At 41.3% G+C, this 288,358-nt stretch overlaps 10 protein-coding genes and 1 pseudogene across 19 annotated transcripts; 6 read left to right on the forward strand and 5 right to left on the reverse strand.

Moving 5' to 3' along the window:
- Positions 1-2,536: 2,536 nt before the first annotated feature.
- Positions 2,537-133,336, reverse strand: dscamb (Down syndrome cell adhesion molecule b). Of its 4 annotated transcripts, none has more exons than XM_084951147.1 (33): positions 132,350-133,336; positions 113,216-113,533; positions 111,360-111,506; positions 48,866-49,012; positions 48,042-48,320; positions 46,764-47,039; positions 44,173-44,469; positions 42,895-43,167; positions 39,573-39,851; positions 39,362-39,481; positions 37,066-37,245; positions 23,320-23,516; positions 22,755-22,851; positions 22,501-22,629; positions 22,193-22,360; positions 21,563-21,633; positions 20,859-21,102; positions 19,991-20,137; positions 18,949-19,104; positions 18,721-18,854; positions 18,440-18,593; positions 18,154-18,271; positions 17,905-18,071; positions 17,066-17,164; positions 15,889-16,077; positions 14,821-15,111; positions 12,283-12,459; positions 11,910-11,940; positions 11,554-11,669; positions 11,310-11,474; positions 9,273-9,473; positions 8,555-8,857; positions 2,537-3,897 (listed from the first exon to the last, which is right to left on the reverse strand). In XM_084951147.1, the coding sequence occupies exons 1-33, from the start codon at positions 132,390-132,392 to the stop codon at positions 3,395-3,397; spliced, it is 6,216 nt and encodes a 2,071-aa protein (XP_084807273.1). In that variant the 5' UTR covers positions 132,393-133,336; the 3' UTR covers positions 2,537-3,394. The 4 variants fall into 4 exon arrangements, with proteins under 4 accessions (XP_084807273.1, XP_084807272.1, XP_084807275.1 ...); XM_084951146.1 differs by having other exon boundaries at positions 18,715-18,854; XM_084951149.1 differs by having other exon boundaries at positions 11,325-11,474; positions 132,350-133,335.
- Positions 133,337-154,346: 21,010 nt separating this feature from the next.
- On the forward strand, positions 154,347-166,853 carry bace2 (beta-secretase 2). Its single transcript, XM_084950197.1, has 9 exons — positions 154,347-154,913; positions 159,089-159,177; positions 159,308-159,524; positions 161,230-161,361; positions 162,498-162,632; positions 162,945-163,046; positions 163,542-163,691; positions 163,794-163,962; positions 165,107-166,853. Exons 1-9 carry the CDS (start codon positions 154,620-154,622, stop codon positions 165,346-165,348), a joined length of 1,530 nt encoding a protein of 509 aa, XP_084806323.1. The 5' UTR covers positions 154,347-154,619; the 3' UTR covers positions 165,349-166,853.
- Positions 166,854-167,691: 838 nt separating this feature from the next.
- On the reverse strand, positions 167,692-174,997 carry LOC146373997 (transmembrane protease serine 2-like; annotated as a pseudogene). Its single transcript, XR_014802165.1, has 10 exons — positions 174,971-174,997; positions 174,866-174,869; positions 174,619-174,696; positions 174,348-174,440; positions 174,146-174,259; positions 172,315-172,511; positions 172,086-172,234; positions 170,459-170,516; positions 170,139-170,335; positions 167,692-169,637 (listed from the first exon to the last, which is right to left on the reverse strand). The product of XR_014802165.1 is annotated as a transmembrane protease serine 2-like (transcript).
- Positions 174,998-175,348: 351 nt separating this feature from the next.
- Positions 175,349-200,723, reverse strand: atm (ATM serine/threonine kinase). Of its 2 annotated transcripts, none has more exons than XM_084950194.1 (63): positions 200,577-200,723; positions 200,272-200,365; positions 199,350-199,468; positions 198,950-199,095; positions 198,609-198,773; positions 198,352-198,517; positions 198,013-198,251; positions 196,932-197,101; positions 196,614-196,792; positions 196,049-196,420; positions 194,728-194,931; positions 194,386-194,487; positions 193,977-194,211; positions 193,760-193,891; positions 193,508-193,633; positions 193,321-193,410; positions 193,029-193,215; positions 192,737-192,930; positions 192,579-192,658; positions 192,315-192,470; positions 191,984-192,059; positions 191,705-191,847; positions 191,499-191,616; positions 191,230-191,400; positions 190,740-190,915; positions 190,372-190,615; positions 190,096-190,211; positions 189,850-189,976; positions 189,543-189,742; positions 188,785-188,959; positions 188,086-188,244; positions 187,838-187,970; positions 187,660-187,755; positions 187,395-187,566; positions 187,163-187,304; positions 186,890-187,066; positions 186,560-186,737; positions 186,336-186,441; positions 186,084-186,242; positions 185,887-185,995; positions 185,497-185,585; positions 185,293-185,395; positions 185,042-185,190; positions 184,849-184,953; positions 184,648-184,767; positions 184,309-184,543; positions 184,037-184,210; positions 183,805-183,924; positions 183,055-183,272; positions 182,738-182,945; positions 182,533-182,658; positions 182,288-182,428; positions 181,932-182,070; positions 181,381-181,463; positions 181,073-181,213; positions 178,016-178,132; positions 177,763-177,912; positions 177,497-177,662; positions 177,065-177,151; positions 176,837-176,951; positions 176,311-176,374; positions 176,046-176,188; positions 175,349-175,960 (listed from the first exon to the last, which is right to left on the reverse strand). In XM_084950194.1, the coding sequence occupies exons 2-63, from the start codon at positions 200,341-200,343 to the stop codon at positions 175,780-175,782; spliced, it is 9,285 nt and encodes a 3,094-aa protein (XP_084806320.1). In that variant the 5' UTR covers positions 200,344-200,365; positions 200,577-200,723; the 3' UTR covers positions 175,349-175,779. The 2 variants fall into 2 exon arrangements, with proteins under 2 accessions (XP_084806320.1, XP_084806318.1); XM_084950192.1 differs by having other exon boundaries at positions 175,349-175,963.
- Positions 200,724-201,011: 288 nt separating this feature from the next.
- npat (nuclear protein, ataxia-telangiectasia locus) lies at positions 201,012-210,469 on the forward strand. 2 transcript variants are annotated; one of them, XM_084950195.1, is made up of 17 exons: positions 201,012-201,231; positions 201,397-201,515; positions 201,607-201,667; positions 201,762-201,834; positions 202,032-202,072; positions 202,413-202,655; positions 202,829-202,904; positions 203,743-203,866; positions 204,079-204,170; positions 204,278-204,359; positions 204,464-204,560; positions 204,677-204,793; positions 205,281-206,696; positions 206,961-207,061; positions 207,541-207,634; positions 207,766-209,114; positions 209,725-210,469. In XM_084950195.1, the coding sequence occupies exons 1-17, from the start codon at positions 201,195-201,197 to the stop codon at positions 209,803-209,805; spliced, it is 4,203 nt and encodes a 1,400-aa protein (XP_084806321.1). In that variant the 5' UTR covers positions 201,012-201,194; the 3' UTR covers positions 209,806-210,469. The 2 variants fall into 2 exon arrangements, with proteins under 2 accessions (XP_084806321.1, XP_084806322.1); XM_084950196.1 differs by having other exon boundaries at positions 204,082-204,170.
- A 661-nt stretch (positions 210,470-211,130) lies between these two features.
- vmp1 (vacuole membrane protein 1) lies at positions 211,131-232,097 on the forward strand. 2 transcript variants are annotated; one of them, XM_084950716.1, is made up of 12 exons: positions 211,131-211,203; positions 211,762-211,869; positions 212,124-212,256; positions 212,469-212,559; positions 213,854-213,964; positions 221,114-221,281; positions 221,463-221,594; positions 225,131-225,211; positions 225,345-225,461; positions 226,851-226,912; positions 229,885-229,984; positions 230,444-232,097. In XM_084950716.1, exons 2-12 carry the CDS (start codon positions 211,791-211,793, stop codon positions 230,585-230,587), a joined length of 1,218 nt encoding a protein of 405 aa, XP_084806842.1. In that variant the 5' UTR covers positions 211,131-211,203; positions 211,762-211,790; the 3' UTR covers positions 230,588-232,097. The 2 variants fall into 2 exon arrangements, with proteins under 2 accessions (XP_084806842.1, XP_084806841.1); XM_084950715.1 differs by lacking the exon at positions 211,131-211,203 and adding an exon at positions 211,221-211,318.
- Positions 232,098-232,192: 95 nt separating this feature from the next.
- Positions 232,193-235,577, reverse strand: tubd1 (tubulin, delta 1). Its single transcript, XM_084950714.1, has 8 exons — positions 235,198-235,577; positions 234,964-235,111; positions 234,657-234,873; positions 234,354-234,585; positions 233,513-233,677; positions 233,291-233,419; positions 232,905-233,088; positions 232,193-232,797 (listed from the first exon to the last, which is right to left on the reverse strand). The coding sequence occupies exons 1-8, from the start codon at positions 235,346-235,348 to the stop codon at positions 232,692-232,694; spliced, it is 1,332 nt and encodes a 443-aa protein (XP_084806840.1). The 5' UTR covers positions 235,349-235,577; the 3' UTR covers positions 232,193-232,691.
- A 1,387-nt stretch (positions 235,578-236,964) lies between these two features.
- rps6kb1b (ribosomal protein S6 kinase B1b) lies at positions 236,965-248,134 on the forward strand. The gene is made up of 15 exons (XM_084950642.1): positions 236,965-237,153; positions 238,526-238,563; positions 238,661-238,781; positions 238,909-238,977; positions 242,350-242,497; positions 243,378-243,435; positions 243,998-244,098; positions 244,202-244,292; positions 244,395-244,485; positions 244,613-244,720; positions 244,801-244,863; positions 244,995-245,072; positions 245,196-245,303; positions 245,579-245,691; positions 246,730-248,134. Exons 1-15 carry the CDS (start codon positions 237,085-237,087, stop codon positions 246,983-246,985), a joined length of 1,512 nt encoding a protein of 503 aa, XP_084806768.1. The 5' UTR covers positions 236,965-237,084; the 3' UTR covers positions 246,986-248,134.
- On the reverse strand, positions 245,195-254,990 carry slc33a1 (solute carrier family 33 member 1). 2 transcript variants are annotated; one of them, XM_084950640.1, is made up of 10 exons: positions 254,750-254,990; positions 254,398-254,478; positions 253,629-254,062; positions 253,347-253,500; positions 253,063-253,258; positions 252,772-252,971; positions 252,497-252,681; positions 252,303-252,420; positions 251,438-251,653; positions 245,195-251,332 (listed from the first exon to the last, which is right to left on the reverse strand). In XM_084950640.1, exons 3-10 carry the CDS (start codon positions 254,018-254,020, stop codon positions 251,168-251,170), a joined length of 1,626 nt encoding a protein of 541 aa, XP_084806766.1. In that variant the 5' UTR covers positions 254,021-254,062; positions 254,398-254,478; positions 254,750-254,990; the 3' UTR covers positions 245,195-251,167. The 2 variants fall into 2 exon arrangements, with proteins under 2 accessions (XP_084806766.1, XP_084806767.1); XM_084950641.1 differs by lacking the exon at positions 254,398-254,478.
- A 2,764-nt stretch (positions 254,991-257,754) lies between these two features.
- Positions 257,755-269,601, forward strand: gmps (guanosine monophosphate synthase). Of its 2 annotated transcripts, XR_014802212.1 has the most exons (17): positions 257,755-258,000; positions 259,321-259,493; positions 259,640-259,754; positions 260,098-260,195; positions 260,428-260,531; positions 260,794-260,987; positions 261,618-261,783; positions 262,446-262,597; positions 262,711-262,884; positions 263,209-263,314; positions 263,513-263,628; positions 264,290-264,415; positions 265,127-265,242; positions 265,335-265,465; positions 267,148-267,320; positions 267,489-267,649; positions 267,690-269,601. XR_014802212.1 is itself a non-coding variant. In XM_084950931.1 (16 exons), exons 1-16 carry the CDS (start codon positions 257,974-257,976, stop codon positions 267,588-267,590), a joined length of 2,073 nt encoding a protein of 690 aa, XP_084807057.1. In that variant the 5' UTR covers positions 257,755-257,973; the 3' UTR covers positions 267,591-269,601. The 2 variants fall into 2 exon arrangements, 1 of the variants encoding a protein (XP_084807057.1); XM_084950931.1 differs by having other exon boundaries at positions 267,489-269,601.
- Positions 269,602-269,912: 311 nt separating this feature from the next.
- On the forward strand, positions 269,913-277,661 carry vmn2r1 (vomeronasal 2, receptor 1). Its single transcript, XM_084950930.1, has 14 exons — positions 269,913-272,084; positions 272,601-272,892; positions 272,998-273,240; positions 273,358-273,552; positions 273,662-273,787; positions 273,947-274,131; positions 274,520-274,640; positions 274,720-274,947; positions 275,040-275,163; positions 275,459-275,619; positions 275,718-275,913; positions 276,070-276,317; positions 276,451-276,650; positions 276,786-277,661. Exons 1-14 carry the CDS (start codon positions 271,861-271,863, stop codon positions 277,099-277,101), a joined length of 2,859 nt encoding a protein of 952 aa, XP_084807056.1. The 5' UTR covers positions 269,913-271,860; the 3' UTR covers positions 277,102-277,661.
- The last annotated feature ends 10,697 nt before the right edge of the window (positions 277,662-288,358 follow it).

The following is a 288,358-nucleotide window of genomic DNA, read 5'->3' on the forward strand; positions in this document are numbered from 1 at the left end:
TACCACACACCAGCGAAGGGAGTCCACAGGTTTAAAAAAGAAACTGCAATTATTGTCATTCGCCCACGGTGCTAAATTTGATTTCCAGTGTGACCGTTTCCTTGCAAACATTTATAGCAACTGCATGAAGTTTTCCTGGTAGCCAATTTCAGAGCCTGCAGCAGATCATTTTTGTGTTGCACTGAATGGACAAATGTACGCACCATAAAGGGAAGAATAAAACAGCAAAAGAACAACTTAAAGCAACTTCAGCTGCATCGATTTACCACCAAGGATTAGCATAGTGTGTGTGTGTGTGTGTGTGTGTGTGTGTGTGTGTGTGTGTGTGTGTGTGTGTGTGTGTGTGTGTGTGGATATTCATTGGGGTGCAAGCAATCTTTTCCCAGCTTCTGCTGTCTCATCCACATTTGGGGCACCGTGGGGATCACTGTGACAGTGTAAACCTGATCTAGCCACCAGTGTCAGCGCTGGCATGAATAATTCACAGTGTTCAGGGTGACGTGCTACTGCAAATGGCAGACACACGCTGGAATGGATGCTGGGTTGCCCTTGATGTTTCTCTCCAGGTTGTCACAAATAGTTTTGGTGCTGAACCATCCTTTTCCACCTCCTCCAAGTCCACACGCTCACTGCTTGTTATCAGCAAAAGGACTCGATTCAGTGACTGCACAGTGCCATCTGTTGATCAAAATCAACGCCGAGCATCCACACAAGCCTGTTTTAATTAATGCTTGTGCCATGCCAAGGTTGTTCTTCACTGTTACATGCTCCCCGCTGGCGTGTGGACACACTCAAGAGACCGATTCATTGCATTCAAACAACTTCTACACACCAGTAATCCTCTGTAAAATGTGACGTGTTTGTTTTTTAATGATGTGTGCATTTTTGTGCTTCAGCTCAGTTTTTGTGGAGGCTTATGTTGATGAGAAATGTTTCGACAAAATGAAAAATAAGAGAATAATAATAAAAAGTGATCTTTAAAGATTTCTTTAAAGTGGTTTTGTGTTACTTTTAGTTTAGTGTACTAAGCCTACCTTTCTACAGGCAGATATCTCTAAATTGCATATTGCCATGATATGATGTATGTATGGATTTCACAGTAACTGGTAATTCACACAAAATTGGGAATAGTTCAGGTTAATAATGCACATAAGTGCTGTCAGATGATCGGTGTTATGGTTCCACTGTGACGTTGGACAGTCAGCCGATCAATGCAAAAGGTAAACGTTAATTCAGTTTTTTTCTGCTGTATGAGTATACAAATTAAGCAACTTGTGGATTTGTGTTCCAGATATCATTAAACCTTTCATCCCCTACTTACTTGTTAATGGTTTTTCAACTTTTTCATTTACAGTTTAATTATATTTTGTACTGCCAGCAGCTTTTTAGATGAGGGTCTTTTCCTCAAATGGCGATGGCTATATAAATATCTTACAAATTCCCAAACTACAACTATCCCCAAACGAAATAAATTAACTCTGGGAGGAGTTGTGGGTTTGATACTGCACAGCTTCCAGCCAGAATCCTAGACCATGTCTGACAGATCATACTGGGGAACATGTGACTCACTGGCACCTCGACTCCAACCTTTGTGGGTCTTGGACTGTGGTTTTGAGTTTTGAGATGTTTAGTTTCTCTAGTTTTGTATTTTTCATCAATCTTATTCTGTAATGTTGTTTGCTGTTCTCTTTATATTGGGGTTTGCTTTCCTTACCTCAGTGATCTGTGCCTTTAGTTCTTTGACAGTTTTAGTTGTTAGTTTGTGTATTTCCTGCCTCTCTCAGTCCTGTCACCGTCTCCGTCTGTTTACCTTTTGTCTTTGTGTAAAGTCTGCATTTCTGCTCTGTTACTTCCTGTTTAGTTGTGATAGTCTCTTCTTCTGTGTGCGTTGTGTTCACTTTCCAGCTCTCCCAAGTTGAACAGTTTTGTTCTTTTTGACAATCTTGTCACGGCTGCAAACACCCCTGCACCCGGTGGACCTTTCCCTACCACACGTTTCACTTCTAGTCAACTTTCCATTAATATTTTCAGCAGTCAACTTCTGTGGCTTCAATGCATTGTTCCCCAATGACAGCTGTGTGTACTGAACTATAGTGATACAAGGTATTTACACTGTCTGAATAGTAATTTACTCACACTGGAAATTAAACATTTTAATAATTTAAGATACAGGATTTCAGATTTTCATTAACTGTAAGCTGTTATTACCAAAGTTAAAACAAAAAACAAAAGGTAAAGGAAAGTTTACTTTTTTAATTAGAAATCTATTTTGGATGCACTAGTGTTTGGATTTTGCACACTAATGCTGGAACAATCTTCAAAGTAAAAAACTTTGAAGATTGTCAAAATGATGTTAAATATGCAGAAAATCAGGCTGCAGCCATCAGGAGGTCACTGATCAAACCTCTTTTAGATATTACCAGATATGGCTGCCGTTTTTTGGTAAATTAGGAAAGTAGGTGGAAAGTATAAGAACAACCAGGTTAAAGAAAAAGGAGGGATATTGATCTTTGGAAATATAAATCAAACTCAGATGTGTGCAAACATGACTAAGGACTTTATTAACCAAATCATTTTCCCCATAATATCCACAAATAAAAGTGATCTCTTTATATATATTCACATTGTATAATTTCATAGTGTGACAAAAATTCTCTTTCTCTGTCTCTTCTTTTTTTTTGGGATGTCCAGCCATTCCTATTAATTGTCATTGGATCAGTCGCCATGCAGTCGTCAGAAAGGTTGAAAAACATTACGATTGGTCAGCATTGGCGGTCACGTCTGGGGTCTCTCCTCTTCTCCTCTCCTCTCCTTGTAGTGCTAAAAACCCCCTCAGTTTCCCAACCACAGATTTCATCACACTGCGACAATAAAACAAAAATAAATTAAGAAAGCAACGTTCTCCTGCAGAGTCCTCCTCCCTGTCCCTTCTTCTTTTTTAAATATTTTCTGTTTTATATAATAATAGTAATAATAATAATGACTATAATTGTCCTTGATATAAATTCAATAGTATTTTTTTCTCTTTCTCAAATTTTAAATAAATCATTTTGGCAATCCTCATATTTTGTCACTTTAGAATAAAAGAATATTCAAGTAGAAAATAAAAACTGTGAGAGAAAATTTCATCAGAAGAGGAGCGAGGCGTGAGAGAATGAAAGGTGTGAAAGCAACAGAGAAGAGCGAGAGAGGAAACAAAGAAAAGAATGAAAGAAAGAAAGACAGACTCAAAGAAAAGCATCCACTTCAGACGCATGTCAGAAACAGCTCTATATACAACAATTTCTGTTGTGGAAAACTGTCCGTCCTGTGCCTTTCGTCTGCCTCTTGTCCTTCCTCCTCCAGTGTGTCTGCAGTAGTCCTGTTGTCTGAAGCAGTCCGCTGTGTCCCAGTGTTATACCAGAGTGTAAGACTTGGCATAGGGGTTGTTGCTCTGTTTCAGGTGTCCTCTGGAGTCCAGCAGTGACTCCTGGGAGGTGCTAAGCTTGGCAGCCTGTGCTTGGGCTAGATCTCCTGAGGAAGGGACCTCTCCCCGGACCTCACCACGGGCCTCTCCCCTCTCCCGGACATCCCTGTGTGGGAGGGTGGAAGCAGTTCCTGGCTGCCACTGCTGAACCTCCCTGGGTGAGGGCACTTCCATAGGGGTGGGTTCCATGGGAGGTGGCCTCTTCAGGGTACGGCTCCTCTGGGGCTCCAGGCAGGTCTGACCCATGGCTCCTCCGCCTCCTCTTGTTTCCCCTGTAGCACCGGCACCACTTCCACTTGCTCCAGCACCACCTCCACTGCTGCTGCTGCCACTACTGCTGCTGACGCCCCCACCTCGGGCTGGAAGAGGCACGCCGCGGTTCAACAGGAAGTCCATACGGAGGTAAGGCGGCAAGTGGACCAGCTCTCCTCCTGGGAGGTGACACACAGGAGACAAGCAAAAAGACTAAAAATGCTGTCAGCTTCTAAGGTGTTTGTGAAACTAACTAATGTCCCACTCATAGAGGTCTAAAGACCAGTTGGAGACTGCATGGCAACCACTGGTTAATGAGAAACCACAGCAGGAGGATGCTTGCTAATACTATAAAGTGGTCACAAAGAAGTATGCAGCGCTACACCCAAACCTCCTTGAGGTTGCTTGGTTGCTTGCAGATTGCTGCAGTTGCCCACAGTTTGTACTGAAGACACTGACATGTCTGGAAAACACTTTCATCAATTACTCACCAAGCAGTAATGAAGAAGTGAGGACTGCAATGGAGTTGCACCTTTTGAATCATGTTGGTTTCAGTGCTGAGGCTGTGACCAATTTCACCCAGAAAACTTCAGCAACTACTCACCATCTGTTTTGGGGAATGCATATTCTTCTCTAGAGACCGGAGGTTGCCAGTGGGGTTACCAACCTTGGGTAGCTTTCTTTTTCTCTGCCCATGATGGAAATATCTGTCTTTTCTATCTCTAGCTGCTAAATGCTCAATTACATAGATTCTAACGGTTTTGGGGGGCGAGACAGTTTATAATGGGTGTCAGGATGTTTTTTTTAAATCATTTAGCTTCTGTGTCTGGAGGAAATGCTAAGACCAGTGGGACTAATGAGTAGTTATGTTATGCACCATAAACCAAAGCAATGAGGTGAAAGCCATTAAAATGCTCTGCAGAGCTACTGGCAATAGAGTCGGGTGATAATTCTCCTTGGCTTCTTCGTCACTTACAAGATTACACGCGGTCATTTGCTGATTTGCTGAAGATATCGATTTGGGAAGCATTATTTATTGTCAGCTATCAGGGGTATTTAAATCAATCTAAGTCACTGCTTCAGTGAGGAGGAAATAAAGAAATCTTTGAGATATCATTTAACATAACCTGATTTTAAGAGATGCCTCTGCTTGCCCTGAAACAGTGAAGCTACTTTCTGGGCTCCCTGCTTGTTCTTCCTTCCCCTCAGTTTAAATTAATTGCACAGAGCCGGAAAAGAAATCTATATTTAATTCACATTCACGCCGATACATTTTCTCACCTTGGGCCCCTCTCGGGATTATGATTCACGACTATTATTTTAATGTAATACCAATCTTCGCTATGTGTGAATCAATTTAATTTAAGAGTTGGTATTGGGAAAAGAGTGCAGGAGATAATGTAATAGGAAAGTGAATATTACAGTGTTAACTTTGCCATCATTGTCAGGGATGGATGCAGTGATGCAGTGGCTCTCTCCTCTTAAAGCGATGAAGCTGAGTGATGGCCTTTGTCTCTGCCACCGGTATATATGTATGACATTCATTCATTTGTCAATTTGCACTTTTCTCTCAGTGTTTCACTGCAGGAATGAGAAGAACCTTCAAAGGCCCGTGGACACATAAAGCAGGTCAGATTTAATATCTTGACCGAGTGATAAACTTTGACTAAATGCTGTCCCGTCAATTGTTAAATAATCCTCTGAGGTGTTGGATTAGGAGAGGCGCTTTGACTTCAGCGAGTTTACTGCTATTGTATCCATTCTACTGAGTGGATTACATGTTTAACACAGCAAACAAGCCAATCTCAAAAGAGCGTCAGGTTACCAGATTGGGTGCTCTGCGGCGAGATTGAACACTTGATGAGCTGAGCAGCACCTGCACTGTTTCATTAGTCATGGAGCGTTTATGTTTCACGGGAGCAGGGATCAACATTTCAACACGTGTACAATTTAACGCTAAAATAACATTTTCAACGCATGCTCTCTCTCTCCCACGCACACTGACACACTCACATGTACTCGGCCCACACATGCACAGAAGTATACGCTATATGTAGACCCACACTTCCTGCCTGCACAGCATTAGCCGAGGTCATGTTTGCACTTTCAGCCCAACGTGACCTTGGAGAATGGATTTCTGGGTTCACGGGGAGAATGAATAATTTACTGTGTTTCATAACAAGCCCTATTAGTGCCACCAAAGATGATGAATGAGTAGGAGTGTTAATTGAATTAAATATAGATTTAAGTGATTCCGTGGGGGCTCATTAGAAATGTGGTTTGAAAATTCATCAGCCAGTAAATTTCCGATCGTTCAGTAATGGGGCATTATGTGTAGCCACGATACAACCACAGCTCTCTGCCAAACACATTAATCTGTGCAAGTGTCTGTTGCCTTATCGCTGTAGTCTTCTGCAAAGGATATTATGTGTGTCGTTAAGGAAGAGCTACGCACAAAATATTTACAAGCTGATTGTGCGACGATTGCTGCTCATGGCCCCGTAAATCCAGAGGATTTGTTGCAAAGGCCCAGTGGAGAGCTGCACCTTTGACCCCTGCATGGACAGGTTAGGTGAGCTCATGTCACTCAGGTGTAATAGAGACAAATATAGGGTTGAAGTCAGGTCATTTACCCACAGTCAAGCAAAACAACCTCCACACTGGGTCTGTATTTTTTAGAATTTACAAGTGTGGAGATGTTTTAAATGAGCTGTCTGGCATTTTGGGAAAGTCACTCTCTTCTAAGAGCTTGTTGGAAAGATCGATACTGCTGTCACATCTGTATGGCTACACCTGCAGAAGCAAGCATGACATGGCATTAAAAATGTCTTTTAAGAAGTTTAATACGGCAGCGGTCCTGGGCAAGTGCACACCATAAGTGATGAACTACGCCTATCATCCAGTTTCCATGCTCACCTGTGCTTTGGATAGCACTATTTCCCTGTAATTGGACTTCTGTTGGTCTTTGAAAACATTTAAACTCTCATTCAAGAGGCTTTTTCAGTCCCAGGTAACTGGCCAGGAAGGTCTTCTGGGGACTTTCTCCTTTTGGAGATGATCCTGAGGGGGACACGTCATCACAAATAAAAGAGGGTCCATTCCCTTCTTTTTTCAAGCTCTCAGGACTACCGTGACCTGGGTGACAGAGATCCTGCATCCACATATTCAACAGTAATATGCATACAATGTTTCTAAATAATTTTGGCCAGATTGGTTAATGTTTTGCGTCTCTCTCTCTCTGTACTCTACATGACAACTTACTAATAAATAGAGCTTTGATAAATCTTTATTAACTGTAAACTTCCAGAAAACCATGTAGTCATTTTATAGTCCATTAACTGCAAAGGCAGCAAAATTCACAATGCTTATACAGCTAAAAAAGCTGTACCTACCAGACCTGGTGTCAATTACTGATGTAAATGACACCAGGGTCTCAGCACTCCGCACTCCCACACCAGCCTGAAAAGAGTCTGGTATCACACTGACAGGTCTCCAGTGTGGCGGTAAAGAGCCGTTTTGTGCCGAGTGACAATAGGCAATAGAGATTAGGTTGACTGATAGCCTTTAGCCGACCTCTCTCTCCGCTAAACTGGTGATACGAGTCCGCCGTGCTGTGCATAAATGTTACAAACATAATGAAGCCTAAGAAGCCTCAACCCAGTCAGGTCAAACTGAAGATTCTGGGATGCTTATTGTTGAGAAACAAAAAAACAACAACACAGACCTAAATTTCCAAACACCTTCAACTCTGCTAAATATCTGTGGCCCCAGAGATCAGAGGGGATGACAAAAGAGCTGTGAATATGTGTGTGTGTGTTTTTGAATGTCTGCGCTTCTGTGTGTGGCCAGCAGCTTTGCAGTGGGACTGCCAGATCTTGTAACCGAGCTGCAAATCTCCCAGGAGGAGCAGAGGGTCACGTAAGGTAAGACTACAACCCGAGAGGAGAGAGCACAGCACAGCAGGTCTACCTCAAATTGCAGAAGTAATGAAAAACTTTGGAGTCACAGTTTAAAAAAAACATACGTATCAATTACTAGTAAAACGTTTTTTTGTTTTCTAACAATGACGAGCTTCCCCGGGGTTCAGCAGGGAAAACTGCGTATTGGAATTCTTCTTGTTGCTTTGTTAAGGGCCTAAAAGTTGCCAAAACAAGGAGCTACTCTCCCAGGAGGCCTGTATAGCAACAAACTAACACCTTTTAAAGAGCTCTGTACTGGTTTAATGAGACAATACCTTAGCACCAGCTGGGTGAAGACTAAGGGGATGCATCCTTAGGATGGGAAGCTGATGGCAGCTGAATTAAAGCAGAGGGTGGCCGTAAGTGAACTGACAGGCTTCCGCAGAATAATATGTGGTCATTTACAAAACAGCTTAAAAACCAAAGAGACCAAAGGCACTGGTTTTGTTGAAAGACTAGAGAGGTTAGAGAAAATCTTTAATGTAACGTGATTTAGCTGCTCTGTTGGCTGCAACAGGAGAACGAAAATCTTTCCAGGACATGTTTGCTCACATTGTTGGTGAAGAAGTAGCTCAAATTTTCCTGTGCGAACCACACAGGTGAGAAAGGTGCACATGAAAGCAAATGGATCTCTGCAACATCTGTTAAGCTATGTTCAGCTAAGCAACCCAGTCAGTCTCAAGCATGTGGCATAAATGATTGCAGCTGCCCACATTTTTTGTCTTAGATTTCTGGTTAAATTCTCTCAACTAGTTTTCTTAATGAAGAAGACGAATATAGAAGCTTTTCTGTACATCTAAATGCAGTTTACTGTCAGAAAGGGTGGTTCAGCTACGAACTGTGTGTACGCTGGGCGTGACAAACACCACATCCTCACCAGGTCTGTGCGCTTTGGGCACGGCCATGTTCATGACCCTGCTGACGTCCTGAGGTTTGGGCGGAGAAGCGGTAAAGCGGCAGATGCCCGACTCGGACGGTGTGCTAGAGGTCAGGCTGTCGGTGTAGTCGTTGGTCCCTGCTGTCATCTGTTCAGATGAGGTGTCAGAGATGAAGCACTCGGTGATGGTGAACTTGGCATGGCGGAGCTGTTCCTCCATCTTGGCATGCTCATAGGCTCTGGCCAGCTCCTCGTAGGTGGAGGAGGCACTCTCTGTTGATACCATGCTGCTCCGTGCGCGATCTGAGGGTCACAAGTCACACATCGTATAGCACGTGCTTAGTTATTGTAAAGAATGGTGTATTATGAAAAGCTACGGTTTATCATATATGTGGATTATTGCCGTATTTCCTGTGCTTTTCAGGTTTATTTATTATTTAATGTGTTTTAAATATAAAAAATGCGTGGGTTCAAGTTGGACTTATACCCTGCAATCTTCAGCCAAGAGTACGCCCCAAAACTGCAGTTTGGAAAAAAAAACTACAGCCCAAATGATTTGGATTGCAGAGAAAAGCCAACGTGATATTCATGCTGACTCTTCACACTTGAACATCTCCCAACAGCAACATGATTTCTGTCACCTCCTCCAACTTTAAACCCTGAATTCTACCAAGAGCTACATATGAGTCCATGTTGTTTCTGGACAGCACTGCTCTACCTGTATCCTGTGAGGGGCTGACACTGTAGCTGTCGCTCTCTTTGTCCACAGATCCAGTGGCACGCGGAGTGGGGAGTCTCCAGTCAGTGGTCAGGGTGTGTGAGGAGCTGGTGGGGTGTGGCCGGTTCAGAGTCCACTGGCTGGCGTATCGGCTCCGTGCTGCGGCAGGACCAGCTTTGGCAGTGCGTCTGGCAGTGGGATCTAAGTAAGGACAGAGGGGGTCGCACTGTTAATGAACACAGGTAATAATTTTCAAACCACCAAAGTCCTCTGACACAACAAAAGGCATATTTTTTAGTTTAACTATTAGTTATCTAATAAATAATTATTAAATGACATAGATAGATCTATTTAGTCCTAGCAACCATTGCAGAGTCCACCACACATGACAGGCACGAGACAAATGGATGCGAACAAAAAAACATATTTTTTCATAACTGTGCAGGGATTTGAAAAGTGAATATGTACGTTTCCTGCTGGGCTTTCATGTAAAGCTACAATTATTCTCTCTAAGAGAACTGAACATTACACTCAATCCAATCATCTCGTTGCAGACAGACACACAAACCGTCACCTGTCACCCTGACCCAGACAGACTACTGGTCTATTCACTGCTGGGCAGATTCAGTCTTTAAAAAAGGCCTGGATTGGATCTGTGCAGAGAAGAATAGTGCTGGTAATTGTAGTAGGTCAGGCTGTAATTTTATCTGTGCGGATGGGGGGATAAATGATGGAGGTGTTTGGCCAGCAGCAGGGAGGGGAAAAAAAAGCAGAGTCAGCATCTGGGTTCATGCCCCACCGGACAAATTAAACGACCCAATCGTGTGGCTGTTTGATTAAAAATGACTGCAAATGCGTGTGTTTGACTGTGATGAATATTGGGCTCGTGCCCATGTTTTCAATTTTATGTGAGCACAGATATGCTGTTGTTCTGTTTATGTCTTGTTTATGTGTTGGCAGATATCAAGTAAACCTAAAAAGCACATGTTAATGAAAATTAAGAACTTTTCTGATGAATTACAGTCATATTTTTTACAGTCAAGAAACCAGCTGCTGTACTTTTGGAGAGGGAAGTTATCTCACTCTGTCAGTTCAGCACCTTGAGTCTTCTACTATAAAGTCTGTGGTTTAGCATTGTCTTGCTGTCCTTCCCTGAAAAAATGTCTTTCCCTATACTCATCATGTTACTGGCCTGTTGTCAGTTAACAAAATTAGTAGCAAAATAGTCCTCCACTTGTTTCTGTTTAGAACCACTTTAATTTCCAGCCTTTTCTTGCCCACAGCCCAACATTTCTGAGACATCAAATTCAAAATGAGCAGATATTTTTTATGAAATAATAAAACGTCTCAGTTTCAACGTCTTTTATGTTTTCTGTGTTCTGTTGTGTGTGAGACTTGCAAATCATTCCATTTAGTTTTTATTTACATTTCAAACAGCCTGTTGTAAAATGAATAATTTAAAGTTTAAGCCATTTAATTAGGACAAACTGAACTGCGTGACTCGGTGTTACAAATACCACAATATATTGTTAGGTGAATCCATCTGCAGCTGTCTGCACAAAATCACTTTGGTACATCACTAAGTGTGTGCATTGAGGTCTGCGTGTGTACTCGGGTCCAGCTGGCCAGTTGGAGCACAGCAGTCAGATGGGAATATGTCAAGAAAAGGCAGGGAGATAACAGCTCTTCATCACTTCTGCTTCAGTGGGGCTCAAACACCAGAAGCCCAGCTGTTGTGCTTTGTCATCTCACTGCTGAAAGGTGGTACAATACTCCACGTGAGCTGCCTACTGTTAAACTCAGACCAGCTGGGAAACCCATTTGCTTTGCATGTACTGTACTTCAAAGCGATTTGCACTGAAAAGCTTTTACTGTTTGTGTTTTATGGTGTAAGATGAAGCTGCAGAACAACCAAATAAAACAATGTTACTGCTTTATCCACAAGACAGTATTCAACGGTATGCAAGAAGCACAGCACAGCACTTGCAGTAGTATTAGTATTATTAGTAGAAGAGGAAATAAATGTTGAGCACTGACGGTGGTGGGACTCACTGGTTCCAGGCCTAGCATCGGACACATCCACCAGTGGTCCAGTGGCCTGTGACAGAGACTGGTAGTGGACTGTGTGGGTCACTGTGGAGGACTTCTGTTTATTGGTCTCCCCAAAGTCATTGTCTGTCAGCAGCACGGTAGACCTGTCATCTGCAAAACGGAGGAAAAGACTTTAAATATCGTCCATATTTTACACTTAGACACACAAGTCTGACTTTGAGGGCCTTACCGATTGTCTCCATGGTGTCTCTCTCCTCGATGAGGAGCTGTGCTCTGGGGATGTCGATGTGCATTCTTAGCGTTTGCTGCTGCTTGTTCACTGTGTCAGGGGTCCGGGTGTTCTTACTGAGGAGATTAATAGGAAAAAAAATCCTTACTTTTCAGCTCTGACTTTGCACTATATTGCAGAAATGCTAATTCAATTTAATTTAAGCTGATAAGTAGCTGTAAGAAAGCAGGAGGGACAGTGTGAATGCAATATATTTGATTTTTACTGATGGGCACTGTAACTCCGGGCTACACAGTGATTTATGTTCCCCGCTCAAAGGAAAGCTGTGTGCATAAATTAAAATTAGGAACACATACCTCATCAGCATTTCTGCCAGGCTTTTGGCATCTGTGAAGTCAGCAAAGAGGCAGTTAATATACTGTAATAGCACTGTCCTTGTTGATAATCCACAACAGCGCTAAGAGTCTACAATCACTGACAACAACTCTTACAGAAAGGCGCCAGGTGCAAAATACTCACAGAGGCAATTTCTTCATTTTAAAGGCAAACTAAGCCTAAAGTTTTACATTTAAGATTAATTACACAACACATTTTTGTCCGAGTGCTTATCTGTGTAATGGAGATCAGGTTTGCATGTTGGGTTTATAGACCAGATTTACACTTCACACTGTAAACAGAATGCAAATTCATACAAATTATAAAAGCAACACAACTTAATCTACAACCCACCTCTGAGTCTTTTGAGCCTCTGCTCCCGCCTTCTCCTCTTTAGCACCATGAGCATAATAAAAACCAGCACAGCCACCACAAGAATAGAGGTGATGGTCACCACCATCTTCAGACCTCCACTGCCTGACATGTTGTCTGAGATGGGATCTCCTGTTTTCAGCAGAGGAGGGATGGTGCCTTGAAAGGAGGGTGAAAAAACGTTTGTTAACATTTTCAAATACTTTACTTTTGAATCTTCAAAAACATTTAATATTCTACAACAACAAAGTGCCGTTGATGGTTTCCTGCAAGACAAACACTGAAGATAAGCTTTTATGCAACACAGTTAAAAAATATAGGGATGATAAGATGCTGATTCTCTCTTAGGATGCTGCTTTTCCACGTGCATGTTCTTTATTGGGATGTCACAAAGGATTCAGCTGAACCCCAAGAGAAGACTCGAGTACACACGACCAGTCGGTGGATTTAAACCTGGTTAACATGGTTGCAAACCTTTGCACACTTTTTAACTTGCAAAAATATATGTATTTGTGACATTTTGGTGCTGTTTTAAACAGCATGCACATTGGCAACATTGGATCAGCTTGTCCATTTCCTGTCTATGTTTGTGAAGTAGCTTTTTTCATCTGGTCTTAATTTATTAGTTAAACTATTTTCTTCCTGGTCACAAAACCTTTTCAGTTCAATTCAATTTATTTTTATTTATATAGCACCAAATCACAACAACAGTCCCTTCCCGGTGCTTTATATTGTAAGGTAGAGACCTTACAATAATACAGAAAACCCCAACAATCAAATGACTGCTTTGATTAAGCACTTAGCAACAGTGGGAAGGAAAAACTCCCTTTCAACAGGAAAAAATCTCTGGCAAAACCAGCCTCAGGGAGGGGCAGCCATCTGCCATAGCTGGTGGGGGGATGATGGGGAACCAGGTTTGTAGCAAACTGAATATGTAGTGTTAAGTCTGCAGGACTGCTTCTCGGCATCTGCATTAAGCTGTAGATCCACTCTCACACTCACAATAGCATCCACACACACTTGTGTCCCATACACACTCACTCTCATACATGCATGCACGCACACATAACACCCTTACAGGCAGCTTACACATCTCAGCAAAGCTCTTCAAAGGAAATAAGTTAACAGTCTGGAGAGCACAGTGCTTACAAGTTCCTATCCTTCTTCACAGATCCTTTGTGCATGACTGACACAATCTGTAGCCCAAGGCAAATAGAGCGACGCCACGGCCCATGGAGAATCAGAAGACCATCCCCATTCTCTTACTGAGCCTTGTTCAAAGGCTGATAAAACAGTGGGACAGACAATCTAAATAAAAAATACATTCTCGACTGTAGGCAGAAGTGCAGAATGGCACTTTATGGTGTAACGCCGACTCTGTGAGCAGCAAACAGCACCAGAGTATTTAACAGAAGCTTTACTGAACAGACCTCTCAAGTCTGAGAAGCAACGGAAGGATCACACTTTTGCTGTAGTGTTTCCTCGGCTCAGAACAGCCTTCGATTCAAGTCTTCCTTTAACAGTTTGACCCTTCTTAACAGCTAATATATTTTGATTCTTATTATGAGCTATTTTTGTGTATTTTTTATGTAGGATACCTTGTTATTCGTTTGAAATTTTTCTGCTCTTTGGAAATATTCTTCAAACTCTGGAACACTCTACAGTTTTCTGTATAAATAAACAATTACTATTATTATTACTGTTAATTGCAATCATTGTAAATACACTATACGGACAACGGTACGGGACCACACCTCTAAATCTTTTAATTTTGATGTTTTTATTGCCACAGCTGTATAAAATCAACCACCAAGCCATACGGCAGGGGTGGGCAACTCCAGGCCTCGAGGGCTGGTGTCCTGCAGGTTTTAGATATCACCCTGGGTCAAAACACCTGAATCACATGATTACTTCGTTACCAAGCCTCTGGAAAACTTTAGGACATGTTGAGGAGGTCATTTAGCCATTTGAATCAACTGTGTTGGATCAAGGACACACCAGCCCTCGAGGCCTGGAGTTGCCCACCCTGCCAAATGGCCTGCCTAGGTCGTTCTAAAGAGCTCACTGGAATCGAGTGAGGTACTGTAACAGGATGCCACCATTGCAACAAGTTAGTTTCTGGAATTTCTCCATTCCTAGATATTACATGATCAATTATAAGTGGTTTTATTGCAACGTGGAAGTGTTTAGCAACCAAATCAACTCAACCCTGTAGTGTTGATAGTGTTTAAGACTCTCCAGCGCTCTGCTGACAAGTTCCAAATCTGGCATTAACATCTAAGTATATGTTTGTCCATATACTGTAGTCTTGGGCTCAGACTGGTTTCTTGCAATAGAATGACAGGGTTAAACATTTCCCAACAGACCTTCATTTTAGTAAGAGCCCAATTTTGCTAATAACATTTCTTCCATCTACTTTTCACATTTTTAGTATTTCTTTAAACATTTTTATGATCTCTTGAGTCATCCATGATTCATCCAAAGATCCGTAACATGCAAACTGTTAAAATCCAAACTCACTTCCGTCAGCATTCAGAGTAGCAAAGGTGATCCTCTTCTCTGCTGAGCCGGCGCTGTTGGTGACCTTCATCTGCAGTTCATACCACGTCGCCTCCTGCAAGTCGTACAGGATGTAGCTCTTGGTCAGCGATGTGCGCTGGGCTGTGGTCCAGGTGCCTGAGTCCACTGCTCGGTACTCCAGTATAAAGGAGGTGATTGGACAGCCTCCGTTATTCCAGCCAGCCAGGTTGAGCCTGGCCCTCGTGGAGTTGATGCTGGTGAAGAGTTCATGTTCTTTGGCAAATTGAGGTTCTGAAGAGAATACAGAAAGAAAGTTATAACTTTTGCAAGTAAATACCAACTGACCTTGAAAAACAATGTCAGTATCAGTGATTGAAATCAAAGTAGCTTAAGTATTATTTTAGATATAGGTTACCACTATTTAGTAGGTATCTGTGTCTGCCCGATTCACCCACACAGTCATGTATGGGTGCACCAAGCTCGCCACTGAAGCTAGCTAGCATTAGCTGCTAGATGTCACCATCTTGTCCAAATATGGCTTCCCTCATCTAAGCTCATAAATCCTCTCTCTGTGGGAAAACTGTAACAACTATTCTGCCTTGACTGCAGAGCACATAACAAATTTATTAAACCACCTGTCACAAATAAAACAATAAACACAAATATCAAAAACTTGTTTAAAACTAAAAATTATAAGTAAATAACTTTCATTTGGTCATGTGATCCTCTATTTCTGCATTTTTGTAAAATAGAAAAAAATCACAGAAAACAACAATAATTATATTTTAGCATTAAAAAAGTTCTCATTAAAGAGCTTGCACCTAACTGGTGCATTAATCATTGCAGTAACATTAAAAAATATGTTATTAATTACCAGTACTGCTAATTTAGGGTGGGTATGGCATAAAATTTGTTGTATAGGGGTAGGGTATATTATTTATTTTAAAAGCACCCTTTCCTGGTCAACTATACCCAATGTTGTAGCACTGCTGTTCGCATATTAATACTTGTTAGTATAATAATAATAATAAAAATAATAAGGTTTAAAAAAAAAAAAGTACTCCACACCTTTCCCATGAGTCTTAGCTTCAATGATCTCACTGATGCGCCCTGGTCCCACTGCATTCTGGGCTGTCAGAGTGAATTTGTACCACGTGCCACACTTCAGGTTCTCCAGGCGGTATGAACGCTCGCTGGGGCTGATGGGAAAACTGCCCCACTGCTCACTGTTATCTTCTGAGTACTGCAGAATGTAACCTGCGAGGAGGAGAAAGAGGTATGAATGAAGACATGACACAGTATATCTGGAGTGAGCTGAGTCCGAATACATTTGATATTTTTCCAGTAATACATAGTAAGCTCGTGTTACTACCTTTTTAATATATTTATGGCTCCACAGTTAATTATTGGATGTAAGAAAGTATTTTGTTTACAGAGACAAACATTTGTAGCCTTTAATTCACCAGAATGTTTTCTGGTCCTGCATTTATCATCAAAAGAAAACTCTCAATAATGCTTAGACAGAGGCTTATTCTGGAAATTCCTGGAACAATTTCGGAAAATGTTATGACATGGAAGAACTTAAACATCTAGAAAGGATCTCAACTATGAATCAAGGCAAACAGGTCCAACTATTTCAGATAAATCTGGCACGTATCGGCTAGGAAGCTGAAAAATTAAATCACAATTTGTTTCTAGGTTTTGTGGTCACAGGTTGAGGAAAAATAGACCAACCGCTCATCACAGGATCCCAAGAAAAGGCTGCATGCTAGCCTACAAACAGACATCAGTAAACTTGCAGTAGATGTGTGTATTTTGGTGATGGCTGTTGCTTTGTGCAGGAAAGCAAAGCAAATATCACAGAGAAGGTATCGTAGACAGCTTCTTTAACGGCTCCAGCTCTGAGCACAGGAGCCCCTCGATTATGTGCAATGATAAATCACTACAACTAGTCTCAGTGTGATTACACTTTCTTTAAGATGGAGCGCTTTAATCTTCACTTAAAAGGACCTAATCTTCCCCGCTGCTTTTTAATCTGGCTTTTAGGACTCCAGTATTGTGCTGCACCAGCAGATAATGAGACACGAGCAGCAGAAATGGGGGTCAGGCCACAGTTTGTGTGTGGTAGTGGTGGTGGTGGGGGTAATTGTTGTTATATAAAGGTGTATGTTGTTGACCGTCCACTTCCTTGTACTGTTTGTTGTCTGTGCACATGTTATGTTCTGTGGATGTTGGACACCCTCACCTCTGATCGAACTCCCTCCGTTGTCTCCTGGTATCCATGACAATGTGATCGATGTGGTGGTGGTCTTGGTCACTGTGAGGCGTGGCTGATCAGGTGGTACTGTGGATATGAGGACAAACAAAGGTCAATGCTCGGTTAGTCGCTTGGATTAAAGTGTCTCATGGTTCACTTGACCCAAGTAAAAAGTCAGTTTACTCTATAACTAAAATGGTGTTCACTGTAATTAGGAAATACTTAACAAAATGTAAACAAAACAAATAAAAAAATTAATTTAACAGTGATGTGGCCGCTAGTCATTTCATTGGTTACACCTCACTAGTACTGGGTTGGGCTCCTTGCTGCCTTTAGAACGGCAGTAATTCTTCGTGACACAGATTCACAGATTTTGGTTTACATTGATATGACAGCGTTAAACAGTTGCTGCAGATTTATTGGCTGCACTTCCATGAGTCCATGAATCTCCTGTTTCACCAGATCCCGAAGGTGCTCTGTTTGACTGAGAGCTGGTGACTGTGGAGGCCGTTTGAGTACAGTGAGCTCACTGTAATATTCAAGAAACCAGTTTGAGATGATCTGAATTACAGCCTCAGTTTCCTGATCTTAGCTGGCAGCAGTGGCACGACTGTATACGTTGTTCAGAGTCACTTAAATCTCCTTTCTCCCCCGTTCTGATGCTTGGTTTGGTCTTGACCATGTCTATACGCCTAAACCCTGAGCACTGAGTTTGTGCCGTGTGATTGGCTGATTAGACATTTGTATTAATGAGCAGCTGAACAGGTGTACCTCACCCAAATGCCAGTGAGTGTGTATATAAAAGGTAGAAAATAAATACTTCTTACCTTGCACCTGCAAATTGAGTGTGATCTCATCTGACCCCCAGTTGTTGCTGGCCACACAGCTGTAGTTCCCAGAATCCTCTGCTTTCACTGTACGGATGAGGAAGCTGCCATTGCCGTAGACAATACGACGACCATCCACCAGGACGGGTGTAGGTGTCCCATTGGTGCTGGAAAAAGGCATGAAAATAATCTATCTGTATCCTGCTGACCAGTACTACATGCTTGTTTGTGTGTGTGTGTGAGACCTACTTTCCCTTGAGCCACTTGATGGTGGGAGGAGGGTCTCCAACCGCCCTGCATGGTAAAACAATGTCCTTCATCCAAGGAGTGGTCACTGTCCCATTAAACGTCAGGATCCTAGCTGGAGCTAAAAGCAGCACAAAAATAAGTTACTGTTCCTGTCTTCTTATAAGTTTATGCTCTGTGTGATTAAAGCACCACTATTAAAGGAACCATTCAATTCCACTTAAAGAAATAATTCGTGGGAAAATTCCTACATGACACAAAAAAGGCCAGTTTAGTTAGGATTTTGTACCTTTGGCCAGAGGCTGCACTGTGATCTTCTCACTGTTGTTGCCGTGACCTGCAGCAGTCACAGCCACCACCCAGATACTGTACTGTCTCGTCAGAACCAAGTTTGGGATCCTGTAGATGTATGCATCTGGAGAAGCCTCAAACTCACTCATCACCTGTGAAGCGAAGGGACGGAAAGGATTAATGTATCACTGGGCAGCATCAGCATGAGAAAGTGCAGAGAGGCTTGTGAGGAAGACTGAAGAAGACCATGAAAATCTTGTGGTATACAAATGCTATTACCATCGGATGCAGGTTGGAGCAGAAGACGATGTATTTCCTGATGATGCCATTGAGTTTGAGCGGAGGCAGCCAGGACACGTAGACTTCTGAGCCACTGGAGGCCGCGGCCTTCACTCCTGCTGGAGGCCCAGGAACTGCAGAGGAACAACACAGTGCCATTTACACTGAAGCATTTTCCAGGAGCAACTAAACTATAGTCAACGGGGAGTTATCTGGTATTTCTTATACCATCCTCTTTGGTGCGGACGTAGATCTGTTCACTGCGGACACCATCTCCAGCATTTGTGAAGGCTAACACCTGGATGCTGTAGTTGGTGTACTTTTCCAAACCATCGAGCTCCAGAGAAGGCTGACTGGTGGTCATATTTCTGATTTCTCCCAGTTCTGACACAAAAAAAGAAACATGTTAATAAGTCTGAATGTATAAACTGCGGCAGAGTAGAGCAAGAGCAGTTAATTCAGCTCTGAAAAGTTGCAAAACTATCCCTCTCCACATGTGATAAAACTTAGATAAAGTATTTTAACCCGACAAAACTTTATTATATTATTACTCGGATTTTTACTCTGCTCTCATCTTCTCTTCCCTCTCTTCTTATGTCCTGTCACTCAGAGCTGAAGCAATGAGGCTCGCTGGAATTATTGCACTGTGAATTATTGATGGCGCCCGGCCAGACTGCAGGTTTGCTCACTGCTATACTGCTATATATTCACAGGAAATACAACCACAAATCTTCCCTCTGTGAACTGCAGGCTTCGCGTTTCTACTGCTGGTTAGCATTCGTGAGCAATCAGGATGTAGTGTAACGCACCGCTGATTGTCCAAAAGTCACATGCTGGTCACAAAATATGAAAAATATAAAACATGTAAGTACGTTTATAATCCCAAGGAGATAAAACTGCATGAGACGTAAAAAAAAACATTATTATTAATGCAACAAGGTGGCTGGAAATTATATTTAAACCTTTAAAAATGGGTAAAAATTAGCTCATCGTTCTGCTGCTAACCACAAACAGGATGAGTCAGAGACAAAGCACCATGAGTGTTGAATAAGTGATAACTGTCCTATACACACACACACACACACACACTGAAACAGCTTCAAAACACCATTTTACATCATATTGTTGCACCATGACAAAACCACAGCGCCACCTAGTGCCTGAGTAAGCAAGCAACAGCAATGAAATAAAGACAGGGACCAAAGGATTGGCCTAAGTGGCAACTAAAAGGTGTGTGTGTGTGTGTGTGTGTGTGTGTGTATGCTTGTACCTCCGTCAGGCAGGTTGGCCCAGTAGATGACTCTGTAGCCCTGCAGGTTCCCGTTCAGAGCCTCCCTGGGCAGAGGTATCCAGGAGAGTGAAATGACCTCTGGAGACTTGGCCACTGCCAGAACATTTTCAGGAGGCCGAGACGGCACTATCAGAGACAAGGGAGACAAAAAAGTATTGAAGTGGAAGCATAATGGAGTCTTTTTAAGGCAAAGTACCCTCATCTAGGATATTAAACAAGTATCCAAAAATGAATCACACAAATACCTCCTGCCACCAAATATTAAGTCAAAACCTCCATTTATAAATCATTTTATTTTACAACTATGATTATTTTAAAACGAGGGAAGTTTATGATATATATTTGCATCCTGCAGTGATTCTGATATGTTAAATGTATTATTATGTTGACTAAATCATATTCTAACATTAAATACTGAATGTATTCTTTCATTCTGGAAAAGAGATGTGTTTTGAGAGACAAAATAAAAGGTTTTAAATAAGAACAAACACTTTATTTTTCTTCTTAAGTTTGTATATCCTTCTATGTTAGAGCCCCAGACAGAAGAGAAGCTTACTGTTTGATGTAATGCAGTTCAAAATATGCCCAGTAGATGGAAACCTTTTCACAAGAATAGCTTTAAGGTTTTGAGCCCCTGCTCATTTAAAAAGGCTTGACGTGAGAGGAATCTGAGAATATGCTGATCCAGTTCAAAATATCCAAAACTGCTTCTAGTCTTCAGTTACAAATACAGAATAACTAAAATACATTATTATGCTACAAACTACTCTAACTGCTAAAGCGCAACATTTTCAGTATGGCTGCATGGAAATGCACCAGGTAAGAGGAGCCCACATCCCCTGCTTACCATCCTCCAGTGTCTTAGTGACCACTTGCTGTGAAGACGGCCCGGTGCCTGCTCTGTTTGCAGCCTGCACCACCACACTGTACTGGGTGAATTTCTTCAGGTTGTCCAGCACGATGCTCTCTGTGGTATCGCCCGTGCTGTCCACACTGATAATGGTAAACTGGTGGCTCCCACCGGGGCTGTACTCCCTGTAGCCCACCTGGTAGCCACGGATCACACCGTTCTGCAGGTGTTTCTGTGGAGGCTGCGAGGAGAATCAGGAAGCTCAGACTTACTCAGATTCTTACTATTGGGTAATTCTGAAATACCTTATGGCTAATTGTGTTTTATATTTGAAATAATTACATTAATACTTTGTCTTCTGTCAGTCCATACATACCACAGATTTTAATCAATGCAGCTGAATACACTTAATTACTGTGTTAATTTCATTGTTAAATTCAAGATATAATTTTTACTTTATTGCAGTTTGTTTAAATTCCTGAAAAACACACAAAAAATAAATAAATAAATAAATAGAATGGCAATTTTTGCTACATATCCAGGATGCAAATCAGTATTTGGTCTGTATTTGGCAAAATTTGGCTGTAAATGAAAAGACTGTCTAGTGTTTATTCTCAATGACTAATGAGATGCATGAGAATAGTCCCTGTGTATGAATGGCTCAGCTCATAAAGCGGCACTTAAAAACTTTCAAACAGCACCTTCCAGGAAACTTTGATGCTCTGTGGGGAGGTGGGCTCTAGAGTGACATCTTGTGGAGGGCCATCAGGAGCTGCAAATGAAGCACATCATTTAACGTTATTAAACACCGCCGGGTATAATGCGGGGAAAGATGATTCACTGTGAAATTTCATTTGTTTTCAATCTCGTTCAGCTACACTAGATGGTGCTGTTGAGCTAAGATTGCGTGTCCCTCGATGCGCTTGCTGATTCATGACCCCAGCAGGTTTCACCTTAACTTAATAATAATTAAAAAAAAGAAAAAAAACCTTGTAATATCACCAACTTTAACCTTAAATAATGTGAGGAATGATATATGAATTTTAGCACTTTATTTTAGCAATGAATCTGATAAAATGTGCCATTTTAATGGGCTGGAATGCCTGAGGGAGGATCATTATAGGCAATAGAGGGTAAGTGAACACTGATAGAGATGACTAAAAGCAACGGTGGACTGAGCTGTTTCTCAAGATATAAAAAACGACGATGACCTGCATTTAAAGCAACTGCAAAATAATTACGTGCACGACGACTCAACAGGTTTGCGAGGACGGAGGAAACAGGCTCTAAATTATACAGAATATCACTCCCCCAAACTGAAGCTCACTGACCTGCTTCATCAGTAGTGATGGTGAGCTCATTGCTGGGGTTGCTGTTGCCGATAACGTTCTTGGCAACCATGCGGATGTTGTAAGTGGAGGAAGGGTGGAGGTCGATAATAGTGGCCTGGTTGAGCTGTGGCGAGACATCTTTGGTTACCTGGGCTGATAGCCATGACGCTAGAAGAAAGAAAACACGAGGGTGAACACACACTGTCAAACAATCGATAAAGGTTTTGCTCTTTTATTAATTCTGGATTGTTGTTTTTTTTTTATTTTGACTCGTGATAGTTACATCGCTCCCCTCTCCTCGCGTCTACCTGATTTGTTCTTGCACTCAATATCGTATCCTGTGATCGGGCTATTTCCATCGAAGCCCATAGTCCAGCGGAGCGCTATGGTTCGATCTTTGACATCCCTAATCTCCACCTCGGGAGGGTCAGGAGGTTCTGTGGAGCAGTAAGTTTGAGAGAGAAGGAGATACAAAATATCTCAAACACCAATAAATCACTCAAAACTTTTTCCTGAAACCAATCCACTGACACAAAAAAAGCTGAGGTGAGTTGAAGCTCACCTTGCACTGTCAGCTGTATGATGCCTCGGTCCTCGCCGAAGGAGTTGATGGCATGACAGGAGAAAAACCCAGAGTCCTCGCGAAGAGTAGGCATAATCTACAGAGAAACACACCAAACTCGAGGCTTTCAAGTGTGCAGAGCTTTGCTATCAGGTAGGAATCTAAAACACTGTTTCATCCTGAGTGAGTTTAAAAGACAGCAGGGCACTGAACTCATCTCCAGCACTTTCATCTTTTAATTTGCGATAAACTAGAGAGAGGCTGGACCTCCACTCGATTATCTCTTGACGTACATTGCTTCAATTTACTGCATTACATTTGTACTTGTTCATAATGTGTATTAACCATTAAATTTAATTGGAAAATACCTCCTTAATAATTAATAATTCATACTCAAAGATTAATACAATGAGAATGTCTTTTAGCCTGAGTTTTCCTCTGCCCTGCCTCCCCTACTCCTCCCTTTCTGCTTTCCATCTGTCCGTACAGATAAAATGACTGAAGGTTGGCGTGCTCCCCGAAGATTTGAAATGCGTTTCGATTTACAGTGAAACCGAGCACTTACCACGAGCGTTGAGATGACTTCGTCGGCCACCTCTTTGACAGTGACCACATATCTGCTGGTCTCGGGGTTGATAATGCGCTCTTCTTTCTCCCAGCGCACCATGATGGGTTTCTCTCCGTGAGCTATGCAGCTCATCCTCTTCTCCTCACCCTGCGTGGCAAGAGTGGTGTTCGGGTAGGAGGTGATCATGGCTGGTACTGCACGGAGAGTTGGGTGGGTAATGAGTAAAAGTGAAAAGAAAACAATATGGTTTACTGTATTTATTTGTTCTTGAACTCCACTACAGTAGCTTTGCATGATTCTCTGAAACAAGCTGTTTTAGCGCCTCTCCTTTTAAGGCCAACCTCCCTTTGAGCAAATTTTCAGAACAAGAGTTAAACTTCAAGTAGACAGGATTACCCTGCTCACAGCCACACCCACATAATTGAGATGACCATATTAGGGATATCCCCTCTCTTTGTCATCATATCGAGCGAAGAGTAGAAAAAACTCCACTACATACACAAAGCTGACACACACAAATGTATCTACCTATATACAGAAAAAGGAAGGAAATTTGTTTTGGGGTGACTATTTCTTTGTTGCAAATAAATCCTATATTGTTGGAAAGCCTCTTTATTTCCCTTTAAATATCACCTATGTAAGGAAAATGCATTTGTGGGTTGAGCAGCAGAGTTGAGTAGGAGGGTTGGGCCCATGAAAAATTTGCCAAATATTCTCTGTCAATTCCAAACAGCTTATTTTGCTATTGACTCTTGTTTGGGGTCATTTATTTATTTAGAAACAATACATATTTTAAATGTAACAATTTATTTATTAATTTAACAAACAGGTGCCTTTGTAGCATGCATATACGCAGCCACAGCAACCTGGAACGTCTTCTCAATTCCCAAATATTGAGGTAGTCTCTGATAAACCCGGCTCTGTGGGGGTTGAGCACTGTCATCTCAGACGGTGGAGATTTGGGATTGCCTGGAGTCTAACCCCAACAACTGTGAACACTTCTGAGTTCCATCTCACTGCAGTGGTTCCTCAGATTTCAATCATCCGATCCAATGAACAAGACCGAACCAGAGTCAATAGTTCTTCATGGGCGCAACCCAACTGCTCAACTCTGCTGCTCAACCCACAAATATGGCACCATTTGAGGGGAAATAAAGTATAAGATTTATTCCCAAATACAAATTTCCTGACTGTTAGTGCTAGGTTTCTCTATATGTGGATGTGACTTAATGCTTAATGTGTATGTGCCACTTTGGAATCACTACCTTCACATTTTAGCATAGAGTTTTACATCAAATTAAAATATATCAATATGTATTTCCCAGAACATGGCACACTCTACTGTGTTTCTTGTCTAATGCTGAGAAAACTCTATTTCTGCTTTTTTGTGACAATTATGACAACCACTTAAACACTCCAGGGACCGCCACGAACTCCTGTTTGAGTCTGCCTGTCTCTCCCAGTACTTAGAAGACTGAAAAGGAGCCTTTCAGGTAAGCCAGCGCCTGCTTTGATAAAGACAGTGAAGGGTAACGTGCTCCTTTCTGAAGATGAGGTAGAGGAATGGAGGAAGGAGAAAAAAGCAGTGACTCCTGACTGAACTCCCTTCGGTCTGAGAGTGGAGTCGGTCTGGCTCTACACCGTAACCGCACACCAGGCTCATTAGCAGCACATCTAGCCCATGTGCGAGTGTGTCGTTCAGCAGAATGAGTATCTGTTGTGAACGTCTCTCACCCACAATCTCTACTCACACTATTCTCGTACTCACACTCTCTTTTATTCCATCTTTTTCTCCCTTCTTACACGAAGCTGTCTCCTGATCGTAACACTCGCAGAGACTTTCAGGTGCTATTCACACCATAATGATCTCTAAGGTGTGAAGCTCCTGAATTGGATTACACCATATTAGCTCCTGCAGTCTGAGCAGACTGAATGAATATGTTAATCTCCATCGAAGAGAGCATTATCTCAATTATTATTATACACTTTGCAATTCAAGTAAAACAATTCAGAGGATCCGACTGCTGTCAGTAGTGTTAGACAGCACATCGAAATCAGCAGCAGAATATGGTTATGGGAATCACTCCTATTAGAAAAGCTGTAATTACAGACGATACTGAATCTTAAAATGTATCTAAGCAGACAAGTATGAGCCACAGATTTCAACAAATGACAATAAATAATACATCAAATAATGTTTGCCACATGTAAATAATGTTTTATGAAGGTTTTTTTAAGTTTTATATTTAAATTGTATTCACAAGAGCATTAGAATAAATTGTAAAAGCATATTAAGGACATTCATTTAAATCTTGATTTCCACTTGGGATTATGCGTGTCCTTACCTGCTAATTGTCACCCTAGCTTTCTCTAGTCTACAGTGCTGTGCAAAAGTCTTGAGCCATCCCTCATTTCCTTATATTTTACTAGGGACATGGAAAATGGGACATGGGTTCAGCCACTGAAATGTGCAACCATACATAAGAAAGAGTTTGTACGATTCTAACCAGATTCCAACTCAATATTTGTTATGTCCGCCTTTATTCTTCAACACAACCTGAACTCTCTTAACTAACCTTTCTTGTCATTTCTTCAAGTAGTCTTCAGGAATAGTTCTCCAGGTTTCTTGAAGGACATTCAAAGTTCTTTTTCGGATGTTGTCTGCCTTTTCCCCCATCCCCACTCAATATGGTCCCACACTGCTTCAATAATGTTGAGGTCCGGGCTCTGGGGAGGCCAATCCATGACACTGTCAGTCATGGATTGGCCTCCACACACGTGTGTGTAGAAACAACAGCCTTGCCTTTTTTTATGCTTGAATGATTTATAGGTCAGTCTTAAGTGGCTAAGAAAGCAAACAAAACAAAAACATTCCTCTGAAACTGGTCAGGTACAAGGACTGGACTGGACAGAGCGGGAAAAACAGCAAATGTCCAAAGTAAAGCTTTGAAAGAACTTCAGACAGCCTTGAGAGCTATTGCTCAAGACAAGAAAGTCTGGCTCCCTGAAAGCAAAATATAAAGAAATGAGGGCCGATTTAAGACTTTTGTACGATATCGTATCTGCTTTTTAATAATGGGCAGGTTTGGGGTTGTAATAGGCTGAAAGAGGTTACAAAATGATGCAAAACTGAGATTTGCTTTAGACTCATTGTCATTTTAAGATTAATTAGTGGAGCAGCTTTCGTCGGTTAATCAGCTACAAAGGATTCTGTCAAAAAGACAAATCTCCAAGTCTTGTTTTTATTAGGAAAACACATTTGTACTATATGCGCTATGCATTTTGAGGTGTTTGCACGCAGTGGTGAGGACTGTGTGACTGAATAGGACAGTAACGGCAGCTACATGTGGCAGATGCTTTTGTAGCAGCGCTCCGAGGCCTTCGCTTCCAAGAAGGGAAGCGATACGTGTGTTTGACTCAGTGCGCGAGTGTCTGTACACTCCTGAACAACGTGCACGTGTGCGCGTATGTATGAATATGTGTGCGCACGAGAGCAGATGTGTCTGGGGGAGCTAAGTGGGCGAGCGCAGAGAGCAGAAAAGACTTGTGCTCATGACACATCTCAGCCACAGTACACGATGGAGGAGAGAGAGCGAGCGTGTACCCCTGCAGCGCTAACTATGATCCCTCGCTCTCTCCCTCGCTCTCTCCCTCGCCCTCTCGCTCCATCTCCCTCCTCAGGCTCCCACCAGGACAGTGATGATTTAATGATGAGAGAGACCACTTTGATTATTCATACACAGCAGACAAGTCCGCTGGCCGTGCTGTTGTCTCACACAGGCGTACACGAACCTCAGATATGCACAGGCGCACACACATACTCACACTCATATACAGCAACGTTGGCCTTGCACACATGCACAGTGCATCTACACGCAATAGGCATGCATGTACACAAACAAATCCAAAGTAAAACACAGAGAGCACTGTAGAAACAGACCTGTTACCCACCCTCACCCACCAGCACACACGCGCACACAAACACACAGCATTCCTGTGGTTGAACCAGCATTTGTAGCTAACTTTGTAATCATTTATTTTGGCTGCACACAGTACGCTTTGATTATACTTGGAGTGCCAGGAAGGTTAGACAATCACAAGCCATTTAAAGTACTTGAAAACATAATTAATCATTTATTATCCCACACTTGTGTGAATGGCTATTTGCATGATGGCATTTGAATTACTCTGATGTGTTGAAACGTCACGCAGGCTGAAAAATGCTGCAGATTATTTTTTGCTCAGTTGTTATTCATCATTTCGGTGGCATGCGTGAAGGTGTCGCTACACCGGATACCACAAGTATCAAGGCCTCACCAGCGTTGGATTTTTAAGGTGAGTTCAGGCTTACACACACGCCATTAGCTCTGTGAGGATGTTTGATGAGTTAAATGATAACAACAGCACACTAATGTGTCAAAATAACAATGTTATAATAGTATTGGATGAATAAAAACCTTGACCTGATGATGGCAAAGGGTGTTATCAAGTTTATAATACAATTTTTCCTTTTAAAATTAGAGGAACAGAATACTAACACTGCCATCCTGCTCAGGATCTCTGCTTCTAGTGTGGCTAAAACAACCTGTAAATTCCCTCTAGAGGGAAAACTAAATTGTGTGCCTTATCTTTTAATTAGCTGAAACATGTCTTTGAAACATCTGTATATCTGTGATCATTTGCCATCTGCCAAAAACATCAGACTTATATCTCTGTCTTTCGTTTTTGATGCTCTACATTCAAATCAAGAGACTCGACAAGCACGTCCGCACACAAGCACGGATCCCGCGTACAGTAACCTCCCCCCACACACAAACAAACAAACACTTACACACAGACTCTTTCAACATGTTCCTCTGTCTTTTTTCCCTCCCTCACAGCACATTTTCATCTTTGAAGCAGCCAGCAAAAATCAAAAGGGGGTTGATACTCGTGCGCGTTTGTGTGTGCCTGCGCGGACGTGCACGCTCGGGTCTGTGCGCTATTGTGCGTGTCAGACTTGGGACTGCCGACGTTTAAACCTCATCCCTTATTCACTTGGAGCCCCTCCCTCTCCCTCGCTCCCAGCGCCATCATTCCCGTACCCACTGCCCCCGCGCAGGAAACTGCTGATTTATTTTGCATAGCAACTATGAATTTTAAGTGAGTCCTATAAACAGAGTCTCCTCAGCCCCATCTCTAAATGTTATTGCTCCTTAACAGGGGCTATTTTCTCCATCTAAATCGGAGGCCTCGGCGAGTTAACATCAACAGGGATCATGTTTGCTCATGAAAAGAACTCTAGAAAGGGCGCAGAATGACTGTGAAATCACGTGTGCACGACTGTATTCATCATTTACGGTTGTACCTACGAGCGCATGCTTGACTGCTGAAGTGCTCCTGTGCCCCTGACTGCACATATGAATACCTCTCTGTGCACATTGAGGTATTCAAGCTGGTTTTGACCTTGTATACAAACACGTGTGAATGAAACATGCGGAGTACAATGCAGTACCTAAAATGTTCTACATCTTCTCGGCTGTGCTTCAGTGGCCCGAGCAGAGGTAAGGCCTTCTCCTCATCTGATCTCTATGCATCTACCGTGCAGCACTTGCACGGCCCCGAGCTAAACCTATTCTTTTTGATGGCCTGTAATTGCTCAGTTGATGTATATTTTTTAATATCCAGCAATATTACAGGGGGCCTGGTAATAAAACACGGACGGGTAGAGGAGAAAGCGTGAGTGCGAAGAGGGGGAGACAGGAGAGGAGGAGAAAGCTGAGGTGGTCGAGAAGGGAGTAAAAGAGAGGGAACAAAGACAACAGAAAGGAAGAGGAGGACTTAACAGAGGAATGCAAAGATTTATACCCTTTCAAAGCTTTTTGCCACATGGTCAAATTCCCTTAGATTAGAAGAGGTGTATAAAAGGTGAACACTATTTACTTAATAAACATTAACCATGTGTCCGAAACTAAAATGTCATGGTCTCGTGTCTTTGCCCCTGTGTTTTGAGCTTTGACATTTTGGTTCTGTTTATCCTCATATTTTTTGTAATGTGTGCTTTGTCCGTTGTCTGTTTTTTTATTCTCGGTTTCAGTTCTGCCTCCTTTTGTAATTTGTAATTATAGTCAGGGGTGCACATAAGTGCGCATTCGCTGTCAAAATAAAAAAAACGCACCAGATAAGAAGTTGCAACGCGCGTTTGTGTACATAAGATTTTCTGGAGGAGGACAGACATTTGTTTAGAACGTTTAAAGATGTCGAAGAAGCAAACTCAACTTAAACAACTTTAAGCAATTAGACTTTGGTGTTCCTCCACCTCCAAAGAAATGTCAGAAGGAGTCCGAACCGCAAAAGAAGTGCGTATTCTCGGAAAAGTGGTTGCAGGAGGTGAGCTGGCTTCAAACAAATAATGAATGCACAGATGTGGTGAAAATCCCACTCTGGCGGACAAAAACAGTGCCTTTTATATGTACGCAAACGGCGTTGCAACTTCTTATCTGGTGTGCGTCTTTTGTTTTGACAGCGAATGCGGGACTGCGGACCACTTATGTGCACCCCTGACATAAGTTATTATTTATGCTAGTGAGTTCCAACGTGTGTGCTGGGGTCCCCTGCTGGGCTGCAACGGAACTACAGGTGGGCTGCAGTAATAGAAGAAATTCAGTTTAGAGTTAATCATCATGTAGCGTAACATATCATACTATCGATATAAATGAATGAAACAAATGATATAAATTTAGTTTGTGATGATATTCATTACTCTGACCTTAATTTACTGGTCATGTCCCAGTGGCAGGTGGGTCACACATTGGCCTTAACACTTTGCACATGATTAGATGGCATTAGCAATTCGTAGCCCGCAGCCTGTGTTCTTAGGAGATACCTTGCTTTCTCTTGTATTTTGGGTATTAGGGTGAATATTAAAAGGTAAGCTCAATGGGATTTTCTGTTTTTTTTATTTAGTTAATGTTTTTTTTTTTAATTTAACTTAGTTTGTTTAGTTTGTTTAATCAAAAAGTTGGTAGTATCCATGATATTATAGGTGAAAAATTTATGCTAATGCTATATGCTATTTAGAGAGCCAGTCATGCTAACCTTTAGTAGCTGGAAATCACAAAAACAACTGCTTAATATTTAATCCTGTGCTTTCATTTTTATTTTTACTAATTTGGTTTTTAAAAAGGATTACTAAAAAAAATAAACACTACTTTTTAAACTTTTTCAGTGTCACTGCAGCCCTGTGTATATACAGCACCAAAAGAACAAACAAGTTTGAGGAGCAGGTTAAAAATAACTAGTAAATTTAAAATGTTTCTTTTTTTCTTGTACTTACACTCATAGACTTAACACAAAATTCAATTACACAGACCAACTGATAACACTTGGAGCATCTCTGCACAAAACGGACATAATTAGACTTATAAATGTATAAATTTAAAAACCAAAGAACAGCAAAAATATGTAAAATAGATCTTTTGCTATATAACTTGTATATTCATTAGATTAACACTATTTGGTGTGTTATTCAGTCTCTCACTGCTGAATGTGTAAGACGAAACAATGGGCTGAGAGTGCAAATAAAGCAGAGAAACATGCAGACTGCACTACCCTTGAGCCCACGTCAGCTACTAATTGAGGTATTGATGGATTTAAATGAAGCAGAAATGCACTCAAGAGTTCTAACCTCTCATAAAAGGCACACATACACCTCCACACACACACACAACTGTATCCTCTCCATACAAGCACAATGCAAACGATGTGTTTTACATGAATACACAAACTCTAAAATATTCCTGCAGCGTGTACAAAAACATATACAATGTATGCCAAGAAAAAAAATTATACACCACTCAGGCAACTTTAGTTCAGCTTTACAGAAAGCATCTGGAGTACAACAAGAACAAGCTGGGGTTTAAAATGTGAAATCTGATCTCTTGATGAGTGTTCGGCATGGGGCTGAGCCAATGGTAGCAGGGGAAGCTAAGTATGATCAGAGGCCCAAAAGAACATATCACATTTTCCTCTAATGTGAAGTATTCTAACTGTGAAGATGACACATCAGTGCTAACTGAATCACAAATGACTAAGAAGGTTTGGAATAACTCTATAAAAGAAAAAGAAAGAAGTGTGTTCATATTTGATCTACTTCGATGATCCCATACAGACGTGGCATCAATATAGTAACTGTGGGACAGAAATGTCTAGCCAAGTCAAGTCATCTTTAATCATATAGCACATTTAAAAGACATCAAGTGTTGGCCAAAGTGCTGAACTGAGGGATAACATAATAAAAAGAATTAAATAGATAAGATGAAAACATTATAGAAAACATTGTAAGACATCCATATATGTTTGTAAAAAATATGTGTACATGCAAATATGCACATACATATACAAAAATGTACACATTCACACACAAGCACACATACGTGATCATTAAATACATGTATACGCATGCAAACATCATCCAATGAGGTAAAAGACCAGAATAGCTAAAACAGAATAAAAGGTGTCAGAGAGATTGGAAAGCCTTGGAAAATAGGTAGGTCTTCAGATTCGATTTGAAGACTTCCGAGGACTGTTCCAGAGCCTCGGGGCGGCAATGGAGAAAGCCCTGCCACCTCTAAGATCATTTAGAAAAAAATGTCTGGAGTGAAAAGTGTATCACTCACTTATATACAGAATATACCATCCTGTATATAACATGAACTGATCATGGATAAAACAAAATATGACCGTGATCTTAAACATCTTATACTTAATTTTTCTTTTTTCAAATCTCGACTATGATAGAAAATGTTGGACTATGACGATTGGTAGCACTGATCTTTCTTTATGTTTGCCTGCACATTTTCTGAAGAGAAGTGTAAGCTCGGAAGATCTGCGGAACACCTACAGAACAAATGAAAAGTTCTCAATGTTCTCAAATATTACTAAAGTTCATGAACGTGAGAATCAATGGCATGTAATACAAAGGAGGGGGGGGGGGTTGTCCATTAACTAGCAATCGTTATTGACTGAAATAAAGTTGCTTGCTCTGTACAAAATCATGCGGAGCCCGCAGGCAGCTATAGAGAATATAAAAATGATATTTCAAGGCCATTTTACTACATTGAGTGTAAGAAATACTATTACATGCCTGCAGCCTCCATTGTAGGCTGCCTTAACCATAAATCTCCAATTCAGTTTTATCGAATCGCCTTCTTTCTCTCCATACTACAACTGTCTCTTTGTAATTTTATAGCAAAGTTTTAAAAAATTACTTTACAAGCACCTAAGAATTTTTTTTGGCAATATGCAGGCAGGATTTTCCCATGTTTTACACTGTACAATCCAAGCAGGGGCATTTTATGTTAGCATAGATATCGTATTACATTATATGAATTATACAAGTGCAGGTTAATTAACTCAGTCACTTTACCTGCAAGTTGCACAAAACAGCAAGGCAGTAAAAACTGGATGTTTAGTCATTTCTCATGTAAAATCCCGCAAGCGTTATCGGCTGAGCCGGTGTATATGTTTTTTTGTTTTTTGTAGCACAGATGTTTCTGAATGACCTGAGAAATATTAAAGGGATATTTTAGGAATAGAGTACAGCCAGCATTGCTACTTCAGCACTACGGACAGCGGCATGGACTGCAGACACAGCAAGGCAGGCCATTGATTGCAGTGGCTGATTGTATCTTAGCCTAATAGCAGAAAGAACTGTGATAGATGCAGGTGACTTTATAGTTCGGTAATGCAGATTATCGACAGCACGGCCTCAAGAGGACCTGAGTGTTTGTGTTTGCTGGAGAGCGTGACAGAACCTGGGGAGGAGAAGGTATTCTAGTAATCTCAGCCAAAGTTATTTATAAACCAGTCATCTTTGTTGCTTTTACAGCTGCTCGAATGTTTGATATTTTCTAATAAGTTGCATATGTTGTCGCATGAGGAGTGAGGAAGACTCATTTTGGTTACTTTGGGTGGAAAGAAGCATCTTTAGAGCACAAATCCCTGAACATCTTTCCAACTAAAGATGTGCAGGTGCAGTGCACTTGGTGCTTTAGGGAGAAAAATTATCTTATCAGCACCACAGACCGGCCTATCGTGTGTGTATGTGGCTTCAAAAATTCACCCAACTATGTTGAGAATATATAACTCGCGCTTTAAAGGAATAGAACATGTTTCTGTTCATTTAAAGCAGAAGAACATGTTTTCATATAAATAATAAAAGCTGTAAATCATGTTACGGTTACAGTTCATGTTAATGAAACTACTAGTTGTGAGAAGCAAGCGTACATTATTCAGTAGTGAAGTTATTAGAATTCCCTTTGATAGAGCCCAGTGCAACATGAAACTGAAGCCTCCAGCAACAGCAGAGTGCATTCAATAGGTCAAGCCTCTCTCACGCACACACATATACACAACTCTCTCACACTGCTGTGGCAGCTAGTGCAGCTGAATATTAGGATCAATGAAAGTGAAACTATGCAAGCAGTTTCTGTTCACTCCTCACACGACTCCATTTCCTACTAGAATACAAAATGCACACCAATAACACAGCATAAACAGTCCACTGCTGTTTCCTGTCGAGTAGAGGTATGGGTTATTGATTGTTCATGTCCTCCACAAATAACATACATACACTCACCGGACACTTTGTTACATACACCTCTTCAGCTGCTTGTTAACACAAATATTTAACCAGCCAGTCTCATGGGGTAAACTTAATGCATTTAGTCATGTAGACGTGGTCAAGATGACCTGCTGAAGTTCAAACTGAGCATCAGAATCTGATGACTCTTGTTTTCTGCTGCAACATTTGGACTGTAGGGTCAAATGTTGGAGTAAACAACATGAAAGCTTGGGCCTATCCTGCTTTGTATGAGTGGTTTAGGCTGCTGATATAATAGTGTCGGGTATATTTCCTTGGCACACTTTGGTCCCATTGCCACCAACTGAGCATTGTTGGAACAGAGCAGCCTACCCGAGTATTGCTGCTGAGCATGTCTGTCTCTTTATGACCACAGTGTACCCATCTTCTGATGCCTTTTTCTGGTATTATAACGAGCCATGTCACAAAGCTCAAATCATCTCGAACTGGTTTCTTGTGCATGACAATGAGTTCACTGTGTTCAGATGACGAGCATGATGATGTGCAGGGTATCGTCACTCATTTCTAGAATCGGTTCGATTCCGATTCACAAGGTCCCATATCGATTCGATCCACGATTCGATTTGATTCAATTTGAATCGAATTGATTCAATTTGAATCGGGAAATTTTGCCTCAGACAGTCAGAAATATTATAATTCAGATCATGCATCAGTACATTTCTATATTTTTATATCTATAAAAAGAAATCTGACACTTGCGAGACTTTATCAAAGGTGTAAGCATCACAGCAGATGCCTTCGTGTCAAAGTAGCTGAGGAAAAAACACAGAAAAACATGAAGGTGATTTTCCTGGCCTGGGATTTTATAAAAATATTCTGCAGTAGATCAAAAACGAAACAAAACCGTTAATGAACATATGAACATTACCTGATGCTGCTGACGTGAAGCAGAGCAAAGTTACAGCGGTTTTATTAGAGACACGGCTGAGCGTTTTGCAATTTTGCATAATTTTAAAAAGTTTAAATTTGTTCAGTATTGAACGGCAGAAATGAGGCTTTCTTTTTGGAAGTAACTAAAAGGGGAAAAAAAAAACAGCGGCCGACAGCGCTGTAAGAACGGTAGACTTGTGTGTAACAAGCAAGCGAATAATGCAGAAAAAAGATTTTTAGACGGGAAACTGTTCTTGAAGTACAGAGAGATAGAGAGAGAGAGAGAGCGAGAGAGCTGTGCATGTAGTGTGATTTTATCAAGGTGGCAGCAAAACAATAAGAGGGAATTCATGACGATGTTTATGTGAAGCGTAGTTTGCTGCTTCTTTTGCTGCTGGTTCAGTCAATATTGTTTGGAGAGAGATAAAACCTGCAGGTTCAGAATCAGGGCAAAAATGGCGCAAACACACAGCTCAGAATCAGCGAGCTGTCGGCTTTCAGCTCGTGTCCGTGTCCGTGCCATCGGGTGAGAAAGGCGACATCTCACTGATTCTGATTCGTCGGCGGGTCCGCGCTTTGTGTTTACGTCTTTGTGCAGAATCCGTGTTCCTGCTCTCAGTTACTGTTTTAGATGTTTGGTGGTTGTTGAAATTTTGTGAGGTTAAACCTGAGATTCTGGTATTTCGGGCAAAATAAATTTATATTAAAAAATCGATTCAGGATTTTAATGAATCGATATCACGTTATCCAAGCGAGGATCGATTTTAATCGATAAATCGATAATCAAAACCCACCCCTAATAAGGAAGACCAAAGGGTGGACTGATACTAAAGCAATGTGGCAGTGTGTGGAAAATGCACTTTACATGTTCTAGCATGTAAATAAGCTGCATGTGTGCACACCAGCATGTTTGATTCGGCCAATAAACTCTATCACTCCCTTCTGCACACCTCACATACACCTAGGAGCTCTGACTTAGAGTGGGGATTGATGAGAATGATCATTGAGGAGTCACCCAGAAAAGCGCACCAATATCTTCTCTGCTGCTGCACATTATCTTAGTGAACTCCTGCGAGAAGACCTCACAAAGGGATTAAAAGTTGACTAAAACAAGATGAGAGAAAAAGAGAAGATCTGCATTGCTGTTGCATTCAACAACAGCACAGATTAAATTATTGAGCTATATTATCTTATTCTAACGTCTTTAGCATTCTCTGTGACCCTGAGGAGCACATATGGGTGGATTTTAACAGATACACTGAAAGCATAATATAAAGAAAATGCAGGCCCGATTTATTTCCTGTATTTTTTTAGTTAATGGTTAAAGCATACTGTGTGCCGTAAGAACTTGTTCACTTATCATTTTCTTCAGTTGAAATACATGAAAATCAATGTTTGGAGTTTGATATGCTACTGAGAGTTGAGCCTGCAGTAGCTGCAGCTGCAGTGTTTGCTCTCTGCGTGGTAGAAAATAGAAGAAAAAAGGTTGGCACAGCCATAGGTCAACTTGCTGCATAGCAACTGGGTGCCACAGTCAGCAAACTGACCTAAGAAAACACAGAGTTTGTTCCTCTCTGAGCTTGCTGTTTCAGTGCTGACAGCTTCTCAGCCTTGTACACTGCGAGGCTTAATTACAGTGACACATGAATAGCCACGATGTGCCCGCTGATATTAATGATAGAACATACAGATTCACCCAGAAGGCGGGTTCTGCACAAATTATTTATACACAGAGAGGTCAGAGGTCAGAGTATGATAGAGAACATTTTGAACACCTGACCTTTATCCTGTCAGACTAAATTAAATATTAAATTGAGCTGGAGTCACAGTCTTGTTTATGTACACCCAAGAAGAAAACAGAGGATGAGACGGAGAAAGAAAGAGTGCTGCCCGTCAGCAGGGAACCTCATGCTCGAGTTTGATAACAGTAGCAGAGGGAAAATAATCCCCACTTGCATCTAAGTACCACTCCTAGCACGTTAGGGGAGCTACATGCTAATGCTCGTGGAAGCAGGACACCAGCAGTCATGGACATTAAACTAAGACACGTTCACGTGGAGGTGTGAGGTATAACTGATGTATATAGAAAAATGTTCTCTTCATGATCTGTTCGTTCATAAGCTGTACAGCTTAACTCCTGAAAATAATGGGAGCCAATTCAGCCTACTGCTCCTTCAGCCCAGACAGCGAAACAGAAATTGATTACAGCTGCATCAGATGTGGATTCTTACTTTTGACTGTGAGGTACATGGACTTGCTGACATCTGCTCCCACGTCGTTGCTGACTTTACACAGGTAGAAGCCGCTGTCGTCCTCCAGCACGTGTTTGATAAGCAGCGAACCGTTGCTCAGCAGCTGGATACGAGAGCCGGTGTTCAGAGGGATGGGCTGAAACTGGGGGACGCCGGCGCCTAGTGCGAGCAGGTAGAGATGAGCCAAAAAAGACAAAATCAGGAGCTGTTTTAAATCAGAAAAGAGGCATTCAGATTTATTTATACGACTCATTCAGTGCACCACGACACAGAGAAAAATACACATATACGAAGATAAATAGCATTACAGTACTTAACAGTAAGAGGACCTAGAATGTGTGTGTCCATGTGCATTCACTTGACCACGCATCTGTGTTTACAGATTTGATGACAAAGCCTGTCAGATTCAGCAAGGATTGTAAACATGTTTCTTAACACCAGGCCTAAATCCTTAAATCGCCAAACAGCTGCTGAGCAGAGCGAAACAGGCCGAGCTGCTGGTGTGATGCAATCAGAACAGACATAATGCTCATGTTTAACAAGAAGGCAGATTGGTGCAGAGGAACAACGGGGAGAAGGAGAGCAGGGGGGCCTTATATTGGAACTAGCCTTCGATGCAGAGTCAGGCTGATTTCTCCGCTGAAGTTAGAAGAGGATTTTCTCCTTTTTTCTTTTTGTTCTTGTGTTTCAAACTCTGGATTTAGTCTTTGCTCTTGTGTTTGCTGAATTCACCAAAAGAATAACACAGAAATGTCCTTAGAAACACATTTCTGGCCAGTCTGAAAGACAAGGACACACTAATCCTGAAGCAGTGGGTTCGATGCTTTGCGCCGTTCTTTATCTGTAAAAGTCAAATATGACTGACATTTGAAATTCATTCTTAAAATTTTTCAAAATAACTGGACAAAATCTGTCCGGTACCTGTCTGAAGTCTGGTAACAGATGGGTAGGAAACTGTCTCTGTCTTTTAAATAGAAAATTATATAATCAGTCTCTTTTTACTGTTATACAATACAGTATCTCTTCCTGAACTGGCAGCCCTTAAGTCTCTAAGAAATGTCACCAACACTGAATTATAAGGTTCATATCTTTAACTAGTCTTGCTCATGTAGCATTAAACGCATGCAAAGTGAGCCAGACGTTGCATAAGCTTGTGTTAAAGTTAGCGTGTACAGATTAGACCATTTAGGGAGCTGTGGGTATTTGCTGTTTAATTAAAATGCAGTCAAGTGGCCGTGGCTAGAGAAGGGTCAAGTGGTGACTTTGTTCCTGCTCCCCTGGCTCTTAGAGAGGCAGAGGGAGGTAGAGGTGTTCTTCCTTGAATTATGGATTCTGCATATCCAAATAGTGCTAGTCGTTATGTTAATAGCAGTTGACCTTTACTTACTGTTCCATATCTCTCGGAGACACTCATCTGGCTCTTAGCTATTACTGTTGCAGTAAAAGCATGCCAGGCAGCTATTCTCTGGACAAACTGCAGTCTGGCTAACAACAAATTAGGCATTAGCGAGCTAAACTGCCTGCCCTGGATAAGTTGATTTTCATTGTCCCTTTGCTCTGACAGCTATCCTGTAGAGAAACAGGAAGTGTGTGAAATGCTGAGGTAAAAAGGTCCCAGAAACCAAAAAATAGGACTGACTGGTAGTCTGGCTTAAGCGAACCTGACCAATAAGCTAGCTTCAAACACTACAAGTGAGTAGACACATGCTGAGCTCAGGCCGATCCCTCCGTACATACTGATCAGGCCTGGTCAGACACTGCTAATCAGGCATAGACATGCACACGAGCACAGATAAATCCCATCAAAGGGTGAAAAACAGATCTGATTCTTTCATTCCTTTGATCGTGGCACCGAGCACGCAGACACACACATGCGCACGCTCTGCTCCTCGTTGGCTGTTGTGTTTCTCTTGGTGAAGCTTTCATCCGAGGTTATATGGATGATGGAGCAAACATCTGGGGCCCCTTTCTTCATCTGCCGTGCTCAAGTGGCTAAACTCACCTGCTGCCTTGCTGCCTGTCTGTCTGCTTCAGTCTGTTCTTGTCTTTTTCTCTCTGATAATTTTCTAACGATGCAGGTGGGAACCGTGAAAACTAACAGCCCTAAATTGAAGTGATGTGTGTGTTTGTATGTCCTGCGCATTCATAGACATGTATGCCAGCCGCAGGTAAAGAAAGTAGCAAGCAGAGTGATTTCTCCCTGTTTTGACTGATGTTTGCACCTCTTTTCACATGTTCAAGAATCTTCCCTTTACATTCACTTCATTTAATGTACCTTTGGAGTGTTCCCAAACGATGGTAGGTGGTGGATAACCTTCAGCGGAGCAGTTAAGAGTCACAGTTTTGCCATAGATCCCATCTTGATCCTCAGGCTGAACCACAAACTGAGGAGGCACTGTACACAGCAACAAACACAACAAACAGCAACACTTCATGGTGTTTCCCAGCTGATTTTACTGATAGATGGAAGATGGATGCTGTCTTACCCCTAACGATCAGCTGACTCTGGTGCTCCACAACAGCAGCTTCATTGCGGGCGATGCACGTGTAGTTGCCGTTGTGGTCGGGTGTTAGGTTGGAGATCCTCAGCGAGCTGGTAAAGTCTATGTTGTCCACAGTCACGCCCAAGCTGGCGGGGATCGGCCGCCCGTCCTTCTGCCACGTAATGTCCAGCGGTCGGTCACCCGACATGACCACGCAGGGGATGAAGACGCGTTGGCCGATGGTGAAACGCTGAAACTCGAAGGGCTGGATGTAGGGAGGGACTGCAGGTGGAGGGATAAAAATCTAAATGATAACAAGTCTTCAAAAATCATCTGAACTCCCTGGATTCTGTTAAAGTTGCTGTGTCCCTTATTGAGACTAACCCTAAAAGCATCACTCTCTCTCTCTGTTAAGAAAACAAGAGGTCACTGAAAGAACATAAAAGACTTGAATAGCAAAACATGCTGCAATAATTCGTTGTCATTCCCAGGCTGGAACATTTTGTCCTCAGAGTGCATAGAAAGAGAGAAAGAAAATAAATAATAATAACTTTCAAGGTGACTTGTTGTGATGCTTTAGAAAAAGAAACCTTAACAAACCTGAGCATTTTTCCTTTATCTATAAATGATCATATATCAAGCCACTAACCTACACCTACGTGCATTAACATCTAGCTGCAACAACACTATCAAATTATAGCACAAAAATCATGATTACAGGAAATATTTATACTTGCATTTATATTACAATATAAAGAATTAACAACTTTAAACTAAACAGAGGCTACATCCCTTGCACCACCTCAGTCTTCAATGCACCTGTCTTGAATAACTGAAATTCAGAAACAAAGTCAATCTATCTGCACGATATAATCACAGTTACAATATGATCTATTCAAATTGACTGCGCTATATTCTCTGGGAAATCTCCAGCCATCACACAAGTCATCTGCGCGAGCGTCCATTCAGTTCAAATAACACTGAAATAAGCAGCACTTTAGCCGCTTATTTAATTCACAACAAAGTGGAGATAATGGACTCCAGGGATCCCCAAAGACACTTCGGCATTTTAAGCATGAGCAGAGTAAATTAACAAATGCACTCCCTCACTATAGCACCGCTGGGAAGGGTTGCTTTATATCATCACTCTCTCTTTCTCACTCTCTTTCTTCCTCCGTTTCCCTCGCTCCGTGGGAAAGTGTATTATAGTGAAAACAACATTACATACTGTGCAGAGGGAAGGAAATGAGACATAATGGGGAAGCCCGTTTTTTTAGTATAATCTATTACAGTTGTAAGATCTCAGTGGAGATCAGTCAGTCAGCCCTGTAATATCAGCTGCCATCTTCACTTCTTCTTCATAAGCCAGACTAATGTACCCAGGAATATCAGGTAGATTAATTAATTTAGTCCGGAGAGATCTATTTATATTGTTGCGTCTGGATGGGAGGAGAAGAGCGAGCCGAAACCTTTTTTCACCACTGTATCACACAAAGTTGGAACTGTGACAGTTTCCCACAAAACCTATGGAGGAATATGCCTATGCCTTTTGGCTAAATGTGACGTGTGAAGATCAATACCACACATGCAATACTATACAGGTAATGGCACATTTTTTAGCTCAGATTGTTAATATTAAATAGATGTAATACTACATATTAATTGTTGAGCTGCAGAGGGAAGTGTCGGTAGGTAGAGTTTATTACTTTCAATGAAGTTAGGTCAGTTTTTCCAATATTTATGCCGGACTTGCTTTTAAATGTTTGTTAATTTGTGAATTGATGAATTGTAGTAAGAAAGTGCTTTGAGTGTCCAAACTGAGTGAAAAAGCGCTACATAGGTAGCGGTCCATTTTACCATGAAGAGGTAGAGAAATATCTATGTTTATAGGACGTTATCATCATCCTGGTACCCTTGACAGAAGGTCAGTAGTTGCTTTTGGATTATTGCAGAAAATAAGTGTAAATGCATGAGTACTTAGTGACCTTTTTATGTTTTAGAAATGCAAATTTCTAAAGCATGTGTTAACAATAGACCATTCGATCAAAAACCAAGAACACAGACTTAAAGAGAAGGGAGCTCGAAGGGCAAAGTGATGCTTTATTTCTGTAGCATTAACTTTGTTTGTCTCCAAGCACTTTTTTTCCTCAATGTGACTGTGGCATTAGCTAATTCCAGTAATGATCTGTGTGGTGTGTTTTGGAGCATTTAGATATGATTTGCAGTAGGCACATAAATGGTTTTCAAATCCACATAGAAACCAGATTAACATATCACAACATAGTACCAGCATACTTAAGGTGCTGAACAATCTTGCTAGTATTTGCTGATAACTTGATAAACATGGCTATCTTTTGTTCCAAGAAAAAACAAGATCATATGAAGTTAAACACTAAATACTATAAAATGTCAGTTTGCTAATTAATGACCACCCTTTATATACAGTCTACGCACTAATAATCACAGAACTGGTTTACCAAATAGATTTAATAACAGTATGTCACCAATAACAAATTATAAAGCACATGCAACGTATTTTTAGCGGCATCAACGTTCTCATTTCTTATGCAGGGCATCCTAATAGTAGTCATGGCGATTCACTTAACTTTGTTCATGTTACAGCCTTAATATAAAACGGGTTAAATTCATTATTCACCTCAAAATTCAACACACAATACCCCAAAAAGACAAAATTAAAAAGAGTTTGCTTATTTATACCTACATTTCTATATCTACTCCATACTGGTACTCAGGTTGTTGCACTCTATTTATCTGTATAACTCAGGGGTGGGCAATCTCAGTCCATGACGGCCGGTGTCCCTGCAGGTTTTAGATGTGTCCTCAAACCAACACAGCTGATTTAAATGGCTAAATTAGCTCCTCAACATGTCCTGAAGTTCTCCAGAGGCCTGGTAACGAACTAATCATGTGATTCAGGTGTGTTGACCCAAGGTGAGATCTAAAACCTGCAGGACACCGGCCCTCGTGGACTGAGATTGCCCACCCCTGGTATAACTTATTACTTGTTATTCTATTTTCTTTTTATTCTGTTTCTTTCACTCTGGGACTGTGTGCACGTAATTTCGTTCCACCTCATGTAAACATGTGATGCGAATGACTATAAAAGAATCCTTGCATCCTTGAAATTCTTGCAATTTTGTTAAAAAAAAAAAAAAAGAATAATTACAAAATGTGAAACAAGTAAACTGCTGTAAATATGTACTGCACCTTTCTAATGACTTTATGTCAAAGAGTAATCAGAGTAAGAATAACACATCAAGGTTGCCAACGCCAACTTGGTGAGCTGCAGTTTCATTGGACTTACCTCTCACTCGGACGTGGACGCTCTGGGAGTCCATCTTGTTGGGCTGAACCATCACCTTGCAGTTATACTCGCCGGCATCCACCTGCTGCACGTTACTAAGCTTCAGCGTGCCGTTGTTCTCGAACGCTCGCTGCCTGTGGTTGAAAGGTAGCAGCGCAGAGTTCTTGTACCACTTTATGGAATAGTAAGGGTAGCCAATGACGCGACAGTGAACGAAGGCATCCCGTCCAGCGATTGCGGTGATGTTTTTCATTGGACGAATGCTGGCTCGGCCTAAAAAGGCACAGAGATTAAAAATTTAAGATTTTAAGGACAGCGGTATTCACAGAAAATCACAACAACAGTGTGAATGAGTGTGGTTTGCTTTATTATGGTGTTTTTACAAATAGACTCGTGACTCGTTAAACGTATTCAGGATTTCAACATGAAAGTGTTTCCCCTCACAGCTCCACAAGTCCTACCAGGCACCAAGTACTCACAGGAGAAGTGAAAGGAAGCTGCTGTTTGAAGCTTTTGTTTAACTACAAGAAATAAGGCAGAACTCTAAGTAGAAGGCGGTGAAATGACAAGCAGATTAAAGTGCGCTAACTATATGAAGGAAAAGAGAGCATTAAAATAACACTGTACTATGCGTGCTTATAACTCGGCTGTAATACATTCTGTTTCCCATCAAATGTTATATATGCCGAGCCTCATTCTGTGTCTCATAAAATGGAAACGGAGTAGTTGCTTTAGCATCTGATCGAGAAGAGTCGAATTGGCTGCTTGAGTAAATACACACAGACACACATGACTCGCACACACAAGCACACCGGGGGATAAATGTATTCAAACAGAAGAAATGCATTTTTCTTCTGGCTATTTACAAACCATATCCAGATACGCTTACGAGCAGCAAACCAGCATAATTCATTTGACCTAAAATGCAAGCGTGTTGGAAAAGCACAGTAACAATTTGGAGAGAAAATTACAAAGCAACAATTTTAGAAAAGTATACGTGGTTTAGGATTAAGAGACAGTAACAGGAAAACAAAACTGAGGCAAAATCAGTCGCTGGAGAGCAACTTAAAAGGAGATGTAAGTGTGAATAAAGATTTCAAATTAAAAATAAAATAATAGCAAAGAAAAAAACAAACACCAAATTTTAAGAACAAGTTTTTCGCAGATAAATTCCAGATCCAAACAACAAGCAGCTCTCACATACGACACAGAGACAGACACATAGAGAGACAGACAGGTATGTGTATTTGTTCTTGGAGGAGCTGATTTGACAAGCACCTCTTACGTTTATTCGAGCCTGGTGGTACACGACCCCGGCCGAGTTGCTGCACGTGCACCGATACACCCCGCCGTCTTGCACCTGGGTGTGCGTGACATTGAGCTGGCTGACCACGTGGCCCTCGTGGGTCTCGTAGTGGCCCAGGTGGTGGTGGCTGTCTTTGATGACGGGATCGTCGTCCAGCGACCAGGTGCACCTCGGAGGCGGGGTGCCCTTGACGTTGCAGACCAGGAACACGGGCTCGTTCGGGTTCACCACCTTCTCGCTGAAGGAGGACAAGATTTTCGGAGTACCATCTGTGACAGAAGACAAAAGTGGAACGTGGTGGTGAATAAAAGAGAGGCTGAGTCACACAGAAGTACTACGTTTAAAAGTGAGAGCGGTTTAGTGAATAATGTCATCATAAATTATGTATTTTGGGGGTAGTTTGTTGTTTTAACCCTGTAACGCCAAGTGTATCATATTTGATATATGAGATTTTGAGACCTCAACATCATCGGTGTGAAAAACCTAATGTCTACAATCAGACACACGCAATACTACTGTGAGTAATAAAATAACAAAAACGCCAGATGTAGCAAAAATGACTGAACAAATGGAGATTCATGTATGCAAATTGCTATTTAGTTTTTTAAAAACTCATGAATCAGGCTTTAGAGGATTGACAAACAAAGCTGAAACGTGCACATGTGGAAAAAGGGAAAAGGAAATGCGTTATAATGTCGATCCCTGACAGGATTCAAACCAGTCACAGATGAAATCGTGCATGTTAGGTCACCGTGACACACCTGTCTTCAATATATTTTTGTAGTTTAAAGGGCAACCGTTTAAAAACTGAATATACCTGCTGATATCTCATTTTATAATCTCGGTAGTTTTGGACACAATAACAGCTTCACTTATGTGTTTCATAGTTCATCAAACAACGGCGATAAGGCATATGTAAAAAGGCTGACTCCAAGTGTGGGAGAGTGGGGAAGAAATGCTAGACTTTAAACAATTCCCAGGCAGAAACAGGATGATTACTGATCTTTTCTCACGTACCACTCAAATTAAACATTTGTGCTGACTAATTAGCCGAGCCAGTGAGTTTGTGTTGGGCACAAATCACAGTGAGCCAGTTTGATTCCTTTCTCACTGCTCACTAAAATGGCCGTGAGAAATACATATATATAGATTTGAAAAATTATTTGAATGAACATCAAAATGTCGAGTGATTTTCAACTAGTGCTTTGAGACACAAAGGGAAGCTCCTAAATATCACTGAACTCTGTTGCACCAGCTGTGTAATGAATCCAATATGTATATTTCTTGAGCTTTGCAAACTAACTAAGCTAATGTGCCTATTGGGGTTTTGCAGACATGTGATTGCTAACCACATGGTGTTAACCTGTCCACCTATAACAATAATGATGGTGACAATGTAGGGCCGAGCAAATAAAGCCCCAGTGACACAGTTGTGTGCTCCCCACTGGCTAGCAAAGCTAGTCTGCTAGCTACCAAAATGGTTTGGTAGCTAGCACCCCTCTCAGGTGTTGACCATGCCAGCATGTCTACAAGCTACTCTCTGAGTGGTGGCAAAACTGGAAAGTGAGAAAAAAAACAAATAGTTTGCCTTCCGTGCAAAAGTTACGGCTTTTGAAATCTGGATGCAAATTTTGTTAGCACTTGGCTGTGCTAACAATCCACATCTTTCTTGCAAACTCCTGGTAACTGCAGCGATCTTCTAAAAATCAAGGCAATCATAAAGATGGCTTTGTGGCACAGCACACTTTGTGATCAATTTCACCAAGTGACTGCCAGCAACCTCCAGGTGCCACTCACTAACCAGCCGGTAATTACACATTTTTCCACTTTTGGGCAAGTGATGTAAAATCTTTGTTATCTGATACAGCTTCTACTGAAATCCTGCATGAAAAACAGGTAAATTTTTTTTCTGTCATTTACACATTAGTCAAAAAAAAACATTTATATCCTGTATTGTCTACATCCTACTCTTTGTAATATCCAGACGCAGTATACATTTGTTGTTGGAGACAAATCTTTTTTTTCTTTAGAAGAAAACGTTTTTGTTAATAAAACAGTGATAGAAAGCAGCAAAAGGAAAGGAAAAAAATCATGTCTTTCTGAGAAGACTTTGCCATTTTTTCATTAAGAACATAGATCCATGAGCTTTTCTACCAGACACAGAGAGCTGTCGGCTTTTCAAATGTCTGTGTCTGCCTGCTGCTGCTGCTGCTGCTCTCTGATAATCTAGGTGTATTCCACATGATTATAGATTATCAATATCTTCTTTTTACAGCTCCCTGGCCACAGGAGACAGTTGCCTAAGCAACGCTTCCAAGGTAAGCTAATGGATTAAAGAGTGTGTGCATGTATTTTTGTATGTGTTTGTGAAGTGTGGGGCAATCATTCTAGTGGTGGCAGAGAATCGCAGCAGCATGCCATTAACACATAAACCTTATTGATCTTCAAGGCGTGAATCTGTTTGTGCTAACTCACTGAATATGTATAGGACAGCTGCTACTGTGTAGCGTTTTGGTCAGTATTTGTGTGTTTGGATACCTTTGCACCAGTGATGCCATTTTACCTTCAAGGATAACCTGAACAAAGTCCTGTGCAGACATCTTGCCCTTCCTGGCGAAGCACTGGTAAGCCCCGCCGTCACTTTTCGACATTCCTTCCATCATGAGGTTCTCCCGGTTTAGCCCAATGAAGCGAACATTGTTGCCAGGGTAGATGATCTCTCCGTTGCGATACCATGACAGCTCGTATTCATCTGAGCCGCTCACGCTACAGGACAGAGACACCTTGCTACCCACGCTGCCCTTCACCTTTCGAGGGCTGACCACTACTTTCAAGGGTTCTGTGGACACAGAAATCAAAGAGATGTTTAAGAAAAAAAATTGGGTAGTAAATATAATAATGAGGTACAGTATGATTATCATTTGATTCTCATCAATGCAGTACATCACTGGATCAAACAAAACAAGCAAGGTGTCACTTGTTATCACTAAACACAGCCCCCAGTGGTGCTGCTGGTGCAGGAGTCAGTTACTGGCAAATCATTTCAATCTCACACACACGTATTTACTGTTGTAGCTTCATAATCCTTAATTACCTCCAACAAGGAGGTTGCGTTTTTGGTAGCGTTTGCCTGTGTGTGTCATTTGTTCTGTCTGTAAACACCAAGGTGAAAAAGTTTTAAATGAATTCTGATAAAACTTTGTAGGGTGTAGAGTGGGGTCATGTTAACAATCCTTTAAAATTCAGCTTACATCCACCGATGTCTTCAAGGTCAACTCAATGATTTATTATTGAAAACTGACAAAAAGCCTCATACCTTAGAAACTACAAATATTACAAATGTGGTGTGTGTTGTCAGCATATAGAAAGTTCTATAAAGAAAGAACGATTTAAAATCATGTCGCATTTGACCTCTGACCTTCTTCAAGGTCAGCAGATTCCTCTGAAGGCTGTGTAGCGCTATTTAAATCTATGTTTCTTACTGACATTGCTTGTATTGACAACATATAAGCATACGGGGAATCACATATGTGGATTCTAGTCTACAAAGTACATTTAAAAAGAGCAAAGAAAAGAAAATTAATATATATAAAATATAATGGTATATTCTTACAAGTAAATACTGCCCAGAGAGTGAGCTGCCACGGTGGAGGTATGTGCTCTCTGAGTACTTCTTGTTTAGTTTATATGTTCATTTTACTCATATGAACCAAACTAACCATCCACGCTCTAACAAGTGCCAAGGCTGTTTTTTTCCCACTCATTTCACTTCATTACTCTAATACAGCAGTTTCGGCTACCCACAACATAGAAGAACCCCTGAATTTTATAAAGCACTTACGTTTGACATACAGGCGACCCATGACCTCCGCGGTGCCATAGCTGTTCCACACCTCACAGACATATGTTCCCGAGTCACTGGGCTGTGTGCTCTCTATCAGCAACCCCGAGGTTGTCTGGTGAATGCGACTGTCGAGCTCCAAGGGGCTGTTGTCCTTCAGCCAGCGGTATTTGGGCATTGGGTAGCCTGAAGCCTTGCATGGCAGCTCCACCCGATGATTAATCATCACCTCTCGGTGGTCAAAGCCATCCAAGATGACTGGCTCAGCATTGGTGGGGTCTGGAAGGAGCAGAGAATTTAGTGTTAATTAGTGGTGAGCGTTGCCAGCCGCTCGACAGTCTAATCCAATATTGATTCTTCGGGTCAACATTCAGTTCTACATACTGTATATTTTGTTACGTGGTGGAAAAGAGAGAAAGAGACTTGCTTCTGTAATTTACTGCAGTTTCACTGTCTCCTACAACCAAATTCAGACATACTAAATAAATGAAGAATATAAATGTGCATTTCATGCTAAATGACTTCTTTTTATCAAACTCTACTGCAATTTTATAAGAAGCTCTTTGCTGATACCTCCTGGTTTGTTTACTTTTATCTAACATCTGACACAATGACGATGAAAAAGACAGAATAGGTCACTGCATAACTCAGTTTTGTCTGCAACACACCATATGTGGAGATGCAGCTTCTTTATCTTATGACATTTTAAAATGCCCAACCCAACTCTAAATTGTTAATGTAGGGATGATCCCAGTATCAAATATGAAAAGCGCATATATATTTGTAACTTCTGACTAAGTGTTATCTTTAAAAGCAGTACTGACCCGACACAATGAGACGTGCACTGTTGCTCTGGCGAGTTTCACCGGTGTAGCGGTGACGCGTGGTGCAGCGATAGTTATTCAGGCCATCCTCAGGCAGGACGTCCAAAATATACAAGGCTCCCGTGGATGTGATGAGATATCTTTGTCCTGGAGAAGATAAGAAAGAAAGCAGTTGTGTGGTTGTCTTATAGCATCACAACAGCTTTTACAATATAAAGAAAATGCATTCACTCCAGCACCACTGAGAGATTTTCTCTCTTCCTCCATAGGGTGCTAATGAATTTCTAATGTCACAGATGTCACATATAAATACACACCACAAGAAATATCATCTTAAATGATGCTGTAACTGCTATAAATATTGAATTAATCATGTACAAAATATACAAATTAAAAACTCAGTCCACATATTGTGTTTATTATACAAGTCCTTAACCTTTAACAGCTTTTATTGTCTTGTCTTTGTGCTGTTGCACTAGCCTCACTGGCGCCATAGTCTGTTACAGAAAACCAATCCCTCTTATGCTGTCACAGGCAGTTCTGTAAGTACGGTAATATTATGTTAATTCTGCAGATCAAACGAGGTTGAGTGGGGTTGTCACCTTCCATAAGGAAAGAAACCTTCCTCACAGCCATCACGTGGATGCCCACAGTCCCATGGGAGCAGATTGACGTCAAAACTGATTGAAAAAGCAATTTACAGGATATTGTCTTCTCTGTGCAGTGGTGGGTATGCTACGACAGAGATAGCACAGGAAGCCTTTCGGGCTAGAGAGAGTCCTACAACAGCAATAGGTGATGACGACCGGGTCGAGAAGAAAAATATCGTACTGTGCCATCACGGGGTTGCAAAGCTGCAGCAGTACCCGTTCGATTTTTTTAAATCCTTTTTGGCACTCTAGTCTACTTTTTTTTTCTCCACATAAATATAAGATATAAAGTGAACCCAAATAGAACTATAAGCTATACTTAGAGTCCAAAAAAAAGTATTTGGCATTTTTGTTTGTTAGCCAGATCAAGCTTTAATTTGAACATATACTTGATATTACTGCACAAAAAATGAATTTATGAAATTCCCCATGGTGCACAAATTGCAGCACCATTTAAAAGTACAATCCCAATTCTTAAAAAGTAGGAACGCTGTGTATATAAGAAGAAATAAAATAAAAAAACAAAACAAAATGCAATTCTTTGAAAATCTTACAAACCCATATTTTATTCACAGTAGAGCATATAAAATATATCAAATCTTTAAATGGAGTCAGTGCACAATTTTAGGGAAAATGATGTGCTCATTTTAAATTTGATGGCAGCCACGTGTATAGAAAGTTGGGACAGAGCCGTGTTTACGACTGTGCGGCATCAACAATGAGGAGTCCACCTGCTGGACCAATGGGAGATGGGAATGTTGTTTGATAGAGGATTCTAGCTGCTGAACAGTCCTGGGTCTTCTTTGTTGTATTTTTAATTTCATGATGCTCCAGACAGTTTCAAATGGTGACCGCCTGGACTGCAGACAGTGCAGTTCAGCTGTGATTTAGCATTGTCTTACTGAAATATGCAAGGCCTTCTCTGAAGAAGACGTCATCTGGATGGGAGCATTTGTTGCTCTAAAACCTGTATGTATATTTCAAGATTGATGCTGCCTTTTCCAGATGTTCAAGCTGCCAATTTAAAAAGAACTAATTCACACTAACACCATTAGAGATGCAGGCTTCTGGACTGAATGCTGATAACAAGCAGAATCGTCCCTCTCCTCTGTCTGGGTGACATGACAACTATGTTTCCCAAAACTAATTTTGATTTTTCTGACCAGTAACAGCGCTCCCCATTGGCTCAGTCCATTTTAAATGAACTTTGGCCCAAAGAGGAGGCCAGCATTTCTGTTCACTTACAGCTCATTTTCAGACAGACTTCTAACCTGCATTTCTGAATGGCACCGTGAACTTTCTGGAAGACTCATGACTGTTTTAATGCAATGCGGCATTGAAGACTTGACTTTTGGGTTTTCTCCAGATTCTTTAAAACTTTTAATCAAATTATATACTGCAGATGATAGAAGATATTCAAAGAGCAAAGGTTTCTGGTCAGCTGCTGTTTGCTTGCTGTTAGTTGTACCACAAAAAAGCTCAAACCAACCTCAAAGCCTGTTTCATTGAGAGCTGTCAGTTACTGCTGACTGTAATGACGCTGTGTGTATGACTAGTAAAAAGATTTTTAAAAATTAATTAAAACAGTGGGATTAAATACCAAAGGCACTTGGTTAGCTAACATCAACATTTCATTCAAAAACACAAAAGGAACTTTGCACAGATAAAAACAGATAATGGGCTCAGCAGAAGTCTTCTGACAGCTAAATCATTTGCATGGTAAAGAGAAGTCCCTACACCACCGCACAGCAGGTAAAGCATTCTCTCCAGGACGCAGATGTAAGCACATGTTTCCTAGTTAAAGATCAAATAACAACTTCATGACAAGAAACTCAGAGGATTCTGCACTAGATGTAAACCCCTGCTAAACCAATAAAACAACAGAAAAAAGCTAAAAGTTGACACATGTAGAGTGGTGGTAAATGAACTGAAAAAAAAAATCATGCTAAGAGGACATTGTGGACAAGATAACAGTGCATACTCAAAAACATGGTTGTGCACTGGAATTTATTTGTCACTGAATGTGCCGAAGCGTTTATGGCCTGGAGTGTGTACTCTGTGTCATCACCTGACTGTGCAAATATTTGGCTATCTGCTTGTGAAGCAAGATTTCGACAATAACAAGGTTATAATATGTTAATGTGCAGCTATTTTTAAGAGTGACATGTTTCATGAGGGATTTTTTTCCTCAAGGAAGTTTCTTTTTTTCCCCCTGTATGTGTAGTTTGGTTAAAAATAAGCACAACGTTCATGTGCAGCAACAAGAAAAACATAGATTGACAGATAAACTGTATCAGAAAAAATGAAAGTCAGTGGCTTGGATATGAATGTACAAGCCACAGTACATTCTTCCATCATTATCAAAAGGAAGAGAAACCTCCAATTACACCAAGTGGTTTAAGTCTGGATTACTCTGATTCAAGCTGAGTAGTGTCAACTGAAACTAAACTAAAAACTAAAATTAGACATCAAAAAAAATATGTTGTTAACTAAAATAAAAACAAGACCTTTAAAAATGGTATGCCCATACAATGATGATTGAAAAGACAAACTAACACTGAAACTAATAAAACCTTAAGAAAACTAAACATTTAAACAACTTAAAAAATGAATGAGATAAAAGTAAAAACAAATTAGAAGACAGAAAAATATAACAACTTACAGTAAGATCTGTACACCCTCCTATTTTCTTAAGGCATACTGTAGTTTTTTTCATTTTTAATATATGTTTTGCATTATTTCCTGAATGCATTTGACTGTTTTTATTAGCGAAACATTTCTCTGCATATTTAATTTGCATTACATATGATATCTAAAGGAGACCAGCAGTGGTTAACTCATATAAACTGAAAGGGAGGAGCTGTGGGTCTATTGTTAAACAGAGACTTAACATCCTATTAACTATATCTATTAACGTCCTTTAAAAAAAAAAAAATCAATAAAAAGAACAAACAAACCAAAAAACTAAGGATTGTAATGTTTTTCCTTTTTTAAAAAAATAGTTCCTGAGTGAAGAATTTTAATATTTATTATTGCGTTTAGGTCAAAATGCCCAAACAGATTTCAAAATCCGAGTAGGTGCAAAGGTTTCTTTTTCCTATGTAGGTTTGTAAATTAGATGTGACGTCCCTCGCCTAACAACATCCCCCAGAAAATCAGAGAAAATTATAGAAAAAAATTGTATGTCACAATGTAATCCCGATCGCTCTCCTACATTTGGTGCAGTGGTTGGCCGCAGTGCCACGATGAGCTACAGTGTTACCAGACAGAAGCAATTAGCTACAAAAACAGTGAGTGGGGAGGTGGTGAGCGAACTTAACCTAATCTTAGATTATACACTAATGCTAACATCAAACCGCTACATGTTTTAATATTCCACCGGAGACTAATATGTATGAAGGAAGCAAAGCGTGCTTAATATGCTTACATCTTATATGCATTTTAGATGTTTGCACAGGCAGAGGAAAATCAACCTTGTGGGGTAAAAGCAAACAGGAGGAATACAGAGAGAGGCGAGAGAAGCAAAACAAAACTGCTCAGCTATTGTAAGCATTGACCTAGATAGAACCGACAACAGATTCCACGGATTTGATGTCCTGAAGGGGTTTCGCGGGTTTTACATACAGGGCTGTTAGATGGGCAACCAGCAAGTGGAATCTATAAAGAGAGCGAGAGAGGGTGTGACTGTGTGTGTGTGTGGATGCCGGCAGCCATGCATGCACGCCAGCGAGCAAGACAATTGGTAAAAGGAAATCTTCTCAGAGGTCGAGGAGGCCAGATGCGAGAAAAACAACGCTGTTTTTCATCATCGCCTTCTCTTTTCAGCTACATTTTCACTGGTTTTGTACGCAGCTGTAGCGGCAGAGGCAGTTCTCATTTATCTGATGTGTGTACCTTTACTTCACATACCGATCACTTTTTGTTGGCTGCTTTTAATGAAAATATATGTAAGAGTGTACTTGTAAAATCCTAGAAACCATATTACAACAATGCAGCAGCAAAAACTCAATTCAAACATCTCCTCCAAAGCTGTCCACCACACACACACACACACACACACACTGCCTCCTTCCCTTTTTCCCTCTCCTCCCTTCTGGCTTCTCCATTTTGATTCTGTACTGGTCGTCTGAAATCTCACTGTGGAATCCATCTTGAGTGAGGCAAAATGGTATTTCACTCCAGCCGCTGTGAGCTGCTGCAATTTTCTCTTCAAGCACCTCTATGCTCCTGCAATGCCTTTTAAGACGTCAGAGCTCAGTTATTGTGTTATGACAGAATGAAGGGGACACTACAGTAGGGAGGGGATTCAGAATGAGAGCTATTGTATTGAATTGTACTGCACTGTATTGTATTTCTTCTCCACAACCCGCTCCTCTTTAATTCGCTCGCAGCGTTGGCTTTTAGGAGTAATTTCTGTTCAACATCAGCAAGAAATTACGTCCGTTTAAAAGTTAAATGTGAAAATTGTAAACTGGTGAAGATGTAGTGTATAGCACATAAACTGCTATGGGTTAATTGAGTGAGAGCGACCGAGGCCTCGGCTGCAAGATGCATTAAAAAAAATTCGGTGGAGATTTGGGTGTTATTGTCAGAGAGTGGAGTCTTTCTCTCCATTCATTTGCAGGCACTGCTACTGTAAAGTAAAAAGAGCTCCACTCCACCAGACACACTTTATCTAATCATCCCCACTTTGCCAGAGACAGAATCTAATAGGAACAGCGGGCTCTCACTCTCAGCAGGCTAAATAAGCCTCGACGTACAGATGAACTAGTGTCACAGCATCCTCGCTGCCAACAGACGCTCTGAAGTTGCTGCGATTTAAATGAGAGCCAAGTCGGTCAGATCTTAGCTGACAATCTGCATTTCAGTGACAAGCCACCAGCGTTTTTACGCGCCAATCAACATCAGCGGACCAGTGTGAACAGAAGTGGCTGAGATAACCGACGTGCTGCCAATAAAACCCTGCTAATGTCGCACTGATGTTGATACTACATTATGTATATGACGCTGCTTGAGTGTGAAAGGTTAATAATGTTTAGTAAAGGGTGTTCGCTTCCATAAAGATTGCGCCGGTGAGTCAGTGTTGTTATTGTTTAAAGAGGAAGGTGGGACCGGCTCTGAGTAAACTGTGAGTCAGACACAGCGAGGAGGGACCCAGTTCTAGTCGGGTCAGCAGAGACGCAGAGATGATAAATGAGCTTATGAATGTTCTGGGTCTGTGTGGTACCTTCATGGCCCACTTCAACTCTCCTGTGTCACTTTTCAGACATTAAATTAAAATTAAAACATCTGTCTCATCAAAGCCTTACAGTGCGCCACACGTGTTCGAAAAGATGCAGTCAAACGCTCCTCTTTCCTTTAACGCGGTTTACTTTGTTTCTTAGAGCAGATACTGTGGTACAATCTTGTGCCACTGCAACAGAAAAACATTACGGCGAATATAATGCATTGACTCCAGTGGTGGTGAGAAGCGAGAGTTGCATTCTGAGACTAATTTCAGAGTCGGGGTTATGCTGCATCGGGAAACAAGTCGCAGGGGGGCCAGACGTTGGATCAGAGCTTTAATCTAAGCTGATTGAGGTCAGACCGCAGGACTGAACTTTCCACCGCAGAGCTCCTCGGGGCAGCACGGCTACACAAACAGAAACTGAAATCAGTGCTGTGACCATCCTGCAGGAAACCAGGAAAATATTTGTTGTTAATCTGCTTCTCGGACTATCTGGCTACTAATGAACTGTATAACAGCCGTGCTTTGAAACTGTTACAGATTCACTAAACTAAACTGAAACCCTCAAATGAAACTGAATATGAGAATAAGAATAAATGTATGTTACCTGAAAAGGGACAAACAGTAATCATGATTCATATATTGTGCATATGACACCAAATAGGCTCCTCTACTGTGAGGAGTAGCAGTAAGTACATTACAGCATGAGTTATGTGGGTTACTACAGGCTGCATAATCTGGTGGAAGTGAAAGGAATTAAGTGAATTAGTCCTCTGGAGGTATAGTGTGTAGTGAGGCGTAATTCACTGAGCTCAACCAAAAGTGAAGTGTAAAAACAAAAAAAACCCACACTACCTTAACCGTACATTCAGTTAAAACAAACTGTGATGCATTTGTCCGGTTTGGGTGAGAAAGCTGACCTTCAAATCCTGCTGCTGACTAAATTACCAGTCTATTATGGTCAATATGGAAAATATGTTGAGTTCCAACTGATCCCTATGGTGCTTGTGGTTTGCGTTAGAGATGGGTAGCTCGATCCAAGGATCGATAGTATCCATACCAACGCTGGTATTGGTATAGGAATGATACTAGCGCGATAGAGGATAGAAACGATCAATCATAAGTATGTAGCCCGCTGGATTGTGTTTTTGAAAATGAAAAAACTCTAACACTGCACTTTTACATTCCAGGTCTCCAAAAAACCCAGTTTAAAAATACTGAAAAAATGAATGGTGTGTTTTGTTGTGTTAACTAATTGCTTTCAGAGCCATACTAACATTTTCAACACTAGTTTTGAGAGCAACTAAAACAGCATAACTACTACCAAGTTTGTTTGCTGTTTCTGAACTGTTCAGATAACAGTCAATCTTTGTAAGTCATGGTAACCATGGGGATAGATACATGGATAAAGCCGCCTCCACACCTGTAGAGTCTTGCTTGTCATGGGTCGCGTTGAAGCTGATGGTTGGCCGCCCGCAGACCTACTAGCCTCCAGTTGTGGTCACTCGCATTTACTTCATATTCATCTCACCAAGTTCTTGGCATCGTCTAGTCTATATTTCTAACATTATGTCATACAAACCGAAGGCCACACACAGGAAATGGTTTGCTGACAGCTGGCCACTAGTGAACATTCGAGCGTCCGGATGGCATATCTCAATAAACAGTATTATTTTGTATTATTGGTACTTGCTTTAATTGCACAAAAGTTAAGAAAAGTTTAACTTTTGGGACTACTTTGCATTGCCAGACTTTTTCTTCATGTTTTTCATGCCTGCAGTTGCTCAAAGTCATCAAATGTCATTGACTTTCTATGGCACTCATCACTGTAAATCAATTCCTGTGTGGACACAGAAATACCACAACATTCCATCACATATGTTGTGGAAAAGACTCCATCCAGTTGTATCTGTAACCTCCGTGTATATTTTCCATCTTATGTCTTATGAGTCACAGCAAAACAAAAGTCCAACCTTAAAACTTGCGGTTAAGTAGGCAGTGTGTAATGGTGGGGGAAAACAAAGAAAATGGGTTTTTGAATAAAAGTCTAAGAGAAAACAGTTATAAAATACACGATGTGCAGTGGATTTGTCTCAAGGCTGGAAAACTGAAGACAAAAATCAATTCTACATCATATTTCTTATGAGGTAGCAGTTAAAATATAAAGCTGCTTTTATAGTGCTATCACCTGGCCAATCAGTGTGGGGTGTTTTTTTCCATGGCAGAAGAAAATTGCTCAAAAAGCTCAAAACAATTGTTTAGAGGGGGGGGGAAAGCAAGAATGCAGACTTTCAGTGGATGAAAAGCAAATGCAAATACTGAAGCTAACACTAAAATCAGGACAAATCTTCAGCACCTGTAAAAGTCACCTATAAAAATGTCTTTCTCTCGATGCACCTGCAGTGTGAAAAGATTCAAGGAATACAAGTAAATGACAGAGCTGCCATTGAAGCCCGAGTGAAGAAAGCATCCTTGATTCAGTCAAAAGTTTTGGCATCAGAGCTGGAATACTAAGAGACTCTCTGTCTCTTATTCAGCCTCAAAAACCTCTGTGTTCCTGTTTGGCTCATTCTACTTCCTCTCCTGCTTCTTCACTCTCTAGCGCTTGGTCTCTCTCTTTCTCCTCCTCTCCTGGCTCTCCCTCTGTGTGCTGAATGCTAAAACAGTGGCTGGCTGTGTCAGAACACTGCAATGAAACCTGCAGTCTCAAACGCCCACATCAAGAAAACACCTACCTTTACCAAGACACTGACCTACAAAAGCTTTTACATATTTAAATTGCTAAACGTCCATTAAGAGGTGAACATTTGTTTTGCATGTTTGGAATAATATTTGAGAATAAAATCATGTATTTTTTATCAGATCATTCATAGAATAAATACGAATAATTATATCAATCATGTGCCAAAAGAATAACTCATACACCAAAACATTAACAAGAAATGTGCCAAAGTGTCACAATGTATATTTTCTGCATCTAGTGTTGCAGCTACAACAAAACACCATTAACATCATTAAAAGCTAATGTGGGTGCAATAACACTAAAATACTATATGTTATCATTTTTCTTTAGTTTTTGAAAAAAATATTTCCAAATTGAAGACAGTTACAGAGTGAAATGCAGTGACTTTTAGTGCCATACCAACATTGTTGTGAATTAAACATGGCTTTTCATTTATCATGAATAATTTGCACATCATAATTCATGCAAAAAATGTCCAACTGTCACAAGACGAACAATTCATATTTAATAAACAACAGAACGAGTGAAGGATGTCACTTTAATAAATCATGTACTCTTGTGCACCCCGTTTCAGCGTGGTGCTCAGGTCTCGGTACTGGTCAGACTGCTTTTGTAGTGTGAGGTACAGTATCAGCTAGTAGACAGAATATCTAGTGAGCAGAAGCTGTAGCCTGTTTCCAGAAGAGTTAGGACACTTTATAAAAAATGAATGAAAACAGAAGGCTGTGATTTGCAAATCATTTAAAGTCTATGTTTAATTATAAAAAAAAAAAAAAAAAAAGACTAATCAGTCTTTTTCTGGAATAGACGCTCAGTTTGAATTTGATGGTAGTAACACTTTCAAAGAACAGATGGGGAAGTTTACTGTGTTGCATTTTATACAGCTTTTATTTATTTTAACTTGCATCTCTTAACGCACCAACAAACTTTACCTTTAGACTGAAGAGTTCTTAAGCCCATGCAGAGATTTCTACCACGCAATCACAACCGGGTTTTTCTTTTATGCTGGAGATATTTCATAAGGCTATTTTGTATCACAGATGCTGTAATCTGTATGACTCAGCCTTTGTGACTCAGCATCTTTTTTTCACACCAATCATTATGGGGTAACAATTCTCCAATTTCAAGGTTTTCTTTCTGTTTTCAATTTTTGGGGGTGGGGGTCTGAGAGAGTAACTTAACGGTAAGTGGATCATGAACTAAAAAGTAATGAAATCCATCACTGTGATGTATTTCCAGTTTACTTTTTAACAGTGATGGGAATAACGGCGTTACAAGTAACTAACAGTCCGTTGCTATTTTTCAACAAACAGACGGTTGAAACTGTGTTCAGCTTACCACATCTTATATCAGTTGCACGGAAGTAGCTGTAAGTAATCTGGGCACTACAGCTTTAAGCAGCTGCGCGCGCTCCCGTGTGGACAATCACTTTTTGGCAGACGATCACTTTTTGGCACACCTGGAGCTAAGGGGGCAAAAAAATCGCATGAGTGCTGCTGTTTGACTGAGGAAGAATAAAGTAGTCGTGGTAAGACCACTTAAAGACAAAGCAACAAGGTGATTTATACCAGTTTTTAAATTGTGTTGATAGGCCACGTAAAACCAGAGTCATGATAAACAATATATATGCGGCGTTTTCCTAGTTTTGTCACGTTTACTGTCTAAGGACAGCGCTAGCAAGCACTCTCTGCTTATGAGCAAAAAAAGGAAAAACGAGTGACTGCGAGAGAGAGAGAGAGACTGTAGAAAAAGAGAGAGCGAGTTTTGAGATGTTGAGAGATTTGTGACGTTTAGCATGTTTGGAGTGTGTAGTTAATGTGTTGTCTTGTGTAATTAGTGTGTAGTGTTGTGGATAGTTTTGTGTTGTGTCTCAGAACAATGAGGCGACTGCTGTCTCCAGGTAGAAAAAGGAGTGACACACCTGCTGCTGTCAGACCTGCAGGTATCAGGCTGTGATGTTCTCCTTTTTAGTGGACAGAGTTTTTTTTTTTTTGGAGTGGCACAAATAATTTGTGTGGCATCTTATTTAATGCAGAACAGCTGATAGTTCTGTAAATAGTTTGAATGGTTATTTAAAAAATCAAGGTAAAAGGTAAATGGATGCAAATAACTTTGTTGTTTGCAAAACTTGTGCATAGGATTTTAAAATTGACAATTTATATTTGCATTTAAAGTTATGCAATATGATTCATTAAACATGTTTGTGGTTGTTACAGTACAAAATTCTACTCTTATTTTATGTTTTTTGTCTGATTTTAGATCAATTGTGTTAATACAGTGTGTCAAAATGAAAACATAGCTGTAAATTCAGACACGTGAGGTTGTGCTGAAAAGGATGATACCAAACAGGGTATTTAAAGGTGTTTTTAAAGGTGAAATGTGGAGGGAAAATCAAAAGTAGTTAAAAATGGCCAATTATACCCTGGACCCCAGAGGGTTAAACGTTTTTTTAAAGTAACGCAATAGTTACTTTTCAAGTAATTAATTACTTTTAGAATATTGTAACTCAGTTACTAACTCAGTTACTTTTTCAAATAAGTTACTAGTAACTATAATTAATTACTTTTTCAAAGTAACTTGCCCAACACTGCTCTTTAAAGACTACAACAGTCACCAGACTAGTGTGCTTTACCGGGCACTAACTACCACAAGTAGTAACCATCAGTGACCACAGACGTTCCTACTATCCTACTCAATTTTTTGGTTTGTAAAAAGTCACATTCTTACTCTCAACCCCTAAGATGCAGATACTTATTCAGGACCAAGCTTCACACTGCGGGTACCCTTTTAGTGTCATTTTACAAAGTACAGGTTAGACAAAGAGTTTAACGTGAGTACCTCAATATCTGAAATGCAAACTGTAGGCAAAAGTGCTCTGCTGGAAATGTTGCTGGAGCAGGACACATTTAAGAAACTTGTTGCAGATGTGAAAAGTTTGCCTTTTAACATGTGCTTTCCATTATGAAAAATGTGTGATTATTTAAACACATTCAGTCACAAAGAAAACTGTTACTGTTTCAGTATTACTACAGGAAACGTACTTATTTAAAGTCCAAAGCCACATACAGTATAGTATTATATTACAGTGATGGCGCAAGAACTGGTTTGTGACAGGTGGGCACCTTTGTACAAGAATGCATGGGGAGAGAATTAATTCTACATTAATGTATAGCACCTTGCTGAGCTAGGCTACCAGCATACACTTAGGCAGACACATATCACAGAAACTGCTGAAAAAGAGAGTCAGGACTCCAAGGTTAAAGAGTCTGGTGGGTGCTGATGTCTTTGATGATGTTAGCGATCCAGTAATCGCTGTTGAAGCCCAGAGCTATTAAACAGCAGGTTGATAAGCAAGTCTGTGTATTGAAGAACGTCAGGACAGCAGCAGGTTTAAGGAGATATTTCAGCAATGAAGGAGAATAGACATATTTACCAGTCTTTTCCAGAGACAATAACCACAAGTACAAAATGAGTCGTGTTTTTCAATTCGCCTGCTTCATTATGCTCTACTGTAATATGTGATGGAATTTTCATTTAATATTACTGATCTTTAAACCAGGTATCAAATAAATATTCCTAGCTAGATATGCATCAATTGCAATTTTCTTGGCTGATTTGGATTCCTGATACTTCGTAAGTGTGACGTGCTAATGAGAAATGACGATTCTAGTTTTTCTCTGACAGCATATACAATCAGAAATGAACTTCTCTTCAAAACAAAGTTTTATCTTTACATTAAATTAAATTAAACTTTAAAATTTCTCCCCAAACTGTAGTTACAGGTAAGTTACAGGATGTTCTTTAACTTAAATAAGTGAAAATAAAGTGTTATATTATTAGAAAGAGGTACAAATAATTAACTGAAAATAAATTACTTATACACCCAACTTCACCTTACCAAACAAAAGCAAGTGTAACATATTTGTATAACAAAAGAAATATCATCTTTAAACCATTATAACTGAGGCAGCTAGCTTTTGGCTTGCTGTGATTAGCTTTAGCCACTTTGCTAGCTTCTTTAAATTTTCAACGTTTAGCAGGGTGAGGGTGATTTAAAGTGTCTGATTAGGTGTTTTGTTTACATTTTTTCCTGCTGGTCTCCCCTGGTTCTACATGGGCGCTCTTTACTTCAGAGTAAAGATCTTCCATGCTAATAACATGTTAGCATGTAGCTAATAGTACATGTCCACATGACTATTTACCTGCACTGCTGCGTGCATGCTGTGCAGACATGAAATGGACTGACTTATAATCAAACATACATGATCAAACATTCCCCAGCTGGTCACCAGTTATGGCTAAGAACTCTGAAAATCGGCCTCTATATCTGTATCTAACTCAAACAGTTTCATGAGAAAGCAAAAAAGAAGGAATAAGCTAATAAAAAAACACAGTAATCAAATTAAAGTAAAAAAAATTACACAGTAATCAACGCTTCCTTATACCCTGCTGCACGACCAAGTGTTGGTTTCAGAAAGACATAATTACAAACTGATACCTTCTTTTTCTCTTAAACATCAAATCTGTTATAATACATTTTTCTGGACAAACATTCGAGTTCCACATGTCAGACGTTAGTCTGTTTTCCCAGGGTGGTGCTCTGTTAACCTGTGAGATCAGTATCCCTCACTCAAAGTTTTTCTGCATGATAGTTTAGGATAATGGATCATTTCATTTTAGAGAAAATTGGTCCATTGCATATTGTGCGTTGTATTAATCTTGCTGTATCACGTTGAGCATTGCTCTAAGCCAGGCAGCAATAAACGGTGAAAAGTTGTGGTGACACAACGTTGGACAGAGTGAACTCATCTGAAAAACAACCTTTCCTATGAAGCTCATGTTCATTTGTGGAAAAGATCCCAGCTCATATTACACCATGTTTATCTTTCTACCTCTGTGCTTTGTCTGCTTCATCTTAGTAGATGCCACAGCCAAATGGCCTGCGGCCTAATCTCATCATTTACCTCTAGTGTACTCTTACAACACCACAGAGCATTGTAGTTAAAAAGAAGATTTCTTTAAACCACAGCAAGAGGAACTGTTGTCAACTGTTGCTCTTTGTGTTGGGCTCCATGTCTGTAAAATGATACTCACAGATGGATTGTAAAATGAGTAATTAAATCTAGCCTTCTATTTCCACCATGCTGGAGAGGGGATGTTGGCTTGGGGGCTGCTTGGGTGCGTGTGTGTACGCGCATCCAACATGTGTAGCAGTCTGCCATCATAACCTAATTATTGCAGCAGCTTAACAACAGCAATTAGCACATTTCCATCAGACGACACTAATTTGTGAATTCCATTCCAGCGCCATTCAGGACCGGCTGAGAGAGAGACTTAATTCACTGTTGAGCTACTAGCGATGCTAAATCCATATCTATAGAGCTGTGAAAATTGCTTATGGTAATTGCAGTTATTTTAAAACTAGGCTAACACTTTAATGACATTTCTAATTTTAATCAGTTATTTTCTGTATAGTCCACATTGAACGTCTTCTCACCCCAGGGAAACCCATGTTTCCTCATCTGACTTCCCAATAAAATGCCTCTTCCCAAGAGCTTCCTAAGATGAAGAATATTGTTTTATCTAACAACAGATTTCCAGTGCCACATACTAGGAAATGTACATAGACCATGATTATTTAAAATTAACACTAAACCCACAAATGTCAAAGTTGTTTTAGCTCAATTTTTGGCTTCCTCCAACTCCAACAAGGTGCTTGATGGAGGAGAAAACAGCAGCGACTGTAAACTATAAAGAACAATGGTGAACGACCCTTAAATACTTTGCAGAGTTGAGGGGATCTACCGACAACTGATATTAATCACGACTAACAATCATTTTGGCAACATTAAAAATCAACATCTGATAGTGAATTATTTTGTTTTCTTGATAACACACCTCTACATGTAGCTGCAGCTATACTTAATGGTTAAAGAAACTGGATGTTTCTCAGTTTTCTAAGTCAGAGCTTTCTTTTAAGGATGCACAACCATCAGTCAAAAAATATTTCGAGGTGAACAGCTCCAGCAGTCTTTGTGCATACAACTGCCTCAGAATAACAATCCCCCACCCTTCCTCCACATCCCCCTGAATCCCCCATCTCCCTGTCTTTCTCCACCCTCTGCCCCCCCTCCTCCCTTACATCCTACGCAGAGATGCATGTTGAGTGATAGGCCTGTGGATGAGTCTGGACAGTGCGTCTGAGGCCCTGGTTTTTAATAGGGTTCTGTTCCCAGTAATTATGCTGACACAATTTGATCAGCGCGGGGCTAAGTATCTTCATCTGAGGGAGATCGGGGGGAATTAACGCTGATGTAATAAGTACAATTTGTCACTATTAAGACAGAGGTGTTGACAGGCACTGGTGTTGTCAGGGCAACTGATGGTGCTCCCTTGCTACAGTATGTATTCTGCTGCATCCGGCAAGCAGAGCTGTCAGGCCTCCTCAGTAATCGATTTCTGGGGTTGCTTTGCACAGGCAAAAGCATGCAACTATGCCATATATACAGCGCGTATGCATATAATAAATAGACATAGTGCACCTGGATGTGATGGAGTGTTTCAATATGGCATTAACTCGATGAACAGATAAGTAGCACAAGCTAAAATATTTGCAAGAAAACCACAAGAAAAATATGCATTATGCTTATTAGCTGCAGTACATTAATGTCACGCCAGTCCAGCGATTAGATGGTGAAAACATACAAACCTGATCATAACAAAGACACAACTGAAAGACTCACTGTCCTTACATCGGGTCTGCTGGGTAGGAAGAGGAAGAAATGTACTAAAGACACAGGGTTCAACCCTTGCTACTTGCAGGGGAGAAAACCAAAGCCAAGGTCATGACCCTCTAATCCATCTCACTGAGCTTTTTTTTTTTTTTTTTTAAAGGAGCACACATTAGCAATTTGTTCAAAATGTACTTACACAGAGAAAGCTAAAGTGCTTTAATGAGGTCTAAGCCTCTGCTGGTGACCAGTCATCTGAGTTCAGCGAGCTGTGAAACGCCAGCAGCAGGCAATAGAAAAACTGGAACTAGCATTGGAACTAATTCACAGTATTTGGGGTTTAGTCCCAGTGATAAAAATAAAAGCTGTAGTAGATCCATTGATGTCAGTTTCAAGATCTGCGATACATATCAACAGGTCCTCCAACAAAAATCTGTGGAAGACTGTAGAGGCTGCAGCAGCTACCAGCAGCAGCACCCACATGCATGTATGGTATGTGGTTATGTTAGCTTACTATGACGCAATCCACACACAACTGCTCATTTTCTATATCAAAACACTGCACTGACATTACAAAATGTGATCACAATTTCTACTTTGCTCATTTAGAGCACTCACTAAGGCGGTTAATGCCACATGAGCGGAGCTGCCGGGGCTGCGGTGCTGCACAGACTGCAGTTTATTGTACTATGATGACATTAATAGCTATTTCAGCATACCTGACATCCCAGTTCAGTTGGAGCTTCAGCTGTGACTTGACTTCCCTCAAGAGCAGCTCAACTTTTAAAATAAAATGTGTACTCAGAGACTGTCAGACTTTAGCGTGTACCCTGGAGAAACATTAGGGCAATATGACAAGTCACCTGATCCTACCGGCACAAATATTAAGTTGTGCCGTTGGTTTAGCCTCTGTTACGTCTTCAGTACCATGAAGTGCCCGCAAGAACAGCATATAAATCTCTATATTGACTGTTTCACTAAGAAAAGACTTGCTATCAAAAAGTATTGACAACATTTGTCATAAATTAGGCGAAGACTGGAAAATATATCATTATCAATGGCTATCCTTTTAAGAGCTTTCTGAAAAGGTCAGCACATATGCAGTGTAAGGTCCATAATAGCTGTGATATAAACTGATGTTGCACTGTTTTGCGGTGTGCCATTTTAGCATGATGACCCACTCCATAGGTAAACCTTGTTAATAAAAACACATAAAGCTGCTAAACGCGATTTCATTCACACAAAAAACCCATTTACATGAATACCTGGACAAACCATACAGAGCAATAACACAATGAAGCAATATAAATAAAAATTTAGGCTAAGTCTGGCCTAAAGAACATGGCAAGTGGAAATAAACCCGCATAACTACATCTCACCCTTTTGACAGATATGGCCCTTAGCAAAATTATAATGCCGGAGCTTTGATATTAAGCAACAGGAGCAACCACAGAATACATTTCACAATTCAGCGCTGTTGTTCTTTATGAGAAATGGCTCAATGAAGCATGTAAAAGGGTCAGAAACATGCCCCGGATTACATTCTTGCCTCAGGCCCCAATTTACCTGAGCGAGCAGGTCGCAGTCATGTTCGGAAGAGGGAAGAGTGGCGTAGGAACGAGTACACGTGTGCCTGTTATATTACATGCAAGCACTAATAAAAGTCAGTGTGTGCAGATAAGGGATTCCAGTATAGACATTTTTTTTAAAGTATCTGAAGAACAGAGAACAGCAGGTGTATTAGAGAGCCAAGAAAATGATGGTGCACGACACACAGGATTTCAATCCAGCTTCACGTCGTGTAGTCCGAGGTGTGTTATTGTAGTCTGACCAAAATTCAGACCCCTTTCACAGACGAGCACCTTCTGTGTGTTTCCAGCTGCAAAAATAAGCAATTTAATTTCAATGTATAAAGTGTATTTCTTCTATTTATACATACACTCACTTGCCACTTTATTAGGAACACCTTGCTAGTACCAAGCTAACTCCCATAATTCTCAATGGTACAGATTCAACAAGGTGCTGGAAACATTTCCCAGACATTTAGGTCCGTACTAAAGATGGCATCGCGCAGTTCCTGCAGATATGTCAGCTGCACATCCATGATGACAATCTCTCGTTCCATCACATCCCAGAGGTGCTCTATTGGGACCTGGTGACTGTGGAGGCTATTTGAGTAAAGTGAATCTTCAAGAAACAAGTTTGAGATTTTTTTTCTCAATATGTGTTAATACACCATTAGTTTTTATTAATCTCTGACTCTCTTCCACAGCGTGTCTTCATCTTCCCTCATCCCTCAGCCATTCACAGCACATGTGTTCCTCCCTGAGCCTGGCTCTACTGAGGGTTTCTTCCTCTTAAAAGGGAGTTTTCCTTTCCACTGTCACCAAAGCACATGCTCATGAGGGGGCCATGTAATTGCTGACGTTTTTCTTTGTTTTCTCTGTGTTATTGAAGGGGCTTTACTTATAATATAATGTACCTTGAGGAAACTGTTGTTGTTATTTGGTGCTATAAAATATGACGTGCAGGATGGATCCATGCTTTCATGTAGTTTATGCCAAAGTGTAGCCCTACCATCTCAGTGTAGCAGCAGGAATTTAGACTCATCAGACCAGGCAACATTTGTTTCAATCTTTTATTATCCAATTCTGGTGAACCTGTGTGAATTGTAGCCTCGGTTTCCTGTTCTTAGCTGATAGGAGAGGCAACTGATGTGATGTTCTGCTGCTGTAGCCCATCTGTTTCATGGTTTGATGTGTTATGTGTTCAGACATGCTCTTCTGCGTATCTTGGTTGTAACCAGTGCTTAACTGAGTTACTGTCTTTTATGCAGTCTGGCCATTTTCGTCTGATCTCAGAAATTAACAAGGCATTTTTTTTCCCAGAGAACTGTTGCTCACTGGATATTTTCTCTTTTTCAGACTATTTTCTGTTAGCCCATGCAACATTCAGTCACTTAACTCACCTTTCTTCCAATTCAGCTCAACTCAACTTTATTTATATAGCGCCAAATCACAACTACAGTTATGCTTTATATTGTAAGGTAGACCCTACACTAATAAATAGAGAGAGAAATCCAACAATCTAATGACCCCCTATGAGCAAGCACTTTGGCATCGGTGGGAAGGAAAAACTTAACAGGAAGAGAAATCCAGAAGATTAAGGCTCAGGGATAGGTATTAATCTGCCGTGACCACTTGGGGTGAGGGGAGGAAGACAGGGCAGGACTTCCTCATTCTGATGCTCATTTTGAACTTCAGAGGGTCTTCTTGACCATGTCTTCATGCGTAAATGACTTGAGTTGCTGCCATGTGATTGGCTGAGTATATATGATGTTTAAGAACAGTCGAGCAGGTGTGCCTGTTCTGTGGCCAGACAGTGTTATTAAATTACATTTATTAACTATATAAACACATATTATTTTTTCAAATGAAGAGAGCAGTGAAATTAATGGTTGCTATTAACCGGCTCACTGTGATTCTTCTTGAGTAGAACCAAGCCATTGTTGATGTTATCAAAAACACCATCTGTCTGCTGTGAGAGAAAAAAAAGGCTCTCAGGAACGATAACCTCTTCGATCCTAACAGGTGCAAAAACAAAACTAAGAGGAGGGTCACATACTTGTCAGTCAGGCACTCTGCGCACACCCACACAGTCCTCAGACAAGTTGTAATCAGCTACAATAGATGAAGACACCTGTGTGGGTGGACCAAAGGTGTGCAGGGCCTTTGATATGAGCATCTAATGAAGCTGCCTGTTTCTAACCTCTATTTGATGTCTCTGCTGTTAACTGACTATAAAATACCAGGTGGTAAACTAAACCAAACCGTTAAACTTAAAGGCACACACAGCTTTTTAGTTATAACTGATGATCATATTTTTCTGTTCTGACTGCACCGTATGCTTTACACTGAAAGACAAGTCGTGGAGGCCTGCTATTTAGTGCCAGCTAAGGGTTTAAATCTGATGAGATCACCTGAGAAATGTTATTACGTAACTAAAAAACAAGCTTAATTTGCCCATTGTCTTTTCAAGGAAATTAGCAAAGATACTGGAAAAGCTTTTGTTAAAGATCTATCTGTATTAACTCTGACTTTAAAGTTTGAAAAAGAACATTTTCCATTATATAAAAGGTAATAATTTTTTGGTTAGCTTTGTCATCCATCTGTCTAAGTGACAACTCTTAAAATTACATAAAGAAGGCAAGGTTCAGTTTTAATATCACATCCACCTTTTTCACTCTCTCTTGTGTCTCATCTCTTCCTCATGCCCTCGGTCTCTTTATTCAAAAGTTTTCAGCTTTGAAATTTTAATGCAGTTTTTCTGTGAACTTCAGCAGAGACTTCACTCTGTCCATTTTGTTCACCAAACACACTGAAAGGCTGCGCTTCTGAGACAGCATAGGGCCTTTCTTTGTGCTTTGAGTAAAGTGCTTTGTGTCTGGTAGACTCAGGCTTTTGCCAAAGAGATGCATGTCAAAATGAAGAAAAACAGAAACCTCTGAAGCCCTTTTCAGATGTGGCATAAGTAACACTGCGGACTTCATCAATCTGTCATTCAGACATGTTTTACTTTTGCATACATATATTATTCTTCATTGCTTTGTTCAGTGATTCCCACAACACTGATGGAGCGCACCAAATTACACACAGGATATTATTTACTTTGTGCAAAATATGTCATCAAGTGATGAGTCAGAGCTTTCCTACAGGCTCTGTTTTGATAGATTGACAATTAAAGAAAACACGTACTACACGAAGTGACTCAAACACATTCATATGCACTTTGGGAAACTTGAGTAAAATGATTATACTATACTATACGATTATACTATTATGAAAGTTTAGCTCATGAACTGTCTGCGCATGAGAGGTCATCTGTCTGAATTGAAGTACACATTGTCATTTGTAGTTGCTCTCAGTGTAAAGAATGATAAATTGGAAGTACTTAATGAAGCTGCTGCTATTGTGCCAAATAGCAGCAGCAAATGCAAATGCACACAACTTTTATTCTGGGGAAGTTTAAGCAGGTATATAAAGGCTGAGGTATGTAATAAACTCAGAAGAAGTAGCTGGAAGCTACAGTGACAGCTTTAGTTTTCATCATAGTAAAAACTATTTCAAAGTGAGTGAAAAAATGTGAGAGGAACTTTCTGGAGGTCTGTGAAATTAAGTTGGAGTAACCAGAGAGAGCCAACGCAGCCAGAAAGGCCCAGAAGTTGGATTCAAACCCAGGAACTTTTGGTGCATAGGAACAGACTACTGACTTCCCAAATGCCTCTACTTTGCAATAATACCAATTACAGTGGATGGTGGAATATCAAAACAGTGGTGACCTCTTATAGCACAACTCCCAAATTCAGTCAGTTTTTTAGAACGACTTATTTTTTTCACATCATGGGTGCTTAATTTTATACAGCAATGGAAATGTGATTGAAACACTTGAAATGAAAGATTAGGTGTGCTTTTGTAGTGTATGTGTTGCAGGCATTAAACACAGTTCCCAGTTGACTTACATAGCTTCAGATTTATGCTATACAAAGAATCTGCAATCATGCTGCGGAGAAAGACTGAAAGCCAGTGTTTGATACCACTGTTATGCTCCTCTGCAACCCCTATTCGCTTTGTGCTTCAATTTAAGGCCACCCGGCTGCCACACACTAACGAGAGTTAGCTCAGTCACAGTAAACACCTTAACCATTACTCAAACACCAAAAAAAACCCTCTGATGTTTAGTCTCCACAGAAATATTTAAATAGTCCACAATGTCCCGGACAAGCCCCCATTTATGTTACCAAAAGTTGCAACACAGATGTGAAGACTGACACCAGAGTTTTAAGAAGCATGGGATTTATTTAACATGTTTATTTAACAGTTGCAACCCAGTGAGCATTTGGGAGACATCACTTCTTGCCCTAAGTCCACCTGAGACATGCCTTTATCCAGACCTCACCTGGGGTAGACTCAAACACTCCCAATGCAAAGAGAATAGGGTTTGCTGTAGTTAGTAGGAATTGTCTACAAACTACAAAAATGTTCCCTTTGCATTATTATTATATACAAAATTTGCTGAAAATATCCCGTCTTTAGTGATCTGAGTAACTCATAGAAGACACACCAAGTCTTAGTCCTGTGTATGTCTATCAATTAATATTATAATGTGAAATTGGGTTTTTGCTGTGTTAAAAATAATACATAAATGTTACTAGGTCTAGCAAGACTAGCATTAGTTTCGAATGTTTTACAGCAAAGCAATTAAGGTGCCAAAATAAGGTTCAAATTCTGAGACTGTGTTGAGATGAGATTTCAGAGTGATGTGTGCATCTGTCAAAGGACTGAACTCACACCAGAAACCTCCCCTGTTCTCTTTGCTGTTCTCTCTTGAGTGAAACCCAGGGTCTCAAATAATGTACATACTCATATAAAAACAGGGATAATTACTGAATCATGTACAACTCCTCTTTTCCTCCATACCACTTCAAGGGATAATTAACCCCGGTTTGCCCCGCTGCTCTGAAATATCATTGATGTGGCCCTGCATCCCTCTGTGAAGGAGACTGACTCTGGTCACTAAAGATTCCTGTCAAGTCACGTTGTCATTCGAGGGTGACATAAAAGACATAAAAGTGACGTGTGACATTAACCAAAGGTCGCATGTAGACTTCTTCCACAGTCAGAATGACTCAGAGCCTCAAAGGGATATGTGTTATCATCCAATCGTGTGGACAAGGGTAAGCCAAACAGGAAGTGATACACTCTGAGCTGTGTGGCTCGCCTTCTCGATTGGACAGTGTTGTGACATAATCGCCTCTGGCAGCTCAAATCTGGATTTTGGGTACCAGGACTCGTGTTGATGAAAAAAGTTGTTTTATTTGACAAGAGGCTTGTTAGCAGTCAGAAACGTGTCTTTATCTGGGAAACGAGACAAGGAAAAGACGCATTAAACTGCGTCGTCTGCATATGAAATCTGATAGGGCGTCTGTTAATTTAGTGCTTCTCATTTATGGCACACACAAATGTACGAGCACATTTGCTTGATATGTTGTGATGTACAATATTTAGGCATTGTCTTGGCAGGCATTTTCCATGTGTGTGTGTGTGTGTGGTTGTGTGTGTTTGTTTGCATGCTTAAGGCTCAGTCAGCAATTCCACATCGTGCTGTCCAGCTGACGTCAGGAGGGCAAGAGCTACTGAGCCAACCAGCCAGGCAACCCCCATGCACTGCCCTCTGAGAGCTTTCGACCTATGCGCCCACATAGATCTCTCTTTCTGCTCACTGCCTTGTTTTCCTATATTCTGATATTAGCTGCTTTCCTCTGTCTCTTTCTCTTTGTCTCCTTCCATCTTATCTTTTCCTACTCTTTCATCACCTCTGCCTCGCTGCTCATTCCTACCTCCACTTCTTCGTTGCAAAAATCAGTTGTGTCTTATTTTCCTACATTATATGCACTTGTCATTCTCGGTGCGCCATCCTCTCGGTTCTCTTGTCATTCTCCCCCTACTTCTTCCTCTTTCACTCCATCTCTCCTCATCTGTCTACATCCCTTACTCCTCTCTCTCTCCCTCTCCAAGCACCCCTTCCTCTTTCCTTCCTCCCGTTTTGAAAGCAAACACTGCCTTTCCTTGTCCGCGGTCAAAGACTCTCCTCTGTCCTCTAACCACCGTTTTGGAGAGTCACTGCAGGCTTGCCACTCAGTATGCACAGTGGCCACGTGGCCCGACAATGGCTCATTTCAACCTCAATTTCCCCCGAAATGAATGGGAGCCCACCCCGGTGCACGCGGCATGCCTTTTAATTGGCCCAAGTTAGATTCAAACCATTAAACCACTGATGTCGACACATCTTCGCCGCGCCCATTTGCCCCCCACCCCGTAGCCCCATTCACACACACACACATGCACGCACAAGCACACACACACTCTTTCCCTCTTAGGCTGCCAGAACATAAACGTCTTATCTCTCGGTCCCAACCGAGCACAGACGCCATGAATATTCAGCAGCTTCCATCTCCGTTTCAACACACAGACACACACACTAAAGCAGGGAAAAAAACACACAAACACATATGTACATACACATAGACAGGGTCTTTGTCCTGCACACAGTATTTCAAAATGGGCATTGTTTACGCTTTGCTGAGTTTAGCTCGTTTGTCTCTTTCCCCTCATTTGCTACAGTGTGAACGCTGCATATCTGGGGGATATTGATTAGAAGCCAAAGGAGAACCACCAATGCAGATATTAGCCCTTTGTGTGGACACCAAATCAACATTTTTCACTTTAGAGTTTGTATAAGACTTACCTGCTTCCAGGGAAGGAAAGCATGGCAGGAAGATAGACAGACAGAGAGGGTAAGAGAGAGAAAGGTTTAGATCTGTGCTCTGCAGTATCAAAATGCAGCATGACCATATAGTTTCAAGCATTTTTATGCTATATATTGGCAAATCAGTTATATAATTTTCTGCTGAACAGGACGGTAATCATGTGATCAACACCTATCAGCACTAATTAAGCTAATTCCAAAGAATTCAACCCTTGGCAGGGAGATCACAAAACAATTTGTTCTTCAGCGCATCTGAAAACAAATAATGGAATCAGAATATGAACTGAAAGATTAACAATGACAAATTCATTAAAAAAAAGAAAAGGACACACAAAGGTCTGCCTGTGGTGGCTTTGCCAGAAACAAGCGCGCTCAAAGAATATTATCTCTTGCTATCGGTCAGTCATTAAATAAAGAGCAGATTAATCGGGGAGGGCCCCGTGGCATTGGGTACAAACCCTCATCTAATCAGAGGAAAGGCTGGGAACCAGGTGTGCTTCATCTCTCTGAAACACAGACTGAACTCAGCCGAGGAGCCCAGCCCCACTCCAACACCCCTTTGAAATATTTCACTCCAAATTCACAATAGCCCAATCCCCCCATGGATGTTGTCAAAGATGAAAGAGCTAGCGTGCACTGGTGCTCTGTCCGCACTGCTCTCGCTTTCTCTCTCTGCTCATTCTCTCTGGAATAGAGAGAGAAAAAAGAAAGTGAATACTCAAGTAGCTCCTGCACTCTTCAACCATTTTACACTACCTGCTTTGATCTCCTTACAGCATGCCGCTGTCATAGTAACAGATCAAAATCTCAGTGTCTTTGTATTAGAAGCTTTTCTCCCTCTTTTGCCTTAGCTTGACTCGCATGCATTTATTTACTTGTCTAAACCATCCCTCTTTTCGCTCTTTCTCCCTCTGTGTCTCTCTGCCTCTCTTACCCTCCAGTTGCTAGGAGGGTTTTCCTCCTCGTTTAGCTCGTTAGTGTGTGGCGGTAGCCGGCAGGATCAATTATGGGGGAATGTGAGCTTGCGTCTCGGTATCATTACCCAGCAAAAACTATATTAGTTCAGTCTGAGGGGAACACATGGGCAGTAGACAGCCTGATTATTATACCAGCCTGCCAGCCAGCCAGCTACTGTGTCTGTTCTTTGGCAGCCTCTGCTACTGATCTCCAGCCGTACTGGCCTTGCTCACTCCTCTGTTCTCTTCTGAGCTAGACAGGATACCATGCTCACTTTGATCACAATCAAAAATTACTTCAATTGACCACAAAAGCGCGACAGTAGTATTCAGAAATAGACTTAATGCGAACTGGCGTTTCTGTCAGTGGAGCTGCTGATGTCTCGACACTGTATGCTCGGGTTGGGCCGATGGACAAAGTGATCGGCAATAGCTCATCAGTCAAGGCAATTTTTTTTTAGCTAATTTTCCTGCTGCTGCTTTAACGCTATTATGAGATGGATAATTAATTGAAGCGTCCTCGCAAAAGTTCATGCTTGGACTTTTGCATGCTTTCAAACAAATGTGTGTGCGCATGTGGTGGCCACACTGATCCATCAAAAACTGAAGGAGGATATTTCTCACTATTGGTTGGAATTTTTAAATTAGAGCTTAACGTGACGATGCACTTGCAGAGACACTTGCTCATCTCGCCTCCTTAACTTTCTCTTTCTTTTTGACAGTTATACATGCCACAGTGCGTGGGGACAACACGATGAAGAGTGAGATAAGTGATCTAATTTGCAGACATAAAACCAGACTGGACAAGATAATAAAACCATAGGGTCTATATTTGTTTGGTTTATTTAAAGCCAGCATATGTTATGAATTACAGAGCTAAAATTACTGCTGTTTATGTGAATCTGTAAATGTCAAAAAAGGGATATATGCACATATTTATTGTTGGGTCTGTGAAACTTATTCTCGTTAACGACAAAAACAAGACGAACATCTTTTACTTGCTAGCAAGGGAGGCCCCAGCCGGTGTCTCAGAAAGCACTTTGAATCCTACCGCAATGACCCCAACACGGCCTCCGCTTGCTGCCTTTTATTGGGAAAACAGTTCACACAATACACATCACAGCGAAGCAACGCCCACCATAAAACCCCCCAAATGGTTCTAAGACAAGGCACTATGTGTGTGTATGTGTAAACATCTGTATGCATCTGCTGTTTCTAACAACATCCTGGTCATAAAGAGGGTAACCTCCCCCAAACCCAATGTATGGTTCACCATGCATAACACAGTGAAGCCATACAAAGGGCAGGAAGCTTACCAAACATCAAACAGAATCTTCACAAGGGATGTGTAATAATCCTCCCCCAGCACAGAGTGGCTGGAGAGGTGGTCAGGGACAAAGGAATGTCTTGATCCTATAGATTGAACTAAGACCTTACAAATTTAAGAAGCATAATGACAAACATTCAACAATTAGACTTAACATTTATGTTCAGCGGTCAGTAAGCTACAGTATATATTCAGTATACACTTAATATAAATCCAAAAAAAGAGTCATTCAAAAGCATTTTAAAGCCTTTCGTCTTTGTTATATGAAGTGAATTAACTGTATTTTTTTGTCGAAGAAGGAACCATCCATCAGGTAAATCACGTGATGCAATCAAATTTCCTGTGGACCGTTAAGTGACCTTGTTTTTCTCAGCTGCTGCATTCAAGAAGTCAGGAATGACCTTTCAGACTCAAATGCACATGGAGTATGTCATATCACCAAATTCACGCTGAACTGGGGAAAATGGGGTTAAATGCTGGGCCATTCAAACTGTATTAAAAATAAAATCCATATTTTGTCAGAGCATTTAAAGGTCACGTGTATGTGTCTGTAATCTCAGTGCAAGAAGCTGTTTAAATAAGGATTTTTAAAGGTTAATTGTTCCTATAATGATGGTTTAATGTGTTGGTGTATTATCAGAGATATGTGTAAATAAACTGTACCTCTTTAGGTTACACCTTAATAACAGGGGTACTCACGTTAACACAGAATTTAGCTGTACGGTTTAAATAAGTAAAAAATTAAAAAAGTGAACATGACTGTTTCCTGTAGTAAAGCGTAACTTCACTGAAACACATTTTCGAAACCTTTCAAATGAAGACGGTGAAACACATTCAGGATTGATTTAATGAGTTTTGATCCCTCCCCTGTCTGCTGTTTATCTCTGATGATCTCTCTCACGTCGCTCTCTTCCTCCATCTCAGTAACTTAAATCTGTTTTCTCTTGCTTTGTACTGCTTTCTTCGTCTTTGCCCGCCCAAATCCCCTTTGTTCCAGGCCCCATCACTCTGCTTCTCTGTCCCCATTTCAGTCTCCATTTCTATTTATTTCTCTCACTCTTTTCGTCACCCTCTCGCCTCTCCCTCAGAGAGCAGACTTTAGGGAGTAATCCAGCCTCCCAGACAGCTGCACATCACCAGCTGTCTGAGAAAGCTGCACCCGCGCTCTCTCTCTCCTCTTCCTCTGTCTGCTTCTCTTCCTCCTTCCTTGCCTGCCCCCCCTCTGCCTCTCCTGGCTCATCTGAGTGTACAGATTGGGCACGGCCAGATGCAGCCCGTCACCGATGTCAGATTGTGACACAAATTACCTCTATTTGATCGGTAATGGAAGCCATTTAGTGTCAACGAATGCTTCAGTACTACACATGAAGAGGAGGATTTTACTTCAGTCTAAACTATCATCTCATAGAGAGAAAATATGTGATTTAATATACATTATATGGCATTCAGAATATTTTTTAATGCATAAATGGAATTGGTAATGTATGGATAATCATAATTTATCATCTTACTATTGTGGCTGCAGACTAAACTGTACATTTTGTGTTTTATGTTTATGTTTATGTTTATGTTTTATGTACAGGTCCACACCTTTCATTCAACTCTAATTTAAATATGTGGGAAGAACATATAACAGGACTACTAAACTGTATTACATTATCAGATCATTATGCTGTATATTTACAGTACAGCTATTATTCAAAACTTTTCCTGTCTCAAAATGGGCCTTCGGATGGTAGCTACACACTACACTAAACGTGATTGGCCTGATGGCAATCGACGATGGACTCTGTGTTACTGTACAGAGGAGTATGCATTTCTATTGTTATTTCAACTCATTTCATAAATTTAAAAAAGTGTATTACATGACTGACTATGTGAACTCCCACCGCCAAAAAGGAAAACAAAAAAAGTTCAAAGAAATATGTTTGGTGATTTTCCATTAGGTTTTTAAGATTCAGGATCATGTTATTGTATTTATGGATTTGGAGACTGCACAATGAAATAAGAGCTGTAGCACTTTGTGCCACCAAAGGATGAATATGGTAAAAAGGAAAGACGGTGCTCCAAAATCTGGTGGTAGAGCAGTGAACCGCTTCCCAGATAGCAGCAGGCTGTGGGACTGGGGTTTAATAACCACTTGATCACTGATTTTTACTTTCCACAATAATTAGTTAACATAACAAAACACACCTTTCAGCTTTTCATGAATTTGGAACCTGGGTTTGCTTGGATCCATTTAAATATGCCTGTCTCTAAAGGGTCAACTTCTGTTGTTTAAATGAACTATAAATAAGACAGACGTGACAGTCAACACAAAAAGGTTCAGACATTTTTCACAGTGCATGTTTGAGGTGTGTTTTTTATTTCTAAAAAATAATTAATTTGACATAATTACCTGGACTACATACTGAACTTAGAGGACAGAAAGGATCGATCCGATACCAATGCAGGCTTTGGTAATACATAGGACAGTTTTCACAACATTAACATGCACAGTAAGTGTTTTTCAGTCAAAGTGTGTTTTCATTGTTTTAATCAATAATGAAGTCACACTGCAGGAACTATATTCAGTCACGTTCATGTTTACTCTTCCAACCACCATGCTGCACTTCCTTGTTTGGGCCAACTGAGAAATTTTATAGCAAAGTAAAGGCTGACTGGTTTCTGCTGTTGGCTGATTTGCTCTATGCCGCAGTTTTGCTTTTTTCTTCTTCTTCTTTTTTTGTTTGTTTGTTTGTTTGGTCAGTTTACCTTTTGTGGAGAGTTAAATCAATATGCAACACCTCGAGTTATGTGTTTAGAAATGCATCCAGCAGGCCTTTTAAATAACATAGAAATACAGTCACTGTCTTAACTGTTATTTCTGTTTTGATTTGAATATTTCCATCACTGTCTTTACTGAGATTCGGGTAAAATGAGGTTAGTCAGCTCTCTCTGTCTCTGGTGCAAAAACTGCTGACCCCCTGAAGTGTTTTGTACTGGCTTCATAATGCTTCATTTAATGTTTGGGATCATCTGGGTTATGAGTGAACAATGGACAGTTGTTTCATGGGAAGGGATTACAGGGGACCACATGTCCACCAAAACAATAACCTCAACAAATGATCATGAAAATCTCTCCAATAGTGTACAGCATGTGTTGCAGATTAAAGCCCTTTACATGGCATACTTTAGTCCCATGTAAACAGGATGAGCAAAATGTAATCTGGAATAATTACCTTGGTGTCTTCTATATTTTTTTCTTTCAGATTCCTTAACTTTCGCATATATATAATAAGTTCAATAATTTAACACATAGTCAGATAAGTCACAGGGCTATAATATAAAAGAAAATGTACACAGAAGACCTTTCAGTTCACATTATCCTTGCATAACTGTCCGGCAGGCCTGTGCACCGTGTCTGTCAATATCACATAGTTTATGCATTTCCCACATGAGTGCAGAGTGGACAGAGGAATGGGAAGGGGGCTGATGAGGTAAGAGCTGTGGCTCATGAGCAAGACAGAAATCTTGGTGCACAGTAAAGACTCCAAATCACACTACAAAAATCTTGGCTCGAATTTCAGTGATGGAGTCGATGGGACACAGTGGATGGGAATGATTAGAGATTGTACTTAAGAAACATTGCATTACTTAAAGATTGGTTTCTAAAGTAGCTGAAAGCACAGTTGCACTAAGGATAAAAGTTCAGCGCAGCAGAAAAACATTTCAGCTACATTATAAAACAAAATGAAATTTGTGATCAGCAGCATCACAGAAGGTCCAGTTTATTTGCTTTTCTTTCATATTAAGGAATAAAACTGCCTCAGACGCACAGGCCTACAGACCGGCCAGCAGCTCCCAGTAACCACTATGGAAAAAATTTACATTTTAATGGGGGCTGTGCGAGAAAATAAAATGAAATAAAAAAGAAAACACAGTTACAGTCAATTATTCCTATAATTAATTTGTACTGAAATCAAATCAGATTAATATTTTTCTATTGCAAACAATAAATCAGAATTACATTTAAGTTTTATTTTGGGATTTAACACAAACCTAACAATAATCTATAAGAATTATCACTCAGCTCTGGATATCTGCTTAGATTCTTGGAACATTTTGACCTTTTTTTTGCCATTTTCTGCAGAAATCTTGTTCGGTCAAGCGTGCTGCCACACGTACGCAACAACAAAGTTAGCAACTTTTGAAGCATTAAGCAGGTGAAGTGCAGCATTGAGCAGCACTAGATTACTGCTTTAAGAATCCCTTTAAGGAATGCATTGATTAAAGTGTCAATATGACCATGCAGTTTAAGAGGAAGTGCAGCACACAAGTACATTAGTAGGAAATGTATAACCACAGGCTGAAGCTTGATTCGGCTGTGTTTTGATAGCACAGTGTTAATTTGTATTGATGACATTATACTATCCTGAAACATTTACTTACAGTATCTTGAGAGATATTACAAGATAGAAAACGATACATGGTTAGTTTACTTGCCAGTGATGCTGAAAAGTTGCTGAAGTTGATCATCTCTGTACAGGCTGTCAGTGCTGATTAGTCAAATATGATGTAACTCTGATGTTTTCTCCCAAATCTAAGCTGGTTCATTCTCATATTGTCCCCCTCTCTCATTCTCGGTCTCTCTCACACACACATACACACACACAGCGGGGATTAGTCACTTCTCAGCGGAAACTTAAACAGACAGTCAACCACTTAACCTGCCTAATAGGAGTGATTTCCAGTGTAAGATTTCATTTAGCAACTGATGACAAGCTTTGCATTACTCCTCCCAACAGAAATAAGGAAGATAGAGACATTGTTGCCACAGAAACCTGGAACGAGACACTCCAGCATTTGCATAGAGCTTAATTTGATCTACTTGAGATTGCAACCTCCTTCCACTTGATGTAATTAAACCAAGAGATGTGACTAATTAAGTTGACGGTGAGAAACGAGAACACGGCAAAGGCGGCTGATGTACCGGCAGACGATAGTAAATATTGACAAGGGACGTTGATTGGGAGCGAACAGTATTACTGGGTGAGGACTGTAGCAATGTCAGGATAGTCATCATACACACAGATAATGTGAATGTCGTGTTGCGCACTGTCCACGTTTGTGTAAATGCCGCGTGCGTGAGCAAATTATTACTAAAAACAGAATGCGATGATTTGCAAATCTCATAAACCCATAAAAACTCATTTTGAATTTGATGACAGCAGCAGGTCTCAAAAAAAGTTGGGACTGAGCAGCGAAAGGCTGGAAAAGTAAATGGTACTAAAAGAAACAGCTGGAGATGCATAATGCAACTAATTAGGTTAAAAGACTACAGATCTGTAACATGATGGGTATAAAGAAATTCTTAGAGAGGGAGAGCTTCACAGAGGTAAAGATGAGCAGAGGTTCACCACAGAGTAAAAGAGTAAAAACTTTAAATATCTCATCAGCTGCAGTGCATCATATCATCAAAAGATTCAGATAATCTGGAGAAATCTCTGTGTGCAAAGGACAAGGCTGAAAATCAATACCGGATGCTGATGATTATGTGATGGAAATCATTGCATGGTTTCAGGAACGCTTCCAGAATTCGCTGTCTGAACACAGTTCAAAATTAAATCCATAAATACAGGTTAAAGTTCTGAAATTGGCAGCTTGAACATGTGGAAAGGCACCATCGCTGTAGAAAGGTAAATACAAGTTTATATACAGGTATTAGAGCAACATGTGCTCCGATCCAAATTACAATTTTCAGGGAAGGCCTTGCATATTTACAACAGCATGAATTCATAGGAGAAGAGTTCGGATGCTGAATTGGCTGTAAGTCCTGACATATGAAGCCACAGTAAAGACTGGAAATCACACTACACTATGATTGTGTGTTATCTAACATTCACCTCATAAAACCCAAATCTGCTATTATGTAAATGGCTCCAACAAAGAACGAGGGCTCACAACGAGGCCGAATCTGCTAAATCACACTAGGACATGCATGTAGCTCGAAGACGCTGTTATGACTGACTGAAAAGCTCCTGGCTGGGCAGTTTGTTAGTTTAGGGATGCAGTTATCTCCCCCTAACAAGTGCAGCACAGAAATAAGATGGGAACAGCTCCATACCATGGTTAAATGTGACACATTCTGATTGATGTCACTGATTGAACCTGCTAGAGCAGGGACGTCATATTCATTTTACACCACAGGCCACATATAGGCCATTTTGATTTAAAGTGGGCCAGACCAGTGAAATTCTCCTTTGTGTCAGTTTAAAGAAGTTTAACTACACATTTAGTCCCTGAGAGACTTTAATAAAGGATAATAAGTGCAATTTCAATAACACATCTCGGTAGTAAATAAAAGAAATCTATCAAAACGACTCTTTGGGCTTAAATTGTATGAAATAAATGTGTAAAGTTACAGAAAATGTTCTGCTAGCACATTGGCCAGACTGTCCTGTAATTATAAGACAGAATGTTTTTGTTAATTTCTCTGAAAATGTCCTTTTATTTAGAAAAAAAAAAACACAGGACAGAACTTTTATATCATTTAATGGTATCTCTTGGTTAATAACTATGGTGTAGTATGAAAGGTCACGGTGAAGGTCTTTATCAAGCTATAAAACTTGAAATGTTTTATAATGTGAGAATTCTGTTCACATTTTCTAAAGCCATCCAATGGGCTGGATTGGTGTCTTTGCCGGCCCATTCAGGCCCTCTGGCCTTATGTTTGACACACCCCGCGTTAGAGGATCCTCAAACGTCACACATGCACACGTGTAATCAAAGCGCATGTATATCTCATTGACAAGAATAAGCATGCATTGTACTTTTGCATGCCTTACATTTGGTCTCATATGAGCACACTGTATGCCTTTAAATGAGAGTCTCTGAACCTGTTGCACACACTCATATGCCCGTACGAGCGGCCTGCTTATTACTGTAACATTTGGCAGATGTGTTTCCCCAGATGAAATTCTTGGGCCAATCTGTGCAGAGCCCAGAGGCCTCGTTCACTTCATTTAGAGCTTTTATGATGCTGCAGCAGACGGAGAGACTTTAAAAGTACATAAAGGAACAGATGTTAATATGAGCGTTGCTGGTCTGCTCCAGCATGTTCTCCCTTTCTGGCTGTATCTATTTGTTTATCAACCTTCATGTGACGTTGATCGCATTCGTGTACAGCGATGTTTTCCGGAGACTCAAAAAAAAAAAAAAAACCCTCACTAATTTATATTAATACTGCCTCTTTCAAATGAATTCAAGTGCATTATACACATGTACATTAGATATAATCGCTGAATGTGATTCATTGAGCTTCAATGGAACCACTCAGCAAAGCAGAGCAGGCAGCACCCACGCACACTTTTACCTTTAATTGAATTTTAATCTGTGTTTGCGGTCACAAATCATGCAGCGCGGGGTAATTATTTATTAACGATAATGTTATTGGATTTACATGGAAATGCCAAGCCAGCAAACTGAACTTGTGGTGTGGTCATGAGCAGACAGTGTAATCAGCAGATGCTGCTGGCTGGGCAGTGGCTTTTGTTTCTACGGTAGCTGACAAAGAGGGTTTCTCGTGTGCAGCGAGCAGATACAAGACAATGGCAACCCTGCCTCCATGCTGCCCGTCTTCCTGTGATACATGTCTGTTTTTCTCTGTGTCTGCATCTCTCTGCCACCCCCTTGCTGCTCTCTCCCTCTCCGTGTCCTCCAGTGGTCTCATTAGGGCGGGACTGTGAAGGGAAGGTGAGATGGTTACTGTGACAACAGCAGAGAATGACGGACAGAGTGGCAGAGAGCACCGCGCGTGTGTGCTTGTGTGTGTGCAGACGTGTATGTGTGTGTTTACAAGAAGCCTTTCAACAGTATCCATTACCATTTTAATACGTGCATTGTGCAGCATATGCCTTGCAAGCTGGTCTAGCTCAGTGGTGAAAGTTATTTATTTGGTCTAAGAGAAAAAGAAAGAAGAAAAGAGAAGGGTGCGGTATTGCCACCAAAAGTAAACAACAAAACACCATTGCATAATTGAGTAGGCCATCCATTAAAATCCTTATCTATTTCAGGGGAATTAGAATCTGCTCACTGCTCCACAGTGCCAGGAAATGATGGGCAGCACTGAGGGGCAGAGCTAAGATTAGACTGGAGTGATTGACAGGTTGATAGAGCCAACTGGAAGCCTGCCATTCCACCCTTAAGATAGTCTCCTTACAGTAATGAAGCAGAGTGAACCAGCTCAACATGAGGGCATAAGCAGCCAAGGAGATAATGAGGAAGTTGAGGACATTTTGTGCAATCCTTCAATCTTATGTCTGTCTCACTTGGTCTAGGTCGCAGGAATTGCAATAAACAAGAGGAATGTCATTGGAGCCTCGAGACTGTGATGTCGACCTCTGACCTCAGCCTCGAGTCTCTTCGCTTGTGTGGAAAAATGAACACGCGACACACAGAAAGAAAAAAAAACAATAAAACCAAAGAAAGATGGTCTTCGCCATCTTCAGAAGTTGAAGAGACAGAGAAAACAACACAGTGGGGGGTGCGAAGTGTATCCATGTCTGCTGCCTCCTGTGGTGTGGGTGACCTTTCCGAGACCACATAGCTCTGCAAGACTCTGATAAGACCAGCTGGGAGGTGACAAAATGCCCTTGTGGTAGAAACAATACCCACGAACACCGGGGTAAAACACACACAGGGGCAACCAGCTGTCCCAGAAGTATAGTTTGACTGAGGTCACCGGTTCTCTTTCCTTTTCTGCAGAGTCTGTTTAAGGTCAAACATGGCAGCGGAGATAGAGCTGCCACTGGATACTTTATGTCTTAAAACAATGCTAAGATGCTATGCAGACAGGTACCGACTCCTTTCCTCTCATAATGATGCATTACTAATTGCTGAAACCTGGGTTAAAGGTTTCCACAAATAAAAACAGAAAGCATGCGCAGTCATCAATCAAGATGTTCACTTTGTCCAAATAAATATCATCTGCTCCTAGACATGATGTATAATTTCTGCCATTAAACTGTGTATAATACAGTGAAAAGGTATTTGCCGCTTTCCTGATGTCTTTTTCTTTTTTTTGATATTTCTCACACTTATATATGACAAATTTTAATATTAGACAAAAATAATTCAAGTAAATTCAGAATGTAGTTTATAAATGATAATTTCATTCATTAAAAGGAATAAGCTATCCAAACCTACCTGGTCCTATGTGAAAAAATAATTGCCGCACAATCATTAATTAACTGTGATTAACCACATTTTATTTTTGGATAGCTGAATTCAATTTCATGAGCCACACCCAGGCTCAGGCTAAAAGATCTCAAAAAGCAACACATCATGCCCTGATGTAAAGAAACAGCTGAGCAACAAAGCCATTGACCTCTGTCAGTCTGTAAAGCCATTTTAAAGGCTTTGGGATTCAATGAACCACCTTCCCAAAAGTGGCCGACTTACCAAAATTACTCCAAGAGCAGATGGATGGCCCGTCCAAGATGTTAGGCCAGTTATGATCAGAGTTGATGATTCAACAATAAGAAAGAGACAAAAATGGGCAAAAATGGGAGAGTTCCAAGGAGAAAACCACTGCTGGCCAAAAACAGTACAAAGGCTTGTCTCACATTTGACAAAAAACATCTTGATGATCCCTAAGATGTCCGAGAAAATATTTGTGGACTGATGAGACAAAAGCTGAACTTTTTAGATGGTTTGAGTCCTGTTGCATTTTGCATAAAACTAACACAGCATTTCATAAAAAGAAAATCATACCAGCAGTCAGATATGGTGGTTGTAGTATGATGGTCTGGGAGCTGATTTTGCTGCTTTAGAACCAGAAATGTCCCACGATCAGTTCATCCCCTGAAGCACACTTGAGTTATGTAGCAGGACAATGATCCAAAACACACCAGCAAGTCTGCCCCTGAATTGCTCACAAAACAGATATTTTAGGTTTTGGAGTGGGAGAGTTAAATTCTAGACTTAAATCAGACTCAGATTCTTTGGCATGACCTTAAATGGACTGTTTATGGACTAAAGCCCTTGAATATTTCTGAATTAAAACAATTCTGTGAAGAACAGTGGGCCAAAATTCATCCAGTGAGGTGAAAGATTCATTGCCGGTTATCAAACGCTTGATTACAGTTCATGCTGCCAAGGGTTGTGCAACCAGTTATTAGGTTTAGGAGGCAATCGCTTTTTCACATAGGGCCAGGTAGGTTTGGATAGCTTTTTTCCCTTAATGATCAAAATCATCATTTAAAAACTGCATTGAGCAATTACTCGGGTTATCTTTGTCTAATATTTAAATTCGTTTGACGACCTGAAACATCCAAGTGTGACAAATGTGCAAACATTTAAGAAATCAGGAAGGGGGCAAATACTTTTTCACAGCACTGTATTGGTGGATACACACACACTGAACAAGGGCAGAAAATTTTAAATTAATTCCTGAGAAATGAGAATCTGGTGTGATAAGATGGCCCCAAGTAAAAGCCAAAAAGCATTTGGAGGACTTTGCTAAAAGAAATGTCCTTTTCAACATTAATTAGCTTTAGAGAATCCAACAAGAGTCAGAGAGAGTGAGAGGAGGAATGTGGAAAATGAAAGATGAAAGGGAAAGATGAGAAGGCTGGTGTGTCTGCAATAAATGGAGCAGAATATGTAAAAGCACAGCTTGTGTGACACACTGACATGCTACGCTTCCTTTTAAGCTCTTCTGGTTTAGATACCTTCTGAACCAGGTGCACCCAAAAATGTAGCACATATGTGAACACTGTAACACACACGTGCGAGCACTGACCTTGTCTCTAGACTCTCTGAAGTCCAGAGAAGGTAACAGACTCAAATTGAATGAATGTATCCTGGCCACACATGCTGTCAGACCTACCGCTGTTGCCTCAAGAGATGGGTCTGGCCCAAATGACCAGACACACATAAAGCAACCCAAATTGAAGCAGTAGTAATCTGATTATGTAGCAGCTGTCGCAGAGTGCCATGATTTCTGTGTTCAGTGTGAACACTGTAACACACATGCACGCTTCACTACACACAGTTGCGCCGGTAGGAACCACGTACAGTGCAAGCATATAAGCATGTGTCCAAATAAATACTGTACACCCACATGGACAAATACAACTGCTCTCTTTTAAAATTTACAGTAGCTACAGGACCACACACATCAACAGTTCTGATGCCTGTGATTACAGAGTTAAGACAACCAAATTCAAGAAAGAGTAAAACAATAGACGGCATTTAAGGCATCAAATGGAAATAGTTTGTTACTCAGATCTTCCACTGAATGTAAGTTACTGAAATAAAGCATGTAGATGGTAACTGCAGGTCAGACAAACTGAAAACTAACAAAGCTGCACAAGAATAACTAAGAATAACTAAAGCAGAGAAAAAATAAAAAATGAAATGTGATCAGCGACTTGTTCCAAATCCTTTCTACACTGATTGCACTTTATAGAAAAATGCAGCAGAACTTTGTCAATAAGGATGAAACAGACTGCAGGGCTGGTCTCTTCTATTTGAATAAACAGGCACACACACTCAGAAGCAGAGCCACCAGTCTATTTCTTCCCAGGCTCTTTTATCTCATCACTTCTTCAAATTTCTTCCCATATCTGAGTTAATGGGAAAAAATGGAAATGTGCCTGTCAGTCAGAGAGCCGTCGTGCTGATATCAAGAGCGAGGCTTCCCTTACCGCACTGATAAAAACACATGATGAGACAAAGCGACTGTCAGCTGGTCAGTCTGCGGATGCAAGTCAATCAGTCAGTCAGTAGAGTGGGTCAGTCAGTTAATTAGTGAGTCAGTAGACCAGCCATGTGGCTGTATTAGTTAGTGAGCCAGCCGGCCAGCCAGTCAGTAAGTCTCTGCTTAAGTCAGTCATTTAGATGGCCAGCCAGACAGTCAATTAGAGTCAATATGTTAATCAGTGACTGCTGTCAGTCAGCCAGTCGGCGTGATAATGATGAACCACCAGCTCATGAAGGATAATGACAGCCAGTCTCACTCAGCCAGATGTTTCTTTATAGCTTGTTTTAATGTGATAACATGTGAACAGATCCAGCCCACTGAAACTGTCAACTGGGAATAAAGCTAGAAAGGCTGACAGATAAATAATCCCGTTTTACCTATAAAAACAAAACAAAACAAAAAAAGATTTACACTGAAAGGATAGAGGAAGAAATCTGGCTTGACCCTGTTAACACAGGAGCTAAAAGTCACCATTCCCCCTGCAAGCCAGACTAACAGATCAAGAATTAGCAAGCAGATGGAAACAGTTTGCTCTTGTCTAGTGTGAGTGTTTTCTGTTACAGCGGGGGGAGGAGGGAAGGTGCAGGGACAGACTGCATAATGCTGAGAAAGAGAGAGGAGAGTGGCAATGCGAGGGAGGCCTCTCTGATCACATCCACGCTGCACATCAAAAATCAGAGGAGGAAAACGCTCACTTTCATCATCTGAGAACCGTTTGCTGAGGGGAATTGCAGTTTGTCGTTGTCTTTGACTACGACTGGGAAATCGTGTCTGTCGCGTTCGTGTGTGTGCCTGTGTGTTTGCGTGCATGTGTATGGTTGTTCATGTAGGTGTGCGTCTACGCCTGTGTGTGTGTGTGTTTAAGATGACACAGGGGGTGGTCGCACTTACAAACAGAATGGCATATGGTGCCTTGCTTTTTGGCAATCACGAGTGACAAGTGAGGAGGGGAATCAACAGTCAATGCCGGGTGTGCCGAGGGGTCGCGGGTAGCAATGGGAGGGCCTTGCTTAATGATCTCATCTGCGTTTGTGTACTTGAGTGTGTCTGTGTCTGTGTGTGCGTGTCTGTGCTTAGCCCTAGGCAATACAGTGCTCCTTTATGTAGATGAATGTGGAACAGGTCTCGCCATTTAACAGTGTTATATAAATACATTATAACAATACTGAGCAGGAGCTCAGCACAGAGCGGCTCTCAACGCAATGTCAACAGTTGCCTCAGGGCACGTTTTTCTTCCTTACTGCGTTCAGCTCGCAAGATGAAAATCTTTCACACAGGCTCACAACCCCTCACCCTCTCCATCTTCCACTGCCACCCTAACACGCAAACACCCTCCTTCCTACGGTGCTAATTGTGGGTCCCATAAGGACGCAATGTGCGGGAGGGGCCCTGGGAGATTTGTCCAATTTGTTGGCTGGTGTCTTCTGGGTTACGAAATGATTGACTAACGAGCACCATGCTCCTCATCGAGCCAATTCACCCTGTTAGTTACCGTTTGTCATTTGTGTCTAATTAAGATTTGAATTGTCTCCAGCAAATCCTGGAACAGACGCAAATATAAATTTGGGTTTCTACCAAGCGTGAAAATGCAAAAGGTGACAATCACTGATTTGTCTTACACCTGGGTGTCTTATGGTGTGATTCAACAAGGTGAATTCCCCAGTCTAATGCTACAAGAAGCTCTGTTTTGCATCAGCCCCCACCCCCATTGCAAATAAGAGCGTTCAACCTTGCAGTCCAGCTAGTCTACTCGGACAGCTGGGCCGCCATATTTAATGTAGCACATGTCAACGTCAGCTTTAAAAAATGGACCAAAAAAGGATTTTCTTTAAAAGTTGGACAGGTGAGATTTTATTTTGATAATGCTGATAATACTATTAACTTTTTAACTGCTGGGAAACATACATGTGTTAAAATGTGCTTCTAGCAGAAACCACAGTAAAAGCTTCTCGGTATTTGCTATGAACTCCTGCATCAGGCTCATTATTCTTCTCTGGGTCTCATCCACAGTGTGTTTTTTGTCCCGTCTTCCTCACCTTACCCTGTACCAGTCAGAGCAGATGGCTGCCCCTCCCTGAGCCTGGTTCTACCAAATATCTCTTCCTGCTAAACAGTAGTTTTTCCTTCCCACTGTCACCAAGTGCTTGCTTAAAGGGGATCATCTGATTGTTGAGGTTTACTTTGCATTGTAGTTTTTTTTTTTATCTCACAACATAAACCACCCTGAGGCAACTGTTATAGGGATTTGGTGCTATATAAATAAAATTTAATTTCATTTAACTGCACTGAGGTTGGCAAAAACTATAATCTTTAAACCTGGCTCAGCTTTTGCTGCAACACAGCAACTGTAGATTAAGGGAACCATCTTGGCTTTAAAGGTGGTCTATAGTCAAACTTTCCAAGGTTTCCTGTGTGTTAAATGTTAAAAAGTGGCAGTAACTTCCCAGCACTGCAGCTGGACCCTAACTACTGACTGTATTCTCCTCTGGACACAAATGATGGTGAGCAGCAGCACATCTGCATTTAAAGTAAAGAGACAAAAGGATAGCTCTGAAAAAAGCTATGTTTGTGAGGTATTTTGTGGAAAACGGTTTAGAGATTTTATCCAACTGCGGGGTTGTCTATTAACTCGTTAGAAAAATACAGGACCTTTAATTAGCATGGACTATAACCCTCTGTTCGGTCCAGCAGGGTTCTGTAATGCACAGAGAATTATATTAGCTAGCGTTAGCGGAATGACAGCTATTGTGAACCGTGATGTGCATGGCCGCCATGCTGATTGCTGCCTAACTGTACATGGCCCAAGCCTCCTGGATAATAGGAGACTATTTTTAGAACAGCGGAGAGAGGGAAGTGGGAGAGGGACCGAGAGAACATATAGGGCTGAAATAGAGAGGGAGAAAAGGAGGTGAGAGAGAAAAGGGAGATTGCATTGACAATCATGCAACACTGAAGTAGCGCGGAGAAGACAGGAAAATGTTATGGGCAACCAAGCAACTAATAAGCTTGAACCTCAGCACTATGCATAATGCGACAGCTCATTACCGCCCAATTAGGCATTACAATGCCTTGCTTACTGAGGTTTATTGATGCAAATCAACCAGGAAAAGATACCCCGGTGCCAAAAAAACAGGAGGTGAAATTGGATGAGAATTTGTCGAAAGTACAGGCTCTGTGGCAGTTCAATCAATTTACAAAGTCTCTGTGGGGGAGGTCATCCAAATTAGAATGTGATTCTGACAATATGGAGCTGATTTTTTTCATCATCTCATTATCAAACCGCTGAGGTTTTCTGTGATATTATGATGACCCTTTTCACGGCATACAGCCACGCACTCGGTCTCCAATAATGTAATTAATTACACCATCTGTCTGGTACGCAATTACTTGGCATGCAACACCCCTCTTCAGATGTAAAAATATCTTAACACAGTTACAAATCATGTCACTCCTTCTCAAATGTTCCCAAACATGCATGCACAAACCCACCCTTGGAGGGACATGGAGAAGCTGAATGTTCCCTCCTACAGGTCTGCAGAAAGCCACCAGGATGCTTTAATTTCTTTATTTTCTTCTGGACTTCTAATTCCCCTCCTCCCATATGCCGCCTACATGGATTATCACATGCTACTAAACTCAGTCGGGATCTGGCATGAGGTAATTACTTTAATACTGTGTCGGGAGGGGGGCGGTGGGGGATGTTACGTACTGATAAGCTGCGTCCCTGTTAAAGTTTTCTAATGTGTTGCCACTCAAATATGGCAAAAACATGGTTGAGTCAAGACTTCATATGTAGTTGGTGCAATGCAACTGGTCAGGTCAGTGGTTCTCAGATTAGTGCCTGGGAACCCCATTTCCAACGGGTGTGCAAAATAGTAAAATAATTTTCTACAAATGACATGTTTTCGATATTAAACGTTTTCAGATCATTTAAGGTTGTTGCAAATGTTTCTTTCCAGTAAGGGCTCATTGGCTTTAAGCATGTGCAAACTGAGACATATTTTCATTTGGAGGTTTTTACTCATGAGCCTACAGCTGCATTTGGTTCTAGGCTGGTTTATCGTAGCTGTATAAGGTGTAGAGTATCAACTGTAGAAGAGTAAATACACCAATGTGGGAACAAAAGGAGATTGAATGATACATGATAGGTTTTAATTCATGTAATATGTATATTTTGATGTTCCAGCCAGATCCAAAAAGCCAGGTGTTTTCCATCAACTCCTTTTTAAATTAAGAAATTTTGCATCTGTGTTGGCTTGTCCACGTTGCTCCCTGCTGATGTGTGGTCTCAACACAAACTGCAACTGTCTGCATTTAAATAATTTAACAGTCAATTACTCCAGTCATGTTTATGAGAGTGCAATAATACAGTTGTTTAAACGGAGCGGTCGCATTCACTCTCACTAAAGCTAGCTGTGGAGGGATCTGGCTGTCTTTACTACATCATTTCGAGGGGAGGGAGACAAAGCAAGAAAAAAAAAACAGTCTCCATTTTGTTTCTTTCCCAAGGACAGAGAGGAAGGAAGACACTTGCACAGAAATTCTCCCCAAATACGTCCAGTTCAATGAGAGATTTTGCCAGTCTGTCACACACATACATGCACACGCTGCACATAGGCAGTAATAAGCACAGACATTTAATATCCACACTGACAAAGAAAGCACAAACACACACACAAACACACACACACACACACACTCTGCCTGGGCCGACTAATATTCACGCGTGTCAGGTGGAACGGTCCATTCAGGGTGAGAACAGAGGGGTGCGTGTGTGTGCACAGGTCCTGCCTGGTAGCGTTTAATGGACCAGTGGTGTAGTCCGATAAAGGGCAGCCATCTATCTGCACCCACCCAGTCAACTCTGACACTGTTTCCACGGAAACGCCACCCGCGGGAGCCAGAAAGGGAGGGTGAGACCTTGAGGGAGCATATTCTCCTGTGCTGTCAGACTGCCAGGAGGAAGGAGACCAGGGATGGAGTGATAGAGGGACGGAGGAGTGGAGGGAGAGCAGAAGGAGAGACAGAGGAGGGGTGCACCAGCCGCCTCACAGGGGTTAACTTTAATCAGACCTGACACACACACACCCCAGGAAAAAAGAGTGACAAATGCAACCAGAATCACATACTTACACAGATACACTTGCACAGAGAGAGGCGTCACACAGAGCCTGTGTTCATAAATGGCATATGGCAGACATAGAGCATCCATATGTATGTGCGTGTGCATGTTCCTGCAGATGAGTACACTGCGAAATGTGCAGCTAATAGAAAAGCAACACTTCCTGTTTCATTGTGAGATCGTTCTCTATCACTTCTCCGCACTTTGTGAGTGACAGAAAAAGCCTCCGATTCAAAGGAGTGAGATAGCATTGCCGTCCCATAGCCAGGTCAGTGTCATCTCCAATTATATCACAAATTAACAACTTTATCATTCATCACGTGAGTTGTGTCAGGTAATTTGTGCAGCCTGATTCACTTCCAAAGTATAGACAAAGTGTCAAACCTCAATATGTGTTTGCAGAAACCAAAAGATGGCTATAAAATACAAGCTAACAAAACTACCACTATAGCTTCTTTGAAACATTGCCTCATCCTGCTTTAGAGAAACTTTAACCCCTCAGAAAAGTGATATGTTGTAACTACATTTTCCAGGTAGTAGATTATCAAATGAAATTTGCTTCCTTTTAGAGCTTCTGTAATAAATTAGCCAGAAGGATATAATAACAGGTTTGGCACAAACTGCATGTAATGCAAACAAGAAATAATAAATACCTAAGAAACGATCAATGGTAGATGTTTTAGATGAAACTGTTTCATACTTATTTATGCAAATTGTTCATGTTAAATAAGACTGGAATGTCAATCCACTTCTTCTAATATTTTGAACCATGATTTAATCAATAATAAAGGTCATGATCTACTCAGTCATTACCAGCACTTACGAAAGTTAACAATAATAATAATAAAGAACAAAAATCTGCTAATGGAAAAAATGCACACTTTTGTTTAGCCTATTGTGATCTCATTACTTTACATGCTTTAGTGCAGTTTTCTGTTAAACAGCAAATTTGCCATTCTAAAGTCATTATCATCATTACTACAAATCCACACTACATAAAAACCAGTCTACACAGCACTAAACTACAGTGAACCACACTGTCCCACAGCCGCTAGCACCAATTAGAAGGTGTAATCTCTGCACATCTATCTGCCAGGAGGCCTGGGCACAAACACTGAGAAAAGAGAAAGCGGGAGAGGAGGAGGAGGAGAAAATAACCATTATTATTAGCAGGGCTGTCTGTACTGAAGGCCTGATCACCTTCTTTGCACACGCTCAGATTTCTGGGCTTTCTGCAGTCTGAGGACACACACATACCTCCTGTTAGGAAAGCTATTGTTGTAGACTTTTCCATAATACATCCTCATATCCCTCAACAACAAAATGCCACTAGTGCTGATGAATCTTAAAATGACATACGGGACGTGAGGGTGGGCAGATTTGTTGGTCTAGTGCCTCTGTGAGACAGATGGTGAAAAAGACTCTGTGCCAGGAAGCCTTTAGGAGTCAGGTGAGGTAATACAAAGAGTTCACATTTACTGGATGTAGAAGCACACGAGTCTTGGGTTCACGTCCTGTTTGTAGCTGTTATTTAAAGGCAGTTTTATTTAGTATTATCATTATTATTATTACATTTAAGCACCTTCCAGAAACTAAATCACACACCAGAAGCTTGTCTAACATTTGTATGGGTTTCCTGATAAGGCGTGGCGGTGGCCACACAACTAACCATCTGGAAAATTCTAAGATTTTACATGCAATTGTTCACACAACCACAAGAGGCTATGTGGGCATCTGCCGTTTTAACCCCCTTATGAAAAGAACAGTGTTTTTTTTTCTGGTGAAGTTGGGCAGCTTTTGGCAAACTGTAATTGAGTTGTAAAAAAGCAGGATTTTTTTTGTTTTTTATATCCTTCTGTGTAATGCCGTCATCCTCCTTCTGCTCGTCTGCTGATTACAGTCTGTGTAGTGTCTAGCAGTGTAACACTGACTTAATGTTATTTTGGCTGAGCAGAGCCACTGCAGCGACCCAAATGTCCATATACTATAATCTAATCTAAGATGATTCTGGCTCCGGATTGGCTAATCCAACACCACTCTTCCTAATCTGATGTCTAATAGATGACATCTGGACAAGATGACATAAAATAGAAAAAAAAAAAAAAAACACAGGAGGCAATCTGAGTGACTTGTTTGTGAACAATAATCCCGCCTGTACAGTATGTTTAATCACTTAAGCATTAGTTTAGCTACATGTTTACCACAAAGAGAGACAGACAAACATCTTTTCTTTGAGTCAAAGCTTACAATGACACTCTGATATCGACCTTTTAATGTTGTGCTTTCAACCAAAATCCAATCACATGATTTTATTTCACTTTTATTGAAACATTTTAAACTGATAACTGAACCGGTTACACACTTTAGCTCAGAGTTTTAGAAGTAAATAATGAAACGGTAAATAATAAAATACCTAATAAATAGTTAAAACGAGCTCGTCACGCTCACCTTTTTCTAGACTGCATGTGTCTTCCCTGCATTCACACCTCTCCCTAAAAAGAAATGAATAAGTACAGAGTCTATTTCTGCTGGTGTCAACACGTTCCTTTGAGTGTATAATGGATCAAATCATCAATAATCAATTGAATCTGTCACCTAGCGGAGGGAGCCCCCCTCGCTCTGACTGCCCATTTTTCTTCTGTCCACTCTGGAGGTGTGATACAAACCCTGAGTGGATGTTCTGTGTCTTTTTCCAAGCTGCGGGAGACCTTCTCAAAGAGCATAGCAACAGACCTGTCTACCCTGTAAAAATAGGATTGGCTTCTGTGAAGCCGACTCGACGCCACAGATACAACACACACACACTTCACTTCATTGATTATGCGCCCAAGCCCCCTCAGAGCCCAGCTTTACAAGCGATGTCTTCCCCTCTTCGCCTTGCTCGCTCTCCTTATAGCCCACATTTTCATCCTCTCGCTCAGATTTTGAGTCATTTACCTGCAACTGCATCAATATTTTAACCTTTCTGGATGCGGAGACTTCCATTATTTTTTCCTTTTGTATATTTCTATTGTTTCCTCTGGATAATGAAATGTTAATGTTACATGGGAATGAGAGACAGACTATAAACACACAGCGAAGACAAAACAGTGGGAGCCATGTTGCAGAAACTGTGAAAACTGAGGCCATCTTCATAGGTGGATTCTTTCTATTTAAATGTACACTTTATTGTATGCAGTAAGACAAATGCTGCTAACGTTATTAACTAATTTGACAATAATACATTTTTTGAAATCAACAGATATCATGAAAAAAGCTAAACCAGTTTCATCTTTATAAGTTTAAGCTGCGCTGTGGTTTAGAGATGGCTTATAGCACATTAGTGATCATTTTTGATTCATTTTAGGCGTTCCTCGCCGTCTACAGTGCTGGTGCTGTGAAGAAACAAAGCTACACCATATTGCACCAAAGGACTCTCCCAATTTCTGTTAAATTGAGCAATTATTAACTTGGAGGCAAAATATTATTTACATCCTGTTACTTGTTGCTTATTCATCGTCAGATTGAGCCGCTACAGATATGGTGGCTCTAAATTTTAGGCGGTACATCAAGTGATTTTCACAAATTATGCCAGAAAAGGGGAAAAATATGTAAACATTTCATACCCGAGAGTGTTTCATCCCATTATTTAGATATTATAGGCCTCTGCGAATCAGGGTCTGCACACTGTAGCATACAGATATTTCACACCAGCTTTCAGCAGCTGTCTATTAGAGTCCGATAACGCAGAGAGAGGTATAAAATGCAGGTGCCGGGGCAGCGGAGTCTGAGCAAACAAATACTCTAAGAGGTTGGGCAGATGTATTGAAAGCTGTTGAGTGATGTGTTTTTTCTTTATTGCAGTGCACACTGTTGACCGAGACAGAAGGAAACAAGGATATGGAGCAAAGAGAGAAAAAGGGAGACGAAGTGTTTTAGCTTGGCCACAATGTGTTCATGAGGGTGTTACCCAGAAAAAGACCAGACTGCACTGTATACGTGGATCACAGATTATGGCTTTGACAACACCTTCCTTCTTTTATTTTAATTTTTTTTCTTGAGTAGAATATTAAAAATGTATTGGTTTAAGAAGATTTCCAATAATCAAAAGCAAATTAAACCTAATCTCTGATTTCAGAGTTTTTGAAATGCGCACATTATCTTTAAATGTGCTCTCTTTTCAAACAATATGCTCTCATTAATGGTTTCTCGCTACATCTATTTGGGAAACTCAGATTATGGGTTATCCTGGATTATGCAAAGGACCCTATGCACAAACACTTATCAGTTTCATTTCTTTGTCCTCCCAATGATATTCATGCCAAATCCCACAGCGCCATATCTTTGCTCACAGCTGGCAAGTGTAACTAAAGGATTATGCAAGCAGCTTCTACAAGCAAATAGATTTCTCTCTACTTCAGAGGAAACTGCTAGTTATGCAGCGCCTATCTGTCCGCCAGGCATGCACAAAAACATGTCTCCCCTTTTTCATTTTTTTCCCACTTGTTTTAACAGAGGGAGATGGAGAGAGGGGAGAAGAGCAGGAACGGGAAAGTAAACAAAACGAGCATTGAACCAGAAGGCTGTTCGCGTATAGGCACAGCCATTTTGTATTGTACGGCTGGCTGTACCGTAAACCACAGGCGTGCACACCTTTGGATTTAATGGAATATGGCTGCTAAAACAATAGAAGGCTGAACTTTGCGCGAACTGGATTTGCATTAAAGCACATGATTAGACAAGGCGCTGCCTCCGCCTAACAAGCCAATTAACATATGCCACTGGATAAACACTGATTGTCCACTTAGCTTCTCAGACTGAGCCCCAGCTCATGACTGATGCCTCGTAGCGGCAGCGCTGTTGGAAACATACGACACGAGGCTCCAGCTATTTGCTGTATGCAAATATTTGGAAGGTTTATTTCCCCATAAAGCTCTCGGCTCAACTCTAGCCTATGACGGCAATTTCTGATTGTCTGCATGGCCTCCCCACCGTCCCTGGGGGAAATGTGTATTAATTAGCATCGATCTGGAGGAAGAAAACACAGAGCAGATTGGGGCAGGTCCAAGGCCATCACAGATGCAGAGGCTTACTTGAAATAAGGCATTGTACATTTTAAGCAGCTAGCTGTCATCCCCACCCAAAGCAGAGCACAATAAGTGAAACATTAATGTTATTGTGTGCTATATTAACTCAATCAACAATATACACCTTTTTTAACCTAGATATCGGTGAGCATGTTTTGTGGAGACATCCAGACTTTTTGTGCCTCCCTCAAGCACTTTCTAATATACTGTAAATACAGTCAGAGTGCTGACCTCAGCTCCATCAGCTTTTGGACCATTTTTCTTCGATAATGTCCTAAAAGCCATAATGTAAATGTTTCTCGATCAGCAGCAATCAAATGCCCCGAGATGCATTCCATATCTTCTTGCTGAGGAGGCAAGGCCTCTTTGAGCCATTAGACTCCAAACAGCTGTGAAGGCCTCGTTATGTGCACAGCAGTGTATCACTGGACTCTCACAGAGAGCTCTGATATCTAATTTATTTTTTAAAGATGCATCTATCAGATGATGTGCAGCAAACTCAGTTTAGGATTATGCTACTCTTTTTTTTTTCCTTTTCCTCCTCGCTTCCTTTGTCTGTCTCCGTCTTCAAAATCTGTGCGTGAACACATTTTGTTCTTTTAATCTAAACTCTGCAAAGGTTCAGTCACGGCCATTTTCACTGATTATATCTGAGCTTCTTTTGAAAATAAAGCTCTTATATTATGGTAATCAGTCAGGGGACAACAGGAGCAAAGAGCTGTAAATCACTGACAAGCCTTATAGATACAGCAATAAATCATAAAGCAAAGGAAATAATAAAACACTTACCTTTTGAACCTATTTAAAGCTGAAATTCATTAACCGTGAATTAAGAGAAATTCATCTGTTTTGATAACCGATGCATCATTTATCAAAACGCATGACAAGCGACTGCAAACGATCTTGACACTTAGGCTTTCTCGGTTGTGCAGATTCTTTATTGCTTCTTAAATTAAACCTTAAAGTAAAGTGCACATCTTTGAGTTTTAGACAGTTGGATGGATAAAAACAATATTTGAATTAGAGATGGCACGATACCACTTTTTTATGTCCGATACCGATACCGATATCATAAATTTGGATATCTGCCGATACCGATATGAATCCGATATAGTGTATTTTTTAATCAATAAAACGTTTTTTTAATATCTTGCTGCATTTTGTATAAGTTTATACTCAAGTTTAAATAAATAACAACACTAAAGCTATTCTGTTATACCTGTATGTAAAACAAAAAAACACTGCACCCAAAATATTTCATAGTTCAGCAACACTGATCAATCTAATAAACTTAAACCTACTCCATCCTCCCTATTCTGGTATTTTAAAGAGTACTTAGCAGAAATATTAAGCAACCTAACTAATAGGGTTGCAAGCTCCCAGCAAAAAAAAATAGGGAACCAACCCCCCACCCTCCACCTCATGATGCTTAATCGATGTAATCAAATTTAATTTAATGCAGGGGGAAAAATGCACAGAAATAAATTATTTTTCAAGAATAATTAAATAGATTCAACATCTTTCTTCAACAGAATTGCAGACTGCACAGATGGTACCTTCCCAAAGGAAATAATACTATAGCTTACTAGGCTATATTAGACTTAACAGTTACTATATACAGTAATGGACTACTATATATTTTACATCAGATTAAAACTTTGGGTGTAAGATTCAGATAATTATTTATTAAAAGCTAGACATTTTAAATGAGAATAAGAAAGAAAAGTATGTCTGTGTGCCCCCTTTTCCCTGTTCATGCCCTATCGGCCCCCCTGGCTAAACTTTGCTAGATCCGCCCCTGCACAGTTACCAGCCTTCAGCTACGTAGAAAAAGATCCTGGTGTAGAAAGTAATATTAAATAAATTCTAACAACAGCTTATCAAGCTTAATAGTGCTGCTGTTGTTCAACCGCTGGTTTCCTCTTTCTGGTGAGAAGTGGGCCAAAAACTAAGAAGAGAGACGGACTCGCGACAGAAAAGCCGATCAGCTGATCATTAAGCAGTTTCATGATTGAAGTAGCAGCAGGAGAGAGAGAGAGAGAGAGAGAGGGGGGCAGTCGCTCCATATATCGGTTGTTAAGCTTAACGTGGGAATGCTTTACAAACATTCAGAGATGAACTTACACACTTGCTTTACTTCTCTCTGGGAAAACTTCCTCGGAGATGAAATGCCGGATTGCTAGCAAGGCTACAAATACACACAGCCGCTCTATCACGTGATGCATACTGCTGCAACGTGCTAGGTTATGAGCCGAGTTACACCTTGTAGCAAGTTTTGTGAGGTGCTTTTTTGATATTTAATGGATCGGATTACATTTTTTATTTCTCGCCGATATCCGATCCAGTAATTTGGGTCAGTATCGGACCGATACCGATACATAATATCGGATCGGTCCATCTCTAATTTGAATAGACCGGTGTTTGGGACTTTGGTCTTAGGGGCATTATAATAATTTATGCACTGGCCTTATATGGGGAAACATAGCTACTGCCTCTAAATATATATGAGATTTCTCAGTCAGAGTAGTTGGATAAACTTAAATGTTACATTGTTAAACAATTTCCAAAGCTCCTTTTCAGAGAACGTGGAGTTTTTTTGGCTGGATGGCGGTACTGTGCTACTATTAATACAACTATTCTGTCTCAGCCAGCTGCAAAAAAGAAACCCAAGAACCATTTTATCTACAGTATGTTTCCATTTTTCAGAGACAAAAGACAAAGGAAAGGAAAGGAAAGTTTGCTGGAAGAAATAGACAACAATTACACTTGCCCTAGGAGGCCGAGGGAACCTGACCACGTTGCTATGGAAACTCAAGTACAGCAGAAAGTAACACGAAAATCAATTCAGATTGAGCTTATCTCTCCTCTCTCTCTTTCCTTTCTCATTTCGCAAGGGCTACAAAGCATGCTTCCACTCTGAATCACATTTTTAACTATTGCTGGGCTTATGCAGCACTAATCAGAACAAACACAAAGACTTTCCTTCCATTCGACCCTTAAATGGGAGGGAAAAAAAATGTGGATTATAGGATCCAGAAAAATGCTTCTTCAAACGCACACCTTAGAAACTGTATGAAAGAAAGATGCAGACGTGAATGTGCTGCGACACAACACAAATCACCCTCTGTCTCAGGCGCTCATTCTTGTGCTTTCTTTCCTTTCTCTCCATCCTCTTCACTCGCTCCCTCAAAGGGGCAACAGCAGCTGTACGCAGGTGATAAGCGTGTGCGGCGATGGGCGCTCGGCTGTGATAGGCTGGCTCAACTCCTACGCTGATGTGAAGATTACAGGCTGCGTCTGTCAAAAGGCCACTCTGCCCGTGGTTGTCACCTCGTGACGTCACTGCTGCAAATGACAGTTTGACTGGCCACATACACGCACAGCGCCATTAATGCTTCAGTACGACGCGTCCTCTCAGGTTTAAGAACCTCTTGTACAAGAAGTCCCCCACATATCTCGAAATCATTAATTCAGTGCAGTAATATCACAGGAAGCTTAATTATAAATGTTTTTGTCTGCTTTTAATCGCACACAGACACACAGCTAGCACACAGTGAGGACATAGCAGACCCGCTGTTTTCACCACAGACACTTAGCAGCAGTCCACCGGGAGTTTGGGTGTTTGGATCTTAGTCACTGGCTGCACAATGGCAAGGTGAGGTCAAAGACGGGCCATGAGTATACCGAGTGTGTGATTGTCTGTGTGTGTCTAAGTGTTGTTCTCAAGGCTCATGCCAAAGAAGAGGCAAGAGGAAAGAAAACGAGCCTTGAAGAAAAATAATGATGCTTGATGCCTCATACATCAAGGAAAAGATGGAGGGTCACCTTGCTGTGAAGTCAGCTGGTCATTTACTTGTGATGGATTCAATCTGGAGAGCGATTTGTCCATTTGTCACCGGTGAAGTCAACTCAAACTTGCACGATGCGCTAAAACTGTGCAGTAATTGGACATTTCAGGTGTTCGGGGAATGGCTAAAACAAAGCTGTATCAGAACAAAAGTGACCAGTTATAGCTGCTTGGCACCAAAGAGAACATTAAAAAAAGAACAGTACAGCGACTAACAGTGATAAAAATGACGATAGTATATTTGTTGCACTAGTCCCAAACAATGATTAATGATCAAGCCACCAATCAGCTCAATCGGGTTCATTTTCTTGTATTATTTGGCAAAAGAGTTTAAAGTTTGCGCTTTTAAAATATTCTGATGATATTAGCAGGCTTCACCAGGTCACTGTATTAAGGGTTTGGGGTAGGATTAGTTTCACATCTTCACCTGTATTGGGGAAAATGGAAATCCTATAACAGAAAAAGTCTGGGGCTAAAATGCATGCAACAACATGTAATAGTTTCTAAAACTATGTTTGTTTAGCGCGTGGCAAAAATGCATCCTAACACTAGCCCAGGTGAACGTGAACAGGTCAACGCTTGAGGAGACACAGCAAAGAAAAGAAAAAGAAGTCTAGTCAAATTTGATCGACCCGAGAGGGAAATTCTGCCTCCCAGACACTGATTCTTATTTTCCATAATGCAACTCAATGGCAATCCTGCCTGGTCAGTGCACGTGTCTTTCAAGTCCCAAGCATTTTACAGAGGCTGTCCGGTAACATTTGTAGCAACTAAACCTGAGCTGAGATAACACGGAGAGCTCCGTAACTCGGGAAGATGCAGTAGTGTTTTCACAAGCTATAGCTGGATGTTAAGACGAACTTATACATCCACAAAGTGTTTGGTTGTGAAATTAGATCCCTCTCTCCGACTCTCTGATTGGTGTCCACTGCAGGTGTTCTGAAACCATGATCATGTCTAATCAGTGTTACAGATGCCCAGCATGGGGCCCACGGGCTCCCAGGCACTGTGTGAAAGTTTAAAGAGGCTCAATGTGATTTACTGTATTTTTACAGATTTACCACCCTGGGAGAAGAATAAGAGCACGTATTAATCCTTGATTGGATGGAAGATGAGAGAGAGAGAGAAAAAATTGGAGTGAAAAATCCCTATTAGGTCAGCAGAGTAATTTGAGTTATTAAGTGCCTTTTTTACTCTAATCAGTCACTTAAGATGGGATCAGACACTGCTGCATTATGGGATGTGACTGAGCACACCAGTTTGTCTCAATTTATCCCAGTGCTTCAGCTGGGAACATATGGACACATTCCTCCGTGAACCCCACCACCTGTCATGCATGACACATGCAGACACATGCATGAGCACAGGGTGCTTGCACCTACGCAGCCATTTCATTCAGCAGCCCACATACAGGAGAGTTTATAAACAGAAATTAATTGCTTGTTCCGGCTGTAATTAGCTCACACCATGCTTATTACTAATCTGTGTTTTGGCCCGACGCCAGGCTAGTTCTGGCCCGGATCCAGTCCATTTTCAGCAGAGCGTTGCTCTACGGTAATCCAAAAGCTCAGACAGGATGGACCTTTTCCTCTAGATGAGCTTCTTTCAACCATAAAACTTAAATTTCTAACTTTTCTCTGGAAAAAAAGCTAAATTATTTACATCTTTCTATTTCTGTCTTATTTGTTAAGGTAATAAGACAATGTGTATAAGATCAACAGTAACTTCAAATTGCATGTCATCTTGATAGTCTACACTTTCTTTCCGTAACACAAATTTCCTAAAATGAGATCACTGCACTCGCAGCACACTCTTCCAAATCAGCGCTTATCTAAGCTTCTGTCTTCAGGCCAAGTCAAAAACAAAGCGGCATCCCCCATAGCCAAATTGCCTATTAAAGATGAGAGCATGTTCAGTCTCCCATTGCGCCTAGCCATCACCACCCTAATCATTCTCAGCCTAAACAGCCTAATGGCTGCCATATTGCTACTGTTTATTAGTAAACACTGATGGAAGAGTGCCCGCCTCAACAGTTGTTGATTTTGTCTATCCGTATGGAGTATCAGCTGGGAATCACAGCCACCGTGCCAGAACGTTGCCTGCTGTTCAGTCCCCCATCACTAAATAGATTGCTTTATTGTTTTATGTGCATAGCGATTATGTCAGTAGACGGTTTAATATAAAACATGAACATCAGTGAAACAGTTGCTCAACAGATGAACTAAAAAAAAAGAAAAAGGAAAAGAGAGGACATGAAAGGAACTTTTTTTAAGAATTGCATTGTGTTTCTGTGAGAATGTACGAGTCTGTGCATCAGCTCCAGAGCTGGATTCTTCAAAGATCACCTTAGGTTTAAGATGCTTTTGGGAAGCCCAGTCCAAGATTGATTTCCCTCCATCTCAGTCTCAGTAACCCTTGTATCGATCCTTATCAAATATGTATCACGTCCTCAAGCCCTCACCACAACTAAGATGGAGACTTCAAACAGTGGAAGCTCAAAGAGAAAGTCAGAGGGGAGCGAGGTTTTATTTATCTCTCCTCTGTGCTGAAGGAAGATCTGAATCGAAATAATAATGTAAAAAGCGTAAAAATGTTCCTGAACCATCCAAAAACCGCTGCTTATTAAAGAACCTTCAAGATGAAAATGTGATCCCAGCTATTTTAAAGCCTCAAACATCAAAGCTTTCAAAATAACACGGTGTGAATGCCACCCAACAGCGAGCTAAGAAAAGGCAACAGTGAGATGACTGCGCGCACAATGCGTGTACACAAGAAAACATCTCCGCTCTAACCTCACTTCTTGCTAAAAGGGTCTTGTCTCGTCCTGTTCCAATTCCCCAAACTCCCCTTCACGCAGCACTCATAAGTTGCAAATGCACAAAATGCATCCTTCAGTTCGCGTTCCCATAATTCTCTGTGGCAGCAGAGTGATTAATGCACACAACTATTGATTTTGCTTTTTTTATTACGAGAGAGCGGCCTTAGCCCACCAACCCAAAACACTCCTTATGTGACAACATCACAAGCTGCACACACAACAAATATGTGCTGTTAAAAATAGAAATAGTTACTCAGAAGCAGCACATTTACAGAGAAACATACTATAGAAACAAAAAGCACCCCATCTCCTTTAGAGTCAGTGTGTGTGTGTGTGTGTGTGTGTGTGTGTGTGTGTGTGTGTGTGTGTGTGTGTGTGTGTACATGTTTAGACGTCCTTGTTGAGGACAGAAAATTGGCTTGGCACTATACTTGTGGGGACCAGCAGTCACTTATGGGGACAAAATGCCCGTCCCAACGAGTTTAAAGGCATTTTTAAGGCTCAAAATGTGGTTTTAGTGTCAGGGTTACAATTAGGTTATCATTAGGTTTAGGCTGAGGTTTAGGGTTAGGCATCCATTTTTAATGGTTAGGGTTAGGGTAAGCGGCTAGGGAAAGCATTATGTCAATTAGATGTCTTCACTAAGATATGAAAACAAGAGCGTGTGTGTGTGTGGACTGGGAAAAGGGGTGCAGTGAAAGACAAGGGTCAGCATTTCACTAACTGCTGATCTGTGTGGGAGGAGGGGGGGAGCAAAATGATAGGCGGTGTTGTTTTCATAGGGTTTCACTGCAGAATGGGTGGAGTGTGGTGCAAACACACACATACACACACAGCCATGCACCCACTAACATACACACAGGCACATATATGTGCTGATATGCACACATGCTCATAATAATATCTTGAGCTTTCTCTGAATTCCAGTCATCGCACTCTTGTGCTTGACCCATTTTCAAGCCCCCCCCCCAAACAACAAGATCAACAAACCCTGCTCGTGTGGGGAGGAAGAAACAGAAATTTGAAAGAGACTGAAAGTGAGAACGAGTGAAGAAAGCTTTAAAGACGAAGACAGAGGGACGAGATCATGTGGCGAATGTGATGCAGTCTCTTGTTTACCAAAGAAAAAGCCTCACCCACACGTCTCTCTAGCCCTTCCTTCTCACTCTTTTGTTTCCCCAACTCTCCCCTCACTTCCTTTCTTCTAATCTGTCCTCTCCTTCTCGACATTTCATTGCATCTTATTCCCTCACAAACTCATTCCTAGCACTGTGCCCTCCTTTCAAGGTTGGCCTGACTTTGGGCGTGTTGAATTTACAGCCCCATCTCTGCCTGCCTTCTCAGTGCCCTCACTGCCAATCTCAGTGAAAAATGGAGACGGTGGCACATCACTGGCATGATAAAAGTCCTGCAACAGTGATCACGTAAACCAAATACCTACAGTAGCCCCTTTGAAGACATCCTTTACATTCCCGCAACTGGGCCGCTGGCTGGTTAAGGCTGTGATTCTATTAGGAAGCAAACTGTTTAATTAGCCCCTATAAGCACTCACAAGGAAGAGAGACGAGTGAGCAGAATGCAAGAAGCCAACACGCATGTGACTGAAAAATGTAACCAGATTTTTTTTTTTGTCCCCTTCGCCGATGCTCTGAGTATTGGATGGAGTTATTTGCATAAAGCAAATAAAAAAAATAGCATTTTCCATGCAGGAGGAAATTGACTGGGGCACTGTGCCAAGCAGGTTATGCAACGAGATGAGAGGAAAAGAAAGAAGTCCGACAGTCAAGGCCGGTGGAGGAGGATGGAAGAGAAGAGAAGAGAAGAGAAGAGAAGAGAAGTATTTTCCTCAGTCAAACATAAACATAAAAAAATGTCAACATCTGATTTTATCATTATGGATAAACACCATATTACAATATATTATGTATAGTGTATACAAACCAAAAAAACTCTCTCTTTAAAACGTGCGCGGTATGATCCAGTGATACAGGATATGTTTGTAGTTCTATTTTGCAATTAATAAACAGTTAATAAATATTAGAATTATTTAGTTTATCACAATATAATTTGCAAACAAAATCAAAACAAGCAAAAAATGTGATATTTGTTAATAAATGAAGTATGCAGACATGTTTTTGGTTAAAAAAAATATTACTGAATAGTAAAAATATATTTATACAAAGATTTGGCCAAATCTAGACGACAGACAAGTGCTGTACTCTTATAGTATTTATGCACTGTCCAAATTTTATTCAAACATCGGAGAAGAAAAGTTATGGTGGACAAGTTATGGTGTGCTGCCATCTTGGTGGACAGCCAAGATGGCAGCACACCCTGGAAGTAGGCACCCTGGAAGTAGGCAGGACCTGTGGAGTCTCTTCCTTCCTTCCTTCCTTCCTTCCTTCCTTCCTTCCTTCCTTCGCACTCTAAGCCTGTGTCTTACTGTATCGCACAATAAACCTTCCTGTCGTTCATCTCTAACCTAATCTCCTGCCTGAAAAGACGAGAGGCATGCGTTTTCTTTCCCTGAAGGAGGCCGTATCTCCTTGTGACGGGGAGATATGGCCTCCTTCTTCTTTTCCTGTCCTCTCCCCATCCTACTTGACCTCTCTTCACCTTTCCCCTCTTTACCAGCTGTCCCCCAGGGCGTTTCTGCAGGTCATCGGTCTGGCTTACACGTCGTTATCTTAGGCTGTGTCAGGTTTCCTCCCGGATTAGTATGTGATGTACAGGTGTACAGGTTTAGTTTCTCTTAGCCTAAGTACATTACAGCACTGGGCCTGATAGGTCTCGTCAAATGAATCATATCACCACATCTTCATTTTGATTTTAATAGTTAGAAATCAAAGCTACAAATCCCCAGCGATTTAAAAGACAACGATATGAGGCTGACTATTACAAATGATGAGATGGTTGATAAGTGTCGTCAGTGGTCAGTGACAGCTGAGCCTAGTTCTTCCAGAAGTTTCATCCTGTTAAAAGAGAGTTTTTTCTTCCCACTATTGCCAAGTGCTTGATCAAACATTTCCCTTCTTAAACTCATTTTGTCATTTTGTCAAGTATTTTCATGTTATTTTTATTTTAGATGCATAGCACTTTCACCAACAGCTGTTTTTTTTTATGTGCTATACAGGGAGTGCAGAATTATTAGGCAAATGAGTATTTTGTCCACATCATCCTCTTCATGCATGTTGTCTTACTCCAAGCTGTATAGGCTCGAAAGCCTACTACCAATTAAGCATATTAGGTGATGTGCATCTCTGTAATGAGAAGGGGTGTGGTCTAATGACATCAACACCCTATATCAGGTGTGCATAATTATTAGGCAACATCCTTTCCTTTGGCAAAATGGGTCAAAAGAAGGACTTGACAGGCTCAGAAAAGTCAAAAATAGTGAGATATCTTGCAGAGGGATGCAGCAGTCTCAAAATTGCAAAGCTTCTGAAGCGTGATCATCGAACAATCAAGCGTTTCATTCAAAATAGTCAACAGGGTCGCAAGAAGCGTGTGGAAAAACCAAGGCGCAAAATAACTGCCCATGAACTGAGAAAAGTCAAGCGTGCAGCTGCCAAGATGCCACTTGCCACCAGTTTGGCCATATTTCAGAGCTGCAACATCACTGGAGTGCCCAAAAGCATAAGGTGTGCAATACTCAGAGACATGGCCAAGGTAAGAAAGGCTGAAAGACGACCACCACTGAACAAGACACACAAGCTGAAACGTCAAGACTGGGCCAAGAAATATCTCAAGACTGATTTTTCTAAGGTTTTATGGACTGATGAAATGAGAGTGAGTCTTGATGGGCCAGATGGATGGGCCCGTGGCTGGATTGGTAAAGGGCAGAGAGCTCCAGTCCGACTCAGACGCCAGCAAGGTGGAGGTGGAGTACTGGTTTGGGCTGGTATCATCAAAGATGAGCTTCTGGGGCCTTTTCGGGTTGAGGATGGAGTCAAGCTCAACTCCCAGTCCTACTGCCAGTTTCTGGAAGACACCTTCTTCAAGCAGTGGTACAGGAAGAAGTCTGCATCCTTCAAGAAAAACATGATTTTCATGCAGGACAATGCTCCATCACACGCGTCCAAGTACTCCACAGCGTGGCTGGCAAGAAAGGGTATAAAAGAAGAAAAACTAATGACATGGCCACCTTGTTCACCTGATCTGAACCCCATTGAGAACCTGTGGTCCATCATCAAATGTGAGATTTACAAGGAGGGAAAACAGTACACCTCTCTGAACAGTGTCTGGGAGGCTGTGGTTGCTGCTGCACGCAATGTTGATGGTGAACAGATCAAAACACTGACAGAATCCATGGATGGCAGGCTTTTGAGTGTCCTTGCAAAGAAAGGTGGCTATATTGGTCGCTGATTTGTTTTTGTTTTGTTTTTGAATGTCAGAAATGTATATTTGTGAATGTGGAGATGTTATATTGGTTTCACTGGTAAAAATAAATGATTGAAATGGGTATATATTTGTTTTTTGTTAAGTTGCCTAATAATTATGCACAGTAATAGTCACCTGCACACACAGATATCCCCCTAAAATAGCTAAAACTAAAAACAAACTAAAAACTACTTCCAAAAACATTCAGCTTTGATATTAATGAGTTTTTTGGGTTCATTGAGAACATGGTTGTTGTTCAATAATAAAATTATTCCTCAAAAATACAACTTGCCTAATAATTCTGCACTCCCTGTAGATTAAACTTGATTTGGCACAATCTTTAAAAAGAAAGATTCTGATGCTTTTTGGGACAACATCCTAGACCAAGATAGGCAGCAATCTGACATTAATGAGAAATACAAGTCAAATTATAATTTATTAACCTAAAGAAAGGGTCCAATTACATAATCTAAACACTCACATCTAGGCACTACGCCGAAAATTCTGCTCTTTCAGTTTCAAACTTTGATGCCTCTACTTGCAAAACAAAAGTTAAACCCTGAGAGCTATCTTGTGTGCATCCTTTCTTACCAACAGCATGATAACTTTGGGCTAATGTTCCCTCTTCATCTATAGAGCGCAAGAACAGTCAATAAGAAGTTGGTCTGTACACGGTAGGCACAAGAGGAACTAATCTAAGACTTGACAGATTTCAGCTCACGGCTGACGATGCAAGCAGAGGGCGAATTTGTGCTCAAATTGCACAACATACGTAACTATGAGCATCCTAGAGACGAGCACAAGGTCTCTGACACGACATGTTCTCTGCAGCTCATTCGGCGTTTAAGCACTGGTTTTGCAGAAGCTCTTGTCTGAAACCAAGGCCGCCCAGCTCATTAAGCTGCCTCATATCATGAATGATAGGAGACAAAAGGCAGGTAGATAGAAAACACAGAGACACACACTATCCCTTTTCAAAAAGCACGGGCACTTGACATGCAAACACACCGGGGTGTGTAAAAAAAAAAGAAAAGCTCTGCATTTACATGAATGTGTGCACACAGGTAGTAAGACAACAGGAGCGCACACGTGCATTCAAATAAAGGTCCATCATATAAAATCCTGGCAGGACCACAGTAGGACACAGCTCAACTCCTCCCCTCCCTACTCTACCTTCCTTCCTTTCATATTTTTTTACCCCTTTCATCTCTGTATTAGCTCTGTCAATTGTTTATCAAAAGCGGCGAGGAGGCGATCGGAGCCGGCCATTTGAAAGCTCGTGCTGCAAGATCCATTTTAAAATTCATGACGGGTTAATGGTATGTTAGTGGCAACATTAGGACCCGGTGAGCTTGCATCATGCTCATTCACATTGAAAACAGGCCGCTTCAAATGACTACTAAGCAGTCCTCGTTCTGAAAGGTAATTCATATTGTAATTAACTTTTCAATCACAGCTGATTAATTAAGACAAGCTCTAGTCTGTAATTATGCATCTATTTTTGACCCTAATGTGAATCACTGGATATTCCACAGATGTCAGCAGCTGCGATTTGAGCCAGTTTCCTCTCTGCGACTTAGAGATCTCAAAAGGCAAAAACTCACACCTGAACATTTTAAGCAGCGAGCACATTGTTGGTATCAGCTTAGATGTTTCAGAGCCGCAGGTCTTTATCACCATGATCTGCCACAATGTTTTAACCATTTTGATTATTTCAGCCTCTATTCAGAGAAATATCTTATAAAAGATGTGTCTTTCTTCTAATTCTGATGCACCGTGCAAAGGTAGAGAAGTGCACTTGATGTTACCGCTCCCAACAAAAACCTGAGATTAATAATTCAGTGAGGCGGTGGGATAGCTTTATTTTGTGTCCTCTGAGACTAAATCGTCTTTTATGTAAAACTGAATAAAAGAAAGGAAAGGGCTGTGGAAAAAAAAAAAGTCGGAAAACTAGGCTGGGCCAGACTGCATCCCTCTGCCATTGTCAAGCCCGGTTGGTATCCTTATGGTGTCTCTCACTCACTCTTGTTCTTTGCTCACGCACAAACACGAGCACACAACACACACACACACACACCTCCTAACCCTCCTAGAGTAAACATACCCTCTCCATAACAGTGCGCGGTGAATCCGCTCATGCATCAGAATCTACCATCAAATATTTATCATCGAGCAGCAGTGATTTTGACCGTGTGCTCATGCTTTTGACAGCACTCGCCTGCTGCAATACTTATTGGGGTAAACACAGACAATCCGATATCGTTGTTCTTTTGAACACTCGTGAAAGAACTCAAAAGAACACCAAGTGTACAATATAATCCATCAAAACTTCACTGCATATTCTATAGGCCGTCTGGCCTGCGGTAAAAAGCACAGACATCACTGTGGACTGTATGAGAGCTGATTTGGAAAAATAACTGGCAGACATTGCATTTTAATTTGCAGAAATGGCACAAATACTACTCCTGGTCTATACACGGAGAGGTGTTCTTCATGTATTTTCTAATTCAGGTCAACAAACTTTTGTTTTTGATCTAGAGAACACACGTAAAAGTATTTCATTTGCATGGACGCTTTTGTTTTTTCAGTCACACTTAAGATAAACATCATCTCTGGGTCTTGTCTACATGATTCATTTCATTTGCGGAACCTAATCATATCTGCATGCTGCGTATTTGCTCGCTCTCCGTGACATTAGGCAATGTCTTCAACCAGCAGCTTGCAGCGAGTAACTCGAGTAACCTCGAGTAAATAAGTCGCTGGCATGGATCAGAAGACACATCTTCATGCTTGAGCACACACATTTAAAATGCCACCAAAACACCGTCCCAGATTCTGCCTTCAGTCAAATGACATCAAGTGCTCACTTACAGGTCCCTGAACGCCACAGTATGAAGCAAAATCAGCCAGCGGGCAGTACATGGAGCAATCAAAGAGATAAGCATCCCATTTAACCTGAGTAAAAATTCAAGCTACAGAACGTTCTGGTGTGTTGCGCTATCACGCTGTGCCACTGGATTCAAATAAGGAGGGTAAACTAGGTCATTGGTATGTAATGCTATGTAAACTGTCCCACTTTACCCCTTGCTGGACTCAAAATGGCGTTGGCTGAGGTGGAGTGTGTACAAGAAAGAGAAGCCCAGTGATTCAATGTGACAGTTATCAACATCCTCTGGCTAGTGAGAGGACATAGCTGTATAGAGCTGCAGAGCCCCAGTAATGGCAGACTCAGCCAGTAAACAGGTAAGAAGATGACTCACAGCTAAACAGAACACAGCGTCCAAAGAGCACAGAGCAGAGTAAGTGGAAGGCAACTGGGCATAAACAGCAAAAAAAAAAAAAAAAAAAAGGACACAACTCTCAGAAATTACCGGCATGGCCACTAAAAGTCTTTTTTTAGTACATACCTTGCACAAAGTTACAAATGTGGTCGGTCATTTTAGCATCAATGTTTGCTTTTTACCTTCAGATATACACATTAAGTTCAATTATCACCATGTTGTGAACATGGAGGCTTTGCGTGCTAAAAGCTCTATATTTGAAGTTTTTCTCCTACCTGAGCTGAGCGACACGGTGTCTTTCTCCCATGATACGACAGTGACGTAGGCCTCCACAGAAGCAGGAATAATGCACTTGAACACGGCTACACTCCCTCTCATAGCCTTCTGGTCAGCCACTCTGACTGTGTAGGGTTCCCGTGATACTATTGAACAATAAAAAAACAGAATTAAAAGGCATGTCTCATTTACAGGGCAAAAAAATGACATTATTATGCATTTTTTTAAAGACATATAGGGTGAAGCAAACTGGGTCTGCCATCAAAGAAAGCATCAGAGTTCAGATCTATGGTATAAAATTGCAAAGAAGGGGACACTTTCCATGGTAGTGGAATGTGTAGCTTAAAGTAGAGACACAAGTTTCACCTAAAAAAACTTAACTACAAAACTGGTGCATGTTATAGCATGAACTTCTAATCTTATCTGTGTTTCAGAGAACACAGTCCACAGCAGGTATCAACCACCTTACACAACTCCTTGTAGCTATGTAGGAACAGATCAACGGAGGTGAATAACATGGGCTATTCAGACCCCCAGCCTCCGTCAGAATGCTGCTGAAGTTCTACTAGAGGTGGGACGCACTTCCTCAGTATACATTTAGGCATGGCTGGACTAATTGGCATCCTCCACTCACCATTAGTTATTGCTGAGCTCCTCTCTTCCCCTGATTGTTCAACACATTTGGCCAAAAGTCTACTGATACAGTTACAAAACTGATCATTGACCTGTGCCCTAGGGTGTCCTGGTTAACATTCTTATGCGTGAAAGTGGTGTTATTTATGGACAAATATTTCAATGCCAGAACAGTGCTTGGATTCAGATCATTCAGATTTTTCTTCCCAGTCGCTTCCCTCCAGTTTTACTGTCATTGCCCAGATGAGCACTGAAGTCCCCCAGTAGGACAATGGTGTCTCCAACTTGGGTCACTTCCATCATCCTACTCAGGGACTCCAAGAAACTACCAGAAACTCAGAGCTGTTATTTTGTGCTTTACAGTCAGGATCTCTTTTTTTGACACTAGGGAAAACCCCAGTTTTCAGGCACTAAGCTTGGATGATACAAGTATGCCCACCTCTGTCCGACACTGCCCTGTCCAATCACTGAGGGCAATAGCAGATTGGACTAACGTCCAGCCTTCTCCAGTAGACTGCTTCCAAAAGCTGTGCATTGAAGTCCAACATTATCAGGCCAGTTTCTCCTAATCTAAAGCGCTACCTTAGGTTTCTTCCCAAAGAGAGAAGTGACCTTGCATGTCCTGAGAACAACTTGGGATTGGACCATCAAGGGGGGTTCTGCCTGGCAACTGTCTGATCTATACCTACAGAGCAATCATTAGTTGCTCTAAGCCTTTAAGCAGCATTGTTGTAAGATTTTGGACCTTTGCTGGACTTAACCACTAAACCAGCGGTCCCCAACCCCCGGGCCTCGGACCGGTATCGGTCCGTGAGTCGTTTGGTACCGGGCCGCGAGAGTTGAGGCTCAGGTGTGAAAAATATGGTTTTCAGGGTTTTTATCGGTTTTCAGCGTTATTTTGTTATCGTTTTTATCGTTAACTCGGTTTTCCTGGGTCTTTTCACATGTGTTATGAATAAATCTTCTTTTTTTCGGTACCGGTACTAGTTTTATTTTGTTGTATTTATCCGCGACACCTTAAAGGTCGGTCCGTGAAAATATTGTCGGGCATAAACCGGTCCGTGGCGCAAAAAAAGGTTGGGGACCGCTGCACTAAACTACAAAAAAATAACACTATCAGTACTACAAGTGTTGTACACTCAGTCTGTTAAATTCATACCCATGCAAGTTCCCCATCATCACAATAACAACAAGTCCTTCAAACCCTTATCTGGACACTCACCGGCTTTGATGTGGACATCCTGACTCCTAATCTTGCCAGAAGGGTTCTCGGCAGTGCAGTAGTACGTGTTGTCATGGATCAGCTTGCTAAAGCTGGATGGCAGGAAGTTAAAGATCTGGAGGGTTCCATTGGGGTGAACGTGACGGATGCTGGGGACATCGTAGATCTCCTCGCCGGTAGCCAGATACCACCGCAACGAGGCAGGCGGCGCACCCCCAGCAGGACAGGGCACAGAGGTCCCTGTGGTGCTGGCAAATACTACCTCTTGCAGAGATGCATTGACAAAGTATAAGCTGGAATGTAGGTCTTCACTGAAAACTGGAAAAGAAAAAGAAAAAAAATAGGAGAACATCACAATCTGTGGTTTTTATTTATCAGTCTTTCATTTTTAAATTTTGCAGTAATTATTGCTGAAAGCACCACCTTAACATAAGTTGATAAATAAGCTCCTGATATTAAGCTCTTGATATTTAAGTATCAATTTAAAATAGTTAAGATGAAGAAGATTGAATCAGTATTTGTTAAAAATCTCTGACTCCAAGTGTTGCTTATTCATTGCTCATGATCAGCAGTTATGGATTCATCAGTGTATTCCCATCCCTGGGATTTTGGGAACATTAAATTAACATAAACTCCCATCAATTATGAAATAAGGTCCACGGCCGTGATTATGTTCATGCTTCAGTTTAAACTGGCATCACTGTAAAGAGAATGGCATTAAATGTAGTTAGTGCAGGAGCATTCTCAAGAGGATAGGAGGGTAATAAATGTCAATGTTGGATCAATTAGCTGCATATAAATCTACAGCTGTTTGATTTCAGAGTGAAGAAGCCAAGGCAGCAGATGTCTACGATCGGAGGTTCTGTGAAAAGACAGTTTGTTTGTATTTCAGGCAAAAATACAGCATTTGTGTGTGTATGCCTTGTCGCCTCAGCCTGGTGGCAAAGCTCTGCAGTAAATGGCTTACAGTGGCACTGGCAGCTGGCTTGGACCCTCTCTGGGGAGAAAACATTTTAGCACTTCATAAATTCCTAACAAGGTTTCAAATTGCAGACATTTCCATCCTTTTCTCTGCTCCAGTAGCTCTGAACTAGCAATGAGACACTCCACTGACCTGCACATGTACACATGCAAAACACTCATTTGAAGATTAGGAATTCAACACACAAAAATTATTATGGAGGTAAGGATCACTGCTGGAGCCTTTCTCCCGAGAAAGGAATATGCAGATATATTGAAAAGTTGGACAGAGACCTATATTTTCAATGTTATATAAACTACACTACACCACTACACTAAAAAAAACTATACAGACATTTCATTTAAATGTTTTGACTCTAGTTCAGGGCATTTGCTACATTAAGCTTAGATAAAACAGTGTTCTGTATATTGCCCCCCCCCCCCACTACAGTATTTTCTTATAAATGCATTTTTTCTTACAAAATAATTTAAATAATATTATATTATAAGGGGTAAATGGTGCTTCTGCAAATAGACAGCAAGTGAAAGAGTTTTTTTCCCCCAGGAATATGAATAAATGGCGAAAATAACCTTATCTTTTATGTTAGCTTAAATTAGTGCTATAAAGGCTAATGCTAATTTAAAATAAAATACAAAATAAACAAGCTAACACTGATATTAGTAGCATTCAAACCCGCAAAAAACTATGTCAAAAAAGTGCACTCATTTTAGATGTATTTGAAACTTCTACATTAAAATGTTTAGCGCTAACAAAGTTAGTTGTTTTTTGTTGTTTTTTTTAGCTAGCTAGAAACCCACAAATGGGATGGTAGCTGTTTATTCTTCCTGTATTAAAACACACTGGTGACATTTGTTTAAAAAACAGAATCATATCAATTGTTATGTCAAATTAAACAATGCTGTTTTTTCTACTGAGACTGTAATATCACAGGTATCACTGCAATATCTCACCATGCCTGCCTGGTCTCCCTGTTGGCAAGAATGCAGCCTAAATTTTCTTACCAAAAAGGAGCAAAGTGCCTTATATGGCTTGCATTATAGTTTTTAGGGGGCTCTAATCACCTTTGTGAGGAAAAATGTAAGACACAATAAAATAATATATTTATAGAAAACACATTTTTGATGCTGTAATTATGGTTTTTAACATGTCAGCTGTGACTCAGACTGTAGTACAGCCCACAAGTAGCAAGTATCAATCAATCAATGTCTGCATCCCTTTTTTTATACAATACGTGACTCTGCTTGCTGCCTGTCTGCAATATGTTATCTGCCTGTCCTAGAACATGCCCATATGCATACATGCAAAATATTTTCTGCAGATTCATTTGTTTAAAGGGATGATAAGATGTTTACACAACTCATTATGTTTCTCAGATATGTGAAAAAATAGGTATTTGTTAAATATAGCGTATTATATAGTTTATATCTTATAATATATATTGCATATACAGTTTCTTCAACAATATATAAAGCAGATTGTGTAAATGTCACATATGCGTTTATAGAAAGACTGACTTTTTAAGAGTGGGTGGTCCAAATAAAATTTCTGCAATGTGCACTATATATGCTCCCAGCAGAGAAACTTTCATATACCTGTACAGTCTCTAACATCAAAAAGTTTTAGCCAATTTAAATATTTTAAGACGCTGTGGGATTGTGCGCCGGGTTCTCGATGGGTCTGTGGCACCGGCTAAGATGAAAATAATACATCAAAGTCATATTAAATTCTGATTCATTCTCTTTTTCCAGCTGGCACTGGGAGTATCAATCTTCTCACTGCTCTGTTGATAATACAGATCGGAGGTGGTGGTGGTGGTAGTAGTTTTTTTTTTGGGGGGGGGGGTTCAGCCTCACCTGATGGTGCTCAAGGTTAGTGAGAAGGAGAAGACACTTTAAAATCACTCGTGTCAAGATATTTTAAACATACTGCTTTGATTCGTTTTCATCCAGCAGAGAATTTCCCTCGTGTGAAATCCAAAATATACAGCTGATTATGCTAAAGACAGTTTGTGTTGTGAATGAGGTGTGTGTATACATGTAGTAAAACGTTATATTTTGTAAACTTCAATTGATTTGATTTGGGGAAGTAAGTGAAGAAAGTTTGTCAATTTTATTTAAACGAAATTAAAAAATACACATAATATTTTTTCTTAATTTAGAAAAACAAATCCAGTTACAAACAGCTAGCACACTTCAAAGTTTTCCGATCAAATTATTCAAGTGAAGTTAATTGACTCTTGAAGATGTTACAATAGAAAATGTCTCGAGAGAAGATAGATTAAAGAAGTGTGCGGCTGCTTGAAAAGCTTCTATTCTTCGCGAGCATCAGAGAAATTGGATTAGGATTTATGCCACGGCTGTTTTGATATTCGCCTATTTCACATTTAAAAGTAGGTGAGAGCTATTCAATTTAGACTGGCTGAGTGAGATTGATTTAATTTAACAAAGAAATGGACTCTGGTGAAAGTGCGCATATCGCTGCACTGCTCGTTTTCCTAATTGACTAAACTCAGGAGCCAGACCGCAAAATGGTGTGATGACGCATGTACATCACTCCCCTCGACCTCACAAAGAGCAGCAAGTCATGCCCCAACAAATGGCCTCAGGGTCCAACCACTTACTACATTGCCCGGGAGGAAATCAGTAATTGGCATAATTTTTCATGAGCTCAACTGTAAAAGGTGAAATAAATGACACTGTTCAATAATGCATTATATGCATCTATAATTGACTATGATTTTTTTTTCGGGATCTTCAGAGGGACAGGAGGAATGAGGAAAGCTGTTTTATGTAAACCTTAACTATCACGAGAACTTTTTTAATATTTACCCTCTTTTAAATGTAAGCTTTTTATTCACTAATCTGGTGCTTACTGTCGTAGTTTTGAGTGCTATTCTTGCAGTTTCCTATAGCTAGCTCAAACCCATTATTGCACAGATTGTATTTTGTTTACACGTTGCACTTCTGTAATTCCCACTGTTTATGCAACTGGCTTAGGAAGCAATGAGACAGATATTGGAGCAATAATGTTAAAAACTATCATTATTTACTATTTTTTAAGACTTTCAAAGCTATAAAGAAATCTCTACAGGGCTGAAGTGTATGTGTATGAAGTGTTTGTGTGTGGATAGCGTTATAAGCATGTAAGAATATATAAGAACGTATATAAACACATCAAACGCGACTATATCACCAAAAATAAATAAATGCATATTAAATCACACTATTACTTACATCAGCGGTCCCCAACGCCCAGGCCACGGACCGGTAATGGTCCGTGAGTCGTTTGGTACCGGGCCACGAGAGTTGAGGCTTGGGTGTAAAATTTATGGGTTTCGGGGTTTTTATCGGTTTTTATCGGGGTTTTTTTTTTTTTATCATTTTTATCGTTAACTCGGTTTCCCTGGGTCTTTTCCCGTGTGTTATGAATAAATCTTCTTCTTTTTTGGTAGTGGTGCTGGTTTTCTTTTTTTGTATTTATCCACAAACCCTTAAAGGCCGGTCCGTGAAAATATTGTTGGACATAAACCGGTCCATGGCGCAAAAACGGTTGACTTACATGGAATAATATTATCATTCATTTTATTACATCTGGAGATGTGTTTGTGATTCTGATTCATAAAAGCCCAATAGAGGCTCTCCTTTTAGCTCTGCTTTGGTCTCCACCCGCTCCTGCTAAATGCTACACTAAGTTCACCAGCTAGATGCCAGCTGTCTCCATCTTTTGTTTGGTTATGAACCAATATGTATACATATTTTTTCCCCTTAGAAGAGCTTTCTTGTAAAACTAAAGAGGCGTGAAGAGTGAACAGAAGTTATCCATCATAAAACAATAAGATGAAAGATACAACAGTGGTGTGTAGCGACAGGTGATCATTTTTGGAGAGTTTATTACTAAAAAAATTGACCCATTGACCATATAAAAATATTCCTTAGAGCACCATTTTGTATTGTGTTATACTGTGTCCTCGTTCTATAGTGTTTTATATGTGCATTATACACATAAAAACATCACGTAAAAGTTTAAAGGTTTTTATTGGGAAGGTAAGATATGGGAAAATTAGCTCTCTGTTTATTGCCATCTGCTTTAATGGGACGACAAAGGTAGGTAGTGTGTCTGTTGTTAGACTGCCACACAGATATTTAAACATAACTATACAGTCATTTGTTGCAGAGCTGTTGTAATCTATTGTCTGTTTAATGTTATAACTGAAAAACTATTAGAAAAATCTGTTTATTGCGTGTTTGACCTTTTGATGATCTGTTTCAGAGAAGCTGTAACATTCCTACAGAATTACTGTATATACAGCAAACAACACCTATTATGAACCATAGCTGTGCTCCTTTCCACAGCATAACTGATCGGCTGACAGGCTGTTACCATCCACAGCAGAGCCAAGTAAACAGTGAATCAGTGTTAATGCAAGATAATAAAGATTAGTATACATGGTTGATTCCACAGGTCCTGAAGTCCTTGACTCGCCGCTTAATTACTTTTTCAGCCTGACACATGCTCAAAACATGCTACAGTCACTTAGAGTTTGTGTGATGTTTTCCTCTCTCGTGTGTCCTTGCAAGTTAAGATGAATGGTCCCGGTGCCACATGGGACTTCTCATCCCACACCAACATATTCCATCTTTTATGCAGCTGCTAGCTTTTTTGTCATGAACTCTCTGTGACATGTGAAGAAGAGAGAACAGCAGAAAGCAAACAAGAAGGGGCAAAAAGAGAATCAGAGAGGTAGTGGGATTGATTCAGCTTCCCATATTTCAGGGGGCACTTGTGTTGCATCTGTTGAGCGAGCAGATCCATTGTCTGAGTTGTCAACGCCACCGCAGCATGGGGACTCTGCACTGCATGGTAGCGTGGCACCGGGTACCTCATAGTGACAATGTGACAGCAGGAACCTTGGGTAATTAAAGCAGCTCTGTGCTCTGTGCCCTCAGGGCATGTCTGCCTGGGATGTGGAGATCATACCTGGCTCACTCACATTCAACACTAACAGCTGAAGCAATTTTCAACCTTAACAAATTCCTGCTCTGTGCATTTATGGATAGTAGTATTAGTGTGATGTAGGCAGCGCTCGAGCATGTGATCAAGCTTTATTCCCAGCAGCTAAAAATAGGGCCTTGACCTGTGGGTGACCCAAATTTGAAATACACTGTACAGGTACACTGTATTTCATTTAATCTGATTACCATGGATGAAAATCATATTTCACCAAAGTAAGTTTTTTTTCTTTATATCAGTCTACGAACTTGAAAGCAATATGTGTAGAGCTATGTATAGAGCTAGGAGCTCTGATACAGGGAGATGATAACCAGCCAGGGCCAGGGAGTCCACTGTGAGTAAGCATTCCCACTGATCTGATCTGCCCAGAGGCAATACACCATGCATGGAAGTTAAATGACTGTATTCCAATTTGCTCTCATGAATATTAAGCAGGGCTGTGACAGAAAGGGCTGGCTGTACGCAAGCTGCTGATCCACACCGACAGATCAGTCCTCTGATGTCTAGGAGGGGCGGGCAACTCTAAAAACGAGGCCCCCACAGCAGATGAGCCTCCTCCTCCTCCTCCCTGGTCTATTTTCATGTCTTAAATGGGCCAGAGTGGCTGGCTGTCTCATCAAGGGAAAGCCAGAGACCCTGGACTGGTTCTCAGTTAGTATAACTAAGCAATAAAGACGTTGATGTCTAAATTATGCTGCTGCTACTGCTGATGATGATGAGTGCAAGTGAATCTGATGAGGGATTATACCGTAGCAAACTATAGCAGCTCCCTCTGCTGCTGCTGCTGATGAATAAAAACCTCCACTGGTAGAAATCTAATATTGCTATGTAATATAACAAGCGCACTAGAAGGTGGAGGGAAACCAAGGTCTGTAATAAAGTAAACAAAAAAGCACTGCTTTGAAATTGTTGCATATATCCACTGCAGATTTACAAGGAGTTGGATTTTACTATGTGAACCTGGAAAACGCTGCTACTGAACCGCAGCAGCTTCTCCAATTAGACCAAACTTATTACAGATGATTTAAGATTTCAACACCTGCAGTTTTACCTATTAATTAAAATAATTTTCTAATTTTACTAAGACCTGAGGAGAGCAGCACTGCACTGTTGCCTCTCCTCAACCCAATTAACATGAATAAAAACCGTGTATTTATAGAAAGCTAATGCTAATCCTTTTGACAAACAGGCACAGGATTGTTTGTTATAAATATATTTTAGGGGTGATTTATTCCCACAGGGTGCAACATTGATGGTGTGCTGTATAAAGTAATCCAGCACTGCTAAAAAGAAGCATTTAGTAATGTATTTACTGTATAAACCAATAAATTTTTTGTATGTTACATAAAATAATCAGAGGACTATCCCGTGAACTCCACAGTGGGGGTTGAGTTGTTATCTTTTAATTTTAATAAGTTTGCCAGGTGAAAGTTGATTGAGAGGAGCGAAGATACAGTTTATTTTTATACACCGATTAATAATGTAAATGCTTTTATTTGTGTGAAGGAAACATCAAATGGAAGGAACCAAGTAACAATCAAAGCAGCACATAATCTAGCGAGGGTCTCATTTAATCACTGATTTATTATCTCTGCATACTCACCACATACATACAGGCATGCTGGATGCCTTTTACATTTAAAACGATGTTACCTTTTTAAATGTAAAAGAAAATGTATCAATAAATCATTTTTTATTTATTTATTAATAGCAGTTCATCTATTTTAGCTAGCTAGAAAACTTTGATTAATTGGTGCTACGTAGCGCTCTGCTAGGATTAGCTAGGCTAATTCTAAGCTAAAAAATAATTATTATTATTTTGGTCCCAGTCTGTTTCAATGTTTCCTACACATACACCATGTATATAGTTCCACTCACATATGTATACATATACACCGTTTTTTTATTTTATTCTATTTATTTATTTATTTATTTTCCGCCTTCGTTGTATATTGGTTTCTCTTCTTACTTTAGCACCTTTGTGGTTCAGCTACCCAATTTCGCTGTGCAAGAAACTGCACAATGACAATAAAAAAAGCTCTAAGTCTCTAAGTCTAAGTCTCAAATTCCAGTCAGGACAGCTGTTGCTGCTTTTTCGGAGCATTTTTGGTGGAAGTTTAAAAAGTTTTAACTCCAGTATTGGTGAGTGAAATTATTCTACTTTGTTAGTCTAGAACTTAGCACCAGTTAGCAGGTATCTGTTTTTGTGATGTTTATGGATGTAGCTTGCTAACCCAACTTGCTAATTTGAATAATAACTCCATCCTATAATCTAAATACAATAACTTCTCACTCGTGCTACTACACATATGTAATGTGCTCACTTATAAGATACCGGTAGCATTGTTCTGCTTGCCTAGAGTCATGGTAAAAAGAAAGTAGACCATCTGTCAATATTAAGGTTTATATTGTAGAACAGTTTGGTATACAAAGGAGTTTGTGAGCAATTCAAAGACTGCAAGGCGCCCAGGCTCTGTGGCTGCAGAATAAGCCGCAGTCATCTCCAGCAGCTCTGTGGAGCTTTTCTATAAACACAACACTGTGCATTACGGTCAGAAATCTCCACTTTGGTCTCATTTGTCTAAAGGACATTGTTACACAGGTCTTGTGAGCTTGTTGCAACTTTCTTAGCTGTGCCGTCATGTCCTTTTCAGTGACAGTGTCTTCTCCTGCCTTCACCCTTCCAAACAAGCCAAACCTGTTCATTCTTTTTTTAATTGTACTGTCATGAACTTTTAACATTTAACATGCTAACTGAGGGCTGTAAAGTCTGAGATGTAGCACTGAAGGATTTGTTGCAGTTTCTCGGCTTCTCATTGCTCAGTCTGACCTTGTGGTGAATTTGCTGGGAAATTGACTCCTGAGAAGACCGGTAACTGTCTTGAATGTTCACTGTAGAATGATGGACTTCAGACTGTTTGAAAATGGCCTTATAGCCCTTCCCAGATTAATAGACGGCAGCGGTTGCTTCGTCTAAAATAGTTACTGATGTCTTTCCTCTGTGGCATCATGTTAACACACACCTGAATGCTCCGGACCATCAAACTGCCAAACCTTCTGTCTCATAGAGGGCCTCCCATGCTCTGATGATCAGTTAATCAAGTCCATTTGACTAGCAGGACCTGGCTTCTACTTACCCTCTTAATTCTTGTGGATGCCACAAGGTTGTACTTAGTTTTTCACACACTTTGTCTACATTTTGGCTTAATTTTTGTTAAATAAATAATGACGCAGTGTAAGATCTGAGGTACTGAGGTTGTATTTTCCTAATTGCAAGATCGGCTGTGGCCAAGATTATTATGTTTGATACATAAAAATTTAGAATTTAAAGAGGATGTGCTTTCTTTTTACCATAACTGTATATTTTCTGCCACAGTTTTTATTCAAATAATACATCGCTAAATCAGTAACCCATTCTCTTAAGAAACATATGCAAATACATCCTTTAAAGAAGTAAGTCCAGCTTCATCGAAGAGTCTGCGTTGCTATGGCTCTATATTTATAATGATGACTTTATAGAACAGTCAGGCCCAGGTTTGTCAGAAATAGACATCATAATCTTCTGTCCTTTAAGACTGTCTGTATGTATTCAACAGGTTTGATTGAGCCTTCACTGGATATAATCAAATCACCTCCAAAATAATCTAATGGTCAACATACACTGCCTTTCTTGATAACATGATTAAGCAGCAACATTCTCACTGAACAGATGCTTTTTCAGTCTACCAGAGGCCCAACCTCAGTTAGATAAGCAGATAACACACATACTGGACAAGCAACCTTATTATGTCACCCAGCATTAAGTCTAAGGGCCTTCACAAAAGTTGCTGCTGTTGGATTTATCATAACTGCTGTCCACCTGGATGGTACCTAGGGAGCTCCATGGTGGTTTCATAGGGGTATATGAGAAGCTTCTGAAGAGGCTGACCTGACACAGATAGCCTTTGGCCCTCAGGCTTTGTTATTTTATCTGTGCCAGCTAAATCTGTTAGGTAGCCATGGCACACCTGTGCAAAATATGCAGAGGAAACTTTTTCTGTTTACTTAGAAGTCAAAGCAAACACCTGATTTCACAACACAAGCATCGGCAAACTCACATAACCAACTCGATTTACGTACAGAGGAGGTGCAACAGAGATAGTTAAATCCAGACCACAGAAAACTGATTGTCGATATTAGCTCTGAGGAAATAATGCAGGTTCTGGGTGTCTAAACATAGCCAGAAGGAAGCAGCAATGAGCAAACTTTGTTCCGCAGGAGTTGACACTGAAAGGAAAAACAAATTAAACTTGTTGCCAGCGAACACGATTTGCAGATATCTTCACCATCAGCATTTGGATGTTTGTTTGCTAACGCGACGCCCATGCTCAGTATCACATATGCTTTTTTTGGTTTCTTCCTGTTCTGTCAGCCTTTTTCTGTGTTTTTAAATGAGCTATTGGTTTGAATTGCACTATCATTTTAAGCCCGCCTTGTTCTTCCAGCTGATTGCAGCGTCCTTATTAGCTTTTTTGCGACCCTCCTGAACTCGATTTTGAGAAGTGCTTTACACTTGTGATTTTATTGCTGCCAATACTGCACAGGTAATAATACAATTATTGCCTCGGTTACCCTTTTAAGATACATACCACTGTCCCTGTTTTGTCCAAGAAATTTCTGTGACCAGCAGCTGGTAGAGTGTGTTAATGTTGATGTCACAGCAGCTGGCTGCTCTCATCCTGTTAGCTCTGCCTGCCATTATCAGGCCCTCCAACCGCCACCACCTCCTCCCCCTCCAAAGCTGCTGTGATTGCTGCTGCGTGCCGTACTCATTTTAATACTCCAGACTCATTTGACCGTCTTTATGGACTTATCATATTAAACATTTATCACAGCCATTTCCCTAAATCAAGCATGTTTATTCAACACTTAGGGGACCACAGCCGGGATCCTTTCAGCACCCCCACCCCCGGCATACTCACACACACTCACACACACACACACACACACACACACACACACACACACACACACACATCTTTATTTTCTCCTTTTCCTTGTTTCTCTCCGTTCCTCCTCTACTCTTCCTCAGCCCCCCTGGCTTGCTTTATTACAGTCCTCGTTTCCCTCTGTGCGCCTGCCTGAATAAAATGAGAGGCAGTTTTGTACAGTTTCTTCCCTTCTCCTTTCCGGTCATCCTTTCCTCCAGTGGCTAGGACACGAGGGGAATTGTGCTGTGCGAAGCCGAGCAGCCAAGCAGACACAAATGTATTCTGAGCATTTAGTCCTTTGAATGAATCGAGTTTTAATTTAATCATCTGATCAAACACTAATTAGCATAATCACTTGTGGGGATGGATGGTCTAGATAGAGACACAGAGCAATACATAATAGACCTCGTCTATGTGTTGCTAAATGTCTGCGGGACGCTTAAAAACACATACAGTATATAAATGTTACAAGCTTCTAGGGACCCGTGTGGGGCTTTGCCCAAATTACCTCCTCTTGCACGAACGATAGAGGCAAGTCTCTATTTTCTTCAACAGCACAGCCCCAGCAAAGTGATATATTCACTGCTACACTACCCTACAATCAAATGCACTGAAGCCAGGCCCCGCGTCCTCTTATTTGATCTTGGACAAGATGGCTTACTGCAGCATCACACCTTGGCCTGAGCAAAGGAGGTCTGGGAATTCTAGGAATACCACAAACTGCTAAGATTATTGACAATGCACTCAGTCTCACACCGGGCCGAGGGATCGATGAGTGGCCAGAAGGACATAAATCAGACTCCTGTGGATCCACTCCATGTCACACACTAACCCACCCACCCCACTTCCCAATTAAACTCACGTACGCACTGGTTTGCATGCACACAGGAACACACACTCCGTAAAGCCTCCCGACACATTATATATATACTTCACATAAACACCAGGAAATACAGCACTACCTTCCACATCTCATACACACACACACACACACACACAGGCATATTCTCACACACCTTACAAACAAGATGACAGCGCTTTAAAAATGGCCAGCTAAAAATAACCGCCACTAACTTGGTCTTAAATCTTAGCATCTGTGCCAGGTTTAAAAATAAGGAGCAGTGTCAAGAAACCAAGCTGGACCCATTTGTCTTTCTGTCACTCCGTCTATCCAGCTTTGCCTGCTCCGTTATCCCATAGCCTACTTTAATATTCGGACAACGGAGCATGAGACACTGGGACAGACTTGATGATGAAATATCTCCAGGAAATGCATTTTTGAATAAACTGACTGAGATGCAGATTTGAATATACAAGGAGGGTCCATGAAAAGCCAAGCTCAGAGGCATCACTGGAAAGAAAGAGACAGGCTGGCAGACAGTTGGTGAGCCACAATACATCAGGCATGCATCATGCTAAGGACAAAGTCACGCGAATCAATTCAGCCTTGAGTCGAGTTCAATTCCTGGACCTGGTATGTGGACGACTGGATTAACAGGCAGTATTTATGAGGTGCAGTATGATTGTTTGTCTCTAGGGGTGATGGATAGCAAACTCGTCGCACCTTCAACACCTGTCTTCCACAATGGGCAAAAACTGTGGTGGGATACTCACCACAAATGAGCCTGCAGAGACACACACACACACACACACCGATGAGACCCAAAAGGGACTACTGGTGTGCGTGCACATATAATCTATATTTTATGAAAAGCTCATGCATGTTTTTATATTTGACACAAGCATTAAATAACATTTCTCTGTCCTGTTTGGAAAAGGGGAATCAAAACTGGATTGAATTTCACAAAACCAAATTTCTTCTTGCAAAACAGCAGCACACAAAAACTGCAAATAGAGAAACAAGGTTTTACTTCTAATGAACTCATTTTGGGGGGGATATTGTCACAAAGGCTCATGCAACCTTGTAACAATATAATCTCATGTTTAGAATCATTTCTATTTAAAGCAAACATCTGATTGGAAGCAGATCGCAAACTAAAGCAAGTTAGCAAAGCTAATTTACAACACTTTAAACCCAAAAAAGATACAAAAGTCATTGAGAAGATTGAGTAGTTTAATTAAATTGTGCTACTAACACTTTGGGTTTGATGAGACACATTTTGTTCATTTTTGAATAAACTATACTTCAATAACTTGAAGCTTTTTGAGAATTTTTTTGTGAACTATAGACTAAACCAGTTCCTGACTAACATTTGGAGACCTCACTGCAACTATGAAAAAGAAATAAATGAAATAACATTTTATTTTTTTTATATGTAGTTGCCTGGTGAGTGTGTTGAAATTTGTTTTTTTTGTTTTATACACTTTCATTTTTGACCAATTGCAATTAGGTGTGCAACCAACTTGTCACCCAGGGGTTGATTGTGCAACAACCTTCTAACTATTTTGGATTGTAAGGTTATTGCAGAGGTCACCTGGTGGGAGCCAACCTGTCTGCAAACAATCGCAGTGTGACTGCAACCACTCCCAGACAGATTGATGAAGGTTTTCAGATAACTTCTGTGAGATTGCCAACACGTTGCAGTCATCTGAGTCAGGACCCGTCTCTTTCTAATTGGCTTTCTACTTAACTTATCTGGTTGCTAACTAATTTTATTCTGGTTATAGTCCTTTATAAAAGTGAGGTTGCTGAGTGCCTGTGTCATTTTGCACTTAAATTGCCATCTTGCAGAAACTATGTCACTATTTATGGAGGAATTTCTGAATTTCAAATCAGACGGAAACTGACTTGCAACAGATCTGCAAGTTTTCATCATTAATCGCCACATTATCTCAGACAGATCTCACAAACTTGCCAGCTTAACCTCATTCAGTCAAACTGAGAGCAGACAGACTCTGTAATATGCCATTTTATCCCACCAAAATCACTCTGAAGACAGCAGCTGACTGCGAGTGCACACAAACCCGCTCAAAGGCAATGATATGGCAAGCTATTTTTCAATATCGTTGGTCTGACGTCACTGTTACATAATTTAAATCAGCTTCCTCAAATGTTTGAGTGCTTTTAACTTATTTGGGCAAAGAGAGCGGGCCACAGTGTACTGTTGTATCAACACATATTTATTCATTCAGTATCTTCTGCCTGTGCTGATCATGTCACAGTTGGTTAACTTGTCATATCCAGACTGATAATGTACAGTACAGTACGATACAGAGTACTGATAAAATGATAAAGTTGACTATGTAACAGGTTTTGTTGGTGTGTTTGTAACTGGGATTAACCAAACTCCAGTTAATATACAAATTTTTGATTGAATGCTGTTGTAGGTTGCGTATAGGACCTTGTTTCATTCTTGATGATCCACATGTTTGATTTGGGAAAGATTTTACACTTTATACCTCTCCTGATGCAACCCTGCAGATATATCCAGGTTTGGAACTGAAACTGGGAGTACACTGGCTCGAGACCCCCTGTTATGGTGTATGGTTTGGAGACAGTGACACTAACAAAAAGACAAAAGGCCAAGCTGGAGGTGGCAGAGTTGAAGATGTTTAGACTTGACCAGGATGGACAGAATTACAAATGAGTACATCAGAGGGACAGCTCAGGTCAATCATTTTGGAAACAAACTTTTGACCTTGAAAAAGTTTTATTAAATCAGAATTAGCACCTTGCAGTAGATCTTCACGTTTCAGGTTTTGCATCAAGAAGAGAGGTCTGTAGGTCTGCGGGTCTGTTATTGAGACACTCACTGGGTCTTTTGTCATAAGTGGGCGTGTTCCAAACTACTTTGAAACTAAAATCAACAGAAAACCACTTCTGCACAGGAGAGCAGAAGTGGTTCACTGGTCTTTTTTAAACTGTCAAATAAAGAGTCTACACCAGTTCCCCCACTACAGTACCTGTGCAGTGTAGCCCAGTAATATAACATGTCACTTTGACAGGTGCTGAGTGAATTAAAAACATCCTCTCTACTGAGAACCCTCTCTGAGAGGGAAACCCCCGCCAGATGTACTACAGCCTCACTTTGCACGCATGATCAAACACCTACATCTGGGTGCTGAGGGCTTTTCTGCTCTTCCCCGCAGATGGTAAATGATATCGTTAACATTTTAATGCAAGAGACATTTACACGCGGGCTTGCGCAATTACACCTCCGATTCAGTGGAATCCTGTCAGACACAGTGTGATCGGTAATTAGATTTTACATTGGGTGAAATGCAGCACACACACATAAGCACGCGCGCACATGCACGAGTCACCAAAGCTTGCTCCTAATTAGGGAGCTAGACAGGCTTGAGGAGGTATGGTACAGTAGAGTAGCCCTCATTATACAGCTGGGATGTATGAACTAGGGGATATCTATTATGATCACACATCAGGGTATCCATTACCCAACATTAGCACCTCTTTCAACTGGAATCGCGCGCAGAGTTCAAAATGTAACCCAACAAACCTTCACACAACTCAGACAAGTGAGGAAGAGTTAAGTGGGTTTGTAAACTTAATTTAGCCCATTAGATATTCAGATCAGAGTGAGACTGCACAAGATGATCTATCACTTGACTATAAGCTGGGTGCTTTCATGGGGTAATTTGATTTCAAGAGCTATGATACTGCTTGTGCAACCAAATCCTAATTGGTAATTAGTAAACAGACTACTAGTCGTGAGTGCAACAATAAGGGTGGTCAGGTTTCTCTCCATTTGCTTTACAGACCCGGCCGCTGGGAGGCCGCTGATCTTTAGACATTTTTACAGAGGCATCTCCGACAAAAGGAGGCTCTCGTCACTGCACTGGCTTTATCGCCTTCATGTAGATTTATTACCACACAAACACTCGTCCCACCTTCTATTTGCAGCCAAGTTCAATCTATCCATCCACCCCAGTCTCCGCAGCATTTCCATCCAGTGTTGCAGGTTGCTAATAATGTGGGGTCATGTAAAATTGGCAGGCTAACTGATGTTGGCAGCTATTTACTGTACTGTAAGCTACACTGGGATGGATGCTCTGGAAGAGCTTCCTCATTTCCGTGTGTGTGTGTGTGTGTGTGTGTTAGAGTGTGTGTGTGTGTGTGTAGTCCGCGAAAGGTCACAGCTAATTGAGATCAAAATTTGATTGCATGATTTCCTGACCTCTACATAATAGTTCGTTTATTGAAGAAATACGAGATAAGTCCTTTTTAAGTCACGAGCGTCGGGTTAAGCCGCGTGCATGTCTACAAATCATCGCAGTCTTGGTGGGGACTCTGTGAGAAGCCTTGTCTCATTACATCTTTGCAACGAGAATTTGAATAGGCCAGTTTAGCTTGCTGTAGTTTTGCCCAGAGGCAACTTTCAGGCAGAGATTTTTAATGGTTCCTCTCCTGTACTGATGACTGAATTTATAGATGCTACTTTGATAGGTGCAGGAAATAGCAAGAGCATAAAGTCTTAAACGGAATACAAAAAGTAATTGTGCCTCTTGGCTGGTGAATGTGTCAGACTTAACATTTTAATTTTCATAAAAAGAGTAATAAGGACCGGGGTTGTCTTTTGCTTCCTTTTGATAATAAACAATCAATTGCAAAGATAAGGAAAGCAATTAAAATGTGACATTTTTGAGCATTGTGTGGTTGCGAATCTGTTTCCCTTTCTTTAATTGAGTTCATTAAGCTGATATCCAGTGAATGTACGCAAAGAACACAGAGAACCCAGAAGCGCTGTGAGGCGCTCGGTTATAATATGGTTGCTTATAACACCTGTGGACACAATGATGTAACGAGATGTGATTAGCTTTGGGTCGGGAGCTTCCAGGTCAGCCCGGTTTGCAGACAAACTCACAGTTCCCATCAGGAATAGTCTAATATTTCCACAGGTGTGCCATTTTTTTATTTTTTAAAAAGGTTTCCAGTTTGTGAAGAATTATTAAACCCAACTTAGTGAATAAAATCATCCGGTTATCCAATGTTATGAACGGGAATTCTGAACTGCATGGTATTTTCTTTGCACAACACCACATCATATGGCTTTCTTTCCCCCCCCATACGGTGAAGAGTGAATGGGTGAACGTTTTAGGACGCAGCCCCTAACACCCATTAAGGAGGTTACCATAGAGACAGGCCAGTGTGCACATGATAGGCCTAACTCTGAAACAGCAAGAACTGTCTGGAATCCAATCTCCGTGCTGGCTTCCATCTACAAGGTCATTCATTCATTCTGACAATGACTACTCAGCCGATGAACACCTCATTTTCATGATAATCAACCATATATATATATATATATATATATATAGCCAGGGTCTTGTACATAATGGGAAAATCAAATATAAATAATAGAAAAAGGTAAAGATACTTTAAAATTCACTTATACACACATATTATATATATATTTGTGTGCGTGCATGTGGGTGTGTAATGATTGCAGTGCAAATAACAAGCACAAAAAGTGTAACATCTGCACTCAAGGCTGTCTATTGCTTAATCCCTATCAGTTGCCTCAGGCCTCCTCAATAATCCCTTAAGCAATAAACGGACACAATCTTGCATGGCAGTTGATCTAATGTCAGAGTCAGATGATTATGATTAATGAGGATTCCTTATTGTTCCTTTATGAGTTTCAGCACAAGCTGGGCTGAGGGAGATACCATTTTATATGGAGTCAATGTCAATAAACGGCACCGACGGAGGGTTGCCTCAGCACCGAAAACGCGTTGGCACAGAAGCAAAAATCCATTTCGAAGCTTTATTTTATCATTCCGGCCAGAGGGGGGAAAATCCATTTTGGGGGCATACTATAATATATCACAGCCCCTTGATGCGGTTGAAAGTATTCATACCTGTAAATCCCCACTTCCCCAATTTTTCTTTTGTGAATTCTCTTTTTTTTCCATACAAAAGCAACCGACCACTGATTTTTTTTTTTCAATCCCCATCTTGTCACCCTGATGTCTCCCAGACATGTTTCCATTTTCTTTCCTTCTCCTTCTTCAACTCTCCCTTTTTCTTCCCCTGTTTTCGTACACACCCAGTCGGCCATAATCCCTCCCTGTAGAAGGGACTCTGGCCAATAAGTGAACGCAATAAACTGTATCAATTTTCCACCATTGATTTTATATATATGCATATATACGCACTGTGAGAGCGTGCAAATATACCTGCATGGTGTCTCGCATGTGTGCAATGGCACAAATGCATGCAACTGCACTTGTGTACACGAAAAACACCGACAAGATGCACGACCAGGTCTGCACGTCTCAATTCCAGCATTTGAATGGAAAAAATGCATTTCACACTCTTTTCACGAGTAAATTTGTGAAGTACTTTTGCATTTGCAGACAAAAAAAAAAATACAAAAATGACCCGTGGACTGTGTTTCATCCAAAAACATTACACCTGTACTGTTCATTACATTCGTTGCATGAACATTTTGTACTAATGGTGCACGCTTTCTCTCTGCTAACTACATTTTAAGGTAAATAAACAAAAAGCTGAGCTCACATTTGTAACAAAACTGGTTTTGCAGGTGCTGCGAACACCCTGCTCAAGCCAGAAATATAATTTCATTTTTTTAATTTAAAAAAAAAACCCCAAAATGTTAAAATGCAAATACGAATGATTGCCTTTAAAGATCTTTGTATAAACTGGCCTTTTTTTGATGCTTTAGTGTCAATTTAGGCCATTTGAACTTGAAAAATATGCTCTCTGTGGGGGATGGGGAAAGGGTTAAACCAAATGTCCATTATATCAAAGACGTCACTTATTACTAAGGGCCACAGTGAAACAAGGTTGTGACAGGAAAAAATAAGTATCATTTGGTATAAAACAAAAACAAATATTATTAATATGATTCAAATGAAAAACTATTCAAACTTGACATAATATCCAACTATTGCAATTAAACAGACAGGCTACAGGCACACTAACAACATGGTATAGCCGTTTTATTTCTCCTGGTTCAGGGTGTATATCTGAAGGCCAGATATGGGTCTAATGGTTTGTAGGAGAGCTTGAAGGATTTAAAATGCAATTCATGCCTCGCCCGTCTCTCCCCCTCTATCAGGGGTGTCAGCCTTTTGACAAGCATATAAAATCCATTTCATGTGGGTCACAGGTGACCTCCATCCTCCCTCCTCAGTCACTTAGCTGTCTACCAGTGATTTGCCTTCTGCAGTATGTGATGAGCAATAATAATAATAATAATAATAAAAAGATGAGCAGGTGCAACTTACCATTCAAGATGCTCTGGGAAAAGATAAAAGCCAATATCCACATGCCCTGCTCCGTTCAATCCCCCCAAGCTATGCTTTCTCTTCTTCCTCTGACCGGTGCCTCCCTGGGTTTCTCTTCTGTGCGCTTGGGCTAAGGTTAAACATTTGCCACTGTCTTGAAGCAAACCGGTCCAAGTCTCTACTTTTAATATCTCCTTCGTACTTTTTTGTTACACTGATTTGGTTTCTGGGATGTCTCAGAGCATAAATGCGCCTCTGTGATTTTCTTGGGGAGAGCTCTGCTCAGACTCTCCTTCCTGTGCTCCGCGTCTTGCTGCTTGTCCCTGTTATTCAAAAGGATGCTGAAGGGGTGAAGCCCAGGTGTGTGTGTGATGCTGAGTCAGAGCCGGGTTAGAGCGGATCCTGGGAAAAGAAATTAAATCCGAAAACAAGAAACAAACAAACAAAAATTAAAATTTAGAAAAAATGGTTAAACTAAATCTTTAAAAGAAAAATGTCCGGTTTCAGGTTTCCTGAATAAAACACTGGAAGACGGATCATCCTTGAAGGTAAAAATAAATGAATAAATAAAATGTTACAAAATTAAAACAACTAAAAGAGAAAAGAAGCAAAGAGAAGAGAGAGGGCGGTGGCAGAAGAATGAAAAGCAGGTTTTTTGCTCAGACTCCAAAGTCAGATCATCTTCATCGCCTCTGTGCGTCCAGCAAGAGGCGAGCAAGCGCATCTTCCCCGCTGCCGCTCTCTAATCGCACCACACTGACTCTCTGAGCATTACACAGAATAACCCTCTCCCCTGCCCCTGCAGACGCTTTAATTCCTCATTGCCTTAAAGGAGCAGAGGCGGCAGCCGGTCGCTCCTCGGGGCAGGATACTGTTGTGGAGGTGGAAGAGTGTGAGAGCACGCAGCGAGTGGGGCATTTGCATTAAGGAAATGAGCTGCACCTGACGCACCAAGGTACCAAGGATTTTTACGCACGGGGTTGTATCAGCTCAAACAGAAAGCGCTGTCTGCTGGCGTGCAGGTGTACGCGGAACACGCCGCTGTGCCCCAGATCTGGCTTGAATTTAGTTCCTAATGTTTTTCTTTCGTGTGTGAAAACAGAAGCGAGCTCCCCCGTAATAATGGAAATCTACAAGGACACCCAGTGACGCGTATTTTCTGTTGTTTAAGTAGAAAATGTAGTTGTTGTTTTCTTTTAAACTGAATAACAACGTGAACTTGATTGATGAGATTTAATAATCGCATTGAACAGAAGATAGGAGGGAAAGGCAGCCACTCTGTCTGGGGGAAGAAAAGGGGTTAAGATGAAGAGCCCCCCCACCCCGAAGACGCACATACTCACACAGTTTATATCGCCTCCCTCAACCCAATAATCCACCACTCACCACCACCACCAACCCCCACTACCACCACCCCTCCATTTTAATGCCTGCCTTGAAGTCAAGGGTATAGCTGTAGTTGGCTGTGGAAGCCTGTGGGCCTGTCCACAGCGCCGGGTTACACTCAGTGTGATATAACCGCCAGCTCATGCTCTGTCCCACATGACAGAATACATTGCAAGTGAGATTCCAGCTATATACCCCAAGACACTCATTTTGTATGCTCATATCCTTACAAGTCTGAATGTGTACAAAGATAAATAAATAGAAGGTTTCATGGTGAAAGGGTATACTGACTACATTTGTAGCGCTAATAGCCGCCTTTTAAGTTGGTAAAGATGCTGAGCTGAGAGTTCTCGGTTCAGCTATTTTGATCTTTGCATTTTGCTGCTGTCCAGTCTGGTTTGTCCCTGTGTCTAATCTGTCACAGCGTTCTTCCTGTTTCTCTCCACACTCCAGCAGACAAACAGGAGCGTTGCTTGCCTCAAAACTGTTAAAGTAGTACTCAGATATTTGTATTTACTCATGTTTGATTGGTCAGATATTGTCTGGATTTTTTTTTCTACTACTAATGCTACTCCAGAATGTCTGTTTGAATGAGTGATGCCGTTTTACTTTTTGCCTATACGTGCAAGATAAATCCAAACAAGTTTAAGACTGGAGGAAAGGAGAAAGTGCTAGTGTTTCAGGGCAAATGGTTAAAGATCCGGGCTGTCATTTAGAGCTGATTAGGAGCACTGTGCTGGTTTTTTGGCTCTAAATTCTTGGCATGGAAGAACAGCTGAGTTGATTAGCTGCTGCAGAATGTGAGATATGATCATTTGCCGTGCCATATTTTTATCCAAGCTTTGTTTTCGCCTCGCTTGCTGCCCATACTCATTCACAGCAGTCACACTTAAATACTGTAATACACAAACAAGGTTTCATCATCTGTTTCCAATGAGCTATTTTAAAATGAAAGTAAAACACCTTGCTCAAGGGCATCTCTGTAAAGTTCAAGGACTACGCGTTAGTGATGCCGAAGGCAAAGCCCATTCATGCCCTTCAGGTAATCAAATGGAGCAGAACTGCCCGTAGTTTTCCTCGGTTCAGCCTTTTTAGTAATGTTAAAAGAAAGCTTTTCCACAACTAAAGGTGACATCCGCAGCCTGTCAAGACAAACAGTTCTTCGAGAGGGAGGAAAAAAAGGCTTTGACTGTGGGTTCAAGGGATTGAGGGAGGGATCCATGGCATTAGAGACTGCCATCTGACATTTTAGGGGAAACGAAGCATTGGTGTAATCAAAGTCCTTATAACGTCTCTGGTGTAATCTCGCTCAGCAAACAGGATTTTATGAGAAGCTGAAATTAAAACTTTGGCAGTGAAATAGATAAAGCAAAGCTAATCAAAAGGTGATATTTGTTTGCCTTTGAAAACTAACGTTTGGCGTCACAAAGCATGGAATAGAGGCAATGACACAGCCTCACCTCAGCACATAGGTCAGGGACATATGTACTGTGTGTGTACACTATATACACCGTCACACCGCTGTACGCACGCCCCGAATGAGGGCGCTTCCAGTAAAAGCACAATTTCACAAAGTGTGTTTGACAGCAAACAAGCACAGTGTAACATCAACACCGACAACATGACCTCACAACAACCAAATTACAGCCGGTGTGTTTGATGATTCAACTCATATTCATTTCAGCAAAGAACGCTCACATTGCTGGACTGCGATTGAGGAAAAAAGGCTCTAACCTGTATTTATATATAATCCTTTTAATCAATATTGCTCCCAGTAATTACAGTACTTTGTCTATGAGCCATGTTTGATCTCTATATGAGTATGTAATATCTGGTTAGCATGGGTTAAATGCCCTTTTACATTAAAAACCATAATTATAAAATAATTACCTCCCTCCCTTCTATTTAATAAAAAACATGGATGCCGTGAGAGAAGCTTTTATTACCACAAGAAAACAGCATTTAAAAAAAAGTCTAAATTTTAGCATCACTGTACAGAGAAATAAAAATCAATGATATGTTGAAAACACAAAGGTCAGAACTGGACATACATATAGATCAAATGTTGCTGTTGGCACAGCCTTTATTTACACTTATGGAAAACAGGTGCTGCTGTTTATCACTTACAGCAGCTGTACAACTGAACAGGCTACTTGTGATGTGAAAGACAATACCTTGATTTTCACTCTGAACACAAGAGCCACAACCTTGTCACCAGTAGGCTGAGGTATTCAGTGGTAACTCTAACAGATTATATTCAGGCCAGTAGGCAATGATCTATCTATCTATCTATCTATCTATCTATCTATCTATCTATCTATCTATCTATCTATCATGAATGTGAGCATGAATGATTGTCTGTCTCTCTGTGTTACCCTGTAATAGATTGGCGACCTGTCCAGGGTGTAAACCGCTGAAATAGGCTCTGTCCCCGCTGTTTTTTAAGAGATAATTGAAGGATGATCAAACTTTTTAACCATTGAAGTTAAAAGAGATTGAAATATAATAATAGTAATAATATATTTTATTAATAGGCAACTACAATTTAGCGAATGTTTAAAAGCACCTACACGAAGATGCTCCCAGAGTAGAAACATGTGTCTAGAAAGGACTTTGTTATCACAGGAGTAATTAGCTGTTTTTGCACTGCAGGACCGACCTACTAATCAGAGCCTTCTGCTTTTCCGCATCAGCTGCAGTGTCGCAGCTACAGGACTTACATGGATGGAAACATTTTGCAACAGCTTCCACCAAAAATTTCAATTCTGAACAAGCCAAAAGAAAAATATTGGAGAAAACCAAGATGGCTGCTGTTTTTCTACTAGAGGAAAACTGTTTAGTTGTTGAAGCTGATGTCTGAGCAGCAGTTTGCTGTTATTTGTCCTGATTTTGGTATTTTTCAAAAAATGCTTTCAGAGATGAACCAGTCCACTTTAACATCAGCTTGCAAGCCTTTTTTGGGGGGCACTGCAAGGCACCTTCCACAGAACATGCACAAATGTACCAGTCGTATGAAGAGTGAGTGAAGATGAAGCTGTGGTCCAAAGCTTTATTTGGCACTAAGACTGATGTGCTCCCATTGCAAGCTGATACTAAAGTCGTAACCTACAGTCACTCTATAAAACTGTATTAAATGCATGTGTTTGCACTTTTAGAAACACCAATCAGGCTTTTTTGGTTCATCCATCATGTAACTTTATTTGATTTTAGTTCATTTGACAAAATCTCCCAAACCAAAATTATAGGGAGAAAAAGGGCCATTTTCAGCCACAAGGGAAAGAAATCCATATGTCAAATCCAATAACTATATAACAGCATTCAGTGGCTCCACAGCCATGTTTTGGACATGAGCAGAGTGGATTTCGGTGGGGTTTGAGTTCACTGCGTGGGTTGGGGGAGGAGAAGAGAGTTCATTTTAGCCCCCCAGCATGATGCCTAAACAGCAGTAAGTAAATGTGACAATGAAGCCCCCGGGCTGCTGCAGGCAGTCTTGGCCTTGCAGTGCTTGTCTTTGTGCGGGGGTGTTCGCATGTGCCAATGTATCGGTGCGTGCATATAAGGAAGGAAATGGAGCACATGTGAGACAATTCGTGGCACTGCACAGTCAAGGTCGTGACTCCTCTGACTGTGATACTCACACTGGCATGGGATCTGTTGGCGCTCTTTATTTTACTGCCAGCTTCAGCGGGGATGATAAAATTAGATCAAAGATATTAATCAGAGTGGTGGCAGCCACTGTTAAACCAGTGGAAGTTGTATTGTTGTGATTTATCCCATTTGCACTGCACTCATCCCATTTCTCCAAGAACAGATGAATCAGGAACTACGGAAGAGCAAACATTTTAAATTTTGGAACTTAAAGCTTCTGATGAACTCTGCTTCTTATAAATGGATTGTATGTAAATGTATGTGCATGTCGAACTGTCCCATCTGGCTCCATTATTTGTGCTTTAACATACAGTTGTAACACCCATCAGCACTTTGTATTCACCATAAACAGTCCTATAGGACATGGGCTCCTATGTTATTCTATCCTATGTGTTGGTCACTAAAACTGGAAGCTTTTAATGGACAACCTTGTTGATCAAGTCAGTCAGTAATTGCAAAGAAAACTATAATTAAGGTCTCAAACAAAATGATATCATCTTGGGTTAAATGGCTAATGGATTTGTATAGTAGTTTAATGGAGACAGTGGGAAATTAGATTTTAGAGAAAGCAATAGGTTCCCTTCCTAAGCTTCCTTGAGTACTTCACAGCACTTAGAGGACCCACATGACACCTCAAATTCATTTATTCTCTGTTAAGCATTGGTCCAAAATACAGCGTAATGGAGTAAATGTATGATGCAGTTCAAGAATGCACACTTTTTTCCTCTGTTTTTTCATGTAATGTAGAAAAGGTAGTATATACAATATACAGTGCCATGAAAAGGTCTGGGGCTGCTTAACTTCTTCCAGATGTCCAAGTATTAGTTTGTGCCCTAAAGCTGAAGCACACTTGGGTTCTGTAGCAGGACAAACATATAAAACATAACAGCAAGTCCACCTCTTAATGGTGGCCTTGCAAAAAAAAAAGGTTTTGGAGTGGCATAGTCAAAATCTGGACTTAAATCTGATTGAGATTCTTTGGCACGACCTTAAATGGGCTGTTTATGGACTAAAACTCTCTAATGTGCCTGAATTAAAATAATTTTGCAAAGAAGAGTGAGCCAAAGGTCGTCCACAGGGGTGTGAAAGACTCATTGCCAGTTATCAAACACTTGATTGCAGTTCTTGCTGCCTAGAGTAGCAAAACCAGTTATTAGGTTTAGACGGCAATTACTTTTTCTGATACAGTCAGTTAGGTTTAGATAGCTTTTTTCTCTTAATAAATGAAATCATAATTTAAAAACTGCATTTGATATTTATTTTTGTCTGAAATTAAAATTTGTTTGATGAAACATGTAAGTGTGACAAATATGCAAAAACTAAGAAAATCAAGAAGGGGATAAAATAGTTTTCCACGGCACCGTATGCAGTATAAAATTTAAATTACAAATACTAATAAAAATACATCACAAATAATAAGGCGTGAATGTGTAATTTATTTATTTGACGGTAAGACAAAAAGAAAAATGTAAAACAAGTTAAAGAAGGAAATCAGACAAAGTGGGACATAATAAAAGAACCTGAAGCTCATAATGAAGTGAAATATTAACTCCATAATGTTGTAATAGTGAGTAAGTGTAAGTGTCTATAATGTGATGTGCTTGCGATGCAACCAAATAGGTAACCAGCGCTGGGAAGTAACGGAATACATGTGCCAACATTACGTATTTAAAATACAAAATATGAGTAACTGTATTTCGTTACAGTTACTGTTAAAAAAGGTGATAATTAGAATACAGTTACTTTGCTAAAATAAATGGACTACACGGCCGTCTTTTCCTGTTTTATATGTTAGGCTATCCCCTCTCTACTTTTGGTAACTCCATACATTGCCGGAAACCCAAACAAAACACGAAATAAGAGGCTCTAATGTAAGCATCCTGTTAATGTTGGTGGCGTCAGTTACACAATGGCCCGGAGCCAGCACAACAGCAGTGCACGGGCAGGAATGCATTTCTTACTTGGAACTACTGTGACTGTTCAATGCCAGCAACAAGATGCTCTCAGCTCAAAAGACTCCAACTCCAACCCTTAAGAAACATCTGGAAGTAAGTTCTTTTTAAAAACTAACGTTAGCCTACTGCAACTACCTTGTTTTAGTTGTGGTAGCTACCTGGGTTATGTGCCATTTCAGTATCTTCAACGTACTATTGCTGTGTGATTTATTACTATTACTGAAGGCCACTCGCCATCGAGCTAATATTGTTAGCTGCCGTTAGCTGAGGTTAGTTTATAGACTGCAGAATGTTAGACTAAAGCCAGCTAACAATGTTAGCTAGCGTGGCGAGTAGCCTTCAGTAATAGTAGTAAATCACACAACAATAGTACATTATGTAGTTGTAAAACTATGACAATATATTAAGTAATCCAAAGTATTCAGAATACGTTACTAACATTGAGTAACTTAACGGAATATGTTACAAAATACATTTTGGGGCATGTATTCTGTAATCTGTAGTGGAATACATTTTAAAAGTAATCTTCCCAACACTGTAGGTAACAATACACAGTATGCTTCAGTAGCCAGTGTAATTTCCCCATAATCTACATCCAGTCAAGCTCTTTCTGTGATTAACTGAAACATACTCCAATGGTGTTAAAAATTGTCACACCAAAATATCAACACTGACAGGAAGTGGTATATTCTCCTTTAGCTACATTTCCTCCATTCAGCACCTTCCACACACGTGCAAACACACACATACACAACCCCGGCTGTCCCTCTGGTCAACCCTGTCCCTGGCGTGTGTGCAGACAGGCTGGGTAATCCCTCAGGATGGGGTCTCTTGTTTTGACAACGCCTGTGAAGCCCAGCGTCTCTTACAACAAAACACAGACTGGCCTATCATCAGCAAAATGTCAGCCTTCAGCTCACTCCTTTCGCCACCCAAAGGAGGATCGGGTTGCCTTTACACTATGTGACCCATTAACTCAGAATAGAAACATTCTCAGCACCGGTATAATGATCCCTTTTGTTTGCTAAGACAATGACATTGATAAGAGACAAGCCATGCTCGTGGCTCCTTATACAACTGTGTATAAGGTTACAGAGTGGCCAGAGTAGTTCAAGCTGCTATATGTTTACAATCTAGTGGTTCCCCTTGGGATGAACACGATACCTGCGGGTCAGTCAGCATTAGGACACATGCACACTCTTTAAATTAGGGCAGAACTGCTATAACCTGGGAATGTGCCAGCTGCATGAAAGGCATCAGGGTTTGGAAGTCAACATGTCAAAGGAACTATGAGTTTATATGATACAGAAGCTTTCTAGAACTGGATACTTAAATTACGTAAATCGCACGTAATACGTAATTACGTAAATTTATTGTTTTTATGTATTGTTACTGATATATGAACCTATCTCCAAAAGACAATCTTGAAGCATCGCTATGCTATGTTATTATCAGCTGCGTGGTTCGTTTTAAGATGTGTGGGTGAAATTCTAGTATTTTATTTGGGATGTTACTCAGCTCTAATAGACTATGTGCACGTTAGCATATGCTACTTCCGGTGCGGAAACTCCTGTGGGGAGCTTTGTTTCCGGTGTCCTATTCGCGCCCTGTTTACGGTCCAAAACAAGTTAAGCAAATGAATGAATCAAGCAGCGATTTACATTTCTATAGATGTCTTGGCCATTTACCCAATATATCTGTAAATGATGTTCATCGACTTGTCGATATTTTTTCCCCTGCGCCTCAGAGCAAAAGAGAAAAGGGATTCAAATGTTATATTTCTCAGCTGTCCCTCGTTTATCGCAGGTGTTATGTTCTAAAAATAACCAGCGATAGGTGAAATCATGTAGCTAATTTTATTTTTTGACGGTGCAAAACATTTGGTGGACATCGTGGACATACAGTACTGCACTTCAGAGTCACACAGCTAGCGATCGATGCAGCGATTCTGTACTGTACAGGAGAGATGTCACGGAGGACATCGTCTGCAGTGATCAGGACGCAGGACACAATGTGAAGTAAAAAAATCATGCAAACTTGCACTAAAAAATCTGTGAAACAGCGAGGTGAAAGGTGAACCGCGTTATAGCGAGGTACCACTGTAATTTTGAAGGTAAGTCACAACATACCCTTCGTACATACTAATGTATAGAAACCCTTACCAGCAATCATTCATTTTTTGTGTGGCTTTTTTCACGGTTTGTTAACATGCTGTGCAGGTGTGTACTTGACTAGCTGATATCAACATAACGGGGAAACATCTGGTTTGACTATTGTTCACCTGTAGTTTGAATGCTGAACATTTGCCTGTTTAAATCATAATAACTGTCACTATACAGAGATGTGCTTCTGAATGTGGACGATGTGTCTTCTGATTCTGTAATGCAGTTCTGCTTGTGTTGAGTGATGTAAACAACTGATCGATCTAAATTCTTTAGACGTCAAAACTGATCATTAGTTTTTTTATGACACAACAGTGGTGAGTGTTCCCACCTTCTCCTCTTTGTAACTTAACGCGATCTTTCCGTTTTCGAGTTTTGGACATGATTTTGGAGTATATCTTCGCAGTAGTGATTGACCGCAAAGTAAAGCTACCGGAAATGTACAACCCCACATCCGGTCTCAAACCAGGAAGTTAGCATTTTCTCGTGCACAGGGTCTATCAGCAGGTATCTGTGTCCGTGTGACACATCCATACAGTTTATGGCTGTAGCTTGCTAACTAAGTTAGCAATTATCACCAGGTGTTCCAGGTGAGCTAGAATGATCCAGAATGGTGTTCTGGCACCTTTCGTTAATGAGAAATGAAATTGTGAAGGCAGATTCATGCATTTTACTGTCAAATGAGGTTTTTTTTGTGTGCTGAGATACTTGCTCACTATGAAGAAGATAAGTCATTTTATTCGTTCTCATCCGTGCAGTCCATTCATGGTACAGATATAAATAAAGTTGCAGCTGTAGCATTTAGCTAGTGCTGCGGTAGAGGTCAGATAATCAGAGTCATACTGTTTGCGTATTGGTGAATTTTAAATGCAACTTGCAAATACCTCAACACATATAATATTTCCGGGTGATTTACAGCTTTTTGTATTTTTCCGGAGTGAGGTTAATGCGCAACACTGAGAGATGGAGAACGAAGTACGAAAGGAAAGGAAAGAGAGAAAGGTGAGAGCGTTTGGTGGCATTTGATCATTTTTAACATAGACATAGTTTTTAAAAATGTTGAAAACTGGACATTTAAATTGTATATGTGATGTTGTAATGCATTTTTAAACTTTTTCTTTTTATGAGTTTTGAAATCAGGTATATATATGGTGTGTTTCTGAGTTACATTTTTGCAAAACATCTTGCAAAAAAATGTGAAGAATGCTAATGTTCTGTTATTTAGGGATTGCATGAAAATGCCAGACAGTTTAGTGCGTGCTGTGCTGGATATTTTGCAGTGTTGCGACGAAGTTTGCAGCAGTGCACTGTGTTGGCTGGGTGCTGAGCTGTTGTTGTGTTCAGCGTTAGCATTAGATCAAGAGTAGCAGGCACCGTTTTACATTTAAGGTGAGGATACTGATTAGTTTCATTTAGTGAATGAGTAATACTAGTGTTATAGTATCTCTGGCTGGAAATCAGCCATGTAGCTCACTTCAGTTGCTAAATCCAGAAGAGCATCAAAAAAATCTACTGGAGCTGACAAAACAAGTTATTTTCGACAATTTATTTCTAATTAATTCTACACCGCTACAGCAGATCTTAGTGGTCCTTCACATGCTAACCTGAGCATTTTTAACCCCCTATTACTACCAATAACATATTGCTATACCAATTTATAGCCAAGTGTTTAGTTTATGAATTTGACTGACAGATATTTCTTTTTTGGAGGATTAATTTTCTTCTAAAGTAGGACAAGATCTATAAATACCATATGAAACCATGAAACAGGGGATATAGCCAACCTACTACTGTTAACTTACAAAATAATTTTATCAGCACTTTTAAAGCGCAGTCTTTAAACAGATTACTCAAACTGTGGATTGGATTGTATGATTGTATGTATTCACCTGTGAACTCTACATGTGCTTTAAGTGTAGTTTGTTATCTGAGAGCAGAGGCTATCCCTTGGCCCATATTTCCACTCAGCATCTGCATGCTTGATGCCTTTGTTCCCTTCCTACTGCAAACTTTCAAAAACCTGACTATTCTTTTATTCGTTTATCTTAATTGCCAATTCAGATTTAGGCCCTAACTTCAGTCAAATCCAGCCGATGTTACAGGATTTCAGAGGCAGTAATAATGAGCCAAATTCCCCAAATTGTGCGTTTTAACCTAAGTGTGCTGCAACTGACAGCTGAGTGCGCTGCAGCGTATGAAAGCACAGACAAGTCGACAAAACACACGCAAAGTGAGAAAACACCTTTACTAATTTGATAATACACACAGAGCAATTAGGGAAAAAACATGCTTCAATGTGAGAAAACACAATGAAATTCAGACAGACATGTTTCCAGGGGACACTAAAAAGTGACGTACACGCTTGGAAGCGTTTGTTGTTGCTGTGGTGAATAATAAAGTTAATGAAGTCGTCTGTTCAACTGTGCTGTGAGAAAATGAGCTGCTTTTTTTCAGACCACATTTTTCAGATATCGACTGTTAACCCTGCAAGCGTTTCAGGGTCACGTGCTTAAGACTTCGCTTCGACTCTGCAAAACGGACCACAGCACACACAGCAACCTTTTCCCGTCTCCTCCTCAATTCGTAATACCAACACCCCAGCCTGCTACAGCAACCCCAGACAGTTTTCCATTGGTTAGCCCCAAGACACAGAGGAGCATATCTGTAGCCAACCTTGACGTGCTAAACTAGGACGCTGAAGGGGACAGAAATGGGAGGAGAGAGCAGGAGAGTAAGCGAGGGGAGGGGAAGGGAGAGGAGTGGAAGGGGGAACCTAATGAAAACCTGCTGGAGGAGTGGCAGAAATAAGGAAGTGAGGATGGAGAGCTGAGAGGGTTATGGCAAAGAGGGGGACGGAGAAAGGAGCAGTGGAGTGGGAAGGGAGTGAAGGTGGAGAGTGTGAGTAAAGGGAGGGAGAGAATAGGGTGGATTTTTTTTTTTTTGGTGATTTGTACTCCGGCTGCATATGTGCCTGGTCTCCATCTCCTCCATTCTCTGCTTCAAAACTGGAAAAATCAATACGCCCACAGTCTAGTGTATCCCCACAAGAACTGGATCATTAAAAATATATAATCAAACGCCCGCTCGTCATTTTTCATCACCATTACCATCATCACGTATCTGAAGAGCGCACAGATACCAGTATATCACCAACATGGTTGTAACAATTTAATAACCCAATCAATGGCCTTCTAATTATTTCAGTGCCACAGTTAATCGTCCAGTTAAAGCAGTCCTTCAGCCTCGACTCGCGCAGAGAATGGCACACGGAGACAGGCTGCTTGTTAACAAATGCACACAGCAGACCCAAGCAGGGCTGTTGTAATAAGAATATCTGACTTCTCACATTCACAACTCAATCCAACTCAGGGTCGCAGTGTTGCCTAGTAACGATGGCACACTACTGACCTTATCTACGTGGTCATAAAAATGTATGAAGAAGCCCCCCCTCCACGCCTTCAACCTCCTCCCCGCCAGCCTTCGCTCAGTCCTTCCTACAACCACACAACAACCTCAGAGCTCTTATCTCCCCTCTTTTACGAGTAGCAAGTAGCCAGGGGGCGAGCACCCTCTACACTCCCCCTAACCCTGCCGGGGCAGCTCTGCGGTGGGTGTTCTCTGCCCAGGAGCTCCTGTCTCTTTTTATACAGAAAGGGGGGGTTGAGGAACATGAAAACACTTGAGCCTTCACAAAAACACAATGCGCTTGTTTCTGTGCACACTACATGCATGCAGAACACAACAGATACAACGCTGGTGGGCGTGAAGTGGGAGGCTGGAAGGATGCAGATTGCATGCTATGAAACTGATAGATAGCTGTAAGAACAGAGGGACACAGTCAAGCGCAAAGGAGACTGAATACTGCACTGCAAGGTGAGTCGGTGCACCAGCCTTCATAATAATATTCTTTCAGAGTGGATTTTCTCTTCAGCCTACAGTGGGGGGGGGGGAAACAAGAGTGTGATATAAGTGTGGAAGAGTGTGAGAAAATGTGTTTAGTGGGAACAGAAATACAGTATCAGCACCACAAATATAGTTTATTGATGAAAGCAATTTGCCAGTGAGAGATGAGATGCATCTGATCTCTATCCGCTCGTGAGCCCCGAGAGCCGGGTTCAGCTTTTCTAATTGGGTATCGCCTTGGAGACGCCCATCCTAATTAGGAGACAAACTCCAGGTGTTGCACCTGACATCACCTCTGAAAGTCACAGAGGGAGTGTGACACATACTGTATAAACACACACATCTGCTCCATCTGCTGGCTTCACAATCAACGCAGCCAGGCCGGAATATGTCGAGATTCCCGCAGCAAACTTAAAATGGAGAAGGGGAAAGTCTTTTTTATTCGGCTATGGAGGCAGACCATCAAAGTAATTGTTCTTTGTTTTTGGGTTTTTCTTTGGGGGGGGGGGGCACAAGCAAACCTTTATGCTCATGTCTCACCTGAAAGCGATGGCATCTATGGGCAGATTGGAATGGATGGTTGCACATTTCATGCACTATGATAAAATTCCCTGTTAAATTACAGTGAAGTGCTGGAGCTAGATCTGCAAACATACCGTCAGCTGTGCGATTGCCATTTCTTTTTTTTTAATTTAGTGTTCTTCCTCTAATCTCCATAAACAGTATATGACTGCAAAATATAGTGAAGCATTGAATAACTGCAACATTAAAAACATGGTAACAACCGCTGAGGTTCCCTGCGTGTCCTCGTTCACACTGAATTATTATATTCCCTTTCTAAATTATGACATAAGGTGAGCAATTCCCATTGTCTTTAACTGCACAGTCATGATAATCCTGCTTTATACAACATTTAAACAGCCACCCTGAAGATGAACTCTGGGTATGTGGATGGATGTGACTAATCATTTGTGCTCTCATAACTGAAACAACCACCACAACACAATTAACGTTGTAAACATCCACATTCCTGCGAGTGCTGGCACGCCTCTCATTTCTGATTTGAGCTGAACACAAAAAATCGACATAGTTCAGATTGCACACTACCTTTCTTGTTTCTCTGAGGTATCAGTATTTATGGGATTCAACTGTATTCACCAAGACTGCTCACTACTGCGCAGAATTTCCTGTATTTACAGTGTGTGGTGAATAGAGTGAATGATTATAAGAAGAACCACTTCATTAAAGAGATCCCACTAGAGAGGAGAACCCCAACAGCATCTCAGTAATGAGGATGTCCACAGCCTCCCACTGCAGTCCGGCCCACAACTACAGCAACATCTGCTCTGTGGCACCCAACACATCAGGTGGGATCCGCTCTGTTTGAACAAACACAGGAGGCATATGTATGCATATGTACAAGTTAGAGTAACTAGGGAGACTGGTGAGGGTATGAGTAGTGCCTTGAGGCGAGGAGCAGAAGGGTGGCAGGGTTTCTGACACGCCGTGGACTGTTTAGACGCAAGCCTCTATGACTCATCTACGTGTCACTAATGCTTTTCCTATGAATGAACAAACAGATACACTGCGGAGAGGCATCGCTATCACCACAGGGGGAAGAGTAAGTGTGAATAGCCTGTGAGACTAGGATGAGACACCCTTAGTCATACTCCCCCCTGTCTGAGGAGCTAGAGTTGCTGTACAGTTACAAGTAATCGATCTAAAAACAAATGAAACAGATCAAAACCAGCTGTCTTTTATATGGCTGGAATCATACAGTGTGGTGCCAGTGGATGAGCCGTGATGTATCCATGCACCTGTTGTCTGGCACGTCCCTCTCATCTTATGTAGACTCTCCTCATTTGGGCTCATCTCCTGCAGCAGCAGCTGTGAATATGTGCACCTTGTTAGGCGGTTGACAGTTCTGGCAGAAGGAGAGACGGGGAAGTAGCTTGTTATGAAGAACAGGCTAACTATATGTCAATCTCTGCCGTGCAGAGAAGAAACAAAAACAAAGATGTGCAAAAAAATCCTTTTAATCTCAGCCTAAATTAATTCTTAAAGCAAGCTACGTTGTATTTATTTAAATATTTGAATCCACTAAACTAAAAGCTAATTGACCCCAGCCATTTTTTTTGATAATACACTGCACTGCTGATTAGATACCAAAAAATGAGATTTGCCTGAGAAACATGTGGACAGCCTGATTATGATGATCTGCCCCACTGTGATCCCCATTTACCGCTCATCCAGCTCAATCATATCTGTGCTGTAATTACACTGCATTCAAAATGCTAGCAGATTCAGCAAACCTCTGAGCAGCATTATACACTTACAGTGATTGGGCTGTCTGCAGGCCTGATTATTATAGCCCTGCGTGATGCTTTAAAAAAAAATAAAAAGGATGAGAGCTGGGGTCACCGAGAAAGCAGCAGAGCTAATTCGGGACTTCACAGCACAATATTTATTTCTATGATCAACCTGTTTGATAGACCTGCTCATGCTTTAAAATAATGCACTGCGTCGAATTAGACTGGTAAGAAGAACAAGTGTTCAGATGATATTTTGTGCAGTGTTAATATTTTTACAACATCCTATACTTTCTTACACTGTGGCAGCCGATAGCCAGTAATCTTTAGAAATATTCATTTATTTGATCTTCAAATAGTTTCATTTAAGCTTTTAAACACGTTTCATGCTGCATTGATCTCTTAACAAAAGGAGAACTCACTCATTCACACTCACTTATGTCAAAATTGCCAAAATCCCAAGTTAATTATTAAATCAAACATGTTCAATTTTGAAAGCCTGTAAAAACAGAAAGCACTTTTTTTTATTCCACATGGTTACCATCTACTTACTTTCTTTTTAGATGACTGTGCACTAAATATATTTTCACCTGCTGGTCAGGTAAAATCAGACATTTACATATCTGATGTCAGGCTCGAGGAAAGTTTGACTGCCTGTAAAAAAAGAAAAGAAAAAAAAACCCAGTGAGTTTAAAGCAGATTAATCAATAAGAAAAACATAATTTGCTACAATATAATTTACTTTAGAGAACAAAAATATGAGAATTTAATAAATATATATTAAATTCATTGTGGTAATTAGTTGGCACAATGTTACATTTAGATGTGCATCTGTGCTTAGACGTCGATGTTTGTTGTTGAGGCTGAGGAGGAGGGCTTGCATTTGAGACAATGTGGAGCGGTCTCCTCCTCTCATCAGCTGTAATGATCAGAGCTGTGAGGATTAAGTACCGATGTCCCAGTAAAGGAGCTTTGCAATGCCAAATGTAGGACCACTGGCTCCCTTAAGCTGTCTAATTTGCTCATCCACCAGATGCTGCAGCTCTCTTAGATTGGATTAAAGGCACAAAAAGGGTGTTGAGCGCCTTGCTGTGGGCAAAGGTGGAACTGCAGGGAGAGGCTTTAGAACCAGATTAGAAACATTGAACTGGATATAAGACAGGCACATTATTAAAAATACACTTTATAAAAGTCATGAATGGGTATTTTGCCGTAATTTACATTCTTTGATGAATCACTTTGGGTCTTTTTTGCCAATGAGTCTTTATCTGATGGAACCTGATCTCTAAGAAACTGAAGATTAAATAAAAGGAGTCTTTTTCATTAGATCTGTTTGATCTGATCATCATTACAACTCTTTAGCTAAAACTTTCAATTTGTAATTGGTACACTTTTTAACGTGTTTACAGATGGACAAGTATATGGTGGCTTTAAATGACATAAAGCTCCACTTCTCATTAGAAGACTTCATAAACAAAACCAGGTAGAGAGCCCTAAAAAGTTGTTAAACTCTTCAGTCAAAGGATATATAACATACCTCCTGATTTTCTGCATTAAGGGGTTAGTAGGCTACCAGACAAATGATGCATTAAAGCTTCGTCCTGTTTTTAAAACTCTCAGGGTAAGGAAATACCCCAAGGTCCAGGGAAGAAGAAATAGGAATTGTGCTTAAATGGGTCATTCACAAGACCCAGTGCATGACAAGCAGTCCACCGGAAAGATAAATTTTTGTGGTCACAGTAGTTTCCCACATTATTAAGGCTAATATAACCATAGCGATTAACTTCAATGAGGGTGTGAGACAAGCATGGGTGGGGGACAGGGAAAAGAGCCGAACATGTGACACTACTGTGCACTCATGAGGTATTCAGTGTGAGACACTGGTTGTTTGTGTGTGGAAACAGGCAGCATGGAGAAGACCTGTGACAGCGATCTTGCCTTCCTTTCTTACTTTCTCCTCATACTCTGTCAGTGCCGAACCGAAGCCGTCTCAGGTGAAACATGCAAGTAAAGCTTTCTAACTTGGGGAATGAAGTCTTGCAAAGTTGAAATGCATACACAAAAGTTTTGTTCCCTAATACTGTAGTGAACAGTTCACAAGTTGGTGGGTGGATATATATCAAATTATAACTTGTTTGACAAAGACAGTTTCTGTAGTTTTCCCTGTGTACGCCACCATCATGGGTTTTAAACCAATATTACGTCTTTGCGAGGGCAGACTTTCAGCTTTATTTAAAAGTTGTTGTTTTTTTTTTCAAAAATGTTCCATTGTTTAGGAAATACAGCAGTTTTTATACATTTTCCCCCATTGTAATGGGGACAAACACAATTGGACATTTGATCGACAGGCAGTTTCATTGCCAATTGAGGCCTGTTCCCTCGTTAATTCATGACAAAAGAAGTAGGCATAATGCTCTACGTTTACCCAAAGTATTCACTCACCCATCCAAATCATTCAACTCAGGTGTTCCAATCACTTCCATGGCCACAGGTGTGCAAAATCAAGCACTTAGGCATGCAGACAGCTTCCAGCACGGTACCATGATTGGATGCCACCTGTGCATCAAGTCCAGTTGTGAAATTTCCTCAGTACTAAATATTCCACAGTCAACTATTGGTGGTATTTTAACCACTAAAAGCGAAAGCGTTTGGGAAGCCTAAAGTAGTATAGGCCACGTAAAATCAGAGAGTGGGGTCAGCAGATGCTGAGGTGCATAGTACACAGAAGTTTCTGCAGAGTCAATCACTACAGACATTTAAACTTCATGTGTTCTTTAGAATAAATCAAGAACAGCGCATAGAGAGCTTGATGGAATGGGTTTTCATGGTCAAGGAGCTGCATTCAAGTCGTACATCACTAAGTCCAATGCAAAGTGTGGAATGCAACAGTGTAGAGCACCCCACCACTGGACTCAGATCAGCAGAGACTGGCAATCTGATGGACGAGCATGGGTTTGGCCATTGCCAGGACAACGGTAGTCATCTAACATGGATGAGAGAGTTTGGTGTGGAAGAACTTGAACGGCCTGCACAGAGTCCCAACCTAAAATCAAGAGAACACCTTTGGTATAACGAGCCAGGCCATCTCGCCCAACATCAGTGTCTGACCTCACAAATGCACTAAAGGAAGAATGGTCAAAAATTCCCATAAACACACTCTTAAACCTTGTAGAAAGCCTTCCCAAGAGTTTCAAAGCCATTATAGCTGCAAATGGTAGGCTGACATTATACTAAACGCTATGGATGAAGAATGGGACGTGGCTCAATTTCATATATGTGTGAAGGTAGAAGATGAAACACTTTTGTAATATAGTGCATCTGAACATGATTCAAGTGTTGGATGTGTGTTTCATAGCTTTTAATTGTAATTTAAAATATGGGAAGCCATCATTAGCCTGCAAATAAAAACACAAACCCTAAAACCTAAGAGAGATAGGAAGAACTTCAGGATTGGCCAAATCAACAATAAGGTTCATTCTTAAAAAGAACGAATGCATTGAGTAGCTCAGCAACACTACAAGGCCTGAAAGACCACAGAAGAAAAATAAAGTGAATGATAGGATTATTTCAATGCTTAAGAAAACATCTAACCAACAGGACTTGAAGAGGCAGGCGTCTCAACCAACCAAGAGATGCCCTCATGGACGTAAATACAGAGAGTTTGCATGGCGCAAACCACTGGTTACACTCAGAACAAGATTATACTCAAATCACGCTGCAAAAGCAAACCAAGAGTTTAATGCAAAACTGCAGTTAGTATCCTGAAGGAAATAAATGCTTGGAGTGTGGTGTGCTAATAAAAGATACTGGACATGTTACCATTTATTCAGAGGCTTATAACCACAAATCATTTTGACCATTTTCTCAAGTGTGGTGTTAAAAATACAAAAATAACTAGACATCATGAGTTTTCCAATGCACAAGGCTGAGTACTTACAGGTATTTTTATTGTAGACTTTCAGATATACACATAAGTTAAACAATGGAATTAAGACTTCTAGTGAAAGCCTAGTTTCAGCGTCCTAAATACTGGTATAACTTGAACTGAGTCATCTTTGTAGAATATCTTCACAAAGCCCTTACAAACATGGGTGGAGCAATAAATGAAGATATAAAAATGATGCTGTAAATTCAGACATTACCGACAAGACATTTTATAATAAACCTTTCCATAACTAGGCAGAGGCTCAAGCTGCTAGGAGGAAACAAGAATAGTGTCTTACACAATTAATTTGAACACATAAGACCTTAAAACTCGCAATGACCAACATATGAAAAACTCAATCCATATTCAAAAACAAGGCTTCAGTCTTTGGCCTAAATGCACCTATTGCTCCCCGAGCAGGCAGTGCGCCACAGTTGTGTCTAATGGGAAAAGGTCCGACCACCAGGAACTCACCAACATCACCTCCACTAGGCCTGGCTCCAGGGTGGTGCTCCAGTATCCCATCCCTGGTAAGGTAACTGGGTCTCTGTTGCTCCCTACCTATAACCCATTTACCTTGGGAGACCCTACCAAGGGGAAGTTACCTTTGTAACTCCATGGGTTACTCAGGCACCAACTCATAACATAGCAGAATCTGCATGGGGGGAGAGAGACGAGAATTTTTGAAATCCAGGAAATAAGTTGAGCGAGAAACCACAAGACCAAATAAAACACAAGGTACCATGGCAAAACAGCAGTGGAGTCTAATACAAACGTGCATTAGGATTCACCACAAAGATTACTGAAAATTATAAGCATCTTGTGACCCTTCACACCTTCTCAGAGGTCTGTAAGACAAAGGATTTATTTTAGCGTTATGAGGGTTACACTTTATTGTTTCATTACCATAATGAGTTATTCTGCAGATCCAGCTGCTTCATGTAGGTCATGTTTGAGTCACGAGAAACATGCATGAAACCACCTACAGGCCAGTTTTTCAGAGAACGGTATTATACCTCCTGGGAGATCCCTCAGATATCAGTGTGCAGACACCATAAGGGTCCAGTTGTTAGAATCTAAAGTTAGTGTGTCCCTGATGGAGCGCGGTAAGGAAAGGAGATTTTTATTTCTTGCATTTTTCTCCTCCTTTGAAAGCAATATTCTTATAAACCACCTCCTTACTCACCGCTAAACAGTTTAACACAGCTGAGGTTGCAGCTGAAACTATGTCGCTTGCATGCCATGAGAAAAAAAACACAATTTAAAAGAACATAAACCTGTAATTCTTCTTAGGCCTTAGTCTTACTCACCAGAATTTATAGCTATATACTAAGCAATTTACAGTACTATGCTTTAGAAAATAGTTGGGTTTAAATGGACTAATACTTAGAGCACTGTTCCAGTTAAACACATTCATACAGTGTTGATTACCAAAGGAAAGCTTAAATACTGTATTACACTGCTGTATTACACGGCTGAATGGCTCGTATTCATGCTTGGGAAAGCTTACAGTTTCTCATCCAGGTGATAACCACATTGGTGTAACATTAGGGTAAGTGAACCAGGTTGTAGTACAGGCCCCAGGTGACAGGGACAAACACATAACAAGAAGTTAACCCACATACACTACGTTGAACTAATATGTAAAGTTAACCTTTGTTAAGACACATTTAACTACATAACTGGACACCAGGAGCCAAGATAAAGGGCACAGGTGTTTTATAGTCTGGCCATGATGAGGAAGTTGGTTAGGGGAGGAATCAGAACTGAGGCTGTGTTAACTAATACTAGTCACTACATAAATGTGGAGCTGCACAGCAATCCCAATAACAGGATTTAAAGGGTGTTTAAAATTGGAAAAAAGACACCATAATAACATTTTAAAAGTAGTTTGTACAGTGCACATAAAAGATAAACATAAATCTTTTAGGACAGTTTTTAAGTCCAAATTTGCAGCTTGACCTTGCCTAATTAACAGAATAACAGAATAATTAATCAACAGCCTTCAGACTGTATAGCTTCTGTATAGATAGATAGATAGATAGATAGATAGATAGATAGATAGATAGATAGATAGATAGATAGATAGATTACCACAAAAAGACAACAAAAGGTTTCGGGTAGATGACAGAAAAAAGAATTTGCTTTGATCACATACGTGAAGCAAAATCTGTGGAGCAGTGTGGGGAAATCTAATTACAGTCTTTTAAAAATGGACACATGCCCCCCAGTGCTACCAGTCCGGTTTACAGCAGTCCAAGTTGTGGAAGGAAGTCGTGCATCGTGGAATCACATCACTCAGCCTGATACCAGGAGTAAAGGATGTGGTAAAAACCTACAGCTCGGCAACTGCGCCTTCAAAATAAACCACTATTCGACTGGCTTTGAATTAGATGAGACACAAATGTCTTTACATCTGTCTAATAATAAAAAAAACCCGATTGAGTCGCTATGAATTAAGAGAGACAGAAAACCTTTTGGAGTTGTCTTATCTGGTGTAAAATACAAATCTGGCAAATCAAACACTGCGAATAAGGGAGCGACTGAAAGTAGCTTTTAGAAATGCAAAAATTGCAAAACTCCCATTCATAATTTATCTAACTTTACCTAGCCGTGTTAAACGCCTGTTTTGTGTGGGCGTTACAACAGTTATGTGTGCTTTAATTTGAAAGCAACTGCCGGAAGTTGAGTCTTCTGTTTGGGCTAGCTTGGCGCCGTCGTAAGAGTAGATGGAGGTGAAATTTCTCGCTGGAAATCGATCGACAGCAGACAGTTCACAGTGTCACTCACACCGCGTAAGCATGTCACCATGTACGGTGTCTTTTTGACGGTGAAGCGGGATCGTTTCCATGATGGCGACCACCGCAGTACGGGCCAGTGTGAAAACTTGAGGAGAAAAGTTTGAGCACGGAACAGGAGTCTTTTTCTGAGACTTTCTCTGTTGTTACTAGCGTGATAAAAAACAAAACAAAAAAACCTAACATGGCATACTCAACTTTCGTTTCGTTTGGGGCATTTGCTTTGAGTTTGTACTTCGGCGTGTCCTATTGTTACTTTTCCATACCGCTGAAAATATACCCAGGGAAGTACAACGTCTCATCGGATGTGAATTTGACGTCTCTTCGGAGAGTAGCGTTAAAGTCTGATGGAAGCGGCCTCTCTCTGGCCTCTGATCCCACCGGTACCGTGAACTTTCTGGACATGGTGAATAATTTGCAAGGAGACTCTGGGAGAGGCTACTACATAGAAATGTCAATCGGTACTCCTGGTCAAAAGGTAATGTAGCTCCTGAGCTCCTGTCTGTTTTAACTCTCTGAAATATTTTTTACGTTTCTCATTTAGACTTAAACGCACCACTTGTGTCAGCTTTCCACTTTAATCACTGTATTTGCGCTGTGTTGTGTGTGTGTGGTGTGTTTTTGTGTTTATTTGTTTTTTCCTGGATGCATTTGTAGTGTGTTTACTGTGTATGTGTGAATAGGGGCTGGTCCATCCACCATGTGATCCAGTGGTCAGAAGGTGGGCTGGGTGTGTTTGTTTTGACTCAGGGCCATGGATACCCATCTATACAGCACTGTGTATTTAAATATGCTTTTAAATGTCTGTGTAGGTCATCTTGAACGTTTGAAAAAATAAGGCAACAGACTAGATCTCTATTACCCAAGAGGCTTCTTCATTTCTAAAAAAAAAAAAAAAAAAAAAGAAAAAAGAAGAAGAAGAAGTAGTCAGGTATTTAATCCCCAGTGGAGGGTTGCCCCCTTTGGAAGTGGTCCTCAGGGTCCCTGATCCACTTGGTCATGCGAGTCGTCACATGAGCCAAGGTGGGAAGGGTGAAACTACTGTGAGACTTCACCCCACCACATCTTGTGACCTGTTGAGGTCACCTGGTGCAAGGTGTGAGTGGAGATGAAGCCTTCATCGTAGGTGGATGATAGCTGGTGTCGTAAGCCAGCACCAATGTTCAATCACTGACTCGTTTAACAGCCATATTTTTTTTTCAAGCTATTAAGTCTATACTTCAAAATATGAGGTTTAAATTTACCCCTGCAGCAGAGGGTCATGGGAAGATAAGTATGTCTAGTACATTCTTACTTTTAGGCTCGCCTGGGACCACGGAGGAAGGATAATATAGCTGTGAGGGTGCTTCAGCCTCATTATAGCCTAGGGGTCTGTAGACTAAACCCCCACCACCAACACCAACACTCTTTCTCTGGCTCACATGCACTCACATGATGCTGCCTGCGAGGACCAGTGTTTCTTAGCAGGCAGCTGACAGGGATTACCAGGCTCCCAGGCAGCAGAGAGCACCCCGAGAGTTGTACAAAATAGCACTTGCTCTACAGCAGGGATATTCGTTGGCTGCTATTCTTTTGGTTGCAGAACTTGGAAATGCGTACGTGTAATTTATTAGAACGTCATTTTTATACTGCTTGTTATGTAAAGCGCCTAACAAGATCATATTAATAATTGAGGAGGACTAAATCTGGGTGAGCTGGAGCTCCCGTCACTATTAAAAATACATGAGGCTTTAAGGGTGGCAGCGATTTGCCTTTGTGTTGTAAAGTAGTTGTCTTTGAATTGGAGCTTAAAGCAAAGGTGAATTATCTCATTAGTAAGTTGACCTGTTGCCCCGGGGCATCTCGAGTTAAACAGATCAGAGCTTTTAAGACTCTTGGGCAGCACATCTCAGTTTCTCAGGCTCACAGAGACTTTTCTGCACTACCTGCCATGTCGCTGAGGATAACATTGCAGCACTTGCCAGAGTACATTTCCCACACTTCCTTATTATCAAGTCACAGTGTTGTATGCTTAATGACTTATGTCCTAATAGAAAAGAACACTTTATAGTGTTCCCCAAAGAAGAAAATTCCCCCTTACCCTTATTACTTATCATTATTCAACAGGTAAATGTATAACAACAGATTATCAATCATAAAAGTCAGTCAGTTAAGCAAATGTCATCAATGCATTAGCACTGGAACTAAGATTACTATTCAGTTATATTCAGCATATTGGTATTTTAAATATGTTTCTCTATTGGGAGGAGTATGTATGTGTCAGTGGTGGCTCACCTTTACAAAACAGTAAATCAGAAAGGGCGCAGTCTTTATTATGTTTTTTTATTACAGCTGTGTGTTTCCTACTTTGTCAGAAAACTTTCTGTGCAGAGAACATTCACAAAAAGTTAATGACATGTTTAGGGGTTTGGCTATTGCCATTTAGTTTTTTGTTTCTTTGTTTTTTGTTGAATTGTTCACATTTGGGTGAGATTATGGAGTGTTTTTTTAAGGCTAGCTCGCTTGTTTAGCAGAGTGGATCCATATTGCTGCATCAAGCATTAAAACCACCTGAAAGCTGAACTTGATACAGATACCTGCTAAACAGCCATTTTTATTATTTGTTCGCGTTTAAAGTCGTTCTTGCACAATTTCCAGGATGTTAATATTACGGATGTATGAACATAATTGTAGGCTCAGACTTCTTTAATTGGTTTATGATGCACAGTAAAGATAGAGGAAGCTTCACCTCTTGATCTTCTGGTCTTTTATGTTCCTGTTCTGTCCGTAATTATAGTGAAACCTTGCCAGCAGAGAGCCATCTGCTTTGGTTCAGATTGTTTATGCGGTGGCAAAATGTCGTGTAACTCGATACTATTGAGTTATACTCTCAATATTATTCTAACTAGATGATGATGTGATTACAGGGCCGCAGTGTTCAATGAGGCACTATTCAAATCAGCCACTAATTGCGGCATCTGTTAGCATGTGGCACACACAGGCTGAGTGTTGGCTGGAGAGCCTCACATCTGCTAATTGGTACAAACAGGTAGCAGATGCACGCTGCCTCCATGGAGCTACCGCCAATTAGACAGCGAACGCTCAACTGCAGACTGCCTCAGCAGGGGAAGAGACTTGCCTGAAGCTCTGAAGCTTGACAAAGGGAGGATAGTGTGACTAGTAAAAAGATAGGTGGTGTGGGGATAAGGAACTGCCCTTGCTTTCCCTTCTCGCTATTCTCCTTCACCACAGGATATCAGAATTTTCCAGTCAGGCCTGTTTGACTGGTTCAGGCCTTGTGTGAGTGGCCTGCTGCCATCTGCTAAGGTGGCAGAGGAGTTTTGGATGGCACAGTGACAGTGGTGGGACAGGAGCCAGCGCAATGAGGAGGAACTGATAAGCCCGGCTCAACAGGGGTTTCCCATGGCTGAGTGAACCAGTCGATAACATGTGGTTGATAATTACAGACCTGCTTTCATAAAGGCCAAATGAACCTGAGCACGCCGGTGGGATGTCGGCTACAAGGAAATGATTAAGAAAGTTTGCGCTCATAAGCAAACAGTGTAGCGTAATGGTCAACAAGCGTTTATCTGAAATGTAATTTAAGTAAACTACTGCCCGCTGTTGTGGTGTGCCTTAATGTAAAGGCAAACGCAACGAGGCGACAGTCGATCAGATGTTGAAACCGCTGTTTACATTTGAACATGTCTAATGAGCTGCTCAGTTTTCATAGATTGCCACGAGTCTTTGTTGCTGATTCATCAGGTGGCGTCGGGGCATTAGGTTTATGACCCCCGCCTCGGTGGCGAATGCTTGCCAGCGAGTGTTAACATGGCCACAGCTGAAACATGAAGGTGACAGAAGTCTGCTGTTTATTTGTTCCTGCTCATTGACTTGATGCCTGGAAGACAACTTGATCTCAAGTGCTGTTAACTCGTCCCCACTGTTCACATGACACATACCAAACAACTGGTTAGGTCATACAGTCATGAAAGCAGCTTGAGGCTGTCGTGTTTGACTCTCAGATCACACATTCAGTGAACACTTACGTCCGAGGTGCATTGTTAATGACGAAGACCTTTCACACCAGTTTGTCCAACACTAGAACTGAACCAAAAGTAGTGCCGTTGCAACTTCATGTGTATCATTTCCTCTCGTGTGTGCTGCTAAAATAATGTTTACAGACGTTATTAAAAATGTGTAATTAATTTCAGCTGCAACCAAGCTGCGTTTTCTTCCTCCAGAGAAAATGTCCATTTACGGTCCTATATGAATCTTTCAGATGGGCACGAAACGCCCCTAAAAGAGATATAACCTTCTTTATGTTCGGCTATTTTTATGGCCCATTTCCCTTTCATTGTTTCCTTGAGAACTGTTGTGTAATTTACCTTTTGTGTTTTCATGCTGTGGGGAAATTTCTCACATCTATCTTTCTCCCTTCTCCTCTAATCATATCTGCAAACAAACTTTAATGTCTTTTTAAAGCTTAAAGGCTTGTGAATGCATCCCCCTGTGCTTAGCTGTCATTCTTTTTTTTTTTTCTTTTTTTTTTTTTACCATGTGATTCTGGGGCCATGTAAGTGTGTGTGTGTGTGGGGGGGGGGGGGGGGGGGGGGGGGGTGTAACAGATAGCTGGAGTGATTGTTAAAACAAACTGTGCCTTCTGTTTTCCAGCTGAACATCCTGGTGGATACAGGCAGCAGTAACTTTGCCGTGGCTGCAGCTCCACACCAATTTATTACTCATTACTTCAACACTGCACTGTGAGTGGCTGGAATACTGCCTGCTTGCATTTTGTAATAACTGTAGTATAACATAGTAAATACATTCAGTTTTTGTTATATATAGCTTTGTAACTGTTTACATATTCTGTTTTTTTTCTCCTGCTTTTAGTTCCAGTACCTACCGTTCAACCGGTCGCACTGTAGCTGTAAGGTACACCCAAGGCAACTGGGAAGGTGAGCTGGGAATGGACCGCGTCTCTATTCCCAGAGGCCCAAACGGGACCATCAACATCAACATCGCCTCCATCCTGTCTTCTGATGGCTTCTTCCTCCCTGGGATCAACTGGCAAGGCATCCTGGGATTGGCCTATCCTGTGCTGGCACGGGTACGGGAGATACTCATTTACAAGTTTGCGTAAAGTTATTAAGCAAAGTCATTGATTTCTGCCCAGTGTGACATTAACTAGTAAGAAGCTGTTTTACACTCTAATGAAAACAAAGACGACACTCAAAGGACAGACATTTTGGCACACTCATACGTAAATTGTGAAAAAAGTGGGGATTTGATTTATTTCATTTGTGTTCTGTTCAACCATTTTCTTACACTTGTCCAATTCAGGGTTGTGGGGGCCTGGAGCCACTGTCATAGGGTGAAAGGCGTGGTATACTAGACAGATTGCCAGTCTATCACAGGATTAACACAGAGACACATTCAGGTCTACAGCCGTATAAAAATCGCCAGCTAACCTAACATGTATATCTTTGGACAGCGAGGAAAAACAAAACAAAGTACCAGCTGGTGGATTTGAACCCAGGACCTTCTTGCTGTGAGGCAACAGTGCTACCAAAGCACCACTGAAGTGCCCAATAAAAGCATTGATTACTAAAATAACATAAACTAATTATATTGAGTGAATCCTCTGAGCTTGTCCGGACAGGCAACGTCATTCTCACTTACATGCCTCCCACTCCTCACGTCACATATCAAACACCCTTCCAATTTAGCAGTCTACTTAAGCTGCAAATCCTCTGACTGCTGCCTTGAGTCACTGCTGTTTTAACCCCTGGAACAGCCCCAGCATCCACCTGTGTTCTCCGTGGGATATTTGCTCCTTACTCGTCAATTTCTTGGTGTGTCATATTTGCAGAATGTCGTTTTTGGAGCACAAACACCATATTGAATTCTGTTTCTGTATGAATCATTGCAAAATGATTTGGCTAATTAAAGTGCTGTTTTCCATGTATGTGGAATTAAACACAAACCTAAGGATGAGAGCAGAAGGAGGAAGCAAAACCTGAGAAAATGTGAACATGCAGGTTTCATAAAGGGAATGTGACAGCAATGCATGGCTTCCTGCTCGCCTCCATTTCTGTTAAACCACTGAATAACTTTGCGGTCTAATCTTATCTTAATGTCGTCATCGACCTTTCACATAAAGAAGAAAACTTGTTTGTGATATAATTACAGGAGTGTGTGTTTTTCTTATAAAATGATGGGGTGAGGTTATGTTGTTGCTGTATTTTGTCATCTCTTACTTCCATCTCCCCTTATACCATAGATGTGAATTAATCAGTTTTCTTTTTTCAAAAGAAGAGCTAAATCAAGGTGCTTTACCCAGTGTCAGCTTTTTTTAACAGATTAATCTCGTCTTAAAGGAGCGTTAAAGACGTCAGCGCAAACTGCACAATACGTACCTTCATTCTGCGCTGACTGCAACAACCTTTGGGATCAAATGTCAGTGATTGTGGAGCCGATACGCTTACACTGACCACTTTGTGCTGTTGGTGACTCCTGAGTGCTGAGGTTGAACTTTCTTCCAGGCTGTTTGTCATGCATGACATGGTGACACTGTGGAGGAAAACAGGAGTGAACATATCACAGTCCAAACTGATGATACACCGCTGTCACATAAAAACATATTTCAGCATTTCCATTCAATAGAGCTGATGTTTGAGGTGATTGATTTTCTACGATGTTGTGTGTGAAGCTTTAACAGTCTGTGTAGTTACACAAGCTAAAGGTATAAAACGCAAATGTAAAGGTTTCACTCGATCAACATTATTTAACACCGTCTCGCGTCTCTCCACCAGCCTGACTCGTCTGTGGAGCCCTTCTTCAACTCCGTGGTGAGACAGCTGGGAATTCCTGACGTCTTTTCCCTCCAGATGTGTGGTGCTCGACTGTCAGCCGGCAGCGAAACAGACACTACGGGCGGCAGTCTTGTGAGTAGTCAGAAGTAACACCCCAAGGAGGAGTTTGATTAGATAAAAACATTGGTTTTAAACAGTCTTTATATTTTGGATCTCTGTCTGAGATTTTGATAGCTTGTGTGTGTGACCAGCACCTTTTTATAAACGTCATAGCTGATGTCCTTCATGTCACTGTGTTTCCACATTGGAAGGCCTTTCTACTTTGACTGGAGCTAATTAAGCTAAGATAGCATCCTGCTGAGAGCAAGTCTGTCGCTGTAATACTTTCGACCTTGGTGCCTCGCTCACCGCATCTCCATCATGTGACCCGCTGGTGCAGACAGATGGATAAGATGGCAGGGTGCTTGTGCGTGTATGTGTGTTTATCGACTGTGGTCTGTCAGAGTGTGGGCACAGGGATAAACATTTGCTAGAGTGTATTCTTGTTGGATATTTAATGTGGCACACTTGACCTGGTGATGATTGTGTGGTTTTATCCCTTCACGGTGGTGAAATTTTCTGCCCGAACATCCACTAAGAATGTTTTAGGCCACAAGTCATATGCTAAAAATTAGAGATTCTCACACAAGTCGGATACAACGATGAAGCAACAACATTATATATCAAAGAGGTCAAAGGTCACAGGGATATCACAACGTTCTGTGAAGCACTTCTGACTAATATTGATTAGGATACTGAGGGAGAGACTGTATTTTAAGTAGATCTAATTGTATCGATATTTGTAACAGCTGATTTTAAAAAAGATAAAAAGGGAGACGGTGGAAACACCATAGTTTTTCCACCACATGGCTCTCTGCCACTCCCTCTGTTAGCAACATGTTTTAATGCCACAAACAAAAGCCGAGCAGAGCGTGAATGAGTACATAACTATCATAATGCACAAATAAGTACACATAACAAATGTTAGGGAAATCTGTTGTTTGTGTTTTGAGTGTTTGGAAAAAAAACAATTGGTCGATATGTCAGAATTAGATCACCAAGTATCGGTATTGTATCTGTCTTAAGAATCCTATTCCTATCAGGCTCTAATTTTAAGTTTAGTTAGATACTGAAGTGGTGAAGCTAAACAGATATGTAAACTGCAACTTAGCTGATTTACTGAGGCAAAAAAATAAAAGGCAGTAATTCTGGTTATCTTCTTCTCTTAGATAATGGGTGGGGCTGAACCAAGTCTGTATCGAGGCTCAGTGTGGTACACCCCTATAATAGAAGAGTGGTACTACCAGGTGGAGGTGTTGAAGCTGGAGGTGGGAGACCAGAATCTGAATCTGGACTGCAGAGAGGTAAAACTTCACAGTCTGAATCGCTTCTCTCACCGTCTGATCCTAACTCCACACTGCACTATTTCAAAGTGAACTGTAGCTTTGACTTGGAAGTTGACTCACAGCACTTGATTAACTTGCTGTGTCAAGGTTAAAACACTGAAATGTAAGAGAAGCTGAGTAGGAGTGCTGCAGAGCAGTGTAATCCAGTTTGTCTGCTTGTGAAAGAACTTCCTCATTTTATATTCTTTTGTTTGCTCAAGGTCTTCCATAGGAGCCCGTTGCAGCGAGAACAAACCCTACCGCACGTCACTCTTTCTCTCTTTCTTTCAGTATAACATGGATAAAGCTATAGTCGACAGTGGGACGACTCTGCTGCGACTTCCTGTCAACGTCTTCAATGCATTGGTAGAAGCCATCATACGCAGCTCTCTGGTATGCTGCCTCTGCTCCACAGACAATGATGAAACATGTTGTCAGAGCAAAGATATGCAGGGGAGAATAGCACACACTCACTGTTCAAGGACGTAGTAGCTTTAAGTGGAGGGATCGAGGGTTTTTTTCCTGTTATAAAAATATATGTGTGTGTGTGTGTGCGCTCCATGCCTTTGTTTATTTACCATTAGGCTTTGCACATTTCTCACCTTTTTGTAACTGCACACAAACAGTTCCCAAGGTTAATTTGAACTTGGAGGCAACATTTTCAATTAAAGCAGCCACATCCTTGCAGATGAATACAAAGTAGGAAAATGAAAGCAGAACATCAAAACTTGTTTTGGTGCTATGTTGACCTTCTTTTTCTGTCTTTATCCTTTTTATCCTTCGCACTGTCTCTTTTCTGTCTCTGTCAATTTCTTACTGTGACTCTTATTTTCTTTTTCTCTTTCCTCCTGTGTGTTTGTTTTTTTTTTTGTTTTTTTTTAAATTCAGATCGAGGAGTTTTCTTCAGGGTTCTGGGAAGGCACCAAGTTAGCATGTTGGATGAAGGGAGAGAACCCCTGGAGGTTTTTCCCTAAGCTGTCCATCTACCTGAGGGCCACGAACACCAGCGAGTCGTTCCGCATCACCATTCTGCCTCAGGTGCCAGGCACATATATAATCATATAATCATTATAATCATTCCTTCTCTAGAGCTTTCATCAAACAAAGACAAACTCATCCTCATTTCTTGTCATCTCACAGCTTTACATCCAGCCAATCACGGACGTTGACGGCACGCTGGACTGCTTCCGTTTTGGGGTGTCGTCGTCAACAAATGGCATGGTGATCGGCGCTACTGTTATGGAAGGCTTCTACGTAGTGTTTGACCGCACTCAGCGGAGACTGGGCTTCGCACTCAGCAGCTGTGCAGGTCAGGGTTCATACTGGTGCCACTTACTGCAGTTGTATGTCTGTAAATATTTCGCTTTTTATGAGAAAGCACTTCCTCATAGTTCTGTGGAAAAATGAACTTTGGCCAAGCCTCCCTCCCTAATACTAAAGTACAAAGTTCATTTTTGTTGTGTACTGAGCAAACACTTTTGTAGGCTTAAGGTTGGAGGCTTGTGACAGCATTTAATGTCTAAGCAGGGCAGGTAAAATAAATAAGAAAGTTAAATGCCATTGTTTAAAAAAAAATAAAAAAAATACAAAAATGATGCCTGAGCCTGCCATCGAAGACTACGAGCAGCAGTGTGCTTGATTAAAAAGCTGGGATAAAGTCTGGAGCCTGGCTGTTTAATGCTCTGTATGTGAGAACAAGAATTTCAAGACATCCTGAAGCCAATGTGAAGATTATAAAATAGGAGTGACGTGAGCTCGCTTGCTGCAATGTGTTAATGGTCTGTGTCATTTGGAGGCATGAAAGAGATCATTTATCTAAGCAGGTAAACAAGGCAATAATTGTGCATGAATAATTTCTTCCAGTTCCACCAAATTCTATTCAATTTTATTTTTATGGGCTAAATCACAACAACAGGAACCCTCAAAACGCTTTATATTGTAAGGTAAAGACTCTACAATAATACACCGAAAATCTCAGCAATCAAATGACCCCATTTGAGCAAGCTCTTGGTGACAGTGGCAAGGAAAAACTCCCCTTTAACAGGAAGTAAACGTCAAGCAGAACCAGGAGGGCAGCCATCTGCCATGACCGGTTGGCCAAAGAGGCCATATTTAGCTATTTCTAAATGTTCCTTAAACAAGGAAAAACAGGAATGAAAAATAGATTTTGCACAATTTAAAAGCAGCAGTTGTTCAGTTAAATGTTTAAATGTTTAAAACGTTCATTTGCTCATTGTCAAGATAGCCTCAGCTAGCGCTCAGTCCAGCAAAAGTTCTCTTCACCTGTCTTTCCAGCTTTTCTCAAACATTAGCTCACAGTCACAGGTTAACTCTTTTTATTTGGCACTTGTTAAATTTGTATTGAATGAGAGCGTATGAGTGATGCTAACTTAATGCTGCTTTTTTGGTTTTATGAGATAATGTTATAAGACCTCTCTCATACGTCACTGCAGTGAGCGATGGGGTGGCTCTGTCAGAGATCGAGGGACCCTTCTCTGCAGCGGACGTGGCGGCCGACTGCTCTGGCGGCCCACTGAAGGAGCCTCTTGTGTGGATGATATCTTACGCCCTGATGGCAGTCTGCGCGTTGGCCCTCCTCATCCTGCTGCTCATGCTCATCCTGCCCTGCAGATGCGGAAACCGGAACGGTGAGATCACGGACGAGTCCTCGCTGGTACGACACCGCATCAAATGACTGAGAGGGCAAAGTAGAGCGAACCTGGGGAAGGGACAGTCGGACAGTGAGCAGAGCGCCTCCACGAGAGGCTGCACCGACCAATGACACTCGACTTAGGATTTTTAGACTGGACTCATCAGCTTGGCCCACGGAGGCAGTCGCACAGACAGATCAACTGCCTCTTAAAGGGAAAAATCCCCAAAACAATTCTTTAAAAAAACAGCTGTTGGTGGTGAATTTGTATTTTCTTGTTGGTTTTTTTGTGGTCGTGGCCTCTCTTTGACGATGATAGTTTGCTAATGTTATGCTTATGTTGCCTTAATCCACCTACACAGGCTGGTGGAGGCACTCAAATCATAACGGGGCTTGTTCTAATTAGAACTGCTAAAGGTATTCTGAGAAATCTAGAACTTCAATAACACTAGAAGGTGAACAAAATTATTAAAGCAGTTAATAAGTATACACACACTAACCATCACAGCAGAAATCAAAGAACAGCTCAGCGGTGCAGACAATCACAGCACATCCAGAAGGAAGGATAATAACACTGATATCATCTCCATGCAAAAGGTGTTTTCTAGGTTTCTAAGCCTTATAAACCAAAAGTGCCTTTGTGTTTTTGTGGGGGGGGGTTCAATCTAATGCCAACAACGGGATCTATTTCTTGGATCTATTTTGAAGTTTTCCACTCGTCTGTGGAGTCAAATGATTACCCAGAGATATTACATAAAAAATAAACTAATTAAAGTAAAGCTGCTCACTGGTAATAGGAAGAATATGAAAAGTTACACTCGTGTTTACAGCGCCTGTAGTGCCTTTGTGGTCTCGGCTCTCTGCTAGAACAGTATCAGCAGTTTGGGACTTACTCTGCTGAATTGCACTTCCAAAGTCGATCAAAGTGTTATATAAAACGAAAGATCAATATTTCTCCATCTGTAATGTAGTTTATTATTTTAATGTAGCTATACCCATTCTGTATACCCTCAGCTTTATACTTAAGTCTCTTTGAATGTGATTGTATCATCATCATTATTATTATTATTAATATTGTAATTATAATTATAATTATTCCAGATCTTTGCTTTCTGAGACTAGAATTCAAAGGGTGTTTATACTGCACATTTTATACAAATCATATACAGAAACACTTCAGCATTGATTTCCTTTGTTACTTGTGGGCTTCAGTTAACGTTCTAGCAAAGCAGACATTCCTGTCTGAGATAAAGAATCGACTTATTGAATGTCATTTTGCAGTCTGTTCGCACCAGTGACATAAGGTCCATACACAGTCCACAGAAGATGCTGCGCCACAGTTCAGCCTCATTCAGCTTCCTGTAATCTGACCCAAGCTGCACTAACATGTCTGAAAAAATGTCAATTTGTGAGACTGTTTCACTGAAAGTACACTTGAATCTAAAACTGCTCGCTTATTTATGAGTGTATTTTTTCTGTGCCAAAAATTGTAAACTGTGTTGTAAATAAAACAACTTGTGACAAATCAAAGACATCATCGTTTTTAAATCATTTTTATTTCTTTTTGGATGAGAAATACAACAAAATAAAACGTACTTAAATGTAGCTTATAATAGATAAAGTGATTTCAAAAAGTAACATAAATTATGAAAAAGAAAATGGCAATAATTCAATGTAAGTTTTTCTCTGTATACGTGTCGGGTTGATACTGCTGTAAACAAGTACAAGTCATCTGGTTGTGTTTGAACATTATCTGCATGTAAGTTGATAAAGCTAATAGCAAATATTTTTATGCTAACACAAAAGGTCAAGATGAATATAATTACTTCATAATCATCACAATATTAGAGCTGTAACAGTTATTATCTTGATTAATGGTTAAATGTCTCTCATGTAGTCTTGAGCCGCTCTTCATTTCTGCTTAATTTGCCAAAACACATGTAAACACAAATAGAAATACAGTAGATAAGGCAAAAACAGAGTTTGTACAATTCTAACAAGCTTGAAAGGTAATGTATGTCACCACCTTTACCCGGTTTTAACACCGAGTAAAGACTAGATCTTTTTTTTGGATGTCTTGCTGCTTAAAACCTTTAACAAAAGGCTGTACTTTATTTTCTAAAAAGCTGTGACTGCCTACAGCTGTTTTTCTTTTATTTAAGAAAAAAATAAGAAGCAGTGTCATTGTGGTATTTTAAAAAGCTGTGTCATCAGACTCATGCTCTGGCTTCCTCAAAGTACCCTGCTCAATTCATGACACAAATGTTGAGAACTACGAGTCAAATGTTCAATAAAGCTTAATGCTACTTGATGTCAGTGTTGCTAAGCATACGGCTGAAACGTACACTGATACAAATGATTGATTAGAACAACTTTTAGTTGCCGCTATATGAGCTCATCATTTGCAGAGGGACCTGTTGCTAGTTTAGTCTCTCTGACTGTTTCTGAGAGTAAAGTACACAAGTTTCACGACTCAAGGTGTGCTTGGTAATTTTGATAGCTATTGAAACAGTTGTGGGGCGGAAAGTGGCTTTAAAGAGCCTTCGTGATTTTTGGTGATTAAAGTTCAGTCATTTAGTTGCTTTACTCCAGCCCATTCACTAGCTGAGACCACATCCTCATGTAGGTTTGGTATTTCTAGTAGATAATTGCAGATTGCACGAGCATGAATTGAGGCTGCTGTTTGGGGGAAGGCCTCAGAGGGGACTTCCGGGTTGGGCATATCCCGATGTGCTAATGAGAGGTGAATGAAGTGAAAAAAAAGGAGGAAGTGTGTGGGGTTGTTTATAGACGGAGAGCTGGGAGGGCTGTGAAATTCAGATAAATGAGCCAGTACACACCCAAGAACCCAGCCCCAGATACTGAGAACCACCAATACACCATCGGGTGGGGGCACCAGCCACTGGCAGGGAGTGTGGCTGGGAAATAGGCCCCACACCTGGGGGAGCCTGACATGTTCTGAGAGAGAGAGGTGGAGTCTAAGACCTGACCTGAAACACAGATATTTACTGTGTCACCTTCCCCAAGACCTTCGGTGTCTACATGCAATTTAAAATTGAGAAGTGGGCACCGACACCAGAGGTGAGGCTGAATGAACAGACCCCCCTCTGGACGCTGTTCAGTGTGCCCACCCCCAAGGCCCTATATGTATGTGTCATGAGAATGAAAGTCATGAGAGTGTCTAAGTTGTGGAGGAAAACTAAGGTACAGGCAGCCATGAGGGGAGAGAGAAGGAGGGTCTCACCTGCACCTCAGTGACACACCTGCATCCCAAGCCCCTGTGTGTGTGGAGGGGGGAGGAGCCAGCTTCCTCGCTGACCACCAAGGGCAGCGAGGCGCAGGCTCATACAGCCCGCAGCCCTTGGCTGCAGCACCACCGACGCCCAGGAGCCCAGGGTGACCCGTCCGACCACACCACTCTTTTGTCTCTTTTAGCTAGGTGCTGTTTTTAAGCTTATATGATTCACAACTCAGTCTTCAGTGGCTTAACAAAATAAAAAACATTGCTCTGAAAATGATCAAGTACAAGTAATGGAGTCTAAATGAGTGAAAAAGCAGCCAATGTCCAAAGAAAAACCTTTAAAAACCTTCAGAAGACCTGGAGAACTATTGATCAAGACCACTTTATAAAAAGTAGGAAAGACAAGAAAGTATGCTCACACTTTGGAAGCAAAATATGAAGAAATGAGGAGAGGATCAAGACTTTTGCACAGTACTTTGTTTGAATTTTTGTTCCTTCTTTACAAGAAAAAAAAAAGCTTTGTAATCCTCTGCGGATGATAAAGGCGAAGGATACCAAAGACAATGAAACATAATGTCAGGGCACGGATTAACCTTTTGGCTTGTCAAACACTCGGACAAATACGATTAATCACACACAACACTCATATTAATATCCTAACTTGGCGTCAAGGCCCTGCTGTGATTCAGACATACGGTGTTTATCATTACATCCAGCCTCCAGGTCAAGCTGTACAACTCAGAGCACCAGATGGGTAAACCTTCTTATAACATCTGGTCCTCCAAAGAGATTAAATCAAAAGGTACATAAAGTGCATGAAATCACACAGAGTGAAGTTAAATTTGACTTTTAATCAAAGTCTAATCTTTCTTTATATTTTACACTTGGCCTGTTCATGAGTGCCATTACAAAATCTCAAAACGAATGAACCTTCATCTGACGGTGGATCCAGTCCGGGAAGTATGCGACGTTGCCGTAAACACCCGGTGCATCCTGCCCAGCGTACTGTTCCCCCCAAATGCTGTCACCTATGAGCCACCATACTCCATCCATCAGGGACACCAGAGGGCCGCCGCCGTCAGCCTGAGACACAGTTCAGGAACAAACAAAGGGCAATACTAACTTACAGTGACTTTGAGAGGCTACATGAGGACTTTTGAGGACAGTTTTAGGTCTTTCATGGATTTCTGAGGTCAGTGAAAAAGCTCTAAATCATCCAAATAAAAAGGGGATATAATAGTCAGCTGCCTCCTCTGGGCTCTAACTGTACATTCACTGCTGACTGTATAAGTGGATTGTTAGCAGGCACAAAAACGAACAGTTTATTTAAAACGGTTGCTGCACACAGAACATAGTGCTGGACTTGTTTGAGAGCGCCGCAAAAGCAGTTACATAAGAGCATGAAAATGTTTTGGATTCTTTGATGAACAAAAACTGCTTTTATGCGACGGTCTGTTTGGACTGGCTGAACTGCAAACACTATTGGAGCGCATTGTTCTGAGTCTGCATTCAGAGACTCTATTCCCACTAAAACTGAAGCATTGTAACCTCGAGGTGGGTCACACTGTGGACCTCTGACACTCAAGGACACTACACAGCTAAACTGATTATCATATCCTGGGATATCCTGTTCGTGTAGGCGATGAAACTGTTGCACTCTGCAGCATCTATGAGAGACACCTGAGCCTCCATCGGGTATGGAAAGACAGAGTCTGTCAAAAAAAAATACATAAATGAATATATAAAATAACGTTCAATCACTTGACAATGAGTGCAGGACTTTGATGCCATCTAGTGGTAGTAGGCGGCAATGAGCACCAATACTGATTCACTAACTACAGCTGCCTCACCATTTGCTCTGTGACCAAATCGTGTTATCCAGCACTTGTGATGAGCAGTGACTTTCAGGCCCACGTTTGGGAGGCACACAGGTCCGATGTTCCTGAAGCCTACCGAGGAGTAAACATCTCTGCTGTAACGTGTTTAACACAGGACAAGCTGCTGCTGTTAACAATGGTGTCAATGTGTGCACTCTTACAGCCTCTCTGTACAGACTGCCACTGTGTGAACAGCTTATTCACACTGAGGGTTATACTCAGCTGACAGCTTGCTAGTTTGCTAAATGTAACGCTTACTGAAGTAACAGTCCCAAATGCATCCACTGAGGATGTGCATCTTCCAAAATGTCAACAGGTCTCTGAAACCCTTCAACAAAAGTTATTTAAAACTTCTATGGATGCACTTTTAACAAGAACGCCTTATTCTAAAATATATGGTGCCATGACTGGCTAACAATGCCTGGTTATTAAGACTTCTGGTTGAGATTAAGGAACTGGGGGGAAAGACAACTGATTAAAACGTGTTAATATGGGATTAACTTTGCTGAGTCCAGCTTAGATTTATGCAGTAAATCTGTGGCTGTAAATCTGTATAAGACAAGATAAGATATACTTTACTTATCCCAAAGTGGGAATGCAGCAACTCAAGATTAGAAACAGCCTAAAAGTAGAATGAATATAAACACAAGCACAATAACATAATATACAATCTGGCAAAACAGAGATATCAAGATAAAACTACTATAAAGAAGCTAAACAGACTCATTGGCCACTTTATTAGGTACACATTTCAGCTGCTTCTTAAAGCAAATATCTGAATCATGTGATGTATATGGCTCATGTGACAGCAACCCAATGCATTTAGGCATGCAAACGTGACAGGGTGCTGAGGTTTGAACTGAACGGAGAATGGGGATTTAATAGGTGATTTAAGGGACTTTGCACACGAGAGTTAACTCATATTACTCGTTACAATCAAATTATGCAGAAGAGCATCTCTGAATGTGCAGCATATCGAACCTTGAAGCAGACGGGCTACAGCAGCAGAGGGTCACACGGTCAGCTATTGACAGGAAACTGAGGCTACAGTTTGCACCTGCTCAACAAAATCAGGCAGTAGAAATGTTGCATGGTCTGATGTGAGCCAACATTCAAATAGCAGGTTCAGATATTTTCCTTTAAACCAGGGGTATTAAACATGAGGCCCAGGGACCAGATTTGGCCCAGCATTGACCTCAATCTGGCCTGCTGGATGGCGTTGGGAAAAGGAGGACATAAATGTGGGAATTTTAACTGTATTTTCACAAGTTTTACAGCTTTAATAAAAAACAGTACACCAAAGTAATTAACTAATTGATTTCTGCAACTTTATACATTTATTCTTACAATTTAAACCCATGCTGACAGATTTTTTTTTTAGTTTAGTAAAGCAGCATTTCTTCACCATGTAAGAAAAACTGAGAAATAATGTTGAAATCACTCTTTTTTGTCCTATATTAGGGTCTCTCATTTATTAAATGTGTAGGTAAAATTTTTAAACTTACAGAAATCAGATAAGATGAAAGTGGGCTGTATGTGGGCCGCAATATAAAAGACTGGTTTCTTGAACATGGCAGTGAGTTCACTGAACTCAAATGATCTCCACAGTCACCACATCTCAGTCCATATTAAATAATAATTAATAATTAATAACTTCAATTAACTAAAAGGTGGTTATAATAATGTAATGAAGGGCACCTGTCATGTCCAAAGGTTGGGAGAGCTGGCTGTTGTAGCCCTCATGAGTTATAATGCGATGCACCGAGTAAGCAGGGTTAAACAGAGGGCCTAATGGGTCCACTATCCCAGCATACTGCCCAGTCTGCAGGACTGGTGGCCCTGCAAAGGTGTTGGGTGAGCAGCAGAGATTTGATTAATGCTGGATCAAACCACGGTTACTGAAGGGTGGTGAAGGTGAAGGTGGAGGACTCACCAGGTCACACACTGAGCAGCAGTGACTATCCAGTAGGGGGAGATGATGGTTCCTCCACAGCGGTGAGAACCGGCAACCTGGAGGCTGACTTGCCAGGGTACAGCCCCAAGGGAGGCCAGCTGTCCTGCAGAGGCCCTGCTGGAGTTCACCCTGCTTCCTCAGTCTGAAAAAGGAGGCTGCTGTTAGAGCATTCTACAGCTACAGGCTTTCAGAGAGACAAAACTAATTTAAAAAAACTTTAAATGTTGGAAAACATCAATAACACACTGAAAAAAACCAGCTATCCTCGACTATGGAAACAACTCCCAGATTGGATTCAGGAGACAGACAACCTCCCGCTTTTAATATTAGGCTACAAATTTTCTTTTTGATATGCTGGATGCACTCCACTATTACATTAAATCATTAGTAATTAGCAACTTTTGGTTCTCGCTATACTTTGCCTGTCTTGTCTCTCTCTGCTCTCTTCTCTTTTGCCTTATCCCCAAACTGAGCCTCATTTTGCCGGAGGTTTCTTCCTGCTAACAGTGAGTTTTTCGTTCCCACTGTCGCTCTCACTGAGGTTTGATATTGTAGAGACCCTACACTATTAGAAAGAAACCTCAGCTAACACACCGCTTTCTGTGATCCAGCACATGGTGACAGTGGAGGAAAAACTTGTCACAAGTGGAAAGTGGGTGAAGAGGCAGCCAGTTGAGAGTGAAGCACACAAAGGACTGGCAGTTAACAAGGGAAGATAAATGCTTCAGTCTACATATTATCTCATTATCTCATCATGAGGAATATGGATGATTCCAGAAAAAACAAACCTATAAAAGCATCAAACTGTTCCGTTGTATAAACTCTGACCTTGTTTTCAAAGATTGGAAATCCAGATGAACAGAGTTAACTTTCTGGGATTCTCTCACCTTCTTTTATTGAGCATGCATCAAGATAACAACTAATGAGGCTACCTGGGAACAGGTCAGCAGCACCATTGGGTGTAAACAGAGCTTCACCACTCTGTGAAGAAGTATGGTTTTAGAGGATTTTGGGGGGATTTCATCATCTATTGACCATAATTCAGAGAAGTCTCTGTAGGGTAGAGAGTTGAAAGTTGGGTTTGACACCCCCAGGTGGCACTGCTTTAAAAGCAGGCATGATCCTGTGATATAAATCCCTGCAGTTGATCAGTTATCCTAAACATAAGTGTGATCCAAGGTAAACTTCGAGTCATGCTGTTGTCTTCTCTTGGCTCCAGCTCAGTTAAGATTGGCTAAGGTGAGCTAAAAAACTGTTCTGTGGGAATATCCATTTTTTTGGAAATCCCAGAGAAGCTTCATCTGCTGGCTAATAAACAGAACGGATGATTGCATGGGGCACTAGAGCACACAGTGTGGGTAATTTACACATATGTGAATCTCATTAGGGCTTAATAGTATATTCAGCTTTTAGGGCAGCATAACGCTTCCACGGAGAAGATGTCTTTTCCAGAGAAGTCCTTAGTTTTGCTCATTTCTGCAAGACAATGCAAGGTGCCAGTAGTCCAGATGAAAAATGGACCCACTTGCAGTCCAGACCTGTCCCCCTTTGCAAATATTTTGTGCGCTATGAAGCAAAAAACACAACAAAAGAGGCTCCAAAATGAAATCTTATCAGCGCGAGAATGGGAAAGCATTAAACTTTTTAAAAAAAATGTCCACATTTCATTTGTTGTTTTCCAAGTTTTTCTTTTTTGGAAACCAGCTTTATTGAACAAATCTAAAGGTGGAGGACAGAGAAGCTTTTTCTTCCCACCATGAAGCTGCTTACCACAGTTAGCTTCGTCCTGGCCTGCAGGACAGTCTGTAACCCCATCACACCACTGGGACTCCCACTTGCAGTTCCCATCTCCACATTTAATCCCATGAATACAGGATGAAGAAACTGGAATTCAAGACAGGAACCAGAAAAAAAATCAGTCTTCCAATCTCACTAATGTTGACTCAGTTCACTAAATAAATCCTTCACTTACAGTAATAGGCAAGGAGGACTCCAGCCACCACCAGCAGCAGCAGCAAGGAGATGACAGCAGCAACAGTGAACTTGATGCACCTGTGTTTGAAATCTGACAGAAGAGCGCTCACCGTGATTGGAAACCCACTCACACTCAGCTTCACGATTACATTTTATACACAGAACAGTTTTTAATGAGACTTTTTGTTACAAGCAGCGTCCAAATGACGTGCCTGGTATCTGTACAGTCGTGTAAAGTATTCAAACTGTATTGAAAGACACTCAAATACCTTTGTGCTTGGGGATGGAGGGACTGATCTCAGGCGGAGGCTTCAGCGCCACATTGTGAACATACTGGGGTTGAACATCTGATTCAGCGAGCAGGAAGCTTCATCTTCTCATATTAACGGATGACGTGAGGACAAGCGTCCAGATACTTTTGGCAGAGCAAAAGTGTTTTTGTAAAGTTACAATACTTAAAATAAATTGAAAGCAGGTCTTCTTCTCAAGGCTGATTAAATGCAGATTAAAACTCACCGGACTGGTGGTCATTTTCTGTTTAATCATCTGTATTTTGAAAAAATTGAAATAAAATCCTCCTGTGATAACTCCAGCAGCAATCTTTCACTCAGATAATCTCACCCACATCACTGCCAGCACCTCCGGCATCTCCTCCCAGGCTCCGCTCTGCTCATTCTCACATGGATGCGATCAAATAAAGAGTTTGTATGAAAACTGTCACACCTACACTTCACACAGCATCAGTTTGTTTCCCTCCTGAGCACACAGCAAAGACAATGACGAGTTGGCGAGTCTAAACATGACACAGGTGTTATCTGCTTAAGTGTCAGAGCAGTGAGTGAGTTCTGCTACGCCGAGTGTGCAGTGGAAAGGTACTGAAAACATGACGTATAGGCAGGTAGACACAGTGTGTTTCAGTGATGCAGTGGCTGAGCGACAAGAAAATATGGAGAGGATATTTTAAAGTGAAAATGAAATGCATTAATCAGGCCAGCATGCTTTTGGATTGACTGCTTTTTTATTTATTTAATGATACAGTACTCATTTGACAAAGCAGCCTTATATTCAATGCACAGGAAAAGAACAAAAACACTTTACCTGATAATAAAGAACAGACATGAAATGACGCCTGGAGAAGGCTTTAAATTGTACTTCACATTCATACAGTCACTTAGCAACATTCACATTCATCTGGGTGAAACATAAAACATGCACAGCAAACATGTCAGCCTTCCACACACACACACACACACACAGTTATTTGGTCTTTTTAATAATTTTTGTGATTTGGCTTGATTCCTAATGTTGATCTGTTAAGTCCGTTTTATTAGAGTCGTACAAAAAGGAATGAAAATTCCCACCTCTCTTTTTTTCAACCAAAATAAACTTTTTTTTTTTGCACTTTTTCCCTGATATCACTTTTTTCCAGTCTACACCCAGGCCTGCCATCCTGGGAAAAGTCTGCTAAGGTTTTTGGGGTCCATGGCTTGCTGGATGAGCAGGTTGACCTGTCCTCCCACGCTGAGCACCGTTCCCTCTTCCACTCCCTTGAGCTTCTCCTGCAGCCGCAGCAGCACCCGCTCCGCCACCTTGTTGAAGCTCTGACTGTCACTGCTGGAAAGAATATGAGGGGAAGAGACTGAACACACACACAAAACCTCGCCAGCTCCAATTCTGACACTTCTCTCTTGATTACCTGGATTTACGGCTGTTGTCTATGTCATCTCCCCCCATAGTGGAGCTTAGCGTTGCGTTGAGTTCCTGCTGCTCGTCATGCTGCAGGTAAAAAGCTTTCAGGGGGTTCATGGTCCAGTCAAACAAAGGGTCATACAGCAGCACCTATTGAAAACGCACAAAGACACAGAAACTTACAAAAGCACTCCTTAATATGAAGTTACGGAATAAAACATAATATTTAGAGCAGGTAATGAGGCTCTGTGTAAACCGTCCCATGATTTTACCTCCACAATAGTCAACAGAGCTTCTTGAGAACTTCTCATCACCTCCATCGTCTTCTCACAGCATCTGAAAGGGAAAGCAGGGTTCAGATTATTTATAGTGCTAAATGTTTAAAATGTCTAAATTGCAACAGATTTCCCAACATGAATCTTAATCTGTGGTCTGAGAAAAGATCAATGAGGAAGTTTGTTTAATGACACAATGTAATATGCCATTTCAAATTATAAAACTTTATTAATCGTGAAGGAAACTCATCAATCAATGGTGATTAGCTACTCATACAATAAAAGGATCAGATCACTTTTTTATTATGTCCTGTAAAACCTCAGAATTGACAAGGGGTCGACTTTTACTGCAAGCCACTTTGCAACCCACCTCCACTTCAGTTTATATTTTCATGTCTGATTCAAATTTGTCATGTTGCCTGCCGTGTTCTGTCACAGAGTCTTTACTTCCAGAAAAGGGCCTGAAGGTCCCAGACCACTGCTGACAAATAAGAGCAACATCTGAGCATAATCGTGAGCTAACCTCCTGAAAACTCCTTCCACTCCAGTGATGCCCATACCGTCCACAATGTCTCTGGAGAGTCTGAAGGGGACAGTCTCAGGGGTGGGGAGGATCTTGCCTTGCTCAAAGGCCACACCTTTAAAACATCAACAACAAAAACACACACAGTGAAGAAAAAGGGGCATCCACACTGGAGGAAAAAAAAAACATTTTCTGAAACAAAGAGTGACCTTCTTGGTGTAAGAATACCTAAATCGATGTGCACCAGTTCTGCAGTCTGTTCGTCGATCAGTATGTTCTGGATGTGTCTGTCACCCAGACCCACGATGTAGCCGACTGTGGACACAAAACAGAAAACAGAAGGTTTGTTTTTACAATTACTGGATCGTCGTTTGGAGACTATAAAAATCTCGTTGCTGCAAATGTATATTTTTTAATTCTGTGTCATGACTAATAAATGTTTTCTTTCAACTCTGGACTTCAACTGAGAACAAAATGTTGACACGCTGAGGTGAAAGGTGGTGTTTTATGTACAAAGCAAACCGGGATCCATCAATCACCTTAATAATAATAATCAACACCAACACTTTAGTTTCAAGTCACATCAATTATGTCGCCCTTGGGTTTGTGGCATCTTGTATTTACAGTACATAATGAGCTTTACTCTGTGAGATGGTGTACCTATAGAGGAGGTGGCCACACTGCGAGTGTAAGCCAGCCGCTTCTCCATCCACACTGCGGGATCCAGGAACCGTTCCATGCAGAAATACCTAAAGACCGGCCTGAACTTCGTGCACACCTCGTTGTAGGCCTGCAGCTTCTCGTCGAATCCAAGTCTCTGAGCGTCCTGCAGTGACAGCCCAACAAAAACTACAGCTGTGAGTTCTGAACCCATAGCAAGCATGTGTTGCCATGTTGCAAGTGTTTTCCTGTCAGCACCGCCATACCGTCATCTTCCTCCGGCAGGCTAGGTTGGCCCAATCTTGGGGTCGGAAGCGTTTGTGAGCTCCTTTATTGGGCTCCACCAGAAACTCCCCGATGGGCACCGTCCCAGAGCACCACTCTAACACGCCACTGCGCTGTGAGAAAGGCACCACCTGGAATCAAGTATATGACAGATTTTTTTTTTTAAGCAACGAAGGGAAAAAGAGATGAAAGCAAATGTGAAGCAGTGCCACAGATGTGCGTCTATCGGGGAACCTTGTATCGTCTGATGTTGAGCTTCCTCTTGCGAGTGTCTGTATTGCGCTGCAGCAGCATGGAGCACATGCCGAAGACCTGCTGCATCACTGCGTCCTGTCGCAGGTCGTCCTGACCCTGTTTGCATTAAAACACTAAAATCACTCACAGGAGACGTGACCAAAATCATCACAACGATCCTTTATTTTAGTGCAGTTCAGTGTATTTGTACAGCCCAGTATCACGTGTGAGGGCTCAAACTGCTTCACAGCCATAGAAACAAAACAAGAACAGACAGACTGAGTTCTGTAGGACACTGGGAGTTTTAAGACGTTTGCAGTCATTCATTTGTTAATGGCTGAATTCTTCGGTTGATAGTTCCTCTGAGTTTCAGGCAAGACAACTTTGGAGGAACTACTTTGAAATTGAATGCAATTTAATGCAGGGGTGTCGAACTCCAGGCCTCCAGGGCCGGTGTCCTGCAGGTTTTAGATCTCACTCTGGGTCAGCACACCTGAATCAAATGATCAGTTCATTACCAGGCCTCTGGAGAACTTCAAGACATGCTGAGGAGGTCATTTAGCCATTTAAATCAGCCGTGTTGAATCAAGGACACATCTAAAACACGCAGGACACCGACACTCGAGGACTGGAGTTCCAGTGAGGTGGGAAATATCTGGTAAAAAGTAGTAGAAAATAGTTGTGCATTTTGAATTTTCTGAATGATGGGAAAAAGGTGTAGAAGTACTGTAAGCTAATTCAAGAGTTTTTAAAGGAAACACAATATTGTACTGAAATGTACATGGGGAGGAGAATTTTTGTAAATCTCTTTGAGTGGGAATCACCACACAACCCACAACACAATGATATCACATGATATATCACCTCTTTTCAACCAGAAATTATGTCCTCAGAGTAAAACTTTAATTCAATAAGATAAAGTTATCTCACAGTTATTTTTTTGCTGCAAAATGAGACTTTCACACATATGGAACCTGCCAATGAAACCTGCTGTCAGAGTCTGCTGCTGTCTGTGACTGAATTGGGTCAAGTTGGCAATTACATGCAATCTGTTTTTGGTAATACAGTAAATAACTGTGAAAAACCATCGAAAACAGAGAGAATTCACATTTACGAGAAATGTGCAACCTATAGGAAAATAACCACAATACAACCAGCTGGTGGCCAAGTTGGGTCGCGTCTCCTCGAGTTGATGTCATTGACAAAGACTCATTCAGACTGATGGCAACATGTTGGCAATCTGTCTGCATTTATATATTAGACAGCAGCTATTTACAAACCTTCAAAGATCTCTCTGAGAGTGACTGCAGTCAATCCAATATCCTCTCTATATATGTATATATAGATAGACTGGCTATAGATACCGAATGAAAGTGGAATGGAGGAATTGTGAGCCACCTCCTCTACATGGATGACATCAAGCTGTATGCTAGGAGTGAACGAGACATTGATTCACTGATCCACACAACCAGGATTTACAGCAACGACATTGGAATGTCATTCGGATTGGAGAAGCGTAGTCGGATGGTAACGAAGAGAGGGAAAGTAGTCAGAACTGCCAAAAGGCAACATCGCTGACATTGAGGACAGCTACAAGTACCTGGGAATCCTACAGGCAAACAGAAACAAACAGGAACAGCAACCAGAGAGTAAGGCAAGTCCTGAGGAGTCAGCTGAGTGGGAAGAACAAGATCCAAGCTATCAACACCTGTGAATACCTCTACTGAATACCTCAGGCAGCAGAAACACAAGAAAGAGGAGCAAGAGGAGGAGCACTCATGGAAGGACAGGCCCCTGCATGGTATGTACCACCAGCAGATAGAGGAAGTGGAGAGCATCCAGAAATCCTACCAGTGGCTGGACAAAGCTGAACTGAAAGACAGCACAGAGGCACAAATCATGGCAGCACAGGAACAAGCTCTGAGCACAAGATCCATAGAGGCTGGGGTCTGTCACACCAGGCAAGACCCCAGGTGCAGGCTGTGTAAAGATGCCCCTGAGACAATCCAGCACATAACAGCAGGGTGTAAGATGATAGCAGGCAAGGCATACATGGAACGCCATAACCAAGTGGCCGGCATAGTGTACAGGAACATCTGTGCCGAGTATAACCTGGAAGTCCCGAGGTCAAAATGGGAGATGCCCCCTGGGGTGGTCGAGAATGACCGAGCTAAGATCCTGTCAGACTTCCAGATACAGACGGACAAAATTGGTGGTGGCTAACCAACCGGACATAGTGGTGGTGGACAAGCAGAGGAAGACGTCCGTAGTGATAGATGTAGGTATAGTGAATGACAGCAACATCAGGAAGAAGGAACACAAGAAGCTGGAGAAGTACCAAGGGCTCAGAGAAGAGCTCGAGAAGATGTGGAGGGTGAAGGTGACAGTGGTCCCAGTGGTAATTGGAGCAGTAGGTGCATTGACTCCCAAGATAGGCGAGTGGCTGCTGACCTATTTTTACTCGTGTGACTGAGATGTTTTCTTGCTCTGAATCAGTCAATCGATACAACACTACCATGCAAAATATAGCGATGGTACGCTGTAGAGCTTTTTTTTCACCACCCAATCAAACACAGTTTCAACTCTCCTGTTTTTTTTTTCACTTTCATCTTATTTTGGAAGCTGCTGAGTCAAACTCCCAGGCCAAAGCATCGTATAATGCTGCTGACTGTTGTGAGTTTAATATTAATGCAAAACAAGCACACAGATACAAAACTGTTAAGTTTCACCACGACTCTCCCAAGTGGTAAATCACTAGCCTTCAATTGTCTGTCAAATGTGTCAGCAAACACAAGCATGCTCTCACACACAAACACACAGCCTGCTAAAGAATGTTTTCATTATAAAGGAGTGAAAGCCTGTTTGTCCTGGTACAAAAACAGGATTAATCATTAGCAATGGCCAAAGCTAAATGGAAAAAACCTCAAGTTTAAATTGTGAGCACCTTCCCGTCAGGGCTGGCCAGACTACAATGGCACACGAGAAGAGATTTGTTGAAAGACAAAAAAAACCCCGACGTCAAAAACACACGTAAGACACACACAAACGCACGCTTACTTTGACCAGCTGTCTCCTGCTTTTGCCGTCAGAGCCGACGCAGTCGATGATCTTGGGCAGGTTGACTCCTCCGGCCAGGTGATAGTGTGGCATGAAGGACCTGACAGTCACCAGGTTTTCATAACCACCGGACGGATCCACCTGTTTACACGATAAATATGAGACAAATAATTCAATCAAACCAATCAAAAAATGACACTATACACTAAACATGGATCACCCCAGTAACACTTAAATAACAAAACTTTATATAAACTCTGAAAGCAGCAAAGTTCTCTCTCTCTGTATGTTTTTAAGTTGTATTTTACCTTAATTTCCATTGTGGGTATGGTGACCTCCTCAAGGTCTCTAATTTGCATGATGGGCTGATCAGCGGGGATGGGGATGGCCTCTGAAACCAAACAAGGACACAAAGGATGTCTAAGCAGCGGACATTTAATGCACACAACCATAACATATACTCACGACCTCTGAGTGTGTATAACTGTAGAATGTTAGGTCTGCTAGCAAATAAACAGCTGAGTGGACCTGAGCAACTATGAGCAGAAAAGTCTTCATCCCTTCATGACCACAATGTACTGATCCTCTAACGGCTGCTCCCAGCAGGATAAGGCACCATGGCACAAAGCTCAAATCATCTCAAACTGGTTTCTTAAACATGACAATGAGTTCACTGTACTCACACCTTTGGCATTTGGTGAAACCAAAGATTCACATCATGGACCAAAATCTTTCCAGCGCCTTGCTGAATCTGTGCCACGAAGAATTAAAGCAGCTCTGATCCAAAAAGATGATTCAACCCACTCCTAACGTGGTGCTCCTAATAAAGTGGCCAGCGAGTGAATAAAGCATAACTCACTCTTCTCCGTTTTGTGTCTGCTGGCATCCATGTAAGCCAGGGTGATGTAGGCATCGCACAGGCGCTCGATCCCTCGGATCATCTCGGCTCGCTTCTTCCTGATGGTGGCGATGATCTTCCGAGCGACATCCGAACGCTCCTGAATGAGGGAGAACATGTAAACAATTTAAAAAAAACAAACAAACACACCAGGTGCTTCTTTTTTTCCTCATGTTACAAAATTTAACACACCCAAAGTTTCAAAACGCAACAGCACTGTCCTCGTTTAATGCAAACACCATGACAAACGACGTGTCATATTTAAGCTCCGCATGATGGAGAGAATCGTGTAAAACGGATGGAAACATCACACTCACCAGATCAAACTGCGAGAGCTGTCGCGTAGCACTCTTAGACTGCCGGGACCTGCAAAAGTTTTCGTCTTTGTTGGCATTGACCAGGGCGAAGATGATAAAGAGCGTGTGGTGAGGGTGCTGCAGAGATGCTCGGCAAATCAGCTATGAGGAAGGAGGAGTACAAATAATAAACTGGACGTGGCTGCAGCAAACCTTTTATATAATGCGGTTTACGCTCACAATAATGAATAAAAGAGCCGCGTTACCTCATTGAGGACATCGTGGAATCCCGTATCCTCCGCCACGCCAGTTGCCATCTTGGTTCCCATGCGGGCGGCCAGCTGATACATGAGAGGCAGAAACTTGTAGGACGGGATCTGTTTCACCCCTTTCTGTAACACAGAAACAAAAAGCTTTGTCAGATGATTATATTTGTAAGATTCAGTGCAGATATGTGAACGTTTTACTGACCTTCATCATCTCATTTACATCTTTAATGTCAGCATTTTCCAGCCAGAGGGAAGCCAGCCGGAAGACCCAGGTGTCGTGCTCCTCACCCTGCTCCAGACACTGGATGTAATTCTCCACAGCCTTACACAGAAAGCGCTTTCTGTCCGTCCGCAGGTTGGACAGGGCTTTTTCATCCAGCTCCAGCTCTCTTTGCACTTTTATTGTGTACCTGTGAAGTTGGACAAAGACAGGCTGGAAACAGGCCTTCACTTTTTCTTTGGTTGTAACTGGACCTCAGCTTAAATGCAATACATCGAGCTGTAAATGTGCAAATCAACCTGTTGGAGGTCACTTTATGCTCCTTTATCAAGCCCACTTCCTCCTTGGCCTTTTCCAGCAGGGCCTGTTTGTTCTCAAACTCAGACGAGTTCATGTATTTGTCGATGCTCTGGTACTGAGCGTCAGAGAAGCGGGCCAGAGATAAAAACGCCTCAGTCCGCTGGTTCTGGAGCCTGGAGTCCTGAAGTCCCGATTCCCCCTCTATCACCTCCACTGCCTGAGCAGAGATGAGACCTTTATTAATTCAACAGTACAGGGCTGTTCTCACGTGAAGAAACAAAAATCAGGCAAAATTTACAGGTATCAACACAAACATTAAAAAAATGTAAAACAAGATTTAACTGTGACCCAATTCAGACGTATAAAACACACACAGACACACACATGAATTATTTAATTTTGTCTATATGAATCTGGCGTAGCTAAAGGACATAAAGTGTAAACTTGCAGACGTTTAATATTTATGTCTTCGCCTGCTCCTAATTTGTCTGGACATAAATAAATTATTCATGTGAGGGTGTGTGTGTATGAAGGCCCGCATGCTGCCAGGCCGACGGGTAATAAACCATTCATTTCTCTAGGCGATCACTGCTGTGTGTGTGGATTTTAGGGCGTTTGAGACCTTTAAGATTCCTGTCTTGGTCGCTCTTCTTCACACGAAAAGAAAATACCAGAAAATAACTCTTAACCGGAGCCACTTTAATCTTTTAATAAAGCTTCGACTGCTCATACCAAAAGCTTCTTCTTACCCTCTCCAGGTACTTCTCCAGTATGACTCCAGGACTTTCCAGGCAGGTTTCTGCCAGCCAGTTACCACACAGCCTGAGGCACTCGGTGTAGACTGGTGCTAACGCAGGATTTAAATCCACCTGTGCAACACACATCAAACCAGCTCAATAACCCATCTTGGTATTTGGATTGAACTTAGCTAATCTTACTGTTTTGCATTAGTTACAACACAGCGTTATGTGTCCGTCTGACCTTTTTCTCTAGGCTGTGTATCATCTGTCTCAGCAGGCCCAGAGCCAGACCCTGCTCTCCCTTTGCCCAGAAAACCTGGGCCTCCTCCAGTTGCCACGACGACACAGGTAGCGACGCCAAGGTCCTTCCACTGCCGGCATGCTGCTTCATCTGGTAGACTGCACGCTCTGCCAGCTGGAAAGAGGTTAGAGGCAACCTTCATATGATATTCACGTGGTAAATGAAAGGAAAACAGTGCTTCAAACCTTCACCTGTGGATCTGTGGATGTTACCTGCGTGTTTCCGGCCTTGCGAGCTAACCGGCACAAGTCCATGAGATGGTCAGTGAGAACAGAGCTGAGGTACTGGCTGCTGTCGGGCTCTCCCACCCTGGACAACAGGGTGTGCTGGGCCACAGAGCGGACAGCTAAGATGGGTTCCACTAAAGCAAAGTCACTGTCAACGAGGAGCTGAGAGTGGTGCCGCCACTGGCTGTAAACTTCTCTCAGGATGAGGTCTGAGAAGGGTCTGATGTAAAAAAGAAAAAAAGAAAAAAGAGTTTAAACATGAATAAGTCCAGAGGAGGCGTCCCGTGTGTTACTGACTGTGTGGTATGCTTCTGCCTGAGTCACCTGGAGAACAGCTCTTTAACACTCTCCAGCTCTCTGACGCTCTGCAGGTTCCTGAGGGCTGGATACAGAGATGACACGGCCTCCAGACTGCCTTTGCGTAGCTCTTCCACCTCGGCACCCCTGAAGAAATGCATACGCGTTATAAAGCAGAAATAAAGCTGTCGTACCAGAGGGTAAAACTCCATATTTTGTCCACCGCACCTGGCCTGTTTCAGAGTTTCATCAAATATGGAGAACTCCTTATTCCTGAGTGCTTGCAGGGCACAAAACACAGATTCGTGAAAGCCAGGATTGGATTTCTCACTCCTGCAACAGCAAGACATTGGAGAAAAAAATAATTAGCTTCTAACTGTGAGATTATAGTTGCGTTTCATGCAGCACATGCTTCCCTCACCTTTCTGACAGCTCAAAATCCCACTGGGTGTTCCTCCAGGCTGCTTGAAAGCGAAGATCTCGCAGCTCAGCTCCCCACTCGACCCCTTCGCTCTCGAGACCCCTCATGTAGGTGGCCAGGATGCTGCTTAGACCGAAGTTCTGCAGACCCTGTCGGCATAAGATTAAAGAAACTGTGCTAAAAGCTAAAAGATTTCAATCTAAAACATTCTTTGGAGGAAGTGGTTCATCATAGTATCATTTCAATCATACCTCCACGATGCCCACTTGCCGAGTGACCTCGGGAAGGGTACAGTGAAGGTCGTAGGAGGTCAGGGCCCTTCCCCACATAGCCTCGTGTTCGTAGGTGCGAATCCTGTGAATTCACGCGGCAAAACGGCATCAGCAGATCTGATAATGACTGAAGCCTAATGAGGAATAAGTGACCGTGTGAAAGATCTAATTGAAATTTTCTACCTCGTCAGGGGGCTGGTCATGGTTTCGCCACCACAGCCATACAGACTATCCGGCTCCCCGATGCTGCGATACACCTCGATCAGCAGCTCCTATAAATATGAAAAAATGAGAGGAGAACAAGAAAGTCTTTTAAAAACAGATAAAATAGCTGATGCGTGATAATGATGATACATCAAAATGCAAGATCAGCTTCGACGGCAATGCATTTCCTGGTTGCCAAAAGAGGCTGTCTTTTTTTTCCTCCCATATTTAAATCTTTTTATATCTGTGAAGCTCCATGAACCTTTAATTTATATTCTTAGCCAAACAAATAAAATTGATTTGACCTGATGTTGTCATTTAGAAAACAAAGCAGCCTGTGTAACTATGTGTGCAGCACGAAGAACCAACCTGCAGACTGATATTGGTGTCTTCTATGCTCTTCTCAGTCAGGCTGGAGATCGTGAAGGTCTGACTGTTCTCTTCGAAATTTATTTTCCGCGTTGCTCTGGAGTTGGTTCTGCAGTTACAGGAAATGAATGGATCAAAAATGAAAAGCTGGATAAAGTTATTTTTCCTGTTACTGTTTAAATGAAGCCGCTGCATACTTGCGACTTTCTTCCATGTTAGCTTTGATCTTGTCCACGTAGATCTCGGTGTACAGCAGGGCGGTGAAGTGAGCTGAGCAGGACTGAGCGGCTTTGGCCACCTCCAGGTAGTTCAGATCCAGCCAGAAGTTTGAGTCGCACACTGTGCCAAAGGATTTACTGCAAGAAGGCAAAGCTCTACATTCATACTACAGCAGGTTTACTGGGGCAGAGACAAGAGCAGGTCCAATCGAATAATATCGGACTACAAACCCGTCAGCTTCCAGTGGCCTCTGCTGGTGTCTGAGGTAGTCAATAACTGCAAGCATGGTACGCAGAGAGGTCTTATCATGCACGCCCTGGCTCGCAGTGTCGGACTCTGTAGAGAATAACATAGACCCTCATCTCAAAGCAAACAAACACTAAATATGATCTATCGTCCACTGTCAAAATATAAGGAACAGGATCAATAATATTTGTCACAGATTCAAACTGACCAGAGTCAGACGTGAGAGGAGTGGCGGAGCGACTCGAGGCCTGAGCGCTTCTGCAACAAAAGCTGAAAAAGTCCTGAATGTGGGAGGAGAGCAAGTCCCTAAACGACCCATCGGAGTCATCCAGAAGAATGGAGTGAATGATGAGAGGCAGTAACCTCTGACAGCAGTCCACCCACACCTAAACATGGAGAGAATAATGGAGCGACACAGAAGGAATAAGGTGGAGTAGGCTGTACTGACATTCAGTATATGACTACAAATGTTCACTAATTAAACACAAATTAAGTAATGTAGCCATTGGACTTCTAAACAGCTCTTAGGATAACTCACCAGGCAGAGTGGTCGGGACAAAAGCAGAGCCTCACACTTGACCCCTCCGCTGTCCAGCAGCGCTGTGCACAGAGCCTTCAGCCAGCTCTTATGGCTGCCCGCCTGGGGAATCCAGAACTCCTGGCTCTTCAGGTTTCCTCTGGCCTCTGTGCTCTCCTTGGCAGCCACAGCAACCGCCTGACCATGGATGGCAGCCAGTAATCAGATGCATGAGCTTGCTGTGAGCTCCCGTGAGGTAACTTGCAGACACACGTACAAATATCTAAAACCCACCTTATTCTTGGCTGTTCTGAATGGGTTAAGGTAAGTCAGCATGGGGTCTCTGTTCCCTTTGTGTTGCTCCCAGAAGTCGACTCCTGACTGAGTTGCGAGGATGTTCTTCAGGCACTGAGCTGCTGCCCGTCTCACCTCGATTCTGGCAGACAACCACAGCACAGAGCACATCAGCTTTTCCATCATCATGACTTAAAACCTGATAGCTACAGAATTTGAGGAGTCAGCGTACTGCTGTTGAGTGAGCGCGTCGTTCGTGCAGTTGAGGACGATGTACAGACACTGAGACTCGGTGGATTCGAAGAGGGAGACGGCTTTTTCATACAGGGGGTCTCTGCCATGGAGAAGGGCGATGTTGGACAAGTCTACTGGGCCCAGTTCTCCTAAACAGCTGCCTGCCGCCTCTGCAGCACAAGGACTGAGCTATGAGAGCACTGCCAAACTGAATCTTATCAAACTGTTGACATGGAAGACAACACAGCTTTGATTTGTTTTACCCTGAATGTCAGCTCCTCCAGGGTGGCCGGCTGCTAGTTTACAGAGCTGCAGCAGATTGAGGACCAACTTCACCAGCACACTGTCGCTCGCGTCGGCTAAAAAGGACGACACGGATGGAAAACATTTACATGCAATCGTTCTCACGCAGAAACCACTCTTCCTCCTTTAGCATCATACCGTGGCACTCTTTAAGAAGCTCTCTGATCTGTCCTTTGTTGTCATGCAGCTGTCTGGTGAGCTCCTTTAACCCCTCGAGTCTAGTCAGAGGTAAGGAGTCACAGGACGTCACTGACAGGAAGTGGGCGATCTCCTGCAGGGGGGATAATTAAAAATTCATTACTCTCCGTATCAATATGATGAGAGAAGATCTAAATAGACTTTTAAAGCGAGGACATTATATTTACACATGTATTTGCTGCTTTTACCTGTCTTAGACTGAAGGTGCCAGCGTTATATTTGAGTTTGTGCTGTACAGCCCGCAGCTCTCTGAATTTAGGAACATCAGGGAAAGGCTCCAACCCTCTGATGGCTTCCTTTAACGTCTGCTGATTTTCTATGACAAGAAACTGCAGCAGACTCAGCACCTTCAGGGCAAAAAGAGGATTCAAAATCAAAATCATGCACACTGAAAAGGAGCCACAGTTATTCTAAGACAAAGATATGAAATAAAGAAGAGTTTGTTATCAGCAAACAGTCCATCCTTCTGTCTGTGCACAAAAGACCCAGATTCTCTTCCTCCCCTAACCACAACCGCTCTTGGCAGATGGAGCCCCTCCCCGAACCTGGTTCTGCTGGAGATTTTTTCCTGTTAAAGAGGAGTTTTTCCTTCCCACTGTTGCCAAAGGGGTTCATAAAATTGTTGGGTTGTTCTCTGTATATACTATTGTAGGGTCTACCTTACAATATAAACCACCTTAATGCAACCGTTGTTGTGATTTGTGTAAATAAAACTGAATTGAAACCAAATTGAAAAACAAGAAGTGGTATTCCTAAAAACTGTCTTTCCCATTTTCCTAACAAAATATTAAGAAATTATGGGCGGCCCAAGAGTTTTGAACTGTATGCTGTGTACTAAATACTAAATACATTCAACGAACACCACGCTTTGGCATGCAATCACCTACCTGCTCTGAGATGGAGGGTCGGCTGGTCACCTGAGCAGTTAGAGTTCCAATGATGACCTGTAGGTGGCAGCCCAGAGCATCATCACAGACCTGCAGGGACACGTGACACACGGAGGCCAGCAGGTCACAGCACAGAGCGAGGCTGCGGGTAGAAACCTCATCACACGGAACTGGTCTGTGGACAGCAGGAAAACAGTGTGTATGTATGTACAGCACAATATGTGTGAAATGTAGAAAAACTGTTGTGTAACCTAGCCTAAAACCGTGCTACTAATGTAGCTAAGTTAGCTCAATTTTTAGCCAGTTTTTAGCGGTATGGAGATACCGGGTAATGCTAGAAAACAACAACAATAATAATAATAATGATAATAATAATAGTAGAACAGGAATAGTATAAAAAAATGACTGATTTTTTGCTAATTTATATATATATATATATATATATATATATATATATATATATATATATATATATATATATATATGTGTATATATATATATACTTTTATATACTTAAAAACAGCCATTAAGAATGGGAAATGACCAATTTCAGTGATTACAAGTGATCACGGACTTGCTTTGGTTTAAGTTATGATTTTATCTTGGCGTTACAAATTTTAAGATCACTTATTGTTTTTATTTCTAGTGGTAACGTGTTCCACATCTGTGAGCCTTTAACTTTAATTTCATATAATACAATCTGACTGGCTTACTCAGGATTCACACCAGTGTGTAAGTCTGCCTGCGAGTGCACCAACCTGCTGTTAATATGGTGAATGAGCGTGTAGATTATATCTCTGAGAACAAAGGCCCAGGCTCCACCCAGACCGTCCTTCACCTCCCTGAGCAGCAGGCTGACGAACAAATGGTACATGAGGAGGATGCGGTGCCGTTCGTAGCTGTTGGTCGTCTCCGCTGCTCTTTCACACACGGCCAGCAGAATCCTCTGGATAGAAATCTACAGACAGATGTAACATTATTGCACATAGAACAGAAAACGGAACACTGTGACTATTATCAAAACAAAAAAAGTTTGACTGGGTGACGATACATGAGACATCATACCGAGGTTTTTGACAGAATGGCTACCAGTGACTTGTGGTTGGCACCGTGGCACTTGCTGAGGTAGTCCAGTGTAGCTTTGATGACATATGAGCTGAAGTATGGTGGATTTGGTACCGGGTCTAGCTCTCTGAGAGATATAAACACTGATTTTGATGTCCATTTGTTACCATACTGAGTATTTAGATGAATGAACAGTAAAAGGAAATAAAAAAAACAACAACTACTAGAGGACAAATATCCCAATACCCAATAAAGCGTTTCAGGTCTCCTCTGTCTTCTTCAGCTCCACTTCCTTCATACAGAGTCATGAGCAGTTCCACTACAATGTCAGCCAGGTTACTGTGGATCAGGCTGTCGATTTGCTGTGGACACATGTGAGAAGGTGAATTTTAGAGTATATAAAATCATTTGACTATGGCTTGTTCAGCCAAGCGTTTGACCTTGATAACATTTTCTCAGATCTTAGGACTGACAAGCAAAAGTCTTGAGTGCAGATGTACTGTCGATACAAGCTGGTGTTACCTGTTTACCCAGACAGCTGGCATCTTTGAGTAGGTCATACACCATGTTGGCCTTCTCTCTCTGCTGTGCAACCTGCGAGTCCTGTCCCGGCAGTGCAAAGTATGGCAAAATGTTGACCATGATCTTTGGGAAACAGTCTGCCAGTAAGTCCCTCCAGTCTTTGTCGAGAGACCTGCCGATAGACTTCACCTGCTCAAAGTCATCCAGGAAGACCAGGCGGGGGATCAGCACCGGGTAGGAAGAGCTTTAAGAGTATTGGAAAAGGATGCTCAGTCGTAATACACTTGATTTCAAAAAACACCAGCTTAATGTAACGATAGAAGAAGGAAATGTGACTCAGTGACGCAAAGATGAGTTTGTTTTCTCACTTATAAAACTCTTTGATTGTGTCATGATCCAGTAGACTGTAGGGGAAAGATCCAAGAGTGTAGCGGTCGTCAGACTGTCTCTGTGCGAGCCACTCGGCCACCAGGTAGTTCAGGTGAGAGCTGACGAATGTTTTTACGCTCCTGTAGCCCAGCGCTCTGGAGACACTGCACAACATCTGAGGTGAAAAAGAGGACAGGACAAATCATGTCACCCTGGACGATTACTAAACCACATTAAATCAGTTTGCATGCTTGATTGAAATATTCTCCTCCCTATATTCTGCACCTTGAAAAAGGAACTCCCATAAATCCACATGCAATAGAGTCAGTCGCAAAAATCCCACCTCTTACTGGCAGTAAACCTGGCCCATAGTGACATACTGTGCAGTATTAATCTGCATCAGAGTAGTTATCCAAAGCACGTGTTAACTCACTTTTACAATGCATCAAGACATTGTAAAAGCAAAATTGCATTCAAGTAGCTTGTTACCTTTTTAATGAGCTGCTCTTCAATATCGTTTTCTTTATAAGACTGAAAGAGTGCAAACAGGGACTGTTTTTCACACACGGGGCTACAGCACAGTACGACTGATAAGCTCTTGAGCAGGGTGGCCTTGCGGTTGAACATCTCGTCTTCCCGGTCCTCAGAAGAGCAGCCTCTCTGCGTGCGATTGCACAAACAATACGTTAGTCAGTGTGTGTGTGTGGGGGGGGTATAGCAAAGAGTTGCCGACATGTGGTAATGCTGCTCGGTCTTACCGGAAGCTTCATCCCCTCCTGAGCCTTCAAGTAAACATTCTCAAAGGCTTTCTGCTGGTGTTTAAGTGGCAGCATCTTCTTCTTATCTGGTTGCTCTGAGCTCATGTCCAGAAACAGCCTGGAGATGCGATACCAGCGAGCACATATTTATCTGTCTGATCTTGGTCTTGCTTTATGTTTATTAGTGGTAAAAGACGGAAGCGTACCTCTCCACTGAAACGGCTACCAGCATGCGGACTTGGTGGTGTGCGTCTGCGAGGTGAGATGGAAGGACAACAGACACGGGATGGTCTTCCTCTCCGTCAGAGGTTCTGATGCTCAGGATGGCCCACTTACAGCATGGGTCGGCCTAACCAAGCCGAAATGACAGCAAACACAAAAGAACAAGCAAAGTCAAAAGCAGTGACAACGAGAGCTGCTGCAGTAATGGGACACTTTTACAGGCAGTAAAAACAGCAACACTGTTGCTTAATCGTAGATTTTACCTCCAGGAGAGCAACCAGACATTGCACTAAAGCAGCTCGCACAGATGCCACGCATTTACCTGTATGGCTCAGGAAACTGAAACGCAGTACAATAGGAGCATTAGTAACAGTTCTGACTACTATACACTTCCACAGAAAACAATACATTGTTTGTAGTGCAACAAATATACACGTTTTACCCTGTAGCAAACCCTTAAACAAGAGAATTTCAAATTCCAAAAGAAGGTCATTTTACACTTCTCTATCAAGGATTGAAATCATGTATGTAAATGTAATCTTTTTTAAAGAGCAGCCAGTTCATCTATTAATGGTGTAAAAACATGCTTCTAACCAGAATCCGGACACCACTTTCAGCAAGGATCCCTGCACATGTCTCATCTCCTCTGGCATGTGATGGGTTTTCCCCAGGCTCTTTATGGAGGGTAACAAACTCATCAGTACAGCAGCACAGATCTCCTGGTCCTGACGATACAGAGAGCACAGGTCCCTGTGAAGACAGCAACAAATACATCTATTTATTACCACAGACACATTAATTCACGTTGTGCAGATTGAATGTGTCTAACAAATACGAGTAAGAGAAAGGTTCTCATACGCCAGAGGACGGAGCAGCGAGTCAAATTCCTCCGGGGAGAGCGAGTCCTCAGCAGGAAGCTTCTTCAGCAGGATGAGATACTGCAAGAAAACCAGATAAGATGAGTGTTTCTGGCTAAAGGATTGCCACGGTGATCCTCCAAATTTGCTGCTGCCTACCATGTTGAGGTGCAGGGCTTTACTGAAGTCCATCTGCTCCACCAGCAACAACAGCTTGCGCCGCACTTCCTGGGGTTTGAAAAGCAGGCCGTGGACGGGCTGGACCGAGCCGCACTCGCACAGGAACTCCAACACTGCGAGGAGAGCCAGGTCCTGCTGTGCCAGATGATCTTCTGATAGAAGGCTTTTCGCACCTGCAAGGTAGCGAGCAATGTGTATGAAACGTGCTAATTTTTTACTTAGCTGTCTGTGTTTTTAAGAAAGGAACAAACCAGGAAAGGACCCGACATACCTGGGCCGCAGGAAGTGTCGGTGTTGTCTCCTTTGGGCCTGTGGTTCCCATTGGTGCTGCTCTGGGGCTCTTCACCATCATCAAACAAGTCAACATCATGGCCTTGCTGAGTTCTGGTCATTTCCCACTCATCATCCATGGGGTCATCGTCATCCATGACAGTGACTCTCCTGGCAGCAGTGCTTATCTAAAGGGAAAAAGAAGGGAGCTTGATTTCACAAGCCTGCTTTTCACATTAAGGTTTTTCCTTTTGTATCTTTTAAATCTGTGACATGCTGTTTCTGTCGCTTACCAACATTTTGCAGATTTCCGCCAGCTCGCTGAGGAGGCTGGCTGGCAGAATCATTATAAAGAAACCAGAGGAGGTGGGACAAATATTTTCCTGCAGAATGATCACAAAAGTAGTTAAAATCCACTGTCAATGCCTGACTTCGACTTTAAGAGATATGGTTGTTTTTCTAGAAGAAAAGCTTTGTCACCTTGTTTTTTCTGCTGGCAGACTGTGTGCAAAGCTTCATAACAGACCTCAGGGTGCCCATGGTCCCTTCCTCTGTCATTTTTACTTTCACCCCTGAAACAAACCCGCTGAAGTCCTGGGCGAGCGCCTATGAGCAAGAACAGCCCGAAAACTTTAAAGCTGGGGCTCATATTTCATTTCAACTTTCAATATGACAAACAAGGGTTCTCAGCCAGGCTGGAATCAGATTTTATGACTTTAGATAACTGATTACCTTTGCTTTACCGAAGAGCTGCGATCGGCAGGCCTCCTCCTCAGTCAGAAACCCAGTGGAGACGTAAGCTGCCAAAACAGCGGTCAGCTGACTGAAACAACGCACCAGACACTCTGGAGGAGTGGACTGAGACTGTCGAGGGTCCAAAACAATAGATGTCATTGTTTACCATGAAAAACAACATTCATACGCGCACACACATCCGACTTCAACTCACTTCAGGAGAGAAGCAGTTGAGTAAATTGTCAGCCACGCAGAGCAGGGACTGCTCCAACTTGTTTCTGAGGCCGGGGACAGCAGCAAACCGGCTGTCGGCCGACACCGTCCTCGCCGACTGGTCAAATCTGCGGACTTCTGACGGCGACGTGTTGAAGCTGAACTGCTGGTACAGTCTCTCGATCTGTTCCAAGTTGTCTTCAGCATCAGAGGGTATTTGCTCTTGAGAAAAGGCACTTTGAAGAGAAAAGAGTTGCAAAGAGGGTTAGTTTAATTCCCAAATCTCAAAGCAATACCTACAGAGAGGGCAGAGAGAGATGCAGTGCAGAAACTGGCTGTATATTACAGGTTATGGCTAGAAATTGTATATAGTAATAAAAGAGGTTGAAAAATAAAAGAATTCCCCTCACCTTTCTATGCCATGAGTACCCAGCAGAAACTTTAGGCCGACTCTGGCGTCCTTCAGAGTAAGAGAGACCAAGATGTTCGCTATAAGATTGTGAGGAAAGTCTCTGCAATTAAAAGAAAAGTTTAGGTTTTATCTTAAATACAAATGCAATAATACAAGATAAACTTTATTCTAGGAAAAAATCCAGAAACAAAGGAAAAATATGAAGTAAGGTTCAATTTTCTGAGTTTTGGAGTTTGTGCAAACAGAAAAAAGAATCCTATAAACAACACTTTTTTAACTGGAACATCTTATCTTTTGAATATAAAAGCACCTTCTACAAATATTAACATCAGTGTATAACCTGCAAATGATGGGGTGAGGTCTGGAGCTGTCCTCCATCTCATCACTCTGGTCGCTCATCAGCATCCAAGCTATGAAGCTCTCCTTCAGATTAGGTGATGTGGCTCCTTCTGTGGCCCCTGCAAAGTCCCAGCCTGATGCTGAGATGAGACTTTTTGGGACCGGACACTTTAACAGGGCCTGGGCAAGACAGAGTGCAGCACTCCTGCGTACGAGGAATCGAATCACATTAGTACTAGGGCTGCCACGATTAGTCGACTAGTCACGATTACGTCGACTATCAAAATCGTCGACGACTAATTTAATAGTCGACGCGTCGTTTGAAGCTTTGTAAGATCCCAAAAGACGCAGGAATAAGTAGTAGGATTTAAGAGTGTAATAACGTACTGAAACAGAAGATGGCAGCACTGCATGTACAAGGATGCCAGCTGCCGTTAAACCCCGAAGAAGAAGAAGCTGTGTCCCAGAATTCATAGCGCGGTCCAGCTCAGTTTCCAACAATGGCGGCAGCTAGTTAGTTTTAATATTTCTCTTATTACTCTTTCTGGGTCACCAAATAAACATTTAACATATTTTCAGGCGAGAATGTAGCTGTGTAAACCTCAAATATCTGCTCAGTTTATCAAGACACCACATATTTTCAAAAGCGCTCCGACGTTTTCGGAGACGTCTGTTACCCACTAGCTAGATAGCTAGCCGGGGTTTAACGCTCACTAGAGCCGTGAGAACACCGGACTCCCGGCAAATCGTTTTCAAACCCACCGCTGTCTTTCGCTACTCAGGTTAAACATGATATATAAGTCACTTAAATAACTTAAATATGTTATTGTTTGGCTTTTTTTCAGTATTTTATTTGTTCCTGAGTAAATCGTTTCGGCTGAGATTAAAGTTATAGTTTTTACACAGCTGAATAAACATCAAGCAGACAGCTGATTATTAGAAGTGTGAGATGCTCAAGAATATACTCTGGAGTCCTGTTATATTTTAGATAGCAAGGAGCAGACGCCTGAGTTTAAGCTTCACTGAAACAATCTGCAAATTTCATTAAAATGTAATAAACTGTCATCTTGTCTTTATTTTTAGTTAGCACATACCTTAAACACTTAAAGCTGTAAGCTAATGATAGTTATATAAGAGCAGATGCTGGTGCAATAAGCTGTACGTTTTACGTCCAATGGATGCATGATCTGATTAGTCGACTAATCACAAAAATAATCGGTGACTAGTCGACTATCAAAATAATCGTTTGTGGCAGCCCTAATTAGTACCTTTTCTGTAATTAAACAAAACTACTGTTGCAATGAAAAAAGAGAGAAACTCACTTGGACGGTTTGCATACAGATCCAGATAAAAGCTTCCAAAAGTCTCTGTCCACATTAATCAGTCCTCCCTGGATGATGGAGGCCAGCAGGTCCAGGCTGAGGGACTCTGTCTGGGACGAGCTGACCCCACGCACTGCCAGGCCCCATACCTTAACCCAGAGCCTTCCCAGCTCCGTCCTGTAGACCTGGGCTCTCTCTGGGTAGCGAGCCTGGCACCGGGCCACCTCCCTCAGACAGCGCAGCACATACACACCCCTCTCTCCCCTCCGCTGCTCTGCCAGGAGCTGGTGCAACACTAACAGCAGTGAGACCAGCTCCCGTCCAGGCACCATGTATGGGTACTTAGAGGTGAGCGCTGTGGTGATTTGCAGCCTGAGAGAGGAAATAAAAGACGGGAATGTCTTTATGTGACGCTGATAGCACAGCAGTCCTCCGTGTCTCAAGGCAGAGTTGATGCCCCATAAAATAAAAAGCAATAACACTGATTTAAAAGTCACTCTACCCAGTAATCATCTTTATTTAACTTGAAAATGTGTTTATATTATTTGTGCTGTGATTATCATACCACGGTATGACATCAAAGTCACTGTGCTGAGGCTGCAGATGCTCACGGAGGACCTCCCAGCCCATTTCGATACGCCGGCGCTTGCTGGCAGCTCCGTGGGTGGGACTGCCCATCTGTGTGGCTCTGATGGAGGCCTGGGTGACATCCACGATGTGGGTGTCACTGTCATCATTAAACAGCTACAGCAAAGAAACGTAAGAGCGTTTAAAGGATTAAATGTGTCCAGACACCCTCCTCTAATGAGCTTCCTCACCGCACTTTTGAGCGAAGCTGAACCTTGATGCGCTCGGTGCATACATGACGTTCGAGCTTTCTTACCTGGTGACAGATGTCAGCCGTAAGCTCAATGAGATTGTCTTTGACGGCTATGTGTCTGGTCCCCGTGACGTACTTCCCTCTGCTGCCTATGTGACCAATCTCCCTGACCAACGCGTTGTAGAGGTTGTACAGCAGACTCCGCCACTTGGACCAGTCCTCAGCATGTGCACCTGCAGTATGAGTGAGAGCAGCCACCAGTTATTGGTTATTTATTTAAGGATATTCAAATATTTATGTTCATGACGTTTAAATAATTACTGCCAACAAATGAACGCAAACCTTGAGTTCAGCCACAGCTTTGCAAAAGTTTATATTTTTGATGTTTTCACCAGTGAAATTTGAAAGATTTGTGCACTGCGGTTACATTTAAATTAAACTTTTTTACTTACCTACTGGTTTCTATCTAACATTCACACACACACTCACACACCAATGAATGCATCAGCCTGGAATGCATCGGGAACAACCCGAGATTCAGTATCTTGCCCAGAAAGAAGGTTGGAAGTGGGAGCAGACAGGGATCGAACAACCAACCTTCCAGTCCGCTCTACCTCCTTAGCCCCCCAAATGCAAACTGAGCATCAGAATGAGGAAGAAAGCTGATTTAATTACTTTGAATGTACCATGCTTGTTGTTGCAAGACATGCTGGTCTGAGTGTTTCAGAAACTGCTGATCTGCTGGGATTTTCCTACATAACCATGTCTGCAGTTTACAGAAAATGATCCAAAAAAGAGGAAATGTCCAGCGAGCGACAGTGGTCTAAGCGAAAATGCTTTTGTGATGTCAGAGATTAGAGGAGAAAGGTTATATTGCTGTAAGAGATAGGAAACTCAAATATGCCCTTCTTAAAACAAAGTAGTTGGATGGTCTTAATCAAGGTGAAGAAGAGCATCTCAAAATGTGCAAGACATCAAACCTTAAAGCAGATGGGCTACGGCAGCAGAAGACGAACCAGAAAGGAAGGTGTACCTAACAAAGTGTTTGGTGAGTGTAGATCCCGCGATAAAGCCTGGCCTCCGACCACTATTAACCACAAACACTGGAAACCAACATTTAAAATGAAGTTTTTAAAAGAAGAACCTGTATCCTGTGTCTTGGCTCCTTTGGGGTGGTGGGCACAAATCTGTAGGTTGAAGAACTCCACAATCTCCTCTTTGAGAGCTGGACTGGGCCTCATGTCTGCCCAGACGTACAGTATGGAAGGCAGAAGCTCCTCTCCCAGTCGACACAGCCTCATCCTACAATTCATAGCTGCATATCTCAAGAAGATGTTCAGAGCTGAGACGAGGTGCTCCAAAACAGCCAAGTGTTTCTCCTGCCTGATACGATTGATACAAAGAATGCATAGTGTTTAAATTTAGCGACTAATACCGGAACATTTATTCAACGTAAATCGAAAACAGTGTTAAAAGTCTTCACCTGACATTAAGCAGTGCTTTGGAGAAAAAGCTGAACAGCGTGTCATTGAATCCATCGGTCTGCATGCAGCAGCCCTGCACCACCGTGTGGATCACTCTGCTCACCAAAACGCGGTTGATGGGTCTGGACGAGGAGTTGAACAAACCACAGTACAAGTCCAAAAGATCTAAGGATCAAGAATAAACACAGATCCGTCAGTTCTTACTTTTGTCTGCTTCCTGATGTTTAGAAAATAAAACTCCAAATAGCCCACTGACCTTTCCACTGCTGTGGAGCGATGTCACACCAGTACTTGCGGACAGAGAGGATGTCCTTTACAAGGAGGCTGCTATAATCTTCTCCATAGGCTGAACAGCAGTACGAATTCTGCAGAACCTCCAGCACATGTTTCAGCAGCTCACTGCACTTCAGACGAGGCCCGCCTGGAGGAAGAAGAGGACACTCTTAACTGCAGTCCCCACAGTTCATTCAATATGTTTTCTACTGCGTCTGATGAATTAATGAAAGATACTTATAAATATAAAGATATATGAATGTTCCCTTATTTATTACGACATACCCAAAATTGAAACATATTGCAACCTGCTCCTGCTCTTACGTTTGTTAGCACAGCGAATGAAGTATTTGATCAGGCTGCATATTTCAGCCATCTTCTTCTGCCGCGTGGCCAGCGTGGTTGCTGTGACGTTGGATTTGCTTGATTGCATGCTTTCCGTCTCCTTTTGGACATAGCGCTGCAGAAACCTGATGCAATAAAATGCCAAGCAGAATAAAGAGCGTTCATTTATAGAAGCCACTTGTTCCGGTACATGTGCTAACTTTAGCTAAAATCATTTATGAGTTACGAGCATGTTGCAGAATATGAAATAAGAACAAATACTTATTTAAGAACTTTTCAAAAGATGCAAAAAGGTAGAAAATAGTACCTTCTCTGGAAACACCTTATAGATATATACATTTTGTATTTATATGGTTGCAAATACTCTGAGGCAGGTTACCTGAAAACAGCATCCCATGTGAGTTGCTTGGAGGCTTTTGCTTTAGCTGATGAGTTACGATCCAGTTCCTGCACAATCTCTGGAGACCGGAGGAGCCGTCTGAAGCGCTCAGCTTCTTTCTGATAATAAAAACGAGATGAAATAAAAAGCATTTACACCGCACTGATTAAAAACATTTCAGGTTTATTTAATTATGGATAATTCCCCACAAAATTCACTTCAAAGCTCTTTATACTGTAAGTTAAAGACCCAACGGTATTGGAGAAAACCCCAACAATCAAGCGACCCAATACGAGCAGGCACTTAGCGATAAGAAAACCCCCCATTTTAACAGGAAGAACCAGGATTTGAAATTCTGTTCAATAAATACATATAATGTGTCACAACTGAGAACTTGAGGGGCTATACAGACTATCAACATACCAAGATGACTGGCAGATCTTATTTTGTTTTTGTTGCTACTCGTGCCAGGAAAGTAAATAAACCTTTATTTAAAAAAATAACTGATTTTAGAGTCTTTCAGCTATTCATCGCACTGCCTTTGTACACTTATAAAGTGCAAAATTGATGTAGTGCAAGCCACAGGCAAATTGCATCTTATTTGCAAGTGGGCAGGACAGATGCTGATGCTCAGCAGATGTATAAGCAGTGCAATCTGAGCTTCTGACTGAGTTCAATACTGTACGGTAAGAAGAGCCCTGATTTGAAGGTAGTAACTAAAAGAAGTGAATTAAAGGATAACTGTGGTAGTTACTGGTGTTGGGCTGCTTTGCCATGATAACTGGACAACAGTGTTAGTTAGCATCCTCTGTTATTTTAAAATATGCTAAATAGGGAGTTGTTTAACCTATTTAAAGTACATTGAATCGCCTATGAATTCATTTATTTGGACAACTGATAGGCAGTAGTTCGTCTTTTTCACCTTCCTCTCTGTAGCTTTGTCATTCTCGAGTGCTCTGCAGCAGGCCAGGAGATCATGAAGAGCCAGGCTCATTGTGCCTCACCGTATGTACACACTGGAGGGACAGGATGTTGACAAAAGTTATTCATCCGCTTTATACCTACACTATTATTACTTAGTAGACAGTGTAGATTTCTACTATTCGACCCACACTTTATTCACTGCTTCACTGCTCATGCAAACTACTTTAGCAACACGACACTGGCAGATTAAGCTTTTAACTTCATTCACAAACGTCCATTCAAACACCTGCACTGTTCACTGACCTCAGATGACTGCAGCGATTGCAGTTACGGAGTTGTCACACGCGCAGGTGCAGATGTTAGCTGAGGTAAGGCACACCGCTACTGTACCTGCCATAACAACTTTGCCATCTTGTAGAGCCACACGCACGCACGCACACGTAACCCACGCATAAAATATTCCCGCCCCAGCAGCAAGGCTCAGCTCCTCACATCACTTCCTTCTCATGCCAGGTATTGAGTGAGTCCATTCACTTTTCTATCAGCATGAAAATAAACCTAATGTTTTTAATAGGTATGGTGTTATTGAAGTGGTATACGACCTGCTGAAGTCACGTTCAACCTATAAATTGAAGTATATATATGTAAAAAACTATAGAATGTTATCCAGATTGATTTTTTCTATTTGGACTACAACTACCACAATTCTAATCAATAGCTTGGTCTTGGTACTTCCGGGTTATACGTGCTTGAGTTCCCCGCCTTTTGAGTATAGAAGCAGTATTGTGAAGACGTCGCCTTTACAATAATATCACTGACGTGGTTTCATTTCAGTCAGTTTTTGAGCTTCTCGGAGACTTTTTCTGAACATGGAGTTTCCTGTTCACATTTGAGGCCGCTTTTACCAACAATTAGTCGGTCATGTTGCTACCGTCTGACGTCGCTCGGCTTGTTTTGGGTAAGTCTGGTCGTCCATAGCAGACGAGTAGCTGTGGGGTTAGCCAGCAATGACAGTCGAGTGTAAATGGGTGGCTTTAGCCTCACAGCCTTAACGGTTGATTGGGCTGCAGTTGGAGGGTAACTGTTACTGCTGACTGAGGTGCTACTAATGTCCTTCCGCTAGGGTACCTCCAAGAAGAGGGACTGTCAGCTACAAGCCAAGCTTTCATTCACGAGAGCCCCAACCTGAAAGAGTATGCCGAGCACACCACAGGAGATGGGACTATTCCTGCTTGCGTTTTTGTAAGTGTGCCTTCCTCCCTCTTGTAAGCCGCCTCCACAGCCTGTCATGATTACAGCTGACTGCATTTATGTTTAATCTTTCCTCACACAGTCCATCTTTGGGAAGAGCCTGACAACCATTTTAAATGAGTATGTAGCTGCTAAAACAAAAGGTAAGCCATTCAGAGGATGTCTTTAGTGTTTTATGACCGATTATTGTTCATATGTCATGGTTTTGTTGCTGATGATTAGTGATATTTTCAACAGAGTCTTGTCATGAGGTTCCCGTCATGATGACTTCATTGTGGAAAAAGCTGGATTTCACACTCAACCAGATTAAGTAATGAGCTTCACTAATAATTGTGTGATAGCATAGGATGCATGGGGCTGATTTTGAAAAATGATTTCTTATTGTTTTCTATTGTTGATTGGTATGTTGTTGTGAGACGAAAGATAAACATCTGCTGCTGTGTTTCTGAATGCTAAAACTTGGTGAAGTGAATCAATATGTGAATATTTTTCTGCATCTTTCCTTAGGTCATTGCAGAATTCCCCTGCTATATCAGCATGTCAGAGAAGTAAGTTTGTCAGGTTGTTTGTTTTGATGTAATGGGCTAATACATGGTGATGTAGCTGAAAGCATCAGGTTTAATGCATTTATGTAGAAATATACCTATAATGTAGGAACAGAAACTGTTTGAAAAGGGACTTCCCTAATCATGAGCTTATTGTGATTATAGTTGCCTGTTCCTAAAACCCCAGGAATTGGCATGTTACCCAAATAACTTCTGAATAAAAACATTGTCCATACATCAAATTGGGAAATTGGCACCATGATTACTTACAATTGTCAAACAGTGCCTCAGCATTCAGGTTTTATATGTAACCTATTTACTTATCAGCCTCTGTGTGTTGCAGCACGTTCACGTGTTGGATTGGCAAACATGGCTAGACAGCGGGTCCTTGCCGTGGCTTCTGCGGGTGCTGTTGTCTGTTCATCGGTTTCTGAGACGAGCACCATCATCAGCCCAGCGCACACCTCCCACAGCATGCTTGCCCACTCCACCCCAGTGTGCTACAGTGGTCCGAACAGCAGACCAGCTTCTGGCAGTGGCACAATCCAGCATATTCATGACAGCAGCCGATTAATGACTACACCCAGTCAGTAATATAACACACAACTGAGTACAAATGCTAAAGTAAAGTAATGCTAAGATCACAGCTTTTTTTAAGGGGATAGCAGTGCTCTATGAGCTCATTATTCATTTAATGCACACATACTAAGTCATAAAATGTAGTTTTTAATAATAAATATTCAAACTTATTCGTTACAGGGGATTCACCCATGCAGATCATTGTTTCAGAGCATCGGCTAAATCCAGGCCCAATGTCTCCTGGTCGAAGGAAATGGTAAGAATAGTTGTTAATGCTTTACTATAGATGTTATTACATAAACATCTATCCAGAGTGCTAAAGACAGACTAATCTAAAGTGGATGGAAAAATTAGCTTTCGTTGTACACAAATTGTGCATGGACATTGCTGTTACAATGACTTGACAGTATCACTGAATAAACCTTTCGCATTGCAGAAAATGTGACTAATGATTGCAGAAACAACAAACATGTATTTGGTGTGTTGCATAATCCAGAATGTTAGTGATTCAGTAGCTTTTCTTGCTAAGGGTTTGTCAAACTTCACAGGGTGTTTACTGTCAAATGACTGTTGTGATCTTGAGCACGAAAAAAATGCATCAGGTAGGGATTGTGAGCAAGTTTGATTCATTTCTGACCAATCTAGAAGGAGTAGTGATCCTTCTGAACTGTGGATGGAGAGGACATCAGATGCCATGTCATAAGCTAATTGGTCCTTTGGCTGGTTTAGCTAAAAAAAAATGCTGATTGTAGTTAATTTCACATGACATTAATCAGTCACAAGGCTGTGTCACTGCTTATTCTAAATGACTCAATATCAGTATGTTGTTCCTTAATCTGCGCACACACTGGAAGCAATCCTCAGTGATATAGCCATAATCAGAAACCATAGAAAGTGATATTTGGCGACTTCAAGGGACTGCGACGAAAAGAACATGCTGGTGACGCAAAGTCAACCTGGAATATTGTCTGTGCTGGGTCACCCCAACTTCATTGATTAATTCGATCTTCAGCATGTGATATTTCTGTTTGACTTTATTGTGCTGTTATTGTTATTCCCATGGTTTGTTTAAAATGTTTTTCTGTTGTCCTCAGGGACACCCCCAGGAAGAGAAGTGGTGCTCCGAGTGGCTCCAGTGCCCCTAGCAGATCTGCTACAGCTGCTGGCAGCAGCAGTGCAGAACCCCAACCTGAAGAGGCTGTTGATGAAAACTTCCCTGTAAGTATGTCACTAATGCTAGGTTTCCTAATTGCAGAGAAAAGTTAAAGACTACACTTAAATCACATATTAACAAATCCACTGACATTGTTGTTTAAAACCTTGTTGATCTGCTGAATGGTCATATATCACTCTGTGTCTCTAGATACAAAGAAAAATTACTTTATTGCATCAGAAATGACATACTCTCTGTTTCATCTCACTCTTTACAGCAGCTTGTGATACAAAACGCACGTGACAAGATACTGGGTGACAGGTCATTACAAGAGAAACTTGCTGAAAACATCAACAAAATCCTTGCAAAGTAAGTAACGTGATAGGACTCTTCATTTTGTTTGCACTTGGATGTATTGTGCACAGTTTTTGATAGTGATTGTGCTGTTTCCTACTCTGTTTCATCACTACTATCAGTGAGCCAATGCCCCAAACATCAAAGGGTTCTTCAAGTACAGTGGAAACAGACCAGTCTATAGATGAAATACTAGGATTACAGGTGATTTTTTTTTTAAAATTTAAAATTTAAAAAATTCTTAAAATTTTGCTTGTAGTGTTTTCACTTTTTCTGTGTAATTTATTATTATTTACTCACGTATACAGGGGGAAATTCATATGAGTGACGACGCCATCCATGACATTTTGGAGCAAACTGAGTCCGACCCAGCTTTTCAGGCTCTCTTTGACCTCTTTGACTGCAGTAACTATGACCTCATTTACTTTAATGTGTTTTCCTTTAAATAATAGTTCGCAACTGTCTGTAACAGTTTAACTAAAGAACTTTTTGTAAGACTTTTTATAAATTGATGTTTGCAGATAAAACTAAATTCGCAGATGGAGAAGCAGGAGATGGCGATACGAGCAGTAGTCCAGAAGAGACCGACACTGCTGGAACTACATCTGCAATCAGACTCCTTCAAAATATTGATACAGGTAGTCTGTCATAATCTAAACGTCGAAAAGGCAGCATAAATGTCTACAGGAAGTCTGGAAGGGGCTTAGAGGTGTAAGGCTGTAGCTTCTTGAGCTTCTAACAGTTGGTAAACTTTGTAAACAAAGTCAAAAATTGAAAAGTACCTATAATTATTCCTAATTTAAGAACTGAAATGAACTGCAGGAAAATACTAGCCATGACGAAGAGGTGGAGTGCACTTTCAGACAGTCTCTCCTGCAAGACATTCATGGTGTTGTTCACAGTAGTGTTGAGAATTGTGGGGAAAAAGAGAGTGGTTGACAGCTGGTTACAGGAACATCCCTGCCACTTGGACTTCATAAAACCTGGAAGCATCAGTTATGAAATTATAATAAAAATCCAAACATTTTTCCAAGTTTAAATAACTTTCTATGAGAGGTCAAGCAGGTTATCATTTCTGCTAACAATAGAGACAAATGAATAATTGAACTCTGTTTCTATTTTCAGGTGCCACACACAGTGATTTACCTGCTTCAGATACAACACCAATGACGGTGAAGACGAAACCTGGGCAAGAGCGAAAGACAAGAAAGTCTGCTCCTCCAACACTGTTAAAGAAAACAGTTCTTGGTCCCAGTGGCAGATCATCCAGGATTGAAAACAGTTCAGCCAGACTGATAGTGAGTCAAGGGGATCCCCGAGGTGTCTCAAGTGCTCCAACAAACTCAAACAGAAAAGAAAAAGATCCACTTTTCACTAACACTGTCAATGAAACACCAATGGATATTGATGAACCACTGAATACACCTCCCCCTCCTCCTTTGGACAGTTTGGCCACTCAGGAGCCTCCCGCAAAGGGCAGCACTTCTATCTCACCTGTCTTTGGTGAATCTTCCACAGATCCCTCGCCAGTGGACTCTGGTGCTTTTCCTGAGCCAGAGGAAACATCGGCCTCAAATATGAACAACCAAAAAGAACCTAAACAATCACAAGAGTTTAAAGATCAACCTGGTGCATCCGGAGCATCATCTTTGCCTCCCGAACAAGCTCAGCTGAACATCACTCCAGCGCCCGCCGCTGACCTACCTCAAATATTACTCTCAAACAGTGGAGGAGATACTCTACCAGTGTCTACTTTCTCAGTAATATCAAAATCTGTCTTAAAAACATCCTCTTCTACAGATACTACAGCTTCAGCAGCCTCACCCTCATCTGCTTTTATTGCTGCCCCATCTACTGCAACACCTGCCGCACCAACGTCTGCTTCTACCTCTGCAAGTCCAAGAGCTGCACATGCCTCATTCACAGCTGCCTCACCCGCATCCTCGTCCTCCTCCTGTGCCCCCGTTGCCCCTCCTCCTGCAGCTTCAGTTGCAACAACAGCTGATCTGTTAACCACAAGCATCCCAAACACGGCTGCAACAGACTCCAGTAATGTCATGTCTTTGAAAATAATCATAAGTGATAACCAGGATGAAGGTTCTTCCAGCGACACAGCCTTAAACCAGGCAATTTCCAGCATTTCTGGAGACAAGATTCCCACCATTTACGTTTCCTCCCCAGCTAAGTCGGTGGGATGCCCTGAAACTCCAAAGGCCAACATGGATGAGGTGGCGCAGGCAGTTAGTGGATTACAAAGTTCTGAGGCATTTGCTAGTCCTCTGAGCAGCAAGGCTGGAGCAGTAACTGCATCTCCACTAACTGGAACGTCACAGGCCCAGCAGAGCTATATAATTCAACTACCCCTGGATGCAACTAACCCTGCCCTCCAAGGAGCCAGCTATTTCCTTGTAACAGAGCCCCCATCTACCGAAGCTGAAGGCAGACAGGTGGTGCTGCCTGCTGGTGTCTCAAACGGACAGTCTTTACCCACAAATCAATATGCGGTGACAACACCAACTCGCTCTACAAGTTACTCCACTGGTAAGAGACAGAAGGCTGCAAAACTGAGTCATCCCACAAACATTACATCTATAAGTGAATGTAAGGTAGTAAGCAATGTGCAGTGTGTATAACAACATACTTTTCCACATTATTGCACTGATTACAGTCCAAAATATTGAAAGTAAAGTTCTTTTGGCAGAAAATTGTAGGGACACTGTGGTTAAGGAATTTTTTTTTTTTGAGTTATTAATGGCAACAAGGCATGTCCCCATGTTTAATCTTGCTCTGTGCTCCTGTTTGAAGGGTCAGCACTCGTCCTGCCATCACCCGTGAAGCCCATGATGCTTCCTGTTTCTGTTGTAGGACCGAATCCTGTGGGGAAAGTGCAGATGGTGTCCAATCAAGTAAGATCATTTTATTGTTAGTCGGAGCATGTGGTTTGCGGTTGAAAGCATTTCCTTTCTTACCATTATAACCAGAATGATGGAGTGAGAAAAGCTTTATTTCTTTATTAAATGAGACACTTTCAGACCAAATTGGCTGCTAAGTAAACAAAACTGTCCAACTGTCCAAACTTTGCCACTCTCAGGTCAATGTGTTAACTTTATCTTGTGTGCAATGCAAACTGGTAAATAAAATGTATTATACGTTGTATTTCAAAGGATAAACATACTCTTTAACCTTTACATACTGTTCATATTCTATGCTAGTATGGCTTGGGTCAGTTTTGACCCAGTCAAGTCTCTGTTCAATTTTGAATTGAAGATCTGTTTGATTATTGTTTATCCAAGACTTTCTGTAAGTAAGACATTCTGCTTCTACAAGGAGCCCCAGTTGACTTCACATGTAAACCACATTAACCCATTCATTGTTACATTTACAGCTTGTTGCCATACAGAATCCTGTATCAGTAGAGCAGACAGAAACTGTCCCGTCCAAAACTCCCACCGTCGCAAGCAAACAACCTGTAGCTGCTGGTAAGTTAGAGGTTAACCTGCTTCTCCATGGTGAAGATGTATACTGGCTAAAAATTATATGGTATCCTTTTTTGAATGCATCTTTGCTCAGTATAATGTTTTAATTTCACGGCCTCATTTCTAAATTCCAGGCACTGAGAAAAATCTGGGCAGTAAAGTGGTTCAACCTGTATCAGCTGGAAACACAGACCAGCAGGATGCAGAAAAAGGTGCCAGTCACAGGAGAATTTTATGTTTTGACTCTTCTGCAGACGTTCAACCACAAACTGCTAAAACGACTACAACCAGCACAGCCATGACTGCAACTACATCCCCATCACCATCTATCCAGCAGACTGAGAAAACTAATACAGAGTTGGTTGTTCGAATAAGACCTACTATCCTGGGTGGCAACAAACCCAAGAGGAGGGTAGAAACTGTCAGATGTTTAGCAAGTCCGCAGGCTGGAGTAAGCTTAGTGAAGGAGCCCTTTTCTTTACAACAGTACCAGAAAGATTCTGCTAAAAAGAGCTCTCGCAAGCAGGATCATAACACCCACAAGCAGGAGTCTCAAAGTGCCAGTACCAGCAGTGCTGATGCTTCAAAGGTTGAGGCTGGAAAAAAGTCAGAATCAGAAAAAAGATCAAAATCTGTTGAGAGGAAATGCAGTCAGGATGCACATAAAGATAACTCAAAACCTAAGGATTCGTATAACTCCAGGTCAGAGTCTGATTCTGCACTAAAATCAGGAAGTAGGAAGGACAAAGAGGAAAGCAGCAGGAAAGAATCTGCAGAGAAGGTGCCTTTGAAACCACGTGAGGGACGTACAGAAAAGAAGACTTCCTCTCAGGAAATGCCAAATGTCACAGCTAACAAAGAGAATGAAATGAAGGGTAGCATGAAAGACCAACAACAGCAATCAGCACCTTCATCCTCAGCATCAAGAGACTTGAGCCCTCCAGCCGTCACTCCGCCGGCATCTCAGAGTCAGTCCAAAGTTACAAAAACACCATCTAAAACCAGTTCTCTGGCTAAACAGGCAGCTGAAATGCTTCAGGACATTCAAGGGCTCAAATCTCCCTCGAATCCAGTCAAAGGGCTTGGTGCAAGCAGTTCAGACCTTCCCGGAAGTGGCAGTAAGCAGGAAGCACCTGCTGATTGTCCCAGGACTCCTCGACAGAAGGGAAAGGTTAAAGACGGAGAGGGTACTCCAAAGCATCTAATGCCTCCCAACACCCCGGATGTACCTGGCTGCAGCCCTGCCAGTGAAGCCGGCAGTGAAAGCAGCATTAACATGGCTGCTCACACACTTATGATTCTTTCACGTGCTGCCATCGCCAGGACAGGCAGTCCACTGAAGGACAGTTTGCGTCAGGAGGGGATAGGAGAAAAGTCGCCTACTAGCTCGAAGAACTCAAAGAAACGCAAACAACCTATTTCAGCATCAAGCCCCCCTCCAAAGAAAGAATCAAAACGATCTCCCACCAAAAAGAAAGACCGAGTAAGTACAGCAGCATGGTTTTTGTCCAGTCTTTTTTCCTCTTTATTTTGTATTCAACTCTTTTGTGTTTTGTTGTGTAGTGATTATCAAAGGTGTGTGGACACCAGATGAACTTCCATTGCGTATCAGTCCTTTTTACGTGTTTATTATTTATTTATGGTCTCAACAAGAACCTAATCTAATTTACTAAATAAAGTACACTTTGTTATTATGCCCAAGTACTTCATAGTCTCTTCAAAATATGCATATTTGGTACAATATACACTTGCAGTATGATGAAGGTGGAATGAGGTGCTTGGGCAAATACACAGCCAGTTAACTGGGTCCTAACACCCTGGCATCCTGTGCAATTGCCGGTCTTGCTTGTTGGTAAGCTATGTGACTGATTTGAAAGCGTGACAAGTTTCTTGCCAAATATGAGGACCACTCAAAGAATCTTGACACTGCACATCTTTGGATCATCCAGCATTAAACTTGCCAAGTGTAAAGTAGATGTTGAGTTGTTAAGAAAAGCAAAGCAAGTAAAGACAAACACATGCACATGGAGGCAGATATTTGATACATAGTTCTGTCATAAAACTCTTATTTATTGCTTTCATTTTATTTGCAGGAAAGAAAGAAAATTATAGATTATTTCCCTGAAGACTTGGATGTGGATAAGTTCCTGTCTTCACTTCACTATGATGAATGAAACCGGACACGCCAGCAGGAAAGGACTGTCGTAACTTGTGTTACAATCCCGAAATAGAACAAGCCCTCTGATAACACAGTACATCTGGTTCCTGTTAATAACTTTGCCTGAGACATTAAAGTTGAAATGGATTTTTCAAAAAGTGTGGGAATTTTGGCAAACCCCCTTCCCTCCAGTGAAGGTGACATATCTCATGATCATGTTGCAACAGTAGCAAAGCAACCATTGCACTTTCGATTTTTTACGCTTTTTACTCAGTAATGAACATGAGGACATTGATTTACATTCTGACTTATGTTGTGGAACAGTTTTGATTTTGGGCACTTTGACAGAGTGGGTGTGTGTTGTTAATGGTCGACTCAAAGAATTGCCTTGGTCAATATTTGACTCCTTTGATAAATACCGACCTATTTGACACCTGACAGGTCGGTATCTAAAATTACACTTTGGAATATGTTTCTAGCAGACATTTTTAAAAACACTGAAGTATAGCTCCTGTTTTTGAGTTGAGAAACATTTTGTTATTTGAAAAATAAAAAACTAGTGTAAATATAAGTTTTAGTAGCATAAACACGTATATTACTTTTTTTCAGAATCAGATGCTTTGTTGAAGCTGTTCAGATTTGTATACTTGGCTGCATTTTAATAAAACAAAGAAAAATCATGTTTGTTCTTTTGTCTACATTTAAAGCCATACTTACTAAGTCTCTATAAAGACTAAAAGAACACGTGTTTTTTTTTTTTTGTTCTGTGTGAAGGCTGGGACAACACCACAGGATGATAAGGAAATCTGGAGCTCTAGAAAGTATAACGTTTGTCAGTGTTGTCCTTTGATGGCTGAAAATGTTGAGGAAATCCTTCAAGGATGCTTGTGTCACATTTGAACTCTGATGGCCATAACCTCAGGCAGCCAGACTGATTTGTAGATTCTGGTGCCAGTGATGTTTAGGTGTACCGCGTGACTCAAGGTACATGCTAACCTATTGACCTTTCAGGCTTTGTCAGTGCTTAAAACTTTCCAAGACCATAGAAGTGTCACATATATGCGATAACATTAATATAGACCTGCAGGTTTATAGTGATAGTATAACAGTTACCACCTCCAACCCCTGTTTCGGCAAATCTGGCAACCTCCCATTGGACCGCTCCTCACAAGGGACGGAAATAGACCTTTACATCTATTTCACAATAAAAGTAGTCGCTTATGAAGTGAAGCATGTGATTTCATCGTAAGTTATTATAATACTGGCATTACACCATTTACTCAGTTAATTAATTACAACATAAAGTAAACAAAAACTTTTTCTACAGCCTTTTTCCCCCCAGTGGTGCACAGTAGTGCTGGTTTTACTTTGACAGTGCCTGCGTTTGTTTCCGGGTAAAGAGGACAGGAACAAGGTACGGATGTCATGTAATTTTAACAAACATTCCTCTGTTTCTCTCCTGTATAACGTGTGTCTTTTCTCATTACTACAACAGTATAGCGGCAACACGTTGTTTTAGACGTTTCTCGGTGAGTAAGGGAACTCGTTATTGAGTTTAAACGCCTGATTTTGAGGTTCAGATTCCCGACGTCACTAGCTCGGTCGTTAGTATTTTGGCTAGCCGGTTAGCATGTGGAGGGTTATGCACGTATTTAGCACGATATCTACTTACAGACTGACCTACGGAAAGACGACAGCTCACGTCAGCTGTAGCCTTCGCTCTCGTAAAGCAGTCTGTAATAGTTTCACAGTCGCCTCGTTGCTTTCTGTGCTATATCGCTGTCTTTGAATTTGAATGTCAGCTAACCGGCGTGTGAACGAAAGGTTCGCACTAACTGATAGTTTATTGGTTGACAGCTGCTGATAAGGAGTTCCAGTTTCTACACAATCCCTGCTGTAATCTCTTAGCCGTTCAGAAACGGGGACACAGGAAACTCCAACTCCTACTTGTCGTGCTCCTCTCTCGTTCTAGACTGCCTGACCTGCCAGACGGTGATTGACATGGCAGCTAATGGAGCAAGCTGTGAGCAGCCTCAGAAACGCGCAGGAGCTAAAGACAAACTGAATGGGAAATCCGCAGGTAAACTCTATCAGTTGTATCTGTTGTGTAACCTTTGACACAGAACTGCACCCATCACCTTATGGCATTCACGCTTTATAAACACTCACACTGATTCACTCTGGGTTATTTTCACTTTCCATAGGTGCAAACAAGTACATTACAGAGTACATGTATTATGCATTTAGCATTACCAATTCAAGAAGTGGCAATAAGTGTTGTGTCTGTAAGTATTACAGAGTGTCAAAGTGATTTTGTTTCGTTTTATTCTCCAGACTTGTCGTTAAGAGAGAGGAGACAGAAGGATAAGGAAGAGCGCCTGTCTCTGGTGCTATGGAGGAGACCTGTTACCACTTTGCATTACTTTCTCCTGGAGACGCTTCTTAAGCTAAAGGAGTGGACGTTTAAGTAAGACATTAAAGGTTTTTCCTGGATTTTTTTCCTTAAAATAAAGTTGTCTCCTGGTTGGACATACCCTGTGATTTAAGCTGCTGTATCAAAAAAAAGTACTTATGCCTCAGAAGGTGGATTTGTGCATTTTATTGAGATCAGAGACACTTAAATTTAAGGGTGAAAGAATGGAAGGGGATATGATTGTGTTTTCTTGCTTCCCGATTCAGGCTTTGGCAGCGGAGAGGCATAGTTTTCCTGTGTTTGGTGTTATGCTCTCTCTTTTCCATCGCATACTCAACTGAGGGAGAACACCAGCAAGTAAGCCTCGACTTGATTTGCTTTCTTAGAGACGTTAAGAATCAGCTAATCAGTTACTTTGTCATCGGCAAGTTTAAAGGTTAACGATGAGTCACTTTTTATCCTGCTCAAGACTTTTCCAAGAATAAACTTTGCATTGTGAGATAATGCAGTGTGCACTGTTGTCAGGTAACCCTTGATCATGTAGTCATCTGTCTGAACGTTCTGTTTACAAATTCATCTGTGCAACGGTCTGTCACGGTTCAGTTAAAACACTACAGTCCTTCAGGGCTTCCTAGAACCAACTGAGAATGGCGTAATCATTTACCTAGAACAGCAGGTCAAACATAGGAAATGAGCAGGGGAAAAAATAACCCAAGAATAAAGCAAATTTAAATATGTAAAAAGTACAAATATTAATGTAAAATAAGGTAATGGGATCGAAAAACATTATATTGTTTTGATTGTAACTGTGCAGTAATAACTGTTAAGACAGAATTTCCCTGTAAACAGAGTGTAATGAATATTGGTCTAATGATTTTTTAAATAAATAAACCAATGTAGCTATTGAAAGCCTAAAAAAGATATTAACTTTTTGTATCATTTATTGTAGAGGTGAGCAATGTGACACTTTTTAATTGTGGACAAACTGATTTGGGCACTTCATATAAAATACAAGGTATATGTTTTGCAAGAGCCAAATGAAGATTCTCTTTCTTATGTTTGCCTCATTTATGATTGTTCAGCCTTTCTCTTTGGCACATTTAAGTAAACCTTACCATCTTACTGGGAGTTTATGCATCGGTCGGACATTTATGGCATACGCACAATGTAACCTCAAACCACTCTGCAACTACTCTGAAAATCAGGCCTTAGACAGTAGCCACCCACTCTGTCCATCAGTCATTCCACATCAGGAGAAGTGGAGATATGACTGATGGTGACTGACTTTTGTTTTCACTCTTTATAAACTTCACTCGATTATTTTTAAAGCTGACGTGTAAATCATCAGTTATGGTCCAAATTTTTAGAATTCAATGGAAGCAAAAACAGGAAGTTGTGATTCAGGCCTTTTACACTTAAGTAACAGTGACTTCCTGTGTGTCCAGACAACATATGCAGACCTTATGTGATAACAGATATTCAGCTAATCGTGAAGGGAAGATTTTCACTCAACTTTTTAGATTTCACCTTGAAAGATCATCATCTGATCTTTTAGACGGTGGTGACTACCCTGCCCTTCCCCTTGTCTGATTTATGTATATAGTTAATTTTCTTCACTTTTTTTTTTTTTTTTTTTTTCCTTCCTTTGCAGTATGTTCAGTATCTGGAAAAGAAGTTCCTATGGTGTGCCTACTGGGTAGGCCTTGGGATCCTGTCTTCAGTAGGCCTTGGAACTGGTCTGCACACCTTCCTTCTCTACCTGGTAAGATAGCATCAGCGGTATGGAAATGCAGATGCAAAATACCTTTACTGAAGTAAAGGTAGATAACAGAGGCAATAACACTGACATGGTTTATATTTAGACTGAACAGGTTTTATATGCATAGACAACAGAACGTTTTAGGCGTGAAACAGAGTACTCACTGATATGAAACAAAGTGTGGCTACGCACCATTAAGAACAAAGTACAGTCACAGTAGGAATTTTGAGAACAGGGATAGTTGTGAATAACTTTGTAAAATGGCAAAAACTTAAAAACATATATTGAAAAATATAAATTTAACAGTTGCAAAAGGAGCAGGGAATACCTGTAAGCAAGAGTCATTCAGCTTTACCTGTCTGTGCAGATTCTACTCCCTGTCGTTATTTTACCGTTCAGAATAAAGCTGCTTCTCCTTTGTCACACTATGGCAGGTAGCGCTACGTGTTTGATTTGAGTTTTACACCAGATGCCCTTCTTCATGCTGGAATTGAACCAGTGACCTAAGTGAATGTGTAAACCACTACACTGTGGGAAAAGATGTAACCGTATTCCAAATCTGAGGAAATGTAATTTAATTCCACTTGTGTTAATCATTTCTGGTCTAGATTGAGTTAGCTGAGTTTTACTGAATATTGGCCTGACTAAAGGCTACAAAATGTAAAGAGAAATTGATTACCGACATTATCTGGTTGGTTATGCTCAGCATGGGTCAGAATATAATTTACCTTAACAGTTAGCGATTTTCTTACAAAAATGCTAAATTTGCAGAATTCTGCAAAATCGATGTCCGTTTGTTCCTGTACTCACCAGAGGATGGCGTCATAGTCCACACCGAGCCATGAGCCCTGTGTTTCTTCTAACGTCACACGTTTGTCACACGTCTGTCGAAGGCTTTGTGTGAGTGAAGTGTAATTTTCCCCTGACAGGCAGTCACAGAGTGACTGTCACACTGAGTCACCATGAACATGCGTCATTGGTCTTTGGTTGTGGCTAAAAGGAGAATTTAGCAAAATGAAAGAGAGGAAGAAATTCTCCACCAAAGTCCGCTTCAGGCTGATGATGTGGCTTCTGTGCTGCAGAACATGTGCCGATGTGGTTCAGCTGAGTCAGCCATTTCCATTATAATGAAATAATGGGAAAAGATGTAACTGTGACCTTCCCCTTTTTCTTCTTCTTCTTCTTTTTTTTTAAGAAATGGTGTATACTCCCTCCATTAATTCTTTACAGCTGTCTAGTGCTCTGCTTCTTTATATACTGTGCAACAATAATGACATAGCAGCAGTGGCTCGTGCCATATACTCTGTGTGGGGTTGTGTATTGTGCTTTTCTTTTGCAGTGAGAATATTAAACAGCTCTGGTTTTCATAATAACTTGTCCTTATGTACCAAAAGTCAAGTCATGAAACATTGTGTCTAGACCAAAAAAAGGAATTCAGATTACTCCACCGCAGAGGAGTTTGACTTGTTCCTCAAGAGAATGACTTGTTTTTTCTTTAATCACATTACAGTAGGACTTTGTTTTGTTTGGATAATTGTTCACCCTTATTTCCTTCAACATCTTGCAATCATTTTCATAAACTGTTGGGCACTAAATTATTTACCTGCATGGCACTGGCAGCAGCACAGGACCTCATGTCTGCTTGTGTGTGTATATATAGGACACTTTTATAAAGAAGGCATACTTCAGGTTTTATTTCTTTCTTCCTGGCCGCCAGACATGCTATGTAATACCTGGATATCTGTTGATTACATATGCAGTCACATGTGTCACCTGTGTGACCCACAGTGATCCAAGCAAATTGATATTAGGGTCTGGCACCCAGCAATTTAATTTTCTTGTCTTTAAGTGTAGCATAGGTTGCTTACGGTCTTTGCTGGTAGCTTTCCATCCTCTCATTTGGAGCTACTCTCCATCCTCCAGAGGTTTCATACCTACAGCCTATCTCTACCAAGAATTTTGCTGATTCTTCAGTCGAAGAGGTTCTGTAGGCTCTCCTGCTTATTTTATAGTACCATGATTGTGTCTATTTGTGGAGGTATTTGCCTACAGAGAACCTACAGAGAGGGGCTTTCATCCAATTCAACCTCCAAAATCCCAACTGTGTGTTGCTCAACGTGGATGATGCTTTACATTAGTCGAGTATGATTGACAGCGGAGTTGACTAGAAATGTGAGAAGCATGAACTCCTCATCAATCCATACTCACTATTAGGGGCCTTATCCCTTTATGTTTGGGAACTGTTTGCACTTAAGCTCTTCTATAACACTGGCCTTATAGTTTGCCATAGGTTATTAGATTAAGAGCTTTTTCTCCTTAACTTGCTGTCCAGCAGACTCTCTGCTGCTGTTGTCACCACTCCTTCAGAACCACGACTCCAAACAGCTGATGAGAGAAGTCACTTGTCTGATTTGCCTTCTTTTGCAAGCCGACATGACAAAGATGCAGTGTCTTTGCAACCAGGTGCACTTTCCCTCTGCAGGCCAAAGCCATGTGCATTTTTCCATCTGTGGATGGTGGGTTGATATATGCACCTTAACTTGGGAGCAGGTGGTCTTAGTCATAGTTTTTTTTTTTTTGTTTTGACAAAAATAAAATTTAGTTTTAGTTATAATTTAGGCATCTAAATTCTTTATTTGTTGAAGTTTTAGGCAACTAAATATCATAAGATTATCATAGACCAAATCTGAAGTTGATTTGATTTACTAATTTATAGGGTGTGAGAAGTTTGTTAACAAAGCATCTTCTTTTCTTTGATATCAAATGTGAAATATGTCCAGATATCGTCTTTTCTCCTCCGTTGACGTTTAATGTTTTGCCGCGTTTTCATGTGAAACGGAGGGCATGGGAGGGCCCCACCACATCCTGTTATTCGGTGGTAGATAAAATTGTGCCCGCTAACCTTGCTGCACAAGGAGATTTCTTTTGATTGGATAACCTCCAAACTCGACCTGCCTCGCTAAACAAATTAATCAATTGTGATTGCATCTCTTTTCTCCAGAACATTTTTATCTGGTTTTTATTTGTCGATGACAGTGTCGGTATATTTCATCACAGTTTTTTGTCCTCATGCATTTGTTTTTATGTAGTATTGTCTTGTTTTCATCAGGAAAAAACAGTTAAAGAAACATATCAGTAAACAAAATGAATACTGTCTCGGACAGAACTCTTCTCTCGTCCATATGTCCCAGTTAGGGCTCACGGTAAACTTTGTGTTATTTGATACCATGTCAGCAGATTGTCATCGGTGTCGGATTGTTTTCAAGGAATTGCCCACATTTGTACTGAGGCAAATGCCCTCATTTTGTTTCCTCCAGAGGGTGGATTACATTCTCAGCCTTTTTCTTGTTTTCAAAGAAGTTCAAGGCTCAAATTCAGTGTTTTCCTTTGGTTGCTGGGGAAACTTACAGCGGCAGCTGCAGTCATCCCACTACACCTCATTTCATCAACAGCTTGGACTTCGATTCCGAAGAGGTACCAAAGCAGGTCAGTGGCAGTCTGGGCTTTCCACTGTTGTAGTATTCCTTTGGGATCACCTTCCCTCCAGGCCAAGAGGTGATGTTTACAGATGCCTTCCTCTTAGTTAGCAAAGGCAGTATGGAAGCACAGGACAGTGTGTAGGAGCAGAGGCTGCTTCACATCGGTGTGCTGGAGCTATGGGTCGTATACTTGGCCCTCAGGCATTTCCGTGCTCAGCCCGATAACACGTTGGCCATGTATTGTATCAACTATCTAAGCACCAGATCCAGCCTGTCCTGCATGGAAGCTCAAGGGCTCCTGATATGAGCTTCTGTGAGTGTGTGAATGTGTGTGAATGGGTGGATGACTGGATGTGTAAAGCGCTTTGGGGTCCTTAGGGACTAAGTAAAGCGCTATACAAATACGGGCCATTTACCATTTTTACCATCTCACCTTGTGAGTTTTTCTTGAAAAGATGCGACTTTTGGAGACAACTTTGCCAAAACCTCTGCCGTTTCTTTGCTCCTGGTTTTGACTGATTCAACACATTTACCAGTGCTGCTGTGGAGGTTTTTACCTGAATGGTGACGCCTGTTGTTTAGGAGAATACTGCACTGATGCCATCAGCACTAGTATAAATGGGGACTTCCCTGTTTATGTCTGATACGACTAAAGCGGCAAGCATAATGGGGCATAATGTAAAACGTCACTTCTACCCATGACATTTTACATTACCTTGAAAGGTGTTCCACTGACTGACATCTGTACCACAGCTGCTTGGACTTCGTGTTGTACCTTCGCCCACTTCTGTAAAGTTAATGTTGCCATTCACATTGTGGGTACAACAGTTTCTTCTGGTCCTTCACTCCGCAACTGCACTGTGGTGAATGCAAATTCATCATGACCTTGTTTTATTGAAGTCATACCAATGAAGTTGATAAGTAATCGAATACCATCTCTTGCGGTCAGGAATAATGGAAGCAAAACAAGAGCTGGGAATCTAAGATTCTGTGAATTCTCTATCACCACCAGAGCACACCAGTGATTAATGAAATTTGCTGCGTACCAGATCCCTTTATTGGGTTACACGTCTAATTTTTATTTCTGTACCTGTTCATAATATACTAAACACGTCATCAGACTGGGTATTGGTCTTTTTCTCTGCATATGTATGAAACTGCTGCATATGGATTGTTCTAGTACTCTGTTCTGCTGAGCATGACACAGTGTATTGTGAAAGCATGATACAAATATGCAAGATACAGTTAATTGCAACAGAATTGCCCCATAGCTGTGGGGCAATCCTAATGAGTAACCCATCAAACGCTGGTATGAATCTCCTGCGATCTGTCAGCAGTGTCTCACGTGCCAGCCCAGGCATCTTTTTAGCTTATTTCACTTCATATATTGAATCATTCTCTCTCATTGGAGCTTTCGTCCTCTGCCATCTTTGTAATATCTTATATCAAGTCTGTTTGTTCAGGTTGTTTGGTTGGAAAGGATTGTTGTCCATTGACACATGGAATTATTGTTGACTGTCGCGCTCCCCTTGTTACTTTCATTGTTTGTCCTGATTGGCTTCATTGAGAGTGCCTAATTCTCCAAATTCCTCTGATATTTTGTAATTTTTCACAGAAATGGTGAAGCATTCTTTACATTGTTGTCACTTGACGTGAGCCCACTGCTCATATGGAGATTATTAAGTTTAGCTCATGCTCTGAGTGCTTGTACCTTTTTGAATCTGTCCGCTCTGTTCAGTTGATTGATTTGTCTGGCATCATGGCATGAAACCGCTTCACTCCAGTGAGCGCTGCAGTAGACTTAAAATTGGCCAGTCAGCAAGCACCGAGTGTGGGACTGACACAGTTGTAAAGCTCTTAAGAAGTGTGGGTGATCGAGGGAATACCCCTGCACCACAAAAATAGGTTTAAGTAGCTGCGATGTTAGACCCGAGATGGAAACGGAGTGCGCCGTGTTGATAGATCTGACTAATTTCAGTCATTCACATTGCAGTAACTTCTGTCACACCTCTCTGTTCAACGTTAATACCAACCATAGACGGAAAATGTGTAATATTGTTTTTGAAGAAAAACCACATTTCCCACCAGAAGAATTACACGGAATTTACTTCAAGCCTGAAGCATTAACACATGGCCACATAGAGAGCATGAGGTCACTGTGATCCTCTGGGTGAGGGGAGTAATTCACCAGTATGAGCTTACTCTTCATCATGATGTTTTTGGATGTGTTGCCAAGCAAACACTGGGTTCTAGTCTTTATGTTGTGCTTAAACTACTCATCCTCATGATGCCTGTACTTATACATGTCTGAATTGAGAATTTAAATTTTAGGAGACCAATAATTTAAATGAAAAAGGTTTTCATTTATGTCGATGCACTGCTTTGTCAGTTCACCCCTTTGGCAATCTTTCTCAGGAATTTTTCATGATTAACTGAGATTGTTTCCCAATTTTTGGGTGAATTCATTCCACTTTCAACCAGAATCTCACATAATTGAACCCAAACACAGGGATATTTGAATGTTTGGCTTTCCCCTAAAGTTATTGTGGTTGCTCATCATCCCTCAGGATTAAACATGACCACACCCGCTACCATCAGGTCAACATTTCACTGTAGGACTTTTTTCTTTTTAATGAAATTTGTTGAACTCGTTTACTAGGCCAGAGTTAAAAGTAACCTATGGCCCTTCCTGCTGCATCATATTCCTAACCACCTTTTAAACACTGAATACCACTAGTGGTTTAAACAGGAAATAATGTCATGTATGTTTGTTCCATGCACAGAGGGTCTGTTTTTATATTGTATGTGGAAAACGGTCAGTGGAAGAAGAAAACGATGAACTGTTTGCAGTGATGAAGCAAAGAACTGTTTGATAGATCCTGAATGAGTTCTGTTGATGTGAACGAACAAAGAGAGCAGTGCCGGTGCTGCTACAGCTCCTGTCAAACGGGCGTATCTGAATGTTAAGAGCTTAGGTGTGTTTTCCTCCTTGGTAACAGTGATGACATAGCTACCTGCCAGAGTGGCGGCATGACTCAGCTGCTGGTGCTTTGTGTTTGTTGCTTACAGTGTAGCACTCGCAAGCTGTGTTTAACAATACAACAGCAGCTTAAATTACTGCAAACATTACTGCAAACTGCAGGCCACAAAAAGATCACAATCAACACCTTTTGGAAGGACTTTGAACAAAAACGACAACTTTAGTTGAAGAGAGATATATCGCACGACTGCAATATGAAATATCTGCTCCTGTTTGAAAGGCTGAAGTTGACACAGACTAATAATTAAAATATAAAGAAAATCAATCTTTAGCCCTTAACTTTGCTGTTCGAGGGTCTTTTGAGTAGCCTTTTGCTCACACTATGACCTTACGTTCATGTTCTTTTGAGCATTTTTCATCATAAAGACATTTGATGACCTCCCCTGTCCTTTTTAGTGAGTTATGACTCAGTGAAGATATCTATCATGGATTTTTCCAAGGGTTGCCACATGAACAGAGACCACCCTCACTAACGTCTGATACACACTCAGTCATTTTGTTCTGTAAGCATGGCTGCAATATGACAGAAACCACTCAGTTCAGAAAGGAGCTTCAAGGGTTTCTCTTAGTGGGCTATCAAAGGGGTAAAGGGTTGATGTAACTTGGCTCATTTTCCATCTGTCTCGCTCTCAGGGCCCTCATATAGCTTCAGTAACCCTGGCAGCATACGAGTGTGGGTCCACAGACTTCCCAGAGCCTCCCTACCCAGACCAGATTGTTTGTCCCGAAGATGGAGGCGTGGAGGACACAATCTCCCTCTTCTCAATCATGTCAAAGGTCCGACTGGAGGCCTGTATGTGGGTGAGTGTTAGCTTGAATAAAGATACACTAGAGTTATCCACCCTGACGCACACCAAGAATGCTTTTTCAGGGCTGTGTTGGTCTTGTTTGTGCATAAATCCAAAGTATATCTAATCTTTCACCAAGTAGTTTGATGCATAACTGAGTTATCGCAAACATAAAATGTTTTGTTTATGTTTAGGGTGCCGGCACCGCCATCGGAGAGCTGCCTCCTTATTTCATGGCCAGAGCGGCTCGTCAGTCGGGAGCTGATCCAGACGATGAGGACTACGAGGAATTTGAGGAGATGTTGGAGCAGGCCGAGGGTGCTCAGGTCAGAAGTACTTTTTTTCGTAAAGTGTTAGGTCCTAGGATGTGCACTGGTGTGAACATCAAGAATATTTAAAGATTAAAGAAGGATTATGCTCAGATATGCATTTCGATAAATGTGATTTCGAGAAGCCTAAAAAGGCGACATTTAAGTTATATCACTTATTATTTAATTGAGTATGGCTTCCATTTTTGTTTTTGTTTTTTTTTTAATGCTTCTTTCCCGCTCACAAAAATTAGCCAGCGCTCCCTTATCACCCCTATTCTTGCTTCATTTCGCGGGCTTCCAGTAAAATTCAGAATCCATTTAAAAATTGACAGGTCAAGCCCTACATGGCCGGGCTCTGGCATATATAGCAGAGCAGCTGAGACCTCACAACCGCAGCTGGCCTCTCAGATCATCTGATCGGGCTCGCTTAACTGTTCCATGTTCCTTTTTTTAAAACCAGAGGCGATCACGCTTTTAAGGTTGCAGCTCTTAAGGTCGGCTAAATCTGCGGTTTATTTTAAATGACTGCCGTTTTTGTAGGTTAGCTTTTTCTTAATCTTTCTCCCATTATTTTTGGCTCTTGTTCACTTCTAATGTGTTTATGGAAGTGTGCATGTTGGCATGAAGGTCTGCGTGCTGGAACATGTATTCTTATTTTTAATGTGCGGTTTTATTCAAACTGTGAAGCACTTTGTAACAGTGTGTTTTAAAAAGCACTGTACAAATAAAGTTATAATTCTTTCCAAATAAGTTATATTTAGTTTGAACAGGGGCCCAAAGTCATCCAGCCTGCCTTGTACTGAAAGAGCAAAGCAGTTACACTCAATATTGGACTATCTATCTATACATCTGTTCGGATTTATTTTAATGTAGCTGCTTACACGGTGCCCACAGACTCAATACGATATGATCTTATTTAATATGGCTTAATTTCATAATGTGCAACTGACCACAAAGCCACTGTCCAGTGATTGGTCTCAAAGTGGCACGTGACTTCAGTGAAGCCCCGCCCTTCTTGCACTTCCAGTAAATCTGTGTGTTCGTGGGTGAGTCACCCTGAGCACAGCTCCCTCTTTAATCATCCCTCGGGCTTTGCTCTCTCGCTGCCTCCCTCCGTCTCTCTTTTCACCGGCCTCTAATTTGAATGACAGGCAGCGCTGTCAGGAACTGAGTTCACATGACTGGAGACTGCTGAGATCAGAGGCTGAGTAAGCAGAACAGAAATTAGAGAAATGGTGTCCATTGTCTCCATCACCTAGTCCCACTTCAGTGGCTCTCAGCTGACAAGGTCATCTTCACAGGGTGTTGTTTTGTTCAGGACATATACATTTAGGTGTGTGTCAGGGGCATTCTGAGAAGCACTGCAAAGACCCATTAACATAAAACAGTTATTGGAATGGATACCAAAGAAGAAGAAAAAAGACTGAGTGTGACAAAAATGGAAACGCATGTCCCTAAATGTGTTAAAACCTGCCTTTTGTGTGCAGTGTTGTAGTATTGCAGTGAGCAAATTGAATCTGAGCAGACATGTTCGAGCTGCATCCAGGCAAGTGGTGAATTTGCTTGTTTACAGATCGGTGCATACCGCAGGAGGCAGTGCTTTAGAGTTGCTCATCCAATATCAGGAGAAGAACCATATATGATGAATTGATTTACATAAAAATGACCAAAACCCTGAGGAAGACTTGGAGTCAATACACGTTATGCCTGAATTAGCAGGAAATCTACATCGTAATTTATTTATTTATATAAGGCTTGTGTTCACCCTACTGATGAGCACCTGTTTAAGCCTTTAGAGAAACATGGTGCTTCCTTTTTTCTGATTTTCTGAACACAAAAGTTTTTACCAAAAGTCTTATTATATCACCAGTACCGTATTTTTGACCATAAGGTGCAGCGGATTATAAGGCGCATTAAACTTTACTCAACTCATTCTTCTTGCTTCCTCCACTTCTGTACCATTAATTCATTAATGTTGAATTCTCACGCAGCTGCTCTATTCCCATGTTGCTGCAGTATATTCATGACTAACCTCGTATTGTGGATGGATTATCTCAGTTGTTCTCCTGACTGAAGTTTGGTCCGTTTACAGCATCCTGCCATGCGATTGCATTTGTCCCTGACCATCGGGAACCCTCACGTTAACTTTTATCGAGTGGGAAAAAGTTGGCGTTCATCCTCCAGCTTTACTGTGTTTATGTTATGCTAACATAGCTGTGTCGCTAGCGATCACGTAGCACATCATTATATACCAGCTAGTCCAACTTCAGTAACCCTACAAAAGTCACTGCTATTAGGTTTCTGTCTTCATTTATGTTGGAAGTGATAGCAGAGCTGTACGTTTTAATTTTTTCAGAAATCTCTCAGTCAGAACATGCTATATCATGTTTAGGTGGAAACTAGCGAGCTAACTTCCTGTTAACTTCTAACTCAATAAAATTTAATCAATTCTGTTTTCATTGATGCCTGGATGTTAAACTTAATTGTTACACCTGGTAAAGCAGCAACGCTGATCATTTTATTAAAGATGAAAGAATTTAGACCGTTTTTAACTCTCAGTGATGTCGCAGTGACTTTGGGACCTGAAGCGGATGGAGTTTTGGACCCAGATTACTCCGTGAGGCTCCTGACTACGGTAGCCGTAATGCTTCAACAATCAATCCAGCAGTGCGCTCCATAGCTTACCAAAATCATACTAAAACATTTTATGACAGACTTTTGAGCGCCGTGTACCAAGTAAAATCGGTTCGAGGTCAGTAAGCACAACCAGGATTCATACATAATGCATATATAATGCGCACTGTTGATTTTTTTCAGAAAATTTACGAGTTTAAGTGTGAAAAATACGGTAATTGTTTCAGTGGGTGCATTATAAGCCTTATAAAGGGTAACAGCGTTGAAGACTCAGGATGCAGTTTTTATGAACAGTTGCACTGAAATGAACATGAAAAAAGGACTTAGTTTTTATCAACCTCGGTACTTTGGTGCTTTCTTAGTTATAGAAGATTAAAAACTAAACTTAAATTTGACTTTTTCTTGAAAATAAACACACATGGTGCCAGGTTTTTTTTTGTTTTTTTACACTGGCTTCCTGTGCCTGCGATGTTTTTCCTCTATCTCAGATCTTCACAATGTAGCTGCAGATGTTTCAGCCTCTCAGAAAAAAACAAAAGGTCCTCTGCACTTTTGTACCAAATTCACCAAACCTCAGAGAAAGTCTTAAATTGCTCTAAAATAGCAGGTATCAGTACTCTATTGCTCCTTGTAATAACACTGGAGACGGCGGCACTGTTAAAACATTTGGTTTGGTTTAAAAAAAAAAAAAAAAAGTACACACATTTGCAAAAAGTACAGAGTGGTTATTTTAAGAAAACAAGAGTGGTTGTGTGTTCAGAGATGTGTATGTGTGCATGTGAAATCTTTGATGCAGGGAAGTGTAACAAGAATTAAAAACCCGGCAGCTTAAAATAACAATCCCTGCCTGGCAGCCATTGATGCATTTACAATCACTTTATTCACTTGTTGTTGTTGTTGTTGTTGTTATTTTGCAGGATTTTGTTACAAGAGCAAAACTGGGAGTGCAGCACATGGTGCAGAAAGTGGGATTCTTTGGCATCTTGGCTTGTGCCTCAGTGAGTAGGAAGTTTTCAGGCCTTTTTTTATTATTTTATTATCTTTTTTAACTTTTAAACTGAGTTTGTTACGAACAAATTGATGTTCGTGCCCAGACGACGAATCAGTACGATCTAACTTGCCCATTTTCAGATTCCTAATCCTCTCTTCGACTTGGCTGGAATAACCTGCGGCCATTTCCTGGTTCCTTTCTGGACCTTCTTTGGAGCAACTCTGATTGGGAAAGCCATCATCAAGATGCACATACAGGTCAGCAGCACAGTGGAAGCATTGATCAGAGGTGGTTTAAACCTTGCAGAGAGACGGTTTACCTCAAACAGCAGCATGTTTTTCCTTTTTTTTTTTTTAACATAAGCCCCACAGGCCCACGTACTTGCAGCATCTTGCCTTCAAATATGATTCATCTTTTGTTTCATATCGTCGCGCTTCTCTGTCCGCAGTGTAATAATGCATCTCAGAAATCCTCTCATAGGAAAAAACGGTTATCCACTGCTGAGTGATACCCTTTGAACAATCCCCACAAGCCTAAAACGTGTGGGAAAGATCAAGCCTCAGTGTTTAAATCATGAGGTGGCGACTATGAGAAAGTCCTAATTGGACACTTCTGGTTAACTGTTTCTGATGGCGCTCTTTTTTTTTTTTTTTTTTTTTTTTCTCCTTCGGGGATTCCTTATTCTGGTTTGAGCTTTCAGATGCATGCCACGCCACATAAACTTACTCCAGATGAAAGGAGGGAAGCTTTTAAGAAGCATTTAACAAGAGTTTGGATTTTTAAAAATGCACTAGATCCAAAAAAAACAAAAAACACAACTTAATTACGGAGGGTATTGTTGAGTCTACCATACTAGTGACTAATGTAAGCTCAGACTGCAAGGGGCTGTCTGCGTCTGAGGCACACTGTTGAGTGTTTCAACAAACTAAAGCCTATCAATCTCTTGGTGGTACCAGCCAATGATCTCACTATGAGAGCTTTCAGACAAAGAAGACTTGAGGCAGTGGGGGCAATGAAGGATGTAGAGTGGATGTGAGGGAAGAGAAGGAAATTGAGCAGACTGTAAGAGGCTACAGGGGGGAGAGTCTTTTGTCTTTTTTTTTTTTTTTTTTTCCTCCCCCCAATTCTGTACCTTGAACCTCGTGGACGTTGGATGCCATATCCTGTCTGATTTTGTCCAGGGGGCCATGTGTCATGCCGTTTTAGAGCTGATCAGTTTCAGGACCAGGGGGAGAAGGGAAAAAGTGGGTTTTTTGTTGTTTTGTTTGGAGCCCCCACCCCTCCACTTGGGTGCTTTGAAAACCACACAAAACCCCTCACACAGACCAAAATTTAGGTTACCGCCAGGTTTGAGTTTCATAATTAGGGTGTCTGTGAACAATGTCAGATGTGGCCTCAATTTCTCAGAGTTGTGTCACTAAAATTAAGAATCTAAACGCATCCTTCTGCCAAGAGTTTTTTTTTTTTTTTTGTTTAAAGGTGCATTTTAAGGAACAAATGTTTTTTGAAAATGCTACACATTTTAGGAGACTTTATGAATAAAGTTGAGAATTTAAAAAAAAAAAAAAGCTGTTTTATCAGCTGTCCTGAATTTCAAAGCAAAGTCATCAATGTTTTTATTTCTTTTTTTTTTTTTTGTTCCTCAGAAACTTTTCGTTATCATCACCTTTAGCAAGCACATAGTGGAGCAAATGGTGTCACTCATCGGGTAAGTTTTTTTTCAATTGTTTTATTATGTCCTGTACTGATGTGCGTGTGTGTGAGAAAGCCTGCTTTAATTAGAAACTTGGTGGAGTCATTGTCTTTCGTTGGTTTTGTGGTTGGCAGCACATTTGTAAACTTTTTCAGATGCGTTATGAACACTGATTGGGGATCCTGTATGAATAAATCCTCTCGCTGCGGGGGCGTATCATATGTGCACGCATTTTCCTTCTTTTCTTTTTGATTCACCCCCACCACCACACACACACACCAAGGTATTTCTTCCCCCCCACACGTGCAATCCATCTCTGCTAGAGCATTGGTGGTCAGGCGTGTGAGGTCCCATCCAAACATGCTCATCTGACTCACTGAGTTGAGCTGTGATGGAGAGAAGAGGCGGTTAGAGGTTGTAGAAGAAGCTTTTTTGAAAGTAATAAGACTTTAATAAATGTATGTATGTATGTACCCACCCATATGGAAAAGATATATATATAAATCTTATAAAGTTTTTATCTGTCTTGTATGAAACTTGTATGAAAAGCATACAAGAGTGAAAACAGATATAAGATCCCTTGAAAAATTATATAATGAAACTTGTATGTTTTGTATACTTCCTAAAAAAAAAAAAAAAAATGAAAGTAATGAGAAAGTGGCCACTTTCATGAGTAAATCATATATAAATCATATATGTTTTTACTATTTCTTTTCCATATGGGTATGTATGTATGTAGGTAGGTAGGTCATGGCTCTGGATTCATCTGTTTCAGTTTTCTTTGAAGATGCTGAGTTTTAAATTTAATTTCGTTTTGTTTTTTAATAATGTGGAGGGAATTTGTCAGGCACGGGATGTCAGAAGAGACAAACTCAGCACTTTTTTTTTTAAGGAAATTGACTCACAGTCATGTAAACGTCTCAAATCTTAAGCAAATTCAAAGAAATAAAGAAAAAAAATCCCCCTAATAGTCTGTCTGTGGTGTAGTGGTTAACACTTGCAAATAAAATGCATCCGGTTTGAGATAAGGAGGAAACAGGAATTCAGTCTCATGGGTCACACTCAAAGTGCTGGTCCCTAAAAATGAGGAGAGCTCCGTCAGGAAAAGGCATCAGGCATAAAACCTGCACTAAATCAACATGTGGATCCATCCACTGTGTCGATCCCCTCGGGAAATAGGGGAGCTGCTGAAAGTACCTATGAAAGCCCCCAATGCTTGTTCTATTGAAGTACATTTATATACGTGTGTGTACACATGTATTATAGGGCTGCCGTGATTAGTCAACTAGTCACGATTATGTCGACTATCAAAATCATCGACAACTAATTAAAATTTGTTGTTTGAAGCTTTGTAAGATCCTGAAAGATGCAGGAATAAGTTGTAGGATTTAAGAATGTAATAACGGACTGAAATGGATGATGGCAGCAATGCATCTACAAGGATGCCAGCTGCCGTAAAACGCCAAAGAAGAAGAAGCAGCAGTCTCCGGTATCGTAGCTGTGTCCAAATTCAGGGGCCGCATCCTTCGGAGGCCGCATTGGTAGGTCGATTATCTCACAGCGATGCGATGAAGGCTGTCCAAATTACAAGACTCCTCCAAATGCGGCCGACAAATGCGTCCTCCTTTTCCCCAGATTTGAAAGATGGGTCGGGTGTATGCTTCGTGGCCAGACCCATTCAATTTAAAAAAAGACAAAAACTGAGACATACTGCTGAAATTGCACCTTTTTTTTTTCTTATATTACGATATCTCAGCGATTAAATGTGTGATTTAACTTCTTCACACTGACAGAGAAGATTTCCCGCTGCTCCAGCCCACCTAAGGTCAAAGTTGGCTGCAGGCGGCCCACACCTTTTAGCTAGTTTTAAAATTGGTATCCTCCTTCATAGGAACTTCTTTTTTACTTTACCAAAAACACTATCTGATTTAAAATGAAATTCAAGGTTCTTTCCCACATTGCTGCTGCTGTACAGATGACTCTCGGTGACTCGCTATGATGTGTGCAGATAGTTTTTCCTTGCTGATACAGGATGTTTCTTTTCCAGTTTGTGTGAATTCATGTGTGCTTACATGTAAAGTCAAAGCGATAACAAGAATGAATCACACAAAACTAGTTAGGTTTAAGTGACATCAGCAATTACCCAGTCCCCCTTTATGTGTGTGTGTGTGTTATCGCTCATGTTTTTGCTTAGTCTAGTCAGGTCTAGACAACATGTTTATGTCCTGTCCAGGGCCAGAATTGAATTCATGCGGTGGGAAGGCTGTGAGTACAGCCTGCAGTATATTTTTCTTTTCATGATAATGATAAGTTTGAGGTCATGTAGCGATTCTTCTTCAAACTGTACTGCTGCTGACCCAGTGGTAAAACTACAGTACCAGTACCTGTCTATGACATGAATTATTAAAATTGTATTAATAATGACTACCACCCCCCCCACCCCCACCCCCACTGAGCTAATTCACTACCTAATAAGGGCATTAGCACGCCCTCATTAGATGTCTTTCCATCCAGAAGGCAGCAATGTTGGTAAAGGTGATGACATCATGTCGACTCACTTCCTCAGTGAAGGGGCTGACACAGACTCCTATAGAGAGCTAAAGGGTATAAAAGGAGGGTTGAGGAGTTTCTGCTTCATTCCTCTCTGCTGCCTGCTCCTGCTCACAGTAACAATTAGAGGAGGTGGCAGCTCCAAGATGGGGCCCACATGTAGGATGGGGCCTTCAGCAGTTGTTGCCTGGCCTGAATGCTGTTTGACTGGATCAGCGAGGACCTTCTTCTTTCTTTTTCTTTTTTCTCTAAAGTATTGTTCAGGGAAAGGGAAGACTTGAATAGCTTAGTGTGCAGGATCTGAAGTTTTGGTTTCCATGTCTAAGAAGGCTGCTTAAAGGGTAAGTAACAAAATGTTTCACCTCCTTCTCTCTCTCTCTCTCTCTCTCTTCTTTGTTCTTTTTGTCTTTTGCTGCTTTGTGGGTATACCATGTCAGGTCGGTGCCCAAACTAGGGCCATCTCTCCAGAAGCCCTTCAGGCAGTACCTGGAAGCACAAAGGAACAAGCTGCACCATGCTGGAGGAAGTGCACCAGCGGTAAGAAGATTTAGACTTTACCATGCATTATTTTTGGTCTATTAGCTTTATATGTATATTTATTAAAGGGCAGCCACTAAGTGAATGAGATTTTTTTTTTTTTTTGGCAAGGTTTAATATAATCTGTAAAATTAAAAGCCTGGGCTAGTTAGGTAGCTTTAAATCCATGCACTAGAGACTCAGAAGCATAGCAAAAGTGTTGATGCAAATTCAGATTTTAGGAAGTGGCATAACAAGCCCATATATCTATATATATCTCAATAAGTGTAATTAATTAATAACTGTATAAAATGTGTCAGTGCCCTCTGGTGGACAAACTGTGCATAGCAGCCTCTTAATTATTAGCATATCCTTCAGTTGTAAATGGCTGGTTTTATCAGTCTAGCTGATATTCACTGTTTGCTTGTATGAGGGTAAAAAAAAAATAAAGCATGTCCACCCTAATTTGGGGTTTTTCAGGATGAGAACTGGCTGTCGTGGGTGTTTGAGAAGGTGGTGCTGGTCATGGTCTGCTACTTTGTCATTTCCATCGTGAACTCCATGGCTCAGAGCTACGCCAAGAGGCTGCAGCAGCTGAGGCACTCGGAGGAGAAAACCAAGTGATGGCGAAATAAAGCGGTGCAAACATCCAAGCGACTGTGTTTGTGCTGCCGCTGAGAGCTCCACTTTCGGCCACAGCCACTCACAACTTAACCTCACCCTCATCCATTCTCAAAGAGGCTGAACGATCAAGAAACCAGGCATAATTTGTCGGTGTGTGCGTATGCGCGCTTTTTTTTTTTTTTTTTTTTTGAGGATGTATGTGCCGTTTACTGTCTCCTCGTTCAGGTTTTTGTAGTTCTTTCTCATCTCACTCTTTAGGTGTGTCTAGCGCGATTGGTTCTACTGCTGATCTTAACAAGTTACTTTAAATTAACCCATTCATTGACCTCAGAAGTAAAGCAGCGGTTTGGTGGTTGCTGCTGTGTAAGGGCAGTGCCCATCAGATGCTATGCCTTATGCAAGACGGGAAGGCGTGACCTCCCTTGAATATAGCTCTTGACTTATAGACTTGATTTTTATTTAATTTTGTAACCTTTGTGTATGGATGGATCTTGATTTGTCTGTACAGCGTGCTGCCAAGATAACTGCTGTGGATGGTGTTTCTTTTCAGGGTTTCATTGACCTCATGGTTTTTGTCCTGTAAGACCAATTTTGTCTTTTGTTTCTGGAATTGTCCATTTAAAAATGGCAGGAGGAGGAGGGAGAAAAAAGCAATATCAACTTCAGATGATGTGGTATTGATGTTTTGCACATTGTGTAAATATCTTACTATCTTTTTGACGGTATGTTCAGATGTATTTCTATTATATGGTCTGTGTGAACATGAGTCAACTTGAACCAAAACCCACAAGAAAAGGCGATATCATTTGTAAAGTGACGATGTACCCTCAGCTAACTAGTACCATTTCTATTCTGTACATTTGACTTGAACCTGGGATCAGATCATACATAAAACATGGAAATCGTGGCACTTCTTCTCCAGACTGAGTCTCTCATTTGTTTGGATTCTCCTGAAATGTTCATCCATGGAGGCTTTTTTTCCCCCCCGTGTAATACTGTTAGGTTTAAGACCCAACACTAAAGATTTGATTTGTAATTGTGTCTTTGAAACGATCATCTTTAAGGTAAGTGTCACGTCAGCCCTAACACACTTATTTTGACTGCTTTTAGTACCAGACGCATGACATCCTTCATGGTAGGACCAGAATTTGGTTTTTGATGTTGATTATTTCTCAGCTTGCCTGCCTTCCCGACTCTTAAACATACTCTGTAGATCCTGGCTGACTTCAGCTCATGGTTGAGACTCCCCAACCATGTGGTTTGGCATTCCTTCACACCACTCTTCCACACCATCAGCTAGCTTATCAGACTGGTGTTGGCTGTTGGATGTGCTTGGCAACAGCGGTCTGTAAGCTGGCTGAAGTTGTTGGTCTTCAGCATTTCTGGGTTCGTCTCGAACACTGCAGCTACATGTTAGTGGACAACGCTGTTATCTAAAGAGACTCTTTGCTTTTATGTCACTCCACTTCTACTGTGTAAAACTCATGAACAATAAAGAGATGAAAAGTGATTCTTTCGCTACTTTTCTTTGTGCGGTGCTGCCTTTCAAAATGATCACTGATTGCATTTCAACTGTAAACGTTTAAGCTGATCTCAGCTTGGGACATTTTACTGCTTAATGCATATTTAAGCTGCTGTAGCCAATACAGTTTATTTACATAGAAAAACTTAACATGATGCATTCTTAAAAAGGGAATACACAGGGAATTGATCTTAAGGTCACAGGTCAAATTTTCTCAAATCTAGGATTTTCAAATTGATACCATAGGTGCATCTACTAGGAAGCTGAGAGGTAGGTCTGGTGGTGTGATTGCAAATCTGGGGTAACAAGTGTCTGGCATAGATCTACACAGTTTTTACTAATGTAGCATTTTATTACCCATCTTATAACTTGACACTATACTACTTGAGATGCAAGTATTATAAAGTAGCTCCAGCATTATATCTTGAATAGAGACATCCAGTGTCTCAGCTCTCGCCAGTGCAGATGTCAGAGTCCAGGAATTCAAAGAATTATGTGAAATCAAAGCAGCAATATAAAAATTGTATACAAAACACAGGTGTTATTTTCTTATCTACATGAAAGCCACAGTAGTCCCCAGTGCTAGCACAGCTGACTGTAGCTGGAGATCACCTGTTCAAGAGACGTGAAGCTGTCTAGGAAGTCCTCCTCTGAGATGCCAAATTTAATGTACTGATGGATGTACGCCCTGTAACACAGGAAAAGTGAAAGAAAACAATTTTTAAAAAGAGAAACTGTCAGTTATACTTCTGGGACCAGCTTTTCCTTACTGTGCATGTACAGGGACTGACCCACCTGGAGGCAAACATATTCCAGGCTTTTCCCACCATGTCATCCAAAGGTCTGAGCAGAGCCTGGCTGTTACTGACCAGCGTGGCAGATTTCTCATACTTATTAAAGGGTACAGGGGATTTCCACAAGCTGAAAGCTTCTTTGGATGCGAGCCAGGAGGTGTACAGGGCTGGATCATCAATGCCACCTAAGCACAAAAGCACATAATTCACATCCCCTGCTCTGTACAATCTGCAGACTTACATTATTACAAAAGAATTGCTCTAATCAGTCTTTTGGAAACATCATCCCCTACATGACTGTCATAAATTTATCTGGTAAACTCACACAATCACTGCCTTTTCCCCCTTTTAATTAAATTAAATCAATGTTTCATCCATCCATCTGACCTGTCTCTGCACTGTAGACATCTTTCCCTCTCAGGATGAGAAGGTTGGCCAGAGAGGTGTTAAAGCTGCCCCCTGTGAGACTCCTGCTCCGCCCAGAGTCAGCAGGAGGACGCACCTGCCAGTCTATACCTGTCACACGACAAACAAAGATCCTCTCACTATCACTTCCAACAATATCTCATTGACATAACAGGCTACACGGTTATGTTAGTGTGCACTTGCCTTCTTCCATCTTTGTGTTGGAGATGAGCATCTGTCGCAGGTGTTTGAGCAGCCCCTGCCAGTTAAACGTACTGTAGGCTATGGAGGAACTGGCCATCTGTGGGATGGTGCACAAGCTCAGTAGTTTGTACTCTGGATGACAGGCAAGAGCACTCACCAATTCACCTGACAAAATAAGGCTGGATTGTGAGAAAGGCAAACTCTGTGGGAACCTTTAGTCATTTGTTTCAACTGCTTTTTTTTCCCCAGAGAATATGATTATACATCTTTAATGACCCAACAATTGTTTGAACTGATGATCCTGGAACTTGCAGTTGTTTAGAAATGGCTCTCAGAGACTTTCCCAACTTGTGCAAATCTACAGATGTTCTTAGATCTTCGCTGAGTTCATTGGACTTTCCCAGTGTTCTGAGTATTGGTCAATCCACTGAGGGCTATGAAACACATCCTTGTCATGCTGCCAAAGAGAAGCTACCAGATGTACTCAATCATGACCACTAACAAGAAGTGAATTGGTCTCGGCAAGTTAAAAGACATTGCAGATCCTTCTGCAACACTTATTAAAAGATTTAAGTGAATGTATGTATACATTTGAACCTGTATGTATACTTCTGACTCTGTGTGGAATACGGAAAATCCAAAATAAATTCAAACTTGTGCACTAAACTCTTGTTTTTTAATATCATTAAAGATGTATGCTGTACAAAGGTTCCACCTGGAAAAACAGCAGCTCAAAAAACCCCAATTACAAGCCCACAATTACCATGACATTCAAGCCCACCATGAGTGTGTAAACTTCTGTCCACAACTGCAGGTGTGAGTAGTGTTTGTCCTTTCTCACCCAGAGGATTTCTGCTGTATGCTCCATGGGAGTCAGCGGTGAGCGCCGGCTGCAGGATACTGCCCAGCTGGTGGGCGATGACCCTGTTGACGTCACTGAAAGAGATGTGTTTGATGTTAAGAAGCCGACTGCAGATCCTGTGCACCATGTCGTTCTCGTGCACCAGTATGGCGTCTGACAACTGGTAGAGATGAGCCAGCGTCAGCACAGAGTTATAGTTCTGGACGATCACCTGAAAGTAAACAGTCAGAAGGTAGCACGATTCTCTTTTACATCACGTTAAAGATAGGTCAGCGTCCACACCTCTCCAGTCCCATACGGCCAGGTGAGGTGGTTGAGGATAAAGGATGATGGATAAATATCACGGAGACACTGAGTAACGTAGGTGCCGACACCTGACCCCGTCCCCCCTGCCACACTCATCATTGCTATAAGCCCAGCCAGTCTGTCACAGCGCTCCACCTCCCGCCTCACCAGCTCCTCCACTGCGTCTCTGTGACGAGGACCATGGACACAATACCTAGATCAGTTAAAGAAACAGGTGATCAGCGTGAAAGCTATCAAATGAGAGCATTCCAGAATAGGTGGGCTCATACTGTCCCATCCTTACCCATTAGCCCAGTTGTTTCCGGAGCCCTGCTTCTGGCTGAAGTGAGAACTCGCTCCATAGCTCCACCTGCCAGACTTTGCAGCCATGCTCATACACCGGTTGATTACTTTAGGCTCCATATCTACCAACAGCGCCCTGGCAACGAGGTCTGGTGTAGGGAAAAACACGGCAGGAAACATGAGTGCGGAAGACGGGACTCGGACTTTGTTTAGTACCATTAGAGAGGCGTCGTACCTCCGTGTGCGGTCTGGTGAAAGAACCGCTCGCAGCTGGCAGCGCTGTACGTCTTCCTCTGTCCCTCCTGAGCATCGCTACAAATGATGTCAAACAGCTCCTGACCCACCTGGTTACCGCACTGACCGAGCTGAACTGTTACTACAGACATGTTCCACCCAGATGACTCAGTACCGGTCACAGAGCGATGGCACCCACGCTGTGACACACCCGCGACCTCGAGCTGATGGAGCAACGCTTCATAACTTCGGGGCTGTCTATACCTTCTCTGGTACGTTGGTGTTACAGCGCTCGCGAAGCCGCCACAAGAAGTTGAACTGGCATTTCCGGTCGAAACCGGCAAAAGTTTCAAAATAAAACTCAATCAAACTAAAGCTTGTTCTGTAAAGGCAACACAAAAAGGTTCAGACCTTTCTCATAGTGCATGTGTAAGGTTTGTGCATGTGTATTTTTATTTCCAAAGAAATAATTTATTTAACACAAGTCAGTGGGGTACATACTGAACGTAAGAGAATAGAAACAAAGTATCGATTCTAACGCACTAGTATAGATTCAGTACCGACACTACTGACATTTGGATGATTCACCCACCTTTAATTGCTATTTACTTTGTCAGCATCTACCATGTATATCCACATACATTTTAATTTTTTGCCAAAAAGATTGTTTTTGAACGTTATTAAACACTTATTACACACCTTCAAATAAACACATTACATATAAAAAATGCTATAAACAAAGTCAGCTAAAAACATCCCTTTTGTTTCGTCTGTATATAAATATGATATGGCTTCATTATACTAAAGGAAGACTAAAAGAAAGAAGTTCGATAACTTACAAACTTAAAAGTACTGTAGTTTGTTAGGTTGGAAAAACTTTTTTTTTGCTATCAAATTTAAGTCAGTATCTATAAATTTCAAGATACTTAGTAAATGAAATACCAAGATAATGACTCAAAATTTTCCTTTTTATTGTTTTCACATCATTTGTTTGTATGTAGGTATGCGTGAATGGTACAAAGGAGTATCAGGACCACATTAAGATTTTATTTTAAGAATAAAGTCTATTACTATACTAAAATACTATTGAAACGTGAAGATTAAAGTTGTTTCATGTGCCTTTTGTCGATGAGTAAATGAAATCGTATTTCAGAATCAGTTTAATAAGCATAAACTGATTCTAGTTCATTCATAGTTTAATATTTCTCTTTTAGCACATAAACACAAACACATTGTGGTGATAAACAGAAGGACTTGAAGAGATGGTGCAGACAGCTGCATCTGGCCAGAAAAAAAACACACAACCTGGAAAAACACACAAAAAAATTTGCAAATATCATTTCGAGTTTAATCTCGAAATTTCGACTTTATTCTCAAAAGGAAGAGTTTTTTCTTAATGGTGCCTTAATATTTCATTGTAGGATATGTAACAAGTGTTTAGTAAAATTTGAAAAATTATATTATTACAAATTGTAATACTTATCTCTGCCTTCAAGAGTTACGTCAAGCTTTCATATTTAACAGTACCCTTGTCTACAAATCTTGTAAAGTGAATGTTAATGTTTTGCCGGCTTTTAGACTTACACATTACTTGTTAATATTTAAGCTTAAATAAACGTATTTTATTTACGAATATAACAATTTCCAAGTTTATGAATTAAATAAAAACCAGAGGAGGAATTCCCAGCAGTGAATCCTAACTTGTGAAAAAAGCAGTGTAGCGTATTTGTGACAAAATGAAAAGAGGTTACCGCCCACTTTGTGAGTGCCGCAGTGCGCATGCTCAGTGTAGTAGCCGGTTATGGCGGCGGTGTGTGTTTGTCCATGAGGTGGGGGACTCCTGCTATTCTTGCGGTGTGTGACAGAGCGATCCGAGCGAAGCGCTGCCATGGCTGGAGTGTTTGACATTGATTTGGACCAGCCGGAGGAAAATGTCTCCGACGATGAGAACGAGGAGGTATACTTTAGCGGGAGACGCTGACGATTTACCGCGAAAGCTGTCACAGCAGAAACTCTCCACGCACGGAAGCTAGCTGCTTAGCCTGGTAGCCTGCCTGACAGCCGCCCGCAGGCCTTCTCCTGCAGCCGGACAGCTCAGGCCCTTTTCACACAGGGACATAGCCGAAGCTAGTGCTAATTAGCATGACCGGGATCGCGACAGAGCTGTCACCGGCTTTAATGCTAACGTGATCCGGCGATGACATGCGCACGGTGTTGACGCTGTGTCAAAGCCCAGCGCTGTCATGTTGGGAGTTGAGCAAGACGTCCTTACTTGGCCAAAGGTGCTGCAGTGATAAATGTGGCTCCGAGCGCAACAGTTTATTTTGGCAGGACTGTGACAGCCAGAGTGGGAATGTGCACCGGAGTGTCCGCTTGTTTCTGTTCTCGCTGAGAAATAAAAGGCAGCAATACTCCAGAAATACACTGCATTTTTAAAATGAGGGGCTTTGAAGAGCTGCTGTCAGAGTCTCGGCTTCTTATTACAAAAATAAGAAAAAAAAACTTCCAAGTGCAGCTGCTGAACAGAAGAGAGTGCAATATACAGCACACACTGTCTATATGTGTAAACTTTATCAAGAAAGCTTTGCTGAAAGGTCACATCAGCCTCTTTAAAAAGGAAGATTTTTTTTTTATTAAGGCTATTGTGCAAGAGGCTATAATTTAGGTACTGCTATAAATATTTAGTGTTTTCATGAGTGATTATTTAAGTGAGCTGTAGATCAGTTATTACTGATTGCAAGGCAAGAAAACCAGCAAGTGGAGAAGCTGTGAGAAGAAAATGTTTGGTATTTTTTGTTAAAGATTGACTGGAAGCATTAATCAATATTCAAAAGAGCTGCTGAGTAACTGAATTCACAAGAATTTATTGATGAAACAAGTCAGCTCTAAATGTAAACAGCTGTTGCCCTGCATGCCGCTAAGCACAGTGTTAGAAATGCTTTATTGTAGTTGTTACTTAAAAACGTAGAGGACTGGGTATGTCCTTATGAAGTTTAAAGCTGAGAGAAAGCCTTAAAAACCGATGGATCTGTCACAAGCGCCTTCAGTCCACATATTAATGTATCCTTGGGCAAACTGAAAGTTTCCCTGGGTGCATCCATCAGAGTGTGAGTGTTAGAAAAAGCACTTAGGGATAGTGAATAGTCCCGTGTGTGATTGGATGAATAAGACGTGTAGAAAGAAGCACTTTGAAGAACTTTAGTAGGAAGGCGCTATTTATAAGTCCCAGTTCATTTACCATTTACACCATGGCTGCTGTGGATTCTGTTCATGACAAAAACAAAGAAAAAACCTTCACAACTTGTTTTGTTTTCCTCTTTTTCTCCCAGGGTCAAATCGCTGATCTCATGGAGCAGTGCATTGAGTTGTAAGTTTTTAAAACTTGACTTTTGTGAGATTTTTATAACCAAAGAGGTCAAAAAGAGGCACGGGCATAATAGAAAGTCGAACATGTCTCACTGCAGCAACATGGATGACTGCGAGAAGATCGAGATATCCGAGGACAACGTCAATCAGGGCACAGAGAACATCCGACCGGAGTGCTTCGAGCTGCTGCGCGTCCTGGGGAAGGGTGGCTACGGAAAGGTAATCATTGCCTTGACAAAGCGCCCTCTTTTATTTGGTGTCTGTGATGTGGCGTCTGTTATTGCTTTGACCCGCATTTCTTAAAGCGCATCTTTTTGACATGTTGATCCCTTTCCTCCCTGGGCAGGTTTTTCAAGTTCGAAAGGTTGTTGGCGCTGCAGCGGGCAAAATATTTGCCATGAAAGTTTTAAAAAAGGTACATTTCTTCCCCTTTTCTTTGCTATGTTACCCTTCGCCAATTCCAGAACACACAATCCTGTTCATCAATTAGAGCTCCTCTCATTATGTTTCATATGAACACAGCTGCATGTTTGTCATTAAACATTACGATGCTTTGGTCTGCAAACACTGGCTGCCTCTGAAGCCTGTGGCCGGGTAAGATTTCACTGCTAGTTGGTAGATTGCCATCAGCTCTGCTCTGCTGCAGCCTTGGCACTTAAAACACTCTGCCTCAGCCCATTAGACGCTGCTCGATTCTCACACTGCTTCTGCTTTATTGGCTTACGTGACCCTAGTGACACATTAAAGAACTGCCACGTTTCAGTTATTTGTTTAAACCCCTTGGCTTTAAGGCAGCGGCACAGCTCCGATACGGGGCTGTAGGGTGGCGATAGAGGCCAGGTTTCATCTTTATGAAGCATCTCAAGGTATGAAATCAGTCCTGACTTGCCCAAAATTCCCAGTTGCATACATTTATTTTCTTAAACTACAGTTTATCATCGCACGTTGGTCTGTCCTAACCTGCCAGTTGTTCCCTCCATGTGGAAAGAGATCACTGTATGAATGCAGAATTTGAGTTAAATACCAAAATTTTCCAGAGATCGCACTTACATAAAACTTCCATTCAGATTTCATGTCCAGTGAAGGAAAAGCTTAGATATTCTTTTTAATTTAAAACAATCCGATAAAGTTTGAGCAGTGATTCACAACTTAGGGCGTTTTCACACCTGTCTTTCATTGACTCTTGGAGCTATTTCCTGTGGTTTGGTTTGTTTTCAGTATTTTTCAAAGAAAAATCAAAGCAAACCAAATGCGTCGATACAAAACACGTGAGAATGTTCAATCCACTCATTTGCCAAATGTGTCCCTTTGAACCTATAGCTTCAGTAGAAAACACATATGCGTATGTAGAGTACTGTGTAAAAGTCCTGAGCAACCCCTCATATCTTGCTTCCACTGGGATGACTTTTAAATTACCTTCTTGTCATTTTTAAAGTGGGCTTGATGAACACTAACACTAAACTGAATCATTCAAGTAGTATCTTTAGGCACTTTGCTGCTAGTAGCCTGTCACAAAAGCACATCTCTTAAGGTGAATCTACAAAGATATATCAAGCTGACAGGCATAAAATAGGTTTGGTTGAAAACTTGGCATATCTTGGCATGGTGTTCAGTGTGTCCTTCAAAAAATTTGAGGAAACTTGGCAAATGGGGGGAAAAAAGAAGATGCAACAGGCCTTAAAAAAAATATCCAAAGCAGATGAATAGTATCTGAAAGTCATGTCCATGAGAAATAGGAAAATATCCAGCAATACTCTCAGTCATGGATTGGCCTCCCAGATGCCGGACCTCAACATTACTGAAGCTGTGTGTGATCATCTTGACAGAGAACATCCAAAGAAGAGCTTTGAATGTCCTTCAAGAAGTTTGGAAAACTATTCCTGAAGACTACTTAAAGAAATGACACGACAGCTTTACTAACTGAGTTCAGTCTGTGTTAAAGGATAAAAGTAGTTGACTTCAAAGCTTGTTAGAATTGTACAAACTCTGCTTTTGCCTCATAAATTGTATTTCCGTGTATGTTTGCGTGTTTCAATAACTTGCTGCATCTGTTTCCCGTTCTCTTAGTAAGATGTAAAGAAAAGAGAGTTGGCTTAAGACTTTAGTACAGCACCGTATAAAATCCAGAGTAGTCGCGTTTGCTTCAGCCTGTCAGTGTTTTGAACGTGATAGCTGAACTGCTGAACGCATCGTCATCATCCTGTGTGTTAATGTTTCAGCCTCGACTGCCATAAAACCGTCTTATAATTTCTGATTTACTCTCTAGTTGGAACTTTGATTCAGGGCTGCATGTGTGAGAGTGAGAGAGGGAAAAGGCTCAAAGTCCTGAGGTTGGACTGCGGACTTCTGAGATGCTTCATAAGCACGTGTTAGTAGACTAGTTGGAAGGAGTGAGAAGAGCTGGAAATTCACATTAAATTGCACAAATCAGCCAGTTCTCATTGGTCTTTCACTCAGTGCTGAGACAGCGTAGTTGCTGACGGGCAGCTTTTTGGCCTTCTGACAAAAGTGTTTAGTAAACAAAAAGAAGAGTGAAGGAAGAGTGCTTTTCTTCTCTCTGTGCACATAATGATTCCCGGTGTACTCCGGTAGGGCTTCGTGTATTTTAATGCATGTTTTTTTGTTTAGTTTATAAGTTACCAGGTGATTGATCTGACTTGCTAAACTTATTAAAGTAGACTTAGAATAATAATAATGAAATGTGATTCTGCTGCGTTCATATGGAAGACCAAAAGACTCAAAAGCTTGACCAAAGTGAGACACCACTCAGCACGTGCTGATTAAAAACAAGAAAACACAAATATCTCTTTAAGAAAAACCCCAAACCTTGGTATTATTTATCTGACAAACGACAAACAGAAGAACAGAGACAGCACACTGGACTTGATGCATGACATTCAACCACTAAAACTAATGTTTCTGTCCACGAATACAAGGAAATAACTGTAATTTGGCATCTCAATGAAAAATAATAGAACTGTGCTTTACTGTTTATTCTTTATTTCTATATTTTCTGCTTCATTGTAAAATAGTAAACTTAAAAATTCATGCCTAACTACAATAATTATGTTCAAACGGTAAAAATATAATTCCAGTTAAAGGGTTTGTACGTACTGGTGGATTAACCATTACATTACTACAACATTAGTAATGTAATTACAAATACTTTTAACTTTAGGCCAGCTCTGACATAAACCTTACACTAATACATTTGTTAAGTACTGCACTATCCAGCTGGTTGTGTCATGTGATCCAACTCGGCAGCCAAATGCAAAATCTTTTTACTTTAAAGGGTTTTGCACTTCCTGGCGACAGCAGTGAATTAATTGAGTTCTGTCTGTGCAAGATATCAAATATGATGGTCACGCTTTGCTAATTTTACTTTCATATTGCAAAATACGATGTTACAGCATTTTATTTTGAGGAACTTAAATGTTTAATGGACACAGAAGTAGCTTTTCAAACTAAGAACATCCACGCTGTCGTTTATTTTCGGGGTACAAATTTAGCCACTTGTGTAAAATGTTATCTTTTACTTACACTGTGACTCACATACATATATAGTGTATCTGTGTCGCCTGGATTGGTGGCGTGTTGTTGGTCAAGCTTTTGAGTTGTTCTGCCCACCGTACTGCAGATGACTAAACTGAAGCCCTGAGTCTTACAGTGAAGTCTTGTTATTTTCTCTGTATTAGTCACGCGGGACAAACAGGCAGTGACCAAAAATATGCTGCATATAATGCTGCTGTGTCTGCTTCTTAAATGATGTCGATTTGTTCATTTGCAGGCTATGATTGTGCGCAACGCCAAGGACACAGCCCACACCAAGGCGGAGAGGAACATCCTGGAGGAAGTAAAGCATCCCTTCATTGTCGATCTCATCTACGCCTTTCAGACGGGAGGGAAGCTATACCTCATCCTGGAGTATCTGAGTGGTCAGTGCAAGCAGTACACTCACATATACAGAGCATTAATATGGCTCCTAGCAGGCACTCTTCTTATATCTTACTATATGCGTGAAATCTCTGTCTGCCTGTGAGCTCCTAAAAACCAGCACGAGTTGAGCAACCAAAATTGGCACATAGATGCGTCTTACGGGGGATTTATGCTTCAGTGGGAAATCTACGCAATTTACCTTACCTCGCAACCTCAACCTGAAACCTCGCACCAGATAAAATATAAAATTACCAGAAATGTAACTACAACAATCATATGACCCCCTCAACCCTATGAGCAAGTGTTTTGGTGACAGTGGGAAGGAAAAACTCCCTTTTAACAGGAAGAAACCAGGTTCAGTGTAAACATCAGATCTGAAATCCGAGTTCTTTGCATTTTATTTTCCACCCTTTTTCTTTTTCCTTCTTCACTCTCTCATCTCTCCAGAGTGCTCTCACGCTGTCTTCAGACTGTATGTAACAGGATCTAATGCACACATCCGTTACACTGTAGCTGTCTTGTTAATCATGCATTTATCTCTAATGTGTCTGATATTAGATAATGTTATACTATTTCATTTTGCCGTGAGGCCAGAGGGGAGTGTCCCAAACAGTTAATGTGCAGGGGTGTGAGGGGTCACAGCAATTTCTCTCGCACGTCTCGGTGCGATGGAGGCGTAAAGGTTTATGGAGGTTAATATACGAGTAGTGTGAGTCACATAATTGTGGTTTAGATTCCTGAGCAGAAACGTTTGCATCTAACGAACACGAGAACCCGACGGTCACCTCTTCTTTCTACTCGGCTGTTCCACACGGGTCAGACATTTAGGAGTCTGCATATATGGCTGTTAGTAGCATGAACATGTGTTCACCTGTGCAGGAGGAGAACTCTTTATGCAGCTGGAGAGAGAGGGCATCTTCATGGAAGACACAGCCTGGTGAGCATGACGATGCACTGAAACACAGATTGCAGGATGAAATGTTCGGATTGGTTAAAGATGATGTAATATCTCAGAGACCTCTGTTATAGATGTCGACAGTCTGAATGAGTTCATTAGTTCTGTTACACTGCAGATAAGCATAAGCAGCAAAATATAAATGGTAAATGGCCTGCATTTGTATAGCGCTTTACTTAGTCCCTAAGGACCCCAAAGCGCTTTACACTACATCCAGTCATCCACCCATTCACACACACATTCACACACTGGTGATGGCAAGCTACATTGTAACCACAGCTGCCCTGGGGCGCACTGACAGAGGCGAGGCTGCCGGACACTGGCGCCACCGGGCCCTCTGACCACCACCAGTAGGCAAACATGGGGTTAGTATCTTGCATGCAGCTAGGAGGTAGCCTGGGATCGAACCACCGACCTTCTGATTAGTGGCTGACCTGCTCTGCCACCTGAGCTACAGCCACAATATATGCTTTGTCTTTTCTTGTCTGATGGCTCAGATGCAATGTGGACCTCAGACCGGCTTAAAGTTTTTCTCTTTCTTTAGTTTTTACCTGGCAGAGATCTCCATGGCTCTGGGTCACCTGCACCAGAAGGGCATCATCTACAGAGACCTAAAGCCCGAGAACATCATGCTTAACAGCCAAGGTGAGACAGGAAATGGCTAAAAAATCAAAAAATACCTTAAGATTTATAATGGCAGCTCTTTTTCAATATATATGTTAAGGTGAGGCTAATGTTTTCCTCAAAGGTCACGTAAAGCTGACAGACTTCGGGCTGTGTAAAGAATCCATTCACGACGGCACGGTCACGCACACTTTCTGTGGCACCATTGAATATATGTGAGTACACTTCTTGTTTTTAATTAATCTCTTATCCAGCAATGAGAGTCGCTTTGCTAAGTAATATTGCTGCACCAGTAATAAGCACTCGCATTATCACAGGGCTCCAGAGATCCTCATGAGAAGCGGGCACAACAGAGCGGTGGACTGGTGGAGTCTGGGCGCTCTGATGTACGACATGCTCACAGGAGCGGTCAGTTAAACATTAACAGCCTGGAAAGAAAAAAAGCTTTCTCATTGGCTCTTATTGATGGACTGTTATAAAATATGAATCCGCATTAGCGACGATAGAGTAACCTAAGCACAATGTTTTACTGCAGCCGCCTTTCACTGGTGAAAACCGAAAAAAGACAATTGACAAGATCCTGAAGTGTAAGCTCAGCCTCCCGCCGTACCTCACACATGAAGCTCGAGACCTCCTAAAAAAGGTATCAAGAGGTTGTTTTTTTCCCTCCTGTTAGTTTGTCTTGTTATTGTCTTCTTATTTTTATTTCTTACTTTTTTGCAGTTGCTAAAGAGAAACGCTTCATCGCGCCTGGGAGCGGGAGCAGGAGACGCTGCAGAGGTGCAGGTGAGAATATGCAGCTGGATGTCGGCGATGAGTCGCACCAGCTATGCCATGAACTGCTCAGTGCTTATCTATAGATGCAGAACACGCATATTCCATCTGTTCATTGCGCTTTGTGCGTGGTTGTGCCATAGAGTCATACCTTCTTCCGACACATCAACTGGGAGGAGTTGCTGGCTCGGAAAGTGGAGCCTCCCTTCAAGCCTTTTCTGGTGAGTACTCGAGCGGGAAACTGCAAGAAGTCCTACGTTTCGGGAATCGCAACCTCTCCTGTTTCAGACGTGCTCGTGTTGCTGTACCCGCTCACCTGCGTGTCCTCTCTTCTGTCTTCACAGCAATCGGCTGACGACGTGAGTCAGTTTGACTCAAAGTTCACCAGTCAGACGCCCGTCGATAGCCCGGATGACTCGACCCTCAGTGAGAGCGCCAATCAAGCCTTCCTGGTAACCTCTGACTCAGGCTCTGTTAGAGTTTTCAGTACTCAGTCCATATGCAGCATCTCTTAAGGCCCAAAGGAGGACAGTAAGGTGTCATCTTAATGATTTCTCAGTTTTTTTAGGCTTTAATAGTAAACTGTAAAGATTATTAATTATCACAGGGCAGAAATAAATCTGACAGTCGCTGCACTTGGCTCGTTAGTAAACGAGGATTCCTCTCATTAGTTTTGTCCTGAACACGACTTCGTCTCCCCTGACCTGTTTCTTTCCCTGCGATTTAGGGTTTCACGTATATCGCTCCATCGGTCCTGGAAAACATCAAAGAAAAATTCTCGTATGAGCCAAAAATCCGCTCACCCCGACGCATCACGGACAGCCCAAGGACACCGCTCAGGTAATGTCAGCGTGAGAAACGAGCATGTTTGTGTTGCGACGGACGATCCTCAGGCTGATGCCTCTGGTACAAATGCTTTTCATACAGAAGTAACATTTGCCAGATGTCGTACCGCACTAAAAGTATGTTTTTTGGATAAAATGATCACTTATGGGCTTTAGATATAGTGCAGATTCTCAGTCAGCAATTAGCTGAAAAACAAGTTAAAATAAATATAGTTAACATTTTATTTTGTAAGTTGTGGTGCTTTTATTATAAAATTAGTGGCATGATGTCCTGTGATAAGAGGCAGCAGATCATAAGTCCTGCATGTTCCAAGCTTAGGAGAGGCTGAAGGAGAACACGAATTACGTTTGGGAACACAAGTCAGTCCTGACCTAAGTGACTGTGACATGAGCTGCATGAAACATCAGGTTGTTGCTCCCGAAGGAGTTTCTATAAGTTCCTAAATTCAAGAACTTACTGTGTTTTTCCAGCCCGGAGTCAGTTTTTACTCAGTGAGTTCAATAAAGACATGAAAGGTCCAGCTGACCTCCTGTGTTAGTTTAGTCTGATGGTTTTAAGACTGCATCTGTTACTTAGATGAAGATCACACCACACTTTGACAGTAGTCAGTGCTAAAATCCTGCTGATTCTCCAGGGTACAAATACTTTTTCTCAGATCTCTCTGGTTTCTGAGGAAGCTCAGATCTTTCAGTGTGTGTGCCGCAAGATGCTGGATCTTGTACCAGTGTGCATATTTAAACCAGTGAAGGGCAGGAGGTCACTGAGCAAACTCAGTGATGTTCTCCACCTCATCTGCTCGACTCCACACTCCTGAGATTCTCCCTCAGACTCTATAGATCACTGTGTACATGGTATTGCGAGTCTCAATCATCTTTTTTTTGTTCTCCATCACAATATTTCGTCAGTTCAGCTGATAAAATCACTTGTTCTTGTCACTGTGTCTGAATTTTGCCCTTTTTCTGCTGTTAAAATACAGAAAATAATCAATCTGCCATTTTTCATCATTCACCTGTTTCTCCTCTGTCCTTTCAGCCCGGTCAAGTTTTCAGGGGGGCACTGTTGGCATCGGAGCCCCCTCGTTCCCAGCGGTGGACCCGGTGTCCTCCAGTCTCCTCAAGACCAGGCCATGGAACTGTCCACCCCAGAGCAGATGGACATCACAACCAGCACCGAGGCCTCGGCCCCTCTCCCCATCCGTCAGCCTGCTGGGATCAACCTTGCTCAGATGAAGCAGCAAGCCTATCCTGTCATGGCCAAACGGCCCGAGCATCTACGTATGAACCTATGACCCCGCCGCCACTGTTTAGGAGAGTATATTTCTTGACTGTTTTTTTTTTTCTTCCTCCCACCAATGTTATTTTTTTAAGAAACAAAGCAAAAAGAAATGGATGCTAGAGACAATGAAAATCCAAAATCGCACATCCACACACTACATATACTGTCAGAACCTGGAGTTTGTGCGTGCATTTGGGACTCCGGCGTGCTATGGTTAAGTGCTACCGACGATATCACGTCTCACCACTTCCGACACCTCAGCTCTGTTGACCTTCGTCTTCTACCCCGACCCCACCCCCGCTCAAATGGACTACAACAGGAGATGTTTGGAGGAGCTGCAGCCTGTAACGTGTCTCACGGTATGCAAGCAACTCAAACTGAAATGCAGTCGGCTAGAAGATATCCAAAGTGCTTTACGCTGTTTAAAAGTGGGGGGAGGCGAGCTTCTTCTATTGGAAGAATTTGGAAAGGACTTCTCAGATAAAATGCTTCCTGTCTCTGAGTGAAAAGGTATGAATTTATTTTTTAAAAAAAAGGATTAAGGAAATTTTCTTTGAGTAGCAGACAAGAGGCGGCTCTGGTGATGATGAATATAGCTTTGTCTTAATAAACACATCAACGATGAACCAGAGAGCCTCGATTCAAAGGAGTAAAACCCCTGTTGACTTTTACAATCTTTGAGCGTCAGTGTTATGGATGATGTGTGAAATGGTTCATTTGGCGTGGGATCCCTCCCTCAGTTATCCACTCTTCAGGCATTACCACACTATGGGTTGCATCACTGGGGTTAGCCGGCACGTCACCAGGTGCACGAGCCTCATTCAGCATTAGCGTGAACCACTGTCTCTTCCCCTACCGTCACACAAAACATCAAACTGATTTCGGTGCTGCTTTCTTTGACCCACCCTCCTCAGTCTTACACCCAGCAGGAGATGCTGCGCCCCTGCTGTTTTCGGGACGTCGGACCTCACCTGACCCGTGGAATGATTCACATCGGAGACTGCGGCACCAGTTGATCTGGACTGTCTGCCGTTTTTATGCTCCAAAAGCCTGGAGCAGCATTTACAGCCTCCTTGCCTCTGCATTAACTTGTTAAGGAGCAACATTTTAGAAGTCTTGGAAAGCAAGAAAAATTATAAATAAACTGTAAAAGAAATACAAACTGCCGTGTCGTGTTTTAATTTCAAGAAAAGCACCAGGAGACCTCGTATGTTTGCATATCGTTTAATTACAAAGTTGTGCTGCGAGCACATTTGAATGTATCACCAGACATCTGATCAGTCCTTTTTCCTTTTCTTTTGTAACTGGAGATTTGAACTCATCACAAACACAAAAGGTGCAAAGTAAAAAAAACAAACTAAAGTAATTAAAAAAAATTATAATTATTTTAAAGATGGAGTAGTTTACCACTCAAAGACTAGCTTATCAGGAAATAATCTGAAACCTCTACTAAAAAACTTCACACTTTACTGATTCCCAAACAAAATCAAAACAATCACAGCGCCCTGATAATGCTGAAAAAGCTGAATCTCAGCTGTTTAAAAAAAAAATAAAACGTGGCCACAAATGAACATGAAAGGCCCCACGGTCATTTGAAGTGGTTCATTTAATGTAAACTATGAGGGACTGAACAAAAACGTGGAAAAAAAAAAACTATAAAAACGTACAGTTTACAAAACCATTTGAGTTCAAAGGTAGCCGTACCCTCACACGAACCCTGATTGTGCACTTCTGCTTTTCTATCTGACACAGTCGGACTTTTAAGTGCTGGTTTCAGAGAAATTCATTCATGAATGTGTGTACAGTATGAAAAACATCAGAAAAAACACGCCCGTCAAGTTTCACTCCAAAGGCCGCTGGTCTGAGATCTGAATTGTTTGGTGGCCATTAAATTCTTTTCATTTCTTACAGGCAACGGCAAGTAAAACCCTTATCTGCCTGCTACAAATATGTAATGATAAAAACTTGGGAATGAACCACCTGCCAAAGAGATACACTTCCACTCTTGGGCTTGTGAGATCACATTGAAACATTTTTTTTAAGGAAAGCATATCTGTGTATAGCATTATATAATAATTTCTCATAAACGTATAATCTTCAGTGGAATATCTACACAGGCATATAGAGGACATTTTTACCAACCATCAATGCTGTGTTCCAGTGTTCACTAATGTGTCAAAAAAGCTGATTGATGATAAAAAAATAAACTTTTTCCAGTGATGCTGTCACAGCTGAAAAACACTTGGCTAGTTTAGTGTTACTTATAGTCTCAAAATGGTTTTAATGCAACTATGTGTACTACTCCCTTCAAAGAGCTGAGTGTAATGGAAAGAGGAGTGAGAGACCTCTGTGCACAGCTGAGTACGAGTACATCAGTGGGTCTAGCTTTAAAAAAAACAAAACGGATGTCTCACTGGTCCTTGATTGGCCGCTTAGTTAGAAAGTACTCATCAGAGCTACACTGTCTTGATCCATGCTCAATCATCCAGGTAAGTAAATCCCAGAAAGTTGATTCCGTTAATCTGGAAGCTGTATTTTTGTTGTCATCCAAGGGACTTCTTCCATCTCGGCTATATTTGCATGATAACTGAAGCTAGCACCACTGACTAACAATGACCAACGCCATTTTTCTGGGCCATGAGAGCTAGGCTGTGCTTGTTTGAGAAGGGAGTAGTACACACTGTAGCACAAAAACTTATTCAAACAAACAAGGATGCTGTGAAGATGTCTAAAAATTATTTTTCTTTTCAAGTTAGATGAAAAAAAGTGCTTTTCCTGCAAAAACAAGGACCTTTCTAAGTGACCACAAATTTATTATAGCAAAAGCTGACCGTACTGTCCCAGCAGGTGCACTCAGCTAAGAGATCCTCGATATGCACTGCAAATGCAGACAGACTATATAGTTAAATGCCTACATCAGGTTTAATATGTGCTGCATCAATAATCTATAAATCGGGGGAATGCAGTCTATTATTATCTGGGGCCTGGCTGAATACTGAAGCATGCCAAGTATACTGTCCGGTGAAAAATCATACCAGCTGTCTTTGGAAGCTTAAAACACCTTTACCTGGCAGACTACTAAAAACCTAAATGTCCAACAGTGAAGAGTGGCACTGACCAACAATGCAATTCCATTTTTAATTGGTCCTTATTTAAGAAACACATTTATAAAGCAGTTTAGATCTCACATATCTCACTTCATGTAACCACAGATGGTTACATGAAGTATGCAATTTAGAGTCTTCGTAAGGAATATGCACTTAGCTGCCCAATCAGAAAAATAACTGGCGTATGAAAGCAGCCATATCGTTAAGTGCAGCTTTCTAAATGACAGTAGATTTGTGAAAACGAGTATTCTTCATTGTAACTTCATCTGCAAATAACTAATATTCCCTGCCTTCATTTTTTAACTACAGTGCAGCTCAGACTAAGTGGTGGTTTGTTTTTTTAAAGACTTAAAAGCTAAATAAGGCACAAATTACTTTACTGGAAAAAAAACCTACTCAGAAAGTCATTTTAAGAAAATATTGAGGGGGAGGTAATTTAGCTGGATTACTACACGGACTGAGTTAAACTGCATATACTTAGGTCAGATTTAGTGCTTCTGCATATCCTGACTGTCTTTCCCTCAAGTATCCTTTTAACGTAGACCAAACAAAGGTGTGGCAGGTGAACGAGTCTGTCTAAAGTTCTTCCTTTACAAGATTTCTTCTGTGAAAGGTTTAGAAAGGATGATGTGCTTCTGCCATTTGGGGTAAAAAAAAAACAAAAAAGAAAAACTGCACAGAGCAGCATAGCCTGGCCATCCAAGCACGTTTAAACGAACCCAAAACATGACCTAATCTTTGACTGAGCTCTTTTTGGTTAAGCGATTTCAAGCAGCAGGATATATATGAGAGCCAAATCAAGATAACTTTGTAGCTATAGTCTGAGGGTTGTTTCAGTAGGGAGTACAATATCATTTACTATTAGTGAGATTAATGACAAGACAAAAATAGTGAATATCTTCACGTATGTATAATTCAGCGTGACAGAAGCAAAGCGTGGGGGTAAATGCTTTCTGAATGTAGCAGCTAGAGCAGGGCCGGAGACACGGGATGTATGAGGATGGAAGTAGTTCAGCAGTTTTTGGTGTAGTAAATGAAGGTCGAGTGAACCAAAGAGTGCCTGCGGAGTAGATGATAGTGCGTTCTCCTCAGTTCACTCTGCACTTCCATGCAGCCGGGCTCTGCTCCTGCAGACGCCTCATTTTCTTCCCTAACCACACCCACCAGGCTAAACCCATCACAACACAGACCACAGACTCCACGTAGTAACCGTCCAGTGTTGTCACACAGACGCCGCCTTCCTTCACACACAGCTAGAGGTTTGAACATGGGAGAAAGAATTATTTGAACTTTTAGAGCATTATAGAAGAGAACACACACACACCATCTTGCCCCATCCTCATCGTCTGATCACTTACCAGAGCCTCTTCAGAAGAGCCGCAGCTCTGCCCAGCAGCCCCCTGGCATTCCTTAGAGGTCAGCGGATCGACCAGCCACAGAGCCACAGTGGAAGGCCAGTTTCCTCCGAGGTTAGTGACCGTGTTCAGCAGGGTCATGTAGGTCCCGCCGATAAGGGGGTCACTCACTTTGGCATGGAAAGCCATGCAGGCCACATACATGCTATACAACGCCACCTGGAGAATAATAAACAAAAAACAGAAGGTTAACAAAGTTCTTTCAGTCTACTATAACCTGATTTTTCTTGCTTAATTATCTTATTAATTCAGTTTTGTTGGCAAATTTCTAAAGGACTGCAGTCCTGTATAGTGTTTGTTCAGGTAGGCCATCAAATCCTCAACTGGCAAATCAGCTAATGATTCACCTGGAACTTCTTCTCATCCAGCACATCCTTGTCACAAGGGGGCAAGCTCTGCATGTCGGATGCCCTTCCTGACAGCCGCAGAGGGGAGTGTCTCTGTCGGTGGACTTGACCAGCGGCCTTTTGCTCCCCAAGTGAATGTTTAAGCCACTCTACTGTTAACCTGCATACATTTTCTGCATATCTTGAAGCTGCTTTGCAACCCATCTCCACTCAGCTTCTGTTTTCATGCTCTGTATAACCTAATCAGTCCCTGTTGGCATTGATGGCTGCTCTGTTATGTGCTGGGCTCTTGCTCCTGCTCTGCCACAACAGAGCCACACTGCCTGATATCAATTACAGCAGATGGAAATAAGAGTCTTCTTTTGACTACAGCGGCTAGTAGTCTTTTCACAGAGGCAGTAAGCTGGAAGACACTGTAGCACTCTGGACTAGAAAATAAGAACAGCAAAGAAATTGCAAACCTGATGCAATGCATAGCTGAGCAGCACTACGGCATAGTAGTAAACTGGGAAGGCTCCTTCTTGTTTTACGCTGGGAGTCCACCACACTAGCAGAGAAAACTCCAATCCGATAAGCAGCCTGCAGCATAGAACAAGATCGTTTTAGCTTTCTGTTTACTGAATGTGTGCGTAGTGTGTGCAGAATGCGTTACCACCTAAATGGGAAGGCCTTGTAGAAGATGTCCAGAGGTCTGGGCCCTGCTGTGTATCTACTGATGACCACTGGTAGGAAGATCTGGAGAGGTACCATGGGCACTGCTAGCAATGCTAGCTGCTCTTTGGGAACTCCAGCCTCCATCAGCTTCAGACCTGTAACCGCATCTGCTGCAGAGAAACCCATCTGAAACACAAAGAGAGTGGAAAAAATTACATTTCCACCTGGCAAATATCCAAAAGTGACACCTTCATGTATCCAATAGTGACCAATTACCTTAGCAGTGAGAAGCAGGAGACAAAAGGTAAAGACTGTTGGCATCTTGATGATGGATAATAGCAACTTGTAGGTTTCCATGACACCCTGTGTTTCCTCCGGGGTGGTAGTCGTTCTTCTGCCACGTACATTTTCCCTTTTAAAGATGGCAACCAGAGTGGTGGAAATCAGGAATACCACACCCCAAAAGAACAAGAAATCTGCACCGGAGGAAACAAAAGACCAAAACTGCTGTTTATTCACCAACAGAAATATATTTGACTTTTTTTAGGGGTTATGGATAGAAAGTACCTGACAAGGTAACAATGCCGGTGTCTTTGGGCACTATTCTGAGGTATTTGTTGCAGAAGTCAGGAGACTCCAGAGCCAGAAAGAGCACATTTCCCAGGAAGTAGCCAGCTGTCTGGCCTACAGAGTTGCATGTAGATGCATAGCCCACATTTTCTCTGGATAACATAGTCAGTGCCCAGCCATCCACAGCTATATCCTTAAATAACAAGGAGGTAAAGAAAGGAAACGCCTTTTATTTATCGATCTAAATATCTGTCTGTATCATGGTGTTTAAAGAAGCTTACCTGTGTGGCTGCCAGGAAGGCAAGCATGAAGAAGACAGCAGTAAGCGTAACCACATCTGGTCCTCCCTTACTCTGCAGCAGTGACTCAACCTTTGCAGAAAGGTAGAGCATGAAGAGGCCCAAGAGGTACTGTGTGGGCACCAGCCATGACTTTCTGCAGAAACATGAGGAAGACATAATTAGGAGAAGGATGCGCAGTCTATCAAGACTGTTATATCAAGTGTAATAACATGGATACAGATTAAAACATCAGGGTAATCAGCATCCAGATGTATTTCTTACCTCCTACCAAACCTACTGAAGTACAGAGCGTCCACCAGGGGTGCCCACAAAAGCTTGAGACTAAATGGCCAGAAGACAAAGCTGAAGAAGGCTTGGTCTTTGTAGCTGACATTCTTACTCTGCAAAATCAGAGGGATGCTTCCACCCAGTCCAAGAGGAATCCCCTGCAGCACATAGAGAAATAGAAGCAGCGACACATTCCCCAGCTCGCCGCGTATCCCAGACCTGCGAGGCGACCCTCGCAGCAGAAGAGAACCCTGCTCTCTTTCGTCTTCTATCCCCGGCTCAGAGAAGTCACTCTCCATGTCGTTCATGTTTTCAGGTGGGAGGGTGCCACCCACCTGCTTCCTCTGCCTCCCGTTCTTGTGTCTGATTAAATTTGAGGACTCCATAATGGATTAGTGGGCCTCAACCCTCCAGTCCTATCAGCAAATCTTCAAAAGGAGATGAGTGAAAACAACTGATACAACTAAACCGATTTTTAGTTGAGAGATTTTTAGTTGAAGCTGCTATAAATGCCTTCAATCATTTAGTTTGTACAGTGACAGCATTATGGGAAGCAGAATCATGCTGATCAAAGCAGATAGGTTTATATTATTTTAATATGCAATGGAGAAGCAGTGAAAAGGTGCAGTGAGCAACAAACAATGAAATGGTGAATTCATTGGACTGAACAATTCTGATGAAGACGAGAAAGTGAGTTTGTGAATAACGTTCAAATTACGCTGCATGCACATGGCAACACATCAGAAAAAAGATGACCACATACCAGTGCGCCTGTGCAAATACTTTGCATTAATCATAAACTGTGACAGTCACTCATTGTTGGGGTTGAAGGTAGAACTGACGACTGCATGGAATCACAAAAAATCAAAATAAAACTAAGTTAAACCCTGATCTATGATAAAATAAGAGTACAGTAAAGAGAAATAAGTCCAATGGAGATGCTAAGGTTCACTATATTCAGAGTACAATAACACGCAGGGTCCCGCTCTCATCTGAAAACTACCAAGTGTTACAGAAAAGTAGAAATAAAACACATCAAATCAATATAAGACGTTTTCAAATACATACAAAGCACATGTAAGTTGAAAAGGTGAAACACATGAATTTAGACATACCTGGTGATGGCAGCATGCCAGATCATAAAACACAGGCGGTTGAATCACAGAATTAATCAACGGAAAAATCAGCTCATTCAGTTTTTTCATTCAGAGGTAAGAGACATCTTCATAAAGACGAGAAAACACAAGGAAATGAAAAGCGTTTCACTTATAACTCTCACATCGGTGGACATCAACACAGCCGAGCAAGGAAATGCGACAAGTACAGCTTACAAATGTGTCCGGCGCCTACAGCTGACGTGTCAAAATATGACTGCATGTAGTTCCGCTTCAGTGTACGTAACGTCTAAATATTGGTAAAAAATACACTCAAGCGGAACTACAGTTGGTATCATTCACATAAAGCATATTACACAAAATGTAAAATTAACTTTAAATAAAAATCAGACCTACAAAAAATAATGAACTGTTAAGTTCTAGTTTAGTGCTGTAAATAAATGCAGTGAGTACAAATGTCAAATTAAATCACATAATTCATATAATTATAATAATCATATCATTTCTGTCAATTTTCTGTCATTCAGCCACAGTGTTGGAGATAAAATGTTAAATGTTAAGAACAGGAAGTTAGTTAGTGCGTGAAGTGATAAAGTTTGCAGTTAATAAAATTAACAGTTAACATATTTTGTTATATAAGTCCATTTACTAGTTTTCCAGCAGTATTTTTGACATATAACAGCCACAAAATACTCAATATGTCATTTACATTAAAACTATAAAACTGTATTACAAACAATTTTCTGTATTTTTAATCTTTGTTGTTATTTTTTTTATTTGTCGCCCAGCTTTTAACACTTTTTTTACAGGGTTTTTTTTGTGTGTGTGTGTGTGTTTGTGGTTTGTTTTTTTGTATTTGTTTTGTTTTGCTTTGTTTTGTTTTTTTGTCACAGTTTACACACAACCCTGTTTTTTCTCTTTTGTGTGTGTGTGTGTGTGTGTAGTAAACTACCGAGACTATAAACAATAAATACTTTTTGGATAAAGCATATCTCATTTTAATCCCATCTTATTTTAATTTAATATTTCGTCTCTACCTGAATCTCTTTTGGCTGTAAACTTGTAAGAGTGAAAATTTGGTTTAAAAAAATCACCAACAAACCAAAAACAAAATTTGAACATGGGTGGGTGCTTTGTGCAATAAACTTAATTGAATCACAGTTTTTCCACAGTGTTGTGATTCTAATCATACACAGTGGTTTGGATGACTTTTCCACATGCAGCATTAGGATAGTGTTGCTGCAGTTCAACCTCTTTCAGTGTGCAGTAATTAGTAGTTTGCCTAACGATGAATGTAATGATCCATAATGCATATTAATTAAGCTGCTGTATTATTGTATGCTGCATGGCAGCCCTGGATTATGTTAACTAATTAGGAAATTTTATTCATGCATCATTACTGAAAGCCTGTTACTACAATCACGCTTCTTCTCATTCATCTTTTAGACTGTAGGGTGAGTTGAGCTACTCCTGAACTTTGAGAATCCAGATGAAAGCACATGATAGCGATACTGTAAAATCAAAATGAAGAAGATACGGATCGAAAACTCTTCAACCACCCCACGGGTTTTAAACAGGGCTCATACTGATGTTTTCTTCTCGATCAAAAGATCTTTTGGCGAGGGTCATGATAAACCCATTACCCCACATTTAATTTAGAGAAAATGAATGACAGCATGCTTGGCCTTGTGGTTGCCATGAGTGCATGTGAAGCTGCTTATCCTCACAGATGGCATGTGACAACACACACGGGCATATTTGAGAATATCAGCATGTGATGGAGACTGTGAAGCTGCAGTTGCACTCATGTGAGGATGTCGGTGTCGGTGTAAATCTACACTGAACTGCTCTGGGGCTCCACACTGCCAGCCGCTATGATATGTCTGAATTACTCTATTGTAACCCCATAAAGTTTGACTATCAATGTGCACAAATTATGTCATCTAGAGGGCTCTTGTATCAAACTATATATGAATCACCAAAAACCTGCAGACAGGGATCTTGAGCCTACTTTTACACTATATGCTGGGGTGAATTATTCAAACCATGCCAATGATTAGGATTATTTGAGCAGATTACTTTATGTCACATGAGGACTGCTACAGTGGTTACCTTATTGGTTGGTTTATATCATCTGACTGGCCTTAAAGGACACATTACAATACATTACAACAAATCTATGATTGGTATTTTCCCCTGGTCACGTTATGTTGTTCATCACATTTTCCACTGGATGGTGCTAAAATCAGCACATCTGAATATACTGTAGTAATTCTCAGATTCACGCACCTTAAAATAGTCCAACTCCCCTTCTCAGGGATATTTAATGGCTATTTCGTTTTTCACTTAACACGTGACTGACCTTGTGATCTCCAAGAGCTGGCTTTTTCTTTTTTCATCAAGCCTCCAGAAATAATACTTTAAAGTGTGGCAACCTTGAAGCATTCATTGCTTCTTCTTGTTGCCAAATGACTGAGAATCCAAACTGGAGACGGAGAGATGGCTACATAGCAGCAATTTCTGCAAGCAAGTTGGGCCTGGGTGGGTGCTGGTCTTTGAAGTATGCAATAATCTATAAGTATAGAAACTGTGGCCACTGGAACATTATTATTGGCGAAATGAATGGAAACTGAATGAGTGAATGTAACTCTTAGTTTCTTCTTTAAGCTGCCTGAAAATACATGGAAACAGTTTAATGTCACCCACACCTGGAACATCTAGTACAGTAGATGTGTTAAAGTACAGCGAGTTCCTCTCACATATTTGATGCTCCTGCCTGACAGAGACTGAGGTGTTATCACTGGAGCTACCTTATATTTCAGCATATACCGTTAAACTATTCCTGAAATTCACACTTTTGTCTGTTTTGACTGATAGACTCATTTTAAGTCCCCAAACAAACATATAGTAATGATAGGCTGAGGAACGAAATTTAGCTAGATGCCCAGCCCCCACGGGGGCCCTTCTCCCTTACTCTGGTTATTTAACTTTTCGCTCCACCCATGACATATTCGCGCTACATATTTACTTAGCCTGTTCCCACTATGAAAGTTATTTCCCGGCCAGAGGAGGAGAGACTGTGACATCTTCAAACCAACAGCCCAATCTGCTTTTCCAACAGTAGTCGGCGTGCTGAGCCAGGAGCTAACCAGCAGCCCTCTCTCTGTGAGACCTGGGACAGCAAGGCGAAGGGGAGAGCTCATTCCACAACACGGCAGTCATCCATGGCTCTGTGCAACGGAGACAGCAAGGTCAGTTGAGCGGGAGATACCCGGGGCTCCAGTATAAGGTAGCCCTGGTGACTTAGTGCTAGGACCCGGGTTAGTGCTGTAGTCCTCCCCCCGGTTAATTTCGGCCTCTGTGTACCTCGGGGGGGGGGGGGAAAGTTAAGAGAGCATGCAACGTTATCAACAGTGCTGCTGAGGAGGAGCAGTGTGTGCCTGTTGCAGTGTTACATTAACATGTTGCTCATAGCTGCTAACAAGCCGGACGTGATAACTAATTGATGTTAAACCGTGAAAAAAAAAAGGTTTCACTAATTTTCCCAGTAAACGGGGTTGCCCTTCTCTTATGGTGGACCCCCCAACCCCCAAGACACTTCAGCTCCAAGCACCGCGTGGGTTTTAGCATAGCTCCGCTAACCTAGCAGCTACTCACAGCACTGCTAACAGGCTAACGCTCGTTACTACTGTTTATTCCAGCGGTGCGCTAGCTCGCTACACTGATAAACTGTTAGCTAGCTGTGGCCGGGCGCTCACAGTTTGTAGTGACAGCACCGCAGAGCAAGAATGTTGTTTTACGATAGCGTCCGTGTTCTTTAAGTAACCGGAAATTGTGCTTGTGCTGAACTAATTTACCTCAAGCGGTAGCTGTCACACACTCTTCGTGCTAACGTTCGTTAACTGTCAGTTTGCTAACATCGTCACGAAGCTAGTGTGTGAGCCAACTTGTGGTTTACCTGTCTAACAATTGCAGCGGCTTACAGCTGCCTTATCAGCTGATATGGTGAAGTTTGCACTGGAACGATAGTGTTTTTTCTCTCGTGATTACTCTGCTTCAGCCCATGTTATTACCGGTTCTGCTTTAAAGGTTAAAATTGGAGGTGAGGGGGGTACCCAGCAAGTTGTTTTCAGAAACATTTACGGCGGAAGTTTCCCACTGACCACGTGGGATAATGTTTGTCTAATGTGTACCCACTTCGGCTGTTTATAAAGAAAAATTGATGGCACACTTCCCACAGAGCATGCATGCGTTTAAATAAATAACATTTGCATATAGATGAGTGCTGAGGATCAGAGTTTGAACTGCTTCAAATACTACCTCAGTCTTGATAATGTCTAACTTGTGAGATTCATGTGATGGGCTGAATGGTTGCAGCACATTTTGCAAAATTTGCTGTCCTTCTCTGTTTCAGCTCACATGGCAACAATTATGTTAGGCTTTATTGAGTCACAGCGCTGGAGGAGAGTAAACTCAAGAAGGAATTGAGTTGCCTTCTGCTGTCAGACCACTAGAAAGCTAGTCACCTCACATGCAAATCTTCACTAATCTTTCTAAATGTGTGTCCACAGCTGGAGATCAGCAGCGCAGAGCAGAATGGGTCATGTGAAGGGGCGGTGGCGATCCTCGATGCTGGGGCGCAGTATGGGAAGGTGATTGACCGAAGAGTCCGAGAGCTGTGCGTACGCTCTGAAATCCTCCCTTTAGAGACCCCGGCCTTTGCTATCAGAGAACAGGGCTTCAGGTGAGCACATAAACGCATCTCTACTTGAGATGTTTTATTTCATGCCTGTCATCATGTTTAATCACACTACTGTGTCAATGTAGAAGCTTTGAAGTGCTTTATAATGCAGTTTTACATGATTGTTTTCTTTGTGTTTCATGCCTCAGGGCAATAATTATTTCAGGAGGTCCAGCGTCTGTGTATGCGGAAGATGCCCCCTGGTTCGACCCTGCCATATTCACTATAGGAAAGCCCGTCCTTGGGATTTGCTATGGGATGCAGGTATGCACACAATAAAATAAACTGTGATTGTATTCTTAAGAAAACCAAGTCTACTTCCACAAGGCTCTTGTCAAGGAAACATTTTTTACACAGATTGCCTCTAAGTAGCAACACGTTACTGTCACTCTGCTTGAACCAGTTCCTCAGCTCTCCCACACCAGCTGGGACTTCATCACCTTCTTCAAGAGTACTTTTACACTGGTGGAAGAGAAGAGTAATACTTACTCTCTTTTCCCAGTGAGACAAAAAAGTAACAAGTACATTTCTTTACATTGCAGGCAGTTTTACACTCCCTGTAGCATATGTTTCCATTACTTACCTCTGGTGTGCGTGTGTGTTGCAGATGATGAATAAAGTTTTTGGAGGAACGGTACACAAAAAGAGTGTAAGGGAGGATGGAGTCTTCAGCATTGGACTAGACAACACTTGCTCCCTTTTTAGGTATTGTAATTTCTTGTAACTTGGATATGTAGTGTTTTGTTATGTTCTACATACAGACCACATACATAGTAGTTGTTTTCATGCTGATGTAAAGGGGCTATTACACAAATGAAGAGTCTAAGGTAGAGGGTGTAGTCTTTATTTCCCTTATATAAACAAAGTGCTGAAAACAGTAACATGCATAGCAGATTTAATGAATCGTGTGTGTGTGTGTGTGTGTGTAACCTATCAGAGGCCTTCAGAAGGAAGAAGTAGTCTTGCTGACCCATGGAGACAGTGTGGATAAAGTGGCAGATGGCTTTAAAGTGGTGGCCCAATCAGGGAACATCATTGCTGGTGAGCAGGACACAAGAAATGCGTCAATCCTGTTGAATATAATTCACAAGTATATTATGGTAAACTACAAAAGCAGCTTTATTTGGACTTGATGTTAAGTAAGCCTGAGGCTGTATCATATATATTTACATCTCACATAGCCTTTGAAGATGATGCTAATTTGTGTTCTGGGTAAAAGTGCTTTTCCCCGACATCTAAACTCTTGGTTTTTTCTTAAAGCTTACTAAATGAGCCCCTTAAAACATCTCTGTTTTCTCTTTAGGGATCGCCAACGAGCAGAAAAAGCTGTATGGGACGCAGTTTCATCCTGAGGTCGACCTGACGGAGCGAGGCATGGAGATGTTGCGTAACTTCGTGTTTGAGATTGCGGGCTGCACGAGTAACTTCACCGTTCAGAGCCGCCAACAGGCCTGCATCAGTGAGATCAGAGAAAAAGTAGACAAGTCGAAAGTGCTGGTGAGTGATGATTGGGGGGGGACCAAAACTACTGAATATTTACTGTGGGAGATGATTTAACTAAAAGGCTGAAGCTAAAAAGCTGACAGTGAAGTGTGGTAGTCGCTCAGGAGGCGATGACAGTAGCAATGGTGGGAAGTTAAGTAGAACCAATTAAACTCTCAAATTAAACCCTGTTGCATCTGAAAAGAAGGTAGCCCACTCCCAGAGGGGCTTCAAACTGGGTTTCATCTCAGGGGAGGGTGAAGGCGATAATTGAGTGTGGAAAATGGGCTTAAAGTACTGATATTACACTGTACAGTGTGTGGGATAGTTGGTAATATCTGTGACAATACTCTCATTCTGCTGTAGCGTGTTCCTGCAGCGAGTACAGCATTTTGGATCATTTCCAGGAGCAGGTTTAATCTTCTCTTTCTTAGGCTTAATATTTAACAGCCTGCCAACAGATGAAACACCAGATGTGTGTATGACTAATAAAACAAGAAGCCTAAATAAATATAAGCCACACATTTGCAGATAATTAGTGGGTACTCTGAGTTGTGAAAATTGGGGCCAGGTGGTGAAGAATCAGATTTAATCTTTGCTCAGCTTTATCTCTGAGACACTGTTTCTTTCTGATGATACTCGCAGGTGCTGCTGAGTGGTGGAGTAGACTCAACAGTCTGCACAGCCCTCCTGAACAAAGCTCTGAACCAGGACCAGGTGATAGCAGTTCACATCGACAACGGCTTCATGAGGAAGAGAGAAAGTCAGAGCGTGGAGGAGGCCCTTACCAAGCTGGGAATCAAACTCAAAGGTAGGGATCCAAATTCTGCAGTTCTTAAGCGTGTACATGAGGTATTTATTTGAAATTCAATTTTATCACACGTTATTTTTATTTTTTTCTGAATTAATTGCAGTCTTTTAATACGTTCAGGTTCTTATTTTGAATAGTTTTCACTTTATGGAGTTACCCTTTCCAAAATGTTGCGACTAAAGCGCATTCTTGTTTATTAAAAAAAGGCTAGCAGTCTTCTGTACCTGCTGCTGGCTGAACGGCTCTGTTTTCACCAGCTGCACAGATGCACAGATATTCATTACAGTGCACAGCGGTTACAAAGTTAAAAGATGGTTAAACTTTGACCTTCTTTGCTCACTGGAGTGACAAACCTTGGCTGCACAGCATAAGCCACTGCAAATAATAATTTTCAGACAACCATGGTGCCATCGTTGTGACCTGTCTGAAAACCACTTACATCAGTAAACACAGGTGCATTCTGGGAAAACATTATCTGCCAAAGCCAGATCCCTTTCTCCTTGTTGCTTTATTATTTTGGTCACCCTCCTCCACCACACCAGTTTTATTCTATTCAGCTCTGTAGTTGAGTAACAAAACCACAAGCTTACACCTGAGAGTGAAAGTAAAGTTGGGACTGAGTTTTTGTTTTGCTGTTAACCCTGTGGTTCGTCTTCCTTCAGTGGTAAATGCAGCGCACACCTTCTATAATGGAACAACAACTCTTCCCATCTCTGAGGAGGACAGGACACCACGGAAACGCATCAGTAAAACACTGAATATGACCACCAACCCTGAGGAGAAAAGGAAAATTATTGGAGACACATTTGTCAAAGTGAGGATAAGTTTGAGTACTTTATTGGAAAGTGTTATTTGTTGATGGTGACATTTAAGTTCTTTTCTCTGCCACCGTACTGTTCTGACTGTATGAATTGTCCTATATCACAGGTGGCAAATGAAGTGATTGGAGAGATGAATCTGAAACCAGAAGAGGTTTTCCTGGCACAGGGTACCTTGAGGCCTGATCTTATTGAGAGCGCCTCTCACCTCGCCAGTGGTAAAGCAGAGGTCATCAAAACACACCACAACGACACTGAGCTCATCCGCAAACTCAGAGATGAGGTAAATCTAATTTCCCTAACCTTCTTAGCTACCTACTTCAGTTTATAGCCATATTATTTGCAATGACGTAGATGCATGGTTCAAGGAGAGCTTTATTGGAGTTGAAATCATAATAAGAAGCACAAAACATTTACATCGCTTACGCTCCAGCTCACAACACTACTGACGCGTCTTTGTCTTATTGGCGTATTCATTGTCATGGATTATTTGCTGTTTGTTGTTATGTGCAGCCTCTTCTTGTGAATGCACAGCTGTTTGACACCTAAGCGTAATGCTAGCCCGCTCACTGTGCATTGCTGATTCTTGTCTGTTGTAATCCTCCAGGGAAAAGTAATCGAACCGCTGAAAGATTTCCATAAAGATGAGGTGAGAGCACTGGGGAGAGAGCTTGGCCTGCCAGAAGAGATTGTGTCTCGGCATCCTTTCCCTGGCAAGTACATAAACTCACAGGCCTATAATGTTACTGTTCTGACTGAACTTTACAAAAGTGTAAATATAATTACTGAGTCACACTAGAAGCTTTGCATCCTTCATTTGCTAAAAGTGTAAATATAATTCCTGAGTCAGACACTCAAAGACTCACTTCCTTCATTTGCTCAAAGTGACGGTCATTCCACTTTTTCTCTAGGTCCTGGTTTGTCCATCAGAGTGATTTGTGCAGAGGAGCCTTACATCTGTAAGGATTTTGCTGAAACAAACAACATTCTCAAAATCATTACAGACTTCTCTGCAAGTGTCAAAAAGGTAAAGGAACTGCTGACGTACAGCGAAATCCCAGCAGTGTGATATCATTTGTCTGTATTGTTATCATAACGCGTCTTGTCACTGTTTTTGCTTGTGAAGTTACAGATAACTGCAAGATATCGCACAGTAACTCAAATGTTGCGATGTGATAAGCTTGGATGGCAACCCTCCAAACATGCTTTGAGGAGATTGAACTAACACAGCAGATTGTATGCTCTATGTTTGCGCTGAAGCTTGCTGCTAATTTTACTGATAATCACTGGAAACACTTCTCAGCTAGTTTTATCACTTCAGTTGTTTTGGGAAATCGATAAAGTTTTATTTTCAGTTACAATTTTGGCTTCCAACAAATACATTTTTCCCCCAAATTCACTCCCAGCCATGTTGTGCTAGATACAGGTCAGTTCATACTGAATTTACACTTGTGGTTAAATAAAATCTCCTGACAGGGCTGATGGACATATTGTAAGCTCCCGTGAAAGAGGATATTGGTATGTCATTTGATGAAAGAGCAAGCAAAAATTTTGCAAAGTTTGAAATTGATAAAGTGTTGTTGAAAACTACTAGTCACATCGTCAGAGCTTCAGTGGTTTGTATATTGCAGGCTGCTGTCTTTCAGTTCCACACTTACAAGGTGCTTTTATTCCCGTCTCCTCTCCAGCCCCATGCCTTGCTGCAGAGAGTCAAGTCGTGCATATCAGATGAAGAGGAGGAGAAGCTCATGCAGATCACCAGCCTTCATTCACTCAATGCCTTCCTGCTGCCCATCAAAACTGTTGGTGTCCAGGTGAGACAGCTGATCAAATTACATACCGTTAAAGAAATAGGAAAAGACATTGGACAGAAACTGCTGGCATATGTTTTGGTCAGTAAGAAAATGTAAGTTTTATTGACAATTTGTGGATATTAATGTAAACATCTTTCCCATGTGATTTTGTAAAAATCTCATGTATTTATCTTTAGTCATGATTAAGATAATGTGGAGAATCCAAGTGTTCTCAGGTCCAGTGAAAACTTGACAAAGTATATGTTGCCAGCTGTTTGTCTGTTTCTGCGTTATAAATGTAATTAAGTGGTCAGCCACAGGACCAAGACACACCCAAACAAAGAGTGTCAGCTTCTCTGTTTTAGAGTCTTTCTCCCTGTAGTCTGTGGAGGGTGTGTCCTGTAGTAACCGTTAAATATGCCAAAAATGTTGAATTAGTCACCACTACTTTCCTCACCCACAACGCTGCAGTCAGACAGTGTGTAGGTGTCTGTTAGTACTTCCTGTCTGAAGCCAGAGGTTTAAATTTGCCCTCAACCTCAAAATGGGACAGACTGTGGGCAAACACTGGCAGCTTTTAGCGGCTTTTCTAAAAGTGGAAGCTGACATTTAGAAACTTTTAGTTTTGTCACACAAAAACAAATTTTAACAAAATGCCTTTCATACTTTATAACATGTATGACACGTTGATTTTTGGCTAGATGGTAAGAATAAGAACATTTCCTGTCTCAGGGTGATTGCCGGTCCTACAGTTATGTGTGCGGTGTCACAAGTAAAGAATCTCCACACTGGGAATCGCTCATGTTCCTGGCCAGACTCATCCCTCGCATGTGCCATAACATCAATAGGTAAGTCATAAAATCAGGTTTCATTCGTCCACCCTCAGTGGACAACCGGGCAAAACCCTTAGATTCATTCACGCCTCTCTTCTTTTTTCCAGAGTTGTGTATGTATTTGGGTCTCATATGAAGGAGCCGCCAACAGACATTACTCCAACTTTCCTGACCACGGGTGTTCTGAGCACGCTCAGACAGGCTGACTTTGTAGCTCATTCTATTCTTAGAGAGTCTGGTAAGTGCACGCTTTCAAATGTTTAAAACCTCATCTATTTTAGAATATTTAAGACTGAAGATGATTTAAAAGGGGAAAATACCCCAAACAAACATTGTTATCGCAAAGAAGAAAACAAATCAAATCAAGACAAGTAGTAGAGATGGTAGAGTTATTCATTTAAAACAGGAAGCACATTCTCCAGGAAGAGATTACCCCTGTCAGGCTAGAAATGTTTCATTAAGGATAAAACAGTGTTGCATTGATTTGCAGTGATGCTTTCTGCCATACCAGCATACCATGTGACCATCATCAGATCTGCTGTGTAGTTCTACTGTTAAAGTAAAAATTAAACTAGGCATCTTTACATTTTAGTTAACTGATATAAGAATTGAGACCAATTTTCAGAAAAACCTGTAACTAAATGAAATGACATTGTGTGTTAATAAAATATACAGGAAATAACTTTAGTTTTAGTCTTTATAATTCAAATTATTATTCAAATTGGGGACGTTCATAGCAACTAAGAAAGTAATTGCTAGGGGGGAAAAAAACAAAACAAAAAAAGAGTTTAGTCTAAGGGTGTGTTTTCAAAGCTGTAGTTGGTTTCCTGTGGACAGAAAGAGGTGATGAGTTTTTAAACTTGTAGCTTTTTCCTGTGGTTTGGTTGTTTTCACACAGCGAAAAGTGCAAGTGGACTCAAAGCAAACCAAAATGTGTCACGAGAGAGAATGTTGAGTTCCCTCATTGGCCAGATGTGTCTGGGGCAGGAGCAACAAAAGTAGACACAGGAAGAAGATGCTGTGAGAGAACGGAGAATTTACGTTCATTTCACGGTCTCCTGTACAGACCTTTGCACATTTGTAGTTCCTTCCCACATTGAGAATACAGAACAGGTGTAACAGTTACAAGTTTTTAGTTCAAACATGTAACGCACCGCTGGTAGTTGGTTCAGATCTTGGTCTGATCACGTTCACGCCACGAACAAACCACTCTGGAGTCTGTTTGGAACTGCACCAAGACCACCTCCTCCAAATGGTCTCAGTGTGATGTTTTTGGTCTGAACCAGAGTATGATTACCGTGTTCACATCTGCACTAAGGGATTAAACCAATGCTAAATATATAAAAGCATAACATAATATTAAAATATGACAAATTACAATAAACTATCCAGCCATTTTCTTTCGCTTATCTGAAGTTGGGTCGTGGGGGCAGCAAGTAGGGAAGCCCAGACCTCCCTCTTGTCAGTTGCCTCCTCCATCTTATCTGGGGAAACGTCAAGTAGTTCTCAGGCCAGCCAGTTGAAATAATCTCTCCAGGGACCTCCTCAGAATAGGATATTCCCAGCTGGAACACCTTACACAGGATGTGACCACCTCAATAGGCTCTTCTTGATGTGGAGGAGTAGTAGGAGTAGCACCTCTACTCTCAGCGTCTCCTGAATCACCAAACTCTTCACTGTGTCGCTCAGGGAGAGCCCATCCACCCTTCAGAGGAACCTTATTTCTGCTGCTTGTTGCTATGAAAACATTCTTTGTCCTTAAAAAAACAAAAAAAACCCAAAAACCTTAATAGTGTTATCAAAACGATCAAGCCTAGATCAGCAGATTTATGGAGTTTGTCAACAACAATGCTCTGTCTTTTCTGCCAGGTTTTTGTTTCCTTTGGCTATTTTATGCTTAACATCTGTTTCCCCCTTCAGGCTATTCTGGGAAGATCAGCCAGATGCCGATCATCCTCACCCCCCTGCACTTTGACCGTGACCCACTGCAAAAGCAGCCATCATGCCGGCGCTCCGTGGTGATTCGTACCTTCATCACCAGCGACTTCATGACAGGAATCCCTGCTATGCCAGGCAACCATATCCCAGAGGAGGTATACCATCGTTAAACCTTTACAGCTAATATTTTTTCTGCATATCTTACCTTCACGGCTCCTAATTCTGGTTTTCAGGATTGGAAATGAGTGATCCAGGAATTATTTAAATTCTCTTTATTTGTGTGTTTTAAGAGTTTTTTTTTTTTGTCTTGTCTGATTCATCAGGTGGTGCTGAAGATGGTAAATGAGATCAAGAAGATCCCAGGTATCTCCAGAGTCATGTATGATCTGACCTCCAAACCACCTGGCACCACAGAGTGGGAATAAAATGCAAACATGACATCACAGTGTAGAGAACACATACACACACTCACACACATATATGTATACACACACACACACACACACACACACACACACACACACACACACACACACACACACACACACACACCCAGTGCACAAACACAATAGATATCAGTGAGGGCTGGTGAACTGCTCTCCTTTTCTGTCCTTCCACCTTTATCCCCTCCCAATCTCCCTCTGCTACCTCCCCCATCTCTTCCCTTATCTTTAACATTCCCACGGAAGGCAGACTGTACTGTGACAGGCGCACACACAAAGCCACTACTGCTCTGCTCTCCCCACCACTCTACCCCGGTCTTAATATTTTTGGCGATAGGCATTGATAAATCTTGGTTATTGATAATATATTGTCTGTTTTTGTTTTGTTTTTTAAAAACCTTCATGTACAACAGTGTATTTCCTCGCTACAGTGAAAAGGTAAATTGCTACTTCCAGGTGGCCAGAAGCTGTGAAAGTTCAGTGAGTGGACTTGGTGTTGTGCCTCAGGATGAATAAAACATGAAAGCAAGCAAACGGTAGTGTTATTAAAAGAAAACAGAAGGGGGTGGGGGTTAAAAATCTATAGCCTTCTTTTTTTTTTTTTTTTTTTTTTTTTTCTTCAGATGTTTTTGTTAAATTCTTGTAGGTGAGAATATTCTCGGCCTGAGACTATCTGATTTGTTCATTTCACTTCCTACCAAAGGTGGTGTGAACAGAAGTACAGCTGAACAGACGAGCTATGTGACCAATCAACATTAAAAAAAAAAAAAAAAAATTGTTTGTTTTGCTTTGACATAAGTAGAGTTTGCTGTAGTGATCTGTAACGTTGTGGGCTCTTGACGAAGCTAACATCGTTGACGAGCTGCTGCTGTCGGCCCTGTGGGCAGCAGTCGACCCAAGAATAGCTTCAGTATACGGACTAATGTGCAGCTGTGGAGGAGGCCAATATGACGGATAACTTTGTACGTGCCTGTTCTGTTGTTTTACTTTGGGGTTTTTTTTTTGTTTGTTTTTTTTTTTGGTGTGACCTGACCTGGACTCTGAGGATATAACAGTTTCTCCTCATGCTGCAATATGTATGCTTTTTATGAAGAAGAAAAAGGCAAGAGGTCTAATAACTTATAACTACGGTAGAGTTTATAGCCACATTGTGTCGGTTGCTGGTGTCACCTCATCATGATTTTTGTTGCTCTTGTTGTGCGAGGGCAAAAACTTTTGCACATTTCGTTGTCGATCACCCGTTCAAGCCTGGGTGCTTTATCAACATAACAAATCACACATCTGGTGGAAACTTCATCCCCGTACATCGTGTCACCCTTGTCGTGTCAAAGGTCCTCGCCCTCTGTTGCCATCTTCGACTAAAGTTCAGTGTTTCAGAAAGGCATTACTGCTTTTGTTTATCTGCGTTCTGTGCTGTCAGAGCGTTCGGCGTATCATAGTCTCTAGTCTCCAGTCGTTTAGACCTCAGTGAATGCGGCGCTCAGGTTTAACTGAGTTTTAAAAGTGTGTGGTATCACGTCAGAAGTGTCACTCGGATGTGGTGGTGCTCATGCCTCCAGAATTAGTTTTTTTTTTTTTGTGCCTCTCATCCCTCTTATATCCTTAACCTTTAGTGGCAAAGTACTCCTCATGCAAAATGAAAGGGGGAGGAAAAAAAACCCAAACTTGTCTTAACTGCAGTGTCCTTCCCTCTGTTCTGCCTTTTTATACATCTGTGTTTATGTTACGTGTCTCCAATTTAAAACGAGAAAAACAAAAAACAATAGCTAATAATGGACATATGACTTTGTAGTTCAATTTGATTGAAATATCCATGAGATTAAGTTATGCAATTCTACATCCGATTATTATTTTTCTGTTTGTGTGTTTTTAGTCAACAATGCTCATTCTCCTTAGTAACGTGCCTCAAACCAAGCCACTGCATGCAGTTTCAACTATGACATTTGTACAATGGAAAACTGAGCTTTAATAAAGATCTCAATGTTGAAACTTACCACTTCTATGAAAAGCGTCTTTTTGTAACCATTTCTGTTTTGCCTTTCAGGTTTCTGTATTCATTTTTAATTTACACAATTACCTTTAGTGGGTACACACCCAAAAGAAAAAGCACTGATACATTTCTAATAAAAATGCAGTCAAACACTAATTGTTAAGCCACAGAGATATAAAAGTCAACAGAATACTGTAATAAACAAAATTCTAGTTAATATTTTAAAATTAAAGTGGAAGTCTGCAGTTTATATTAACCCATCTTATTCCTAAAATCAGGCTTAATAAACATGACCTGCCAAAAGGCCCAGTTGGTCCACAAAGTGAAAATTGCTAAAAAAAAAAAAAAGTGCAGTTTTAAAAAATGTTTTTTTCATAATAATCATCTAACTAAATAAATCTCAGGCAAAAGGATAATTTGCTGACAATTTCAAGGCCTTTGTATTTTCAGACATTACCCCGGCCTGTCACACCAAAACAAGAATCCAAGCACCTGTTTGGATTCTTGTAGGTGCAAAGAATCCAAGAAAAAGCAGGTCTTTTATGACAGCAAAAGACCTGCTGTCTTTTATGACAGCAGGCAAAAACTTGAGTCATGTTTTTATAATGCACTTTTTACTCTTAAGGGCATCTTGAGATGCTCTTGATCTGTCTTGTAAATAGGTGGGTTATTTAATGTTAACATGCTCATTTATAACAAAAGAGCTGCAAAGTTATTGCTGGGCTGCATCAGGTTTGTGTTAACATGATCCCACAATCTAAGAGTGAATGTCCAAGAAAATTCACCCCAAGGTCAAACCTTAGGACCAAATCACAGGACTTTGTGATCAATGGAGAACAGTGGACGCAGCATATCAGCTGCTCAGCACAGCGGTAGAGGAGTGATGATTTGGGCTTGTTTTGCAGCTACCTGAACCCCCCTCAGTCTTTTAATCAACTTTAAATCAAATCTACAACAATATCTGAAAAAGAAAAGGTGACCGTAAAGATCAGTGAACTGAAACGTTTTAAAGAACAGTGGCCCAAAATTCCTCCACAATGCTGATGATATAGAAAACGATCAGTACAACTTCTTGCTACTGAGGGTTGATCTAAAAGCTGCTGAGTCATGGTGGGATGTACTAACTTTTCACAGGAGTACATACAGTCCTATAAAGGCGTTCATTTCACATGACTACCTTATCTTTCGTCACATCTAAGTTTCTTCAAAATGAACAAATGTGCTTTTAAAACCTACACAGCACATTTAAAACAACATTTAATGTAAATAATTACACATAATTGATTTCTTGCCGATCTCATCAGCATCATTCTGAAACAAATCACAAAGACCTAATCACACACTCCTGCTCCCACGCACAGACCCCTGAGGCCAAGTTTCATCATTCAACTGTAAATGCAACACAACCAAATATACGAGCTTTTAGATTGCTGCTTTCCTCACTTTAATATTACTTAATGTACTAACACAGACACATATAAAAGCTTTAGACTGTCATGGCCTTCAGTGTAATTTAGTTTTATTATGCACCTATTGTGCGCAGTCAACCATCGTTACCTAACGCGTCCCTCTGCGTGCCAGGGGTTCAGGTGTTTGCTGCTCCCCTCTGACTGAGAAACATGAGCAGACAAGCAGACAGTCACCCATCAACACACCCAGACCCGTACGCAGGGGACAAGGGACGATTTAGAAACAGTCGCAGCGTTGTAATATTGCATTTGAGACTGTACAAGTTATCACATGCAGCTGCCAATTAACTCCTGGCCGGTGGCGGTTTATCTGCAGCACAGACTAATGAACTGCTTGGTATTTTCATACAGAGAGCGCAGAGATAAACGAAATTAAATGATGGGATGTTTCTAGGAGTTTGAGGCAGATGTGTTGACGTGTTTGTTTTTTTGTGAATCTTTGGTGGATTCAAAGTCCAGATTTTGTTCCTCAAAAGAGGCTTAAACCTGTTTGCAGCCTTTGGATTTGAAGCACGCCTACTTTATTATTATTGTTACATTATTAATGACAAATTGGCATAAAGCTTGTGTGTTTAATCAAAATTTAAAAGGCCTCGTCCGTGTTTCATATTGAGAAAATACTGCTCATTTCAACTCGGGGCCCTCCTCTTCTCTTTTGCTCTGCTGAATCTGTTAGGTTGCCTCGTGCAGCACTTTTCCCCAGAGAGCAGATAAGACACCTGTCCAACATTTCTGCTTCCATTTGCTGTCTACAGCTACTAGAGCTCACAACCCCTGTCTGCGTCTACACAGCATGGACATCAAACTCTTTTTCCTTGGATTATGTGCCCTTTTCTGCATCTTCAGACCTCTCTCGGCACAATCTACATGCAAGCTGAAGGCCAAGTTCAACCTGGGCGGCTATAAGGACGTAGAAAAGAAGACTGTCGTGGTTGGGGGAATGTTTCCTGTTCACAAGCGCGTTGCTTCCAACAAGGGCAACACTTCGAGTGTGCCTCTCTCCTCAGGCTGTGTGGGGTGAGTCGGGCATGTTTATGTCTTTTTTCATCATCGTTGCTATGCTGGGTTAGTCTTCTAGCTTAGGGCGCTGGTATTAAACAAACTAAAATTAAACTTGGAAACTTATTTAGGATCTTAAATGATTAAAGAAATTTTATTAAAGTATCCTAATTTTAGTACTTTCCAACCTGACAGTTTACTCCTGGGAGTCTTGGCTTCATAATTTTATAACAGAATCAAGACGGAGTAGTGTAACACCTCTGGGGCCAATTAATTACAGCAGGCCATATTATTATGGAGGCAGGCCTACAAAGTGTAGCACACAACAATAATCAACAAATTTATTAAGGGCTAGTTTAAATTATAATGTCACAAGACTAAAATGGATTGCAATTAGTTGGTTTTCATGTATTGTCATTTTCTGCATACACTGAATACCTGTATTAACTGAAAGAAAGGTTCTTTCTTGCACAACTGTTTGTACTGGCTGATCTTTATTAATCTGCTGTTCCTTCGTCACTTATCATCCTGTAGGTTTAACTTTCGTACCTTCCGCTGGGCACAGACCATGTTGTTTGCCATCAAGGAAATTAATGCAAGGGACGACCTGCTTCCCAAAACTGACCTGGGTTACGTCATCTACGACTCCTGCTTCACCATCTCCAAGGCTGTGGAGGGCACCCTGACCTACCTGACAGGCCAAGACGAAGCTGTACCCAACTACCGCTGCGGCGATGGAGCGCCGCTGGCTGCTCTAGTTGGAGCCGGGGGCTCGGATCTGTCCATCGCGACTGCCAGGATCCTGGGACTTTATCATTTTCCGCAGGTAAGCCTGACACTCGTGTCAAAAAATTTGATAAAGTTAAGGAAAATGAACAAAGATAAAGAGTTCAGGCAAAAAGCAACAGTGTGTTCGTACTCTTGTCTTTAGGTCAGTTATTGTTCGACATGCTCTGCTCTGAAAAGTAAGTTCCAGTTCCCCACCTTCTTAAGGACCATTCCCAATGACGAGCACCAGTCTACGGCTATGGCCAAGATGGTGCTACACTTTGGTTGGACTTGGGTGGGCAGCATAGCTGCTGATGATGATTACGGCAAGTACGGCATCAAAGACTTCAAGGACCAGGTTGAGCAAGCTGGCGTCTGCATCTCCTTCTCTGAGACCTTGCCCAAGGTAGACAGATTTCAGTCAGTTTCGCCAGTCAATATTTATTTCCCTAAACCAACTGTTAGTTCACACAGGGGTTTCATTTCTGCTAAAAAAAATTGTACTCTGATCTTTGGACTTTAGGTGCATTCCCCAGAGGCCATCCAGCGCATTGTTCAAACTGTAATTGACTCCACAGCCAAAATCATTGTGGTCTTTTCATCTGACGTGGACCTCAGTCCTCTCATCAGTGAGCTGCTCCGCAACAATGTGACCAACCGTACCTGGATCGCCAGCGAGGCCTGGATTACCTCCGCTCTCATCAGCCGGCCACCTGGGGTGAGCAAACAGCTGACTGATGACCAAAAGAAATCCAGAAGGTTTAAACCAGTCTGGACCAAATTTTAATGTTTGAGCTTAGCTTGATTATTTGAATGCTTCTATCCAGGTGAGCTCAATCCTTGCCGGCACCCTGGGTTTTGGGGTGAAGAGGGCTGACATCCCCGGTCTTCAGCATCATCTACTGAATCTGGACCCCTATGCAGACTTGCTCACTGAGGAATTCTGGGAGACGGTGTGTTTGTTAACCTTAGGAACTTGCAAACATCTACATGGTAGAATCAGTATTGCAATGATAATTAAACTGTGAATGATGAACCTTCAGTGAAAACACTGACAATTAAACAGATGCCCCACAAAATACCAATTTTGTGATTTTACTTTTGCCTTGCAGCTGTTTAACTGCACGTTGGACTACAACAAAGCTATGAGAATGGCAAAACAGAGGGCCACGTACGTGAACGGCACACTGTCCAGGACAGTGACAGGATTGCCTGATGGGCTGTGCACTGGGCAGGAGTCTGTGGCACAACTCAACAACACGTATTCTGACATCTCTCAGTTACGAATCACTTACAGGTCAGCTCACAATGCCACCGCTCAAAAAACAAACAACCAAAAACAGCAACTGATATATAACCATAACCCAGACAGTTAAATGTGCTACTGTTGCAGCATACACTGAGAAAACACTGAGAAAACTTTGTTGCTGTTGTCGCACAGTGCTCCTGAAAGCAATTTATAGTTATCTATTTTAGTTCTGTGTGTAAAGCCTCAGTAGCAGTGAGCCCTGTGTGAATCATTCACTCAGTGCAGTGTGTGCAGCTTTCCTGTGAACTGTTTCTACCACAGAAAATAGCTCCAAAGTAAGCAAGGTACTAATTCTGAAAAGGCACATTTGTCCTTTTGTTGTCTCGTTGTAGCAGGGTGGTAATGTTTATAATAATAAGGAAACTGTTTCACGCAGCGTGTACAAAGCTGTGTATGCTGTAGCCAACGCCTTGCACAACCTGGAGCACTGTGAACCCGGAAAAGGGCCGTTTGTCGGGAAAACCTGTGCTGACATCAATAACTTTGAGCCGTGGCAGGTAAACGTGTGCAATAATGAGGTCACGTGTGTGCGTATTGTACTTTTGCTACTTAAGCCTCAATTTTTCTCCTCCTTAGCTGATGTATTACGTGAAGAATGTGCGTTTCAAAATGCCAAACACAGGGGAGGAGATCTTCTTTAACGACGGAGATGTGGACGGCTTCTATGACATCATCAACTGGCAGGTCAATAATAATGGGGAGATATCTTATGTCACTGTGGGGAACTACAATGGCTCTGCAGCTCCAGAGAACAGGATGACCATAATGAACGACTCCATCGTGTGGAACAATGACATGTTGGAGGTCAGCGGTATATCAATAAAGAAGAAGTTAGCATATGCTCCTTTTAGATTATGATTCGGTAGCTCATGTATTTCTGTTGCTATGTGTGAAAGCCTCCTCGGTCAGTGTGCAGTGAGAACTGTCATCCGGGCACCAGGAAGGGGATTCGACAGGGAGAGCCGGTCTGCTGCTTTGACTGCATTCCCTGTGCTGACGGAGAGATCAGCAACACAACTGGTCAGTAAACAACAGGACCACATTTCTTAAATGGTACATGGGCTCTTTCTTCTACTCTACTTGAGTACTCAAAGCACTTTGTATGACTTGCCTCATTCACACATTCATGCTTTAAGTGCTTCCTATCTAACATTCACATTTAGAAATACACAGAATTACACTGCGTGTTACAGTCACTGTTGACAATTTAAAAACTCAAGAATTTTGAAATAGACCCAACACAATTAGCACATGTAGATTATGGTAAAAATGGTCCTGCTGCCCTCGTATTACACTTGGCCTCCCTTTATCACAGATGCCCGTGAATGCATCCTGTGCACTGGCGATTTCTGGTCCAATGCGGCTCATGACGCCTGTGTACCAAAACTCATTGAGTTCCTGGCCTTTGGAGAACCACTGGGAATTACTCTTATTGCCATTTCTGCCTTTGGAGCTTTAGTCACCATCGCTGTCGGGGTGAGAAAAGCCAAACACAAAATTATACCTGAGAGAAGCTCCGATGTGGAGAGGAAACAAGCAAAAAAAATGTTAAACTTCTTATTTTTTTCTCCCAGGTATTGTTTATTATGCACATTGGCACCCCTCTGGTGAAAGCCAATGATACACTGTTGAGTTTTTCACTGCTCTTCTCTCTGGTGGTGACCTTCCTCTGCTCCATCGTCTTCCTCGGAGAGCCACAACACTGGAGCTGCATGACCAGTCAAGTAGCCTTGGCTCTAGGATTCGCCCTCTGCCTTTCCTCCATAATTGGTTGGTGACCAATTGAAATCATTTTTCCCATTTTTTTTTTATAGCTTACTTAACCTTTTTATGTGCCTTGATCCAGACAAAATAAAATCACTGAGATTTTCTCTGTAAGGGGCAAAAAGGCAATCTGTGTGTTCACAGTGAACTTTTTTCTTTCAGGTAAGGCAGCAGTATTGATGCTGAGAGCCCAGGTGCTGAAAGCTGCCCGAGTCCGAGCAAAAGCTGCTGCAAAAGCTGCAAAAGCTGCTGCAAGAGCAGCTGCCGAAGCAGCGGCGAATGATGGCAGTCCTGATGTCATCGTAACCAACACTCTCCACAATGACACCAGTGCCCCTGCTATCCCTGAGGTCGACCGTCTCACCCGTGCTCACCAGAGGGCAATAGCTGCTGTAGCTACATTAATACAGGTAAACATAAATAACTCATCAGTGGGGGTAAACCTTAATCAGCTGTAAAATACGACATCTGTCCCTGACCTCTAAATGTTTGTAACATAAAACCATGTGGAAATATAGCGAACATTAACATCCTTCTTCCCAGGCTATAGCGTGCACAGTGTGGCTCATTGTCCTACCTCCACAACCCGTCAAGAACACCTCTGGTCAGAATATAAAGATCATTCTCGAGTGCGATCAAGGCTCTGTGGTTTTCATCTGTTGCATCTTTGCTTATGACATCCTGCTGGCTCTGCTGGCCTTTATCTTTGCCTTCATAGCTCGCAAACTGGAGGACTACGTCAGGTAGGTCACACAAGGAAAGTTAAGCATTAGCAGTGCACACCCTAATTTTTCTTGTGGGGGAAATATTTCATAACACACAATGTCATTTATATATTCATCACATTAATTGTGTTCTTTTTTTAAACACTTTCACAGTGAGGCAAAATGTCTTACCTTCAGCATGCTGGTCTTCTTCATCGTGTGGATCTCTTTTGTCCCGGCTTACCTCAGCACCCGTGGCAAGTTCATGGTTGCCGTTCAGATTTTTGCCATCCTGGCTTCCAGCTTTGGCCTGCTAACCTGCATCTTCTTGCCTAAGTGCTACATCCTTTTGATCAAACCTGATCGCAATAAGGAGGAGCTGATGAAGCCCCGACCCAAACCTAAAGATGGAACCTCAACTGGGACGTCAGCGTCTCTCGCTACGACTGCAACTGAGGCTACAATTGCAACCACTGCTATCGATGACTAGTGGCGAAGTAATAACTAAAGTTAGCCACAAATGTAAAAATAATGTAGATAGAAGTTGTGCCACTGACTCAATGAACAGCTGTTGCTGCTAATTAGGCTTTCTAGTCATGTTGATCACACCATCATGCTTGTTCTATAATTGATGGGCAAAATATTTTATTCTGAAAAAGATATATATATTTCTTTTGGATCCACAAGTATTCATGCGAAATTATGTCCATGTCTAAATACCTAAATAGACTGAATGTGTGTACCTTCACATGCAATAGGGATGATTTGATTAAGTGATATATTAGATAGACCAAAAACAGCTATTTTGTAGATATAATAACAAGTTCAGGCTGTTACTCTTTGAATACCATTTTCAAACACTTTGCATTTCCTTTTTAAAAATTGCATACAAATAGCTTCCTGTAAAAAACACAGAAATGCATGTATAGTGCACCTCTGTTGGATAATTTTATTACTCAATAATATAATAAATGTTATTATCATTACAATTATCATTATGTCATTACCATTATCATTTTTCTCCTTATTTTTGTAGATTTTTTTTATATATTATGCTAGATAACTTTAATAAAAAGTGGATCAGATGCCTTGGAGTTGGCCTCCTGTGTTGTCTTCCACAGTACAAATGAGTTTGTGATGAATGTTACTGGCGCACTATCAGCCTTGCATAGTGCCAAGTACTTCAGTATCCATGTGTGGGGCACTGAGTCATACACTTTGTTGAAGTCAATCCAAGCAGTGCTTAGGTTGGTCTGCCTGGTCGCAGAGCCCTGGTGTACTGCTCTATCAACCAGGAGCTGGTGCAATAACCCTCTCACGTTATTTCTAAGGCCTTTCTGAGTTGTGCTCATTGCAGTTCTCTTCACGACAACACAGACACAGGTCGGTTCTTTGAAACGGGCGTTTATTACTTGGGCTTTCTCTCCTCAGCTTCACCATCGCCAATACCCCGTGAGAACTGGTCACAAGTGAACATTACAAACCAATTAGCAACTTTACAGTACACATATCAAGTCCAAACACAAATAAAAACATTTCTCAAATGACAAATACCTCGTTGACTGCTTGTCCTGAAAAGAGGTCCTTAAGTCCTTGTGTTGCTTTTACTTTTAGTAAACTTTTAGCTCAACACGCTTCATGAGAGACATCTGCTCCCTTGCAGTCCATGAAAAGTCTCTTGTACTCTCGTTAAGGGTATTCTCACGAGACACTAGCTCTTACACTTTACACATGCACATTTCAAATAAAGACATTTTAATACAAACTATATATATATATATTCATGAAATTATGTAACTTATTATAAATCAATCATCCACATCATGAAATCTACACAGAACCTTTTTTAACAGCATTTACACTCATGAATTGCCTCATGTGCCTACTCAGCTTAGTTGCTACCATGCCTGATATGAGCTTCAGTGTTGTGGCAAGGCAGGTAAATGCCCGGTAGTTTGATGCCATTGTGCCTTTGTGGGGCTCCTTCATGATTAGGATTGTTTTGCCATTCAGTGTCATGGTCCTCCAGTGCTGGCTCACCCTATTCTCTCTCTGTCCCTCCACTCTTCATCTTCTATCTCTGTGTATAGATGTGCGTGTGTGTGTCCAGCACACCTGTGCTGATAAACTCACCTGTTGAAAATCCTGTGATCACCTGGTCACTCAGTCTGTGCTGTGCTTTTCTTAGATTTCCACCTTACCTGTTCTGTTCCCCTCTGTGCAGGACTCAGGGATCCTTCCCAAGTGAGATAGTTTTTCCTGTGAAGACATATTCTGTTAATTTACCTGAACTGGAGCCCTGAAACCCTCTGACTGCTTATCCATCTTCATCCATTGTCATTCACAGTAAATAAATGCACTGAACTTAACCTCCTGAGCTCCATTATGAGTCCACCAGTTTATATCTGTTATGACAGTCTAGATAAGTACCTGCTGTTAGGAGCCCTGTTATTTTTGCTGCCAGGCAATCATGGAGTCCTGTTCTTCCTTCAGCCAGTCTGTTCACTGAAGTGCAGAAGGCTGTTATTAGAGACAGGTCCTATATGAAAAAGAGGTACAACAAAAAGGCTATAACTGAGGCTCTAGAAACTGCCAAACAAAGCCTCACGGCTCTGGCCACTAGGCTGAAGAGATATACCAGAGAAGCCAAGAGAATAAATGGCCTGTTCTCCAAAGATTCATCCAGAGTGTTTGCTTAGCTACAAGAGAATAATAGCACAAGGACAGACCCATACACACACATCTGTGAGAGTGAGGTATTACACAACACCAAGGCCAAGTGGCTGGTAGATACAGCAACCTCACAGAGCGAGAGCCAGCCAACATCTCAAAGGCAGACAGACGTCAAATAACGAGTCTTCAGGATGAAGAGCTGGACAGCACCAGAGCCTGCCATGATCCATTAGTAAAGACAACACTGTAGGCCAAATCCAAGGCAGTTGCATAAGTTACCATCAAATGCAGAATATACGAAAGTGATGCACTGTCCCTGCTGTTCTTCAGGAAAAGTTCTCCAGGCTTCTTAAAGGACATTCAAAGCTCTTCTTTGGGTGTTGGGTGCCTTTTGTTTCGTTGATGATCCCAGACTCCATTGATAATATTGAGATCTGGGATTTGGGGATGTCAATCCAAGTTTGATAGTGTTCAATTTTTTTAATTGTGTGTTTTTCGATCTATGTATGCTTTTGCTGCATCGGACATGTGTTGTTGTCATGCCGAAAAATTAAGCTTTTCCCAGTCGGATACTTTCCAGATGGTTTTGCATGGTGGATCAAAATTTAATGGTATTTTTCTGTGTAATTTCATGAGCTTTGCCAAAGTCTCCAACACCACTGGGTAAAATGCAGTTGTCCTTCCACTGAGACCATTTCTGATCAGGTTTCAGTGAACAGATCAACAGAAGATCTATCTGTATCAGGTCTTTTTTTGGATTTTCTTCCATTCTTTTAAGGACAAGAGTTTCACACACTGTTTAACTGCTCTAGTTAGAGTTTAGTTGACTGCCACTTCTTCTTTTGTCCTCCACTTATCCAGTTTTGTAAAAGGACACACTGCACTTTTAAAATGTAAATGGGGGGATATTATACTAATGATGCAGAAGTCTCAAAAACTCTAAAACCATTTTAGCTAATATGATATACTTGGCCTTAAAGGGTTAAGCAGCCAACAGGCCAGATGTTGATGTCAGGGGCTGATGTCAAGAAACCATAGGAAAAATTGAAATCTATTGTACAGTGGTGTGAATTTTTTTTGTATGTTTGTCACAATTAAATGTTTCCTAAGCCTAATAACTGGTTAAGCCACCCTTAGCAGCAACAACTTCAATCATGCATTTGCGAAAAGTGGCAAGAAAATGTGTCTATTACAGTGTTGTGGAGGAATTTTGGCCCACTCATCTTTGTAGAATTAGTTTTTGAGCATGAACCAGGACTTTGACCGGGCCACTCCAAGGTCTTCATTTTGTTTTACTTAATCCATTCAGTAGTGGACTTGCTGGTGTGTTTTGGATCATTTTCCTGCTGCAGAACCCAAGTGTGCTTCAGCTTGAAGTCTTGAACAGACATTCTCCTTCAGGATGTTTTGGTCCACAGTAGAATTCATGCTTCCATGTGAGATGAGCCTTTGTGTTCCTTTTGGTCAGCATTAGTTTTCTCCTTGAACTCTCCCATGGATGCCATTTTTGCCCAGTGTCTTTCTTATTGTTGAATCATGAAACCTTAACTGAGACAAGTGACACCTGCAGTTCTTAGTCCCTTTTCATACAGGACAAAGTAGGTTTGGATAAAAAAAAAATTCAAAAGTGCATTTTACATTTACTCGGGTTATCTTTGTCTAATATTAAAATTTGTTTGATCTGAAACATGTAAGTGTGACAAATACGCAAAGCACTAGTAGACTGAAGGAGAAAACAGGTCAAGAAACACTTTTTCACACCACTGCAAATCTCTTAGCTGGCTAGAACAATCCAGCAGAGGGCGCTGATGTAAGATTTTCTTTTCTTCTTCTTTTTAATCTGCACGTTGGTTGGATATGCACTAAATTGGCCACAACTCTCACTCTGATTTAAGACATTACATTTCTTTGATGAAAGGCTCCAATTTGATATCAATATAGGAAAAAAACATACTACATCAATATATATGGAGTGATGAAAGATTAAAAAGATATGATGAATTTTTCAGACTACTTTTATGAGATGGAGAGATATTAATTATGATGGATTGCATGTGATGGCCTCTTACTGCTGAAGAGATAAAAGGAAGCACAGAGACAGCAGAGCGCATCATGATATCATGTGTGGGTCTGTGTGTGTTTGCTGCTATAATGCTTTGATAATGTCTGTGTTACAAAAGATGAAAAAGCTATATTTTGTGTTGCTTTATGCCTCTTTCACCACCACCATCATCACCCATCACTGCTATTTTTTTCTGCACGTCAGCCTATGTGCTGATCTGTGTGTGTGTGTGTGTGTGGGGGGGACGGTGAACTGTGTCCAATCAAAGCTATCAGTGCAGACGGTAATAAATTCTCCTGGTGACAGAGGGGTGAAGGAAGGAATGTTTATAAGTTATTGTCAGCTGACGACAATGAACAGAATCACTGGTGCTAAACTGAGACATAATGTGTGCACGTGCATCACTGCATATATATGTGTGTTAATTTTACTTTGTTTCTGAGCGTGCGTCCGTGCTTGTTTTCAGTTATCTGTAGGCTGTCAGAACAGTTTAAATCATTACAGTCTGTTGTTTTAGTAAATGCTAATTTTCAACACCTGTCTGCTATAAATACAAGCGTTTAATTAAATGCCATCAAACTGATGGCTTATAGCATTTGTATTTCTTCACAAGTGTAAAATCCAGTGTTTAGCTAGTCTCCATCCGTATAAAATCTAATTAATATGAAATTCAATAAGTTAAAAATCTAAATACTCGAAAATGACTGATTGATCGAGAAGGTGGGACTGTTTTTTGTTCTGTGGCTCTGATTAGTTATCAGTTACCATCATGTTCATGCAAGAGTTATGGAAGGGTATGCTCTAATAAAGACAAAGAGAGGAATCTAGATTGGGGCTTGCCAGAGTCTGTCTACACCTTTTAAACTGCCAGCAGGAACTCAAAATTTAACAGCACATGACATGGAAACAGGAATTTGTGGAGGTAACTGTCTTAGATTACAGTGATGTACCACGGAGATAGACTCACACAAGTTTTCCAGAATTGCTTACTTGGTTATCTTTGTTAACAGGCTGTCTGTGTAGGTTCTCAGACATCTAGGTTGTGATAGTCTTAGGACCTTGAAAAAACAAAGATGGCAACTGGACTTCTTCAAGTTTCTCTTATCCAAGATGCTTCTTCAGTTCTAAAAGTACTGAAAGCTACCAGTGATACCCCTCAGCCCCACAGTAGCACCTATGGTATCAGTTTCAAAATCCTACTCTTCTTGAGTTATTGCACAAGATTTTCAGAAAACGTGCTCTCTAACCTTGAGGTTGAGGTCACTGAAATTCAAACTCTTCTGAGATTTTTAAATGATGGTGTCAATTGGAAAATCCTAGAGGATTTTCAGAACCTGACCTTTGGCCTTGAGGTCAAAGTCACCAAAGTTCAAACTCATTCAAGAGTTTTGGTAGATGCACCTAAATGGCAAGGTAGGATATATCACAGGGGAGGGACTGGAAACTCAGAAACTGAGAGGAAAGGGCATAATACCAAAATACCAAGATGAATAGAACCGAATATTGCTGAATTTGAAATGTTTTTTCTTCTGGCTTACTTGTTGTTTCCTGAACAGAGGCAGCAGAAGGATACATGACTGGCAGGCGAGAATATGAGAGAGCTGGAGAGTAGGCAGACAGGTGGAAAACAGGTAAGTCATTTCCTTGGCTGGGAATAGGAGAAACAGATTGGTGTAGACTGACTCAGGTAAATGGATATCCAAGTAAACCGATTTTCAGATTGGGGTCCAAGCAGACAACTAGGAAGGAGAACAACACACGATACCATAGAATAAAAGCCACAAACGCAGGTAAAAAAGGAAGGCCTGATTACCATGGTAACGACAAGAACAGCCTAGCAGAGACAGCTACACCGTCCAGCCTTTAAATACCAGGAACCAGGAGCCCATGCATAGGCCCGTACAGCAGAGCCAGCCCAATAATTCCACCTGAAGCTTGAAAGTAAAGAGTTAGAGGTGGAGAGAAAAAGAGGAAGAAGACCCAAACTCTATGTTGCTGGGTCCATAACAGCATAAGAACTATTTATAAGACTTTCCACTCATTTAAAAATGTTGTTCATTTCATTGGTATGTTATTTTAGCAGTGGCATTCCATCATGATAAGCAAGTCAAGCAAGGCAGTGCTTGATTTCTCAATCTAAAAACAGACATAAATTAAAATATACGATGTTGTTGAAATGCCATGAAGCTGCTTGCGTGTTTGCATGTATCCTTTACATTACTGTCACCTTGCGGCTGCAGTCTGCTATTGCCTCTGAAAGCTGCACTGATTTCCTGCTCGTAGGAAACTATAGCTGTCTCTGTTTTACAGGCATGTGCTTTAACTACTGGACTGGAGCTGGGCAAACAGGGTTTTTTTATGCGCATCTTTTACTTTAAACTGATGGGAGACCAGAGATCAGTTATAATCCTTGCTTTGTGTGGGAATCACACAACTACCTTGGCCAAGAAATGTGATGGAGAGAAAATGAAGTTGTGCAGAAAAAGAAATGTGAGGGTAATGGGGAAAGTCTCTGCTTGGTTTTCCATAAAATTTACAACATGTCATTGCAATTTAGAACAAAAGACTACTTCCTTACATGAAGCTTATCAAAACTTGCCTTCACCTCTTCTCACAGCTTAAGTTACCCTCACTGGTTACACAGGCAGGTGGTTGTAAACAGTAAACACCATTAAGGACCTTTCATCGTCATGAAACCAGTCACTTCTGAATAGTTTCCATGACATCTGTGTCATTCTTAATGTTAAAATGATACCTTGCACTCAGGGACCCAAGTGTGTAAAGGATCACTTGAGCGCCTGGTGATCTGTATGTGCGTAATTCACAGACATATTTCATTTAGTTTATACAGCTATATTCCTTTTTCTATTTCTATTGATACTTCAGGCGTATGTTAAGAAGATCACAGTGTTGGCAGCTGACACCTGTCACTAACTGTATTTATAAAGTCTATTTCCCCCCTGTGGAGTGAGAAGAAAAACACCTGCAATAAAAAATCATTATAACGTTTTCAAAGCTGCAATTATCTTTTTCCAGCATCTCATATTAAAGATACAATGAATTAACCTGTCAATTTTACTAATTTTCTTTCGTTAAAAGAGAATTAAATAGCTGCTACATATAAAAAAAAAACACTTTGTGAGAGAAAATGGAGACCAGTGGGAGGTGCAAAGGCTCAACATGCGTCTTCTAATTTAATAGTGGAAGGAGCAGCTGTCCTGTTTTGTTCCACACAGTTTTGCACCTGTGTAGTTCATATGTGTGTGTGTGTTTGTGTGTCTTTTTGTTTAATAATGTTCTATAATGTCACCACGTTTTCTTTATCACCCTCTCACCATTCCTTTACTGCATTTCACCCCCCCCCCCCCCCCCCCTCTCTCTCTATATATATATGTAGTCTGCATGTCCACCTATACTGTAGTATTTGCTGTAGTAATAGTAGTAGTACTATCAGTTTACCTTTCCGTGAGAGCTCATGAAAACAACACGAATGACGGATTTTGTTCGTGCTAGAATTTCCACCCTAGTGACTCCAACATTGCGCACGGGTCAGGTTCGATACACACTGTGTGACAAATTTTCTAAATGACCTCGAAGGACAACAGGTCTCCAAGTAGAGGTGGTGTGTGCAGGTCCATGTGAACTTTGGAAGTATGCTGGTTTATCTCAAGAGACCAAAAGTGGACGCACTAAGCTAGGAGGAAATTAACTCCTAACACTGGGAGATGCTAAAGCTCTGAGCCATGTGAAATCCTGGCCAACTAACACATAACACTTCTAACTACTACCGGCCTGAATGTTACTCTCCAGTGTAAGAAGAAGGAAACTTGATTTGATGTCAGAGGGCTGCAGTGACTTTTGCAGAAAGGGAAGCAGCCACACACAGACACAAACAGCACCCTCCACCTATTAACAAGACAAATAATAACCATTTTATGCTGTCCTTGATTCTTTAAATATGCTGATAGCCTCCTGTAGCTTCATGCACTCTACATGGATGTCTTAGTAAATTATTATTATTTGTATAATTAAATAAACATCTACTATACAATCAAAACAATTCTCTATTATTTCTTTAGCAAAAGAAGCAAAAAAAAAAAAACCCTCCAAAAATATCCACTACATAGAAAACTATCATTGTCAAATTTGCATAAATGATCAAAAGTAAAAATAAATATTCTGCACAAAAATATTAAGCTCTATATAAAGCTCTTGAGAAGTGGAGATATAGACATTACTTTTATTTTTATTGCACAGAAGGACAAGAGCGTGACAGTTATGTGCAAACAGCATCCAGGCTCGAACACAATTTCAGCTCTTTGCAAGCACCTGCACAGACAGCATGCTAACACTAAGCTAAGCTAAGCTAAGAACCCAGAGTGATTATAAAGCTGATGTGTTCCGACCCCAGCCCAGCAGACAGAGCCTGAATTTCAACAGGTAAAAAAGTGATGCTCAGTCAGGTTTACAGTTTCCGTTTCTACCTGTTCATGTTTCTAAGGTAGAATCATTGTGATGATTGCTTTGAAGTCTCTTTAGGCTGGTTTTCATGTTTCCTTTGTATTCATACTTGCACACTAAAATAAAGACCTTATGTCTATCTTAATTAGCACAGGGTTTTATGTTGGTGTGTGGAACTGTTGCCTCAGGTTCAGATTGTTAACTGGTAATGTGTGATTTAGTAGTTTTATGAGAGTTGTGTAACAAATTACTTTCTTAAATAAATAAAATAGTTAATGCATTAGCAACAAGTAAAATGTTATACATTACTTTTTTGTGTAATGAACCCAACACTTGTGGTCAGTAAGAAAACTTATTTATTGATAAATGACAGAAGCTTATCTCTTTTCTATTCCCAGCTGTTTCATAACTGAACAATGAAACTACAGGGTTGGCCATTTATATGGATACACCGTAATAAAATGGGAATGGTTGGTGATATTAAAGTCCTGTTTGTGGCACATTAGTATATGTGAGGGAGCAAACTCCTCAAGATGGGTGGTGACCATGGGGGCCATTTAGAAGTCGGCCATCTTGGATACAACTTTTGTTTTTTCAATAGGAAGAGGGCCATGTGACACATCAAACTTATTGGTAATGTCACAAGAAAAACAATGGTGTGCTTGGTTTCAACGTAACTTTATTCTTTCATGAGTTATTTACAAGTTTCTCTTTGTTCACAGCCGTTGACATGTCGAAGAGGTTAACACGTGAGGAGCGGATTGAAATTGTGTTGATATCTGGTGAACGCAGTAACCGGGTCATTGCAGCAGATTTCAATGCAAGACACCCTACGAGACCACCCATCTCCCATGCTACAGTTAGCAAACTGCTTGCTAAGTTTCGTGAAACTGGTTCAGTGTTGGATTTGCCAAAATGTGGACGCAAGAAAACTGTCACTAATGAAGAAACATCAGTGGGTGTCCTAGCTTCATTCAGCAAGAGCCCACAGCGTAGCACTCGCCGCATGTCACTGGAGAGTGGCATTAGTCGAACATCCCTTCGGCGGATATTAGCTACTCACAAATGGCACCCTTACAAACTCCAGCTACTGCAGCATCTCAACGAGGATGACCCAGATCAGCGCACAGAATTTGCAGAATGGGCAAAACAAAAATTGGAACAGGACCCTCAGCTCACGCAGAAGATTTTGTTCAGTGATGAAACTTTTATGTGAATGGTGAAGTTAACAAACAAAACCACCACTATTGGTCTGACACTATCCCACATTGGATGGATCCCTCCAAGACTGTTGGGACAACAAAAGTGATCGTTTGGTGTTGTATATGGGGTACAACGATAGTGGGTCCATTCTTCATCAATGGAAACCTCAAGGCCACTGGATATTTGAAATTACTACATGATGATGTGTTGCCCTCTTTATGCACTGAAGCTGGCACGTTCCCTGAGTTTTTCCAGCAAGATGGTGTACCACCACATTATGGGTGCCAGGTCCGAGCATTCCTAGATGAACAGTTTCCTGGAAAGTGGATTGGTCGTCGTGGGCCAGTTGAATGGCCCCCAAGGTCTCCCGATCTGACCCCCTTAGACTTTTATCTTTGGGGTCATCTGAAGGCAATTGTCTATGGTGTGAAGATACGAGATGTGCAGCACCTGAAACTACAGATACTGGATGCCTTTGCTGGCATTTCTCCTGCGGTGTTGCTATCAGTGTGTGAAGAGTGGGAGAAGAGGGTTGCATTGACAATCCAACAAAATGGGCAGCACATTGAACACATTTTATAAGTGGTCAGAAACTTGTAAATAACTCATGAAAGAATAAAGTTACGTTGAAACCAAGCACACCATTGTTTTTCTTGTGACATTACCAATAAGTTTGATGTGTCACATGGCCCTCTTCCTATTGAAAAAACAAAAGTTGTATCAAGATGGCCGACTTCTAAATGGCCACCATGGTCACCACCCATCTTGAGGAGTTTGCTCCCTCACATATACGAATGTGCCACAAACAGGACTTTAATATCACCAACCATTCCCATTTTATTACGGTGTATCCATATAAATGGCCCACCCTGTAGTTTCAGCAGCAGCTTAATTCTCACACTAGTCTCCTGTTAGTCTCCCATCACAGACAGAAAGTTTATCCACAATGAACAAACAAAGATAACTAGAAAAATCTCTGGGCCTCTCAGCTTGACAAGCTCTTGTCATTGTTTATGGGTCGTAAAATGAAGACATGCTACAGTTTCATACAGCATCCAAGGCAAGCAGTTTCCAGTAGCAATAGCCAGTTGTAGCCACAAGATGGCAGTAATGTGAAGGATGGTTGCAAACGTGACATGCTTTATGGCAGAACAATGTTTGAGATTAAAGGAGAGGGATCACTTTAACTCTGGTACATTTCACCTAATCTCTATTTTTAGATTTGATTAGGCAAGCAACTGAAGCGACTCCAAGTGTAGGATTGCACTGATCTGTGTAAATACATTGAGTTATCTGGACAACTGGAGCCTGGAATGTCCTCTGGGAACCAGTTGTTATTGACAAAATG

Source organism: Perissodus microlepis, chromosome 14 (genome assembly GCF_051167445.1).
Source record: "Perissodus microlepis isolate ML-2025 ecotype Zambia chromosome 14, ASM5116744v1, whole genome shotgun sequence".
Classification (NCBI taxonomy): Eukaryota; Metazoa; Chordata; class Actinopteri; order Cichliformes; family Cichlidae; genus Perissodus; species Perissodus microlepis.

Coding starts and splice junctions, on each gene's coding strand:
- tubd1 (XM_084950714.1), bottom strand. CDS start 235,348: ATGTCTGTAGTAACAGTTCAGCTCGGTCAGTGCGGTAACCAGGTGGGT. Junction 235,112..235,197: donor TCACCAGACCGCACACGGAG/GTACGACGCCTC, acceptor TCCCTACACCAG/ACCTCGTTGCCAGGGCGCTG. Junction 233,678..234,353: donor ATACAGCAGAAATCCTCTGG/GTGAGAAAGGAC, acceptor TTATTTTGTCAG/GTGAATTGGTGAGTGCTCTT.
- npat (XM_084950195.1), top strand. CDS start 201,195: ATGTTGCTACCGTCTGACGTCGCTCGGCTTGTTTTGG. Junction 201,668..201,761: donor TGTAGCTGCTAAAACAAAAG/GTAAGCCATTCA, acceptor TATTTTCAACAG/AGTCTTGTCATGAGGTTCCC. Junction 207,062..207,540: donor TGCAGATGGTGTCCAATCAA/GTAAGATCATTT, acceptor TTACATTTACAG/CTTGTTGCCATACAGAATCC.
- vmp1 (XM_084950716.1), top strand. CDS start 211,791: ATGGCAGCTAATGGAGCAAGCTGTGAGCAGCCTCAGAAACGCGCAGGA. Junction 212,560..213,853: donor CTGAGGGAGAACACCAGCAA/GTAAGCCTCGAC, acceptor CTTCCTTTGCAG/TATGTTCAGTATCTGGAAAA. Junction 221,282..221,462: donor GACTGGAGGCCTGTATGTGG/GTGAGTGTTAGC, acceptor GTTTATGTTTAG/GGTGCCGGCACCGCCATCGG.
- rps6kb1b (XM_084950642.1), top strand. CDS start 237,085: ATGGCTGGAGTGTTTGACATTGATTTGGACCAGCCGGAGGAAAATGTC. Junction 237,154..238,525: donor CCGACGATGAGAACGAGGAG/GTATACTTTAGC, acceptor TTTTTCTCCCAG/GGTCAAATCGCTGATCTCAT. Junction 244,293..244,394: donor TGTGGCACCATTGAATATAT/GTGAGTACACTT, acceptor GCATTATCACAG/GGCTCCAGAGATCCTCATGA.
- gmps (XM_084950931.1), top strand. CDS start 257,974: ATGGCTCTGTGCAACGGAGACAGCAAG. Junction 263,629..264,289: donor TCTCTGCAAGTGTCAAAAAG/GTAAAGGAACTG, acceptor TCTCCTCTCCAG/CCCCATGCCTTGCTGCAGAG. Junction 265,466..267,147: donor TTCTATTCTTAGAGAGTCTG/GTAAGTGCACGC, acceptor TTCCCCCTTCAG/GCTATTCTGGGAAGATCAGC.
- atm (XM_084950192.1), bottom strand. CDS start 200,343: ATGAGCCTGGCTCTTCATGATCTCCTGGCCTGCTGCAGAGCACTCGAG. Junction 198,774..198,949: donor CATTCGCTGTGCTAACAAAC/GTAAGAGCAGGA, acceptor TTCTTCCTCCAG/GCGGGCCTCGTCTGAAGTGC. Junction 196,421..196,613: donor GACTTTGATGTCATACCGTG/GTATGATAATCA, acceptor TTCCTCTCTCAG/GCTGCAAATCACCACAGCGC.
- dscamb (XM_084951146.1), bottom strand. CDS start 132,392: ATGTGGATATTGGCTTTTATCTTTTCCCAGAGCATCTTGAATG. Junction 22,852..23,319: donor AAGTCATCTCAACGCTCGTG/GTAAGTGCTCGG, acceptor GTTTCTCTGTAG/ATTATGCCTACTCTTCGCGA. Junction 19,105..19,990: donor GGCCAACCTGCCTGACGGAG/GTACAAGCATAC, acceptor TTTTTGTGTCAG/AACTGGGAGAAATCAGAAAT.
- slc33a1 (XM_084950641.1), bottom strand. CDS start 254,020: ATGGAGTCCTCAAATTTAATCAGACACAAGAACGGGAGGCAGAGGAAG. Junction 253,501..253,628: donor TTCAGTAGGTTTGGTAGGAG/GTAAGAAATACA, acceptor ATGTTTCTGCAG/AAAGTCATGGCTGGTGCCCA. Junction 253,259..253,346: donor CCTTCCTGGCAGCCACACAG/GTAAGCTTCTTT, acceptor TTGTTATTTAAG/GATATAGCTGTGGATGGCTG.
- bace2 (XM_084950197.1), top strand. CDS start 154,620: ATGGCATACTCAACTTTCGTTTCGTTTGGGGCATTTGCTTTGAGTTTG. Junction 154,914..159,088: donor TCGGTACTCCTGGTCAAAAG/GTAATGTAGCTC, acceptor TCTGTTTTCCAG/CTGAACATCCTGGTGGATAC. Junction 161,362..162,497: donor ACACTACGGGCGGCAGTCTT/GTGAGTAGTCAG, acceptor TTCTTCTCTTAG/ATAATGGGTGGGGCTGAACC.
- vmn2r1 (XM_084950930.1), top strand. CDS start 271,861: ATGGACATCAAACTCTTTTTCCTTGGATTATGTGCCCTTTTCTGCATC. Junction 273,553..273,661: donor TCATCAGCCGGCCACCTGGG/GTGAGCAAACAG, acceptor GCTTCTATCCAG/GTGAGCTCAATCCTTGCCGG. Junction 275,164..275,458: donor AGAGATCAGCAACACAACTG/GTCAGTAAACAA, acceptor CCTTTATCACAG/ATGCCCGTGAATGCATCCTG.